Source organism: Syngnathoides biaculeatus, chromosome 10 (assembly GCF_019802595.1).
Source record: "Syngnathoides biaculeatus isolate LvHL_M chromosome 10, ASM1980259v1, whole genome shotgun sequence".
NCBI classification, from domain to species: Eukaryota; Metazoa; Chordata; class Actinopteri; order Syngnathiformes; family Syngnathidae; genus Syngnathoides; species Syngnathoides biaculeatus.
In genome coordinates, this window is record NC_084649.1 from 1 (window position 1) to 288358 (window position 288358).

A 288358-nucleotide genomic window follows, 5' to 3' on the forward strand; every position below is an offset into this window, starting at 1 on the left:
AGAGGTAGGAGAAATGAAGATGATGAGGTTCTCGATTGGTGTGAACGGGTTGGATAGGATTAGAAATTAGCTCATTAGAGGGACACCCAAAGTTAGATGTTTTGGAGACAAGGTTAGAGAGATCAGACTTTGATGGTTTGGACATGTTCAGAGGCAAGAGAGTGAGTATATTGTTAGACCAAAGAAAAGGTTGATGGATGTTGTGAGGGAGGACATGAGGAAAGTGGGTGTTCGAGAGGGGGATGCACAAGATAGGCTGAGATGGAAAAAGATGACACGCTGTGCCGACCCCTAATGGGACAAACCGAAAGAAAAAGAAGAAAAGAAGATGTCATTTTAAAGATAGCTAAGAGACAGGCGGCACAGAATGTTTTTATTCACTTATCTTAAAGATTGCGACATGCATCACGATGCCGAGTATTGCCACTAATAATTCATTAGGCCAAAAATGTGTCAATCCCAACTAAAAATATGCATTTTTAAAAATTTTCATCCATCCAGCCATCCATCCATTTCGTACCACTTTTCCGGGTCAGGTCGCAGGGAAAGTAGCTTTAGGAGTGATACCCAGACTTTCCTTTCCCCAGCCACTTCTTCCAGCTCTTGTGCAGGGGTCTTGAGGTGTTCTCATGCAAGCCGAGAGACATAGTCTCTCCAGCGTGTCCTGGGTTGTCCCCTGGTCTCTTTCTGGTAGGACATGCTCAGAACACCTCACCAGGGAGGCATCCGAATTAGATGCCCGAGCCACCTGATCTGGCTCCTCTCAATGCGGAGGTGCAGGGGCTTGACACTGAGCCCCTCCCGGATGATAGAGCCTCTCACCCTATCTCTAAGGGAGAGCCCGGACACCCTGTGGAGGCTACTCATTTCGGCCGCTTGTGTCCGGGATCTTGTTCTTTCAGTCACGACCCACACCTCGTGCCCTGAGGTGAGGGTAGGAATGTAGATTGACTGGTAAATTGGGAGCTTCGCCTTTCAACTTAGCTCCCTCTTTACCACAAAGGACTGATACAAAGTCCGCATCACTCCAGATGCTGCGGCGATCTGTTTGTTGATCTACTGCTCTATTCTTCCCTCACTCGTGAAGAAGACCACAAGATACATGAACTCCTCCATCAAACTCTGACAACGGTCATACGGGGACCGAACAGCTCATATCATTAATTGGAGACTCTAAATTGCTCGTAGGTGTGAATGTGAGTGTGATTGTTGTCTGCCTCTATATGACCTGCGATTGGCTGGAAACATGTTCGGGTGTACCCTGCCTCCTGCCCAATGACACCTGGGATAGGCTCCAGTAATCCCGCGAACCTTGTGAGGATAAGCGGCTCAGAAAATGGATGAATGGATGGATGGAAAAAGAATTGAATGATTCTGTGAACTAATCTTTTGAACACATTTTTTAAAGGAGCTGATTTGAGTGATTCAGTTCACTCAAAATAATTGCTGTGGCCATCACTAGCTTTTTTTTCATTAGTCCAGACCTAAGGGGAGCCATATCACAGAGAAAAGAACAACAATTTAAAAAAAAAGCATAGCAAAGCAAATGTATTTGTATCACACATATCATGCATAAGGTAACTGTGTATTTTATTTGATTAAATGCATTTTAAAAACGATAAAAAGTTATAAACATTTAAAACAAAGAAGTAAATGTATGATTCAAATAATGAGTACAAGAAATGTCATTTAAAAGTGGAAAGTGGAAACATGAGAAAAAAAGATCCTGGGTTTAAGAACATTCTAACTTTGGGCTGAGGTCACTTCTGTTGGCAACTTCTTCCATTTATCTGTCGCATATTCCATCCATCCATTCATCCATTTTCTTAGCTGCTCATCCTCACAAGGGTCGCGGGGAGTGCTGGAGCCTATCCCAGCTGTCAACGGGTAGGAGGCAGGGTACACCCTGAAGTGGTTGCCAGCCATTCGCAGGGCGCATGTAGACCGAAACACAATCACACCTACGGGCAATTTAGAGTGTCCATGTTTGCTTTGGACTCTGTGCTCTTTATTTGGCACGGTTTTACGCCGGATGGCCTTCCTGACGCAACCCCTCTGCATTTAGCCAGGCAGAGAAGCTTACAGCACCTGGTATTCCCAGGCAGTCTCCCATCCAAGTCCTAACCAGGGCCAAACCTGCTTAGCGACCGAGATTTGACGAGACCAGGCATTCTCAGGGTAGCATGGCCGTAAGCAGGTCATACGTCATTGCCATTCAATAAGATTGAACACCTTCTATGATTGCAAATTAAGTCATTTCCTCCAAGAAGGAAGTGAACCATTTAAGGATCGTTTCACTTCATCCTACCCACGTTTCAACAGCATATATCAAAAAACTGCTCTGAAATCTAACAAGACCCGAATTGATATCTTTTTCAGTTTTCAATTTTAAATCATTGAACACTGATAGTGTTTAGATTGTGTATTGTGTACTGTGATGAGTTCAGAAACTTGATTGAAATTTGTCCAAAAAGTCCATTGAAGTTCAAGAAATTATTCTCAATGATCCTGGGGATGCAAATGAGATCTGAGATGGTTCTACAATTTGCTACCATGTAAGCATCGAGTGTTCTGATTTTAGAGCTCGCTTAGTGGCAGCTACTTTTAGGTCTTTATAAACCTTGCCTGATTGAAGTGAGCAATTGATTATTTCTTGCAAATCAGATAGCACAAACTTCCAAATACCTTTGAAAAAGTGAGATGGTATTGAGTCAAGACAGCTCGTTGGTTTCAGCTGCTGTACCATTTTCTCAACAGTTTTATAGTCAACTCTATCAAATTCAGACATGGTTATATTTTTTCCTAGGTGGCTTCAGATATATATAGTAGCATTTCATCATTTTTCTGGTTTGTACTGTTTAAACTGTTGTTTTGTATTTTATCACTAAATAAGCAAATTAATTATATTTCTTTGGTATTAGGATTTGTGGAGCCATCTGATTAGGGGTTGAGCTTGTCAACCAACAAAAACAGTGACAGTGCTTGTAAGTTCTTACTGATGATTTCAGAAGTGTTCCTCTCTACCAGTTAGACGAGAGTCACTAGAACTCTTAGTTTCAAATATTAAAAACTTTGTCAGTCATCAATTTGGAGTTTAGTTAATGTCCACTCAGTTTCTGGTTTTCTAGACTTTAATTTAGAGGTTGTTATCATCATAATGCTCCTCTGCGGTGTTCTAGGTTGCATCAAGATTATCTTTTAATGGGAACAACAGCATTCATGACATATGAGATTTTTCAGGTGAATTTATCCAAACATTCATCAACTCAAAAGTGTCCCAGTACAGGTACAGTCTCCATAAACTTAGTGGCAGTACTCTCATTTGTATACCTTTTCTCAATTGACATTGATGTCTGAACTTTTGGTAGAATCTGTAATTCAAAGAATACACAAAAATGGTCAGAAGTTGCCCTGTTCTTCATATCAATTAATTGAGTTTCAACATCCTTTGAGATGACCAGGTCTAAGATGTGACCTTGAATGTGGACTTGACTCTTAATACTGTACAGTGAAGAAAATAAGTATTTGAACACCCTGCTATATTGCAAGTTCTACCACTTAGAACTCATGGAGGGGTCTAAAATTTTCATTGTAGGTGCATGTCCACTGTGAGAGACATAATCTAAAAAGAAAAATCCAGAAATCACAATGTATGATTTTTTAACTATCTATTTCAGTGATACAGCTGGAGGGCTCAGAGCTCAGTAGTTAGAGCATTGGTTTGGTAAACCAGGGGTCGTGAGTTTGTATCTCACTGGGGCCTCTACTACCCAAGAGGGGTTGTGTCAGGAAGGGCATTCGGCGTAAAAAAAAAAAAGAAAAAAGAAAAAAACTGCCAAACAAACGACCCCTAACGGAACAAGCCAAAAGAAACTTCTATTTCTGTGATACAGCTCCAAATAAGTATTTGAACACCTATCTATCAGCTGGAATTCTGACCCTCAAAGACTTGTTAGTCTGCCTTTAATAGTCTACCTCCACTCCATGTATTATCCTGGATCAGATGCACCTGTGTGAGGTCGTTAGCTGCATCAAGACACCTGTCCAACCCACATACTCAGTAAAACTCAGACTTGTAACATGGCCAAGACCAAAGACCTGTCCAAAGACACCAGAGACAAAATTGTACAACTCCACACGACTGGAAAGGGCTACGGAGAAATTGCCAAGCAGCTTGTTGAAAAAAGGTCCACTGTTGGAGCAATCGTTAGAAAATGGATGAAGCTAAACATGACGATCAATCTCAATCAGAGTGTAGCCCCATGCAAGATATCACCTTGTGGGGTCTCAATGATCCTTAGAAAGGTGAGGAATCAGCCAAGGATGACACGACAGGACTTAGTCAATGACCTGAAAAGAGCTGGAACCACCATTTCAAAGGTGACTGTTGTAATACACTAAGACGTCATGGTTTGAAATCATACATGGCACCGAAGGTTCCCCCGCTGAAAATAGCACATGTCAAGGCCGTCTTGAGTTTGCCAATGACCATTTGGATGATACAAAAGAGTCATGGGAGAAGGTTTTGTGGTCAGATGAGACCAAAATGGAACTTTTTGGTCATAATTCCACTAACCGTGTTTGGAGGAAGCCGAATGATGAGTTCCATCCCAAGAACACCATCCATACTATGAAGCACAGGAGTGGTATCATGCTTTGGGGGTGTTTTTCTTCATATGGGACAGGACGACTGCACTGTATTAAGGAGAGGATGACCGCGGCCATGTATTGTGAGATTTTGGGGAACAACCTCTTTCCCTCAGTCAGAGTATTGAAGATGGGTCGTGGCTGGGTCTTTCAACATGACAATTACCTGAAGCACACAGCCAGGAAAACCAAGAAGTGGCTTCATAAGAAGCATATCAAGATTCTGTCATAGCCTAGCCAGTCTTCAGACCTAAAGCCAATTGAAAACCTTTAGAGGGAGCTGAAACTCTATGTTTCTCAGTGACAGTCCAGAAACCTGTCTGATCTAGAGAAGATCTGTGTGGAGGAGTGGGCCAAAATCCCTCCTGCAGTGTGTGCAAACCTGGTGAACAACTACAGGAAATGTTTCACCTCTGTAATTGCAAACAAAGGCTACTGTACCAAATATTAACATTGGTTTTCTTTGGTGTTCAAATATGTACTTGCAGCTGTATTACACAAATAAATCTTTTGAAAAAACATGCATTGGGATTTCTGGATTTTTCTTTTTAGATTATCTCTCTCAAAGTGGACATGCACCTACGATGAAAATTTAAGACCCCTCCATGATTTCTAAGTGAGAGAACTTGCAATATAGCTGGGTGTTCAAAAATATTTATTTTCTTCACTGTATTTGCTGTTTGTGCTTACTGACAAAAGGAAGGTGTGTGCATTTATGTACTCTTCACTTAATTAGCAGCTGTGTCTATATAGGTTTGTAGGTTAACCAGCATACTCACACACACCGCCCCACACATACACACAATTTTCAAGGATGAGAGGAACGCTGGGTCAAGCACATGACCACCAACACAGGTTCTGGCAGGCAATGGCTCCTTGAAAAGTGGTAGAAGTTGTATGTTTGATGCAATTTTTATTATTATTTTCATTTATACAACAATTACCTATATTGTATGATTATTTTAAGATACATAAATGCCAAATACTTTTACTGATCTTTTTACAATCGTGGCCTCATTTCCACAACTTCAGTTGCTGAGCATCAGTAAATAGCCCAGCAAAAGAATGAATACCACAGATGAACTTTTTTGAAAAAATTAATTACAGGAAGTTCTTGGTTTAAGATGGTCTCGACCTCAGATGTTTCGACTTCATGACACCCTAGTATTGGCTGCAGTTATGGCCCCAGTGCCATAGTGTTTCTGCTTAGCTCATGCATATGGCTTATCTGTATTTGTGCGCTGGGAGTTTATTTTTTACATTATGGCCCAGAAGAAGAAAGCAGAACCAAAGTGTAACCTCATTAAAAAAAAAAAAGAAAGAAAACACGGAGAAAGGATGAACATCAATGGACATGACGGACATGTGATTGATGTGAGTGATGAAAGATTGCTTATGTTATGGAATGACAATCCGAAACAACATAGGCTTCATAACAGCCTCATGTTCGTTCGGGGATAAAGCACGGCGTATTTGCCTAACTTTGAAAGAGCACAAAGGAAAGGACGCCGAGGAGGAATTTACCGCTAGCAAAGGCTACCTGCACTTGCTTACTTAACAATAGCTAAGTGCAGCCTGACTTCATTCTTCACCAACTTCCCTTCGCTAACAGAAAGTGAAGCACCTTATATTTTTTACTTTCATGTATTTTAGTGGAACGGTGGAACAGCTGGTAAAGCATTGGCCTCAGAGTTCTGAGGTTCTGGGTTCAATCCCGGACCTGGCTGTGTGGAGTTTCCATGTTCTCCCTGTGCTTGCGTGGGTTTCCTCTGGGCACTCCGGTTTCCTCACATATTCCAAAAACATGCAACATTAATTGACCACTCTAAATTGTCACTATGTGTGATTGTGAGTGTGGCTGTTTGTCTCAATGTGCCCTGCAATTAGCTGGCAACCACTTCAGGGTGTACCCTCTCTCCTGCCTGTTGACAGCTGGGATAGGCTCCAGCACTCCCCGCAACCCTCGTGAGGATAAGCAGTGAAGAAAATGGATGGATGGAAGGATCTATTTTATTTTTTTATATGAAGTACCAACACCCATCCATTTCTGAGCCACTTATCCTCACGAGGGTAACAGGAATGCTGACAATAATAAGTAAGCAGACGGCCATCGTAAACTTTGACTTTAACAGTTGTCAGGTTCACCAATCAGACATTCATTAAACAGGACAAAAAAGGAAGCAAAGACACCAGTTCAAGTCTCACGAGGAGAGAGTAGAGGAACTGTCTCGTACAATTCACCACTGCACTCTCTGATTATCCTCTCCTCGGCACCTCTATTTATTTAGTTTTGAGACGCCCCTTATTTACATGGATGTTACAAAAAGGAGACGACAAGCAAAACAGTTTGAAACAAGGTGTAAATGTTTGTTTAAGTGCGTGTGCATGTGTGGAAGATTGCTGAATACATGTGTGGTCATCATTTCTTTAACAGGCAGCAGTTCTAACAGTTCTGATGATTAGATGTTTTTGTTCTTGCGATCTCCTGCTAGGAGGCTGCCAAGTTATCTAGGGCAGAGCAAAGCATTTCTTTATTGGAAGCAAATCTATGATAATTTTGATCGCAATTATTCCTACATTTCCCCCCGTTTATCCTACATTTGCTACCATGTTTTTTAGAGCAGAGCAAAGCATTCTTCATTGCAGGCAGACAGTAACTGAATTGGAGCAGAGCAAAGCATTTCTTCATTGCAGGCAGAAACAATAACTGAATTGGAGCAGAGCAAAGCATTTCTTCATTGCAGGCACAAACAGTAACTGAATTGGAGCAGAGCAAAGCCTTTCTTCATTGCAGGCACAAACAGTAACTGAATTGGAGCAGAGCAAAGCATTTCTTCATTGCAGGCAGAAACAGAAACTGAATTGGAGCAGAGCAAAGCATTTCTTCATTGCAGGCAGAAACAGTAACTTAATACTATTTAGAATTATTTCTACATTAACCTCCTGTTTATCCTACATGTTCTCAAATGCTTACATCATCTAATTGATCACCCTTTCGGCTTACACTCGGAGGAAAATATAGCAGTAATTACTTGTAATCTTCTGGATCAGAGAACAGGTCTGGAAGAGAAGTCATAACATCATCATCGTGGTCAACAATATCACTGTCATTACCCTGTTGTGCCAATAGTGGATATATTTCTGCCAATTTTGAATTTGTCGGGGCAATAGCAGTGGTTATAAGTTAGTTAAGTGATGCCTTTATGCAGAGAATACAACAACATCCACACAATGCAAGAATAGCTGCAAACAGCGATAGAAACTAGGACAGAGAACACCAAATTTTTTTAGATTTGCCAAACTTTTTTTTTTTTTTCTCCAACCACTCAGACCTGGCTGATGTGTTTACACCTGAGTGCTCCTTCATCTTGTGGTTCAGGGTGCGGAGGCCTTGAATGGCCCTAGTGCGTGACCCATCAGGTGCTGTGATATTTGGAATAAACAACACCGGTCACCGAACATTGAGCAGTCGCCACCCTTCTCGGCCGGGAGCATGTCGACCGCTATGCGGTTCTGGAACGTCATGAGTGAGGTTGCAGCTGGTTGTTCCCTTATGGCAATAAAGCCTGCTTCTGTATAATTACCTAGTTTCTGTACATTGTAATGTATGTAGTTGATTCTGTCAACGTTTTTATTCAGAGTTATCCATAACAACATGGATTCCCATCCTGCAGCAATCTCGTTAGCCAATTTATACTCATCTGGTATGCAGTTGGGATGCCATTTGCATCAATGTATGTCAGATCTCCATCTTTCCAAGAGGACCTTCGCCTTCGGGAGAACCCAAGGGGAGGTCCAAAGATGGATGCGGCCAATTGTATATCCTCTGCTTTGGATGGAAACACAGTCACAGATAAGAACAGTGATACCAGTGTACACATTCCTGCTGCATTTATCAGTGTGTAATACAACTTTTGACCAACACACCACCACAACAAATCGCTGCATGGGAGCAGTGGGGCAGTTTGCAGATGGATATCATGACACCATGTTTTGTTGAGACTTCCCACCTTAAAATCTATCCCTGTAAAGCTAACACAGGAGAAATTAGCCAATGCAACATTAGTAGAAAATATCAGTTTATCATTTACTGCCTTAGTTGTTGGATAAACACTTTTCCATTTCTGACAAGTGGTGTTAGGAGTTGTTTTAGTCATTACCTCCAGGGTACATTGTGTTGGGATTTCTGTTGGAATGACACGCATTAGAGGCCTAGGGCCCATGCATGTGATGTAACTATAGTTTACCTTGTTAGCTGCATTCTACATTAATAACAACCAGTTTTGTTTCCTATTTGTAAAAAAAAAAAAGATAATCATAAAAATGAAAAAATGTTCCTCAGGCTTTTTCGGTTAAAATACTCCCTCAATAGTATACATACTCTTTTGTATGGCATCCGGGTTTAAGGTAGCCTTAAATTGGCAAATGGTGAGAAGAAAGTGGGGGTTTCATTTAGCATAAGCCCAAAGATGGAATCCCCAGCAATTAGACTCTGCCAAGGAATTGAAAAAGTGCTGAACTGATTCACTGGGAGGCACACATGGAGTCCTCCTCTCATGCCTCATGCCTCCCGCATAGTTGTTTACCAAAGTTATTTGAAATGAGGTTGCGCCTCTTTATCTGGTGGTAGGCATAGTTGACTGAGTATAATTATTGGTTCTGTTGTTATGTATTTTTGTCAGCTTTACAGGTGTCCAAAAGTAGCATATGAACAAAAATATCATTACGGCTGTCAATGTTGCAGCCCAACATGCTATCATATTATTTAGCCATTTTGAAGTCATGTCGACCAAGTCACCCCTAAATGAGTCAAGTGTCTTTTAAATCTTCACCAGCCTTCAGGTATTTTCAGATACTATAAATCTGCACGCACCCTATGCTGGTCTTTGCTCACCTTTCCCCTTGGGTGACTCAGCTGAGATTACCTTTTACAGTGTGTAAGGTGTATCCACGTGTTTCTTTCTGCTATTTTGTCCATGTCATTCAGCTCTTGCTCAGTCTATGCCAGTGTTCGGATAAAACTGAACGTACAGTAGATGTTAAGTCATAAACAGACATAGGATGAATAAACAAATGGCAGTAAGAATGTTATTAAAGCACAGTAAATTGTTACTTTTTTTTTTTTTTGGTGTAATGCAGGGATGTCAAAATCATTTCTCTTGCAGGCCACGTTGTAGTTCGGGTTTGCCTCAGAGGGACATTTCGAGTGAAGGCAGCGTGAGATCGATTCCCGCTCAGTGATGATCTCGACATCTGCACTGCGACTGGCTGGCGACCAGTTCGGGGTGTAGTCTGCGCTGCCCGAAGTTAGCTGGGATTGGCTCCAGCTCTCTCTCCGAATAAATGCAGAAGGATTGCATCAGGAAAGGCATACGGTGTAAAAAAATCAAAAAGACAGTTACTGCCGCACCACCATGACAATGGCACAAAAATGGCTTTACACATCAATGCTGATAAAATTCCCAATTTGTTTCTCGTCCCATCAAATTGATGCATGTGAAATTTCCTAGTGACACGCCATTAGAAAACAGTTTTTTTGTTTTTCAAGAGAAGTTAATGGATACACAGAATCCCCCAACTTTTTATTTTTTTTTTTTTTTTGCATTCGTTATCAATTAATAGCATTGGTATTATCTCTGGATCTGTGCAAACAACACAATCTTTTGGAAACGTTTTTTTGTATGTAGTTATCCAATTTGTTTTGTTTTTATTTTATTTTATCTATTTTTTTTTTTTTTTTTTTTTTGGGGGGTGGGGTAGGACCTTGAGTGGTTCCCACAGGTACCACTCGAACAGAAAAATGAAAATAACGGGTAGCGTTTTCATCCAACACGCAACAGTAAAATTTAACTGTTTAGTTGCCATTATGACAGCAGTCTCACTCCCATGTGTAACCGGACCACAGTGACCTTGGCAGTGGGAATGAGAACAGCTATCTTACAAGTGGCCAATAAAAACAAATTTGTTTTGTTTGTGTTAACAATGGTTTCAAAAGCAAAAACTTTCCTACAATGAACAAATGAACTGAAGTACCCCTTTTTGCAATTTTTTTAAGGTGTTTGGGGTCGTAAATAAGGGTTGTAAATAACTCCTGAAAGGGACCCACTTGTGTGTTTTTTTCCCTTCATCATTCGTCTATCTCTCATTGTGTGGAAAATATTGGTAATTTGTATGGTCTCCCAAACAGTGTTTTGAATGGAATGAGACCCTTACGTGCTAGTAATGTATGTATAGTTAGACTAAATCTATCATTGTGTCCAAATTGCCCCCACGTGTGATTGTGAGTGTGGCTGTTTGTCTCCATGTGACCTGCAATTTGCTGGCAACCAGGTCAGGGTGTACCTTGCCTCCTGCCCGTTGACAGCTGGGATAGGCTCCAGCCCTCCCCGCGACCCTTGTGAGGATAAGTGGCTAAGAAAATGGATGGAGGGATGAATCGATGAGTAGCTTGAGGAAACTGACCACGTTTTGGATGCACATTCCCTTGTGGATTATGTCGCACACAGATCAAAGAAGCCCTACAAAAAAAAGTTTTTTTGCATACAAGTTAAATCCATGGCTCAAGATTGCCGCCCACTTAAAAAACGTTTTTTGGTAGAATTATTATTATTATTATTTTTGATCTGTGCTGACATAATTCCCATTTTGTAATCTAGTATCTTATTTTTTCCACATTTTTAGTTCTACTGGTAAGCTTTGTTGTTGCATTTTGTCTAACACATCTCAAAGTATGTCTTCATTTGTTACATGGTCAGCTAATCCCATAAATGTTTTGGGTGCTGCTTCTTTTGCTATTTTATCTTTAAATCCATTTCCTAATGAGTCCGTATTTTATGTGTGTACTGCACATTTACATATGGCTATTTCTTTTGGTAATTGAACTGTTATGAGCAAATTTTGTAGTAGCTCTGCATGTGTCACTGGGTTCCCTGTAGTTGTCGCTATTCCTCTATTTTTCCAGTATTGTGTGTGTAGATTGTGATACCACCGTGAATACAGCAGCATCTGGTCTCAGATTGTTTAAGACTGTCCAATAAGATATTGTCTGTACAGTTCAGTCGTCCCAATCCAAATCTGGTTCTTTTTCCGTCCAATCAGGAACATTTCGTACTATCAAAACAAATTGTCCCAAACTTTTCCACTCCTGTTGTAATGACGTGTGTGGTGGTGTCCATTCCTTGTGTAGTGCATATAGTTTGTCAGTCAGTCTTGTTCCTGTCACCACAACTGATATACCATCGGAATACAGATAATCATGATTTTTTTCTGGTGTGGGTTGTTTTAAGTTTACAGTATCTTATACTATATAGTCACGTGCAATGAGTCACTTCCTACGTCATTTTGTGGTTGTTCAATCATGTCTTGAGCTGTCTGCAGCAAGAAATCTCCTGTTCTTGTGGGAGGTTTGTTTGGAATATCTAAGGTGTAATAATAGAGTGCTGGATTCCTATTTTGTAAGATATTTAACTGTCCTCCCAATAATTCCTTTTTTTCTTTTTACTTCTATTTTTCCTGTCAGAGAGGGAATTAAGCGCAGTCCTAGTTTCAGCAAGCCATCTCTTCCCAAAAAAACGTATGGGACAAATTAAAAAGTGTGGTCTTCAGGAATGCCTCTGTTTGCTTTAAAACATGCAGTCATTCCAATTATATATCCTTCAAAAGGTTCATTGTTATTTTATTTTGCTCTCCAATGGCAGAACAATTTGGGTTTTTTTCTAAATCTAGCAGAGGTGCACGATATTAACCCTCAATTTCCCTGCTGCTGTGAGAAAGTACTTTGCTGTCATCCAAATTTATTGTACTTCCACACCATTTAAGTGGTAAGATTTTCTCAAGTCTTGCGTTCCCTGGACGAATTATGTTACATCAACTTTATGAGATGTGATACCTTTTATGGCTGTTTTCACATCATCTCGAGTCCAGCCTTTTTTGTTGTTGTTGTTGTTGTTTGTTTGTTTGTTTGTTTTTTGTTGTTTGCGTGTGTGTGTGTTTCTCTTATTTTATCCTGCAGGTTAACTGTATATATTTTTTGTGTGCATGTTGACCTGGCCAGCAAAGTCATATTGTGTTATCCACAAATTTAGATGTTTTGTTTTAGTAGGACATTTGCTTTCTACAAACGTCTAGTCCTTACACATCATTATTGTTATTATTTTTTTCAGATGTTGTGTTTCAACTATTTTGCTATTTATCAACTATTTTGCTATTTGTCGATATAAGACGATACTGTGGGAATGGATCTATTGTAGACCAAGGACTCCCTGTCCTGAAAAATAGCCAGATGTTAGAGGAGGTGACAGGCTTAATCAGCATTATGTCATCTCCTCTTGCAGTAGCTTGGGTTAAAATTGCTTTTTTTTTTTAAAACCAACAATAGTTGTGGATTACGAGTTTAATACATTCTCAATGGAAGAAGGCCTTGCCATTATTATTATTATTTTTTTGTATAGCAGCCACTGTGGCTCGTGCATTCCCTCTTTCTGGAAACTCAGTATTTTTATCGCTTTGTTGGATACACACACAACCAATTTCTGTATTCCGTAAAATAGTTCAAAGCACTTCCTTCCAGTTCAGGTGACTGAACAGTACTGCACTGGGGACAAAGTAACTGTGGAAGTACAATATTAGTGTACACCAGGGGTGCCCAATTCGCTGAGGCAGTTTTGGTCGATCACCTGACCGCATGCCCCCCCGCACCCCTCAAAAAAAAAAAAAAGATGTCAGCCTATCATCCATCTCCTCACTTGATTCAGGCGTGGCCTGCAACCATGCAAACTCCACACAGGCGGGGATGGGATTTGAACCTCGGTCTTCAGAATTGTGAGGCACATGTTCTAACCAGGCGGCACGGTGGATCAGTTGGTAAAGCGTTGGCCTCACAGTTCTGAGGTCTCAGGTTCAATCCCCGACCAACCTGTGTGGAGTTTGCATGTTCTCCCCGTGCCTGCGTGGATTTTCTCCGGGCACTCCGGTTTCCTCCCACATTCCAAAAATATGCAACATTAATTGGACACTCTAAATTACCCCTAGGTGTGATTGTGAGCGCGTCTGTTTGTCTCAATGTGCCCTGCGATTGGCTGGCAACCAGTTCAGGGTGTACCATGCGTCCTGCCTGTTGAAAGCTGGGAGATGCTCCAGCACTCTCAGCGACCCTTTTGAGGATAAGGAGTGAAGAAAATGGATGGATGGATGTTCTAACCAGCCGTACACCAGGCGGCTTACAATTAAATACAGTGGTACCTCTACTTACGAAAGTCTCTACTAAAGAAAGATTCAGGTTACGGAAAGCCACCACGGCAAATATTTGTCTCTTTTTACAAAACAAATTCAGGGTATGAAAGGAAAAAATGGCGGTGTATTCAACCAAACGGAAAGATCCTGTACTCTGTCTTGGTTTGAAGTGGCGCAATAGAGCTGCTCTCCCATTGGGCACCGCTGGAGCACATTCCTGACATCACATTGGCAAAGAGAGATGTCAATATTTAGCCATGACGCACATACCGTCTCTTGGTACAATAGAGCAGCTACCCCTGTTGGCTATCACATAGAATCTTCCAGGCATCACATCCCTCCATAGGCTCAGTGCAACATCAATCTTTTTTTTGTGGGGGGGACGTCAATCTTTACCTGTGATGCACTTCCTGTATGTTAGTCACCGAATCCATTTTGATAGGCTTAAAATTATTCGCAGATTTATTCATCTTTTTCACCATGGGCCCCAAGAAATTGATGGCCAGTTGTCATGCTCCTGGCATCCTGCCCACGTTGGGCATGGCCAGCCAATTAGTCGGCACAAACCTGCACCCTGTTTCGGCTGATTACACCCGGTACTTATAGGAGACGGGGGACAACTAGTCCTCCGCCAGATCGTTGATTCTCATGCCTCGTTCCCGCATTCCCGTATACCTGACCTACCGTGTACCACCCCTCGCCCCTTTCCCTGACCATCCTAGTAAGCCTGCCTCTTTTGATACTGCTGCTTTTCCTGAGTGACTCACTGATCATTGACCATGGACCGAATAAAGGCTTTCTGTACACTACCTGCTTGCCTCTGGAGTTGTGCATTTGGGTCCGCCCTCCAGCCTCGTTTGTGACACCAGTGCCATCATGCTGCTGCCATGTGGCCTTATGCTGTTGCTTCACTGAAGTTTTTGAAGATCAAAATGAAGGTTGGACCTGAAGTTGAGGAAATTGTTTTGCTGGGAAAGGCTAAGTAGAACATTGATGAGTTGGTTCACCAAGAGGATCTTTCGACGGAGAAGCAATGACATTGACTTGCTATTTACATGTTTAAATGTGATTTTCTTAATTAAATGACTTCTGGAATGGATTAATTTTGTCAGTAGAGGTACCACTGTAGATTAAATGAAATTCAATTTCTCAAAGTAGCTAGTGGGAGCGGCAGTCTTACTTGCCACCGATGTTATTCAAATAAGCGGGTGCTATTGTCAAATCATGATTGGGGGAAAAAAAAAAAAAAGCATAGTGGTTCTGATTTTTACACCACGTAATAAATATGGCAGCAGCGTGGTTCTCCATGGCTACATGCGCGGCGAGCTACATGCACCGCACGTGCTCCGGAAGCACAGAGTTATGTAGGGTGTTTGACAGCAGTTTCTGCAGATGGGGGCATGACTGTGCAATTTCCTTGTGCATGGTGCTGCTGGTTGGCAGCACCTCCACCTCTTTGCGCCCTGATTACTTTGTGTATTTAAGCCTTGTTTTTCATGCCACTGGGTTATTTTCACGTGACGTCACTTGCTGTGCTGCCTCAAACGGCGGCCATTTTCGATCCCTGAGCTCCGTTTCTCATACATACGCAAGGTGGACAACATTGTTTCTAACTGCATCTATTGAAGACGCGACCGACAGCACATCAAGCCCAGGCTGACTATTGGGCTAACCTGGCATAGGCACATCTTGGGACTCAGGACTGCGTCACAAAGGCGCAGTATTGGGCCTTTGATCTTGATGTATAAATGGCACTGTTGGAGGACGCTTTCTCCCTCCGCGTGTTCGTTTAATTTTGGGTAGTGAGAATGTTGTTATCCAAATAAAGGCTGAAGATGATGAACAGTTTCTTCGAAGAATTTACTTATAGAATATTCTGGGCACTTATGAGTTACAGACAATGGCTGTAGAGAGCAGATCAGAAGTGCCAAGATACAGAGAAAGTACACATCCTTAATCTTGTCAGAAGGGCGGACTATGAGTGGTATCAAACCTGTGGCGTGTGATCGGGGTTTTCCACTTAGACAAAGGGTTTCTGTCTCAACCGGTTCTAGCTGGCAATGGATTATTACAAAGTGTCCAGTATGCAGTTCATCAAGGTTAGCCTACATGCAGAGATTCCCTCAAAGACACATCTGGCTTCAGCTGAGGACATGAGGAAATTATGGAGTCATGACTAAATATGGGCATAAGACCTACTTCAGCACTTACCTGTATGCTAACCCTAACACGAAAGGCGGTGGAATATTACTTTTTAATATCGAGGCCAACTCCATTTATCACATTTTTTCAAAAAGTTAAACCTGTATAGTGGTTCACCATAAGCAACAAGAAATGTTTATTATTGGTTTAAAATTTGACAAAAATGGCAGAAAGACAAATAATAAACAAATCCAGTATTCTTAATTGTAATATTGGCCTTCTGAATACCAAATAATAAACACATCCACTATTCTTAATTGTAATATTGGCCTTCTGAATAGAGTATCAATTAAACTTGTTAGCTTAGCTCGGCGACATGACGATGGAGGTTGAAGCCGGGCAGCGTGATAGCAGCGCCAGGCACTCGTCCACAAAGCCAAGTCTCCGTAAAGCACAGAACCGCAGAACATCCAAAGTCTTTCATCAGAAGCGTTAAGATGATGTCCCCGCTTTCGAAGTCGGACTTGTATCCCGGATCGTGAGCATCTTCGTCATGAGGCTTTGAAGAGCAACTCTGGAAAAAGCTTCAGCGAATTGGCTAATGTTGACAAAAACAAGTCAGAAGAAAGCTCTCTGATGGTTAGCAAGTCTTCTCTTGTGTACTTGAGTCCCGAGACGCCCGTGAAACACAAAAACACAAACAGTAACGGAGAGCATTCCGAAGATGTTAAGTAGAGAGGTTAAATGGCAGCGCGCAGTGGCATATAGGCAATTCAGCAAAAAATGTGACGTCAGTGAAAACAACCCCTTGTTCCTAGATCGTTGTGTGTATATGCATGTGTTCACAAGCATCAGCTAGCGTAACTGCTTCGTCTCATGTCATAGTGTTACTGAGTCATATCTAGTCAAGGCATGTATCATGTTTTATCATGACCAATTTTTTACATTGTTTCATGTTTTTTAGACCAAGCCTTTTGCCTTGTTATTTTTGTACCGTCATTCTCTTGGACTGCCTTCCCCTGTATCACCTCTGCCTGGCAATAAACCTTCCTAAAATCCACGCCCACATCTGGGCTTCCTGCATCTGGGTCCTACTCTCCACTTTATTTGTAATATGTTAACCAATGGAACTTGACCCCCGGTCGATCGCGAGAGGCTGGATGCTTGAAAAGCTCTTGGGGGGAAAAAAAATCTGGCCACCCCTGATACATTTGAAAACATTTCTGGATATAACACAGGTAATGTTTCAGTATCTAACTATAATAAGTATGAGATTTTGATTTACTTTGACTTGATCTAAGTTCTAATGTTAGACTAGTCTATCCCTATCTAAATGTGAATGGTTATTTCCCCCCTGGTACCGCGTTATCTTGAAGTTGAAAACTTTTCCCCTCTACATACTTTAGGAAGATACAGACAATCTACTGCTATCTTTCATCAATGGATTGACAATAGATAGCGCCGTAAATTACGTGAGTTTATAACAATACATCATGATGAAATAAAATGATTTGGTTATATGAATATTTAGTTTTGAAATTGAATGTCAGTGGTTAGAGCACTGGTTTGGTAAACCAGGGGTTGTGGGTTCATATCCCACTGGGGCCTCCACTCCCTGAGAAGGGTTGCGTCAGGAAGGGCATCCGGCATAAAAATTGTGCCAAACATATGTGTGCGTTCATCCGAGATGACACGCTGTGGCGACCCCGAAAGGGACAAGCCGAAAGAAACTTTTATAGATTAATCATGAATGTATTTATTTTTGTTTTATATTATATTTCTTCGGCACGGTGGGGCAGTTGGTAAAGCGTTGGCCTCACAGTTCTGAGGTCTCAGGTTCAATCCCCGACCAACCTGTGTGGAGTTTGCATGTTTTCCCTGTGCATGCGTGGGTTTCCTCTGGGCACTCCGGTTTCCTCACACATTCCAAAAATATGCAACATTAATTGGACACTCTAAATTACCCCTAGGTGTGATTGTGAGCGCGTCTGTTTGTCTCAATGTGCCCTGCGACTGGCTGGCAACCAGTTCAGGGTGTACCTGGCCTCCTTCCCGTTGACAGCTGGGATAGTCTCCAGCACTCCTTGTGACCCTCGTGAGGATAAGTGGCAAAGAAAATGGATGGATGGCTGAATGGATGGATGAATGATATTTCTTTGCATATTGTGCATCTGTCTGTTTGCAGTCAACATGACACCAGTAGACCAGCTGGACCAGTAACGAACACGATCCAGCTGCAAGGAACTGCACCAATACACACCTACCTGAAGTGAGAAAACTCTCTTTACAGCATGTTAATTACATCCTTTCTTCAAGCTATTTGGATAAGAAATGAGCAATAGCAGTACCATAATTCAGCCCAAGAATCTGCACTGCTGGACATACAGCTGGTTTGTGTTAGATGCTGAAGCAATACATAATGGCAAGGTAAATATCACTTATTTCTGCTGCATTTACTCGGGGTTGCCAATAGGCCGAGAATAAGACCTAAATAAAGTCCTTGGCTTTAGACACTTCTTTGTTGTAGTCCAAGCATTCCTAGGAATGCAGAGGATGTGTCAGTGACAATTTGACAATGACTCACAAAAAAAAATAAAAAAAATAAAAAGATGTGCCTGTAAGGATTGACACAGTATCACAGGTTTCAGGTCATTTGCAGACAAATCAGAGCTGTGGGGTTCCCTTTAGGCAACGCAGTCACATTTCCAAAGGAAAGTGACGTCTCTCCTCAACTGTTAAAGTGTCATCATGAAAGCCGATGTTGTAAAATGTTTGACGAAAACATTTCCAAAAACTGGAAGCAATGTTCGTCATCATTACTTTTTGTCTCTGTAAGGGCCTGTAATTTGATGATGAAAGGGAAAGTGAACACTGCTGCTGAGAAGAACAGTCACACCAAAAGTACAAACATGGTATCAGACCAGTTTCAAGATCTCCAACCTTGTGCACGGGTAAGAACTACTCATTCATTCCTAATGCGTATACACAAACCATAAACACTGCTCAGAAATATTCAGATTTTTGTTTTTATATTAGACTGTTACCATGCTTGCAAAGCTAATGGTACCTAAGTTTAAGTATTTCTGTTAAATGTGATGTATATGATCATCTTAAGTGATTAAGTCTAATCTGTGAATTAATTTGTGTGGCAGTGCCACCCATATAATATATATAATAATATTTTTCACCGACTGAAACAATAAATGCTTATGATAGAATAGCCTCCCTTACTTATTCCATCCATCCATCCATTTTCTTCACCGCTTATCCTTACAAGGGTCGCGGGAGTGCTGGAGCCTATACCAGCTGTCAACGGGCAGGAGGCAAGGTACACCCTGAACTGTTTTTCACCCAATTGCAGGATACATGGAGACAACAGCCACACTCACAATCACTCTTATGGGCAATTTAGACTGTCCAATTCATGTTGCATGTTTTTGGAATGTGGGAGGAAACCGAAGTGTCACCTCCTTTCATAATTGTACAAACAAATTGTCCTGGTGCAAAGGGTGAGAATTGCTAGTATGGGAGTACTTGAGGACAAGTTGCACGAATCCTACTTGATGGACTGTGCTTTATAGCCAGAATATGCGGCAAAATAAAAATCAAAGTGTTAAATATCTTTGGATTTACAGTTCTAAAAACCTTGAAGACATTTTTACATCACAGTTGTGAATCGGTGGCATGGTTGACTTGTCGTTTGCTCATCAGCCTCACAATTCTGAGGCTTGAATCTCTGCTGCCTTTATATCTGGTTTTTATTTGTTCTTCTTGTGCTACTCTGTCTTCAGGCACTTCTTGCTCCCACATTACCTAAAAATATAAATTGCCCAGGTGTGAATATGTGTGAATGGTAGTTTGTCTATAGCATATGTTCCCTGTGATTGGCCTGAGAGCAGACCATGGTGTACTCTGCCTGTCACCTGAAGTTAGTTGGGATTGACTCAACACACACATGACTCAAATAAGGAAAAATGGTGTAGAAGTTGAATGGATGGAATAAGTTGTGAATTTCCATGAACACCCGCCTTCCTCCAGAGGATGCTGCAGCACCCTCATGTACATATAGCAGTTAGTTGTTCCTATTCTTCTCCTGACTCACAGATGTCTCGACCACCGAGAAAGGCAGCTGCATTTGGGAAGCGCTCCAACTCCATGCGCAGGAATCCGAAAGCAGAAGTCAGCAAAGCAGGATGGCTGTACAAGCAGGTATGTGTTCTGATCAATTGTCATCATTGAATTCACTTGATTAAGTTTTGCACAACCTGTGGGGCAGTGACATGCGTTAAGATTTATGGGTGGTGAGGCAATGATAATCACATTTGAGAGTACATGAGCCAAACAGAGTGGTATATTTGCCATTAATGTTTATTAGCAACTTGAAATAATAATAATTAAAAAAAGAAAACGGTTAACTGGTATTTTGTTACTTGGTGTTTGAAGTAGTGGTTCTTAAAGATCAAGTGTCGTCAAACTGATGATTTTTGGTATATTATTAATGAAAAACCGACAGCAAATATGGTCGCATGTGTTTATTCACCACAAAACATGATTTTGACGTATACAGCTTTTTGTAACTCCCGCCAAGAAAATCCTTTCAGGGATTTGTTTTCTAGAAGAAGCAGGAAGTGACGTAAAGGACAGCGGCGCCCACTTATGGACTCGTTTGTTTCCATTAGTTTTACCTCCGGGAAGGTAGCTCGTTGTTCCTTCGTGTTAGCCAAAATGCCAGCTCATTGCATTGCTGGAAATTGTTTGAACACTCAGGAGAATGAAATTACCGTTCATAAGTTTGAAAGAGACCCTTTTCGTTGTGAAAAATGGATTGCACGGGTGCAGAGGATGAGAGCTTTGTGTGTTCCAAATAACAGGTAAATGTGTATACACCCCCCCCCCCAAAAAAATAAATAAATAGGTTTGGGGCGGTCCACCTAATCGGTGGTCTCTAATAACGTAGCAAAAGATCCACATATGAAATATGTTGATGTGCGCATACAGCTACTAAAAAAAATAATAGTTTGGGGTGGACCACGTAATCGGTCTCTCTCATAACGTAACAAAAGATCCGCGTATGAAATGTGTCGATGTGCGCGTCGCCCAGCCAACAATGTCTTGATAGTGTTCATCGTGTACTGCGGCGACTTTGAAGATATCCTTGAAAGCAACATAGCTCGGTTCCACCTCCTCCTTATATGCCACGACGGGGCGCCGAAACTCAGTCACACCGGCTGAGGCGCCACGTTCGGCGGTCACAGCTTCTGCGAAGGCTGCGCGTCGTGCTCTGCGACGGGGGCGGCTCTGAAGAACCCAGCCGAGAATGTGTTACTCAGTTGCGTGCGTGCATAAAGCACCCCGGCTCGACTGCGAGCACCCCCCTAAGGCAGCACCGCTCGGCTGTCATAAACCACATCGGCCGGCTGCGATGAGCCGTGATGGCTCATCTCCACCACGGGAGTGGATCGGACGGGATGCGGTTTGGCCATGATCGGATATCATCTGAATATGGCTAGAAACAATAGCGTAATATTGCCCTGAGGGCTTGAAACAATAGTGTAATATTGCCCCGGTAACTTCACTCAGTTGTGTGGTGTTGTCCTTTTCGAAAAGAGCTTCGACGTCAGAAGGAGCGTCGTAAAAATGTGAATATCTCTGTTGTTCGGCTTCCATAGTAGCAGGCACTGCACGTTTTCAACGGCGAATGTGACGCTGACGTCAAGGACAGAGGACGCGACTAATATGGCGACCACTTTGTTGTCGAGGGACACTCAATTGCGCAACTTTGTGCATGGATGACGCGCTTGTCAGGTTTAAACAGCCTAGGACATTTAAAGTAAAATTATCAAGGAAGGAAGACAACTTCTGGCTTGCGAGAACGTGGGATGTGTCTCTTTCACAATCTCCAACCTGTTCTAATCATAAATAATAATTAAGTAATTTAGACAAGTTAATCTGGTGCTACTGGTTTATTGTTTGGTCATACATAGATGTTGTTTTAGGTTTTTTTTCCATATATCCTGTTCTATATTTTGACTCTTTTGCTGAGATTCTCGTAATGTATTCAATTCTAGATTTGTAGTTGTATCAACGTCATAATTTGAGTTTTTTTTCCCCCCATGCAGCTTCCTTGATTATTTTATCAGCAAAGTATTTCCCAATGAATTCAGATTTTTTGTTTGATGTCTGTGTGACACATTTGGATACAAAAACATTTTTTTGCAGTTGTTTCATTTAGTAATTGAACTAATAATTTTGCATACATTGCCTGTGGATGAAATAATGTGCGTTTCTTTTTTTTTAGTATTGCGCAAAAATATGAACCGTTGCAAATGCATATTGGTTGTCTGTATAAATTGTTAAATTTTTCTTTCATTAGTTTACATGCCTCAGTTAGTGTTAGTTGTATTGTTTTTGCAGAAAATGCTACAGCATATTCTGATTTGGTTTTCCCAAATACAAACACAACATTCCCTATTGGTAATGGCTGGTCTTTCATGTCACATCTGCTTTATTTATTTGAAAAAAATATATACTTTCCCAATTTTTCAAAATCATGTTTTTTTTCCATCTCCCGGAAATGGCAACATTTACTGGATGAAGAGTTCTACATCTTTCTGTTTTGATAGAAATGTTATGTTTCGCAGAAGGTGAAACAAAACAGTTAATGCACTTATTTCTATGAAGTCATAATGTGACCTTTGAAAGTCATAACTTATCACAATTTGGCAAAATCAAGACCGCGCTTGTCACCAATGCTTGCTTAATGTTGCAAAATGCTTTTTTCGCTTCCGCCCTCCATTTCAACAAAGATGTCATTTTAAAGTCTTCCTTATTGCATCATTTTATGTAATGGAGTTGTTAATTTGGCTAATTTGGTACCCGAATTCAGCATTAATTTGTCAGTCCCAAAAATGACAAATTGTTCAATTGTTTGTGGCTTTTGAGTTTTTAAAATGTTTAACCTGTTATTGGCAAATATGGAGTTTTTTTTTTTTGCTTTGTGCCCGTCCTCAGCCAGATCGTTTAAAAGAGCCACTGTCTTTCACGTTTCCTTATCACGGGACGCTATCGCTACATATTTAAATGAACTATGGAGTTGAAATTTTGACTCCAAATGTGAATGCAAACCAAATTTGGAATTCTTAGCCACTGGGGTTGAAAGAAATGCATTACTTATATCTATGACGATGAATATTATTGCATCTGGTCTGAGGGAATTAAAGTGTTAAAGTCAGGCACGCAAGGTAGTCTTATTTTCTATGTCCTGAGGTGCAGTCGGCACACTCCCCTTAAAAAGTTTTGTCCAAATCCAATCTGCCTCAGTTGGTCATTATTTTATGATGTCATGTCATATTGTGAAAAAGGCAGTTGGGGGTAGAGAGGCGCGTGCACTCACCTCTCTGTTCTTAATTTTCAACTTTCCTTTATTGTCCTGTCATTCCTTTTTCGTCGTCTCTTCGATGAAACATCATTTAATTTTCTTTCTCTCAACATTCTCATCTCTCTCTCATGCTATTTTCTTCCAATATTCTATATATCTCTTTGTTACTACTTATTATTACTCATTTTATTATATACTCTTGCAAGGTTGCTATTTTCTGGCTATTTAACTGACCAGTAAAATTGTGTTGATATCCATCTATATAAATATTAGTTTTGTGTTGGATTAATTTTTTTCCGGCATATTTCCAATCTTTACACTGCAGTGTGTCTCTAAGTTTTTCCTTACTATTATTTTTTTCCCATTTAAGTCACTTTAAAAAGAATTATTGCCTTTATTTTCCACAGTGGTGTGTTAAGTTTACAACTGAAGTTTACAACTGAGAGTATACCACTACTTTCACTCAATTTTCTCTTGCACATTGGAATAGGGGATTTTATGGAATTTATTGCGAAGCTATTTACACAAGGAATTTAAGTGCATGACAGGGCTCCGTGACCCTCAGGATGTTTTGGGAATTTTAGGAGCAAAAGCTATTTACACACGGAAATTAAGTGCGCGACAGGGCTCCGTCACCCTCAAACTGCTTGACATTGACTAGTATAGGACAAGGCTTGATCGTGTCTCCTTACATTCTTTAATGACTCCCCATCATTTACTCTTTGAACTGGTTTCACTCTTTTTAAACCAAAATTGGACTTACCCTGTTGTCTTCCGTCCGTCTCTGGATCCCGTCAACCGTTGGATACCAGCCGGTGGACTGCACACCAGTCCCGGAAAGGGTCTTTAGACTCAGAAAGAGTCTGTCGTGGCCACGGTCTTTCTGGTATTCAGCACACCCGCTGGAATCCTCAGGCATCTTGGGATCCGGCTCGAAGGACAAATTTAATGTCAGGTTTAAACGGCTTAGGACATTTAAAGTAAAATTATCAAGGAAGGAAGACAAGAGGAACTTCTGGCTCGTGAGAAGAACGTGGGATGTGTCTCTTTCACAATCTCCAACCCGTTCTAATCACATCTCCACGTCTCCACTTTTTTATTCCTTAGCGTGGTCCGCATCACACAAAGCAAATTGTGACAAACAAAGCAACTGTGACAAAAATAGTCCATGTGAGTCTTTGCGATGTCTTCACCATCCTCTGGACATCGTCAGTCTTTGTTGTCTTCTGCATCACTGTCTGGTGTTAAAGTACATTATAGCAAAGTTTCCATGGCACCTAATGTGCCTCTCAATTGCATTGCATCACATAAGCATTAAAAACCCAAGAAAGCTAATATGAGAACTTTATATCGAATTAATCCAACAGCGCTCTCCGCTCACTTTTTTTTTCTTTTGTATAGACATTGAAGTGAATACTGTTATATGTATTTTTCATTACAATATCTATTTTATAATGTTTATAGGGATGTCAGTCGCACTTTAAACTTGCAGCAGGTAATGAACTCCGCAAGTTTCAAATATGCCTTCATGGAACACTTTGTAATTGGAAAGATAAAATATGGTTTATTTTTAACCCGAAACAGGTGTATATTTTTTTTCATGGACAAAAAAAAAAAAAAACCTGAATATCAGATGCTCAAAAAAAAAAATCTGTGTTCAAACCACCAAAACATGAATTTCATACAGAAGACAAAAACACAATTCAAGTCAAAGAACATTTACTACAGTTTTCGTACGAAAATTTCCATATTTTTTAGCTTTGGTTTTTGAACGAAAATCTGCATTCGAACACCCCAACCAGCTGACCTGCGACGATTTGTTTTTATGTTTTTGAAAAAAAAAAAAAACAGAAAAGACGTAACGCTTGTGGCGCAACCAGTTGACTCACACACTCCTCTGCTCGCGGACGTTTCCCTTTACTTTTCTTCAAATTGAGCAACATTAATCCCCGATCAAGTCTCCAAAGAAGGCAAGTGGAAATGCTGGGACTGTAAAAAGGAAAGGGTGCGTGAAACTGTCGACTTCAAGAAGGATTTGATAGCGGAGCACAAATCTGGTGTGCGTGTTTCTGAGCTATCGAAGAAGTATGACATGGCGAAATCGAAGATCACCACCATTGTGAAACACAAGGACGCCCTCAAAGCAAGTGATGGTGCTCAAGGAATAACCGTGTTGACCAAGCAAAGGCTACAGATCTTGGAGTAAGTCAAAAAGTTGATTCTTATTTTCGTGAATGAACAGCAGTCAGCTGGGGAAAGTGTTGCTGAGAAAGGGAGGAGATGTCGTCTGAAGAGGCTGAAGGCAGGAAGGATGTCTCAAGTGCTGATATAAAAGCTATCTGCACCAAATGGAACGACATCCATAATTTTTGTAGAACTCCATCACCCTAACAAAGCAGAACGTTGCAGAGCAATGCAAAATTTCAATAATGTTGTTATGAGCCACTTCAGGAAGGTGCTTAAAAGATGGCAGAAACAGTCTGCATGAGATTCTTTCTTTGTTAAAAAGGGGCGAATCACCCCCACCGGAGACATTTGAAACAGTTGTTTTGCATTGCTTTTTTCTTTTATTCCATTAACCCTACCTCTCGTTGCAAGTTATTTTTTTATGTTATGTACTTTCTGTGCAAATAAAAAAAAAACATTTGTCTGTTTGTTTTCCCCCTCATTATTGCTTGTTTAAAGTTATTCTGCACTTTTGTTAATAGAAAAAGGTTTACAAGGCTGGGGGCAGAGTCGCTACAGATACGACAATGCACACCCGGCCTACAATACACTACTACGCTAAAGCATACATTTTAAGCAAAAAATAAATATATTTCTTAAGTGATTTAATTCTATAAAGTATTTAAACTGTATTTCTACGATGCAGTTTATTACCAGGAAAAGCTACAAAAAATCGCTTTTAGGCTAGGAATGCATTATCTCATTTTCCATTCATTGTAATGGAAAAATGTGCTTCGGTTTTCGAACGTTTTGGTTTTCAACCAGCCTTCTGGAACGGATTATGTTCGAGAACCAAGGCATCACTGTACAGTATAACTCAAAACTCATCCGCCTTTGGGCACAGAAATTTTTTTATAAAACACACTGTTAAATGGTGACCTCTGGTTACTTCTAACAGTGTAAATAGAGGGCAATCATAATATTTTGCAAAGTTAAAACATGAGTCCAAATAACCAAAATAATTTTACCAAATTTCAGACATAAAAATGTTTATATCAAATAGGCTACTGCACTTACAAGGTATACTTCAGAAATAAGTACACAGGAAATTATATATATATATATATATATGTGTGTGTCGAGTGTGACCATGCTCGCGCGCCTTCGTGCTTGCAAATCTCCACAGTCGAGCACGAAAAATCACACGCGTAAAATTTGTTACAAGTAGAAAAAATAGATATTCAAAGACGTCGCTTATTTTGTGTAGTCTTAGTTTACGTGTTTATTTAATAAACGGTGTACACTAAACAAGCCTGCTCCAAAAAAAAAAATGGATTCACCTGGAAACAGGAAATGCAAGTTAATCGTACTGAGCATGTACGGAAGTTAGGCCGAAAGCACATATTCAGACCTGCTTCACGTACTGCAAGCGCATTTACGTCGAAAGTCATCAACATAATGAGCCATGCCAAAGAATATTCGGTTACACCAGGGGTAGTCATTGTGTCGATTGCGAGGCAGTGTGACAGCGTGCCCCCACCCCAAAAAAAAGACGTTAGATTATCATCCACCTCGTTGCTTGATTCAAGTGTGGCCAATACATCAAGCGCATGCACACAAAGGCGCGTTCTAGCAAGCCGGCCTCCTATTTACGGCAGTCCCGCAGTGCCTGCCCCCCACAACAATACATCATGATTGCTGACAGGAATGTTTGTTACAATGTATCGCTCGCTTGTTGCCACTAACGCTGATTATGTTAAACTAAACTTTCAGTATTTTCAAAACATTGCGGGTACAGACTGTTCGTGTTTATTCCTTGACAGGCCAGTGCATTTAACTTTTCTTCAGATAAAGTTTGTCGGATCAATAATTTTTTATTGATGAATAATTTTATATACCGTTTTAGATCATTTTCCACTAATATCAGTTGAAATTGGAAATTATCATTTCTGAGTTTCAATGTATTTGTTTATTTTATTTTTAATTTAAAGTCATTTTATATTAATTCAGTAAGTTATTTTAACATCTTGAAATTCCATCCATAATCACACCCGCAACTTTATCTATATATGAGAGAGAGAGATCATGAAATATAAAAGTGAGCGATAAGATGCGTGATCTACAGGGCCATTGCTACAGATAGGCCAAATTGTATTCACAGTTGTCAATTATATAATATTTAAGAAATTTACATCCAACTTACCTTCAGTGAAGAAAATACGTATTTGAACACCCTGCTATATTGCAAATTCTCCCACTTAGAATCATGGAGAGGTCTGAAATATCCATTGTAGGTGCATTTCCACTGTGAGAGAGATAATCTAAAAAGAAAATTCCAGAAATCTCAATGTATGATTTTTAATGATTTATTTGTGTAATACAGCTGCAAATAAACACGGAGTTTCAGCACCCACCAAAGTTTTTCCATTGGGTTTAGGTCTGGAGGCTGGCTAGGTCATGCCAAAACCTTGATATGGTTCTTACTGAGCCACTCCTTGGTTTTCCTGGCTGTGTGCTTCAGGTCATTGTCATGTTGAAAGACCCAGCGAAGTCTAACAGTACATGGCCGCGGTCATCCTCTCCTTAGTACAGTGCAGTCGTCCTGTCCCATGTGCAGAAAAACACCCCCAAAGCATGATGCTACCACCCCCATGCTTCATAGTATGGATGGTGTTCTTGGGATTTATGGTTGAAATTAATGAAACACATTCAACACTGCACCTCTGTGACTACACCCACTTTGCAAACGTTTTAAACTAACTTATATTCACATTCTACAACAAAACAATGAAAATATATGGAGGAGTACAAAATGTGTCTTCCACTCACAAATCTCACAAACAAGAGGAAGTATTTCCTCCCGCAACACGAGAAGTGTTGCTCCAAAATAAAGCATGCAGCCTGCTTCCTGTGTTCATCAGATCTTCCAACAATAATTCAATGGCATTTTCCCCCCTACAATGAACATTTTTAAACATACAATTCCTTACAACTTTAATAAAACAGAGAAGAATGAAAAAAATAAATGACAGAGAAATTGCTGCCTTTCAAAATAAAGGTATGCTTCCACGTCCTGTTCCTATTATGGAACACGACATCACACCATTACACAAAGAGAGTTTGTGTTGTGGTGCTGTATGTAACAGAATGTGTGTCACCATCAAGTCAAAAAAGATGATGCAATCCATGAAATAAATGGTGAATGCTTTGTAAATATGTCCCACTTGAACCATGCAGTGTATGAAGGTTACTCAGGGTGCCTTTTCTTAGTTGTGTGTTGGTAAAAAAAATTATATATTATTTTGCAATCAAAAGCCCTTTCTCTGTCTGGTGGTTAATGTTTTATAGTGTCACAAAAAGCATCAATATTAGTGTCAACGTGTATGGCATTCTGTTTGACTTGTTTTTATTCACAAGAAGCTCATTTTCTCCATCAAACACCTGTTTTTGTGAACTAAAACTATGTTCCACTGCTGATTACTAAAGAACTGAAAAACTCAGATACAAACTTTTTTTTTACTGGTGAAAATAGTCTCCTCTCTTTTTGTTTATATTGTCACCAAACCTTATTCTGTAGGTCTTGAAATATCTGTCAAAATGCACCAACAGGGCTGGCGATATGGGGAAGTCTGCTTTGAAAAGAGCTTGCAATGAATGGGATAAGAGAGTCAGAAAATGTATATATAAAAAAAAAAAAAATCCCACACATGGCCAAACTGAAGTGGACTCACTGTTTCACATGACTGCAGTTGGAAATGCATACTGAAAAGTAGTGTACAAGTTGACAGTGATGGATCAAGCCATTACTTCCCTGTCCTACAGAGAATGTCATTAGGTTGAAAATTGTTCTTTGCCCTTATAATTACTGTGACAACCACAGTACGCGTTTCAAACAGAGTGTACACTATATCAGTACTGTAGTGACACAGTATAAAGAGCAATATAATCTCATATGATAATCTTTGGATGTAATGTGTGTCCCTTTCAGGCCAGTAGCGGAGTGAAGCAGTGGAACAAGAGATGGTTTGTTCTCTCTGACAGATGTCTCTTCTACTATAAAGGTGTGTAATTCACATTTTCAAGTTTGAAATTCATCTTCAATGACATTTGGCTATTAATGGTAAACTTGTTTTTGCCCAGCAAGAGCGCTCATAACTGAGCATCTTTGTCCACCTTTAACAACCAAAACATACAGCTGTGAATACGATAAGTCTAATTTTCATTGTAACAGCTGTATATATCATGGAACATGAAGCTACACAGCCCTACAATTCATTTCATTTGAAAAGCCACAGTGGTAGACGTTTAAATCTTGGCACTTTATAAATGATTAACTCAAGTGTGTCAATTGCTTTAACTGGGTTACTGTCTTATCTACTTTAGTACTGCTGTAAAGCAGGTACTATAAAATATAATGAAATCTGAAGGCTACAAGATGTTCGGGAAGTCACTGCACTCATTTTTTTAGCTGACGTTTTAATATACAACACGGGAGGTACAGTAATTTTTTGAAAATAATGTGCAAATTTTTCCAAAAATATTTTCAAAAAGTTAATAGAGTGCATTATATTTAGGTATGGATGAAAAAGAAAAAAATACAATCACATTGTATCATTGTATACAGGTACATAGAGTGGTAAAAAAAAAGTATACATTTACATTTCGACATGATATTCGATGTCTTATGTTACACATTTATATTTATGATGGTAATGTGCGCCCCCAACCTTAACTCAATGACCTCCTTGGGGAGCTTGCATTTCACGAATGTTTGCGTAGCACGTTTTTTTGCTTCCTGTCCCCAAATTGGTAGCAGCTTAAACAGGAGGCTCTGGCCAGCCCGATCGTAATTCAATAAATCCTACTGAATTTGGACCGAATGTTGTGAATACTCTACGTGGGACGCTCCTGGTGACAACTTCAGTGGATTAAAATCATTACCTATGCAATCTTAGTCCCCAAAATGGAAATTGTATTAACAGTCAATTATATAATATTTAAGAAATTTACATCCAACTTAACTTCAGTGAAGAAAATAATTATTTGAACACCCTGCTATATTGCAAGTTCTCCCACTTAAAAATCATAGAGAGGTCTGAAATATCGATTGTAGGTGCATGTCCACAGTGAGATAATCTAAAAAGAAAATTCCAGAAATCTCAATGTATGATTTTTAATGATTTATTTGTGTAATACAGCTGTAAATAAATATTTGAACACCTGAGAAAATCAATGTTAATATTTGGTACAGTAGCCTTTGTTTGCAATTACAGAGGTCAAACATTTCCTGTAGTTGTTCACCAGGTTTGCCCACACTGCAGGAAGGATTTTGGCGCACTCCTCCACACAGATCTTCTATAGATCAGACAGGTTTCTGGGCTGTTGCTGAGAAACATGGAGTTTCAGCTCCCACCAATGCTTTTCCATTGGGTTTAGGTCTGGAGGCTGGCTAGGTCATGCCAGAACCTTGATATGGTTCTTACGGAGCCACTCCTTGGTTTTCCTGGCTGTGTGCTTCAGGTCATTGTCGTGTTGAAAGACCCAGCGACGGCCCATCTTCAATGCTCTGACTGAGGGAAAGAGGTTGTTCCCCAAAATCTCACAATATAGTGCAGTCATCCTGTCCCATGTGCAGAAAAACATCCCCAAAGCATGACACTACCACCCCCATGCTTCATAGTAGGGAGGGTGTTCTTGGGATGGAACTCATCATTCGTCTTCCTCCAAACACGGTGAGTGGAATTATGACCAAAAAGTTCCATTTTGGTTTCATCTGACCACAAAACCTTCTCCCATGACTCCTCTGTATCATCCAAATGGTCATTGGCAAACTTAAGGGGGGCCTTGACATGTGCTGGTTTAAGCACGGGAACCTTCCGTGGCATACATGATTTCAAACCATGACAACTTAGTGTATTACCAACCTTGGAACCTTGGAAACGGTGGTCCTAACTCTTTTCAGGTCATTGATCAAGTCCTGTTGTGTAGTCCTTGGCTGATTCCTCTAAGGATCATTGAGACCCCACAAGGTGATATCTTGCATGGGGCTCCACTGCGATTCAGATTGACCGTCATGTTTAGCTTCTTCCATTTTCTAATGATTTCTCCAACAGTGGACCTTTTTATTACTAAGCTGCTCAGCAATCTCTCTGCAGCGCTTTCCAGCCATGTGGAGTTGTACAATTTTGTCTCTGGTGTCTTTGGACAGCTCTTTGGTCTTGGCCATGTTACAAGTTTGAGTCTTACCGATTGTATAGGGTGGACAGATGCCTTGATGCAGCTAACGACTTCACACAGGTGCATCTGATTCAGGATAATACATGGAGTGGAGGTGGACTTTTAAAGGCAGACTAACAGGTCTTGAGGGTCAAAATTCAAGCTCATAGACAGGTGTTCAAATACTTTTTTGCAGCTGTATCACACAAATAAATACATTTTCAGACAAAATGGGAAAAAATGCAGTTGAATGCAGTCGAACCCAGAGACCATCAGGTGATGGAAGAGTGAGGTGCGATCTCTATCTTTCCACCATATAAACTGAATAATAAACCCTAAACGACAGGATCTGGTAAGAATTTAGCAGTTGCCAAAGACCTGTCTTTTTAACAATTTTTCTGCATATGTAAAATAATCTGCATTATTACAATTTCTTATATCCAGTGGAACCTCAAAATTCAAAAATTATTTGTTGTGTGAAGTGTTCAAAATTCGAATGGTTCAATCTCCAAAACATTTTTTACCTTGGGAAATAATGTAAATTACTTTCATATGTTGCCAACCTCCAAATGCAGTAAATTCTCATTTTAATTCCTGTTTATGTAAAAACATATCCACCCTGATTTTAAACAATAAAAATTCCATATTCTTTGTAAACGGTGGCACGGTAGTGCAGCTGTAGAGCGTTGGCCTCACAGTTCTGCGGACAGGGGTTCAATTCCCGGCCCCGTCTGTGTGGAGTTTGTATGTTCTCCTCTTGTGTGGATTTTCTCTGAGTACTCGGGTTTCCTCCCATATCCCTAAAAACAGGCATTTATTGGAGACTCGAAATTGCCTATAGGTGTGATTGTGAGTGCGACTGTCGTCTGTCTCCATGTGCCCTGCGTTTGTCTGGCAGCCAGTTCAGGGTATACCCCTGGGATAGACTCCAGCACTCCTTTGACCCTAAGTGGCTCATATAATGGATAGATGGATATAGATGGGAAACATAATTGTAAAATTTAAATATGCATCCTTTATGTTTTTGGTTGTGGTGTGATGGATAGGGAGGGAGGTAAGGACGAAGCGTTATTCTTTAGAACAGGGGTCCTGAACCTATGGCTCGCGAGCCATATCTGGCTCTTTTGATGGTTGCATAGGGCTCACAGAGCCCTCATAACAACATACTGTTCATGTCATTTCTGTCGCGTAGGAAACGCAAATGTGGCAGTGACACTTTGTCCTATTTGGATAGCCATAGTTTGCTGTCCGGGTCTGTGCAGTGTATATTAGCAGTCGATATACGCAGGTGTAGATGGGTCAAACACAGATCTGTCGGAACAACTAATTGTGGAAACACTTTTGACAAAGATCGCTCAAAGAATAAAAGATGAGTACTGTAGTTTTCGGCAAGAATGGACACAGGAATTTGCCTTGGTTGGGAGAGAAGGTTCTGCTGTTTTTCTAAATTATAATGAAAAATTGCAACCATGAAATTCTCAAATACAGAGGGCCATTTTGACACGCGCCATCCTATGTTTGCATCAAAATATCGTGTGGGGATCAGCAGGAAGAAAGCATGTCAAGAGCTACTTTGCCGAGTCCAAATTAGTCAGCAGAAAATCTGTGTTTGGACACAACAAGGTGAATGGAATTCAAATACCTTTGCTGGCGCTTCAGCAATTGTGAGAAATGGAAAGCCATTCACAGATGGGGAGTATGGCAAAGCATCCAGACTTGATGTTGCCAATAACCATTTTGACAACTTCGCATTAAGACAAGATCATCAAACGAATAAAAGACATGCCTTTGTCTGCAAGAACTGTTCACCATCGCACCATCATGTTGGCAGATCAAATTGAATTACGTTCACAATGAATGGATGGAAGTCTCAATGCCTGCATGAAGCTTAATCTAACAACGTATGAAACAGACTCCAAAGCCATCAGTAAAACCAAGCTGCTGGTGGCTTAGCTGACTTTGGGTCCATGTCTGATGAAATACTGTAAAAATAAAAAATATAATAATCGTGAGAAGCACTTGCAAATGTGATTAAAGTCTTCAAGCTATGGCTACCTGACTCGAATTGGTAGCGGCTCATCTCGGCTCCCACCACGTGTGCGTTTGCCATCGCTTGACTTGACACAACTACCTGTTCAACATGCGTTCAGCTTTGCTCGAGTGTTGGACCACCGAGAATTTGGTCGAACGTGGAGATTAATTTTTTCATTCTGATTGTTTGGTTGAAGTCATATTTTTATGAGTCACGAATCATTTGAATTCTGAGGTTCAACTGTTTTTGTTTATCAGATAACCCTTTGAAATGTCCCGTAATTTCAAAATGTAGTTATTTATTCTATATATATCTATATAGTGATACGGATTAAAACAAACGTTGTGAGTAAATGTACTAAAATCACACCTGATAATTTAAGAGAAAATAATGGTATAAAAGAGGGTACGGTGAAAAGGAGCAATGGAGGGAGTAATGTGGCCAGTGCAAAGTAGCAATGTGATAGCTATGCCAACAAAGACCAAACCTCAAAGAATGGGGAAAAAAAATCATTTTGTGCTTTGTGCTGTGATTTATAAAGTTCTCTGTGCACCTCCTCTAAACCATATTCTCATGGTTAGTACCTCTTTGTGTGTTGCACATCTATTTACACAACAGTGATGTTTCATTCCATTTAAATTATGCCTACTGCCTACACTAGGCGCTGTTAACTAAGTCTTTGTGTTGAGTACCCCATTTGAGACTATTCTTTCTATTGTAGCTACACTCTCTACACCATAACTCTACAGTCATTAGTTTTCCATGCTGGTTTTCCTCACCAGGGTCTTGCAAATGCTGGAGCCTACCACAGCTGACTGAGCAAGGGTACACCCTGAATTGGTTGCCAGCTAATTGCAGGGCACATATAAACAAACAAAAAATCACACCAATATTCACACCATCTGGGGATTTAGTCTTCAATTAACCTACCATGCATGTTTTTGGAATGTGGGAGGAAACCACCGTATCGATAATAAAATTCACTTCAGCATGGGGAGAACAAACAAACTCCACACAACTGGCCGCATTCACATTTTATCTAAGATAGTTGTACAAAGAGAATGATTAATCACTGACAAGCACCTTGCAAGCACCATTCTAACGAGATCCCAAATAATGGGTGTTAAATTGCCTGTGTGGTGAACAGATTGAGTGTGCAGTTGTCGGGTATGTAGAGTCGGATTTACGAAGATTACGAACACTTACTAAGGTGATAAATAGCCTGCGCTAAATTATATGTTCGCTCACTCATGCTAATGGATGGTGCACGCTATTGACAACAAGTGTAAAAGAGGATTTTGGGCTTTAGGTATCTCTGATGATTTTTTTTACTGCGCAACACTTGGAAGTGATCAAAGGGCACAAAATGAAGATTGGAGTAATTAAGTTAAAAGTCATAGTTGAGGCAAGGAGTCAAACACACACATTACTAAAGTTACAGAAAATAATTTGTCACAACTTGACACAGCACATAATACTGCCCTTGGAAAGGCAAGTACCAATTATCTCAGTGCCCTGAAATGACCCCGACCCATGGAAATGCAGAATTGAAAAAGGTTTTGTGATATGCCATGATTTCTTCACATAATTGGCTCAAAGTAAGCTCAGAGAGCTCCACAGCAAAAATTAGCTGCACTGAAAGTTTGGTAGAAGCAATTGTGGGTGCACCTGGTTAGTACTTTAGCTCATTGCTCTGTTTGCTTGAGCAATCCATCTTGCAAAGTTTTGTGTGTGGAAAGTCTTTGTAAATCAGTCTTAATGTGTGTTTTTTTTTAATTGGGGGGTGGGGTGAGAGTTTTCAGGTTGTCTTTGACTTCGTCCCACCAGAAAACTCCCCCTTAATCTCAGCATGGCATTGTGTTGTCCATCTCTAAAGACAATCTTTGCTGTTGACTCACCTTTGTAATGTGGCCGCCAGTGTGTGTCTTTGTATGTGTGTGTGTTCCCACACTCAGGTTGCAGAGTTTGCCACTTAATGCATGTGGAGCACCCACCCTTTGGGTGTGTTTAGGAAAGATTTGTCCAGTAATCCAGCACACTGATTAATATATAAGATATATCCATCCATCCATCCATTTTATTTACCCGCTTATCCTCACAATGGTCGTGGGAGTGCTGGAGCCTATCTCAACTGTTAACGGGCAGGAGATGGGGCGAAGGACCAGATCACGTGCGTGGCAATATTAACATGAATCAATGCAACAAGAAGCAGGTGGGCGGATCTGCTTACCGGAGCAGGTGCGCACCAGTTTGAGGAAGGAAACGCCCATGATACTAACCAGTTGCTCCACTTCGCCCCTAGCGATAATGTTAGTGTGTCTGCTCACAGTTTAGAGTCTTAGCCTCAAACTTCTAAGGATAGGGGTTCAAATCCCAGCCCACCCTGTGTGGACTTTGTATATTCTTCCCGTGCCTGCATGTTTTTTTTTTTTTTTTTATCCAGGCACCCCCGTTTCCGCCCACATCCCAAAAAACCTGCATTGATTGGAGACTCTAAATAGCCCTTAGGTGTGATTGTGAGTGCGAGCAGTTGTTTTTTTCTATATGCATGCGATTGGCTGGCAACCCATTCTGGGTGAACCCCGTTTCCTGCCCGAAGATAGATGGGAGAGGCTCCCACAACTCTTGTTTAGATAAGCGGGTCAGAAAATGCATGGATCTTTATTATTGATGTATAAAGGGAAAAAAGGGCTTGAGGCAAAAGGCCACATTTCTCATCCAAGGGGATAAAGGGCTAATGCCGTAGCACCATTTAGGGTTTATCTGGGCACTTCCTGCACCTGTGTATCAAAGAAGACATTACCATGGCTTCATTTTATAATGCAGAGGGCAGTAATTGAGCTTGCTTTGGCAGACACAAGGAAGAAAAGGCTAGAGGTGTGTCTGCTGTCCCAATATCATGCATGTACTCACGTGTACATGACGCTGAATATGTGCGGAAGAGCACCAGGTACAGCTAGTTGGTACCCGAAATTCTTGCTGCACTAACTCACAAGGAATGATCATTATCTTGCGTAACCCTCCCAACAACACACACACACAGAGGAGGGATAAGTATATTGTATGATTGCACAAACCCTTCCCCCTCCTTTAGATCGCTCTCTCTCTCTCTCTCTCTCTCTCTCTCTCTCTCTCTCTCTCTCTCTCTCTCTCTCTCTCTCTCTCTCTCTCTCTCTGTCAATAACCACACAAACACACACTCGTCAGCAGCAGGACGTTAAGCCATGCAGAGATATATATTCACAGAATAAAAGGTAGGCGAAAACATAAAAAATATATGTCCACTTTTGAACCTCTTAAAAGAAACATTCTGACATTTATTATTCATTCAACATGAGTGGTTTTCTTCTGCAGTGGTCCTATTTATGACAACTCGATTCTGGTGTGTGGGAGCCATTATAAGCGCTTATCACAGAGCATATTTGATAGGATCGTAATGGGTACCTATTCTAGGAACCTGACGCCATGGGTAAAAGTCTATGTCCCGGGGGTCGAGCCAGTCCAATAACACAATCTTGCCCTGCCTTTTCAAAATCCTCAATGTTTCACTGCAGAATTCTAGTGTAGTTCTGATCCACTTCCTGTGACACTCATGGAGATGTTTTCTCACTATCGTTTTCCCCTTAACAGATGAGAAGGAGGACGCTGTGCTAGGGAGTTTGCCTCTGCTCAGTTTCCGGATTCGAGGAGTGCAGCCTTTGGATAACATCACCCGCAAATTTGCCTTTAAGGTCAGTAACATCCAAGTGCCAAGAGATTGACTAATTACAATTCCTTTTCAGGAATGTAACTTTTACAATATAAGGCCTTTTTTACAACACTTAACTGTGGACCAGTCCCAAAAATATACTTTGTATTCTTCTTATTAATATAACTACGCAGTATGTGCGAATATGCTCTGACAGTTTTTCCCACAGCATGTGATCCAAATCTTGGAAGGAAAAAAAAATCTGCATATATTGCACAAGAAGCATTTACTGAAGTCTAAACATTCTTGTTGGTTTCATCACTGCGGTTGAAAGAAACAAAATGATACGGTATGGCTGTGACTGACAAATAGATGCTGAGATGGCTGATTCATATGGTGTTTTTTATGGTTGGAAAATTCCCCTTTTGGAACCAGCTTTTGTGTTGAAACCTTGGTTTCAGAGTACAGGTGTTTTACAGTATCACATGACCTTGAATTATTATTAACACTTTCCAGCTGAGCCACCGTGCCACCCTTTTATTATTATTATTATTAGTATTAGTAGTAGAAGTATTAGTAGTATGGGGGTCTGGGGTTTCCAGCAGGGTCAAAATTATGTTTATTGTATTATGTTCTGCAACTTGATTTTTCTCGTACATATAGTCTTGATCCGCATTCCCCTATTCATTCATGCAGCTTTATGACAGTGTCCCAACTGGTTGGTTTTCCAACATTCTGTTGTTGTTGAACTTTCAAGCACAAAATTTGTATTTTACCAGTGTGGAGCAGCTGGAAAGTGTTGGCCCCACAGTTATGAGGACACGGTTTAATACCAGCCCTCCCTTTGTGGAGTTTGCATCTTCTCCCCATGCTTGTTTGGGTTTTCTCCAGGCACTCCGGTTTCCTCCCAAAAACATGCAACATTAATTGGACACTCTAAATTACTCCGATGTGTGATTGTGAGTGTGGCTGTTGTCTGTCTCTATGTGCCCTGCGATTGGCTGGCAACCAATTTGGGGTAGATCCTGCCTCCTGCCCATTGACAGCTAGGATAGGCTCCAGCACTCCTGCAAACTGTTGTGATGATAAGCGGCAAATAAAATGGATGGATGGATGCACAGTGTAGAATAACATCTGATAGAATAAGATCTGATCAGTAAAAATATGTTTTTCTCATCTTTTCTGTGTGAGAACTTTCATGTTGATGACTGATTTTTGTTATATGGATGCATGATCTCAAGAAACTCCAGCTGCTTCACGAATACGTTTATTAAAAGTATGAAAGCTTAAATAGTAATACTGTAGGACAATTTCAATCTCTCTGATGTTACACATCCCTTTAAAATAATATGCACTAATCCTAACCCCAGACCCATACTGTGTCGAGATTATGACAACATACCAAGCTGTGAAAAATCATAAACCATATCAAATCAAAAATCATAAAAAAAACATATCCAATAGGTTTGTGTGATGTGCTATTGCAGGGTTTCCACATACTTGCATGTTATTTGGTCATATTTAGGGGTGCAGATAAAAGATGCGCAGGTGCCCATGCACACTGAAAAGACTAAAAGTGCACCAGATTAATGTGTGGCAGTACGCATTGTGTACCAACTATTTTGCATTTGCATTTTTTGGAAGTGAAACCAAAGAGTGCACTCGAGTAGTGTTGTACTGTCAACAGCTCGTTCAAACGAACAAGTCTTTTGAGTAAAATTTATTGAAGTCATTCATTACTTTCTCAATTCAGTTGAGGCTATGACGTCCCTCAAAATGTGTTTTTACATGAAAAAAGTTTGGAGACAGCCTCCCTCGAGTACTGGGTCAAATCAGCTGATCGCAGGTTCCAAACTGTAAGCATTTGATATGATCCACGGGTTGTGGGTCTAGAAAAAAATTGAGAACCAGGCAACAACTTCTGGTGTTCCTTTAAGAATCATACCAAAATTGTTGGCCATAATATTGTCTTTTACTTTTAATGTATGAAATCCCCACATTTAGTGATCTAGGTAGTCAAGAAGATATAGATCTCCAAAACAGCATCAAAGCCACCCAATGTAATGCAAACATGAAAGTCAGAATCTCTGGGTAAAGGTTTACATAACTAGAAGTGTGAGTCTTGTTTCTCTGTCGGGATGTGGATGAAACACAATGTGACATGTCTTGCCAGCCATCTACATTTGTTGTATTGTCTTTACACTCACACTCTTTTCTTGATACAGGTACAATCACTCTTTGTCATTATGATTTTCCATAACTTTTCAAGACATTCTGTTCTTTTTGTTGTTTCTTTCTTTGCATATCCACCATGGGACAAAGTCCAGGTCCTGGAGTCATTGTGTACACACACACACACACACAGACACACATGCACACGTGCACACGCACGCATGCACCTACACACACGCTTATTTGTACACTTGCACCTGGGTCTGCTATGGCAAATACAATGAGCTTTGACTGGCTGCCATGGAGTTCATTTCATCGATATTTCAGATTGGACACTTAGTACTATTTACTGTCTCATCTCACTGTATAGTGCAGTTAATATTAACAGGGATGAATTCTGTTTGATGCACAGTTTTACAATTCTTTCAACTTTAATGGCATATGTCACACACAAAAAAAAATCAATGGATCAAAGACTTGTTGGAATGGGTTTTAGATCTCAGGAAAAAAAAAGTAAACATAGATATGATAGGGTATTTGAATTTGTGCACGTCTAAATTAAGGTAAGCAAAGCTGACTGTGACAGTGACATCTTACAGGTCATCTAACTTTAACCAAACAGATACAGTGGATCATCACGATTCTCAGGGATTCAGGACCAACATGAACCATGAATAACTCACGAAGAATACACACACATGACTTAAAAATGTATAGAGTTACATAAATTATTTTAACCCATAAATATATGTAAAACTATTTTTCCAGAAATTAATATAATTTCAAATTCATGTCACAACATCATCTTTAAAATAAATGTCTCATCGATTATGTACCACATATGAATTTCAGACAGTGAATTGTACCCAGTTGAATCTCAGGAGACTGAAAATATTGCATTTGAATTTTCAAGGTTGAATTTTTTTATATGGCAAATTTATTAATATTATAAAGTTAAACTGAAGTACAAGCTATTGAAATTGTGATCACTTTCACAATTTTACAACATCAAATTTTCAGTGGCATTTTTAATTCAAATCCTAGTGGCACATATTTCTATACATACTATATTTATTTATTTAGAGAATGTTTGCTGGAAATAACATTTGTTCGAGTTTACTATACGTCATCTAGCTCGTGTTACACGCTATTAAACTGTCTTTGTACTTCTATTTTGTTATTGTTTTGACTTCTATTGTATTGTGTGTGATTGAATTGTCTTAAACGCAATCCGAGTGCTTTGTTATATTTTGCTTGTTTGACCAAGGGAATTTATTCTAAATTATCATGTAACATATACCATAAACTGTGGGACAAATTTGTCCCCCCCAACGATTATTTTTTTAATACCTCTATACACACCTACCTGTCATTTGGAACACACAAAGCTCTTGTCATGATCCTGCCGGTCCAGCCCTGACTGTGCGGGTGCCCGCGTGGTCGCGCTGATTGGGAGGTGCACACCTGCGGCTCATGGTGGCTGATTGGCCCCGGTGTATATAGGACCATGGGGACGAGTGGTCCGGCGCCAGATCGTTGCAATTCATGCCCCATTCCAGCACTCCCGTATCTCTGATCGTTTTCCGGTGTGTACCGAGCTCCGCCTGTTCTCTGACCGACCCCGTAAGCCTGACTCATTTGATATTCCTGCCTGCTTTGATCACTCTCCCGTGTACCGACTCTTGCCTGCCCGCGGACCTCCTCTCCATGCGACGTCCTGACTACTGCTGCTGCACCTGACTGCCTGTCCGATCCCCAACCTTGGAATAATAAACGTTTTTCCCGAATTACATCTGCGTCTCCCGACTCCTGTATTTGGGTCCTACCTCTGTCTCGATGGGTCGTGACAGGACGATCTGGCCAAAACAGGACCAGCAGGAGAGACCCGGCGTCACCGGGACCGACGCAAGGTAGACCGCCTGCCGGAGGACCAAGCCTGTCCGATCAAGGTAGGCTCCATGACGTCCTCTGCTTCTGCGTCACAACGCTCCGCCGGCGAGCTATGAATACGTCCCGACCATGACCCGTCCAGCACCTCATATTCTTTAGGACTCTGATTTTTCAGTCTATGAGGAGGACCTTGATTTGTATGACCGGCTGTCTGACTACGACTCAGATTATTTCGATTATGAATTTCTTCGCCCGATCGTTAATCTCAGTCAGTTTGTTTCACCTCCCTGCGTCTCCAGCTCCCGAATGTCTTCGCCCAGGAGGTCCGAGTTCCCCAATCCGTTTTTGGGAATCCGCCTGGCCATCTACCCAGGACCTCCATGTGGTGGCCAGAGGAGACTCCCAGGCTGGGCGCTCCCTTGTGCCTCCCGCTGCGCGGCAACAAAGTAGCTGTCCTCGTCCACCCACTCCTCAACGGTTAAACCGGCAGACCCGCAGCTGGTGGCGAAGCTTCCAGCCTAGAGCGAGGAGGGGCCGCTAAATCACGAGGTGTTCTACCGTGAAATGCGGGCGGAGATAGAGTTGCATTGCACCGAACTGGTGGTCCTCACAGCCCAGGTCCAGCAAGGATTAGGGAACCAGCCGAGTTATGCTGACGTCGCAGTAGCAACAGACCCGCTCCCAAGCAAGGCTCATGTCACTGTCGCAACGGATGCGCTCCCGAGACAGACCCACGTTGCGGTTTCAATGGACTCATTGCTGATTTATGATCACACGGCAGTGGCAACTGATCCGCTCCCGAGGCACGCCGCCGTTGCGGTTTCAACTGACTCTTTGCCTCCTCTCATTCACGCTGCAGTGGAAACTGATCCGCTACCAAGCCAATCGCACGTTGCAGTGGGAACGGATCCACTACCTCGCCACGCCCACTTCGCAGTTTTGGCTGTTTCACTGCAGGCTCATGCAGTGGTGGCCACTGATCCACTGCCGAGCAGAGCTCACGTGGCAGTGGAGGCCGATCCACCGACACCTCATGTTGCTGTCCAGGAAGTGGCAACGTCTCTGCAGCTGCTTCTCGTCTGTTTCCAGGAGTACCGGTGGCGACCGGTCTGCGGCCGCTCCACGCTCCTGCTTCGTCGGCGACCAGTCCGCGGTCACCCCCCGCTCCTGCTTCGACGGCGACTGGCACGCCCTCACGTTCCCGTCCAGGAGGTGGTGATGGCTCGGCCGCCCCCTCACGTTCCCATCCAGGAGGTGGTGATGGCTCGGCCGCCGCCTCATGTTCCCGTCCAGGAGGTGGTGATGGCGCCGCCGCCGCCTCACGTTCCCCTCCAGCAGACGGTGGCGAGGGTTCCCCAGCTGCCTCACGTTTCTGTCCAGCAGACGGTGGCGAGGGTACCCCAGCCGCTTCACGTTTCTGTCCAGCAGATGGCGGCGAGGGTTCCCCAGCCGCCTGACGTTACTGTCCAGCAGTTAGCGGTGAGGGTTCCCCAACCGCCTCACGTTACTGTCCAGCAGGTGGCGGCGAGGGTTCCCCAGCCACCTCACGTTCCTGTCCAGAAGTACCGGCGGGTACTAGCCCGCAGCCGGTCAACGCTCCTGCTTCGTCGGGGACCAGCCCCCGGTCGCCCGGCGTTCCTGCTTCGTCGGCGACCGGTCCATGGTTGGCCCCTGTTCCTGGTTCCTCGGCGACTGGCACACGGTCGTTCCACGCCCCTGTCTCGACGGCAACAGAGGATGGCGACGGCTCATTGGCATCCTCACGTTCCTGTCCAGCAGACGGCGATGGAACCACAGTCGTCTTCGTTCCAGTCCTGGCGGCGACCGGTCCGCGGCCGTCCCACGCCCCTGTCTCGACGGCGACAGGAGGTGGGGAGTTCTGATGGGCCAACCCGGAACTGGAAAGGCTTCGGGATGGCTGGGATGGTGATGCTGGCGGTCATAGCTTTGGTCCTTTTCTCCGTCATCCTCTTCGCTCCTGATGGCTACCATCCGTTTCATGACCTGGCCTCATTGGTGACCAGTCCACAGCTGCCTCCTAGCCAAGCCTCGGCGGCGACCAATCCCAGGTCGTCTCACAACCACGGCGAGGTCCTCATCCGGAGCAGTTGCATGCCTTGGTCTGGTTCCTGCTTCGCTGTTGGGTTCCTCATCGGGGCCGTCCACCCAAATCGCCCCATGGGGATCCTGGTGCTTGGCGTCTGGGTCGTCCTCCTGACCTGTCCACCTGGACGCCTCGTGTTTGGTGGCCTGGATGGCCACCAGAATGGAGTTGGGGTGGGGTGGGGTTGGGTGCCCACCTCCGGACACCCTTCCACCCGCCCCTGGATGTGTTAATTCTTGTCTCTGTGTTTCTTTCATTTAGGCACATCTGGGAACCGTGCCTTAGAGGGGGGGGTACTGTCATGATCCTGCCGGTCCAGCCCTGGCTGTCCGGGTGCCTGCTTAGTCGCGCTGATTGGGAGGCGCACACCTGCGCCTCATGCTGGCTGATTGGACCCAGTGTATATGGGACGTTGAGGTCGACTGGTCCAGCGCCGATCGTTGCAATTCATGCCCTGTTCCAGCACTCCCGTATTTCTGATCGTTTTCCTGTGTGTACCGACCTCCGCCTGTTCTCCGACCGACCCCGTAAGCTTGACTCCTTTGATATTCCTGCCTGCTTTGATTGATCTCCCGTGTACTGACTCATGCCTGCCCACGGACCTGCTCTCCACGCCCGACGTCCTGACTACCGCTGCTGCACCTGACTGCCTGCCCGATCCCCAACTTTGGAATAATAAACGTTTTTTGCATTTGGCTTCTAACGCCATCTCGATGGGTCATGACAGCTCTTGTCCTTTGCATCTGTGCAATCCATTTTTCATTTCAATTTTTCTTTTCGGAAACGTGTGAAGTGTGAATCCATCCTCCCAAGTGTTCAAGCAAAATCCAGCAATACAACGAGTTGGCATTTTGGCTAACACACAGAAAAAAACGATTTCTTACTGGTACAATAGGTATAAACACTCAAACCCGCTACTGCAAAAAACATCACTTCCTGGTTCTTCTTTAACACAAAATCCCAGAGTGACTTTTCATGGCGGGAGATGAAAAAAATCAATATACAGCAACATTCTGACGTGCTGTGAACAAACGGATGACTCCATTCTGGCTGTTTTTTTTGTTAACAATATACTAAATTTCATGTTTTAGGTGGTTCAACAATGACAGACATGATTTGACATGTGCAGCACAGAAAAAGAGTGGCAAGCGCTGTTGCCAGCAAGAATATTTCACTGTTATTCCTATAGTACATAGAGTTCCATATACTCTCCTGCTTATGTTGGTATTATCCTCTTAGTCATGCTGACTTCTGCATTTGAATAACTGAAAAACTCTTCGTTGAATTTGTGAATTTGAAGAGATTGGTCACCTGTATTTATGTGACTCATGATGGTGAAGCAAACGTGAATGACTCAGTAATATTATACATTTACAATAAATTAGAGAAGGCATTGACAGAAAAATGTTCATCGGATTGGACACCAATAAAGAAACAAAATCTATCTGGTGGATTTTGAAAGGGGCAAATAACAAAGCCCATCATCTATCAAATGATGTAGGAAAGGATTCAGCTGTTGTTTTTAAATAAAAAGTAACAAATAAAGTAACAAAGTAGCAATCGACATTATCCATAAATTTAATCTGAAGTCTGGGTTCATATCACATACTTTATAGTAAATCATGTCCAACAGTATTTCCACAGGTGTGTGACTTCGGCACTCAGAGTTGTGTTATTTCTGCCGTTGTATTACAGCGTTTTCAAAACCTGTTGTACCTGGAACTTTACAACCTGACTGAGGTGTGTCCATAGCCAGAGGACATTTTGTAAGCAGAAAACATCAATGTGTCTGTCTGAAAGCCTTACAGTTCTTCAGGAGGATATTTTATGGAAAAAAAAAAAAAAAACCTTTGTAATTGTATACAAATAGTTGGGTCTGGCGTGCCTGCCACCTATTATATGTAAAATTACACAATCAAGTAAATCTTACATGAGCTTCCTATTTGTTAAAATGTCTGTAAGCAAGACATCTGGAAATGAACCGTTCTGAATGTTGCTAATTAATGACATTGCCTCCAATACAATGTACTGTATGTGTGAGTGTGAGTACGTATCTCTGTGTGTCTGACTCATATTCCTCCATCATACTATTAAACCCACGGGTGTGTTTGTGTGATTTGTGTGGGCAGTGCTGTCGTGCCTCACCCTCACAGCCTACAGTTCAGTAGAAGTGTCAGCCTGTAGAAAAAAAGTAGTCACACCTTTGTTTTTAGGATTTCCCCCCCCCATCAACTGTGATTGGTGACAAAAAAAAAATCAGCTGGGATATGCTTCAGCCCACCAGTGACCCAAATGAGAATGTATTTTTATCTTTTGTCAGAGCCCTTCTATAAAAGAAAATAAACCAAAAGCACTTGCTAAGGTTCATCTACATTGATCATTAAATCTCCCTGGATGCTGCTATGTTACAGAATATATAGCAATATGCTATTATGTGTTTTATTATACTTATTTGAAAAGAGATGTAAAATGGTGTGATCTCGAGATGCAGATTCATATTTTTCAGATGCATTTGTATTCATGGCGGCACGTAATGCTTTTACCCGGAGTGGGTGGTTAAACTCCAGTTCACAAACTTGTCTTTCTGAACGATGGTCTTGGATGATGCTCACAATGCCTTCTCAAAACACATCAAACATCTGTCCATCCAGCCATCCATTTTCTGGAATATTTATCCTCATAAGTGTCACAGGACTGGTGGAGCCTATTCCAGCTATCTTCGGGCAGGAGGGAGTGTGGACCCTGAACTCTTTGCAAGGTAATCACAGGGCACTTACAGCAGAATTAATACATCTTTCTGGAATGTGGGAGGAAACCAAAGTGCCCGGAAAACCCACGTAGGTTTGACACAGGCAGGGCCAGGAATTGAACCCCAGTCTTCAGAAGTGTCAGACAGGTGCTCTAACCACTTGCTTCACTGTTTCACTACAGCAAACATTTATTCATAATAACAACAAATGTTAAAGAGCTACTGTCACGAAATGGATGGTTTTTAGTATGTTATTAATGAAAAAAAAGTCAGCCAATATGGGCCCATGCGTTTTTCACCACAAAACATGATTTTGACGTGTACAACTTTTTGTAACTCCCGCCATGAAAATCCTCGGAGGGATTTGTTTTTGAGAAGAAGCAGGAAGTGATGTAAAGGACAGTGGCGCCCCCAAGTGGACTTATTTGTTTCCATTAGTTTTACCTCCGGGAAGGTAGCTCGTTGTTCCTTCGTGTTAGCCAAAATGCAGTCTCATTGCATTGCTGGACATTGCTTGAACACTCGGGAGAATGGAATTATCCTTCATAAGTTTGCAAGAGACCCTGTTCATTGTGAAAAATGGATTGCACGGGTGCAGAGGACGACAGCTTCATGGGTTCCAAATAACAGGTAGGTGTGTATACATCTACTAAAAAAAATAATAGTTTGGGGCGGACCACGTAATCGGTCTCTCATAACATAACAAAAGATCCGCATACGAAATATGTCAATGTGCACGTCGGACGGTGTCGGGCTGCTGCGCAGACGGTGGCGAATCTGAAGAAGCCAGCCAAGAATGCCTCACTCAGCTGCGTGCGCACAGTAATATGCCCCAGCTTGACAGTGTTCATTGAGTACTGTGGTGGCTATGAACATCCCCCTAAAAGCAACACGGCTCGGCTCCATTATATGCCACCACAGCGCCGAAAATCCACGTTCGGCGGTCACGGTTTGTGCGAAGGCTGCGCGTCGGGCTTTGCGAACGGTGGCGGCTCTGAAGAACCTAGCCAAGAATGCGTCACTCAGCCGCGTGCGCAAACTCACCCGCCCCGGCTCGACTGTGTTGTTCATCGCGTACTGCGGCATCTATGAACAACCCTCAAAAGCAGCACCGCTCGGCTCCGTCATAATCCACACCGCTGCGATGAGCCGCGATGATTACCATGCTTCTTTGTGGGTACAGTGTTCTTTTGATGATTAGCAGTGTTGTGTTTGGACCAAAGATTGCAATTATGGCCCAAAAGTTCAACATTGATTTCATAACAGCATATTTTATTTTGGCAACATTTTTAAACCAACATTAAACATTGGCCCATAAAGTAAGTTTGACACAAACAAAACACCAAAAGAATAGTTTCCCCATAGTGCAGCATCTTGCTTTCGAGGTGTTTTTATTCAGCTGGAACTGGGACCTTAGTCAAGTTGAATGGAACTATGAAGAGTTCCAAATACCAGTCACTTTTCACGCAATACAATTTCAGAAAGACCTATTAGAGCAGCTTCAACAGCAGCAACTTCATTTGGGGTGAATCAGACACACCTTATGGAGTCAAGAGATTCAGTTTTGAAGTAAGAATGTGAAGCATTGATGGTGTAGTGGTAGACTTTCCTGGCTTTGCTGCGGGCACTGTGGATTCAGTTCCCACTCAGTGAATGTCTGAATGTGAGTGAGAAAGGTTGTCCATGTCCCCGCTGACTTATTGGTGGCTATTTGAGGGTGAAGTCTGCCTTTTGGCCAAAGTCAGGGGGATAGGGTCTGGTGCTCCGCAATCCAAACCAGGATAGATGTTAGATGGTGTTAAAAATGGAGGGAGTTTGAATGTGACTGGTTCATTCGCAACACAGCCACATCCCCAGTTGTGATAAGAGTCTGTGAACACCTGTGTAACCACATTACCTCAGTTCATATTTTCTATCTGAACATTTTTTAAAAAGGAATAGAGTTCTACTGATTATAGGTAACTTTACTTGTGGAAAGTGTTATAAAATCGTGGTTCATTTTTTTATTTGATTACAGAAACGCATTCAAACAGGATTTTGTAGTCATTTTACAATCACGACACGCTTTCATGGTCTTCACTCGAAGAATGTCACTGACACTGAACAAAAGTATTTCATGTCAACATAAGAGTAGCAAAACTTGTGAATTGAAAATATCCAATCATCCATTATCTGAGCTACTTCTCCTCAGAAGTTCTGAGAACTGGGGTTCAAATCCCAGCCCCATCTGTGTGGAGTTTGCATGTTCTCCCCCTACCTGTGACCCCCCCCCCCCACACACACACACACATCCCAATAACAGGTAAGGAAAGCATATTTATTTGTAAAACACATTTCTTACACTCAATGTGCAAAGCATAATTAAATGCATTTTAAAACTATATATAAATATATATATATATATTGTCAGGTTCATCACGTAACCGCTGGACTCATTTGCAACAGGGTTTGAGATATCAGGGACAGAAGAGGTCTTCAATTGGCTAATGAGGAGGATGGGTTCAGCTGACCAGCTGCACCTCCGAACCATGTTCTGAGTCAGCCTCACCGTTGTGCCTCTTTTTATGGCTTTCTGAGGTCAAAATGTTACAAGGTTACAAATTCACAAAGTAAAAATGGTGAAGCAGATGGCAACACCAACAAAAACAGTAAAGTAAACATTTCTTCAAAACTTCAGCAGTGTCCTGATAAACCTGCTAGAGATTAGCAGGGCATCTGATTTCATCCATTCCGTCCATTTTTCCTCACGAGGGCCGTGGGGAGTGCTGGAGCCTATCCCAGCTGTCAACAGGCAGGAGGCAGGGTATACCCTGAACTGGTTGCCAGCCAATCGCAGGGCACATGGAAACAGACTAAAGTCGCACTCACACTCACTCTTCAATGAATGCATGTTTTGGGGATGTGGGAGGAAACCGGTGTGCCTGGAGAAAAAAACCCATGCATGCACAGGAGAAATACAAACTCCACATGTAGAAGCCGAGATTTGAAGCACGGTCCTCAGAACTGTGAAGCCAACACTCTATAGCTGCACCACCATACCTTCCATTGATTTAAATTAAGGTAGCTGTCAAATACTTCACTGGTCACTGTGGGCAGTTACATTTCCCCATTTTTTTTTATATATGGCCAGAGAGATTTTTTTTTGTTCTCCTTGATGAATACACTCATCACTTAGAAAACGTTCCTAACCCCTGCTTTAGAAGATGTGGCATATTTCTTTCGCCATACCTTTGGATGAACCTTCCTCCTTCAAGATGTTTTATCTCACTTGCAAGCTGTGGCCCCGTACTAAGGCTGAGCAACAGTTAAACTTGAACAATTCTGGTTTCGATTCTTTAGTCTCATGTTCATCATTTGATCTGAAACCCAAATGTATTGTGTGTACAACAAAGGAATTGACGTTGCTGTTCCAACAATTCAGGAGGGGACAAAAAGAAATATATATATATATATAGTGTGAAGAAAATAACAATATAAACACCCTGCGATATTGCAAGTTCTCCCACTTAGAAATCATGGAGGCATCTGAAATTTTCATTGGAGGTGCATGTCCACTGTGAGAGAAATAATCTAGTAAGAAAAATGCAGAAATCACAATGTATGATTTTTTACTGATTTATTTGTGTGATACAGCTGCAAATAAGTATTTGAACACCTGTCTATAAGATAGAATTCTGACCCTGAAAGACCTGTTAGTCCGCCTTTAAAAGTCCACCTCCACTCCATGTATTATCCTGAATTTGTGTGAGGTCATTAGCTGCATAAAAACACCTGTCCACCCCATTCAATCAGTAAGACTCAAACTTGTAACATGGCCAAGACCAAAGAGCTGTCTAAAGACATCAGATGACAAAATTGTACAACTCCACACGGAAATTGCCAACCAGCTTGGTGAAAAAAGGTCCACTGTTGGAGCAATCATTAGAAAATGGATGAAGCTAAACATGACGGTCAATCTCAATCAGAGTGTAGCCCCATGCAAGATATCACCTTGCGGGATCTCAATGATCCTTGGAAAGGTGAGGAATCAGCCCAGGACGACACGACAGGACTTGGTCAATCACCTGAAAAGAGCACGGACCACCATTTCCAAGGTGACTGTTGATAATACACTAAGATGTCATGGTTTGAAATCATGCATGGCACTGAAGGTTCCCCTGCTTAAACCAGCACATGCCTGTATTAAGTTTGCCAATGACCATTTGGATGATACAAAGGAGTCATGGGGGAAAGGTTTGTGGTCAGATGAGAACAAAATGAAACTTTTTGGTCATAATTCCATTAACAGTGTTTGGAGCACCATCCCTACTGTGAAGCATGGGGGTGGTAGCATCATGCTTTTCTGCTGACTAATTTGGACTCGGCAAAGTAGCTCTTGGCATGCTTTCTTCCTGCTGACCCCCACACGATATTTTGATGCAAACATAGAATGGCGCGTGTCAAAATGGCCCTCGGTATTTGAGAATTTCATGGTTGCAATTTTTCATTATAATTTAGACACACAGCAGAACCTTCTCTCCCAACCAAGGCAAATTCCTGTGTCCATTCTTGCCGAAAACTACAGTACTCATCTTTTGTTCTTTGAGCGATCTTTGTCAAAAGTGTTTCCACAATTAGTTGTTCCGACAGATCTGTGTTTGACCCATCTACACCTGCGTATATCGACTGCTAATATACAATGCACAGACCCGGACAGCAAACTATGGCTACCCAAATAGGACAAAGTGTCACTGCCACATTTGCGTTTCCTACGCGACAGAAATGACATGAACAGTATGTTGTTATGAGGGCTCTGTGAGCCCTATGCAACCATCAAAAGAGCCAGATATGGCTCGCGAGCCATAGGTTCAGGACCCCTGTTCTAAAGAGTAACGCTTCGTCCTTACCTCCCTCCCTATCCATCACACCACAACCAAAAACATAAAGGATGCATATTTAAATTTTACAATTATGTTTCCCATCTATATCCATTTATCCATTATATGAGCCACTTAGGATCAAAGGAGTGCTGGAGTCTATCCCAGGGGTATACCCTGAACTGGCTGCCAGACAAACGCAGGGCACATGGAGACAGACGACAGTCGCACTCAGAATCACACCTATAGGCAATTTCGAGTCTCCAATAAATGCCTGTTTTTAGGGATATGGGAGGAAACCCGAGTACTCAGAGAAAATCCACACAGGAGGAGAACATACAAACTCCACACAGACGGAATTGAACCCCTGTCCGCAGAACTGTGAGGCCAACGCTCTACAGCTGCACTACCGTGCCACCGTTTACAAAGAATATGGAATTTTTATTGTTTAAAATCAGGGTGGATATGTTTTTACATAAACAGGAATTAAAATGAGAATTTACTGCATTTGGAGGTTGGCAACATATGAAAGTAATTTACATTATTTCCCAAGGTAAAAAATGTTTTGGAGATTGAACCATTCGAATTTTGAACACTTCACACAACAAATAATTTTTGAATTTTGAGGTTCCACTGGATATAAGAAATTGTAATAATGCAGATTATTTTACATATGCAGAAAAATTGTTAAAAAGACAGGTCTTTGGCAACTGCTAAATTCTTACCAGATCCTGTCGTTTAGGGTTTATTATTCAGTTTATATGGTGGAAAGATAGAGATCGCACCTCACTCTTCCATCACCTGATGGTCTCTGGGTTCGACTGCATTCAACTGCATTTTTTCCCATTTTGTCTGAAAATGTATTTATTTGTGTGATACAGCTGCAAAAAAGTATTTCAACACCTGTCTATGAGCTTGAATTTTGACCCTCAAGACCTGTTAGTCTGCCTTTAAAAGTCCACCTCCAGTCCATGTATTATCCTGAATCAGATGCACCTGTGTGAAGTCGTTAGCTGCATCAAGGCATCTGTCCACCCTATACAATCAGTAAGACTCAAACTTGTAACATGGCCAAGACCAAAGAGCTGTCCAAAGACACCGGAGACTAAATTGTACAACTCCACATGGCTGGAAAGCGCTACAGAGAGATTGCCGAGCAGCTTAGTAATAAAAAGGTCCACTGTTGGAGAAATCATTAGAAAATGGAAGAAGCTAAACATGACGGTCAGTCTGAATCGCAGTGGAGCCCCATGCAAGATATCACCTTGTGGGGTCTCAATTATCCTTAGAGGAATCAGCCAAGGACTACACAACAGGACTTGATCAATGACCTGAAAAGAGTTAGGACCACCGTTTCCAAGGTTCCAAGGTTGGTAATACACTAAGTTGTCATGGTTTGAAATCATGTATGCCACGGAAGGTTCCCGTGCTTAAACCAGCACATGTCAAGGCCCCCCTTAAGTTTGCCAATGACCATTTGGATGATACAGAGGAGTCAAGGGAGAAGGTTTTGTGGTCAGATGAAACCAAAATGGAACTTTTTGGTCATAATTCCACGAACCATGTTTGGAGGAAGATGAATGATGAGTTCCATCTCAAGAACACCATCCCAACTGTGAAGCATGGGGTTGGTAGCATCATGCTTTGGGGGTGTTTTTCTGCACATGGGACAGGACGACTGCACTGTATTAAGGAGAGGATGACCGCAGCCATGTTTTGTGAGATTTTCAGGAACAACCTCAGTCAGAGCATTAAAGATGGGCAGTGGTTGGTCTTTCAACATGACAATGACCCGAAGCACACAGCCAGGAAAACCAAGGAGTGACTCCATAAGAAGTATATCAACGTTTTGGCGTGGCCTAGCCAGTCTCCCGACCTAAACCCATTAGAAAAGGACCTGAAACTCCGTGTTTCTCAGCAACAGCCCAGAAACCTGTCTGATCGAGATAAAATTTGTGTGGAGGAGTGGGCCAAAATCCCGCCTACAGTGTATGCAAACCTGGTGAACAACTACATGAAATGTTTGACTTCTATAATTGCAAACAAAGGCTACTGTACCAAATATTAACAGTGGTTTTCTCAGGTGTTCAAATACTTATTTGCAGCTGTATCACACAAATAAACCGTTAAAAAAATCATACATTGTGATTTCTGGATTTTTCTTCGGAGTGCTATTTCCCATTTTTAACAACAAAGGTGATGTTCAGAGCTGTGGGAATTATAGAAGAATAAGGTTGATGAGCCACACAATGAAATTATGGGAAAGAGTAGTGGAGGCTAGACTCAGGACAGAAGTATCTGCGAGCAACAGTATGGTTTCATGCCGAGAAAGAGTACCACAGATGCATTATTTGTCTTGAGGATGCTAGTGGAAAAGTACAGAGAAGGTCAGAAGGAGTTCAATTGTGTCTTTGCGGATCTAGAGAAAGGCTATGACAGAGTACCAAGACAGGAACTGTGGTACTGCATGCATAAGTCTGGTGTGGCAGAGAAATGTGTTAGAAGAGGACAGGACATGTATGATGGCAGAAGAACAATGATAAGGTGTGTCATAGGTGAAGAAGAAATTGAAGGTGGAGTTGGGACTGCATCCTGTTTGCAGTGGAAATGAATAGGCTGACAGATGAGGTTAGACTGGAATCCCCTTGGACCATGGTCTTTGCAGATCATATCATGATATGCAGTGAAATGAAGGAACAGGTGGAGGAACAATTAGAAAGATGGAGGCATGCACTGAAAAGGAGAGGAATGAAGATTAGCCCAAGTAAAACAGAGTATGTGCGTAAATGAGAGGAATCGGGGGGTGAGGCTACAGGGAGAAGCGAAAGCAAAGGTAGACGACTTCAAATACTTGGGGTCAACAATCCAGAGCAATGGTTAGTGTGGTAAGGAGGTGAATAAACATCTCCAAGCAGGTTGGAACAGGTGCCGGAAGGTGTCTGGTGGGTTATGTGACAGAAGAGTCTCTGCTCGGATGGGAAAAGTTTATAAAACAGTGAGGAAGCCAGCCATAATGTACAGATTAGAGACTCTGGAAGAGACAAAAGGAAGCCGAACAGGAGGTGGCAGAAGTGAAGATGTTGATGTTCTCTCTTGGAGTGAACAGGATGGATAAGACTACATATGAGCTCATTAGAGGGTTTTGGAGACGAGGTTGGAGAGAGCAGACTTCGATGGTTTGGACATTTCCAGAGGCGAGAGAGTGATTATATTAGTAGAAGGGTGCTGAGGATGGGGCGGCCAGTTAAAAGAGCGAGAGGAAGTCCAAAGAGAAGGTTGATGGATGGTTTGAGGGTGGACATGAGGGCAGTGGTGTTAGAGAGGAAGATGCAGGAGATGGGTTTACATGGAATAAAATGAGATTACATGGAACAAGATAAGATTACATGGAATAGAATGACAGAAAAAGAAGATATATATATATAATATATATATATATAATATATATATATATATAATATATATATATATATAATATCTCCATCCATTTTCTTCGCGGCTTATCCTCACAAGAGTCACGGGGCAGCTGTCAACGAGCAGGAGGTGGGGTACACCCTGAATTGGTTGCCATCCAATCGCAGTAGTTGTGTAAGAGCTACAGACTGCATTAACATGGAGTTATACAGTGTATATATATATATATATATATATATATATATATATAGCATTACGTACAGAGAAATTGATTTGCGCATTTTCTCATGCTACGTCTCTGGTTCGTTCATATCCTATATATCCTCTATGGTGGTAATAGTAAAAATTACTAGGATTTATCCTTTGTTGCTCATGTATTTTGCAATCTTTTTTTCATTATAAATTGAAAAAACTGTTTCAATTTTTCTACTGTTCACACACGTGCACACTACAATTTTTTTTTTTCATTCAAGACTCAACATGACCTTTGTAATCCCAGCCTGTAACCATGACCCCTCCTTGTCTTTTTTTCCTTCCACATTGTATTTACCCACATCCCTGAGCTCTCCTGGCCTTCACTCCTTGTTTCCTGTTTGGGTATGAAGTAAAGTAGGTACGCGTACACGAATGCTTATCACACTAAAGATTCTTAATGCAAATGTGCATGTCTATTTTCATTGTCATGCATGTTCCTATTCCTATTCATCCATGTTTAGTGTTGGCAATAATAACACTGCAGGAGTAACATGACCTGACTCAGGGTTTTTGCTAATCATACAACTAAAGTATGTCAAAGTTTCACTTTAACCAAACTTTGACATAAGAATAAAATAATATTCCAATTGTTTGTAATATATATATATATATATATATATATATATATATATAAATATTTGCACCATGATGTTCACAGATGATATTTTGATATGCAGTAAAAGCAGGGAGCAGGTGGAGGAACAAAAACGAGAGAGTGAGTATTTTGGTAGAAGGGTGCTGAGGATGGAGCTGGCAGGCAAATGAGTGACAGGAAGACCAAAGAAAAGGTTGATGGATGTTGTGAGGAAGACATGAGGACAGTCGGTGTCAGAGAGGAAGATGTACGAGATGGGCTTAGATGGGAAAAGATGACATGCTGTGGTGACCCCTAACGGGACAAGTTGAAAGGAAAAGAAGAAGAAATAAAATAGCAAAACTTTTTTCAAGCAGTTGGTCTAATGTTTAAAAATACTTGTTTTATCACATCGCTATATCGCAAATTTTGGCAGCTTTATGTACATGAAATATGACTTACACAAAGGCAGAGGAATTTTTGCAAATGAACAAGCATCTCCCTTGCATGAAGAGATGTATATATTATAAAATGACTGATGTAAAAGACATTGAGTGTTCAAGTGTTCTAAGTTTTTTTGTTTTTATTTGTTCTTGTTCTGTCTACATCTCCAGGTGTGGTTAGAAGAGGCTGAGGAACAGCAAGAGAATGGGGAGTTGAAAGCTCCTGTTGTGTTTTGCGTACAGGCGGAACATGCTGGAACCAGAACATATTATTTCAGTACAGACAGCTATGAAGAGCAAAAGGAGTGGATCACAGCCATGAGTGAGGCTGCAGAGGTCAACGTTAATCCATCAGAGAGGTGTTGTACCTGCACATAAACAGAACCCTTCATTCATTCATGCACCTTCTACCCCTTATCCAAAATCGTCTCTTGGGAGCAGTAACTTTGACAGGGACGCCCAGACTTCACTTTTCCCAGCGACTTCATCCAGCTTTACTGAAGAGATCCCGGGGTGTTCCCAGGCCAGTTGAAAGACATAGTCTCTCCAGGGTGTACTGGGTCGTCTCCTGGGTCTCCTTATGTTGGAACATGCCTGGAACACTTCACAAAGGAGGCATCTGGGAGGCATCTGAATCAGATGCCACAGTCTACTCATCTAGCTCCTCTCAATGTGGAGAAGCAGCGGCTTGAATATGAGCCCCTTCCATATTAACGAGCTTCTCACCCTATCTCTAAGGGACAGCCTGTAGACACCCATCATTTTTGCTGCTTTTATCTGGGATCTTGTTCTTTATGGCATAACCCACAGTTTGTGACAATAGGTTAGGGTACGAACGTAGATTGACTGGTAAATTGAGAGCTTTGCCTTTCAACTTAACTCCTTCCTTACCACAATGGGCCACAACAAAATGTTCATCTGCACCGATCCGCCTGTCGATTTCCAGCTGAATTTTTCCCTCATTTGTGAACAAGACCCCAAGATACTTGAACTCCTCCATTTGGGGCAGGATCTCATCCCCAACCTGGTGAGGGCATGGCACCCTTTTCTGATTGAGGACCATTGTCTCGGTTTTGGCGGTGCTGATTCTCATCCCATGTCCTTCACACTATGCTGCGAACTCCTCCAGTACGAGTTGGAGATTGTGGCTTGATGAGGCTAACTGGAGCACATCAGCTGCAAAAAGGCCACCAAACCATACCCCCTCAATGGCTCGGCTGCACGTAGAAATTCTATCCATTAATGTTATGAACAGAATCGATGACAAAGGGCAGCCTTGTTAGAGTCCAACTCTCACCAGAAATTAGTCCAATTTACTGCCGGCAATGCGGACCAGACTCTGACCCTGGTCATACAGAGACACAACAGCCCATATAATGGGGTTCGGTCCCCCATAGTCGCACAGTACTCCCCGAGGGACACGGTCGAATGAATTCTCCCAGTCCATAAAATACATGAAGACTGGTTGGACGAACTCCCATGCACCTGCAAGGACCCTGCTGAGGGTGGAGAGCTGGTCCACTGTTTCATGGCCAGAATGAAAACCATATTGCTTGTCTTGAATCCTAGATTTGACTTCCCAATAGACCCTCCTCTCGGGCACACCTGAATAGACATTATCAGGGGGGCTAAGTAGTGTGATCCCACTGTAGTTGGAACACACCCTCCTTTGCTCCTTCTTGGAACGTTGGACAACCACTCCATCGTCCAATCCAGAGGCACTGGCCCCGATGTCAGTGCAATAATCCAGAAGCGTGTCAACCAGTACAGACCCACAACATTCCAGTGTCTTTAGGAGCTCTGGGCAAATCTCAACCACCCATGGGTCCTCACCACCGGTGACCTCAACCCCAGAGATTCGAGACCCTTTTTCAGAGAACCCAGACTGTGCTTCCTCATGGGAAGGCATGTGGGTGGAATTGAGGTCTCCCACTGACTTGCAATGTGTCAAATCAAGGTCAGCAGCGTTACATCCTCATTATAGACAGTGCCGACAGTCCACTGCTTTCCCCTCCTTAGACACCGAATGGTTGACCAGAATTTCATCAAAACCAACTGGAAGCTTTCTCCATGGCCTCACCGAACATCTCCAATGCCCAGGTTTTTGCTTCAGCATTCAACAAAGCTCCATTCCACTTGGCTGGTACCCATCAACTTCCACAAGTGTCGCACAGGCCAAAAAAGCCCGATAGGACTCCTGCTTCAGCTTCACAGCATCCCTAACTCTTGGCGTCCACCAATGGGTTTGGAGAATGCTGCTACGATTGCTGTTACGGCCACAGCTCTGGTCAGACGCCTCGGCAATAGAGGTGCGGAACGTGACCCTGCCCCCCCCAGAACATTAGCAAAGTTCTTTCAGCGGTGGGAGTTGAAACTCCAACTGACAAAGGAAATCTGCCAGCCATTCCTCGGAGACTCTCGCAATATGTTTGGGCCTGCTACGTCGAACCGGCATCTGCCCCACCATCGGAGCCAACTTATCACCAGGTGGTGATCAGTTGAAAGCTTCGCCCCTCTCATCGTCCAAGTGTTCAAGACACGAGACCACAAGTCCAATGACACGACCACAAAGTCAATTATCGGACTGCGCTCTAGGATGTCTTGATGTCAAGTGGTCATCTAGAAACCCCGATGCTTGAACATGGTGTTTGTTATGGACAATCTGTGCAGGACACAGAAGTCCAAAAAGAGAACACGGCTAGGGGTCTGATAAGGGGGGGCGTTCTTCCCATTTACCCACTTCTGTGTCTCACTGTATTTGCCTAAGTGAGCACTGAAGACCCCCAGAAGAACAATGGAGTCCCCAGTGGGAGCAGGCTCCAGCACTCCCTCTAAGGACTCCAAAAAGGATGGGTACTCTGAACTGTTGTTTGGTGCATAGGAACAAACAACAGTCAAGACCCTTCCTCCCACCCGAAGGCGGAGCGAGGCTAAATTCTTGTCCACCGGGGTGAACTCCAATGTACAGGCGCTGAGCCTGGGAGCACTGCATTTCCCCACACCTGGTCGGTCCCTCTCACCGTGAGCAACTTCAGAGTAGAACACAGTCCAACCCCTCTCACGAGGACTGGTATCAGAGCCCAAGCTGTGTGGAGAGGCGAGCCAGCCTTTATCTAGTCGGAACTTCTTGACCTCACACACCAGCTCGTGCTCTTTCCCTGCCAGAGAGGTGACATTCCACGTCCTTAGAACCAGCTTCTGTAGGAGGGATTGGATTGCCAGGGTCCCTGCCTTCGGCCACCGCCCAGCTCACACTGCACCTGACCCCTATCAACCCTGCCAGAGGCGGTGAGCCCATGAGAAAGGGGACCAACGTTACCCTTTCAGACTGCTCCCGTGGGAATCCCGTGGGAGCCCCGTGGGTGTAGGCCTGTCCACCAGAAGCTCGTCTTCAAGCCCCATTTCCAGGCATGGTTCCAGAGAGGGGCCCTGGTCTCCTGTGTCATGGCAAGGCAAACCTCTATTCATTAGTTTTAGTCTTCATAGGGGTTTATGGAGCCGTGTCTGGTCCCTCAGCTGGGATCTTTTTGCCAAGGGTGACCCTACCAGGGGTGTGAAGCCCAAGACAACTTAGCTCCGAGGATCATTAGGACACACAAACCCCTCCACCACGATAAGGTGACAGCTCATGGAGTGGTACACAAAACCAACAAATTGAAAATTTAAGATGTTTCATACAAGCAGCTTGGTACTTGTGGTTTTCACATCTGTCCCCCATTCATGAAATCCAGTGTTTACATTTTGCAAAGGAAATGGTTACAAATATTGATACATGTTGACATGTAATGTTGTGCAATGCATTTATTTTAATGTCTTTTCTGTTCTTTTTAGATCAACTACAGCTGTCTCACCTGATCAGGCCATGGTTACTGGTGACACTGACCTGCAAATAGAAGTGAAACAACAGACAGCCCCCAACAAAAATGAAATTACAGTAGACGCCTTGGAAACACCCCCACTTTCAACTGCTTGCTCTGGTTATGACACAGTTCAAAAGAATGGGAGAGACAGAGATGGTGGAGGAAAAACTGAAGATGAAGGTGGAGGGCCTGGTTGTGGCAATGCTCAAACAAACCACAATCTAAATGGATGGTGCAATCCTTTCCCCCCTGGCTCAATGCCGCAAAACTACAACAGCAAATCCACTCAGTCCCAAAGTCACAGCACTTGTACACCAAATGACATAAGGGAACAGCACCAGAATGTGGTGCTGAGGAGGGGTTTTGTTCCTAGAACTGCCCCTGAGAGAGCAGCACAAAGGAAAAGTTCAATGGCACAGCTGCAGCATTGGGTGAACCAGCGGCGGGTCATGGTATCCCAGGAAGAGATCAACAGGTATATATGCCTTGCAATTAAAAGTATGGTGACAAGGCAATTTGTGGCTTTAAAACATCCCAATCACTTACTAAGATATTATATCCTGGCTATACGCTATGATGTAAACAGGTTTTCAAAATGCAAGTACTATTTGAATCTCGCCTTATTTTAGCTTTTGGAATTTAGAGTCATTTAAAAATGTAACAGCTTTGTTGCAAATTCCTCTTTGATAGAATAATTAAGGAAGCAGAATCAGTATCTGAATTAGAATCATCTTTATTCGCCAAGTATGTCATAAACATACAAAGAATTAGTTTCTGGTATTTGGAGCCGCTTTCATACAATATATATGATGACAATCAGGGCAGCTAGTAATCTGGAAGTGATGAATATCTTTTTTTTTTTTTTTTTTTTTTTTTTTTAAATTGTGGATGGAGAGTCCTGTAGCATTGAGAGAAGTTAAGAGTGCCTATAAGAGCAGTATTCCAGTCCAACAACCATTGTGCAAAAGGCGTAAACCAGGGGTTTTCAATGCGTTGATATCTCGTTAGTGAGTTCCCCCCTATTTTAAGCCCTCGCTTAAGAAATCCTATCAAACATGACGATGGATGCTGCAGTAAAGAAGACAAAAATGTATCACTTTCATACGGAATGTGAGGCGGACTTTTTTTCCATGTCATTTTTTAAGTGCGTTAGCCTCAGCTCCCACAGTAGTGAAATGTGTTGCGGCGTTTTTGAACTGCGTATGGAAAATACGACACCGACATTCCGCCGAAAAGCAAGCTGAGAATGAGAAAAGTGAATGAACTAAAATCCCAATTGGCCGCACAGCAGTCACTTTTCACACAGCGTAGTTCAACAGTGAAAGCCGCCACGGAAGCATCTTTCCGGGTTCGTCACATTATCGTTAATAACAAGAAGTCCTTTAAGATGGAGTGATGGTCAAAGTTGTTGTTCCGATCTTTTAAAAATAAGGTGGAAATAATATCTTCAATAAAATTTATGCAGCTGTAAAGGAGTACAGTTACATGGTGCTGTGAAGCCATGGCTGATGTGTGGAAGGACATTGGAGATTGTGAGTTTTATCACTGCAGTTGGACGAATCCACTGACGTGAGTGACATAGCCCAGGTGTGCATTTTCATTCGTATAGTGTTCAGTGATCATCACTCAACTGAACTGAACTCAGATAATTACAAAAAATGTTTATGGCTATGCAAGGCACACATGTATTTACACAAACAATCCTAAATATACTTTAAAATAAATATGCTTTACACTTTTTGTATTGGGTAGATCTTTGTGGCTTGGTCATTCTATTTCATTATTGGTCGTTCTAAAAAAGACGTCAGCAGCCCCCCCGGTCATATACCACCCCACCCACTCCCTCCCGTCGATCGCGAGAGGCAGGCTGCTTGAAAAGTAAATCTTATGGTAAAAATTAAAATATTGAATGTGCAAGTGTTGCAGTTATTCGTCAGTTGATTGTGGAACTTGAGCAGATGCTACTTGGGTGCGAGAGGCTCATATTTGTCAACAACAAATGTGCAGATGGTGTTTCGCGATGAGACTACTACAGTAAGCGGGAGTATGTGAACTAGTGATGTATGGTATGGTAATAATTGGCCCAGCAAAATCTGACAATAAACTCAAGACAAAAAATTAGCAGAATGTTGCAGTCAAATTTCAAGTTAGCCATTTAAGAAGTTAATTGCAATAGACAGGAAGCTCTTTGGAGTGCCTGCTAGTTTTGGTTTGCATTCTTTGGTAGCTCCTACCCAATGTTGCAAGAGTTGGTTGCCAGTATGTAGGGGTTCTGAGAGGATTTCGTCTGTTCTTGTCATAGTCCGAGTAGCGTGCAAGTCCTTGAGTGTCGGTAGTACGGGACTGATGATCCTTTCATCAGTTTTGATTGACTTTTTTTTTTAATGAGAGTTTGTCTTTTTTTGTAGCAGCGCTAAACAGACTGTGATGATGGAGGTATACAGCACTGATTCGATTACCGCTGTCTGTCTACTGTCTCAGTAGCTCTTGTGGCAGGCTGTGTTTGCTTAGAACCTGCAGGAAGTACAGTCTCTCCGGGGCTTTTTTGTGGATGGAGTTGTTTTTCACCCACTTCAGGTCCTGAGATACTGTTAATGGAAGAAACTTGAGCTGTCACCATATCATGGTGAAGGGATTCGTGTATCCCAATGATCATTGGAGCTAATTTGTATGGTTCTTCATGCCCCTGGGAGGGTCGACTTTGTGGTCCTGTCATTGAACTTGCAACTTCATGTCTGGAACACTTGGGTGAAGAGATGGAAAAGCTGTCAACTGATCAACACCTGGTGGTGAGTTGGCTCTGATGGTGGGGAAAGATGCCGGTCCGACGTGGCAGACCCAAACGTATTGTGAGGGTCTGCTGGGAACATCTGGCAGGATCCCTTGTCAGAAAGAGTTTCAAGTGCCACCTCTGAAAAAAACAAAAGAACTTTTCTCATTTTCCAGGGGACGCAGTGGACAATGAGTACAAGTGGGGTTTGGTGAGGCCATGGAGGAAAACCTCCACATAGCTTGGAGAAAATTCTGGTCCACCATCCGCCGTCTCAAGGGGTGGGCGGAGCAGTGCACCGTCAACACAGTGTAAAGTGGGGATGGAGCATTACTGACCTTACAACGTTGTGAGATTGTGGGGAGAATTTAGAAATGGGTTATAGTTAGCCTATATTTACATTTGTTCAATGATTTTAAATATTTAAGTGGAGAAACTACTGTATGTAAAATACATGTGTATATGAGAAAAAAAGTGTATTTTTAAACTGGAAACTTAGATAAGGTTTTGAACTTTACTTCTTAGGTAGGTTTTTACATGCTATTTCTCTGTCTCTTCCGATCACTAATAACAAATTTTAGAAGAATCGTCACACCTTCCTTAAATTAAGAAAGTTCATGAAGAGGAAGTTCAAGAAAGAACAACCTTTGTCAAAGAAAATAAGCTGTTTTGGTTGTCTCAAGACTGGTTAACATGCAAAGCAATTCAGCAGTGAAAGTGAGTGTGAGGTGTGCCAGAAGCGGTACCCTACCTGTCTGCATGAGAACAGAACCAAAGGTGACATGAAACCAACACAAGTACTGTAGAAGAGAAACAAAGTGAAGGCCAAGATGAACCTGAACTTGGGCTTCGTAAAGGGACAATCACAGTTATAATAGCACATAGACCAATTTTTAGTGAGGCTTGCACAATTACCTCTGCAACACTTCTGGTCTAGAGGTCATCTACAACATGTCCAGCAGAAAAAGTCCTCGTGTACTGTGTGCATTTTTGGATACTTAGAGCAACTCAATTTTCCTCAATGTTGTTGTTGACATGTTAGAAGCAAATATAAATTAGATTAAGCTCAAACTCCCTACAATGACGACAACTTTGACAATTAACTCCCAAAGAGTGAAGTCCACGCCTTCTACTCAGGAAAGAAGATTCCCTTACCACCATTGTACACAAGTTAATTCTTCCCTGAAAACAGAGCTCACATTCCCACAACTGAAAATGCGAAAGCCTGGTCCCACCTGGAGGACCTTCATGAAAGGACTGCACCTCTTTTGTACTGTGAAGTAGGCGTACTCGTTGGGTATAACTGCTCACAAGCACTTCTACCAAGGGAAGTCTATTTGGCAGAGTAACCCAGTCCTATGCACAACACACAGACCTAGAATGTATTGTTGTGGGATGTGCAAGTTCCAGTGTGAACTAGAGATGCCATTGGAACAAGTCAACATATGGAAGACATGAATGTCATACCATGGCAACACCGACTGCTGGAGACAAATTTACTTTTATGTTGTTTCATACTTGGCCATTAAATCTGTTTTGGATTCTGAAGTGAAACAAGTGACACCAGATGTGAAGTCTTCTACCAGCTTCCGTACAGAGGTGCACTATCCATCCATCCATTTTCTTAGCCGCTTATCCTCACGAGGGTCACGGGAGTGCTGGAGAGTATCCCAGCTGTCAACGGGCAGGAGGCGGGTTACACCCTGAACTGGTTGCCAGTCAATCGCAGCGCACATAGAGTCAAACAGCCACACTCACAATCAGACCTTGGGGCAATTTTGAGGGTCCAATTAATGTTACATGTTTTTGGGATGTGGGAGGAAACCGGAGTGCTCGGAGAAAACCCACACAGGCACGGGGAAAACATGCAAACTCAGACCTCAGAACTGTGAGGCCAACGTTTTCCAGCTGCTCCACCGCGCCGCCACGTGCACTATGTAAGCAAAATTAAAGTGAATGAAGTGACTCCAACAAAAATCATAAGGCTATTTGAGTCTGACTTCTCAGAACAATAGAAAGAAGATGGTCTGATCTCACAACATGACCAGAAGTTCTTGTCAAAGCTAAAGGACAACATTAGACAGACAGAATATGGTCTCTAAGAGATGCCACTACTGTTCAGAGTGGAACGACTGCTAATGAAAATTTCAACACCTTGCAAAGGGAACAAAAAACGTGAAAAAAGAAGTGGAATTATCTTACAGTTAGATCATTTGTGTGTGAAGCAACATTTTAACATTCTTAGTCTGTCATGAGCGAGGCCTGGCTACTGCCATGGGGGGTGCCACCTCTGACACCTGTCACAGTTTTTTTTCCGCATTTGGCACTCTAATTGACTAGGCATTGACAAGTTTTGGATTTGTCACTGGCATTTGTTAGTTCGTTGTGTTGCATTTACTCCAAGTTGGATTCTCCACTATTGAGAGTAAGTCTAGTGTAGAGCTATCCTTTTCACATCGAGTCTGTGCCCTTTTGTTAATCCACAGCTTGTCGAAGCTCTTAGTTTGTTCTATAGTCATTGGACCTCATTTCAAGTTTTTGGATCCTGCCTTTAGTCTAGCGTTTTTGTGCCTAAGCCTTGTCAGACTGTTGCACCTGGTTTAGACCTGTTTCTGGATTAAAGCCACTTTGAATATCATGTCGTTGCCTGGAACTCCTGCATTTGGGTCCACCCCCATGTCGATGGTTCATGACACAGTCAAGCACATGTATACACAAAACTTACTTTACGGTACACTGTATATTACATTATTTCTGTCACAAACCTCTGGTGCAGGGGTGGACCCAAATGTAGGACTTTGAGAAACAGGCATAATATTCAATGTGGTTTATTCCGGATAGTGAGTCATAGACGGTGTAGCAGTCCGTCTCATTATTATTGTTGACCAGTTGTTTAGTTTGCAATGTTAAATCTGTTTGAGTTTACATTTCAAGGCAATATTGCATTGTCTTCTGATGACTTTAGTTAATGTGTAATGAATAGAATTAAAAAAACACTTTTTTTAATAGTTGTTAAGTTCCTCTTAACTATCTCTCATGTAAGATTAAAATAATGAGTAACATTCTGTTTATTTGGTCTTCATATTTTTTCCAACAAAATAAAAGCTGCAACGTTGCTGCTGTAGTCACATTTCAGAAATCGTGCGTGTCTAGTCCCTGTTTACATATTGTCAATTAAACCAATTTCTGAACAGACTGATGCCATATACTCTAGCATTTAATTCCTGCCAAATAATCAGTTGCAACCATATCATTAATATTCTTAGAGCTGGTAGCAAAAACAATGCCAAATACCCACCCAGGGATACGAACAAAAACTTCACATATCATCAAACAAAGGCTCAAATCTAATCTCACATTGTTTTTTTCCCCGGTCCTTCCAGTCCATGCCATTATTACCCAGCAAGTCAAGGGTTGAACTACTATGGCTACACTAGTGGCCCCCAGTATTTCGAGGAGTACCCGCTGTACCCACCAGGAGTCCGGCCAGACAGCATTTGCTCTGTCTCTGCTGTTGGTGGCTATGACAACCGCTGGGCGATTGAGGAAAAGCGACGCTCATTGAGAGATATGCCTCACCAGTTGTATGGGCTGCCCTCCCCAAGGGACTCATGGGGACCACAGTACTACAGTGGAGTTGAGAAGTCTCTGAGACGTCTTTCCATCCAGCCACGCTCCAGGTCTGTGCCCAGGTCACCATCCTTGTCCTCTCGGGGGGCCTACTCACCTGTGTCACACACCTTTGGCTCAACGGCTCAATCACCATCTGCACATTTTGACCGTTTTTCGGGAAGGATGAGGGATGACGGGATTTATGCTGATCCGTCTGTCTATAACCTAAGGAGATCACTCAGCCCGCCAAAGGTAAGAAACAATGTAAATAAAAAGTTGGGATGATCAAATGCAATTATAGAAGGGGAGTGAACAATCAAGCTTTAACATTAAAACAAATTCGAAATATTTATAAATATTTAATTTTAAAATTTTAATTAAATTATTTTTAAATTTAATTAATTTATTTAAGTAACCATACAAAGATGGAAGAAAGAATGAATGACTAATGTGACCATTTTTCATTTTCTCCAGTCTCACATCCTTGCTGTCATTCCTGTCTGTCTTACTCTTCACTCATTGTCTTTCCTTCCCTCAGTATGACTACTCTGGTGATAGGCGGTCCATAAATCAAGGATTATACTACCACAACTACCCTGTTTCCCCTTCCATCCACAATAAAATGGTATGTGCTGCCAATGTGCTGTGATACATTTCAATCTAGATAACGAAACGCAACCAAATAGGTTGTGGTAGCCCGATTGTTTTGAATATAGTTTAGTTATAACAGTGCTAAGTCTTAACTGTGCTCTTACTACACATGTTGCTCTGTCTAGCAATGTACACAATGCATTATTAAGACATTCTCCAAGTAGTTTTACTAGCCATTGGTTCTGTTCACTCTGTTTTTAACCAAAAGATCAGGTGTGTGTGTATGCGTGTGTGTGTGTGTGTGTGTGTGTGTTGACCCACAACTCCGCTACATGATGAATTAACAGTGACAAATGAGATTGAGTGTTTAGTCTCTATTACACTGAAACATTGAGGGGCTGCTTGCCAGGGTCCCACAATGGCTGTATGAGCATTTGAACCGTCCCCATTTTGAAGATCAGATGCTAACTGGCACTATTTGTAGTAGCTGGTTAGTCAGTCAGGTTTCCAACCGTGTGGGTGGGGAAACCCATTGACGTTGGTTTATTAGTGGAGTATATAATTCATAATGTTGTCTGGGCATAAAATCCATGGTCATTTTTCATTTAGTACCATTGTCGCTTCATCACATCTTAGGTCTTTTTAATTTTGTAACCAATTGATGATGTTTCAAATTTGCAATATAAGGTGCCACCATGAATTACATGACTGAATCTGAACCAGGACAAGAGGCAGTGGGCACCAGTAAAAGAAAGCTTTTAATGCCCAACATATACCTGTCTCAGGGATATAGTGAGTGGGTGGGGGGGAAAGGGGGGATTTGGCTGTCGGGCAGCAGTGCCTGGCAGATTTAACCCCCCTCCCCCGACCCACTATTCCTCAACCCTGCCGGCCTACAGGCCTCTCCAGATTTTAATTCACCACACGATTTGGTGGTAATCCTGAAGCTGGCCCCCCATGGGCTGGATGACTGCTTGCCATTGGGGCTCCCTTTTCATGCCCTGCTGCGGCAAACTGGGGGGCCTGCAGGTTGGGTGGGCGTCTTGCTTTCGTGGGGTGATGGTGGTTGGTTTCCAGGTGTCATTGGGCCCCTTTGGCCTCCTCCAGGTGGCCAGTTGTCAGGCAGCCTTGGTAGGGAACGGTATCCTGTCTGCCTTGCTGCCCTCGGGTGATTCCTGGACCCAATCCCGCATCTTCATTGATTAGGTGGGGTCCTCACCCTCCCCAGTGAAAACACAGCTATTACAGGACACTTCTATCATTCATTGTGCAAGCGAAACAGTGTCAATTCATTTGCATGTGTCCTCAGGCACACACCCCTGCGAGACTTTCGCTGGGTGTTGAGCCAATCACTTATTGTGACAAATATTCATCCATTCATTTTCTGGGACGCTTTTCCTCACAAGCATCCCAGGAATGCTAGAGCCTATTCCAGTTCTCACCGGACAAGAGGCAGGGTTCACTGGTTGCCAGCCAACACCCTGAACTGGTTGCCAGCTAATCGCAGTGTTGTGACAAATAACTCGTGAATATCCAAATTACTTGCGTATCCTCTCAGTCACACTCTCATCATATAGAATTTTAGGATTTTCATAGTCACTCCCACCACACTTCACTTGTACAGCCAGGTTCACGACACTTGTCTTGCATGGTTTTTCCTTATCCTTTGTCCTGTCCTTCCCTCACAGAATGTAGCACTACTGCCCTATAAAGCACTCATATCTAATGTTTCATCATTCTAGATATGTAATGATTTACTTTTCTCATCTCATTTACAATTAGTGTTTTTTTCTTTTGTCTTTGTTTCTCACTGCCATTTACAAATTTTGTTCTTTTTGACTGACCGACTATGATTCTCAAAAACTACCAAGTGTAATGCTCAGAAACCACAGCGGGAGCTTAAAATCCCCATTGTGACAGAGTAAAAGTGTTCCAACATAAATAGGATAAAGATCCTCCATTCTGCTTGACCTAACAGCTGAACAGGACTAAAACCACACAAACAAATTGGCATGGAATCCTCGTATAACATTTGTTTGTTGCATAGCTCACCTTTCTGTCCACTGACACACACCTAATGGGAATGTCAGTCTAAGAGGAAGCAGATTATGGAACACCATAATGCATTTAGTGATTTAATTGGCAGTATTATTTTTTATGATTAGCACAACATTAGCCAGCTGCTCCATCCTCAGCACCCTTCAACCAATACACTCACTCTCTCACCTCTGGACATGTCCATACCATCAAAGTCGAACCATCAAAGTTGAACCTTGTCTCCAAAACATTCAACTTAGCCTGTCCCTCTATTTAGCTCCTTCTAATCCTATCCAACCTGGTCACTCCAAGAGAGAACCTCAACACCTTCATTTCTGCCACCTCCAGTTCTTCTTCCTGTTGTCTATTCAGTGGCATTGTCTCTAATCTGTACATCATGGCCGGCCTAAGCACTGTTTTATAGACTTTGCCCTTTATCCTAGCAGAGACTCTTCTGCCACATAACACACCAGACACCTTCTGCCAGCTGTTCCAACCTGCTTGGACCCGTTTCTTCACTTCCTTACCACACTCACCATTGCTCTGGATTGTTGACGCGAAATATTTGAAGTCGTCCACCCGTGCTATCTCTTCTCCCTGTAGCCTCATTCTTCCCCCTCCACCCCTCTCATTCACGCACATATATTCTGTTTTACTTCGGCTAATCTTCATTCTTTTCCTTTCCAGTGCGTGCCTCCATCTTTCTAATTGTTCCTCCGCCTGCTCCCTGCTTTCACTGCATTTCACAATATCATCTGCGAACATCGTGGTCCAAGGGGATTCCAGTCTAACCTCATCTGTCAGCCTATCCATTACCACTGCAAACAGGAAGGGGTTCAGAGCTGATCCCTGATGCAGTCCAACCTCCACCTTAAATTCTTCTGTCACAGCTAAGGCACACCTCACCATTGTTCTGCTGCCATCATACATGTCCTGTACTCTTCTAACATATTTCTCTGCCACACCAGACTTACGCATGCAGTACCACAGTTCCTCCATTGGTACTCGGTCATAGGCTTTCTCTAGATACACAAAGACACAATGTAGCTCCTTCTGACCTTCTCTGTACTTTTCCACTAGCACCCTCAAGGCAAATAATGCCTCTGTGGTAGTCTTTCTAGGCATGAAACCATACTGTTGCTCGCAGATACTTCTGTCCTGAGTCTAGCCTCCACTACTCTTTCCCATAATTTCATTGTGTGGCTCATCAACCTTATTCTTCTATAATTCCCACAGCTCTGAACATCACCTTTGTTGTTAAAAATGGGAACTAGTACACTTTTCCTCCATTCTTCAGGCATCTTTTCACCCATTAGTATTCTGTTGAATAAGTTGGTCAAAAACTCCACAGTCATCTCTCCAAATTGCTTCCATACCTCCACCGGTATGTCATCAGGACCAGCTGCCTTTCCATTTTTCATCCTTTGTAGTGCCTTTCTAACTTCCCCCTTACTAATCATTGCCACTTCTTGGTCCTTCACACTTGCCTCTTCTACTCTTCCTTCTCTCTCATTTTCTTCATTCATCAACTTCTCAAAGTATTCTCTCCATCTATTTAGTGGAAGGTGTCTGGTGTGTTATGTGATAGAAGAGTCCCTGCTAGGATGAAGGGCAAAGTTTATAAAACAGCGATGAGGCCAGCCATGATGTACGGATTAGAGAGAGTGGCACTGAAGAGACAACAGGAAGCAGAACTGGAGGTGGCAGAAATGAAGATGTTGAGGTTCTTTCTTCGAGTGAGCAGGATGAATAGGATTAGAAATTAGCTCATTAGAGGGACAGCCAAAGTTGGATGTGTTGAAGACATGGCTCAAGAGAGCAAACCTCCATGGTTTGGACATGTCCAGAGGTGAGAGAGTGATTATATTGGACAAAGGGTGCTGAGGATGCAGCTGCCAGACAAAAGAGTGAGAGGAAGATCAAGGAGAAGGTTGATGGATGTTGAGAGGGAAGACATGAGGGCAGTTGTGTGAGAGAGGATGATACAGGAGATAGGTGTACAGGGAAAAAGATGACATGCTGTGGCGACCCCTAATGGGACAAGCCGAAAGGAAAAGAAGATGATGATTCTTACTTATGTGTATTAGGATTGACTGAGACTCAAAATTTAAAGAAAAACAGACTTTTCTGGTATCACTTGAAAAAAAAACTGGAAAAGGCTGCCCAACACCATGCTGTGCCTTCTCTAATACTCCTACAACTGTACTCTCTGATACTTTCAGCATACAGATTGTGCCTTTACTGTTAGATTTCTCTCGCTCACTCTGTCTGTCATTCTAGTGATTTTTTTTTTCCACTCAAAATGAGATCAACCCACAGTTTTAGATCCATGCAAATTCTGTTCCTTCATATACTGTATTCTATTATTACAACTCATCCTAAGAATGAAAACAATTCTCCCTGAGGTTATGGGTGTGAGTCTTATAAATCTATGTTCTTCTTTGTACTTCAGACCGCTAATTCCACCTTGGAAAGGTCATTTCACATTTTAAAAAAAGTTGTAAAAAACTGTAAACCTTGCATGCATAAATACACACAAATACTTCACATACTTTTTTCTCAATACATACAGTACAGTATACAGTATGTAATACATGATGGCAACCTCTTGTAACCAGCTCCATGGTCAGCTTGACTAATTTTATTAGCCCCTCTTCTCACCATACATTGTCTGATCAATGTATTTTTGTGTTGTTTGGCTGTTGTGATAGTTGGTTTAAAAAAAAACCTGTTGATATCTGTAATAGTTCTAGAAATCGAGCATCCTGCAAAGCAAAAACAAAGTTATATGACTCAGTAAACTATATAGTCTTAATTTGATTTCCCCTGCAAAAAAATTGTGCCATGTTGACAACCAATCTACAATACACTCTGCACACCCGCTTTTTCAATTACATCAGTATTATTCAATTTATTGGTGGAATGTTAGCAATCACTAAATGTTTGCTAGCATGTTTGCTATTTGTTGTTTGTGTTTTGTATTACTTTTCAAAATTCAATGTTTTTTAAGGTAAAGTAATTGGTGTTTAAAATCAGTAACTTTTGAATATGACAAGGACATCAAATTAAGACTATATAGTTATTGGGTGATTTGTCACTAATAATAGATACAGAGGTGCCTTGAGATACAAATAAAAATTTTTTCATCGAACCTTGTGAGGCTAAGCGGTTCAAAAAATGGATGGATAGCCACCCTCATCATGAATCAGTCACAGCCACTCTCCCCCCTCAATGAAAGTCTTTTTTTTTTCAGAAAAATCCCTCTAAAATATAGCATTTTATATAAACAGAGAAATAATAATGAAATAGACTAAAGATATAAATATTTTGTTGATCATGATTCATGCATTTCTGTGCTGCATTGTGTTCTCCTTCTTGTGTGCCGCCCGTCTCGGCTACCGGGGGCACAATCATAGAATCCTGGAGACACAAGCGAAGAATCGCTTCGCATCGACTGTAAAGTCACTTAGTGTTTGTAACAGGTGTGCTCAATGCGTCGATCTCGGGAAGGCGTGCCAAAAAAAAAAAAAAAAAAAAGATGTCAGCCAATGTTCCCTTTAAATTGCGCACGTGCGCAATTGTGCACCACTGATGCAGTCTCTTCGCAGATATTCTGTGTTGCATGCAAAAAAAATCCAATGCAAATAGAAAGTATAACATACAGCTATTCAGTTTGTGGCCTTTTGCAATGTGATTCAATGAGTGAGGGATGACTGGTTGTTACATCCAATGGCACAATTCACATTCATACTGTAAAAAATGAAAAGAAGAAGCCACTGGTTTCTTTTTGGCAGCACACAGAACATTCTCTAACAATGATTGCTGCTCTGGCACACTCTCTTTTTCCAAGTTTAACTTCCAGCCCCTCCCCCACTCTTAAAAACGTACACTAATAATTACAAATGTTACAGTACTTACGCAGCCCATCAATGTGTTTTATAATGACAGCGTCCACCACCGCTGCTTTAGTTAGCTACACAAAATTGGCAATGTAGAGCAAAGATGAGCTAAACATGCTGCTTATGTTTACTTTCGATATTAATGGAGAAAGTTAAAAAAGAAATGCTGTTGTTTTAAGATGCAATGACTGTCGGAGTATGTGAATAATCGAAGAAAAAGTGGTTAAACTGGACAAGATGTTCTCTTTTCTGAGTGGGGAAAGACCTGGTCTGAAGCCGAAGTAGAAAGTGTAAGATGAGATGGTGTGTAATTTAATTAATTAATTAATTAATTAATTCCACCTTGCCTGATCCAGGATGAAAGCACAGACAATACAGTGGACAAAAACCTAATTCTGTATTTTATAAATGGTGTGGGAGCATCATCATCATCCCCCCGTCATTAATAGCACGTGAGAGGGTGGCTGCTTGAAAAGTAGATCTTGTGGTAAAAAAGTCTGGGCACCCCTGGTTTGTAAGATTTTGGAATATTATTCTTTTTGGAGAGAATAAAGGCCTGAGTATAGTTATAATATCTTTCTACATGTGCTGCTCCACCATTTGTGTTCAAATGTCTCTTGCCTAAAAGTTGTAAAATGTAGCAATTGATATTAATCATTTCAATGTCAATGGCGTTTTCTATTGTATATTAGTATTAAAGTAGCTTTTAGGCAATTACTCGCTGCTACATTTTTTTCTCAATTGCTAAAACACATTTCTTGAAACCTACATGCATTTTCTCAATACCTGAACACAAATCCTAAAATTTAAACTACATTCACAAGCCCCTTACTTTTCCTGCAAAACCAAACTATTGACCCGCTGCATTGCTGCTTTGTTCATTGTCAAATCGTGAAAAAGAACTTGGTCTATGAAAGTTTTGCATATTTCATCTGAAATCCAGTATGTCATTGTTCTTGGTCATATACCTCCTCTCCTCTTTCTACTCAACAACCTCTTAGCTTCGCTCTGTCTGGTTTTCTCTATCATTAATGAAACTCTAACCACGGTCTAATTATTAACCACAAATATGCCAAAAGATACACGTGCTTATTATTATGCAACACAAGTCAATCAGAGTGAAAAATGTGTTGAAGTAGGTGAAAATTTGGATGAAAATACGTTGTTGTGTCTAACTAGGTGAAAACTACTAAAGATTCTACCAGCACCACATTTTATGTGCCCTGCGAAAGCAATTAATGTTTGTCAACTTCTGTGATTTTTGCTAAAATCTATACCCAAATTCCAGATTGTCATAATGGACAATAATGTTGAGATATTATATTTTATTTTATTGTGAGCAAACCGTCTTTCTACATTCAATTAATACTTTAACAAAGCTATTATAGTTGTTTTCTAATTTCTGAACAAGATATCCCTGGATTTGTTGGGTAATGGTAATTTATGATTTGTTGATTTGGTTATACGGCCCTCTGAGGGAAATCATAACTTCAAATCTGCCCGGGGGAAAAATGAATTTGACAACCCTGGCAGGGGGTTTTGTGTTCTAACAATTGAGAAATAGTGTATTGTGAAGCCACCTGTGTGGAGTTTGCATGTTCTCCCCCTGCCTATGTGGAGTTTCTCCAGGCACGACAGTTTCCTCCCACATGCCAAAAACATGCATTTATTGGAGACTCTAAATTGCCCCTCGGTGTGATTGTGGGTGCGAATGGTTGTTTATCTCTATTTGCCCTGCAATTGGCTGGCAACTAGTTCAGGGTGTCTGCCTCCTGCCCAAAGTTAGCCAGTATAGACTCCAGCACTCCCCACTACCCTTGTGAAGATAGGCAATTCAGAAAATGGATTGATGTATTGTGAAGTGAGTTAAATGGATTCACTGCCATTATCCAGTTTGTGTATCTCATGTTTGCACTTGCAAGACAAAGCAACAAAAAAAAAAAAAAATAGCCAGATGGTGGCTCACAGCTTGTTAAATCTCATGAATCAGGTCGCTTGTATCTCAGGGCACCACTGTACCATGGTTTACAACCTAGAAAATAGTTATGACATTCCTGTGTTTCTATTCATGTTTTACGCAGCATCCCAGCTTTTTTGACCCAGGGTTTCTAATATAAAAGCCCTCATTTCATGTTGAGCATTACAATATTTGGTATGTCTTTGTTTTTACAGGTGCCTCCTTTCCATGATGTCTACAGAGAGTTACACCCAACACTCAAGTTAAACGAAATTGAAACAAGTGTAAGTGATACTGTTACACTGTAAATGAGTTGACATATTTTCAAAAAAGGGGTTTTGGGCAAAACAGAACTTCATGGACACGGGTTTTGAAGAAACCAAAACTACAATATTTTAGCTATTTTATGAATGGTCACTGATTTAGTGGAAAGGATTTTCGCCCACAATCTCTGTTTCTTTTCATCCAAAGGTGTTGATTGGATAAGTGTTAGTGCTCTTTGTGGTCAAGTTATCCCACACAAATCATCCAAGGACCATGCTTTTTCAATACACAATGTTCTGAAACATGAACTGGTTTTATTCTCAAATAAGTAAAACAGATTTGGAGCATATAATTGTTCAAAGTTGAAGAATACAAACACACTCAAGAGTGGCTGCTAAAGTTGTTCATCAACTAAAAGATGTCTCACCCCACAATACATAATGTCCATGTTAAGACTGTGCTGAACCCCCCCCCCCCAGTATTCTACATTATTAGTTTTTATCAGTGTTTTTTTTTTTAATTTGGTTTTGACATAATATCTTACAGAAACTCTTGGGCCGGCTGTGTGAGCAAAATCACATTGTTAAAGATCACGAAGCAGTTGTCCACAGACTGCGAATGGACAAGGTAAAATGTGACTGTTTCATTAATGAAATGCCTTCTCATAAACTATGATTGTACAGAAACCTTCTCACTGAATAAGCACTTTCCCATCTTTAGACATGGTCATTATGCTTTCTCTCCTGCTAATGGTTTCATTGAAATCCAGTTAAATACATGCGCTACTTATCAATAAAAATGAGTAAAACAAAGCATAAAAAATGTTTAACTTTCAAATTAAAATATGCACTTTTTGAACAACTTTATAATACACAGTAATGGAATTTTTTTTTTTGTTTTCCTGGCTGTTTTACGTTTAGCATTTCAAATTACAACCTTTTTAGCCATCCCTTAATATCATGTCTCTGTTTTGGTACTTTGCCACTAGTATTGTAAAGGACTCTTCACAACCTGGTCATCACCTGTTTAACCTGCTGCCCTCTGGCAGGCTGTGCAGGTCTCAGAAAACATGGACAACCAGATTCAAAGACAGTTTTTTTCCCCAGAGTCATCAACTACTTGAAGTCAAAACCACTAAACATAACAGTACTGTAATCTAATATTATACAACTGCACTTTTGTGCTTTTATTTATTTTAGCAATAACTGTGCTTTGACGTATTTTATCTGTTGTTTTTACCTAAAATGTTCTTCTATTTTTATTCTGTTTTATTCACAGATGCACCTTGTGGAAAAGCACTCTTCATTTCATTGTTTGCACAGCGTGTAATGATATTAAAAGATTTTGATTTGATTTGGTTGCTGTTTTACAGGACAGCCTTGAGGAGGCATTGGTGACTACCCATCAGGAGATGGAGAAGTATCAAAACCAGCCAGTGGCCATGGAAAAACTACATATCAAAAAGGAAACCCTCCAAAACCAGCTCATTAACATTAGAGGGGATCTTTCCCAGGCCTCAAATGTAAGACAAACCTGACACGCCAGATGTTTCGTTTTACACAAAAAATAGTTTGGAAAATTTTCTAGTTTAAGCAGTGGTTTTTATCATTCTCATCTCACTCACTGTGTACATACAGGTAGGTCCATGAATAAAATGTTACAATGAAGAAGAAATGCCTCAACTGCATAAACAATGTAATCAGAGTATAAATAAACTGTACTTACAGGCGTTAACTACCACTCAGATGGAATTTGAAGCATTAGAGGATGAGGCCCATGCCATTCATGGAGATCTCTGGGAACAACTTAATGCTGGCTTACAGGTAAATGCTAGCCCCTTCTGTTTGATTTTTCAAACGTTATTTACTATGAATTTTGACTTAAAAGGATTAAACCCTCTGTGTATGGGTTTTTATTTCCATTCATTCAGTATTGTTTAAGCAATATTGTTCACAATATTGTAATCCATACAAATTGACAGATTTTTTAAATTTTGCTGCATTTTAAATGTCTTGAATGTCTTTTGTTGTATTTATTTATATTTGGGGTTGGGGGCAGAGTGAATTGGTTCGAAGGCACATCCAGAAAGAATTTTGGAGAGTCCAGGATGTATTAGAGGGCCTACACAAGAATCACTCATCCAGGGGCACTGATACAGCAAAGCACAGAGGTACCATCAAAAATAAAATGATATGGCTTCATACAAATGCACATCTCTCAGTATCACCTTTCACACTCTCTTCTTCTGCAGTGGCCAGTGGTGCTTCAGGGTCCTTTAGCACCAATAGTCCAGCCAGTCCCCTCAGCTCAGTAAGCCTCACCAGCCCTCTCAGCCCCTACTCCCCAGTGCCCGGCTCACAGGTCTCCCCCTCTAAACAGCTGGGCCCGGAGGTAAGCACCGGACACACCCAGCAAGGGGGAAACCCCTTTTCAATACCTGTCTCACATTCTAGAATTAAATCCATCCCAAAACCTCGTCCCAAATCTTGTACAATGCCTCAGTTTAACACTGAAACCAGGCCGAAATCAAGACCAAAAAGTTATAGAGAACCTGACAAAAGCATGAATGCAGATAACATGGATAAACATAGTTGTGAAAACCATGAAAGCCCATTTCCACGTTTGCAGAGTTTAAATGAGTCCTTGGGTAGATTGGATACTGTGATTGAGGAAACAGAGCAAATTATTACATGCAGAAACAACTCTCACTTAAATAAGTTTGTAGACCCTTCTAAACTCAGAGGTACTGAATTTCTCCAAGTTCAATGCCAGGACTCTACATCCAATCAAAATGTAGACTTGATCCCAGGCCACACCATGCAAATCCAGGATTGTGGTTGGTTAACCTCAAATATTTGCAGCGAAGAGGTCAAGGTTGGCCAAAGAAAAGATGCATTCCCTGACTCTGGCCATGCATCTCACTACTTATTTAGATATCCAAATGGTCACAGAAACCTCCTATCTAACAGACGTTTTTCGATGCCTGAATCCCAGATATTGCTTTTCCAGGACATCTTTCAAACAAATTTTTTAACATCATGCCATGCTCGAGATCTTTATACACCTTCAGTTTCTTATTTTAGAAGTGATTGCGCTGAAACTCAACATGACCAACAACAATCCGATACATGTAATGCCATCATAGATGCTAAGATGGTCACTCTCCGCGATAAACAAAAGGAACATAACTCTGATCCAGTTATTTGTATGGTAAGACAATCTGATTCACCCAGTATGCATTCAGATAAAGTGTTTATGCAGACTCATCTTTAGAAAATTGCTAATTATTCTTCAATTGTGGTCATAGTTACTCCAATTCCATCGCATCTTTCCAAAAATATCACTAATATAAACTTGACGATTGTTTTTAATACTGTCCATATTTGATAGTCAATATATGGAATGGACACCATTAACATACTTGCAAATTCTTAAATATATGTATGAAAACTATACAAGAGGAGTTTACGTAGACCCCAATAGAAGATTGTTTTTAAATTGTTTGTACATAAATCTCATAATATTGTATTAATGAATTTTGCCTGCATTTACAGTTCCTAAATACAGTTAGAAAGTAATTGCAATTAAAAGCCAGGTTTTCTGTCGTGATTAGGGAATGTTCATAATGATCCTTTGGAATATACCCGTTTCCTTACTCCTTCCTGCTCTGCAATTAGCTGGCTTGTGATCAGTCCCTTTGATTCGCAGAATTCTCTTGCTTCAACCCTGTGTATTTTTTTGCCTCCTTTCTTCCCTGCAATCCCCTGGCTTTCTGACGATCTAGGAAAGTGCACCCCCAAGGCCCCCCCTCCCCAAGTCCTATTTCCCTTTGGAACCTTCTACCTCCTTTCCCCCCTTGACCTTTGACAGCACCATCTGGCTACACAGCTTGGGAATCGATGATGGTTTCTTTGATGTGGAAGATTCTCAAATCAGAAAGGTATTTTGTAGATTCTATCTCTGCTGTGCTCCATCCTTAAATGATGTTCGGTATCATCTCTTAAATCCATCAATCTGTTTCTGTCTGTCGGTTCAATCTACTACTTGATATTAGGTGTCTTTTTGCAGCTAATGACCTCACACAGGTGCATCTGATTCAGGATAATACATGGAGTGGGGGTGGATTTTTAAAGGTGGACTAACACCTGTTTGAGGGTCAGAATTCTATCTGATAGACAGGTGTTCAAATACTTATTTGCAGCTGTATCACACAAATAAATAATTAAAAATATATACTTTGTTATTTCTGGATTTTCCTTTTTAGATCTCTCACAGTGGACATGCACCTACAATGAAAATTTCAGACCCCTCCATGATTTCTAAGTGGGAGAACTTGCAATATAGCAGGGTGTTCAACAAATTATTTTCTTCACTGTATCTGTGCATGAGAGCACAAACCAAGAAGGTCTATCAAACATGAAGGAGAGAATTTGGTATGGATGAACGTGAATGCCCTGCCCTCAACCTGATAGTACGGCGTAGGGGCGATTTTGATTGGACAGTGAGCCTCACAAATATGCCCTTGGAAGAATGGGCAAAAATTCCCATAAACTAAGTCCTAAATCTTGTTGAAGGCCTTGCCACAAGAGTTTACACTGTTTCAGCAGCATAGGATAAACTGACATCGATATTAAATTGTATGGTTTTTGAATGGGATGTTAATTGAAATCATAGGCAGCTGATCAAATACTTTTGGCAATATAGTGTATCTAAGTAAATTTAGATATATCAATCTTCTCTCTTACAGATTAAGTTCGGAGAACAGAATAATATTGGTCCTCCACAAGAGCAAGGCCCAGATGGGCAACCTACCATGAATAAAGGTACAACAACAAAAGTGCAATGGTTTTCATGTGATAACCATACGTCCTAAATCCCTCATCTGATGATTATTATCTAGATCTTGGTACAGAATAACCCTTGGGACATGGGATTACACTGCTAATATGCCCTGTGACATGTATGGCAGATGAAAGAAAAATCCTAATCCGATGCATAATGATGATTTGTCAAGCATAAGATTGTCATTGTCAGGGTTAATTTTGAGAAGCACGTAATTGTTTGTGACCAAACCTCATACTGCTTTCAGTTGGTATTGTCCCTCCAAGAACCAAGTCACCTGCTGACGACTCACCTACCTGGTCTACTGGAGTTTCCCATTTTAATGGGAGAACGCCTAATGGGATTTCTAGGGTAGGTCAACCAAGACTATCAGTCATGAAAGCAATGTTTTCCTCAGAACCACAAATACAACCTGTTGTCTGGAAATCTATCCATGAATTCTATTGGAAACAATACAGTTGGGTAGGAATATGTTTTTGAGTCTCACTGGCCATTAGGTAAATACTAGGGGCCCAAATGATACAAAAAAAACGTGGTTCAGTTTGATATTTCATTCCATATTTAGTGTCATCTTTTTTTTCCAGAAAAAAATGACTGCGTCATCTTTTGCTGTGCACAGTGAGAAGTTAGAAGGATATGAACAAAAACAGTACCTTCTAAAAGTAGTAATGTATCTGTTCACTGCTACTGACTGGCGACCAGTCCAGGCTGTAATCCGCCTTTCACTTGAAGTCAGAGGGGATAGACTCTAGCTCCTCATGACCTTGAACAGGACTAGTGGTATAGTAATGGATGGATGGATCACTGTGTCTGATTAATCACTCATCTTCTGTGGCCCTATGCTCAGCAGTTTAATAACCAAATACTATATTCAACAATCACCTTCCAATCACTTTCTTTCCACTGTTCACATATCTGCAAGTTGTATGATCTACACAATGCTTCTAAATGGATGGAGATTGGAGAGTCACCTTAAATTCATTAGCCCACAGTCATTCGTAGCTAAGAAAATGCCATAACCCCCTGTGTAACTATAGTCTGGTTACTCAGTTGGGTAGTTACGTCTCTCTTTCCTAAAGTGGCAGAATCACTGCTCAGCATTCCTGGTTGACATTTCTTATCTTTGGTCCACTTCTAGTGGTTGAAATGTTCAGAGCTGAAGCAGAGTAGAAACAGAATAGTGAAAGTAAACTCAATGTATCTGACCTCCCCCCTCGTGGAACAGGGGTGCCCAGACTATTTTACCTTTTTAATTCTTTATGTGTAAATGTATGTTTGTGTGCCTTGCATAATCGCATGAGCCAATATTGCACAACACATTTCCCAGTAAGCGTCTGCTACATACAGTGAAGAAAATAAGTAGGGGGGTCTGAAATTTTCATCGTAAGTGCATTTCCACTGTGCAAGAGATAATCTAAAAAGAAAGATCCAGAAATCACAATGTATGATTTTTTTGACGATTTATTTGTGTGATACAGCTGCAAATGAGATGAATGCTGAAGCTCACGTTCTGACCAAAACAAAGCGGTCAGAGGATATAACTCCAATCCTAAAGTCATTGCACTGGCTTCGAGTCAGCTTTAGAATAGATTTTAAGGTTCTGCTACTGGTCTATAAATCATGAAATGATTTAGGTCCTGAATGCATGAAAGCAATGCTTACGGAATACAAACCCAGTAGACCTCTGAGATGGACTGACTCAGGTCAAATAGTGGAGCGCAGAGTCCAAAGCAAACATGGTGAAGCAGCATTTAGGTATTATGCTGAACACAAATGGAATAAGTTCCCAACAGAGGTGAGGTCAGTCCCACGTGCGACTGTTCTGATATCCAGGTTGAAATCGCTTCTTTTTACTCATGCTTTTTAGAATATATACACTTTTTGATCATATTACTTGCACTGTATGCGGTTTTAATTGTCTTTTTTAATATTTTGTTTGTCATTTTTATTGTTTTTATGCCATTTTAAAGGTTTTATCTCTTTGTTTTCAAATGCCTTTATTTATGTAAAGCATAATGAGTTTATCTCGTGTATGAAATGCGCTATACAGATAAATTTGCTTTGCTTTGCTTCTCTGACTTATTTTAAGATTGATGGCCAGTAATGAAATTTTCTCATTTTAATTTTTACTGTTGACCTTCAATTGGCTGTAATTGGAGTGTAGCCCCCCTTGTGTGTAAATAGTACAGAAAATTGATGGATTGATTTTACATTCAATGAACTGACATGGGCTTCATCACTACAACAATGTGTTGACTTTAACCCACCGTTTCATTTGAGAAGTGTTGGCATCATACTATACAGCAGGCTTTGGGGAAACTATGGCTGGTGTGACGGTCTGAGCGCTCAGACCGTCACACCAGACACGTTCAGCTGTCTCAGCTTAGAGTGTTTGGGCGAAGGAAGTGAATTTTCAAATTTCGTCATCATGCTTGTCATTCATACTACCCTGGATGGACTATCTATGTAATCACGGCTCCCAAAACACGTCCAGGGGGTATGTAGCATAACGAAGGAAAATTCCTTGCACTGTGTATAAACCAAAATTATATTACCTATAACCTTAACACATGAAACTATCAGACCTACTTTAAATTATTGAATTCACACGCCCAACTATTCAATGTCTCAGTATTTGGCCGCTGAATTTTGAGTGTCACAGATGGTCATTATCTGATTGTAAAAGAGATACAGAGAGACGAGAAGTCACAGAAAGGCAAAGAAGTGATAGACCTTCATTATAAATAAGCACCCCTGAATATTGTTCATTCAGCTGTTAAAGAACATTTCAACTGAAATTTCACCCAAAGCAAATTATCCCAATTCTTTTTTTTTTCCATTTTCATCAAGGTGGATAATTTCAGTTGTACGTGAATGTGTATAAAAGCAAAATACTGTAGATTTGTGAAAACTGCATCTCAACAGGTATGTGTTCGTTCCGTAAAGGAAAAATGTCATTTTTAGTTACCCTTAAAGCCCCATAGACATGAAATGCATGATTTTTAGTATGTTTTTAATTTAAAAAAAGGCAGCCGGAATGGACCCATTTGTTTTTTTCCACCACAAAACATGATTTTGAGGTATATGGCTTTTTGTAACTCCTGCCATGAAAATCCTCTGGAGTGATTTGTTTTGGAGAAGTCGCAGGAAGTGACGTTAACAGCAGGAGCAAACTCAGGCGGGCTCATGTGTTTATACTAGTTTTACCTGCTTGAAGGTAGTTCTTTGTTCATCCGTGTTAGCCAAAGTTCCGTCTCATTGTATTGCTTGATATTGTTCGAACACTCGGGAGGATGGATTTAGTCTTTATATGTTTGCACAGATGGAAAGAACGAGAGCTTCGTGGGTTCCAAATGACGGGTAGCTGTGTCTAGAGCTACTAAAAAAAAAAAAAAAAACTTTAGTTGGGGGACGTAATCCTCTCAGAACGTATGACAAAAGATCCACGTATGTAAGTCAGAGGTTACCTAGGTAGCCTCCCTCCGCCTGCACCTAGGGGGACAGGTCCTGACTGTTTGTGCTTATGCACCAAGCAGCAGTTTAGAGTACCCACTGTTTTTGGAGTCATTAGAGGGAGTCCTGGAGAGCGCCCCTTCTGGCGACTCCATCATTCTGCTGGGGGACAGTGAGACCTGGAAGGGCGTGATTGGGAAGAATGGCCCCACTGAACAGAACTCGAGTGGTGTTCTGTTATTGGACTTCTGTGCTCATCACGGACTGTCCATTACAAACACAATGTTCAGCTATAGGGTGTTCACATGTCTACTTGGCACCAGGACACCCAAGGTCGCAATCCAATGATCGACTTTGTGGTCGTGTCATAAGACTTGCGACCGCATGTCTTGGACACTCGGGTGAAGAGAGGAGCGGAGCTGTCAATTGATCACCACCTGGTGGTGAGTTGGTTCTGATGGTGGGGGAAGATGCCAGTCCAACGTCGGATGCCCAAACTTATTGTGAGGGTCTGCTGGGAACGGTTGGCAGATCCCCAGTCAGAAGGAATTTTAACTTCCACCTTCGAAAGAACTTTGCTCACGTCTCAGAGGAGGCAGGGGACATTGAATCCAAGTGGACGATGATCCGTGCCTCCATTGCTGAGGTGGGCGACCGGAGCTGTGGCCCTAAGGTGGTCAGTGCCTGTCGTGCCAAACACCCACGAACACGTTGGTGGACACCAACAGTAAGGGATCTTGTCAAGCTTTAGAAGGAGTCCTATCGGGTATTTCTGGCCTGTGGAACTCCCGACGCAGCAGATAGGTATTGGCTGGCCAAGCAGAATGCAGCTTTGGTGGTCACTGAGGCAAAATCCCAGGCATGGGAGGAGTTCAGTGAGGCCATGGAGAACAACTTCAGGACGGCATCGAGGAAATTCTGTTCCAAGGTCCGGCGTCTCAGGAGGGGGAAGCAGTGCATCGTCAACACTGTGTATAGTGGGGACGGGGTGCTGCTGACCTCAACTCAGGATGTTGTGAGTCGGTGGGGAGAATACTTCAAAGACCTCTTCAATTCCACCAACATGCCTTCCCACGAGGAAGCTGAGTCTGGGTGCTGTGAGGTGGACTTTTCTATCTCCGGGGTTGAAGTCACCGAGGTGGTTAAAAAGCTCCTTTGTGCTAGGGCCCCGGGAGTGGATGAGATTCGCCCGGAGTTCCTAAATGCTCGGGATGTTGTGGGGCTGTCCTGGTTGAAACGCCTCTGCAACATCGCATGAACATCGGGGACAGTGCCTCTGGATTGGTAGACTGGGTGGTGGTCCCCCTTTTATATAAGGGTGACTGGAGGGTGTGCTCCAACTATAGAGGGATCACACTCCTCAGCCTCCATGGTAAGGTCTACTCAGGGGTACTGGAGAGAAGGTTCCGTCGGGAAGTCGAGTCTCGGATTAAGGAGGAGCAATGTGGTTTTCGTCCTTGCTGTGGAACAGTGGACCAGCTTTACACCCTTGGCAGGGTCCTCAATGGTGCGTGGGAGTTCGCCCAACCAGTCTACATGTGTTTGTGGACTTCGAGAGGGCATTCGACCGTGTCCCTCGGGGAGTCCTGTGGGGGTTCTTCAGCAGTATGGGGTACCGAATCCCCTGATATGAGCTGTTTGGTCCCTGTAGGACCGCTGTCAGAGTTTCGTACGCATTGCCGGCTATAAGTCTGACTTGTTTCCGGTGAGAGTTGGACTCCGCCAAGGCTGATTACCTTTGTTCATAACTTTTATGGACAGAATGGATGGTTTGGTGGCCTCAGCATCACATCTGTGCTCTTTACAGATGATGTGGTTCTGTTGGCTTCATCAAGCCGTGATCTCCAGCTCTCACTCGAGCAATTCGCAGCCAAGTGTGAAGCGGCCGGGATGAGAATCAGCACATCCAAATCCAAGACTATGGTCCTCAGTCAGAAAAGGGTGGCGTGCCCTCTCCAGGTGGGGGATGAGATCCTTCCCCAAGTGGAGGAGTTCAAGTATCTCGGGGTCTTGTTGAGTGTGGGAAGAATGGAGCGGGAGATCGACAGACAGATCGGTGCAGCGTCTGCAGTGATGCGGACTTTAAGTCGGTCCGTTGTGGTGAAGAGGGAGCTAAGTCAAAAGGCGAAGCTCTCAATTTACCAGTCAATCTACGTTCCTACCCTCACCTATGGGCATGAGCTGTGGGTCATGACTGAAAGAACAAGATCCCGGATACAAGCGGCTGAAATGAGTTTCCTCCGCAGGCTCTCCCTCAGTGTCGAGCCGCTACTCCTCTGCATTGAGAGGAGCCAGATGAGGTGGCTGGGGAATCTGATTCGGATGCCTCCCGGACGCCTCCCTGGTGAGGTTTTCCGGGCATGTCCCACCAGAAAGAGACCCCGAGGACGACCCAGGACATGCTGAAAGACTATGTCCCTCAGCTAGCTTGGGAACACCTGGGTGGGGAGAGGGAAGTCTGGGTATCCCTATGGAAGCTACTCCCCCCGCGACCCGACCCGGAAAAGTGGCAGATAATGGATGGATGGATGGATGGATGATGCATCCTCAAATTAATATGGTCTCAGCACTTCCAAATAAAACAGTATTAAATAATTCTTATAGCATAGTACTCTGAATTATTTCTGAGTTCAACACTCGTAATTGCATTGATACAATAAAAATAATTGCGAGCTTTGGGATGTCAATATTCAAGTGGAGCTCTCATGTGTTTTCATTCTGCTTCAGGAGCGTCCAAAGAGTGCTGTGTTTCCTGTTGAGCTAAGGGCCAAGATGAGTGTGGAGGAACAAAATGAAAGGATCCGTCGCAACCAGAGCAGCTCTGTACGGGACAAAAGGAGGAGTCTTAATCTTTCAGGCGGGCAGTCCCCAGCATGCTACGGAGTGGTATATACAATAATTTTGCCTGTGGCATATGTACAAAAAACATTACCAACTGTGAAATGTGGAGGAAGCTCAGTCATCTTCTTGGACTGCTTTGCTTTATCTTATGGCTACAAGGCATTCAAGAGCAAAATGTGCTGCCCAGTCTGAAAGCTTGGTATTATCTCCAGATCAGAACTGGATAACAACCCAAAACACACAACTAAAAATACCCAATAAAGTTTAAGAACAAATATTAAGACTACTCTAAAGAGCCCTGATCAGAATTTTATTGAAATTCAGTGAAAGAACCTAAAACATAATCTGGATAAGACCATCTATTTTCTTCCACTTATCCAAGGTCAGTTCTTCAGGGCAGTCGCTTTAGCAGCGAAGCCCAAACTTCCCTCTCCAAAGCCACTTTATCCAGTGCTCCTGTGTATTTTCAGAACAGCCGAGAGACATATTCTCGACAGTGTGTCCTGGGCCACCTTCGGGGTCTGCTCCTGGTGGGACATGCCCAGAACACCTTCCAGGGAGGTGTCCAAGAGACATCCTAATTAGATGACCAAGCCCCGTCCAATGGCCCCTCTCAATGCAGAGGAGCAGCGGGTCAACTCCGAGGCCTTCCTGAATGACTTAGGTTCTCAACCTGTCTCTATGGGATAGCCTGGACACCATCACTGCAGATACCACACCGGTCTGCCTGTCAATTTCGTATTCCATTCTGCCCTCCCTCATGAACAAGACCCCAAGATACTTTAACTCCTCCACTTGGGGCAGGATATCATACCCACCGTGGCAATCCACCCTTTTCCGACTGAGGACTATTGAAATCAGATTTGGAGGTGGTGATTTTCCTCCCAACTGCTCCACACTTAGCTGCGAACCACTTCACTGAAAACTGGAGATCACACATAATCGGCAAAAAGAAGAGATGGAATACTGGGACCACAAAACCAGACCCCCAACCACATTTCTGAGTTTATTTCTTCTATTTTCGTTGAATGTATGTATGTGTTTTTCCAAACTTCTGGTGAAATTTTCAGGTCAACCTTTGGAAGTATATTTAGTGAGAGAAATGGTGACACATCGAATACTTATTTCATCAGCTATATTAATGACAATGTGTTCAGATTCGACGCCGGCAAACAGCTCATGAGATTGACATCAAGGACTTAGAGGCAGCAGTAAGAGGACAGGGACTGGAGTCACCTCATGAAGAAATTGCCCGCTTGAGACGTTTACAGGTTGAACCAGAACACTTTGACCTTGACATTAACAAAGAGGTAATGCCACATATTTACTTTTTTTTTTTTTACTAGTTCAATGCATTATTTTTATTATTAAAAAAAATGACATTACATATATGGTCTTTTTTATTGCCTATGAAAAATACTTCTCAATATTCTTACTAGTAGTTGTGCAAGTGTATTGCAATTGTTCACACTGAAGTGATATACATTCAACCTACACAGTATTAGTTACGTGATGAAAATGTTTACGTTCGCTTTGGTGTACAGCGCAAATATCTGCCTTGCATGAATTAAACTAATGTGTGATTATGGTATTGTACTTATTATGATATATTATATTGTAACTCTTAGCTAATGGCTCCTGAAAAGGTTGTTATCCCAGACCGCTACTTGAATATAGAAGATAACACCCCTCTAAGCCCCGAGGAGCAGAAGGAAAAGCAGAAGAAACTTGAGCGGATCAAGACCTTAATTGCCAAATCCAAGTATGTTTATAACATACATACTTTAAATATTAATTTGAAATTCCCACAACAAAAAAACACATCCACATACCTCTGCTTGCCATGAAAAAAAACCAGATAGTAGGGCTGCATAATATTGGGGGCAAATTATTATTATTTTTTTTAACCCTGCGTATATACTGTATATTGCAATGTGATAAAATATAGAATAACAGTCTTACTGGTATTAAGTTTCCCTCTGTTGTTGTATTACACAGTTGTATTGAGCATTTTCAATAAAGTTAAAATCTTTTTTTTTCACGTCCAGCTATACTGAATAATAATTAACACATTAACACTGAAATATTTTGTCAAGAATGGCAAAACTCCTTTTATTGGGACAATAATCCACAACCAAATATTTGGCTCTATGACATCAAAATGAAAAGTCTATCATATTTGATTGTTTGGGATTATTTTACATGTATTGTGACATATAAAGGAGAACCCTCTGACAAACTGTATCACCAGACCAGTATTGCAACAACGCATTGCCTCCATTGCTCACCATTGTGAACATTTATCGGTGCACGCTAAATAATGTTTACTGAAACTTAAGATCCTGACGAGACAGAACACTGGCATATTCATGTATACGTTAATGCTAGCACTGGCTAGCTACAGAATGTGATGTTGCCTGCTTGTGAATTGTAAAGTGCCAATATGCACCGAGGGACAACACCATGACTGCTCCATGAGTGTTGTTAAGGCTATACAAATACATATGACATGACACTAAGATTTTGACTGATGGAATGAAGCGTGCAGTACATATTGAGTACCCGTTTTTTTTTTTTTTTGTTTGTTTTTTTTGTCCCAACGTCGCAAGACCTTGCGATGGGACTAGTTTGGACGCGCATGCAAGATGATGATCAAACAATAAATCGTGCAGCCATGCTGGGTACCCATTCAAGATCACGGAATGAAAATAAGAGGTTTAAAATATAGATACAGAGAAGAAAATAAGTATTTGAACACCCTGCTATATTGCAAGTTCTCCTACTTAGAAAACATGGAGTGGTCTGAAATTTTTATCGTTGGTGCATGTCCACTGTGAGAGAGATCATCTAAAAAGAAAAATCCAGAATTCACAATGTATGATTTTTTCAATGATTTCTGGGTGTGATACAGCTGCAAATAAGTATTTGAACACCTGAAAAAAACAATCTTAATATTTGGTACAAAAGCCTTTGTTTGCAATTACAGAGGTCAAACATTTCCTGTAGTTGTTCGCCAGGTTTGCATACTCTGCAAGAGGGATTTTGGCCCACTCCTCCACATAGATCTTCTCTAGATCAGACAGGTTTCTGGGCTGTTGCTGAGAAACACAGCATTTCAGCTCCCTCCAAAGATTTTCTATTGTGCTTGGGTCTGGAGATTGGCTAGGCCACACCAAAAACTTGAGATGCTTCTTACAGAGGCACTCCTTGGTTTTCCTGGCTGTGTGCATTTGGTCATTGTCATGTTGAAAACGCAGCTACGACACATATTCAGTGCTCTGACTGAAGGAAAGAGGTTGTTCCCCAAAGTCTCACAATACATGGCCATGGTCATCCTCTACTGAATACAGTGCAGTTAGTCTGTCCCATGTGGAGAAAAACAGAAAAGCATGATGCTACCACCCCCATGCTTCACAGTAGGGATGGTGCTCCAAACACTGTTAATGGAATTATGACCAAAAAGTTCCATTTTGGTCTCATCTGACCATAAAACTTTCTCCCATGACTCCTCTGTATCATCCAAATGGTCATTGGCAAACTCAGGACGGCACTTCACGTGCTATTTTCAGCGGGGGAACCTTCCGTGCCATGTATGATTTCAAACCATGACGTCTTAGTGTATTACAACAGTCACCTTTGAATCGGTGTTCCCAGCTCTTTTCAGGTCATTGACCAAGTCCTGTCGTATAATCCTTGGGTGATTCCTCACCTTTCTAAGAATCATTGAGACCCCACGAGGTGACATCTTGCATGGTGCTCCACACCAATTGAGATTGACCGTCATGTTTAGCTTTTTCCATTTTCTAATGATCGCTCCAACAGTGGACCTTTTTCACCAAGCTGCTTGGCAATTTCTCCGCAGCCATTTCCAGCCGTGTGGAGTTGTACAATTTTGTCTCTGTTGACTTTGGACAGCTCTTGGCCTTGTTACAAGTTTGAGTTTTACTGATTGTATGGGGTGGACAGGTGTCTTTATGCAGCTAATGACCTTACACAGGTGCATGCGATTCAGGATAATGCATGGAGTGGAGGTGGACTTTTAAAGGTGGACTAACAGGTCTTTGAGGGTCAGAATTCTATCTGATAGAGAGGTGTTCAAATACTTATTTGCAGCTGTATCACACAAATAAATAGTTTAAAAAAAAATCATAAATTGTGATTTCTGGATTTTTCTTTCTAGATTATCCCTCTCACAGTGGACATGCACCTACGATGAAAATTTCAGACCCCTCCATGATTTCTAAGAGAACTTGCAATATAGCAGGGTGTTCAAATACTTATTTTCATCACTGTATAGTGCAGCAACATTGTGACACACACACATAGTACATAGTACATTTCAGTTCCTCTTAACTGTCTTTTTGTTCTCACTTTGCTCACATATGTCAGCCTGCAAAATGTTGTTCCTGTCTTGGATGGCCCTGCAGAGGGTGGAGCCTCAGTCAATTCCCAAAAGCAATTGCAGGAGCAGGAGAAGCGCATTGAGATCTCTTGTGCTCTGGCTGCTGAAGCCTCTCGTCGCAGCCGCCTTCTCTCAGGTGAGGACACACTTCCCACTAAACTAATTCTAATGACTGCTCTCCATCAAGATTATGCATATGCCAAAACTTAAGTAAGTAGCAAGCGATCATATGTTATACTATGTTTGATTTTGAAATATATGACATGCAAAACAAGCTTTTTAAAGTTTCATCTGTACATGAGTTATGGACCGCAGGCAAGTGGCATTGCATTAAAAGAATCATCAATAACCCATGTTGTATTGTTTTTAATGTTGCATAAATTCGATGAGTTGATAATATTTTTAGGAGCTACTTTTACACGTAGATTGACACCATGCTTTTGTACCTTTTAATTAGCTCAAAGACTTTTGCCAAAAAGGGCCTTCTAGTGGAGGCATGTAAAGTTGTTGAATATCTTGCCCTACCAATCAGGGTAGAAGTTCTTCATATCTTTATAACATGCTGAACGAGGGTAGCTTCTACTTTTCTGCTGCAAGCACACTTTTAAATCTCACTACATAAAAAAAAAAAAAAACTGGCACAACATGTGACATGACAGCCTCAGAAAATGGCTTGTGATCATGAATGATTTGTGGGAAACCAGTAATCACTGCACCTTGAATGTGTTCTTAAAGTGTCTGAGAATTGTTTAAATCAGATGTATAAACACCATATTAACTGACACAGCCCCAAGATTGTTGGTGTGTGCATATCACAAAAATGGAGTGGAATCCTTTTTCAGCTGTGCACCTCTTTGATTTGCTCATGTTTTTCGCTGCGTTGTCTTTCTTTTTATGGCTACCTTCATTTCACTCCAGCCCAGTGTGCCCCAGAGCCCCCCAAATCCCCAACCAACCTGCATCCTCCCCCTTCCTCTACTGACATCCCCACCTCCTCATTATGAATGCCTGCATCGGACCAGGTAAGTGACTGTTCACTACACCCAATCTTTGTTCGGCTATATTCCGCTGCACAGCTTGGCTCACTTTTAACTGACCAATGAAAGGGAACACAGAACAATCCATTAGATGATGCGCTTATTCACTTTCACGTTCTTTTGTGTTAAATGAAAATCTTGGAGTAAAGACAAGCACACAGCTGATTGTGGCTTTTAAACACTTTGGACTTGCATTATAAAACCCTGTGTTTCTTTCACAGATCCTCTTTATTGTTGCACTTTATTGACATTTGTCATTTGATCGTAATTAACAACGCACCTATCTGGACAGCTCAGTTCAATTAATATAGCTAAGTCTGTGTTGTCACATAATTGAAAAAAGCCTCATTTTAGAGATGAGAGTGTGCGACTCCGATTTATGTCAAAAGCTAAACTGATTTGGCCCATGTTTTACCACTACAGGGAATTTAAAGGGCTCCTGCCATGAAATGGATGATTTTTAGTATATTAATGAAAAAACGTCAGCCAATATGGGTCCATGCGTTTTTTCACCACTGAACATGATTTTGACGTATACAGCTTTTTGTAACTCCCGCCATGAAAATCGTCTCGAGGGATTTGTTTTCGAGAGGAAGCAGGAAGTGACGTAAAGGACAGCAGTGGACTCGTTTGTTTCCATTAGTTTTACTTCCAGGAAGGTAGCTCGTTGTTCCTTTGTGTTAGCCAAAATGCCGGCTAATTGCATTGCTAGACATTGCTTGAACACTCGGGAGAATGGATTTAGCCTTCATAAGTTTGCAAGAGACCTGGTTAGTTGTGAAAAATGGATTGCACGGGTGCAGAGGACAAGAGCTTTGTGGGTTCCAAATAACAGATAGGCAGTAATGTGCCTCGGCTCGACGGTGTTCAACAAGTACTGCGGCGGCTTTGTACATCCCCCTAAAAGCAGCACGGCTCGGCTCCATTATATGCCACCACGGCGCCGAAAATCAGCCACACTGGCTGAGGCGCTGCGTTCGGCAGTCACTGCTTCTGCATGGCTGCACGTTGGACTTTGCGGGGGGTTGGGTGGGGGGGTGGCGTTGGCGGGCTCTGACGAACCCAGCCGAGAATGCCTCATTCAGCCGCGTGTGCGCATAAAGTGCCCCGGCTCGACTGTGTTGCTCAGTACTGCGGTGTCTATGAACAACCCTCTAAAGCAGCACGGCTCAGCTCCGTTATAAGCCACACCTGCCGAATGCGATGAGCCGTGAAGAAGTGGATCGGACAGCGATGCAGAAAACCCCTTCCTGAGGACCCTTTAGCTGTTCAACACAAATGCAGCAATGGTGAATAACTCACTCTGTCTATATTAAACTGCCTGTGATATTTTTGTCGATCTTCATTAAAAATGCAGACACTCTTCATGGTTAAAAGAAAATAAACTCTTATGAAGATTATAACAATAATATATAAATACTCATCACAGTAACAGGGTTGCAAATTCATACTAATGTTGTCATGGCCCTGCCGTTCCTGCCCTGGCTAGGCGTGTCCCAGGAGACCGACGATAGTGGACGACTGATCCTCGCCAGATCATCACCTCGCATGCCTCGTTCCCGCACTCCCATATTCCTGACGCCAACCTTCCGTGTACCGACAAACGCCTGTCGCTCCTGTTCCTGCTGTTTGTGGTGACTGACTCCCCGGGTACCGACTCTGGAACGAATAAAGACTTTCTCCTTACCAGTTGCCTCTCACCCAAGTCGTGCATTTGGGTTCGCCCTCGAGTCCCGTTCATGACAAATGTTTGCATTCTCTCAGGAATAGAAGCTAGCTGTTTACCATTTTTTACTGCTGAGAAGAGAACAAACTTACTCATTTAAATATGTAAATAAAAAAAATATACATGATGAGAAGAAGAGAAGACATACCCTTTGTCAGTCTATTCTTTTGGAAAATTTGGTGATGTCAAGTCCAGCGTATCATGTGATTCACTGCTTTCTTCCTATAACATGGTAAAAAGGTTATGGTAATGGGGTTATGGCCATCTTGTGGGAGACACATTCCATTAAAGCCCAAGTGTCATCCGTATAAACATTCTAAAATAAGATATTGTAATGAAAAATACATATAATATTATTCACCTCAATGACTAAAATAAAAGAAATGAGCGGAGAGCACGTCATCCATGCGCAAAGTTGCGGAAGTGTTATACGACATCCAAGTGGTCGCCATATTGGCTGCATCTACTGCCCGTGACATCACCCTGGACATTCGCCATTGAAAACACACTGTGGCCCGTACTGTGGGACATGCCCCTTCAGACACGGAAGCTGTTTTTGAATAAGAGAACATCTCACAACTGAGTGAAGTGACCAAGGCAATCAATATTACCTTATCGTTTTGAGCCATATTTAGATGATATGCGGATCACAGCCAAACCACCTCCGCGCGGCGATGATAAAAACGCTGCCCGCGAGTGATGATAACGGCGCAGCCAAACTGCTTCCCTGTCCACGAGCGACGACGACACCGCGGCCAAACCGCCTCCCCAGCCGATCCGGCCTTGTCGACAATTGCCGATTGCGATTCACAAGGCCGGCTCGGCCTTGTCAGCAAGGCCGGTGGTGATCCACAAGGCCTGCGGAGGCCTGCGGAGGCCGTCGTCAGCTGCTGCTGCACAGAAGCCATCCGATGCGCACAGACACATTTAGCACCCCTGATTTACGGATTCCCCGCCCTCCCCCAACTACTGTTTTTTTTTAGTAGCTGTATACACACCAACCTATCATTTGGAACCCACCGAGGTCTCGTTCTTTGCACCTGTGCAATCCATTTTTCATGATGAACCGGATCTTTTGAAAAAGTATGAAGAGCGAATCCATCCTCCCGAGTGTTCGAGCAATATCCAGCAATACAACAAGCTGGCATTTTGGCACAAAGGAACAACGAGCTACCTTCCAGCAGATACAACTCAGAAATGATCATTTCCAATTTCAACTGATATTAGTAGAACATGATATAAAACGGTATTTAAAATTTTTCATCAAGAAAAAAATTATTGATCTGACAAACTTTATCTGAAGAAAACTTAAATTGGCCTGTCAAGGAATAAACATGACCGGTCTATACGCGCAATGTTTTGAAGATGCTGAAAATTTAGTTCAACATAATCGGCGTTACTGGCAACATGCTGGCGATACATTGTTTCAAACATTCCTGTCAGCAATCGTTATGTATTGTGTGTGTGTGTGTGGGGGGGGGGGGGGGTGTCACGCATCACGGGCCTGTCATAAATAGCATGCCGGCTTGCTTGAACGCGCCTTTATTGCCACACTACGAGGTGGATGATAGTTTAACTTCTTTTTTTTTTCGGGAGGGGAGGCACGCCGTCACACTGCCTCGCAATCGACACAATGAACACCCTTGGTGTAACTGAATTTCCTTTGACATGGCTCATGATGTTGATGACTTTTGAAGTAAATGCACTTGCAGTATGTGAAGCAGCTCTGAACATGCGCTTTCGGCCTAACTTCCGTCCATGCTCAGTACGGTTAACTTGCATTTCCTTACTCTGGGTGAATACTGATTGTTTTGGAGCAGGCTTGTTTCGTTAACAACATTTATGAAATAAACACGTAAACTAATGTCAAGACTACACAAAATAAGCGATGTCTTTCAATATCTATTTTTTCTACTCATAAATTTTACACGCGTGATTTTTCATTTTCGACTGTGGAGATTTGCAAGCACGGATGCGTGCGGGCACGGTCACGCACGTCAAATGTGAGTGACTGCAATATGCATAAAAGGTCCATCAGGATCAGCTTTAATGGTATGGAAGTAAATATGTGCAACTAGAATTTGAATTTAAAAATGCCATTGAAAATTTTATGTTGTATTTTTTTCTTAGTCCCATGACATCACATACTAAGAAAGCGTAACTGGGCTGGCTGGGTGTTGGGTTCTGACTTTGGTAATGTCTGTGACCTGAAGTAACCCTGCCATTTCTACACTGAATTTAGACGAATTTCAGACAGCGAATTTTAACCAGTTGAATTTCAGACAGCAAATTTTAGCCAGTTGAATCTCAGGAGACGGTTAAATTTGTGTTTGAATTTTGAAATGCTGATTTTTTTTTTTTTTAATATGCCAAATTTGTTAACATTGAAAGTTAAATTAAAATACAGCTACTGAAAATGGGGTCACTTTGAAATAATGTAAATTTTAAAATGCAGTCAAAATATGTATACAAAAATACAACATAAAATTTTCAGTGGCATTTTTAATTCAAATCCTAGTGGGACATATTTACTTCCATACAATGGCCAAGTATGTGACAACACACAAGGAATTTGTCCTTGGGAATCGGTGCCACACTGGTACGACTTTCATGTTGAGTACGGAGAAGAAGAACAAACAAACTAACAAGAATGAAGAACAATAGACATTCAATTTATAGGAAACTATTTCTTACAAGAGTCAAAGTTGTTTAAATATGCAGAGTCTTCGAGCATTTACAGCAGTTAGAATGCATCAACCACCCACATTATGTTAAGTTAAGTGTGCCCTTACCCGTTAAGGGTTAGGTTTGCCATTATAGACCAGTGCAATGACAGTTGTGGCAACGGAGCAATTGTCTACAGTATTACTAATACTAAGACTGATTGGACCAGCAGGATCTGAGGGTATGTCCCAACAACGCAACAAGGCTGAAAATAGTAGGTTTGCTGATCAAGAATGTAATTACTTAATTGCAAGAGGTGGGAAAAAACAGTTTGAATGCCTGTTGGTTTTTATTTGCATTGATCGGGAGCACCTACCCAATGGAAAGTGCTGAAAGAGCTGGTGGGCAGGATGTGGAGGGTCCGAAAGGATCCTACCCAGTAGGACCTAGTTTGTGTGGCGTGCAAGTCTTTAAGGGTGGGGAGGGTGGTGTCGAAAATCCGTTCAGTGGTTTTGATCTTCTGATCTTGTTCTTTTTTTGATGTCTGTTGTGTTGTCCTAACCCTAACCCTAACCCTAACCCTCTCTCAGAAGCTCTTGTGACATCTGATCCATCTCAGCCAATGGACGTAATTTAAAGTCACAAGAGATTGAAAAAAAAGATATATCTACAAACTTGAATAAGTTTCTTAATCTTCATCCTATTTTCAAAAAGTTATCAGAAAGCTTGCTCAGTACAGAAACCAACAATATCTCTTCTTTTTTTTAAATAGCATTTAAAATGTCTAAAGAGAAGGTGTTACTGATTTTCATATAATTTAATCAAGAAAAGTATCATCTTCTTCTGTCCATTTCGGCTATCCATACTTCTGTCCTGAGTTTAGCCTCCACTACTCTTTCCCATAACTTAATTGTGTGGCCGATCAATGTATTTGTGCTGTCCTCAAGACACCTTACTATACGAAGCTAGACAGCCAGCAAACTTTTGAAGAAATTGCGTACACAAGGCATTCTTTTCTTGCTTTTATGCAGGTCTCTTGTGGTAAATGAATTAATAAACGTAACTGAAAGATACAGAAAAATATACATTTCACTGTGCACTGTGTGCCATTGTGCAAAGTACAGGTTTCTAACTTATTTATGCTAAACACAACAATAGCTGTATCAACAATCACTCCTTTACATCGAGTTTTCAAAGAAAAAAATAATTGTGACCTCCACCTAATGTCTTTGAACATACACTACTAACAAAGACAAAGGTTTCCCAAGGTTCAAATGTTTAGAACACATTCAGCAAAGTTGTGAGTTGTTCTCTGACTTAATGTTCACCATGCTCATATTTTCACGGGAGATAGGTCAAAGATCCTCTATATAGGTATAGTGCACTCACTCCACATAAAAACTGAATGATCTTCACAGGTCAAGACATGTCACTCTTACGCTTTTTCTTTTAAAACATTTTAACACATCGCATCATGAAATGAATAAATAAATGAAAAAAATACTTTTTTTTTTACTAACCTTTTAACTAACATATTTATCTTATGAAATATACAAATATTTTAACTAAAGACATTACATTCCCCCCTTGATATTATCACATTGTATCACTTCAAATACCAACATATTCATGAAATATCGCAGGGAATATTCAATCAGTCTCTGAAAGTAAAACCAAAATCTCTGAATAAGTCTCAAGAACACCTTTGCAGTCCCTTCGTAACAATCCGTACTTCCACTTTCTTGTCACTGCTGGGTAGACTTTTCACGATCAGTCCCATCAGCCTGAGCATCCTTCAACAGGACATCATCTCCTTCTTTGACATTGGTCTGGTTTTCATTCCATTTTGTGCGTTGCTGCAGATTAGACAAATATTCACCTTTCCATCTCTTCTAAAATGTGTCTACTCACTGTTGTACATTTCCATTGTTTTCCATACAACTGTCCCGAGACGTTTCGAGATGGAGGAGAAGCTGTGCTTGACTTTTGTATTAGCAACATTGCCGGAGTATTGTTGGACAGTCTGGGTCAGTAGATATTGGGATGAGAGGCCTTGCATTTATAATTGCCATGACTTCAGACATAAACATGCATAAAATCTAATGAGTCAGACATGTTTGAACAGTTTTTAGCAACATTGCATCGAGAATATGTCTAGTTACCCCTATCAGACGTTCCCACAACCCTCCCATATGGGACGCATGTGGAGGGTTGAAAATCCATGAGCACTACTCTTGGAGATACTTTCCAAGTGCAAGTTTGAACTTCCCCATCACAAAACCTACCTGGTACTGACCTTGACTGTCTAAAGAACACAGGAATACTACTACCCCTATAGTTACAGTAGATGCGCTAGAGTAAATACACAATGCATTTCTTTCCATGGCACTTAGCAATCCTAGACTGTAGCACCTTTTGATTTGTAGATCCTCAAGCGCTTTTAATGAGTCTTTCCATGAGACCCACATCTCCTATTTTTCTGGAGGACGAGGCGCATCCCTGTCCCTCTCTCAGATGACAGTTCTCTTAGTAGTGCCTTGCCTTGCATGATAACGCGAGCAAAAAAACCCAAGGGGTCATTCCGACTGTTGACATTTGACAGTACTCCCCGGCATGTGAATGGTTTTGTCTCATTTGATACAAGGTAAGTAAAACGGTCAGTTTGTAGGTTCCAACAGAGTCCTAAACTCCCGTGTACTGGGAGAGGATGTGTTCCAAGGACTAAATCTTTCAAGTCTTTAGCACGGTCCTCCACAGAAAATGCTTCCATGACCAGGTGGCAGTTAGAAGCCACTTTGTGGAGATGGAGGTTGGATTCTGCTAACGTGTTTTTAGTTCTCGTTAACATGTCTACTGCTTGTTCTGGAGTGGGAACAGATGTGAGCATGTCGTCAACATAAAACTGTCTTTCAACAAACTGTCTGGCATCTGTACTGTGCTCTTGTTCACCCTCTTTTGCTGCTCGTCGCATACAGTAAGTTGCCACAGCTGGTGATGGGCTGTTCCCAAAAACATGCACTTTCATCCAGTATTCAACTACAGACTTTGTGATGTCATTGTCTTCAAACCAGAGGTTGCGGAGGTAGTCTCTATGGTCCTCACACACCTCAAAGCAATAAAACATTTGCTGCACATCCGCATTCATGGCAACTGGCTCTCTTCTAAATCGCAGAAGCACTCCGAACAGTGAGTTGTTAAGATCAGGTCCACTTAGTAGCCCTTAGTTGAGAGACGTAACATCACACTCTTCTGGCAGAGGGGGAGCAAGCTCAGCTTGATTGTTATCCAGCATTTTTTGCATGAACTGGATGTTTTGCTAGCTCATTTTTGGCTTCTTTTTCCAAAGTCTTTTTCGGTGAGTTCAGACGTTTTAAGGCCTGAACTCTTGGTTGTGAGCCTCCTTCTTGGACAGCAGAAGGGTAAAGGAGCAACCCAACTGTTTTCCTTGTTCTGACTAACTGCACCATCCATAAGTGTTAGAAAAGTTGTCTCATCTATAGACAACGGTACCTTGTCATCTGACTATGTTCTGTCAAACACTGACTGACCTAGCTTGTCAAAATGAACTGTGGAGTCTGCAATGTTTGCAACTACTAGTGTGTTTAGATGAGGCCTAACACTACAGTCTTCTTTCACTGGAATTGTGTTTGGAGATAGTTCAAAATAAGTTGTGCATCTGTTTTCCAACATAGCTCTCTTTTATACATTAACCTCTGTTGTTCTGTGAGCTTTACCTAAACATACTTCCCCCACTATAACCCAACCAAAATTCAGTCTTTGGGCATAAGGAGCATTTTGGGACAGGAACAGGACCTGTATGAAGCGCTGATTTGTGCTTGGGACTGTCACACTGAGCACACTTAGCTGCCACCTTAGAATTTTTTGCAATATGCTGCACTGAAACGCAATACCTGTAAACAGATGTGATGCTCTTTGAGAAAGGCTCGACACTCCTAAATTGGTTTGTTTCTAAATTACTTACATTTTTAAGATGGTGTGGCTTTTTATGAATGAGGCACTGTTGATCTGGTTCTTCTATTTTCTTTTCCTCTGAATCATCTTGTTTTTCCTCTGCAATCTCTGTTTTGTGTACTGACACAGTAGCTTTGCGATTGGTGAGTGTGGTAATGAAGTGAAGAAACGGGTCCAAGCAGGTTGGAACAGCTGGCGGAAGGTACCTGGTGTGTTATGTGACAGAGTCTCTGCTAGGATGAAGGGCAAAGTTTACAAAACAGTGGTGAGTACGGCCATGATGTACGGATTAGAGACGGTAGCACTGAAGAAACAACAGGAAGCAGAACTGGAGGTAGCGGAAATGAAGATGTTGAGGTTCTTGCTCTGAGTGAGCAGGTTGGATAGGATTAGAAATGAGCTCATTAGAGGGGCAGCCAAAAATGGATGTTTTGGAGACAAGATTCGCGAGAGCAGACTTCGATGGTTTGAACATGTTCAGAGGTGAGAGAGTGAGTATATTGGTGGAAGGGTGCTGAGGATGGAGCTGCCAGGCAAAACAGCGAGAGGAAGACCAAAGAGAAGGTTTATGGATGTGGTGAGGGAAGACATGAGGGCAGTTGGGGTTAGAGAGGAAGATGCAGGAGATAGGCTAAGATGGAAAAAGATGACACAGTTTGGAGACCCCTAACAGGACTAGCCGAAAGGAAAAGAAGAAGAAGAAGAAGTATTGCGATCCTACAGTTGTCCATATTTCCTGCAGGTTGAAGGGAAGTTTTCCAACAACTGGGCTCACCCCTCGAGCTGTGTCCAGGTACGCAAGCCCTGTGCACCATCTGACTTAGCACGCTGTAACTCTTAACAAGATGTCACCAAGTTCTCTTAACTTGTCACTACCTTTGTTTGTCAGTCTTGGAAATTCTTCCATCTTTTGTAAGAGTGCATCTTCAATGGCCTCTGAGGAGCCGTAACATTCCTCGAGACGTTTCCAAACCATTTTTGCTCGTGCAGCAGGTTTAAGGGTGTGCACAGCATGAATCATTTTAGCATCTAATTCCTCTCTGGCTGATATGTTTAAGTCCTTAGTTGCACTAGTGAATGAGGGTTTCCATGCACAAACGTTTTCTGGTTTGTTATAAAAATGCAGTAAACCAGTGCTAACTAGTTCTTTCTGAATTAGACACTTTGCAAAATCATGTGCTCCAATTGCTTCAGGTTGGTTGTTGTTTGTGGGTTGGAAAGTGCGAGCTAAAGGATTAAATGAAGAGTTGCAACTTGGTCAACAGGTTGGTTGATGACTTGCCTGTCTCATACATTGTCATTTTCAAGGGTTCCGAGTAGCTCACTTTGTTGTTCAACATATTCCCTGGTGCACTGTGCAGCGTTTAAGGGCTCAGCTTTAATTGGGGGTTCCATATCTAACTCCCCGCTCTGACATGCCACTTCTTCAGAGGCTGCAGCTTCAGCCTCGGCTGCTGCTACTTCTTTTAAACATCTCAGAATGTGGAGAGTGGCATCTATATCAGCCTTTTGCTTTGATGCACTTGCCTCTAAATCTGCTCTCTGCCTCATCACGGTTGCCTCTTTTTCAGCAAAGATGAGCCGGGCTTTAGCTGCTTGAGCTTTGGCATAGGCTTTCATAGCTGAAAAACCTGATGACGGTGATGATGAAAGCGACCTCCTGCTGGGGGCCCTGGACCTGGTGCTGTGTAGAGGTGAAGGTTACTGTCTCAGCGACATTTGGTGCCTCTCTGGCGACGGCTGGACTGCAGGGCCTGTCTGATCTGTGGCTCCACCGATGTCTGGATTAGATTCTGTGTCAACTTCATTCTGCTGCTCATAATCTTTCAGATAGTTCTTTCCTGAGCATAGACTCAAGTTGATTTATTGGAGCTCTGTGTTGCTTGAACCTGCTGAGTGGTCGTCTTTTTACTGTGCTGTCCTCATGACACGTTACTATGTGAAGCTAGACATCTAGCGAACTTATACAGAAATTCCGTACACAAGGCGTTCTTTTCTTGCTTTTGTGGTGTTTACATAATACACCCGCGGGACCTCGAGTTGGGGTGCGGGGTTCCGCACGGACTGTTTTTGTTGTTGCGCTTCCGGAGGAAAGGTTAATAGAGTTCCCGCCGTTATGCGAGTAGTTTGGTGATGTCGAACAATAAAGCAAGTTCTGTTCCTGTGTCCGACACTCCGCCTCCGACTCCTTTTCTCCGGCGCTACACTGGTGACCCCGACGTCAGTCCCGGCGTTTTCGAGACTGAAACGAACATGGCAACCGCCATCCTCAAATTGCCGGAGTTTTGGGAGACGTCCGCGGCAGCGGGGTTCGCACAGACTGAGGCTCAGTTCGCCCTCCGCGGGATCTCAGATGATTCCACGCGTTACTACCACGTTGTCTCAGCACTCGGGAGCTCAACGGCGGCCAGAGCAGTGAACTTCATCACCTCTCCCCCGGCCCGAGATAAGTATGCTGGGATCAAGGCTCACCTTCTCAAGGTTTTTGAACTTTCACGGCCGGAACGTGCCCGACGTCTGTTGGCTATTAATGGACTGGGGGACAGCAAACCTTCCGAACTCATAGAAATGATGCTAAACCTGCTGGGCACGGAAGAGCCCAATTTCATTTTCATGGAACTGTTTCTCAGGCAAATGCCACCGCATGTTCAGACGGCGCTCGCGAACAGTACTATCACTGAGCCCCGGGCCCTGGCCGAGGAGGCCGACCGTTTCTTCCTGGCAACCCAGCGCTTCTCCCCTGAGACGCTGGCCGCGACGCGCCATTACTCACCTTCGGGCGCGGGGGTGGCATCCAGCAGGGGCCCCTTCGGCACCGACGGCCGTGCTGGCACAGGCTTGTGCTACTTCCATGCCCGTTTCGGTGCGAAAGCGAAGAGGTGCCGCGCCCCTTGCAACTACGACGCGTTGGGAAACGCCAAAGCCCACGCTTCGCAGCGGCCGTGAGCGTGGGCGCGAAGAGCCGGCTGCTGTTCGTCAAGGACAACCTTTCCGGGCGCAAATTCCTTTGTGACACCGGCGCCCAGAGGAGCGTCCTGACGGCCACTGCGGAGGACGCCGCTGGCGGGACTCATGGGCCACCCCTACTGTCCGCTAATGGCTCCCCTATCCGCTCTTATGGCATGAGGACTGTGGACTTGTGTTTCGGGAGTCAGCGCTTCACATGGGACTTTGTCACTGCGGATGTCTCATTCCCTCTCCTCGGCGCTGATTTTTTTTGTGCCCACGGGCTGCTGGTGGATGTTAAGAGGGGCCGTCTGGTGGATGCACTGACTTTTTCCACGGTCGCCTGCGTCCGCAATGAGGCGACTTATGGTGGTCTCTCCAGTTCGCTATCGGACGGCACCAAGTACCAACTCCTCCTTGGTGAGTTCCCTGCCTTGACACGGCCCACTTTCTCCTCTGCCACGACTAAACATGGGGTCGAGCACCACATTGAGACCAAGGGCCCCCCGATCCATGCGAGGGCCCGACGGCTTGATCCCGAGAAGCTAGCAGTCGCTAAGTCCGAGTTTGCCAACATGGAGCGTCTGGGCATCGTCCGCCGCTCGGATAGCCCGTGGGCCTCGCCACTACACATCGTCCCTAAACCGAGTGGTGGGTGGCGACCGTGTGGTGACTACCGCCGCCTTAACGACGCCACTACGCCCGACCGCTACCCTGTCCCACACATTCAGGACTTCTCAGCCCACCTGGCAGGCAAAATCTTGTTCTCCAAGGTCGACCTGGTGCGCGGGTATCACCAGGTTCCCGTGCACCCCTCAGACGTTCCCAAGACAGCTGTAATCACTCCGTTTGGACTGTTCGAGTTTCTGAGGATGCCCTTTGGTCTTAAAAACGCGGCACAATCTTTCCAGCGTTTAATGGATTCTGTGCTCAGGGACTTGCCATTTGTGTTCCTCTATTTGGATGACATCCTCGTCGCCAGCTCCTCGGAGGATGAACATCTGATGCACCTCCGCGACCTCTTCGCAAGACTTGAGCAGCATGGCCTGATCATCAACCCGGCGAAGTGTGTTTTCGGGGTGCCCTCTATCCAGTTCCTCGGGCACCTCAGAGACAAGAACGGCGCCGCCCCCCTTCCGGCAAAGGTGGAGGCCGTCTCCGCTTTTCCCCAACCTCGCTCGGCTCGGGGCCTCCGGGAGATCCTGGGGATGGTGACTTTCTACCACCGGTTCATCCGCCGGGCGGCCCACATCATGCGCCCGCTCTATGAGGCTCTTAAAGACAAGCCCCCCAACCGGGACGTTGAATGGACGGCCGAGAGGATGGAAGCCTTCGAGGCTACGAAAGCCGCACTGAGTCGTGCCGCTATGCTGGCTCACCCGACCCACGGGGCCCCTGTCACTCTCACTACCGATGCATCGGACTACGCTGTTGGAGCCGTATTCGAACAGTGGGTCGGCGGCGTCTGGCAACCGCTTGCCTTTTTCAGCCGTCAGCTGGTCCCCAGGGAGCGCAAATACAGCACGTTCGATAGAGAGCTCCTCGGCCTCTGGCTGGCGATCCGCCACTTCCGCTCCCTATTGGAAGGCCGTGAGTTCACGGCATATGTGGACCATAAACCCCTCACTTTCGCCATGTCCAAGGTGGCCGAGCCGTGGTCCGCCCGCCAGCAACGCCAACTGTCGTTCATCTCTGAGTACACTACGGACATCCAACACATCGCCGGCAAATCCAATGTGGTCGCGGACTGCCTCTCCAGGGCGATCGTCGGCACTGTGCATCTGGGTCTTGACTACTCCTGCATGAGCCCAGACCAGGCCTCGGACCACGGGGTGCAGGCCCTCAAGACTTCTGACACGGGTTTGCGCCTGGAGGAAGTCGCGGTTGGTGACTCGGGCGTCAGGTTGCTGTGCGACCTCTCGGCTGACCAGCCTCGGCCGCTGGTCCCTGCAAACTGGCGAAGAGCCGTTTTCGAGGCGGTCCACAACCTCTCCCACCCCGGAAGGAAACCGTCCGTGAGGCTGGTGGCCCAGAAGTTCGTGTGGCGCGGTCTCAAGAAAGATGTGCAGGCCTGGGTCGACTCGTGCGTGGCCTGTCAGCGGGCTAATGTGCATCGCCACACAAAAGCCCCCTTGGAGCCCTTTGCTGTCCCCGAGAGGAGGTTTGACCACGTCAACGTTGACTTGGTAGGTCCACTTCCTCCCTCGCACGGATTCACCTACTTGCTCACCATGGTGGACAGGACGACCCGCTGGCCCGAAGCCGTTCCACTCTCCTCGACAACGTCGTCAGACGTGGCCCGGGCGTTCATCGGCACGTGGGTTGCACGCTTCGGGACACCGTGCGACCTTTCTTCAGATCGTGGCCCTCAGTTTACCTCTGAACTCTGGAACGCGGTCGCTGAGAGTTTGGGGGTCAAGCTGCACCGCACTACCGCCTATCACCCCAAGGCGAACGGTCTTTGTGAGCGGTTCCACCGCTCCATGAAAGCAGCCCTGCGTGCCGGCTTGACGGACGGCAAGTGGTTGGATAAGCTCCCGTGGGTCATGCTCGGCCTCAGGTGCGCCCCCAAGGAGGACCTGTTGTCCTCATCCGCCGAACTCGTCTACGGCCAGCCACTGCGGGTCCCCGGCGAATTCATCCCGGACGCCACAGCGCCCTGGTCCGCAGCCAGGCAACGGTCCTCCCTGCTGGAGGCCGCAAAAGGGTTCGCGCCGGTTCCCACGTCGCAACATGGCACCCCAGCTGCCCGGCTGCCCCGTCACCTGCGCTCTGCGGATTTTGTGTTTGTTCGTCATAACGCCCACCGTGGACCTCTCCGCCCCCCATACGACGGGCCGTTCAGGGTCCTGGAGCACGGGGATAAGAGCCTGCTCGTGGACATTGGCGGCAGACCCGAGACTGTTTCCGTGGACAGGGTCAAAACCGCGCACCTGGACATTGCCCAGCCTTTGGGGTTGGCCCTCCCCCCGCGTCGGGGTCGTCCCCCTTTGCCCTGTGCCCCTGCGCCCGCCGGGGTACCCTTGACCCCGCCTGAGCCCTTGTCCCGTGACTCAATGGACAGTGCGGCCCCGCCCCCATCAGCCCCTACAGTGCACACTCGCCGGGGTCGGGTCATCATCCCTCCACGGCACAAGGATTTTGACTATGGGTGAATTCTGGGGGGGCTTGTGTGGTGTTTACATAATTCACCCGCGGGACCTCGAGTTGGGGTGCGGGGTTCCGCACGGACTGTTTTTGTTGTTGCGCTTCCGGAGGAAAGGTTAACAGAGTTCCCGCCGTTATGCGAGTAGTTTGGTGATGTCGAACAATAAAGCAAGTTCTGTTCCTGTGTCCGACACTCCGCCTCCGACTCCTTTTCTCCGGCGCTACACTTTTATTCAGGTCTCTTGCGTAAATGAATAATAAATGTAACTGAAAGATACAGAAAAATATTTCACTGTGCACTGTGTGGCATTATGCAAAGTACAAGTTGCTATCTTATTTATGCTAAACACAACAATAGCTGTATCAACATCAACCTGGATCGACAAACACTCGTTTACATCGAGCTTTCAAATAACAAATATAATTGTGACCTCAACCTAATTTCCGTGAACATACAATACTTACAAAGACGATACTTTCCCAGGGTTCAAACGTTTAGAACACATTCAGTGTAGTTATGAGTTGTTGTTTGACTTATCGTTCACCATGCTCATATTTTCATGGGAGATACGTCAAAGATCCCTTTTAGTCATACGGAGCACTCTCTCCGCATAGAAACTGAATGATCCTCACAGGTCAAGATGTGTCACTCTGATGTTTTTTTCTTTTAAAACATTTTAACACATCGCATCATGAAATAAACATGTATTTAACTTTTTAACTAGCATATTTATCTCATGAAATATACAAATCTTTTAACTAAAGACATTATATTATCCCTCTCTTTATCATACAGCTCTGCAACATTACCTTTGTTCTTAAGAATGAGCAGCAGCACACTTTCACACCATTGTCTGACCAATCTGTTGAGATCCTTTTCTACTCCTTTAGTGTCCAAGCTAGTGTACATGTTGTCATAATCCACTTATTTAGCCTTTTCCACCTCTACATTTGCTTTACGTCGTATCGCAATGTATTCCTTTCTCCTTGACCCCCTCAGTGTCCCACTACTTCTTAGCTAACTTCCTTTCTTGTATGATTTAATGTACTGTGAGGTTCAATCACAATTTTACCAGCAAATGCACTAAGTACACCCCTGCTTCTCTCTCTGATCACCTTGGTTGCACTAATCCACTCTTCCGGGAGCTCCTCACCTCCACTGAGAACCTGTCTCACCTGTTTATGGAAAGCTGCACAACACTCTTCCTTTCTCAGTTTCCATCACCTTGTTCCCTGCTCTACCTTTGTGTATTTAATCTTCCTCTCCACCACCAGATTCATCCAACACACCACCTTCCTATGCTGTCTAGCTACACTCTCCCATACCACTACTTCATAGTCAGTAACCTCCTTGAGATTACGTCTGAACAAAATATAATCCACCTACGAGCTTCTACCACGACTTTTGTTGGTCACCCTATATTATCTCTTCTGGAAAAAGGTGTTCACAACAACCATTTCCATCCTTTTTGCAAATTCCACCACCATCTGTTTCTCAAAGTTCCTTTCCTGGATACTGAATTTATCACTATGGCTTCACTAACATGTCCATTACAATCTGCACCAATCACAACTCTCTCTCTATGTCTGGGATGCTCAGAACTAATTCATCTACTTCCTTCAAAAACTTCTCTTTCAACACCAGGTCACATTCTACCTGTGGGCCATCGCCACTAATCACATTATACATAACCCCCTCAATTTCAAATTTCAGGCTCATCACTCAATCTGATACTTTTTTCCCGTCCAAGACTTTCTTCGCCAGGTCTTCCTTTAAAATAAACCCTACTCAATTTCTCTTCCATCTACTCCGTGGTAAAATAATTTAAACTCTGCTCTTAAACTTCTAGCCTTACTACCTTTCCACCTGGTCTCTTGGATGCACAATATAGCAACCATTCTCTTAATCATCATGTCAACTAACTCCAGAGCTTTTCTTTTCATAGTCCCAATATGCAAAGTCCCTCCCCTCAGTTGTAGGTTCTGTGGATTCATCTTCTTCTGCCAATGAAACCACTTTCCTCCTCTCCTTCATCTTCGACCAACAGTAGATGAATTTTGCACCAATGCCCTGTAAGTTAATGGTGCTGGGGATGGACATTGTTAACCTAGGCCATGACTGATCTGGTATGGGATTCTTTAGATGAAGGCTAGTATTTCTTTGGTAAAGTTTAAGCTGGATGCCCTGTCTGATGCAACCCTGCCTTGTGCCTTGGATCGATCAGTTTACATCAGATTTGCACATGCAGAAAAATTTGTTTTTCAAAAATAACTCTTGTAAAAGTGTAACCAATACCCGTGTCGACCGAAAATGAATACAAATAATTAATTTTAATGGTTTTGATTGGGCGGCACGGTGGATCACCTGGTAAAGTGTTGGCCTCGCAGTTCTGAGGATCTGGCTTCAATCCCAGCCCCGCCTGTGTGGAGTTTGCATGTTCTCCCTGTGCCTGCATGGGTTTTCTCCGGGCACTCCGGTTTCCTCCCACATCCCAAAAACATGCAACATTAATTGGACACTAAATTGCTGCCAGGTGTGATTGTAAGTTTACTGTTTACTCTTTGTCTCAATGTGCCCTACTATTGGCTGGCAACCAGTTCAGGGTGTACCCTGCCTCCCGCCCGTTGACAGCTGGGATAGACTCCAGCACTCCCCACGACCCTCGTCAGGATAAGCTGCAAAGAAAATGGATGGATGGATGGATGGTTTTTAAATTCATACTGATGAATGACCCTATGAGAAAATCATACTTAAATTCATAAAATACTTCTTTTTCATTTATATTCTGGATGTCCAAATCTTTTCTTCAAAGGCCCCCCAAAATTAAAAAAGTTGAAGAAAGCAACTGACCACCAAATTCACACCTTTAATTTATTTGACACAATAAACAGGGGTACACATACTCTACATTGGGTTAGCGTCGTGTGTGCATGAGCAGTGAAAGTGCCCTGAATTTTATTGTATTGGTGTCTGTTTTTTTTACTAACAACCGTTTTTTTTTCTTTATTTTTTGGGGGGTGGGGGGGGGTCACAGCAGTAGACTCAGAATAGTACTGTGGTTCACGAACAACTCATTCAACTGAAAAAAATATTTTGAGTGAACATGCTAATTGAATCAATGAAATGATTTGTTCCATTCTCAGCTTAGTTGAGCTCAGCTGCAAGACTTGAAGGACACCAAAAAGTTCCCCATAAATGGTGCTACCCGTGGGTTTGCTCCGTAGGTTTGTCAACATTGTTATACAGCAGCTATGACGATCTGTCAAAAGAGGTCTTTATGTAAAACCGGACTGGATTCACATAATGCCACAACAGCTGATTGCGTAGTCTCATACTGCAAGTCAGCGGCAGTGCTAGCTTGAATGGTGTCCTGAGCGAGACCTTTGGATGGTGCAGCCACAACTCCACCCATCAGCTTCCTCGTGGCATTGTATACTGGCGCAACCACGGTCCTCCTCCTTTTTCCATAATTTAATTTCCTCGTAAAATTATAAAATAATTATCTACCTTTCAACACAGGTAAAGATAGAGTGCAATGCATGAAACAATGTAAAAAGTGTCAAAAAGGTCTTTTACTACAGTTATTATGCACAGGTTGTTAACCAGCCATGAACTGGTTCGTGCCAATACTACTAAAATGTAAAGCATCTGCAAAAAGACCTGAAAAGGTGGGGAAAAAAAACAATCGGAAGATCATGGCCAGCGGCAACACTGAATGATGTGTGATTGGTTGAAAACAAGGAAGCCAGACTTCTTAACTCTTCTTTTTCCACTCTGTGTCAAAAGTTAGTACTGCAGTAAAAATCAGGCAGATGGCATGAGCCGTGTAAAATGTAGATTTACTCTATGCTGTGGACTGCCAAAAAAAAAAAAAAAAGGTTATGCTATGAACACCCCTTATTTAAAACTTACTAAATATTTTGAACCTGTCACCTATAAGATTCAGAAGTGAGAATTGTTCTGAAACAGAATTGGAACTGGAGTCGTTCAAATTCAAATTATGTCAAACCCTAGTACCAATGGACACAGAGGTCATCTAAAAATGTATTTCTTTCCATTGTTTATTTTTTTTTACCTATTGCTTCCTACAGCTCAAGCCCTGTCTGCTGTCAAGTTTGATGGAGCATCTTTTTGAGGACTTACTGTGTGGAATTGACAATGAAGGATACCTCAAACAAAATGACATTCATTTTTTAAGTACCTGATCCAATTTGTCAACATCCCAACAATGGAACAAAGCACCTCACCTTTAAAGGAAGAGACACAAACTAAACATCAACTCTACAACATTAATTTCATCCTGTGATGTAACCTACAAACCAATGGCCAGTACATAATGTATGTTCCCTGGGACATTACCGGGGCTCTTAAGTGTAATATCCAGTATGTTGTGCTTCAAAATGTGTAGTATGTCAACATAATTTAGCTCAGGACAAAGTAGAAATTACTGATGATGAACAAATATGCGTTCATCTAAGATGAGATGCTGTGGCGACCCCTAACGGGACAAGCTGAAAGTAAAAGAAGAAGAAGAAGAAAGTAAGTTAGCAAACTAAGGTTGGATTCTTGAACAATTTACCTTAAAACATGATGATAATGACCTGTTCTGGGTTTTAAAGAGCTAACTGAAACTTCACATCCTCAATGAGAGCAAAAAGAGACCGATTGAGTTCCTGACTACTGATGGATCAAAAGCCTTTCAGTCAAAAAAAATACTCTGTTTAATTGGTGATACCAGATCATATCCCGCCGTAACATTTTGGACTTGATTAATAAAAATGTTAAATTTATATAAAGCCTTTCAAGAGACGCAAAGACATTTAACATGTTTTTTTTTTTTTTTTTTCCTGGCCAACATGTTGACCGGTAGTGTTAGCTAAAAGAATAGGGTTGCACATGCAGCAGGGGTATTCACAGTTAATTGCGCCATGCGCTTTGTCTCCTTGAAAAAAAAAAAAAAGTATTTCTCTTCCGACCAAAATTATTTGCCAAAACATGCAAGGAAATTAAACATTTTTGTTGTCCAGATACATTAGTTTTAGCAAAGCAGAGCAAATTTATTTGTGCAGCACATTTCATACACAAGGAAGCTCTATGTACTTGCATGAGTAAAATGACTTGAATACAAATAAATAAAACATTTAAAATGGGAAAAAAGTGATAAAATTACAATAAAATATATATAAAAATGAAAAAATAAAAGTTAAATTAAAAGCAGCCTTCAGTGCAAGAAATACCATTAATAGTGGAAACACTCTAAAAAGCATGAGAAATTGGAAGCGTTTTCAATCTGGATTTAAAAACATTCAAACTTGGGGCTGACATCACCTCTGTTGGCAACTTATTTAATTTTTTTGCAGCACCAAAGCTAAATGCTCTGCTTCACCATGTTTGCCTTAGACTGTACACTCCAGTATTTGACCTGAGCCTGTCGGTCTCAGAGCTCTACTGGGTTTGTACTCTATAAGCATTTCTTTCATGGATTCATGACCGAAACCATTTAGTGATTCATTGACCAGTAGCAGAACTTTAAAATCTCTTTTAAATCTGACTAGACCACAACTCCAAAAACTAAACCTTTGCCATTTGTTGCCATTTCCATAAGCAAAAAACACAAGACACAACGATGAGATCAAGGCAATACGTAAAATCCTTAAACAAAAACAAACAAAACTCAATTGCTCATTATGTGCATCTCATCCACATATTTATTAAAACATACTGTACTTATGTATAATACTGCTCAAGAAATTAACCCACTGGTTGTATACCCATATATTGTACACTTAGAAAGTTGGATATGTGTGTTGAAAAGTAGTGAGCTACACACACGTTCAGTGAAAATAGAAGTGTCCTGAGAGGTGGAACTCTCAAATTACAGTATCTACAAAATACTGTCTAATAAAAAAATGGTTGACTTTCCTTCAAACATGCAATGCCATCTGAAAAGTTTGAACATTTGATCTTTTGTTTTTATTTGCATGTTCACATTCGGCAGCACAGTGGCGTGACTGGTTGGAGCTTTATTGCTTTAAGAGGACCAACCAAAACAAATAAATTCCAGAAATTCTTGATTAGTATTTTTTTTTTAAAGATGTACACGGATTTCATATGCATTGTTGAATTAAGTGTGTTGTTTTTGTGTGTGTCTGTGTGTGTTAAGCTGCTACTTAATTGCAGATGTGTGGTTACTTCACAGCCATGTTAGTATGTGTTAATATTGATACGAAATATAGTTAATATACTACTAAGTATTACTGTACTCCAAACTACTTTTATAGGGCAGGAAAAAACAATGATAAAATTAATTTGAACTTTTAAACATGCGCCTTTTTTCCTTGTGACTCACCACCCATTGCATTTTCCTTTTCTTGCACCTCCATGTCCATGTGGGCTGTCTTTGTAAAACCATATTTCAAGTAAATGTTACAAAATGAGGGAAAATTAATTTTATGATACAAGCAGTTAATGCTCCTCACTAAGTAAAAACATAAAGACTTATTAGATTTTCAATTTTTTTTCATTTAATTTTCTTTTAGGGAAGGGGATATGCTCAGAAGTGGCAGTACTTATATTTTTGCATGAAAATATTTTAACAAGATGTAATTCTGACACTTTTCATCAACAAAACCTTTGTTTTAATTTTGTTGCTTTCTTGGATTGAACATGGATATTTTTCAGCAAATGGAATCTGACGTGTTAAGATGGTATCGCCCAGCGAGGGCTTTTAAATACTGGTAGCATTTGTCACACTCGTGGGTGAAAAGAGAGCGTATGTGTTTTGGACCAATTGTTAAATAATAATTGTCTGTTTTATATGGTATTTGCCGCTACGGTTGTCTTTCTATTTCCTGTAAAAAATGAATTACTACTTTGAGGGAAAACTGTACAAACTGCTGGAAACTATGCAAATGATCGAATCGAGACAATATGCTTGCTTTTAGAAAACCTTGCAATAAATTGAATGTATTCAAATAAAGTCTCTTTTCATATGCTTTGGAACTCAGTCTTTTGAAGAATAAAATATGATATGTCTTGTTTGAAATTAGTCATATATGCATGTATGCAGTCATACATAGTCACTGATGGTGTAGGAGTAAACACACCTGACTTTGTTGCGGGCAGCATGGGATCGAGTCCCGCTCAGTGATGGTCTTGATACCTGCCCTGTAACTGCCCTGTCGACCAGTTGAGGTTGAAGTCTGCCTTTCACCCGAAGATATCTGGGATAGGCTCCAGCTCTTCCGTGACCCTTGTGAGGATAAGCGATTTTGATAATGGGTGGATAATGGATGGATAAAATGACTGCACAGTACATATGTATGAACATAAGACTAACCCTTTGAGAAAGAGGTGATTTATTGCCAATAACTCTGACAGTGCTGAGGTGAAACCTGCTTAGTGTGGATTATCTCCAGGTAAACCATTTTCTCCCACTGTACATTCCATAAAACATGCATATTAAGTTCATTGAGTCCTCTAAATTGTCCATGGGTGGGAATGTGAATCGCTGTTTGTATACAAGTGCCTTGCGATATGCTCCTGACAAGTTCAGGGTGTGCCCCATCTTTTGCTTAAAGACAGCTAGGATAGCTCACCCACAAGGATCAGCACTTTCAAAAATGCTTCGTTGGATTTCTAGTGGGTTTCCTGCAGAGAATTCCAAAATCATATTCTGTATGTTATCTTATCTGAAAACAGGACGGTACATTGCCAAATCTGGTGTTAATATTTCTGAGCCCTTGCAATAATAATGTGGGTTATTTGCTATTTTAGTTTTGTGTCAGTTATCTCCAAAATATAGTGCACCGTTATTTTTTCAAAAAATATATATATTATTGCAGTTACAGCACAAGTGGTGGTGAGAAACAAGATATCAGACAACAAAGATTAAAAGAAGCACCAAGCACAGACAAAAATATCTAAAGATAGTGACAGGTTGACTGCGTGTTTCTAGTTAATCTTCATTTCACATACTGATAGAGTCAGCACTCAAAGGTCAGACGAAAACGAAAGCACTCTGTCAGCAAAGCAAGACCGACAAAATTCGAAGAGAAACCATAAAAAGGATTACCATGGTTGCCATTACTGAGTTTCAGAGTAAGTATTCCCACAGTTCTGTTTGTTCTTCGTCTTTCTTTTTCATTATAAAATCCAGCATGAGAACAAATTGACAATTCAATGTGTGTGTAGTGGGCAGACTAGTGGCATGATTCTAAACGCCAAAATACATTTGTCCTGGATCATACATAATCCTATATTAAATAGATAAATGGGTACGATAGCTAAATAATGGTGAAGGCGTAGCCCACAAAATTTCACTTTGAAAATTCCTTTTATTGATATGAGAATTTGAATTACTGGCAGTTGCCATTTAAAAGAGAGTTTATAAGAATTTTTTTTTCAAGTTGTTTTTCATACCCCTCATCGAGCCGTCACCTTATGGTGGTGGAGGCATTTGTGTTTCTCGATGATCCTAGGAGCTATGTTGTCTCGGGGCTTCGTGCCCCTGGGAGGGTCACCCATGGCAAAAAGGTCCTAGGTGAGAGGCCAGACAAAGCATTACTCTAAAACCCCTATGATGAGCGAAAATATTGGATCTTGGTTTCCCTTGCCCGGACGCGAGTCACCGAGGCCCCCCTCTGGAGCCAGAACACGAGGTGGAGCTCGAAGGCTAGTGCCTGGTGGATGGGTCTGAACCCATGGGGCTCGGCTGGGCCTCTACGTACCGCATGGGATCTGGTACCACTCCTCTTGAGAGGGGTTGGACTTTGTTCCACTGTGGAGTTGCCCACGGGGAGAGACGCTGAGCAGGTGTGGGTATACTTATTGCCCCCCTTATTGCTCGGGGCCTGTTCGTTGGGGTTTACCCCGGTGGATGAGAGGGTAGCCTCCCTCTGCCTTCAGGTATGGGGACGTGTCCTGACTGTTTTTTGTGCTTATGCACCAAACAGCAGTTCAGAGTACCCACCCTTTTTGGAGTCCTTAGAGGGAATGCTGGAGAGTGCCCCCTCTGGGGACTCCATTATTCTACTAGGGGACTGGGACTGATTGGGAGGAACACCCCCAGGCCCCGATCAGAACCCGAGTGGTGTTCTGTTACTGGACTTCTGTGCTCATCACAGATTGTCCATAACAAACACCACGTTCAGGCATCAGGGTGTCCACATGTCCACCTGGCACAAGGACACCTGAGGTCGTAGTCCGATGATCGACTTTGTGGTTGTGTCATCGGATTTGCGACCACATGTCTTGGACTCTTGTGTGAAGAGAGGGGTGGAGCTGTCAACTGATCACCACGTAGTAGTGAGTTGGCTCCGATGGTGGGGGAAGATGTCAGTCCGACGTGGCAGGCCCAAAGGGTCTGCTGGGAACGGCTGGCAGATTACCCTGTCAGAAGGAATTTAAACTCCCACCTCCGAAAGAACTTTGCTCACATCCCAGAGGAGGCGGGGGACATTGAGTCCGATTGGACGATGTTCCGCGTCTTGATTGCTGATGCGCCCAACCGGAGCGGTGGCCATAGATTGGTTGGTGCCTGTCGTAGTGGTAACCCACAGACATGTTGGTGGACACAAACAGTGAGGGATGCTGTCAAATTGAAGAAGGAGTCCTATCAGGCATTTTTAGCTTGTGGGACTCCTGATGCAGCTGAGAGGTACCAGCTGGCCAAGCGGAGTGCAGCTTTGGTGGTGACCGAGACAAAAACCCAGGTGTGGGAGGAGTTTGGTGAGGCCATGGATAACGACATCAGCATGGCTTCGAGGGAATTCTGGTCCACCGTTCGGCATCTCAGGACGGGGAAGCAGTGTACCATCAACACTGTAGAGTGGGGATGGGGCGCTGCTGATGTCAACTTGGGATGTTATGAGTTGGTGGGGAGAATACTTTGAAGAGCTCCTCAATTCCACCAACAAGTCTTCCAATGGGAGAACTTGCAATATAGCAGGGTGTTTAAAAACGTGTTTTCTTCACTGTATATTACTAATGCCAAATTTGATTGGACAAGCAGAATGTGAGTGAGTATCCTAACACGGCACAAGGCAGAAAAATTGTAGGTTTGCTGATCAAGAATTTAATGACTTAATTGCCAGCTGGTGGCCAGGATGTGGAGCATCCGAAAGGATCCTGCCATCTCTGGACCTAGTTCGCGTTGGGTGCAAGTCCTCGATAGTGGGTAGCCTGGTGCCGACAATCCGTTCAGTGGATTTGATTGTCCATTGCAGTCTGAGTTTGCCTTTTTTTGTCACAGCCCCAAATCAGACTGTGATGGAGGTACACAGTACTGATTGTATGAGTGCTGTGTAGAACTGTCACAGCTGACAGGCAGTGCTTCCTCAGAAGCCGCAAGACGTACATCGTTTGCTGGGCTTTTTTGAGGATGGAGTTGAGGTTCGTCCCCCATTTCAAGTCCTCTGAGACTGTAAATCCCAAGAACTTGAAGGTTGCAATGGTTGACATGAGACAGTTGGACAGTGTAAGGGGCAGGTTTAGCGAAGGTTGCCTCCTGAAGTCCACAATCATCTGCACAGTCTCACCACTTCCTGTCGATACACAGACTCGTCACTGTCTTTGAAGAGGCCGATGACCGTGGTGTCATCTGCGAACATCAGGAGTTTGACAGTTGGATGCCACAAGGTGCAGTCGTTGGTGTCGAGGAGCGAGAAGAGCAGAAGGGAGAGGACACAACCTTGGGGTGCCCCTGTGCTGATTGTGCGTTTGGATTAGGTGGTCTCCCCTAGCTTCACCTGCTGTGTTCTGGGCATCAGGAAGTTGCAAATCCACCAGGAGATGGCGAGATGATGAGCTGGAGAAGTTTGGAGAGAGGAGTTCAGGGATGATGGTGTTAAACGCAGAGCTGAAGTCCACAAACAGGATCCTCGCATAGGGACCCTCGCTGTCAAGATGTTGAAGGATGAAGTGCAGACCCATGTTAACGGCGTCATCTGTGGACCAGTTAGCTCAATAGGCAAACTGCATTGGGTCCAGTTGGGGACATGTGACCCTCTTGAGGTGGCCCAGCAAAAGGCGTTTAAAGGACTTAATGACCACAGATTTCAAGGCAACGGGCCTGTATTTATTAAGACCTGAGACTGCTGCTTTTTTAGGGGACAGGTTCTGAGCAGGCTGGTACTTTACACAGTTCTAGAGACCTGTTGAAAATTTTTGCAAAGACAGAAGCAAGTTGGTCTGAGCAGACTTTGAGGCAGGATGGGGACACAAGGTCTGGGTCTGGTGCTTTGTTGATCTTTTTTTGTTTGAAGATCTTTCTAACGTCCCCTTCATGGATGCTAAAAGGTGGAGATGAAGGTGGATTGGAAGGTGGTCCATCTTTGGTGCGTAGTGTGGAAATGTCTACTTAGAATCTGCAGTAAAAGCCATTGAAGTCATTGGCTACCCCGCTCCTGTTTTCTACCGGGGGTGAATGTAGCTTGTAGTTAGTGAGCAATTGTAGACTGTGCCAAACTGATTTGGAGTCATTTGCACTGAGATGTTTTTTCCAGTTTAACTACAGGGTCTCTTTTTTCAATGTTAATTTCTTTATTCAGATCATTTCTAGTGCGATTGTAGAAGGCCCTGTTCTCACTGCATTATGCAATCTCTTTTGCCTGGCCGAGTTGCTTAAGGCTGGCTGAAAACTCTGGCTTGTTGTTATTGAACATGCAAAAGGATTTTGTTGGAACACACATCTCCTCACAGAAACTGACATTTGCGGTAACAATCTTCATCTGTTCATCTAAGCTGCGCGCTGAATTTTCAAAGAAACTCCAGTCTGGACAGTCAAAGCAGCTCTGAAGTTTAATTTGGCCTAGTTGGTCCACTTTTTAACTGATTTTACTAAAGGCTTCGCACATTTAAATGGTTGCCTGGATGTAGGTATTAAGTACAGCAAGCAGTGATTAGAGGAGCCAATGGATGCGGAATGAATTTCACAATATGCACTTTTGATGGCTGTATAACAATGGTCTAGAGTGTTATTTGCCCTTGGTGGACATTTAATGTGCTGCTTACATTTAGGGAATTCGTGGTTAAGTTTAGCTGTGGTTAAATCTCCTAGGATAATGAGCAGTGAATCTGGGTGTTTTTTCTCAATCTCGTTTATCTGCTCGACGAACGTTAGCAGTGCTGCGTTCATGGTAGCTTGAGGCAGAATGTAAACACTGGCTAAGATGAAAGATGTGAAGTCACATGGAGAATAAAATGGCTTACAGTTAAAAAATAACGACTCTAAAAGCGAGCTGCAGTGTGTGCTGAGCTGTGTATCGTCCGTACACATTTCTCGTTGATATAAAAGCATATTCCACCACCTTTTGTTTTCCGTTGTAGCTCAGCGACACAGTCCACACGATGGAGGTTGAAGCCGGGGAGTGTGATGGCAGCGTCGGGCACTCGTCCACAAAGCTAAGTCTCTGTGAAGCACAGAGCCGTAGAATGTCCAAAGTCTTTGCAGGTCTGAATCAGAATCTGTAGTTCATCCACTTTATTGGCTAGGGAGCCTAGGTTCGTAAGATGGATCGTTGGAAGCGTTCGACAATGTCCCCCCATTTAACAGCCAGACTTGTGTACCGGCTCGCATCCTTCTTCATCGGGAGGATTTGAAGAGCACACTGACTAGCAACTCCGGAGTAAGATTCAGCGAATTGTCAAGTGTTGATGAAAAAAAGTCTGGAGAAGAATCTTTGATAGTTATCAACTCCTCTCTTGTGAACTTGAAAAACAGAAAAATACAAACAGTACCAGGGAGAACGTGCCAAAGTCTGTCACACTGATAGGTGCCATCTTGGTGTACGAGTCAGGACAGAAGTAAGTATCTGCAAGCAACAGTATGGTTTCAAGTCTAGAAAGAATACCTCAGATGCCTTTTTTGCCTAAAGGATGCTTGTGGGAGAGTACAGAGAAGGTCAGAAAGACCTACATTGTGTCCTTTTGGATCTAGAGAATGCCTATGACAGAGTACCAAGAGAGGAACTGTGGTACTGCATAGGGAAGTCTGGTGTGGCGGAGAAATATTTGAGAACAGTACAGGACAAGTATGAGGGCAGCATGACAGGGGTGAGGTGTTCCGTGGGTGTGACAGAAGAATTTTAGGTGGAGGTGGGACTGCATCAGGGATTAGCTCTGAGCCCCTTCCTGTTTGCTGTTGTAATAGATGGGCTGACAGATGAGGTTAGCTTGGAATCCTCCTGGACCATGGTGTTCGCAGATAATATTGTGATATGCAGTGAAAGGAGGGAGCAGGTGGATGAGTGAATTAGAAAGATGGAGGGATGCACTGGAAAGGAGAGGAATGAACATTAGCCAAAGTAAAACAGAATATATGTGCATGAATGAGAGGAGTGGAGGGGGATGAGTGAGGGTCCAGGGAGAAGAGATAGCGAGGGTGGATGACTTCAAATACTTGGGGTCACCAATCCAGAGCAATGGTGAGTGTGGAAAGGAAGTGAAGAAATTGGTCCAAGCAGGTTGAAACAGCTGGCGAAAGGTGTCTGGTATGTTATGTAACAGAAGAGTCTCTGCTAGGATGAAGGGGAAAGTTTATAAAACAGTGGTGAGGCCGGCCATGATGTACAGATTAGAGACAATAGGAAGCAGAACTGGAGGTGGCAGAAATGAAGATGTTGAGGTTCTCTCTAGGAGTGAGCAGGTTGGATAAGATTAGAAATGAGCTCATTAGAGGGACAGCCAAAGTTGGATGTTTTGGAGACAAGGGTCAAGAGACATGTCCAGAGGCGAGAGATTGAGTATATTGGTCTAAGGGTGGTGAGGATGGAGCTGCCAGGCAAATGAGCGAGAGGAAGACCAAAGAGAAAGTTGATGGATGTTGTGAGGGAAAACATGAGGGCAGTTGGTGTTAAAGAGGAAGATCCAGGAGATATGCTTAGATGGAAAAAGATGACACGCTGGGGTGACGCTAATGGGAAAAGCCGAAATGAATAGAAGAAGAATATTTAATTACTTCATTATCTTTAATCATTTCAATATTTGATATATTTAATTGGGTTTATATTTATGTATTTATTTTAAAATGTATTCAGATATTTATGGCTATTTTATGGTCCTCAACTTGTACATCAAGGAAAAATGTATTTCAATCTCATCCGTCAAACTCAGTGGCTAGGGCTTAGCAAGACTAAACTGATCTAGCTCCAGCCAGTTACTTTTTCCTGCTCTTGGATGAGTTTATCACACACTTTTTTAAAAAGCTATGGGTTTGCCATTCATGACTTGGATCCGGACGTGAACACATGAGTTCAAAGATATACTGGAAAAGCAGCATCTGGAGTTCAGGCATCTAAAAACATTTCTTGGATAGGGAGGTTCATTGACAGGGTCAGAAAATGGGTCTTTTTTTAGGGCAACTTTGACCTATTTGATTGAAAATACAGCATTTGAGGTTAACCAACCAAAATCTTGAGGTTGGATGGCATGGGCTGACATCAGGTCTGAATGTTGATTGGATGTAGCGTTATGGCCCTGTACTATGAGAAAGTCACTACCTCTGGGCTTGGAAGCGTTTACAAACGTTTCGTTGTAAGTTGTTTCAGGACTCATTTAAACTCTACAAAGCTGAGGCATAAGAAGGATATGTGCATTCATGTCTTTCACAGCTATTTTTATTCATACTTTTTGCATTCCTACTTAATATATGACACGTTCTCATTTAACTAAGTGAGATGAGGTCACTTGCTGGGTTATTTGTGCTAAAGGAGAAGCAGAAGAGGAGAGAGTGAAAGAAGACAACTGAGACACTGGCATTCATAATAACCCATATAATTTTATTTCTAATTATGAATTTGTGCCTTATCAGTGTCTTGGTTAGACCATCTAATACATCCTGGACTCTTCAAAACTCTCCCTGGATGTGCGTTTGGAGCAATTCACTCTGCGCCCAATCTCCCGCCATATACTGTACATATAATTCATGCAAGACAATTAAACAACTGTACTGTCTGTCAATTTGTATAAATTAAAAATTAGTGTATAATATTGCATAGAATTATTCATAATAATGAATAAAGTATTTCTTGATGGCACAGTGTAATAACTGGTTAGACCGTGTGCCTCACAGTTCTGAGGACCAGGGTTCAAATCCTGGCCCCGCCTGTGTGGAGTTTGCATGTACTCCCTGTGCCTGCATGGGCTTTCTCTGCGCACTCCGGTTTAATCCCACATCCAAAAAACATTAATTGGAGATTCTAAATAGACATACGTTGTGATTGTGAGTGTGAATGCTTGTTTATTTCTATGAGCCCTGTGATTGGAACCAGTTCAGGGTGTACTTCGTCTTCTCCCCGAAGATATTTGGTATAGGTTTCAGCACTCCCGTGACTCTTGTGAGGATAAGCGGCTCTGAAAATGGATGGATGGACTAATTCTTATGATCAGATTAGGTCCCTTGCAATCAGTGCCATTTGGTTTGCTGAAACAAATAGACATGGGGAAACATTTGCATTCCCCTGAGACAAAGTGTTGTTGCAGTTGTAGGAGTCACTTGGGTCAAGATTTAATGGGCTTTAATACTGGAAGAGAGGGTGGCATTGGAGTTTTTCAGCTTCAGTGATGGTCACTATAAAATCATCCATGAGAGCTACTTCAAGTCATTTTTTTCATGCTTGAAATGTGTGTTATGTTATCATGAATTGCCAATTTTATCACACTGTCAAGAATATGATCCATGAATAAACTTGCCAAATATTTAATGTTCATAATTTATATGTGTATTTGTCTTCCAGAGATAGGAATTGGTCTAGTGGGATTTGGTTTATTTTTTCTGCTCTTTGGTGTCTTGCTGTACTTTGATTCTGTCCTGCTGGCCTTTGGGAATGTAAGTAGTTTTTTTTTTCATACTTTCTGTAAGGTAAAGTTTATGTACAGATAACAACTGGAGTTTTTTTTCTTGAATATTATCCCTGCAGATTTTGTTTTTGACAGGTTTAACATTCATCATTGGGTTCACAAGGACATCTCACTTCTTTTTCCAAAAACATAAGTTCCGAGGCTCGTTTTTCTTTCTTGGAGGTGTGTCCCTGGTGCTGTGCCGTTGGCCAGTTATTGGTATGCTTGTGGAGGGTTATGGCTTCATCGTATTATTCAGGTAAATTTCAAACAATAACAAATTATGAGGAGATAAAAGTTAATGATCAAATGTTTTCACATCATGGAATAAAGTGCTTAAGGACCAACTGTATACTAATCACTAACTTTCTATTTATAGGTCTTTCTTTCCAATGGCCCTGGGATTTGGGCTGTCAGTGGTAAACATCCCTTTCCTTAATGCTGTAAGAACGTTTTCACAGTAGCTCACAATACACAATAGGCCTTTCTCACATTTCTAATACTTTGGCACTGAACCGGCTTGGCAATCACAGTGATTTCTTTTTTTTTCCCCAGTTTTTGCAGAGTGGCTCCAGTATGGTCTGAGAGCACATTTCAGCAGAGTGGACCGTTCAATAAGTCTGACAGTTGATCAAATACTGGAAAGACTATCACTTTCACCACTTATATAAAGCAAATATATCAGAGGAAAACATTGTAGAGCGGTGTACTTTCTATTTTTTTTCCTTATTTAAAACTCAAGTCACTACATTTCACCCCACACATTAGAAATTATTATTTCATCGTAAGAATTGAGCAACAGCAAAATATATTATGTTTACAATTCACTGTTAGAATAAGTTAATGTACATAGATTTGCATAGTACATTTGGACAGATTTGCCTTTTTTTACGTTTTACATTCATTTTATCTTAGGACATTAAATTTAACATCTTTTGGGGCCAAAATAATAAATTGGATCTTTGTGGGATGAATTATTTTTGTATTCAACAAATTTAAATAAATTCCAGATGCTGGACATCCAAGAAAAGCAAAGTCAAAACCATAGTTGATATCTTGCTTAGAGCATTTCTAGAATGAATCAACAGGCCAAAATATTTTATATGAATTACAAGGTTGGTTTCATTACCTCAGTTGACCGTCTTCTGTAGTTTGCTTTTCTTCTTGTGTCCACTTTCCTGCAAACATCTGAGTGAAGACACTCTATCCCAGGGGTGTCAAACTCAAACTCACAGAGGGCCAAAATTAAAAACTTGCATTAAGTCGTCGCAGACTGTAGGAATAATTGTGAATATAATTATCATACATCTGCTTCCAATAAAGAAATGCTTTGCTCTGCTCTAGATAATGTGGTAGCTGCCTAACAGTAGATAGCAAGAACAAAAACATCTAATCATCAGAACTGTTAGAACCAGGACCACCAGCTGCCTGTTAATGAAATGATGACCACACATGTACTCAGCAATCTTCCACACACATGCATACACACATGAACAAACAAGTACACTTTGTTTCCAACTGTTTTGAAGGCTGTCTCCGCCTTTACAGCAGCTTGCATGTTTTGGGGATGTGGGAGGAAAGTGGAGCACCCAGAGAAAACCCACACAGGCACAGGAAGAAGATGCAAACTCAATGCAGGCGGGGTCCCAATTTGAACCCCAGTTTTTGGAAAAGTGAGGCTGATGCGTGAACCAATCACGTCAATGTGCCAATAAGCAACTTTTTTTTTTGCACTTACTGTAGATATGTACTGTAAGTCCATAATCGACATCGCCAAAGCATTTATTTTGTCTTCATTTTTAAGTTTGACTGTATAAGATCTGAAAAGGAGTCCTCTTTACTTACTGTGGCACGCTAGAGAGGCAAGGACATTCAGCACTGTGTGTGGTAGAATTCCTTTCACTCTATTATATGAGCTGAAGTGACATCCCATTTTAATCAATAAGGCTTTTACAACTATAACAGCTTTAAGATTTCTTAAGAGGGGGACTGTGTGCAGGGAATTTCTGACAAATTCTTCCAGAAGTGCATTTGTAAGGTTCATACATTGATGTTTGATGAGAAGACCAGACTGTCAGACTGCACTAGAGACTGACATTTTTCAGGACTTTCACAAAAACAGCACATTTATTTATATAACGGATCTCAAACAAAAGGGAACTCCAAGGTAACTCGATGTGCTTTACATGATGAAAAGCATTTCAATACAAAGAAATAAAGCATTTAAGACAGGAGAAAGAAACAATAAAAATGACATATATATTTTTTTAAAAAGTACAATTAAAAATAGCATACAGTGCAAGAAATATTATTAAGCGTTTTCAACCTGGATTTAAAAACATTCACACTTGGAGGTGACATCACTTTTGTTCGCAACTTATTCCATTTGTGTGCCCCATAATAACTAAATGCTGCTCCACCATGTTTGCTTTGGACCCTGCACTCCACTATTTGACCTGACCCTGTCGATCTCAGAGCTCTATTGGGTTTGTATTCTGTTCGCATTTCTTTCATGTATTTAGGACCTAAATCCTTTAGATAAGTAGCAGAACTTTAAAATATATTCTAAAGATGACTGGAAGCCAGTGTAAATACATTGAGATTGGAGTTATATGCTTTAAACACTTCGTTCTCATCAGAACACAAACTGCAGCATTCTGAATGAGCTGCAGCTCTTTAATACTCTTTTTCGGGAGTCCAGTCAGAAAGCTATTACAGTAGTGAAGTCTACTTGAGATAAAAGCATGGACGAGCTTTTCCTGGTCTGCTTTACATATAATTGCCTTCACTCTGGATATGTTCTTCAGACAGTAAAAGGCAGTTTTTGTCGGAATCTAGGAGTCAGGTCGGAATCTATTAGAACCCCAAGACTTTCCACTTTGTATTTGGTTTTTAAAGGTAGTGAGTCCAGGTATTTACTAACTGCAATCCTTTTCTCTTTATTGCCATTTTTCGCTCATCCAGTTAGTTACCTACTTTAGACAGTAGCACAATACCTCAATTGAACTGTAGTCATCTGGGAACACTGCTAAGTATAACTGTGTCATCTGCATAGCAATAATAGTCAAAATTAAAGTTTTGAAAAATTAGACCCAAGGGTAGCATATACAAGGTGAACAGGAGGGGTCCAAGAACTGGCCCTTGTGAGACCCCATAGGTCATTGACATTTGTTGAGATTGAGCACTTCGTATGGTTACAAAGAAGGTCCTTTCCTCCTGGTAGGACCTGAACCATTTAAGGACCGTTCCATTTAGTCCGACCCACATTTCCAACCTGTTTGGCAGTATTTTGTGATCTCCTATTTCAAAAGCCGCGTTGAGATCCAAGAAGTCCAAAATTGACACCGTTCTTGAAACATTATTCAATCTGATATCATCATAAAACAGACTAAGTAGTTCTATTATCAGAAACAATGTATTTTTTCAGAGAAACAATCTTTCAGACAACAATCAAGCTTTTGGAGTGATATTTTTGCATCTGAATGTTTTGAAATAAAGAAAACGGTTTTGATTGTTTTCTTATTCATCAGTTTCATGATTTTAATGGTGATTTGTAAAGATAAATAGTGTGAAAGATCCACTTTCAATAGCTTATTGAATTCAGTAATGTCACAAGGTTTTTCCAGATGATAAAGTTTAGAGTGATATTTGTTCCTATCATTAATTCAGAAAATACAAAAGTAAAATGCATTCTGCAAAGGGCAATCAAGTGGTGTTGACAAGCATTTTATATGCACATACACGTAAGTAAGTACGTTTCTTTCAGCTTGTCCCATTAGGGGTCACCACAGTGTGAGATCTCAGATGAACACTCATATTTGTTTGGCACAGGTTTTACGCCAGATGCCCTTCCTGACACAACCCCTCTTGGAGAGTAGAGGCCACAGTGAGATCCAAAGTCACGACCCCTGGTTTACCAAACCCAATGTTCTGGGGGTCTCACTACAGGTATACAGGTGTGTATATATATATATATATATATATATATATATATATATCATAAAAAGTAAGTTTCTTTCGGCTTGTATATATATATATATAATAAATGATAAATATTTTCTAAATACCCAACATTGAACACAACACTTTGTAATGATCCGAAAAGGCAGGTTCTTGGGAGATTTTGTTTAGATTATTGACATCTCCTAATTAATGCTAAGAGTTGTCAAAGCCCTGCACAGAAAAACCTAGAGGGAACAACAGAAATTCACTAACACTAAGAGTTGAATACACAAACTATAAAACCCAGTTTTCTCCCACATCCCAAAAACGTGTTAACTGGACACCAATTTACCCTTAGTTGCGATTGTGAGAGTGAAAGGTTGTGTGTCTCTGTGTGTCCTGTGATTGGCTGCCAAGCAGTTCAGGGTGTACACCACCTCCTACCTGAAGATGGCTGCGATAGACTCCAGCACTCCCGCAACCCTTGTGAGAATAAGTGGCTCAGAAAATGGAAGGATTTAATTTCAAGAAACCCAAGATGAAGCTTAGAAATTCCAGTGTGACACAGTAAAACTTCTGGGAAAAAAAAAGTAATGCAACAGAGAGTACTAAATTAGACAGGGGATTTGAACAGTTCCATCTGTACTGTATGTTTTACTCACTAACAGCTGTTAGAAAACTGCAATTGTTTGTTTACATAACTTTAATTTTCAGCAATCTCGAGAGACACCATGCACACCCTTATAGTGACTCCAGACTATAGTCATCTTCCTCTGTCTCATTGATTAACAACTCTACCTGAGGAAATGAGGAAAAAAAAAAAAACTATGAAATTGTATTAACTGTATAAAATGTGCAAAATTCCAATATGAAAGTATATTTTCTACATATACCATCCTTCCATATGTTGATTTTCTGAGCCACTTATCCTCACAAGGGTCACAGGAGTGCTGGACCCTATCCCACTTATAATCGGGCAGGAGGCGAGGTACACCCTGAATTGGTTGTCAGCCAATCGCAGGGCACATTGAGACACAACAGTCTCACTCACAATCACACCTAATAGCAATTTGCTTGTCTTCAATGAATACATGTCTTTAGGCATGTGAGAGGAAACCGGAGTGCCTGGAGAAAACTCACACAGGCACAGGGAGAACATGCAAACTTCACACAGATGCAGCTTGGATTTGAGCTTCGGTCCTCAGAATTGTGTAACCAAAGACCTAACCAGTTGCATGAATTTTTTAAAATTGATTTATTTATTCTTCTTTGTAATATGCAATATTTTCCACTTGAGAGAGGACAGTACATTCAGAGAAATCTGCACTACTGTCTCCTCCCAAGGACAAATTCCAATTTTGTTCTTTTCATTTGCATACACAAAAACATTTGCTATGATTTTTATATGCCAAGCCTAGAGTTTTAATTGGAATCAAGCCAGGTGATTGGGTGAGCCATTGTAGCAGCTTTATTTATGTATTTATTTATTTTAAAACCAACTGAGAGTGTCCTTGGAAGTTTTTGATAACTATCCTGCTGAAATGTCCATGTAATTTTCATCATTCTAGTAGATGACAGCAGATAATTGTCAAGAATGTCTCTGCTCACTCCAATTTGCTGATAACCAGTTCAGGGTGTACCACACCTCTCGCCTGAAGATAGCTCAGATGGGTTCCAGTACACCTGCGACCCGAGTGAGGATAAGCTGAACAGGAGATTAATGAATGCATGAATGTCTCTACATTTGCCAATTCATCCTTCATTCAATAATGTTTATCTATACCATTTTCTGAAAAGCAGCCATATACCCTTATGTTCTAACCTCTGCACGTCACTGTTGGTATTGTCACGACGCATCAGAACGGAGGTCAGAGCCCAATGCAGGAGGACACGGAAGATGCAAGGTAGTTCGTGGAAAAAGGTTTATTATTAGAAGGTCGGGGATCGGGCAGGCAGTCAGGTGCAGGAGCGGTAGTTGGGACGTCGGGCGAAGAGAGCAGGTGAGCGGGCAGGCAGGAGTCGGTACACGGGAGATCGATCAAGGCAGGCAGAAGTGTCAAAGGAGTCAGGCTTACGGGGTTGGTCGGTACACGGATTGACGATCAGGGATACGAGAGTGCTGGAACGGGACATGAACCTCAACGATCTGGCTGAGCACCAGTCGTCATCGGGGTCCTATATATACACACGGGATAATCAGCCCACATGAGGTGCAGGTGCGTGCCTCCCATTTAGCGCGGGCACCCGCACAGGCTGGCTGGAGCGGCAGAATCATGACAGGTATGGTGGTTTTTGGTTCAGAAAACCAGAACAAAAAACCCCAATGATTTCTTTAACAATCATAAACATCACAAATAAATGACTTTTCCTGCCAAGTATTTCAATATATAATGATCTAAAAATCAGAGAAACAAACCACTGTTGAGACCTGATGTGATTTCATCTTCCTAGAATTGAAGACATGTTTAAGTCCTCGTTCAATTGTCTTGCCAGTATGATCTTTGGCGCATAGCTTGTGTGCAAGTCAACAAGGCAGTAAAGACATGTTCCACTCTGCTACTACTCCACTGATTGGTGGTTGTAAATGAGTAAATAAAAAAATACATACATAAATACAGTTTTACAGACACTTGCCATAATTTTCTCACTGATGTTATTGTAAAGGTTAGGAAATCCTTCCAGTGCTTAGTACTTCCTACTGGACAAGTTATATCTGGGATCCATAGTTTTCTTATCCAAATGTTCTCATCAACTTTTTAAATTTATCATCATTTTCCAACATATGAACAGGAGTCATGTTCTCGGCTACAGAATGTAGCCATATGGTGCTTGACCTCTCAAGAGTAGATGGACATAAATTGTTTTAACCCTCTGTTAACCAAGCAGGGTTCCAGGTTGTCTAAAATTGTACAACACTGGTCAATAATGGCAAATGCCAAGTCGGTAAACTGCAAAAGGAGCCCTAATGTACCATGTGCAAAAATGCAACATGGGTCAACAGAGGGTTAAAGTGTACGGAAGGTCTTCAATACACCTTTTTGGTAATATTATACAGTTTTTAATGCTGAATTAAAATCTGAAATCCATTACGAAAGAAACCTTTTTATTTTTCGACTATCAGCAAAAATGATCACACGTTGTTGGAGTCACCAAAAAATGACTGAAACGAAATGGAAAAACCTGAGAGGGATGTGACGTCAGATAATATCATGGCAGCCATTGGAACCAATTGTATGAACGACGATGAATTTTCCAATATTTTGAGTGATGATCATAATTCTAAAGGGTCCCACGAAGACAGTGAAGAATATAAGCTTTTTAAAGGCGTTAAAGGTGATCAATTTGAACGTGTTAGACAGCACACATGTCTGAAATAGCTGGCGATGAAGGTGGCGACTCAGCAGTCAGACCCAGCTAGGAGGACACAGCTGTAGAACTTTGTAAATGTGAACAGATTTTATTTATTTTTATTATAGCCACAGGTGTGCATTAGGGATCGCAAAAAAAACGCTTACTTTCATAATCTGTTTTAACCGAACACCTGTAGTAAAAAAAAACGATTAACCGGTTTTAAAATCGGTACCATTGTGGTGTTTACATAATTCACCCGCGGGACCTAGAGTTGGGCTGCGGGGTTCCGCACGGACTGTTTTGTTGTTGCTCTTCCGGAGTGACGATTTCACAGAGTTCCCGCCGTTATACGAGTAGTGTTTTAATGTCGGCCAATAAAACAAGTTTTGTTCCTGTGTCCGACACTCCGCCTCCGACTCCTTTTATCTGGCGCTACACCATCGATTGTTAATTGACTCCGCGGTAATGGGGTAGTTTGTATACAATATTGACAAGCTTGTTGAATGTGGCTTTCAACAACACACTCGTGTAAGTTAAAATTTTTGTTTTTTTTTTGTAAAAATGTTTTAATAATAACATTCTTGAAAAAAGTGGAAATTATATTGAAAAAATAGTGCAATGTGGAATACCGGCACCGGAAGAAATTATTGGAAATTATAACCGATTTCGAAAGTCCAATTACGGTTTCGGTTTTAAACAATCGAAAACCGGTTAGAACCGATTAATTGTAACCGTTTGCGATCCCGAGTGTGCATGTACCGAAATGCTGCATACCTATGCAAACACTGGGAGAGTTTTTGCGGCCACGAGAGTCAACATATTCACCAGAAAATGGCAGATTATCCACACCATCTGGTGCAGTTGTCATGATCCTGCCGCTCCAGCCTGGGCTGGGCGGGTGTCCGGGTTGCTCTGATTGGGAGGTGCACACGTGCACGTCATGCAGCCTTATTATGCTGTGTATTTATATGACCCCGATGACAACTGGCCGGGGCCACTTCGAATGATCTTTATGTCCCATTCGTGTGCTCCGGTATCCCTGATTGAACCTGGGTGTACCGACCTTCGTCCGTTCTCCGTCCAACCTTGTAAGCCTGACTCCTTCGTTACTTCTGCCTGCTTTGATTGTTATCCTGTGTACCGACTCCTGCCTGTCCGCTCATCTGCTTTCTACGCCCGACGTCCCAACTACCGCTGCTGCACCGGACTGCCTGCTCGATCCCCTACCTCTGCATATAATAAACTTGTCTCTTCTTGAACTACCTTGCGTCTTCCGAGTTCCTGCATTTGGGTCTTACTCTCGTACCGATGGGACGTGACAGCAGTGCATGATGGCCAGCCCAGGTTTTATTGCCACCCTTGGGTACTGGAGGTTACTTATTTACGATTCAGGCAACAGTATCGGCAGGGAGTGGATTTTCCACAACACGAGTAAGAGTTATTTTGAAAATTATTATTTCTCCTAATCAGCCCAGATTTTTGACATTTACATTCATCCTTGCATCCATTTTCTTCATCGCTTATCCTCGATAGGGTCGTGGGAGTGATGGAGCCTATCCTAGCTGTCATCAAGCAGAAGGAACTGGAGATCCTGGAGAAAATGCACGCAGCTACGGGGAGAACATCCAAACTCCACACAGGTGGGGCCAGGATTGAACCCCGGGTCCTCAAAATTGTGTGACCAATGCTTTACAGCTGCACCCCCATGCCGCCCTTTACGTTAAAATTTCTCAAAATAAAGAATTATTTATATTATTATCACATTCTGGAAAATTGTCTTATTTTTAGGTTAATCTGACATACTGCTTATAGACAGCTTGTGAGATGGTGTTGGGGAATTTTTGACAGAAACAGGGTTCGCACGCGGCTCTAAAAGTCTCTAAAAACCCCTAAATTTTCAAAGGTGCATTTAGGGGATCCTAAAAGTCCTTAAAATCCGCAAAAAACAGTCAGGCCCCTAAAAAGGCCTTTAAAAAAATCAAAGGGAGGACCTCTACCGCCAAAATTCTCCCAACAAAATAAATTAATATTTTATTAAAAAAAAATAGCAATCCGTCACCCGTCCAAATCAGCCGGAAATTGTCAACAGAAGTCACCGTGTTGACAACTAGTCGCCATCTTGTCGATATTCCATTGTTTGTTTCCGTGAGTAGGCATTTCACTTCATCTTCGTTACGACGTAGCGTAGTTCTTTCATCGATCCAACTTGTATCACGGGGAAGTGCATTTTTCAAGAAGCTTGGGTTGAAAGTAAGCAGTTTGGGAGCTGGGTTCGTCGAGATCCAAAAGATCGGCACATGTTTTACTGCCATCTGTGCAAGCAGCGTAACCAGCTTGAAAAGATGGGCGTCAAAGTGCTGGAGTCGCACCGGAAAAACAGGAGACACGCTGATTTGGCGAAGACTCTCTCATCTTCCGTTGGTATGAATCTGTTTCTAAAATATCAAGATAGTGAAGCATCAACATCTGCTAATAAAACAAGTTTACTCCATACTTTGTAGCGTTTCCCCGATGCCATGTTTGATGTTTGTTTGATTTAACTGAGTGTTCTTTAGAATCCAACTTTACTCAAACAGCGAAACTTGAAAAAAGTGGAAATGATGAAAAAATAGCGCAATGTGTAGTACCGGAACCGGAAGAAATGATTGGAAATTTTAACCGATTTCGAAAGTCCGATTACGGTTTCGGTTTAAAAAAAAAAACGGTTATAACCGGTTATTTGTAACCGTTTGCGATCTCTAATGCGCACCTACAGTTGTCCAGCCAGAAGTCAGGCTTTATGAACGTAGTTCAATACACGAAGACGGACTCGTTAAAGGCAGAGATCGTTTGGACTTTAAAAGTGATCTGCAGCCATTACAGTTACAAATCTTGTGAAAATAATTTGAAACTGTTTGCAGTCATGTTCCCAGACAGTGACATTGCTAAAAACTACCACTGTGGGGAAAGGAAGACTTCGTACCTGGCTACATTTGGCATCGCTGCCCACTTTTCATCTCTACTGCCTCAAAGCCCAAAAAGCCAGAATAGAGACTGACATATCAACGCTTATTGAGAAGGCTGACAGGCTGTGTGAGAAGGCAGAAGAAAAGAGGAATCTGAGGTTTATCACCGAGGCCAATGCACTCAGAGGCAGAGCAAAGGACAAGAGAGCCACTTTGGCACCTCTGCAGGAACAAATAGAGGAGGCACTGGGTAGCCTCAAGGAGCTAGAGTAGGGGTGCTGAAACAGACATCAGTAGAAGACATTTCTGTATATAGTTGCAGTTGTAGTTAGAATCTGTTTTTCTGTATACTGTTATGTGAAGACGTTGACAATGGTCATATCAATGAGAACTACCACAAGGGGCGACAGGTGATCCCTGTCACAGGTACTGAGATACTGGAACCAAGAACGGTTGATGGCACCATTGGGTGAGTCTTTTTTCCTTACTCCTGATTTCCCACGATGGCCCTAAATTTTTCGTGTCCGCCCTAAATTTTTTCCGTGTCAGCCCTAAATTTTTCGTGTCAGCCCCTAAGAATGCCCCTAAAAAGCCCTTAAATTTTTTTGGTCAGACTGAGTATGAACCCTGCAGAAATAACCGCGTGCCACTTCCATACTGCTTGTGTGTCAAAGATTCGTGACACCTTTCCTAATCCAGAGGGCCAAGAGTATACAGGATTCAAATGGTCTACATCCATATTTTTTTTTCTTTGTGTAAGATGATCTATATGTTTGTATATGAAGTAAACATACACCACAGATCTAGATTCATAGCATTTTTTAATCGAACTAGATTCATAGCATTTTTTATTCAACTGTATGTTTATATTTTGTATAAATATATTACATAACATGTGCACAGAATTATTATTTGGTCTTTGAATCTGAGTACTTTGAGAAGACCTGAGGTTGAAATAAATGTTGCAATATTCTCTCTGCTGTTAGAAAGATATGTTTTCCTTTCTCATGAATAGGCACTTTATCAGTCTTGGAACTTTTGGAATTGAACAAAGATGGAGATTCAGCATATGCTGGTTTGATGTCAACCTCTTGTGCAGAAGATGCTTCCTGCAACATCTGTAATTAATATAGAAAAATAAGGTTCAAAGTTCATAAAATGAGAAAAACATGTGTAGATAAAGTACAGGTCCATTTCAATCTATTTCATGGTGCACAAATTATTTTTGATAAATTGCAAACAGGTCTCCTATTCTGTGAGTAATGAGTATGTAATGCTTCTTGTTTTAAAACTACTTGTATGTAGTATTTTATTATAATTAAAACCCTGCACTAATAAATAAATAGAATGTTTGCATACATTCATCCATTTTCTTAGCTGTTTATCATCACAAGGTTCACGGGAGTGCTGGAGCCTATCCCAGCTGACGATGGGCAGGAGACAGAGGGTACACCTTGAACTGGTTACCTCACACTTCGGGGGAATTTAGAGTGTTCAATTAATGTTGCATGTTTTTGGGATGTGGGAGGAAACCAGAGTGCCCGGAGAAAACCCACGCAGGCACGGGGAGAACATGCAAACTCCACACAGGGAAGGGTGTGATTTAACCTGGGTTCTCACCACTGTGAGGTCAACACACGTGTTCACCATTTTTACAGATTGGTTTCAGCTTACAATCACTGAGGAATTCTCGAAATGAATGGGGTTTTCTTCAGCGTAAACCAGTGAGGCTCTGTGCTTATCCTAGTCCCACAACAGAATGTTTACTTGAAGTGACATCAGAGGGCAGCCACATGAAACGACACGGGAAACTAGGTCAAAGTTCACGGACTTGAATTCATTAACACTTGTATTTTTCTGTAAAAACATTGAAAAAGCTGTGCATTTTATGGTACAGTTGTACATATATTTTTGTGTAGATGAGATAATATGTGTCAGAAATAAGACATTCCATACACTTTAAGTTTGTTTTCTCTAAGTTAGTTATAGGAGGGTAGGGTGGTGGACTGGGGTTTGAATTCCGGCACCGCATGTGTGGAGTTTGCATGTTCTCTCCTTGCCCGTGTGATTGTGAATGAGACTGTTGTCTTTGTCCATGTTCCCTGTGATTCGCTGGCAATCAATTTAGGGTGTAGCCCACCTCCTACTCGTAGACAGCAGGGATTCACTCCAGCACTCCAGCAACTCTTGCGACGATAAGCGGCTCAGAAAATGAATGGATAATCAGAGGAGGAATACAAGGAGTCGCATCCTTCTTTAACGTGTGTCAAGCATTGCACTGGACAATATGCCTTTGTATTCAAAATCTTTCATACACTTTTTACAGACTATGTTTGTTTTCAAATGATAGCTATATAACGTACCCATTTTCTGGACTATTTATGACTTGCTAGTAACTAGCATCTTCTTGTTCTTGTATCTGCTCAACAAGAGCTGCTGCAGATGTCTCACAGGTAATCAAAATCTCTGAGAGTAGTAATTTGGTCATGATGATATGGGACTAGAGCCAAAAACAGGCAGAGGGGGAGAAAGTACATGGAAATGGTTTATTATGTAGTTACTCAAGGATCAGGTTATCCGATGAGTGTTGGTGGTCCTTGGGAACAGTGAAGGTGTAGGAAATATCCTGTGCTGTCCAATTACAATTTATTCAATGCCCTGAGAATACAATGAGCTGGATGAATAACAATATTTCCAAGCATGTTTTGGAACATTTTTGGCTTGACACTGTCAAAATGCTGTGGGAATATGAATTGGTGGCTCAGAAAGCTTTAAATTACAAAATATTTCGGGTTTAAACTAAGACGCAGATACAAAAGCTTCATACCCACAGGTTTATGTTCATGCTCCATCATGAAACGATACAGGATAAACAAAATTGGCCAAAAGGTATGAAAACAATTCTTGAACGAAAAAGTGAGTTCAATTTTATAATTTAATGTGCGACAACAATAACATCTAAAATCAATGTCTGCTTTTATATGACTATTATCATGAGTTTATTACCCATCATTAAATTTTTTCCACTTATCCAAGAGCAGTAGCTTTAGCAGGAAGCCCAGGCTTCCCTCTCATCTCCCACTTTGTTCAGCTCTTTCGGGGGGATCCCGAGCAATTCCCAGGCTAGCCGGGAGACAAAGTATTGCCAGCATGTCTTGGGTCATGTCTGGGGTCTCCTCTGGGTGGGACATCCCCAGAAACCCTCGCCAGGGCCTAAACATCAGGGCCTCGCCATCCTAATCTGATGCCTGATCCTCCTCAGATTGTTCCATTCAATATGGAGGAGCAGCAGTACCATGTCAGTCTGGTATCTTGAAACTGAAGTTGCCAGCTTTCTCCTCAACCATTAAGTCAACACTGCCTAAATAAGATGAAAGCAAACTATTTTTCATTTGGTTTTGTTAGGCAGTGTTGTTTGTGTTTTATTTTTATTTTTGTGTCTGACTTCTAACATTGTTGAACTACATGTTTTAAAAACAAAGGGTCTGGAGTGCAATGTATTTTTGGATGCAATGCATAACTTCAACGTTAGATAGTAGTAATTCCTCATTTTAAAGTAAAATTAAGGTAGATTTAAATCCCAGAAGAGATGACTCATGGAAAGTGAGATCACACTAAAATGTTGTAAAGTGTAGTGAGACGGACAATCAAATGGGACAGAAGGAATGAACTAATTATTTCCATCTGTGGGTTATTTGTCAACAGATGAATAGTAGTTTGAAAACCACAGTTGCTTGTTTACTTACAAACACAGCTGGTAGCAAGTATGAGTTTGCTAGCTAGCTTTGTTTCTGACTTCCATCAGCTTCCCCTGAAATAAAGAATTCAACAAATCTCAGTAGTCCAACTGGACATATTTAGGATCTAGATTCACAGGAAATAATACATAAAATAATTATACACATAAGTGGATAGCAGTTGAAATTTACAGTGGTACCTTAGTTTTCAAGTTGTCAGCTGAATTCATTTTATGCTACAGTAACATCATCTATCTATCATCTATCATCTCACATCTGCTCACATCAAAAGAGGTTGTAGAGTTTTTAGTCACAGCCTAGTCACACACAAATTTTACAGAGATTGAATCTTGCAGGGTCACTATTGACAAGAGTATAACTAGATTATTTGGGCATTTTTTCCCTCACACTGATATTTTTCCCCATTATGCTCTTGGTAGACAAAATGTAGAAGCAAATGTTTTTGGATATACAGTAGCTTCCCCGGTGTGTGCACCAGTATGGACAAAAACAAACAATGACAAGAAGAGAAGACGCTGCACAGTGTGTGAATGGCACTGCTTGTATATGAAGATAAACTTAAAACCTGTCTATTTTTCAAAAGAATTGCAATTTTCAGTATTTAGTCCACGTATTATCAGAAGAAGTTATGGATATTAATAACCATCATACGTTGACTACACTACCAGAGGTTGAACCAATTATATTGTTTAAATCCTGCCCAGCCTTTATGACAATGCCCATTTAGACCTGAAATGTCTGAAATATATTTTCTTTGAACGCCACGGTGGAACAGCTGAAAAACATTGGCCTCACAGTTCTGACGTCCTGGGTTCAATCCTGGAGCCCGCCTGTGTGGAGTTTGCATGTTCTCCCCATGCCTCCGTGGGCTTCCACACTTTCCTCCCATATCCCAAAAACATGTAACATTAATTGGACACTCAAAATTGCCCCTAGGTGTGATTGTGAGTGTGGCTGTTTGTCTCGATGTGCTCTGCGATTGGCTGCCAACCAGTTCAGGGTGTACCCCGCCTCCTGCCTGTTGACATATGAGCTAGGCTCCACCACTCCCCATGACCCTTGTGAGGATAACCAGCCAAGAAAATGGATAGAAGGATATTTTCTTTGAGGTAATAAAAAATGTAAATGTTTTTGCTTGCTACTAAATGCTTTACTTTTTCACTTCAGCGCTTCGCATTTTTATCACCCACCACCACCCGAAAAAAAAAAAAAACCTTGGAAAAATGCAGCCTTATTGGCATATTCTGGGAAGACATATTGATACAAGGCGTGCGGTTGGTCCCGGTGCGACATCGACCAATGAGAGGATGCGTGGCTTTATCTCATGAGCTGATTGGTTGCGCATCATTGAAAGCTCATTCAGCAACTTCCGTTCCACCCTATCCCTTGTCCTTCCTTTCCGCCATTTTCTATGATATTGACTGTCTGTGCGATAACCTGTCACCCTGAAAACCCTGATAACTGTGTTCACAATGCTGGCGTAGCAAAGTGTAGATGCGAAATCTTCCTGCGAAGCACCCAAGAGGAAGATGATGATGATAAGCAAAAAGTAAAACTTTTGGTTCTGATCAAAGATGGCATAGGTTATGCTTTTGTAGTGCGCCATTATGTCATCAATGAATCCACGGTCCGCTACATAAAAAAGGATGTGGTAAACATCGGTAAAACCGCGTCAAGAACTTTTAATAAGGAAGAAAAACATGGTGACTCAGCAAAATAACAGGACTGTACGAATGGAAGTTTTGTCATTTTTAACCAGACAAATGACAGAAATGAATTGAAAGAATTGCGTCGTATTCCATCCGAGAACTTTGGCTTTTTAGAATTTGCAGGGTCCAACGATGTCAATCCATCTTTTTTCCTGTTTGACAAAGCTCTTCACTGTATCATGACATAGTGGAAAGTGTACGTCAAACAGGATGGACAGTTCTACCCACAGCTCTACCATCTGCTCCTCTTTCTGGACGGTCCATGTTGTTCGTGACCTTTAACTTTCCAGCAGTGTTTCCAATTTGTCAATGCCGCAGTAATGATTGTTTGTTTGCAAAGTTTCCCCTTTTTCAGTTTTGTTAGACCTCATCTGTTGGTTGTCAGTTGTGTCACATCACCACAAACACTGAAAATCTGAACTGAAATATCAAACACGCATGAAGCTATCGTTAGGTCAAGACTCGGAAAAGACTCATCTAAAAGAGCTCTAGATCACTACCTTATGCTAAATGATCGCATTGACTATTACAGCTAACTTCAGGCAAAAGGCGGACTACACCCTAAACAGGTTTGCTCATCAGTCACAGGGCACATATAGACACTGTCACTCAGTGGGAGCTGAACCCAAGTTGCCTGCACCAAAGTCAGGCAAGTGTATCACTCCACCATCAGTGACTTGCTTATTAAAAAAAATGTGGTTTTATGAAGGTGGCTGATTTGACTCTACAATAAATTATTACAAACATAATAATAACACGTTTTGTATTAGTAAAAGTACAATAGTAAATTTCACTTTGAAAGTTGACTAAGTTAAAGTTCGGCCAGCCTCATGGAACAAATTGTGGATAAACTTGAAAGTACCACTGTATCATATTTACCAATCATGATGTGTTTTTTTTTTCTTACCTGTGGTGCTTGAAACACTAAAGTGTGTGGTATTTAAATAATCTCCAACAGAATATTCTGATTGACAATTCCAGTCTACAGGACGAATGCTTAATTTCATCAGTCTCATATACATTTGGATCACATGTTGGGCTTTTTTCAGCGCTTCCTTCGGAGAGCTTTCTACCATCTTAATTAACCTTGATGGACCGTCCTAAAAAGAAACACACAATCCCAACAACCAATGTTAAATCAGACATGAAAAACTGCTTAACATGACATTATACCATAATCAACAAGACAATTAAAGTACAACTAAAGTTATAATGTAAAAAAAAAATGTGTTTTTATGGGAATTTTTCGACCATTCTTCCAGAAGCACATTTGTGAGGTTACACACGGATATTGGACACTAAGACCTTGCTCTCAGTGTTCTATAGGTTTAAAGTCAGGACTGTCTGCAGGTAAATTAAATCCATCCACCCCAGAGTCTGTCATCCATTTCTTTATGGACTAACTTAGTCTGTACACTGGTGTTTTCATGTTGGAAGAAGAAGGGGCAAGCTTCAAACCGTTTGCCACAAATTTGGGAGCATGACATTGTCTAAAATATTTGGGTATGGTGAGGCATTCTGAAATCATTTTATTGGAACTAAGGGGAAAACCACAGTTCCTAAAAAAAAAACCCTACATCCCCTCTCACCAAACTTTACAGTTGGCACTTTTTGGTCATATACGGCATAACACGTCTCCATTGCTCGAGCGTACGGTGGCGTGCACACCACGGCATACAACGCTTTGCATTGCATTTGATGACATATGGCTTTCACACAGCTGCTTGGCTATGGAAATCTATTCTATGAAGCTCTCTGCCCAATTCTCGAGGTAATCTGAAGACCACATGATGTTTGGAAGGGTGTGGCGATTGACTGGGCAGTCAGTTGGTGACCTCTTCACACTATCCACCTCAGCATCCACTGACCACACCCGTCTGTTTACATGGCCTACCACTTTGCGGCTGAGTTGCTGTCATTCCTAAACAGTTCCACATTCTTATGATACAGCTAATCGTCAACTGTGGAATATTTAGGAGGTGAAGAAATTTCATGACTGGACTTATTGCACAGAATGCATCCCATCACAGTTCCACGTGGCAATTCGTGGAGCTCCTGATTCAAAGGAGTTGCAAATCGGAGAAACTAAAAAGTTTATATAAAATAGTTTTGAGTATGTAAAGTCAACAGCAGACTGCTATTTTTTTTTTAACACACCCCTTTCAACAAATTGCCCAATTGCAAAGCCTTAAGAGTGTATATAATCGTGAATTTTGGGTCTTGCTGGTTTTCTACTAGAATCTACTGCACCTACTGGTAACTTGTTTGACTTAGCAATAAAAAAGATCCCAAAAATATGGATTAATCTGGTCAGTCGCATTGGACTTCTATTATTTTGAACACTACTGTACTGTATAAAGTATGTGCTTTTTTTAGGGTTTGCCTTTTTTTCATTTAACACTTACTGTAATTAGTCAAATCTGCTTGTTTAAAATTCTTACCTCAATCTCTTCATTTATTTCAGATATACATCCTTGGGAGTAAAGATGGTAGATAGCCTGTTCCAGAATGTTGACATATCTTCTGTTGTCTGAATTCCTACCATAATGGAATTGTGTTTTCAGGAGCTCAAGTACTTGTGGTAGGGCTGCTTTGACATAACAGACTTTACTCTGTAACACAACAATGTATTCTTGTGAAAATAATATTAAAAGGCACCATCATTGGAAACTTTTGCAATGCAGCCCTATGGGGGCACAAACCAGTGCAATCTGTAGGCCGGTCCCAAGCCCGGATAAATGCAGAGAGTTGCGTCAGGAAGGGCATCCGGCGTAAAAACTGTGCCAAACAAATATGAGCGTTCATCTAAAGAATCCCATACCGGATCGGTCGTGGCCCGGGTTAACAACGCCCGCCCCCGGCACTGCTAACCTGCAGGGCGTCGGTGGAAATTCAGCTACTGTGGGTCGAAGACAAAGAAGAGGAGGAAACCGGATCCAGCGTCAGAAGAAAAAGAGGAATGCACAGAGCCTACAACTGAGTGTAGGGACTTTGAATGTTGGGACTATGACAGGAAAAGCACAGGAGTTGGTTGACATGATGATTAGGAGAAAGGTTGATATTCTGTGCATCCAAGAGAGCAGGTGGAAAGGTAGTAAGGCTAGAAGTTTGGGAGCAGGGTTTAAATTATTCTACTACGGAGTAGATGGGAAGAGAAATGGAGTAGGGGTTATTTTAAAGGAAGAGCTGGCTAAGAATGTCTTGGAGGTGAAAAGAGTATCAGATCGAGTGATGAGACTAAAATTTGAAATTGAGGGTGTTATGTATAATGTGGTTAGCGGCTATGCACCACAGGTAGGATGTGACCTAGAGTTGAAAGAGAAATTCTGGAAGGAACTAGATGAAGTAGTTCTGAGCATCCCAGACAGGGAGAGAGTTGTGATTGGTGCAGATTGTAATGGACATATTGGTAAAGGAAACAGGGGCGATGAAGAAGTGATGGGTAAGTACGGCATCCAGGAAAGGAACTATGAAGGGCAGATGGTGGTGGACTTTGCAAAAAGGATGGAGATGGCTGTAGTGAACACTTATTTCCAGAAGAGGGAGGAACATATAATGACCTACAAGAGCGGAGGTAGAACCACGCAGGTAGATTATATTTTGTGCAGACGATGTAATCTGAAGGAGGTTACTGACTGTAAAGTAGTGGTAGGGGAGAGTGTAGCTCGACAGCATAGGATGGTAGTATGTAGGATGATTCTGGTGGTGGGTAGGAAGATTAAGAAGACAAAGGTAGAGCAGAGAACCATGTGGTGGAAGCTGAGAAAGGAAGAATGTTGTGCGGCCTTCCGGAAAGAGGTGAGACAGGCTCTCGATGGACAACCGAAGCTCCCGGAAGACTGGACGACGACAGCCAAGGTGATCAGAGAGACAGGCAGGAGAGTACTTGGTGTGTCATCTGGTAGGAAAGGGGAGAAGGAGACTTGGTGGTGGAACCCCAAAATACAGGGAGTCATACAAGGAAAGAGATTAGCGAAGAAGAAGTGGGATACTGAGAGGACGGAGGAGAGGCGAAAGGAGTACATCGAGATGCGACGTAGGGCAAAGGTAGAGGTGGCAAAGGCTAAACAAGAGGCATATGAAGACATGTACACCAGGTTGGACACGAAAGAAGGAGAAAAGGATCTCTACAGGTTGGCCAGACAGAGGGATAGAGATGGGAAGGATGTGCAGAAGGTTAGGGTGATTAAGGATAGAGATGGAAATGTGTTGACTGGTGCCGGTAGTGTGCTAAATAGATGGAAAGAATACTTTGAGAAGTTGATGAATGAAGAAAATGAGAGAGAAGGAAGAGTTGAAGAGGCAAGAGTGAAGGACCAGGAAGTGGAAATGATTACTAAGGGGGAAGTCAGAAAGGCACTACAAAGGATGAAAAATGGAAAGGCAGTTGGTCCTGATGAGATACCGGTAGAGGTATGGAAGCAATTTGGAGAGACGGCTGTGGAGTTTTTGACCAACTTATTCAACAGAATACTAGCGGGCGAAAAGATGCCTGAAGAATGGAGGAAAAGTGTTTTAGTTCCCATTTTTAAGAACAAAGGGGATGTTCAGAGCTGTGGGAACTATAGAGGAATAAAGTTGATGAGCCACACAATGAAGTTATGGGAAAGAGTAGTGGAGGCTAGACTCAGGACAGAAGTAAGTATCTGCGAGCAACAGTATGGTTTCATGCCTAGAAAGAGTACCACAGATGCATTATTTGCCTTGAGGATGCTCGTGGAAAAGTACAGAGAAGGTCAGAAGGAGCTACATTGTGTCTTTGTGGATCTAGAGGAAGCCTATGACAGAGTACCAAGAGAGGAACTGTGGTACTGCATGCGTAAGTCTGGTGTGGCAGAGAAGTATGTTAAAATAGTACAGGACATGTATGATGGCAGCAGAACAATGGTGAGGTGTGCCTTAGGTGTGACAGAGGAATTTAAGGTGGAGGTGGGACTGCATCAGGGATCAGCTCTGAGCCCCTTCCTGTTTGCAGTGGTAATGGATAGGCTGACAGATGAGGTTAGACTGGAATCCCCTTGGACCATGATGTTCACAGATGATATTGTGATATGCAGTGAAAGCAGGGAGCACGCAGAGGAACAATTGGAAAGATGGAGACATGCACTGGAAAGGAGAGGAATGAAGATTAGCCGAAGTAAAACAGAATATTTGCGCGTGAATGAGAAAAGTGGAGGGGGAAGAGTGAGGCTACAGGGAGAAGAGATAGTGACAGTGGATGACTTCAAATATTTAGGGTCAACAATCCAGAGCAATGGTGAGTGTGGTAAGGAAGTGAAGAAACGGGTCCAAGCAGGTTGGAACAGCTGGCGAAAGGTGTCTGGTGTGTTATGTGACAGAAGAGTGTCTGCTCGGATGAAGGGCAAAGTTTACAAAACAGTGGTGAGGCCGGCCATGATGTACGGATTAGAGACGGTGGCACTGAAGAAACAGGAAGCTGAACTGGAGGTGGCAGAAATGAAGATGTTGAGGTTCTCGCTCGGAGTGACCAGGTTGGATAGGATTAGAAATGAGCTCATTCGAGGGACAGCCAAAGCTGGATGTTTTGGAGACAAGATTCGAGAGAGCAGACTTCGATGGTTTGGACATGTTCAGAGGCGAGAGAGTGAGTATATTGGTAGAAGGATGCTGAGGATGGAGCTCCCAGGCAAAAGAGCGAGAGGAAGACCAAAGAGAAGGTTTATGGATGTGGTGAGGGAAGACATGAGGGCAGTTGGGGTTAGAGAGGAAGATGCAGGAGATAGGCTAAGATGGCAAAAGATGACACGCTGTGGCGACCCCTAACGGGACAAGCCGAAAGGAAAAGAAGAAGATTGGAAACTTTTGCAATAAAACAGCCATTTCATGAAATAGAAATTATAAAACCAGAAAATATATAACCAGTCCATAAATTTAATCCACCACTATGGTAATTTGCTTTGCTCTGTAATGTAGTCTTTTGTCATGTATCATATCTATTTATCGTTCCCTGTATAGGGAACGTAGGGGAGGCAGATTTTCACGTGCATCATTAAGAGTAAAGAAATACTGTAAGTAATAATTACAAAGATTAAAAATCCATTTTAGTTCATTAGTTATTTGGTCTGTGTTCATTACATCATTCGTGTACACATTAATTTAAAATATTATTAATTTAGAATGGAAGTAGAAAATGAGAGTGACACCTGCATCATATCAGGCTCAGCATAATTTTAAATTACAGCATTATAAATCAAATTTTTGACTCAACAGGGGTACCACATAACTTTTTATTTGTATAACATTTAGGGAAAATGACCAGAAACCTTTTTATCTTTATTCAAATATCATAAACTAAAAAGGCTGCTCCACTTTATAAATTGAATTCAAGTTCTCAACAACCACAGGGTTTCGTTCCCTGAACTCAAACACCAGGCAACACATGTAGTGATTTTTTTATTGAAATTTTAATGGAATCTAACGGGGAAATCTACAGAGGGGAGCAATGCAAGACAACACACAAACAAACAAGGACACCGTAGGAAACTGACATATGATGTGAGGGTGTCAATGAGTATGGGATGGCCATGCACATAGCTGGGATTCTTGTCATTAATTTAAACCCAAATATGCACCAATCTGTACTTTGGGTGAACTGCAAATTTGGATTTACAAGTGTTGAACACAATCAAGGCAGGTGGGTTGAACGGGTGTTCACCAGAAGAATGCATGGTGTCCATTTTCATCCTTATCCAGGGTGCTCGAGCCCCATGAAGGGTACCTTTGAGTTCGTGCAGGATGCTTCGCAGTCAAGGCTTCTTTTTGGTGGGTCCATGCCACCTCGGGGTGAGGTGGAACCTTTTTTGCTGGGTCGGATGGCTAGAAAAGACAGCTCCACGAGAGAGCCTGGGGCAGAGTGACCAGAGCCAGGCATCCAGGAGAGGAATCACAGACAAGCCACTACGAAGTCATGCAAAGTAATTCTACCAGCAACATTGGGACAGTAGCACTCTTCGTGGGGCTGTTGGACAAGATGGCAAAGAAATGTATCAAGATCTCAAAGGTGTTTCAGTGGTGGTGATGTGGTTCCAGGGGACCTGGTGGTGTCATCAGTGGGAGTTTTGTCACTTGAAGGAGTGCAGCCTGACCAGTCACTGTCCTCAGAGTGGTCCAACACCAGCCACCAGTCTGAGGACATTTTCCGAGTTGGTGGTGGTAATGCCTGTTGCCCCTGCGCCTACAGCTGAAGATTTTTGTAACGAATTAGAATCTCAAAACGGCAGAGCAGCTCTTGATTGATGAACAGAGGAACAGTTTCAATTGGAGACACGTAAACCGGATGGACTTGTGTCATGGAACCAATTGTCCAATGAAGCATAGTTACAGACTTTACCTTGGTGTTAATTAGTTGTTAGAGTGCAGCGTTGCAGTTGAAGAGCATGGCCACTGGCCCATAGGAGTGTCAGGAGTTGATTGAACACAACATGGGACATAACAGTAGTGTCTGCGACAGGTTCAATCAGAGCTTCACGGATGGGCTCATGCACAAGAGTGACAGTTAAGATGAATTTTCAGGAAGTACCTTTAGAGGTTAGTTCATCCAAAAGTTGTCAGAATGGCAGAACGTTGTTTAGCACCGTGATGTCATGCGAGTCAGTGGCCTCACCTGGGTCTAGCCAGCCACCTAGGATGGCAGGTGAGGGGTCTTGTAAGTAGTGATCATAATGTGGTCTGCTAAGGTTATGGTGAGGTGAATGCATTGACCAGGGTTGCAGAAGCACTCGGAAGTTCATTAAGGGAACAATGGAGCTTACCTAGTTGACCTGTCATGTCCTCGGTGGCCCTGTTGGACCCAACCCATCTGAGTCATATTGATCAATCCTGCTTTTTGTATTTGGACAGGCTGCAGAGAACCTTGAGTAATTCTTTTGCCACAGCATCGAAGTCCCTTTGGGACCCGTTAGTTCGGGAGATTTTTTCACAGTTGTCCCTAGTCATTTTATGTTTGTGGTTGGATGAGTCAGATTTAAAGGGCTACTGTCATGAAATGGATGATTTTTAGTATTTTAGTATTTTTAGTTATTAATGAAAAAAGAGCAGCCAATATGGGCCCATGCATTTTTTCACCACAAAACATGATTTTGACGTAAACAGCTTTTTGTAACCCCACCCCCCCCCCCCGCCCATGAAAATCCTCTCGAGGGATTTGTTTTTTCGAGAAGAAGCAAGAAGTGACGTAAAGGACAGAAGCGGCCCCAAGTGGACTCGTTTGCTTCCGTTAGTTTTAGCTCTGGGAAGGTAACTCGTTGTGCCTTCATGTTAGCCAAAATGCTGGCTCGTTGCATTGGTGGACATTGCTTGAACACTCGGGAGGATGGATTTACCCTTCATAAGTTTCCAAGAGACACTGTTCGTCATGAAAAATGGCCTGCATGGGTGCAGAGGACGAGAGCTTTGTGGGTTTAAAATAACAGGTAGGTGTGTATAGAGCTACTAAAAAAAAATATTTTGGGGCGGACCACTTAATCGATCTCTCATAAAGTAACAAAAGATCCACGTAAGAAATATGTCGATGTGCGCGTCGGCCGGCTTTGGGCTGGCGGATGGTGGCGGCTGTGAAGAACCCAGCCAAGAATGCCTCATTCAGCCACGTGCGCGCAGTGCAGCGCCCTGGCTCGACGGTGTTCATCGCGTACTACGGCGGTGATGAACAACCCCCTAAAGCAGCACGGCTCAGCTCCATAATAAGCCACAATGGCGCCAAAAATGAGCCACACTGGCTGAGGCACCGCGTTCGGCGGTCACAGCTTCTGCGAAGGCTGCGCGCCGAGCTTTGCGGACATCGGTGGCTCTGAAGAACCCAGCCGAGAATGCCTCACTCAGCCGCGTGCGCGCAGTAAAGCGCCCCAGCTCGACTGTGTTGTTCATCGCGTACTGCGACGTCTATGAACGGCCCCCTAAAGCAGCACGGCTCGGCTCTGCCTCACTCAGCCGCGTGCGACGACACCGCAGTAGTAAGCCCCGGATCGACGGTGTTGTTCATTGCATACTGCGGCGGCTATGAACAACCCCCTAAATCAGCACGGCTCGGCTCCATCATAAGCCACCTCGGCGCCGAAAATGAGCCACACCGGCCAACTGCAAAGAGCCGCGATGGCTTATCCCCACCGTGGAAGTGGATCGTACAGGGAAGCGGTTTGGCAGTGATCGCATATCATGGCTTCACAGTTCTGACGTTCCGCCTGTGGGGAGTTTGCATGTTCTCCCTGTGCCTACGTGGGTTTCCTCCGGGCACTCCGGTTTCCTCCCACATCCCAAAAACATGCAACGTTAATTAGACACTCTAAATTGCCCCTAGGTGTGATTGTGAGTGTGGCTGTCTCTATGTGCCCTGTGATAGGCTGGCAACGAGTTCAGGGTGTACCCCGCCTCCTGCCTGTTGACAGCTGGGATAGGCTCCAGCACTCCCCGTGACCCTCGTGAGGATAAGTGGTAAAGAAAATGGATGGATGGATGGAATTTGCTTTTTGCACACTGTATTGTCTGTGCTTTCATCCTTGATCAGGCTGTGCTAAGGTGGAATTTTAACATTACATTACACCATCTCATTCTACACTTTCTACTGTGGCTTCAGACCATACCTTCCTCACGCGAAAAAAAAAAAAAATCTGGTCCAGTTTCACTGCAGTCATTGCATCTTAAAACAATATTTATTTTTTAACTTTCGCCATTATTATCGAGAATAACCATAACCAACATGACTAGTTCGTCTTTGCTCTACATTGCCTAGACTCTGTTGCTCACTAAAGCACCGGTGGTGGGCGGTGTATGAGGACGCTGTCATTATAAACCACATAGATGGGCTGCGTAAGTACTGTAATACTTGTAATTATGAGTGTACCACCTGAAGAGTTGAGGGGGCGGTGTAAGGTAAACTAGGCAGGAGAAAGTGTAGCCGAGCAGCAAGTAGTTGTCAGAGAAAGTTCCGTATGCTGCTGAAATGTTCATCAAACATCACTTAAAAGAACCCAGTGACTTCTTTTAATTTTTTATAGTACATATGTGAATTGTGCCGTTGGATGTAGCAACCAGTCATCCCTCACTCACTGAATCACATTGCAAAATGCCACAAACTGAATAGCTATATGTTATATATAAAGTGTCTTCTGAAAATATTCAGCCCCCTTGAGCTTTTCAACTTTTTGCCACATTTCAGGCTTCAAACATAAAGATATAATTTTTTAATTTTTTGTCAAGAACCAAAAACAAGTGGGACATATTTGTGAAGTGGAACAAAATTTGTTGGATATTTTATACTTTTTAACAAATAAAAAAACTGAAAAGTGGGGCGTGCATTATTAGTCGGCCCCTTTACTTTCAATGCAGCAAATTCAATCCAGAAGTTCTGTGAGGATCTCTGAATGGTCCAATCTGGTGATGATAAATAGAATCCACCTGTGTGTAATCTAGTCTTCGTTTAAATGCACCTACTCTGTGATAGTGTCGGGGTTCTGTTTAAAGTGCAGAGAGCATCATGAAGACCAAGGAACAAACCAGGCAGGTCAGGGATACTGTTGTGGAGACGTTTAAAGCAGGATTTGGATACAAAAAGATTTCCCAAGCTTTAAACATCTGAAGAAGCACTGTGCAAGCAATCATACTGAAATGGAAGGTGTATCAGATGACTGCAAATCTACCAAGACCCGGATGTCCCTCTAAACCTTCACCTCGAACAAGGGGAACACTGATCAGCGATGCAGCCAAGAGGCCCATGATCACTTTGGATGAACTGCAGAGATCAACACTTAAGGTAGGAGAGTCTGTCCATTGAATGTGAGGAAGCGGCTAACTGTCTGGGACTGTTCTATTGTTTAACTCCCTAAAGTCAATTCACAGACAGAGACTCTTATCCTTTTTTCGGACACAGACCAGAGGGGATGGGTACGGTGAAATGGACTTTCTTATCCAGCCACGGGAAAGCAGTTTCTGGACATGGTCTTTTACTTCTTGATACAGAGGTTTGGGGATGACATTGTAGCGCTTCTGCAATGGTGTCCCATCACTAAGCTTAATTTTCTGCTGCAGGTTTGGAATGCACCCAACATCAGCACGATCTTTGGCAAAGACGTCTGACTCTTCATATAACATGTCGATAATCTGTTCATCTTCTTCGAGGTGGGACAACTCAACATGTGGATGGCATTTTTCTCTTGTCAGAGCAGAGCAGATTTGAGCAGAAGGGGAGTTCATTCACTTTGACTTGTTGGGGGAATGAGTAATGGGTTTGACCGCACTAATTTCCTCAAGTGTGCCCAAAATGGTTCTCTGTGACAGATGGATGTCATGTCTAGTTATGTTCTTGTCAGAGATGTTCCTAGAAAAACAGCTAAGACAAGCCTCAGGACTGTCGAGAGTGAACCCAAACCAACCAAGATTGTCTTTCTCGCGAGGGACAGCAGGGAGACCCAGTACATGAGTGCGCTCCCTCAGACTGCCAAAGTGGTCGTCCCTGTCTGCTCTTTTTATTCCTTTCTCAGGTCAAAGGGTTACATGGTTACAAGATCACACAGTGAAAATGCTGACACAGATGGCTTCACCAACAGCACATAAACACGATGGTACATGTTTCTTCAAGGCTGCAAGAGTGTCCTGATAAACCCACAAGAGAAAAAGCAGGACATTGTTTAAAGACATGTTTATGGCATTTGGGGGTATCCTCTTGCGGTAGAGCGGCATTATCTCCTTCCAGTGTTGAGGAGTATCTGCTTAAGATCTGCAGGGAAACATGCTGAGGTCAGGATGGAGTCATTGTTTCGCAGTGTTCAAGAGTATCAGCTTGAGGTCAGCAGGGGGGCATCGCCTCCCAGGTGTCACTGGGTCACACTTCAAGACATGCACGCAGCTCACAAAGAGAACAATTCAGACTAAAACTTACAGAAACAAACGCATGGTGAAACAATCCTAACAGCAACTATAGTAGTAATGATATACTTTTATCATGATAACCAACATAGTAATGAATTCCTTAACAGTTCTGAATAGGGATTTTCGCAAGTTTTGATGAGCCAGTTGGGACATCTATTAAAGTGGGAAAGAGGTCTAAACCATCAGAGCAGTTGTTCTCTGGGCTTGACTCAAATAACATCATTCCAGCGTGGGCCCACGCTCTGACTCTGCACTTTACCACACAGATTTGGCCACCAGGAATTGTTAGCCCTTTCTTTCCAACTCGCACAGTCGGTGGGAGAGGGGTTTCTCCAGAAGTTAAAATCTAGAGGGCAGAAATCAAGGTTTCCACTACACTTTCACTGACACTCATGGCTTCTTTAAATATGGCAGTCATATCCACTTGTTCATTGTTTTCTTTGATCAACTCTGCAATGACATTGCTCCCTAAAAGTGGAAAGTTAACAGAATTCTTGTATGTCTGTATGTCCATGGTTCTCACTGCCTATCTGTAAATCAACATATGGCCATACATTGAAGGGAACTGCAGTGCCATTTGCTGCAGATATTTCAAAGGTTTGGTCCTGGAATAGGGATGAGAGTGGCTCTATCTTGACGTCGGGCAATGCTTTCTCCAGCCACGCCCTCACCAGCATGGTCACCTGGGCCCCTGAGTCAAGTAGCATTTGGATTGGGACCCCATTTATTGCGCATGCAGTTATATATCACTTGCCAATTAGTGGTGCTCTACATTTTCTGAATGTTGGTGGAGATAGTACAGTTGGATTTACAAGGTTCACTGCTTTGACCGAGTTAACCTGTACTGGAAGCCTGTTACTGGTGGAGGTCACAGGCAGCCTCACTCCTATAACCTCTTCTCGCTTCCCAATACTTTTTTTGCAGACAACCAACACCTCTATGTCCTGCTTGTCCACAAATGAAACAGTGAGGGCAATTCTTAATGCGCTTCACACCGTCCTGACATCTGCCTCCGTTTTCAGTTGATGTCTGTAGTCGACTTGTGGGTCGAGAGGAGGGGAGATTCAGGTTCGTCACAGGTTCTGAGGGTGTAACAACGCAGGCCAAGTGTTGGGCAATTGTGATCACTTGTGCTGTCAGTTCAAGAATAGCAGCATGGTTAGGTTACAATTCCAAGTCAACATTGGTCTGTTTAGTCTGGCCAGTCGGTTTGGTCTGGTCAATCTGTTCAGTTAGGTCATTCTGAGCTGCATTTACAGACACTGGTCATGTTTTACTCACTGTACTGAAGCGTTTCAACCTGTCATTCTCCTCACAAGTTGATTTGCTGATCTGTTCTAGGAGAAGATCATCGTTAGCCTGCAAGTCTGATAGGAAAGGTTTCACCTTACATCGCTATTTTTCTCATTTAACCCTTGGTAAAATGTGTGTAAGAATGTACCTTGGACAAGCTTTTTGTCATAAAAATTTGCGCCTGGGTGCGTGTGACTCAAAAATAATCATTTGTTTAGACCCATGATTCAGTAAAAGAATTGCTGCAGACCCTGTTTGTCTTGCTGTCTGGCAGTGATAAACTCCTGAAAGAGCTCAGAGCTGGATTTGTCTCTAATGTGGGAGCAGAGGAATCTTTTCAATTCAATCACGGTAAAATTATATTTACTAGTCAACATCTCCGTAAATGTACGAGGTTTAGTTATTTTAAGAACAGTGCGGATAACCTCTGACTCACTGATCCCTTGGTCCATCTGCTTACAAAGGCTACTATATGATACTTCAGAACCGATGTCAGAAATCTGACCACCATAAATTTTAAGCTCTCTGTGTGGAAACAAAGTACCTACATCAGTGAATTTTACAACCTGTTCAACAACACTGGAAGACAGGCTGGCCTGGCCAGAAAGGGCACTGTTGGTGATGATTCTGGCTGGTGCATTAGTGTATTATTTGTTGCTGGTTGAGGTTGGATGTCAGTTTCCCTGAGTAGGTACTGCAGGTGGCTGTCTGTAGTTTCTGGAATGGAGGTGCTCCGTTGACAGCTTCTGGTGTCCTCTGCCTGGGTGGGAGCAACATCGCTCACTCTCCCCTGGTCAGCACACCCCATGACAGCTTGTCCATCTGCGGCATTTTGAAGTTGATTGAGCATGTTGTCAAGGTGAAAGATTTGAGACATGCCTTCATCTTCTTTGCCTCTCAATTTCTCACTCTTTAAGAAGTCAACGATAAAATCAAACCGTTCTGGTTCATTCAGGGCTGCAAGCCTTTCAGCGTCTTTTCCTGATCTGTCGTTAATCGCACTGGCAACAGTCTGTACCTTGTTCAATGCAAGTAGTCTCTTATTGATCTTGAAGATTAGCATTTTCCGTGGAGTTGTGGTAGCTGTCTTGAGCCCCAGTTGTCTTTACTCACTGGGTGACGCACAGCACTGCAGCCTTCCCTGAAGCTTTGAGCACAGGTTCTCTCTGCACCAATTCCCAATCTCCTCACTAGATACCAGTGGTGGATCCCAGATGAGCCCCCAATTGTTGCCGACTTCAGACCTAGGGGAATCTCAGTCGGCACAAGCGATACACAGGCGGTAGGCACTGTGGATCTGTGAACTGTGAACAGTGAGGAACAGAAAAATTAGCCAGTGTGTCTTGCTCTGCCACTCCAGTTTTTATTAACTGCGCATCTGCAGAGGCTCAATCTTCCTCACACTTTAATTCACAGGGAGTAAAGCAGGAGTGCCATCTACTGACTACTTTGCCAAATAACTAAAATTACAATGAAAAGTGTCAGTTACTGTCAGAAAGTAGTTATCTTAAAAAAATGGGGAGGGGGGGTCTGTTTATTATAAACTTTTGGCTAGAGGGGGTTTCTGAACCCTCTACACATGCACAATTGTGCACTGCTGATGTGGTCACTGCGCACAGATATTCTGTATTGTGCATAAAAAAACAGCAACAACAAAAAAAAAAAAAACCAACCCAAATTAAAAGTATAACATACAACTATTCAGTATGTGGCATTTTGGAATGTGATTCAATGAGTGAGGGATGACCTCTTGCAACATCCAATCGCACAATTCACATACGTACTGTAAAAAGAAAAGGAGAAGCCACTCGGTTCTTTTAGCTGCTTTTTATTGAACACTTGGGCAGCACATGGAACTCTCTTGAACAACGACCTACTGCTTGGCCACCCACTCTCTAATTTACCTTACACTGGCTCCCTCCGCTCTTAAAGGGGGACACTCATAATTACAAATGTTACAGAACTTACGCAGACCATCAATGTGGTTTATAATGACAGCGTCCATATGTGCCACCCACCACCGGTGCTTTAGTTAGCAATACAGTCTGGGCAATGTACTCCATAGACGAGCCAGGCATGCTGCATATGTTTATTCTCGATAATAATGGCAAAAGTTAAAAAAAGAATTGCTGCTGTTTTCAGATGCATGCATGATGAAGTATGTGCATAATAGAAGAAAAAACGGTGAAACTGGACGAGTTTTTGTATGAGATGGTGTGTAATGTTAAAATTCCACCATGGCACAGCCTGATCAAAGACAAAAACACAGACAATACAGTACACAAAAAGCAAATTCTGTATTTTCAATTTAGGGAGCAACCTAACATGAACCTTTGAACTGTTTGGGACCATCATTCAGCTTTCAGCATGCATTGCTAAAGATATTGTGCAAGCAATAATTCAGTTTGACACCAAGAAAAACATACGGGGATATCATTCTTAATAAAAAAAAAAAAAAAAATCTAAAATTGGAAGCAGCCTTTCAAATTTATAGTTGGCTTGGTTTGGTTAGCAATGTATTTTTTTGTGTAGTTAAAAGATGTTTTGTTGACCAGGTTGCAAAACACAACTAAAGTTGTTCTTAAAATTGTTCTGATGGGAATGTAAATGTATTCTGTATCTTTTAATGAGCCATGTAACTTCAATGGATGACACTGATCTGACCACAGTGCATATGTCTAATATTGCTCACAGTGGTCAAAGGGAGTGCTCAGGGGCTGAGTGCTCAGATGTAAAAATTAGAGGGAACGTTGGTGGTGAGGCCAGCCATGATGTACAGATTAGCGAAGATGGCACTGAAGAGACAACAGAAAGGAGAGATGGACATTTTTAAGGTTCTCTCTACTAGCGACCAGTTTAGATATGATCAGAAATGAGCTCATCAGGACGATGGCCAAGTTCAGATGTTTTGAAGACCAAGTTAGAGAGAGCAGACTTAGATAGTTTGGACTTGTCCAGTGAAGAATATTGGAAGAAGGATGATCAGGATGGAGCTACTATGCAAGAGAATTCCAGGAAGATTAAAGACAAGGTTTATAGATGTAGAGAGGGAAAACATGACGACAGTTAGTGTTAAAGAGCAGGATGAAAAAAGAAGGAACTTTTTGTCAGACACCTTCAACTAATTTTATGGCTTTAGATAAAATTCAAATTTTTTGTCATCATTGTGTAAAAATTGTCATATTTATGACAAATTGTCAAAACATGATCAAACCTTAATTTGGTTTTCAAATGGATAGGAATTTTGAATAACTCAGAAAAGTTTAAAATAATTTGTACTTACCATATTAAAATGCTCAGTAAACTGATAAATTATAAAACACCCGTGGTCCAACTGATTGTCAATCTAAAAAAAGAAGAGGCTGTTAATGTTCTTTTGAATATGGAGTCTGATAATGATTTCATAGACATAATACTGTACATTTAGAAGTTGTATTTCCAGAGCATTTGAGGCAGATTTAAATAAATAGTTAATCATAAAGACTTGATGATTACATTTAACTTGATTTCCTTGAGCTGCACCCTTCCTTCAGTTCGTGTTGTTGTTTGCTGCGTTGCATTGCATGCAAAAACATTTTGTATAACAACCTGATAATCGCTTTATGTCTTGTGTAAATCTAGTTTTGGCTCATCACTGTCAGCAATGTTATAATACATCCCTGCTGTGTAAGCACCAATGAACAAAATGTTTTTTTTTTTTTTTTTGGGGGGGGTTAAATATAAAATAGAGTAAAGTGTTCAACATTTCAAAACAGCATGATGTCTAAGATTGGCCTTTTGAAACTTTTACCAGGTCATATTGCAGAATAATTCTTACCAGGCGATTGAGGCTCCGAAGGTGCTCCCGTGTTACAGAGTGTCGGCATGGGCCAGGTACACCACCCAATGCCAGATGGAAGCACAGTATGAGAAATAAGAACAGATACCAAGCCTTGAGGAGGAAAAGACAAACAATATCAGAAGCTGAGCAAAAGATCACAAAATATGAGTGGACATTCATCTTCACAGATTATATCATTACTCTAACCCAAGCTATGCTTCTGAAATCACAAATTTGCTCAAATTACCTGTAATTATTCAGTATCTAACTGCACTGAGAGAGAAAAGAATGTGAACCCTTTGGAAATTTCTGTCTAAATTGGTCAGAAAATGTGGTCTTAACATCTAAATCGCAAGAATAAATCCAACAATGATATGTGTTCATATTTTTAATAAAAGTACAATGCAAGACTGGCTAGCAAATCTGCCTCACAGTTCTGAGGACCTGAGTCCAAATCCCGGCCTCGCAGTTTGCATGATCACTCCGTGACTGTGTGGTTTCTCTCCAAGCATTCTAGTTCTCACCCACAGCCCCAAAACATTCGTGGTAGGTAAATTGAAGATTCTAAATTTCTTGTAGGCATGGACGTGAGTCCAAATGGTTGGTTGTTTATATATGCCCTGCCGTTAGCTGGCGACCATCAGGGTGGGACACACCTTTGGCCCAAAGACAGGTGGAATCGGCTCCGGCACGCATGCGACCCTAGTGAGGATTAGTGGTTTAAAAAATAGATAGATAATACCATTCACATGACCAGAGGAAAAAGTAAGTGTACCTTTAGGCTTTTAATTCTCCAAGAGCTAATTAAAATCCTTTGTGAGCATATCAGAGTCAAATTGTGTCTTAATAATCAATAAAAGATTGGAGGCATGCCTTAAACCTGATCTGGCCACCCGAGAACATATACCAGGTTAGAATTGTCTCTTGTCCAGAAGCATTGCCTGATGTGTTTTCTGCTCCGCTCAAAAGAGCTGTCAGAAGACCCACAGTTAAGAATTGTTGATTTGTGTTAAGTTTGAAAGGCTGAGAAAGTATCCCTATCTCTAATGGACATCATTTTAAGATCACTGCAAGAGCCGAGGACAGAATGCCTTAGACAGAGAAAAGCACAAGAAACTTCTGGGAAAAGCACGAACAACTTCTGCTCCTGCTCAAAGTGGATGCTTTTGTTTGGTTTATTCAATCAGTTATGGTGCTTATTTACTTTTTACTTTGTTAGTTTTGAATACTTAAATGTATGTCATTAATTTACTTAAAATGTGATTAGTATGGTTAAAGAAATAATTTGATCACCTATTTATTTAAACTAAAACTAATGCAACGTGCTCAATGTGCTTCTTTGTTCAAGGTTTTCAACCTAATCATCCTCTAATCACCCCCCACTAATAAACCTCTAATCATCCTCCAACCACCCTCTAACCAGCTTAACCATCAGTAAACTGTGGAAAGAGGAAGATTTGAGTTGTTCATGTGTTTGAAGACCAAGGAACCTTTTCAAGTTGGAGCAAAGAACTGAGGGAGTTAAAGACAACTTGACAGCCTGTTTTACTTCTTCCAAAGAAATTAGGAGCAGCGACTGCCGGATAGTTTTAAATATGTGTAACTGTATAATTTTTAGATACATGTGGCCGATGCCATATTACAATATTTTTTACCCACTCAATATTATGTGTATGACCTGCTAATTAGCACAAGCCTGCTTTATGCAACAAAACTATAAACAAGATGCATCCCTTTTTCACTGAAAAAACTAATTTCTACAGAAGATGGCGGTCCAAGAAATGAAAGTCACCACCTTGGAGTGTATTTCAAGTTAAATGGACAGTCAGGAAATTAAATAAATCTAGTGATGTCTCCAAATGGTGAGCAGGAGTATTCTAACGGACACTCAGTTAGCTACACAATGAGATCAGATGTGGACTGTGGCGACAGTAGTTGTTCTATCCAGTTCTCCCTGGAGTTTACTGAGAGCAAAGCCTAAAATATGTGACAACATATGGTCCCCAAAAAAGCAGCAGTCTCAGGTCTTAATGACTTTTGGCCTGTTGCCTGGACATCTGTGGTCATGAAGTCCTTTGAACGCCTTGTGCTGGACCACCTCAAGAGCGTCACAGGTCCCCAAATGGACCCATTGCAATTTGCCTATCAAGCTAACAGGTCTGCGGATGATGCCGTTAACATAGGTCTGCACTTCATCCTTGAACATCTTGACAACGAGGGTACCTATGCGAGGATCCTGTTCGTGGACTTCAGCTCTGCATTTAACACAATCATCCCTGAACGCCTTTCTTCGAAACTTATCCAGTTCAGAATCTTGCCTGCCATCTCCTGGTGGATCAACAACAAACTAACTACAAACCTGGACACAGCAGGTGAGGCTGGGGGACATCACCTCATCCACGCATACTATCAGCACCAAAGCACCCAAGGGTTGTGTCCTCTCCCATCTGTTCTTCTCGCTCTACACGAACGACTGCACCTTGTGGCATCTGACTGTCAAACTCCTGAGGTTCACAAATGACACCACAGTCATCAGCCTCATCAGAGACAGCGACAAGTCTGTGTATCGACAGGAAGTGGCGAAACTGGAGCTTTGGTGAGGTCAACACAACCTGGTGTTGAACACTAAAGACTAAAGATTATTGTGGACTTCAGGAGGCAACCTTCACTACAGCAGGCCCTGATGCTGTCCAACTGTCATGTTTCAACTGTCGAGACCTTCAAGTTCTTGGGAATTACAATCTCAGAGGACCAGAAGTGGAGGACAAACATCAACTCCATCCTCAATAAAGCCCAGGAAAGGATGTTCTTCTTGCGGCTTCCGAGGAAGCACGGCCCGTCACACCAGCTGCTGAGACATTTCTACACAGGGGTTGTCCAATCAGTACTGTGTACCTCCACCACAGTCTGGTTTGGGGCCGCCACAAAAAAGGGCAAACTCAGACTGCAATCAATCAGACAATCAGACAATCAATCAAAACCGCTGAATGGATTGTCGGCACCATGCTACCCACTATTGAAGACTTGCATGCAACGTGAACTAGGTACAGAGCAGGTTGGATTTTTTCGTATCCTCCACATCCTGGCCACCAACCCTTCCAGCTCTTTTCATTGGGCAGGCACAAGATCAATGAAAGTCAAATTTAGCAGGCATTCAAACAGTTTTTTCCCCGCTGGCAATTAAGTCATTAAATTCTTTTATTATATTATTTCTCTGCCTTAAGGCATGTGAGGACACTCTGCTATATTGCAAGTTCTCCCACTTAGAAATCATAGAGGGAGCTCAGGAGGTCGACCTGGACGCCATGCACCAAGGTCCCTACGGGGTGATTCGGGTGGACGTCCTCGAGGAGGAACCCAATGGCAAAGCAGGAACCAGACGGAAGCATGCGACTGTTCCGGACGAAGACCTCCCAGGACGTGGTTGCGAGGCGACTGGAGATCAGTCGCCGCCAAGGCTCTGTCGGGAGGCAGCCGTGAATCGGTCACCAGCGAGGGTAAGTCATGAGGCAAGGGAGCGGTCGCCGCTGAGGTTTTATCGTGAGGCAGCCAGGGGGCGGTCTCTGCTGAGGTTCATCGTGAGGCAGCTGGGGATCAGTTGGTGCCGAGGCTAGGTCAGGGAGCAAAGATTGCTGGCCGTCGTGGCATGGCCCTCTGACAGGCGCGGACCGGTCTCTATTAAAGCAGGAGAGGGAGGTGGCAGCCATCAAGGCCGGGGCGTGAGGAGGCCGTATACCTGTCGCTGTCGAGACAGAAACGGGAGACAGAAGAATACCCGTTGCCGTCGAGAAAGGGGGGTGGGATGGCGGCGGGCTGGTCGCCGCCGGTACTGGAACGAAGGGGACCGTGATTCCATTGACGCCTCCTGGACAGGAACGTGAGGATGCCGACGAGCTGTCACCACCTCCTGGACAGTAACGTGAGGCGGCTGCGGAGCCGTCTTCACATCCTGGACAGGAACGTGAGGCGGCTGCGGAGCAATTGCCACTTCCTGGGCAGGAAGTGGCTTCTGAAAACCCACCGGCCGCAGAATGCTGCATTGTTGCTCTTTCTGTGTTTGACTTGGCACATCTGAACTGGGAGCTTACCCATGAATGAGAATCGACTGCTTGAGGCGGAATCCGACTGGCTCAGAGTCAGGGATCCCGGAAGAGAACTGGCAGAAACTAGGGGGCATGAATAGATCATTCTTGGAACAGCATGGAGCGACGGGAATGATAAAGTCCTCCCCCTCTTAACTGGAGAAAAATAGTTTGCCTCATATTTATCTGAATTCACTCCATCCTCTGAACTTAAGCCCTCTGTAATTCGTTTCTGAGTTTTGTTTTTGGGGAAAACACACAAAGGGGCTCTGGGAGGCTTATCTTATCGCCAATTCCACTCTTTTACTTCGCCGCTTGCCCAGAAGTCTGTCGGCACCGTGATGTAGGTGTGACGCGGCAGCGAATCTATTGCCACCAGCGACGTGAGCTAGGTTCGGAAAGGGGCCGATGGATACCATGGCGTGAGAATAGGTCAGCAGCACGTCTGTTGAAACTGCGACGTGGGCGGTGGGTGGTGAGGCGGCGGATTTGTTTCCACTGCAACGTGAGCTTTGCTCGGTAGCGGATCAGTGGCGACCGCGGCGTGAGCTTGCAGTGAATCTGCTGAAACCGCGACATGGGCATTGCGTGGTGGCGGATCTGTTGCCACAGCAACGTGACCTTTGCGTGGTAGCAGGTCCGTTGCTACTGCGGCATGGGCGTGATTTGTCAGGAAGTCCGTCGAAACCCCGACGTGGGCGTGACTTGGAAGTGGGTCAGTTGCCACCGCAGCATGAGCATGAGTCAGCAGCGAGTCTGTTGGAATCGCAGCGTGGGCGTAGCTCGGCCGGTTATCTAATACCTGCAGAACCTGGGCTGTGAGGACTGCCAGTTCAGCACTCTGCCACTCCATATCCATCCGCATTTCACGATAGAATACCTCGTGATTCTTGAGCCGCTGCACCTCGGGATTTTCGGACCCCTCCTCCCTCTGGGCTGGAAGTTTCGCCATCAGGTCCGGGTCTGCTGGTTTGTTCGTTGCCAGTTTCTTGGTCGCCGCGCAGCGGGAGGCACAAGGGGTAACCCTGTTTGGGCGTCTCCTCTGGCCGCCATGCGGAGGACCTGGGTAGATGGCCAAGCAGGTTCCCAAAAAAGGATTGGACGACGGGGACTTGGACCTACCAGGCGAAGGCACTCAGGAGCTGGAAACACGGGGAGGTGAAACAAACTGACTGGGACTAAAGATAGGGAGAGGAAATTCACAGTCAATATTTGAATCGCAGTCAGGCAGCCGGTCATATAAATTTAAGTCTTCCTCAAAGTCAGAAAAATCTGAGTCCAAGAAAATATAAGGTGGTGAGCGGGTCGTAGTTGGGAGGTAATCATGACACACAGGCGGTGCGTGTGACAAGGAAGAGGAGGACGACATCATGGAGCCTACCCGGATAGGATATGCTTGGTCCTCTGGCACGCGGTTTGCCTGGCGTCGTCCCCGACGAAGTCGAGTCTTTCCTGCTGAGTCCTGTAATAGCCAGATCATTCTTTCACGACCCATCGATGCGGGAGAGGACCCAAATCCAAGACTCGGGAGATGCAGACGCAGTTTGGGAAAAGCGTTTATTCGTTCCAAGGTCGGGGATCAGACAGACAGTCAATTGGAGCAGCGGTAGTCAGGACATCAGGTGTAGAAGGCAGGTCAGTGGGCAAGCAGGGATCGGTACACCGGAGATCAGTCAGAGAGAGCAGGAGTGTCAAGGGCATTAAGAGAACGGAGTTGGCCAGAGGACAGGTGGAGGTCGGTACACAAGGCTTCAGGATCAGAAACGAGAAAGTGCATGACCGAGGCATGGATGGCAATGATCTGGCAAAGCCAGACCGTCCGCTGGGTCCTATATATACTGGGGTTAATTATCAACGATGAGGCGCAAGTGTGCGCCTCCTAATCAACGCAGGTGTGTAGGGGACCTACACAGCCAGGGTGGGGACTGGCAGGACCACGCCAAAATCACAATGTATGATTTTTGTTTTCATTACTAATTGTATGGGGTGGACATCACACAGGTGCATTTAATTCAGGATAATACTTGGAGTGGAGGTGGACTTTTAAAGTCGGACTAACAGGTCTTTGAGGGTCAGAATTCTAGCTGTTTGAGTACTTATTTGCAGCTGTATTACACAAATTGTTAAAAAAAAAAAATCATACATTGTGGTGTTTACATAATTCACCCGCGGGACCTCGAGTTGGAGTGCGGGGTTCCGCACGGACTGTTTTTGTTGTTGCGCTTCCGGAGTAAAAGGTTAACAGAGTTCCCGCCGTTATGCGATTAGTTTGGTGATGTCGAACAATAAAGCAAGTTCTTTTCCTGTGTTCGACACTCCGCCTCCGACTCCTTTTCTCCGGCGCTACACTGGTGACCCCGACGTCAGTCCCGGCGTTTTCGAGACTGAAACGAACATGGCAACCGCCATCCTCAAATTGCCGGAGTTTTGGGAGACGTCCGCGGCAGCGTGGTTCGCACAGACGGAGGCTCAGTTCGCCCTCCGCGGGATCTCAGATGATTCCACGCGTTACTACCACGTTGTCTCAGCACTCGGAAGCTCAACGGCGGCAAGAGCAGTGAACTTCATCACCTCTCCCCCGGCCCGAGATAAGTATGCTGGGATCAAGGCTCACCTTCTCAAGGTTTTTGAGCTTTCACGGCCGGAACGTGCCCGACGTCTGTTGGCTATTAATGGACTGGGGGACAGCAAACCTTTCGAACTCACCGACGGCCGTGCTGGCACAGGCTTGTGCTACTTCCATGCCCGTTTCGGTGCGAAAGCGAAGAGGTGCCGCGCCCCTTGCAACTACGACGCGTCGGGAAACGCCAAAGCCCACGCTTCGCAGCGGCCGTGAGCGTGGGCGCGAAGAGCCGGCTGCTGTTCGTCAAGGACAACCTTTCCGGGCGCAAATTCCTTTGCGACACCGGCGCCCAGAGGAGCGTCCTGACGGCCACTGCGGAGGACGCCGCTGGCGGGACTCATGGGCCACCCCTACTGTCCGCTAATGGCTCCCCTATCCGCTCTTATGGCATGAGGACTGTGGACTTGTGTTTCGGGAGTCAGCGATTCACATGGGACTTTGTCACTGCGGATGTCTCATTCCCTCTCCTCGGCGCTGATTTTTTTTTGTGCCCACGGGCTGCTGGTGGACATTAAGAGGGGCCGTCTGGTGGATGCACTGACTTTTTCCACGGTCGCCTGCGTCCGCAATGAGGCGACTTATGGTGGTCTCTCCAGTTCGCTATCGGACGGCACCAAGTACCAACTCCTCCTTGGTGAGTTCCCTGGCTTGACACGGCCCACTTTCTCCTCTGCCACGACTAAACATGGGGTCGAGCACCACATTGAGACCAAGGGCCCCCCGATCCACGCGAGGGCCCGACGGCTTGATCCCGAGAAGCTAGCAGTCGCTAAGTCCGAGTTTACCAACATGGAGCGTCTGGGCATCGTCCGCCGCTCGGATAGCCCGTGGGCCTCGCCACTACACATCGTCCCTAAACCAAGTGGTGGGTGGCGACCGTGTGGTGACTACCGCCGCCTTAACGACGCCACTACGCCCGACCGCTACCCTGTTGCACACATTCAGAACTTCTCAGCCCACCTGGCAGGCAAAATCTTGTTCTCCAAGGTCGACCTGGTGCGCGGGTATCACCAGGTTGCCGTGCACCCCTCAGACGTTCCCAAGACGGCTGTAATCACTCCGTTTGGACTGTTCGAGTTTCTGAGGATGCCCTTTGGTCTTAAAAACGCGGCGCAATCTTTCCAGCGTTTAATGGATTCTGTGCTCAGGGACTTTCCATTTGTGTTCGTCTATTTGGATGACATCCTCGTCGCCAGCTCCTCGGAGGATGAACATCTGATCCACCTCCGCGACCTCTTCGCAAGACTTGAGCAGCATGGCCTGATCATCAACCCGGCGAAGTGTGTTTTCGGGGTGCCCTCTATCCAGTTCCTCGGGCGCCGCCCCCCTTCCGGCAAAGGTGGAGGCCGTCTCCGCTTTTCCCCGACCTCGCTCGGCTCGGGGCCTCCGGGAGTTCCTGGGGATGGTGACTTTCTACCACCGGTTCATCCGCCGGGCGGCCCACATCATGCGCCCGCTCTATGAGGCTCTTAAAGACAAGGCCCCCAACCGGGACGTTGAATGGACGGCCGAGAGGATGGAAGCCTTCGAGGCTACGAAGGCTGCACTGAGTCGTGCCGCTATGCTGGCCCACCCGACTCACGGGGCCCCTGTCGCTCTCACTACCGATGCATCGGACTACGCTGTTGGAGCCGTATTCAAACAGTGGGTCGGCGGCGCCTGGCAACCGCTTGCCTTTTTCAGCCGTCAGCTGGTCCCCAGGGAGCGCAAATACAGCACGTTCGATAGAGAGCTCCTCGGCCTCTGGCTGGCGATCCGCCACTTCCGCTCCCTATTGGAAGGCCGTGAGTTCACGGCATATGTGGACCATAAACCCCTCACTTTCGCCATGTCCAAGGTGGCCGAGCCGTGGTCCGCCCACCAGCAACGCCAACTGTCGTTCATCTCTGAGTACACTACGGACATCCAACACATCGCCGGCAAATCCAATGTGGTCGCGGACTGCCTCTCCAGGGCGATCGTCGGCACTGTGCATCTGGGTCTCGACTACTCCCGCATGAGCGCAGACCAGGCCTCGGACCACGGGGTGCAGGCCCTCAAGAATTCTGACACGGGTTTGCGCCTGGAGGAAGTCGCGGTTGGTGACTTGGGCGTCAGGTTGCTGTGCGACCTCTCAGCTGACCAGCCTCGGCCGCTGGTCCCTGCAAACTGGCGAAGAGCTGTTTTCAAGGCGGTCCACAACCTCTCCCACCCCGGAAGGAAACCGTCCGTGAGGCTGGTGGCCCAGAAGTTCGTGTGGCGCGGTCTCAAGAAAGATGTGCAGGCCTGGGTCGACTCATGCGTGGCCTGTCAGCGGGCTAAGGTGCATCGCCACACAAAAGCCCCCTTGGAGCCCTTCGCTGTCCCCGAGAGGAGGTTTGACCACGTCAACGTCGACTTGGTAGGTCCACTTCCTCCCTCGCACGGATTCACCTACTTGCTCACCATGGTGGACAGGACGACCCGCTGGCCCGAAGCCGTTCCCCTCTCGTCGACAACGTCGTCAGACGTGGCCCGGGCGTTCATCAGCACGTGGGTTGCACGCTTCGGGACACCGTGCGACCTTTCCTCAGATCGTGGCCCTCAGTTTACCTCTGAACTCTGGAACGCAGTCGCCGAGAGTTTGGGGGTGAAGCTGCACCGCACTACCGCCTATCACCCCCAGGCGAACGGTCTTTGCGAGCGGTTCCACCGCTCCATGAAAGCAGCCCTGCGTGCCGGCTTGACGGACGGCAACTGGTTGGATAAGCTTCCGTGGGTCATGCTCGGCCTCAGGTGCGCCCCCAAGGAGGACCTGTTGTCCTCATCCGCCGAACTCGTCTACGGCCAGCCACTGCGGGTCCCCGGCGAATTCATCCCGGACGCCACAGAGCCCTGGTCCGCAGCCAGGCAACGGTCCTCCCTGCTGGAGGCCGCAAAAGGGTTCGCGCCGGTTCCCACGTCGCAACATGGCACCCCAGCTGCCCGGCTGCCCCGTCACCTGCGCTCTGCGGATTTTGTGTTTGTTCGTCATGACGCCCACCGTGGACCTCTCCGCCCCCCATACGACGGGCCGTTCAGGGTCCTGGAGCACGGGGACAAGAGCCTGCTCATGGACATTGGCAGCAGACCCGAGACTGTTTCCGTGGACAGGGTCAAACCCGCGCACCTGGACATTGCCCAGCCTTTGGGGTTGGCCCTCCCCCCGCGCCGGGGTCGTCCCCCTTTGCCCTGTGCCCCTGCCGGGGTACCCTTGACCCCGCCTGAGCCCTTGTCCCGTGACTCAATGGACAGTGCGGCCCCGCCCCCCTCGGCCCCTACAGTGCACACCCGCCGGGGTCGGGTCATCATCCCACCACGGCACAAGGATTTTGACTATGGGTGAATTCTGGGGGGGCTTGTGTGGTGTTTACATAATTCACCCGCGGGACCTCGAGTTGGGGTGCGGGTTCCGCACGGACTGTTTTTGTTGTTGCGCTTCCGGAGTAAAAGGTTAACAGAGTTCCCGCCGTTATGCGATTAGTTTGGTGATGTCGAACAATAAAGCAAGTTCTTTTCCTGTGTCCGACACTCCGCCTCCGACTCCTTTTCTCCGGCGCTACAACATCGTGATTTCTGTATTTTTCTTTTTGGATTATCTCTCTCACAGTGGACATGCACCTATGATGAAAATGTAAGGCCCCTCCATGATTTCTAAGTGAGAGAACTTGAAATGTAGCAGGGTGTTCAAATACTTATTTTTTTTCACTGTAAGCAATCTAGCATCATTTTCCCAACAAACAAACATCAGGATGTGAGATGAGAATGAAGCGAGAGAGAAAGAAGGGTAAGAGCAGGTTGTTAAATGCTCAATAAGTTAAAAATGAAGAAAAGATAGTTTGTTGCAAAATTGTGTGTGGCACAGAGCAGACAATATTTGACTTTGCAGTTTTTCCTGTTTGTGGTAAATTATTTCTGTCGTCGCTCCCCTCTTTGCTCTCAGACTGAGTCTGTTCAATGCTGCAATACTACTCATTGTCTTAGCTGAATTGGAGCAAATGAAGAAAAGAAATAGTAAATCAGATCAACCATCCGTCCGTCCGTCCATCTGTCGATCCATTCCAGTTATCCTCAGTAGAGTTGTGGGTGTGCTGGAGCATATCCCAACTGACTTGGGTGAGAGGGAGGGTACACCCTCAACTGGTCACTGACCAATTGCAGAGCACATACAGTGTTGACAAAGTGTTATTTACACCTACTGTGCACATACAAGTTGTCAATCTGTAAGGCAGATATGGTAATCAATAACTCAGTTAATAATTGTTTTCACAGTGGTTAATTTAAAAAGAATAAACTTCCGCAAACATCCAACCCAGAAGCTACATCAAGAATCTCTCTCTCTCTTTCTCTCTCTTTTTTAAAATCATGCACTCAAATGCTCATTGTAGGATTTCTTGGTAAAATGTCTTTTTAAAACCTAGGCAAGTAATGTTAAGAACAATTGATAAACTGTTTGAATCTATTTTCTCTCTGTCCCCACAGCTGAGGGCAATACGCCCAATCAACAATAGCGGTACAGTTCAGTCAAAATAAAAGGACATAATGTACCAGAGTTGAGGCCTCAAAAAGCATTTGTTAATATAATAGAGGATTTTGTTTCAACAGTTGTTAAAACACCACAATTTGATGAGGAATTTGCACGATTATATGAGGACAGAAATTTCGGAATGCAACCAAACCTCCAGTGTGACGTCAATGACCTACCAACACGACAAGGCCACTGTGTAAATGAAAGAAAGAAACAGTGGTCTCCCATGACCTATACCCAGGAGATATTTCATGACTGTCTATGAATTCTATGAGTTCAGTCAATACAAGTCTTGTTGAATTGTCAAAAACAAAAAACGAAAAAAAAAAGGTTCTCTCTCTACCTTCATTTGTTTTCAAATATTTGTTCATTGAAATCACTGACATAATCCCTGTTTGTCAGAAAGTAAGTTTTGTGGGTAACTATAATAATTCTAGAACAATTAAAAGTTGACTACTTATATTAAGTCTTTTGATTATTCACTCATTCATCTTCCATACCGGTTATCCTCACTATGTCATGGGTCATCGGCGTGCCTGGTCGCCAGCCAACACATAAAGTGTAAACACATAACCATTCATTCTCAGTTTCACACCTTTGTACAATTTAGAGCCTTCAGTTAATGTAACATGTTTGGGCGATTGAGTCTTTAAATAATGGCCATAAAAGTTTTTTGAGGGATGGAGGAGGAAAACAGCGTTCCTGGAGAAAATCCAAGCACGTGTAACCGATGGTCTTTTACGTTGTGTCCCTTTGAGAAAGGTGTGACATTGGGACCTTGATGGAGACGGTCGAAATGTTTATTTGCCCGTTTGTATCGCAATGGACTTTTAAGAGAGAGAACGAACTAAGTCAAATGAATACACAGACTCACTTATGAAGACTACAATGATACTCGTGATCTTTACAAGTAAAAGGTACTCACCCTGCTTTACATGCACAGTATGATTCCACTGTTTTATCCTGTTGGATTTCAATATAAAGTTTGTGAGGTGTCAAACTTTTTTGCATCGATTTCCAACATTTCACTGTAACTCTGATATTGCGTCCTGCTCTGTGCAAAATCTTAATTCTGTGTACATATTCTTACGTGAAACAGTTGAGACCTCTCTGTAGAACTCTCTTTGACAAGTCTGATGCATTTGGCAAAAACACATATCCCAATATTATATGGAATACGCGATAGAGAATCAACTGCAAACATGTTCTGTTCAATCACCATTTTAGAAGCTTATGGGACATGGCTAAGGGGGCGGAGCTTAAGATCGCCATCGGAAAGGTCCATCTAACTTGCAGGGATTGGAAACTTGTCGAAGCCCAGATAAGATAAAACATTTAAAATAAATGGATTACAAAATACAATTTTCCTGGCCACCTTAATTTGCAAAAAATAATCCAGTTGAGAAAAGACAAACTGTAGAAATAAAGGTAACCTTAATAAAATCGCCTAAGATGGGTGTGACAATATCCAAATGGTAGTTAGAAAAAGAGAAAGAAAAAAGAGGGGGCGATTTAAGAGTAGTATTGTAAGTGGTCCACGGTGTTCCTGAACTTGGCAAATGGATTAAAGGGTTTCTGTAACACATGATGTGTTAAAGGGATATAATTGGATGGGATGACATAAGCTCAACGCAGGAGGAAGAACTGTAGTAGAGGATAGAAAAACTTCTTGAGGCTCTGAAAGATCAGACCAAGAAACTGACTATGTAATTTTTAGGTTTAAGTTTGGTGTGGCGGAGAAATATGTTAGAATAGTACAGGGCATGAATGAGGACAGCAGAACAGCGGTGAGATGTGCCGTAGGTGTGTCAGAAGAATTTAAGGTGGAGGGAGGACTGCATTAGGGATCTGCCCCTTCCTCTTTGCGGTAGTAATGGATAGGATGACAGATGAGGTTAGACTGGATTCCCCTTGGACCGTAATGTTCGCTGATGATATTGTGATCTGCAGTGAAAGGAGGGAGCAGGTGGGGGGACAATTAGAAAGATGGAGGCACACACTGAAAAGGAGAGGTATGAAGATTAGCCGAAGTAAAACATAATATATGTGCATGAAGGAGAGGGGCGGTGGGGAAGCTCCAGGGAGAAAAGATAGCAAGAGTGGACGATTTAAAATACTTGGGGTCCACAATACAGAGCAATGGTGAGTGTGGAAAGGAAGTGAAGAAACAAGTCCAACTGGGGTGGAAGAGTTGGCAGAAGGTGTCTGGTGTTCTATGTGACAGAAGAGTCTCTGCTAGGATTAAGGGCAAAGTCTATTAAACTGTGGTGAGGCTGGCCATGATGTACGAAATAGAGATGGTGGCATTGAAGAAACAACAGGAAGGTGAACTGGAGGTAACATAAATGAAGATGTTGAGGTTCTTGCTTGGAGTGAACAGGTTGGATAGGATGAGAAATGAGCTCATTAGAGGGACAGTCAAAGTTGGATGCTTTGGAAACAAGGTTAGAGAAAGCAGACTTAGATGGTTTGGACATCTTCAGAGGCGAGAGTGAGTATATTGGTAGAAGGAGCCTGAGGATGGAGCTACCGGGCAAAAGAGCGACAGGGAGACCAAAGAAAATGTTGATGGATGTGGTGAGAGAGGAGATGAAGACTATGGGTGTTTATGAGGAAGATGCACGAGATAGGCTTGTATGGAAAAAGATGGCACGCTGAGGTGACCACTAATCAGGACAAGCCAAAAGGAAAAGAAGAAGATTGTGTGATTGGTGGCAGGAAACGTAAGGATACGGTAAGCTCACCGGACCATATCCTAGTTTTCTTCAAGCCGGCATTAAATTGATCACCAAATATATACCATTTGTCCTATGATGTGACTGTTGTTGTTGTTTTTTTTTTTTTTTTTTGGGGTGGGGATTTCTTTTTAGACTGTTTCTTACAGAACATGGAAAAAGATGACACACTTTGGTGACTCCTAGCGGGACAAGCTGAAAGAATAAGAAGAAGATTCCAAACTTGGATACCGTATGGTGTGTGTTTGGGCATGGGCGAGCAAAGAGTGCTGTCTGGCTGCATCCCACCAGTCCGAAGTGACCTCTATTCCCAAATGTAATAAACAAAGGACACATTATGTTATTTGGTCTTGTGTTATATTTTATTTGCAATAAAACACAACATAAAACTAACATATTTTTCCACCACAACTGACTTACGCATACAGTACCAAAGTTAATCTCTTGGTACTCTGTCACAGGCTTTCTCTAGATCCACAAAGACACAATGTAGCTCCTTCTGACCTTCTCTGTACTCTTCCACGAGCATCCTCAGGGCAAATAATGCATCTGTGATACTTTTCCTTGGCATGAAACCATACTGTTGGTCACAGATACATTTGTCCTGAGTCTAGCCTCCACCACTATTTCCCATAACTGTGTGGGTCATCAACTTTATTCCTATATAGTACGCACAGCTCGGCAAATCACCTTTGTTCTTAAAAATGGAAAGTAGCACCCTTTTCCTCCATTCTTCAGGCATCTTCTTTCCTGCTAATATTCTCTTGAATAAGTTTGTCAAAAACTCTACAGCACCATTCCAAATTGCTTCCATACCTCCACAGGTATTTCATCAGGACCAGCTGCCTTTCCATTTTTCATCCTTTGTAGTGCCTTTCTAACTTCCCCCTTTCTAATAATTGCCACTTCCTGGTCCTTCACACTTGCTTCTTCTACTCTTCCTTCTCCCTCATTTTATTTATTCAACTTCAGAAAGTATTCTTTCCATCTATTTAGCAGATTTCTGGCACCATTCAACACATTTCCATCTCTATCCTTAATAACACTTAATTGCTGCACATGCTTCCCATCGCTATCCCTCTGTCTGCCCAACCTGTTTAGATCCTTCTCTCCCTCTTTTGTGTCCAACCTGTTCTACGTGTCGTCAAATGGCTCTTCTTTAGCCTTCGCCACCCCTACCTTTGTCCTATGTTACATTTCATTGTATTCCTTTCACTTCTTCTCAGTCCTGTCATTGTCCCACTTCTTCGCTAACCTTGATATTTGTAAGACTTCCTTTACTTCAAACAGAAAGTAAGATTCAATCAAGCGCCTTTTTCCTCTTTCTGGCAAAGAAAAGCATTCAGTATACCCAAAGTCTCATTTGAATCCCATCTATCTGTCTGAATTAAAGTTTACAATGCTGAGTGCATCTATGTGATGAACAGCATAGGGTTTTTCTGTCTGTTCTCAAGTACATGGTGGGAACCGAGTACACATCGACTGAAACGACCTGCACAACCCCATTTTTATTCTGCTGTGTCACCAACCACCCCCCCCCCTTCCCCCATGCCTTCATAATGATGCATTGTTCAGAAGCAGAACTGCAGCCAAGGGTACAGTGTCTGAATTTGGGGACAAGTCTGGGAATCCTCAAGGGAAGAAGCAGGAAATATAGCTATAAATTTGAAGAACTAAAGGTCACAACCTTCAAAGTCATAAAGCGCAGAGAAGAAAACAGTAAGTTCTTTACTTTACCAATTGTTCAATTGTACCCCATTGAAAACTTCAGGAAATAAATGATAATTTATACATTGTATGTCAGTGTTTATTTATTTTTACCTGGTGAATAATATATAATCTGCGTTTGAATGCTTAACATTTTGCCGTGAACAAACTTTACAGGAATAAATCTTTCCTTACTTTCAGTGTATTTCTGTATTAAAAGTATTTTGTCAAAACATTATACATTGTTGGAGATTGCTGCCTGCCATCTAGTGTGGTGGAACTGACACGAAAATTTAAAGAATATTTAGCAATGTTCGTCTTCTGGTTGTAACTGTCTTCAATGGCGCTATATGTTGTGAAAAATATTAGGTCATATAGTTTGTCTACTTAGTTTATGTACTTGCAGAATCTTATGTAAACCAAAGCAGGAGCAACAATGTTTGATTTTATAAAATATATTTCTCTCTTTTGAGGAACACACCCAGAAATGTATTAATTGAACAAAAAAATTGTTTGATGGGCAATAGAACCTCACTTTGTCAAAATGACAGATCACAATGTTAGCATCAGATCTCACTAAAATTCAGTGCAAGTCTGCAACAAGCATACTACAGCCAGTGATGGTTGTGGGCAGGGAGCTGTGCCCCACCCCTTTGTCAAGTTCTTACGCAGTGCTTTTGTAAGAATTGAGATGCATTGCATCGATGTCAGTGTACCTCACTAGGGTTGCAGGTGTGCTGGAGCATATCCCATCTGAATTTGGTTGTCACCCAATCACATTGCACATACAAACAAACCACGACAGGCAATTTAGTGTGTTTTCCAATTAACCTACCATGCATGATTTTGAGATGTGGGAGGAAACTGGAGTACCTTGGAGAAAACCCTGCAGGCATGGGAAGAAACATGGCAAATCCTAGGCATATATATAATTTTCATAGTTATTAATTAGAAGAAGAAAATGTTCTTCAAAACCATTCATGATTGTGGCTAAACAAAAATGAATAACTATGTATTTGGACACTGTTTGAACAAAGACTTTTATATTAATTATTTTTCTTTGTCCTCAACAGAAACTGATTTGGACTAAAATGCTTAATGGTGAAATGTAGAGATTCAGCCCTAATTTCAAAGGTTTTGTGAAACCATAGCATTGAAGATAACTGCAGAGTGCCTCCATATTTGACGGTTCAAAAGTAAATGGTCAAAATAACCAATACACTTGTGAATGGCTTTTTAGTTATACTTGTATGAAATTATTTAGGAGGGAATGACTGCAAAAATTCTGTACACATTGGTTATGTCCAAATTATTACATTTTCATTCAATGCTGTTCCTAAGTATAACAACAACTCATTGTGATATTTATCCTTTGTAATGCATGCAGAAGATCTCCAAATTTGAGATGATTGTGTCTTTGGCATCTATGATGGTGGCTTTTGCCCTGATCTTCCTGGGTCCCAGGCCTGGCTTGATGGCCCCACTTGATGGAACAGAGGATGATCGTTTTGACCTGGAGAACTCTGACTTGATTAGTGTAACAGACTGGGACAACCTGGACACTCATATTTATGGTGACAATGATGATTATGACGACCAAGAGGTAAGTAGATTTTATCAAGACAAAGTTATTTTTAACCAGGGTGGCAAAGTATGACCCAAGGGCCGCGTATGACCCGGTCTTGTGTTTCACCAGCCCAGCCGAGCATTTATTTTACCATAAATCCTAAAATGATTGTTTGAATTATTAAGAACTAGCGCCCCCCGCTTACCCTCACCCTCTTAAATGTGTTCATTAAAGGTCCCATACCAAGCCAACTTTTTCTAGTAAGAACCTCATATCAGTTAGTGTCAGTGTCATGTGTTGTCACTGATGCGGCGCGCACCTGTGTCTCGTCTTAGTGATTACAGTTCATGTATATATTGCCACAGGTGCGGTCTTGTCCTTGCCAGATGTACTATGTCACGTTCCCGCAACCCTGTGTCTATGTCCTTGCTACTCTGTGTACTGAATCCTGCCTCGTTAACGACCCTGCCTTCTCGCCTGCTGATTTTGGTACTGCTGCTTCTTTGGACTGCCCGCCTGTGCTTTGACCTTGGGCTGAATAAAGACACTTCCTAAACTGTACCTGGTCTTGTAAGTTGTACATTTTGGGTTCAGCCTCGTGTTCTGGTCATGACAGAACGATCTGGCCAAAACATGGACCCAGCCAACTCTAATCTGGTGCGCAACCCTCCAGTTTCAATGTCGGCGTCTCGCCAATCACGAAGGAATTCTCCAGACGATTGCTCCCCACCTGCAGGTGAGAATGGCCCGGTTTGATTCCTTGCCTGCATCCTTTCCCAGCGTAGCCCACTGGCAGGTGCCGCGGGAGCCATCTGTGTCCCCGAGCCAGCCCCTATGCTGGTCCCGGCGCACATTTGGGGTTCTGCTCTCCGCTCTCCTGTCCGGAGCGATTTTCAGGTGACTCTGGTAATGTCAAGCCTTTTGTCACACCGTGTGAGCTCCACTTCGAGCTGCAGCCAGCCGCATTTCCCTCGAACAGAGCCAAGATCGCATTCAGCATTTCCCACCTGATGGGACATGCGGACGCATGGGTGACTACTGAGTGGAGCCGCGACACAGACACGTGTCGGACATGGGCAGCCTTCGTGAAGTCCAGGGCGCAAGTGTTCCAGTTCACATACCCTGAATGCGAAGTGGCAAACTCCTTCATGATGCTGCAGCAAGGCAACCGCCGGGTCTGTGAGTACTCCATTGACTTCCTCGTTCTCGCAGCCGAAGGTCAGTGGAACAACAGGATGCTCCTAGATGCATTCTATCAAGGGCTGACCCATGGTAAAGGGTCAACTGATCCCGCTGGACTTGCTGACAGACCTGGATGCACTCATCGCTCTCACTTTGAAAATAGACAAGAGACTCATGGAACAGGGGCAGGACAGAGCCTGGTGTAGGGAGACACCTACACGTATCAGGGACGCCGACACTCCTCAAGGTATGTCTGATGAAGCGGAGAAACCCAGGCAGGTGAGCTGCCCCCTCCTGTCACCCGAGGAATGCCTATGCTGGCAGAGGGAGGGCCTCTCCTTCTATTGCGGGTAGTCGGGGCACACAATGACCCAGTGTTCAATCAAACCGGCTGGTACCTCGCCCTGAACTCTGGCTAGCGTGCATCTCAACCTCATTCAGGACAGTCCGGACCAAGCACTTCCTCTTGTCACCCTGTGTTCAGGAGGACAGTCACTCAGGACAACGGTGTGCGTAGACTCGGGTTCAGATGCCAATCTTTTAAATTCTCAGCTGGTCAAAAGCATGGGTCTAAGGACGTTCACAGTACAGTTCCCCCGTAAGGCTTACGTGGCAAATGGCATTTTCCCTGGCAAAATAACCCACCGCACTCAGACACTCACCCTGACATTTCAGGATTCACATGCGGAACGTCAGCTTCCATGTTTTTGACACCGTGGGTCATAACATACTCTTGGGGAGTCCCTGGCTGAGAATACAAGTCCCAAGGACGAAAGATTACACCCCTGCACGTTCCCATGACATCGGAGACCGCGAATTGCTAGCAGTCAAGACAGCCATGTCGGAATGGAGACATTGGTTAGAGGGGTCGCAGGTCCTGTTCTCGGGATTAACAGACCAGAAAAATTTAGAATATATGTTAGCCAGGCAAGCCAGGTGGGCACTCTTCTTTATGCGGTTTCGCTTTGTGATGACTTATCGGCCGGGGACAAAGAACGGGAAACCCGATGCACTATCGCGTGTGCATGATGGGGATAGAACAAAGTCCAACCACTCTCCTATTCTCCCCGATGCTTGTTTCGTCTCATTCTTCACCTGGGAAATTGAAACCCAAGTCAAAGACGTGCTGAAGGACTCTCTCAGTCCCCAAAGGTGCCCCGTTGACAGGCTATATGTTGTTCCCCTGCGAAGGGGAAGAGTAATTGACTGGACTACCTTAAGTCCCTTCCGCAAAGCAGACGGTCAAGCTCATAATGAGCAACATATTCAGGTTTCATGGCTTGCCCACCGACGTGGAGTCCGACAGGGACCCCCACTTCATCTCCCGTTTCTGAAAAAAAAATTGTTTAGTCATAGGGGCCACCATGAGTCTTTCCTCCAGCCATCATCCAGAATCCAATGGCCAGACCAAACATGTAAACCAGGACTTAAAAATAGGCATCCGATGCCTAGCTTCTCACGACCCTAGCTCATGGAGTCAACAGTTAAGTTGGGTCGATGCAGAACCATCCAACTTTTCACGACAGCCTGCTCATGTCTGCTCAAGTGTCCTCGTCGGTCCTGCCTGCCAGGCCCTCTCTTCCCCCAACATGGTAGAAGGGGGTCCTGTCTACGCTGTAAGCCAGCTCCTGTCGTCATTCCATCGGGGGAGGGGAGTGCAGTATGTGGTGGACTGGGAAGACTACGGTTCCGAGGAGCGGTCGTGGATCCCTTCCTGGTTCATGGTCGACGCCTCCCTCATTAGGGACTGCCATGCATCGCATCCTGAGGCTCCTGGGCCGTCCAGGCTGGCCATTGGGGGGGGCACTGTCATGGGTGTGTCTGTCCCCGATGCGGCGCGCACCTGCTCCAATGAGCGTCTTGTCTTAGTGATTAGTCCATGTATACTGTATTTTGCCATCCGTGCGGTCTAGTCCTTGCCAGATCATTGTGCTACTATGTCACATTCCCACAACACTGTATCTTTGTCCTTGCCTTACCGAGCCCTGCCTTGTTAACGACCCTACCTTCTCACCTGCTGATTTTGGTACTGCTGCTTCTTTGTACTGGCCGACTGTATTTCTACCTTGGTCTGAATAAAGACACTTCCCAAACTGTACCTGGTCTTGTGAGTTGTGCATTTTGGGGTCAGCCTTGTGTTCTAGCCATGACAAGTCAGAACCTCAATAATACTTGCTCTCTGTTGGATGTTACTGACAAGCTCTCCCCCCCCAAAATCAGATGAACTTGTAACAGCTGAAAATGCAATGAGTTTGCCCATTAATTTAGGAAAAAGAAATACAATCCATCAGGTTAAATATCAGCACAAATCAACAAAATGATGCAATGATTCCATATCTGAAGCCACTCAGGGAAAATTTTAATCACCATACCAGAATTTAATACAGTTGCCCGACATCTGTTCCACCCCGCTTCCTTCACCATTGCTCTGTATTGTTGACCCCAAGTATTTTAAATCTTCTCCCTGGAGCTTCAATCTCCTCCCTCCGTCCTTCTCATTCATGCAGATATATTCTGTTTTACTTGGGCTAATCTTCATTCCTCTCCTTTCCAGTGTGTGCCTCCATCACTCTAATTGTTCCTCTGCCTGCTCCCTGCTTTCACTGCAAATGACAATATCATCTGCAAACATATTGGTCCAAGGGGATTTCAGTCTAACCTCATACATGTCCTGTACTATTTTAACATATTTCTCCACCACACCAGACTTCCGCACACAGTACCACAGTTCCTCTCTTGGTACTTTCTCTAGAACCACAAAGACACAGCTCCTTCTGCCCTTCTCTGTACTTTTCCACGAGTATCCTTAAGGCAAATAATGCATCTAAAGTATTCTTTCTAGGCATGAAACCATACTGTTGCTTGCAGATACTTACTTCTGTCCTGAGTCTACCCTCCACTACTCTTTCCCTGTTTAATGAAGTCGTAACATGTATTGCAATCCAGTGTAAGTGAGGGACAGTGAGAGACAGGGTATGGGAGTAATCAGAAGTAATCAATCGCATTAATATAATTCTTGGGGCCATAATTTTACATCTCATCATAATATTCCATGGGAATCAATTAAGTATCATCAAAGGTTTGAGTGACACAGATAACAATTACACACTGTATGAAGACAAGGAAAAAGTCTATCATGATATATAACCTCAAAAATACTCTGACACTTTTAATGTGTATTTACCTTTAGGTGCAAAACTCTGAGACTCAATGGCAGTGGTGTTTGAATATAATCCAGTTTATTATTAGATAGGTAGAGGTATTCCAGCTGACTCATATCCTCTATAAATGAGAAATACACTTTTATAACAACAATAAAATGGTACAATAAAAATGCCCCGAACGAAATATCTCATTATCCTAACAACCTGAGAAATTGGGTTGTGAAGAAAGTAATTATATTCAGTGGGGTGGCCCAACTTTCAGTGGATGGCCAGGAAAACCAATCATCAACATAGAATGGGGAGTGCTGATCAAACCCATTGAAAGCCATTTGTTAACAGTGTGGGGCTATGTTGATCCCCTGGCCTCTTTGGTCTTCTTCTGGCTATTTTGCCTAGCAGCTATCCTCAGCATTGCCACTTCCTGGTCCTTCACACTTGCCTCTTCAACTTTTCCTTCTTTCTCATTTTCTTCATTCATCAACTTCTCAAAGTATTCTTTCCATCTATTTAGCACACTACTGGCACCAGTCAACACATTTCCATCTCTATCCTAAATCACCCTTACCTGCTGCACATCTTTCTCATCTCTATTCCTTTGTCTGGCCAACCTCGAGAGATCCTTTTCTCCTTCTTTCGTGTCCAACCTGGTCTATGTTTTAATATGCCTCTTGTTTAGCCTTTTCTACCGCTACCTTTGCCCTATGTCGCATCTCGATGTACTCGTTTCGCCTCTCCTCAGTCCTTTCAGTGTCCCACTTCTTCTTCGCTAATCTCTTTCCTTGTATGACTCCCTGTATTTTGGGGTTCCACCACCAAGTCTCCTTCTCCCCTTTTCTACCAGAAGACACACCAAGTACTCTCCTGCCCGTCTCTCTGATTACCTTGGCTGTCGTAGTCCAGTCTTCCGGGAGCTTCTGCTGTCCATCGAGAGCCTGTCTCACCGCTTTCCGAAAGGCCGCACAACATTCTTCCTTTCTCAGCTTCCACCACATGGTTCTCTGCTCTACCTTTGTCTTCTTAATCTTCCTACCCACCACCAGAGTCATCCTACACACCACCATTCTATGCTGTCGAGCTACACTCTCCCCTACCACTACTTTACAGTCAGTAATCTCCTTCAGATTACATCTTCTGCACAAAATATAATCTACCTGCGTGCTTCTACCTCCGCTCTTGTAGGTCACTATATCTTCCTCCCTCTCCTGGAGTGTTCACTACAGCCATCTCCATCCTTTTTGCAAAGTCCACCACCATCTGTCCCTCAAAGTTCCTTACCTGGATGCCGTACTTACCCTTCTTCATCCCCTCTGTTTCCTTTATCAATATGTCAATTACAATCTGCACCAATCACAACTCTCTCGCTGTCTGGGATGGTCAGAACTACTTCATCTAGTTCTTTCCAGAATTTCTCTTTCAACTCAAGGTCCCATCCTACCTGTGGGGCATAGCCACTAACTACAGTATACATCCTCAATTTCAAATTTTAGTCTAATTATTCGATCTGATACTCTTTTCACCTCCAAGACATTCTTAGCCAGCCCTTCCTTTAAAATAACCCCTACTCCATTTCTCTTCCCATCTACTCCGTGGTAGAATAATTTAAACCCTGCTCCTAAACTTCTATCCTTACTACCTTTCCACCTGCTCTCTTGGATGCAACGTATATCAACCTTTCTCCTAATCGTCATGTCAACCAACTCCTGAGCTTTTTATCATAGTCCCAACATTTAAAGTCCCTACACTCAGTTGTAGGGTCTGTGCATTCCACTTTTTGTTCTGACGACGGATCTGGTTTCTTCCTCTTATTTGTCTTCGACCCACAGTAGCTGAATTTACACCGACGGCTTGCAAGTTAGCAGTGCCGGGGGCGGGCGTTGTTAACCCGGGCCACGACTGATCCGGTATGGGATTCTTTAGATCAGGGGTCGGGAAACTTTTTGAGTGAGATAGCCATAAATGCCAAATATTTTAAAACGTAATTTCAAAAGAGCCATGCAATATTTAAAAAACTAAATACAGGTGTATTTGCGCATTTATGTCGAACCAACACTTTTAGAGTACAATACAGTCTCTGAATTCTTTTAAATAACGTTATAATGTCGCTAACCAATGATGACAAAAGCACTTCTTACCATTAATGCGACTTTAGGTGCTTCCTGGTTTTTCTAATGGCTTGACATTATGTTTCATACACTGTCAGATTAATCTTCACGCAGGCGTTGAGATTTCCGTCCGTTAATCGTGAACCTAATTCACTTTGATTTTCTGTCTTGCTGGTAGGATGGTGAACAGTTCTTGCCAACAAAGGTGTGTCTTTTATTCATTTGATTATCTTGTCTTGATGCGAACTTGGCAAAATGTTGATTGGCAATGTCGAATACGAACGCTTTGGCATACTCCCCATCTGTGGATTCAAACACACAGCAGAACCCTCCATCTCCACAATGGCTGTCCATTCTTGTTGAAAACTTCGGTGGTACTCGTATTCTTTTCTTTGAGCGACCTTTGTCAAAAGCGTTTCCATAAATAGTTGTTCCGATAAGATCACCATTAGACTCATCTGCACCACTGGACTTCGACTACCACGCAAAAACTATGGCAACCCACTATGGCAAACTGTCCCTACGTCATTTCCATTGCCTCCCACACCTAATTACGGCAACGCCACGAGGACAAACCTTCTCTGCACGACAAAAATCACATGGGCAGCATGTCGTTATGAGGGCTCGGCGAGCCATATGCAACCACCAAAAGAGCCAGGTATGGCTTGCGAGCCATAGGTTCCCAACCCCTGCTTTAGATGAACGCTCATATTTGTTTGGCACAGTTTTTACGCCGGATGCCCTTCCTGACGCAACCCTCTGCATTTATCCGGCCTTGGGACCGGCCTAAAGATTGTACTGGTTTTTGCCCCCAAAGAGCTGCATTAATACATTAAGACATCATGGTTTGAAAACATACATGCCACTAAAGATTCCCCTGCTAAAACCAGCATGTCAAGGCCTGTCTTAAGTTTGCCAATGACCATTTGGATGATACAAAGGAGTCATGGGAGAAGATTTTGTGGTCTGATGAGACCAAAATGGAACTTTTTGGTCATAATTCCACTAACTGTGTTTGGAGGAAGACGAATGATGAGTTCCATCCCAAGAACACCATCCCTACTGTGAAGCATGGAGGTGGGGCTAAGTCTTTCAACGTGACAATGACCCAAAGCACACAGCCGGGAAACCCAAGGAGTGGCTCCGTAAGAGGCATGTCAAGGTTCAGGCATTGGCCGAGCCAGTCTCCAGACCTAAACCCAATAGAGAAGATCTGTGTGGAGGAGTGGGCAAAAATCCCTCCTGCAGTGTGTGCAAACCTGGTGAATAACTACAGGAAACGTTTGACAACTTTAATTGCAAACAAAGGTTACTTTACCAAATAACATTGGTTTTCACAGGTGTTCAAATACTTATTTGCAGCTGTATCGCACAAATAAATCATTAAAAAAATCTTACATTGTGATTTCTGGATTTTTCTTTTTAGATTATCTCTCTCACAGTGGACATGCACCTATGATGAAAATTTCAGACCCTTCTATGATTTCTAAGTGGGAGAACTTGCAATCTTGCAGGTTTTCAAATGCTTATTTTCTGCACTGTATATTCTAAATATACAAATATTCATAATATATTTTCATCAGGCAGCATGGTGGAACAGCATGAAAGCATTGGCCTAACAGTTCTGAGGTCCCGGGTTCCATTCCGGACCGGCCTGTGTGGAGTTGGCATCTTCTCCCCATTTCTGTGTGAGTTTTCTCTGGGCACTCTGGTTTCCTCCCATATCCCGAAAACATGCAACATTAGTTGGACACTCTACATAGCCCCCAGGTGTGATTGTGAGTGCAGCTGTTTGTCTCTATGTGCCCTGTGATAGGCTGGAAACCATCAGGCTGTACCCCGTCTCCTGTCCGTTGACAGCTGGGATAGGCTCCAGCACTCCCGTGACCCTCATGACGATAAGCGGCTAAGAAAATGGATGGATGGATGGATATTTTCATCAATGATTATATACATTTAGGCTGTACAGTGGAGCAGCTGTAGAGCATTGGCCTCTCAGTTCTGAGGACCAGGGTTAACATCCTGGCTCCGCCTGTTTGGAGGTAGCATGTTCTCCCGATGCCTGTGTGGGTTTTCTCTGGGCACTGCAGGTTCTTCCCACATCCCAAAACAACATGCATTAATTGGCGACTCTAAATTGCTCTTAGGTGTGATTGTGAGTGTGACTGTTATCTGTCTCAATGTGCTCTACAAATGGCTGGCAACCAGTCCAGGGTGTACCTCGCTTCCTGCCTGATGACAGCTGGGAGGGGCTCGAGCCTTCCCGTGACCATCGTGAGGATAAGCAGCTTAGGAAATGGTTTGATGGATGGATGGATGGATGGATGGATATATCCATCTATCGATTTTCTTTTCCAACCAACCTTATCAATCCCGGCCCACCACACAGGGAGGTCCATGATTTAACTTGGGTCCTCAGAACTGTGAGGTCAATGCTTTCTAGCTGTGCCACCGTGACGCCCAGTGGATGGATATGTATACATTTAATATTTTGGTAGCAAGTGTGTGGTTAGCTCATCTGCCTCACAGTTCTGAGGTTCAGGCTTCGAATCTCGCCTTTTGTTTTGTCAACCTCTCCATGCTCGTGTTTCTTCCAGTTCTCTGACTCCCTCCTCCATCCAGAAAACATGCACGTTAACATAATTTAAGAATCTCAATTGTCAATAAGTGCGAACGTGAGTGTGATTCATCTGGTATGGACTGGTCTAGCATGTATGGTTATGGTTATGCCTAAAATCATGCAGGCAAGGCAGGGTGTATGCACAAAATCACGCAGAATTGGCTGCAATTTTTATTAATTTAATTAATTACATATTAAACTTTAAATATTACTACCACCCCTCATGGAGCTGTCCCCAAACCATGGTGAAGTGTTTCTTTTTCCCAATGATCCTAGCAGTGTTGCTGTTGTGGGCTTTATGCTTCTAGTAGTGTCACCATGTCACGAGCAGGGGACAAGGGGTAGGACCCAAATGCAGGAATCTGAAGCAGGGTTGTGGATTTGTAAGGATTGTTTAATTCAAGCAGAGGCCAGTACATGGGTAGCAGTTCAGACAGGCAAAAGCACAAAAAAACTGTGGCAAAGGGCAAGGTCCAAAAAACATGAAACTGGGGTTAGATCACGGCCAGGCAAAACACGTAACATGGAAAACAAGGCTATAATTATGAGGCACAAAATCGCTGGGACATGGCAACTAGACAAATCAGTCACACACACAAACAATGAACTGGCAAACTAAGACATGCCACATGAGGCTTTAATACGTCACTTAATTATCATCAATGAGGCACAGGTGAAGAGTTGCTGCGAGGAGCATCTGTGCGCAAGGCAGGGACATGACCACGCACCTGACACACCCAAGCCAAACAGGTCCTACGTAAATGAAAGACCAGACAAAGCAGAGAATGCTGGTAAGTGTGTTAGACTCTCAGGGCATTACGTCAAAAGGTCAAATTTGGAGTTTGAATTTAAAATCAAGTTTTTTTGACACCATTCCTGAAACCTTTTTCACACCTAATATGTAGGCCAATATATACTGTACATTTATTCTATCTATCCATCCATCCATACATACATACATACATACATACATACATTCATCCATTTTCTTTACCACTTATCCTCACTAGGATCGCAGGCATGATGGAGCCTAGCCCAGCTATCTTCAGGGAAGAGGTGGGGTACACGCTTAACTGGTCACCAGTGAGTCCCAGAAGACACAGAAACGAACAACCATTTGCACTCAAATACAGACCTACAGGCAATTTCAAAGTCTTCAGTCATCTTACCATGCATGTTTTGGGATGTGGCAGGAAATCAGAGTACTCCACAGCAGTGGGGCTGGGATTTAAACCCCAGTCCTCAGAACAGGAGGCAGATGTGCTAACTAGTCTCTCACTGTGGCGCCCATTGTTTATTATCTGATACAAAAATAAATATCTACCTATAAAAATCTATACCTGGTACTGTTTTTACTGGTGTCGTTTTTTTAAAATGCAAAACTAAGTAGTAACTTGAAAGAGAGCAAGTAAAACCACAGTTTAAAATATTTCACAATACTAACAAATCACCCAATACATTTACATATGATTGACAGATTGAAGTAGAGACTGTTGCAGCAAACATCCACCCAATAGCCAGTCACGCAAAAGTTGATCACCTTGAGGTAAAAGTGACTCGGCCTTCTTTGCCTCCATTACCTGTGACACTGGACTTCAGAGGTTCTGGTCTATTTGAACCTGAGACCAGACTGGGTTTGTAAATACAGCACTCACTCTGCTAATTTAAAGACAAACAATGAATTGCGCTTTTCCATATTAGACTTGCTACCAGTGTTCCACTTCATCTGTTCTAAAGCAGTCTTAATGTGTGCAGGAATGCCCACCTGCCTTTTGTGTATATGTATCAGAGGGAGTGTATACTGTGATGACACAGGCCTCAAACAGATACCACCCCTGCCAAAGGACACAAGGCATTTTTATGGGCGTTTCAACAGCATCCGACACGTCAGGAACAATGACTTCATAAACCTAAGTGGGAAACCAGTTTGGCAACAACCAATTCTATTGTAATGCTAATACAATTACACATGAAAAAAAACTTTTTTTTTTTTTTAATTGTTGGATTTATTTATAGGTAGGCTTCAGTCTATTGACCTCACCGGAAACCAGATTACTGAAATGGATGAAGATGTGTTTCGCCCGCTACAGCAGCTTCATGACTTGTTGTTAGCTGACAACAAACTACAGGCCTTGCCAGAACTTCCACTTACCTTGAAGCACATTGATCTACAAAACAACAAACTGATCAGCAGAGGAATCCATTCAGAGTCTTTCAAGGTACATACTTTGTTGTTCAACATAAATCATATCTACAGATGACACACTCATGTGAAATGCAACATTCATTCATTCATTCATTACAAGAGGAAATGTTTACTGTACACCATGACACAATTCTACTACATTTTCAATGCAAAAAAATAAATGAATAAATAAATATAAAAACTAGCAGATGTATCCATCCATCCATTTTCTTCACCGCTTATCCTCACGAGGGTCACGGGGAGTGCTGGAGCCTATCCCACCGGCCGAGGGGCAGGAGCGGGGCACACACTGAACTGGTTGCCAGCCAATCGCAGGGCATATAGAGACAAACAGCCACACTCACAATCACACCTAGGGGCTCGTTAGAATGTCAAATTAATGTTGCATGTTTTTGGGATGTGGGAGGAAACCGGAGTGCCCTGAGGAAACCCACAAAGCCAGGGGGAGATCATGCAAACTCCACAGAGGCGAGTCCAGGAATGAAACCAGGACCTCAGAACTGTGAGGCCAATGCTTTATCAGGAGCTCCAACGTGCCGCCCCAAGCAGAAGTATTGTAGTTGGAATTCCCTGACATTTAGAATTGCATGTTGTACATTATAGTGCTCTGAAACAAGCTTTAAAAAATTTCATTCAACTGGACCTTTAATTTTTAATTGAGGACCTATGCTATTTACGAGAACTCCATTTGCAAGTATTCCCTGTCGTCTTAATGATTCCTGAATAGTTTTAGGAAGAGGGGAAAATGTAGTTGTACAGTACGCAGTCTTTTTTTTTTTTCAAAATGATGTCAGCACAAGACTTTCTAGCAAATATTGATGCAGGGTCCGATGTTTAGCGTTTTAAAATGGTGGGAGAAAGTAATGCGTTTAGGATCAATTGGCCCTGTCAGAACCTGTACAGACCCCTGTATATTCATGATATAACATTTTAAGTGTGAGCAATTATTTCATATTTCGCATCTTTATATCATTGTAATTGAGACCGTCATAGGTGTGACTGTGAATAGTTGTTTGTTTCTATGTACCTTGCAATTGGGTGGCGGAGAGCTCAGGGTGTACTCTGCCTCTCGCCCAGTCAGCTGGGATAGGCTCCAGCATCTCCGTGACCCTAGTGAGGGTACGTAGTTTGGGAAATTAATGGATGAATGAGTGAATGAATGATGATTATATGCATGTGGTGAAAGGACTCCTTTGAAAATTAGATTATGCATCCCGAGGGGCTATCACTGAGATTAATAAATACATAAATATAAAGGCGCCTAAGAGAAAAGGAACGAGATGCCACTGGTAAACAAATCAAACCCAGAGCAAGTTAAAACCCTCATCGACAATGTTCTGGTAGCCATCAATAAGAATGCATCTCTGCTGTCAGTTTAACAAATTCACAGTGACATGGCAAAGGACCTGAGTATACCAGAAAGCTGACAAAAGTTATGCCTTTGATTTTAATTCAATCAGTCAACTTAATAGATTGGTTAATCAATCCATTAGTAATGTTAAAGTGCCACCTTGGCACATCTTCAGAATGGCTGAAAGCTCAGAGTAGAGGGCAAAAAAAGCAAGTTCTGTATTCTAAATACAGGGAGCAAAATAACGTTTCCCATCAAACTGGATCATGGTGGCGCAGCTGTAAAGCTGTAAATCATTAGCCATGCTAATGTCCGATATTCTCTGTTCAACAATGTATAGGGACAGTTGAAGGTCTGATACCATTTGTTTAAGATTTTTATTTTCAGGACACATTTCAGTGACATCACTGAGGCATTTAAAAAAAAATAGTTTTAAATCTATGTTTTTTTATCTTTCCAATGTTCCAAGCCACTTGATCTGATGCAAGGATTAATCTCTGGATGCTTCATTATTTTTTTATTAAAACTGCATCTGCTTTTCTGTGTGATTTTTAAAAGTGACTAACTTGTGACTGGAAACTTTAGTCCATTTTGGAAATTCCATGTGGATGTTAGTGTGGAGTGAGCTGAAGTGAAGATTTGAAACTGTGAAATGTGCTAGACGTCTGACACAAAAGGCTGAGGGTGGCTTGCAGTTGCCCCCCCCCCAAAAAAAAAAGTGCTCTGCCGCTCTAGTAAAAATCATTTCCATGTTTTCATTTAACTGTGCATTTTACCAGTCAATCAATGTTCCTATGCCCACCTATGATCATGAGCTGTGGGTTGTGACTGAAAGGACAAAATGCCGGATACAAGCAGCCGAAATGAATTTCCTCCACAGGGTGTTCAGGTTCTCCATTAGAGATAGGGTGAGAAGCTTTTCTCATCTGAGAGGGGCTCAGTGTCTGCACCTCTGCATTGAGAGGAGCCAGATGAGGTGGCTGGGGCATCTCATTCGGACGGCTCCTGAACGCCTCCCTTGTGAGGTATTCTGGGCACATCCCACTGGAAAAAAAACCCCGGGGATGACCCAGGACACGCAGGAGAGCCTACCTGTATGTCTCTCAGCTGGCCTGGGAACGCCTCGGGATTCCTCGGGAAGAGATGAAGGAAGTAGCTGGGGAAAGGGAAGGCTGGGCATCCCTGCGAAAGCTACTGTCACCATGACCCGACACAGAAAAGTGGTAGAAGATGGATGGATCTGCATTTTTCTCTGACATTTTGAGACTGAAGTTGACTAATTATTTTCTCCAAAGATCACCTACCGCCTGGGAAACTTGGTTAGGAGATGCAGGGGAGCCGTATTCTCCGTGCCAAGGTCGTCCTACTTGGGGTTAAATCTTCCTTCTCTTGTTGCACACCTGAGCTAGGTGGTGGGAACAGTAAACAGTAACAACTGTAATAAACTCAAGCAAAGCACACACGCAAATACCGTAATAAACACAAGCAAATCGCTTGCACATGCACAAAAACAGAACTTTTATATGCTTTTGTGACTTTACGAGAGCCACATTAAAAGAGGTAAAGAGCTGCATGCTGCTCCAGAGCCACGGGTTGGCCACCCCTATGTCTACTCCAAAGAATATCACTACAGAGAACAAGAAAAACAGTCCACAAATGGTTTACACGATGCACAATGAACACTGCATGACAAAGGAGGGTGGAAAAGTACAAATTAAATTGGAATATTAACTGAGATCTCGTAACAGGCAGTCAATTCAAATGGCCCATGTTTGATCCTTCTTGATCATGAAAAAAGTCAACTAGTGCTGACATTCCCAGATAATAAATAAAATCTCAAATACAATTCTCTAATTGCTCATTCAGAGCACCTCTTTGATCAATTGAAAAATATTATGTTCTTGTTCAGTCTCCCGATGCGACCATACACAATTGTCACTGTCTGGTTCACTGGGAACATTTTAGAATGCACTGGGTGCAACTACTGCTTAATTTCCAAATAGTTGCCCCAACAAGTTTGTTTAGTCTTAGTGAATAATAGATGGAGAAGAAGATCGACAAATCAATTTTGGGAGGAACACAGCTAAAACGATGGATAAAGCTAAGCTTAAAAAAAGTTCTTAGAGACTAAATTACCAGTAGCTGATTGAATTGAAAGAAAAAAATTTTGATCAGTATTTCGAAGAGGTTTTGGGGTTTATGGAAATTGCAGGGCCAGGGGCAACAGCCTGTTTTTGCCCAACAGTAGTATGGTTTCCATTGTGCTTATATGTGGGAGGTTATAAAATCAGCAAAACTCTCTATATATTATATTTATATAAAACTGGACTGAAACTATATATATATATATATATATATGTATATATATATATATATATATATATATATATATAAAACGGATCAGTCGTGGCCCGGGTTAACAACCCCACCACCCTCCTAGCACCGTCAACGTTCAGGGCGTCGGTGGAAATTTAGCTGCTGTCGGTTGAAGACAAAGATTCATCGGCAGGAGAAGAAGAAGAAGAAGAGGAATGCACAGAGCCTGCACCTGAGTGTAAGGACTTTGAATGTTGGGACTATGACAGGAAAAGCTCAGGAGGTGGTTGGCATGATGATTAGGAGAAAGGTTGATGTATTGTGCATCCAAGAGAGCAGGTGGAAAGGGAGTAAGGTTAGAACGTTAGGAGCAGGGTTTAAATTATTTTACCATGGAGTAGAGAAATGGAGTAGGCGTTATTTTAAAAGAGCTGGCGAAGAACATCTCGGAGGTAAAAAGAGTATCAGATAGAGTGATGAGGCTGAATTTTGAAATTGAGGGTGTTATGTATGTTCTGATTAGTGGCTATGCCCCACAGGTAGAATGTGACCTCGAGTTGAAAGACAAATTCTGGAAGGAACTAGATGAAGTAGTGCTGAGCATCCCAGACAGAGAGAGAGTTGTGATTGGTGCAGATTGTAATGGACCTGTTGGTGAAGGAAACAGGGGCTATGGAAGAAGTGATAGGTATCTAGGAAAGGAAACTTTGAGGGACAGATGGTAGAATTTGCAAAAAGGATGGAAATGGCAGTAGTGAACACTTATTTCCAAAAAAGGCAGGGACATAGAGTGACTACAAGAGCAGAGGAAGAAGCACGCAGGTGGATTATTTGTGCAGACGATGTAATCTGATGGAGGTCACTGACTGGAAAGTATTAGTAGGGGAGAGTGTAGCTTGACAGCATAGGATGGTGGTGTGTAGGATGATTCTGGTGGTGGGGAGGAAGATTAAGAAGACAAAGGTAGAGCAGAGAACCATGTGCTGGAAGCTGAGAAAGGAAGAATGGTTTGTGGTCTTTCAAAACGAGGAGAGACAGCCTCTCAATGGACAGGAAGAGCTCCCAGAAGACTGGACTACTACAGCAAAGTGATCAGAGAGACAGGCAGGAGAGTACTTGGGGTGTCTTCTGGTAGGAAAGGGGAGAAGGAGACTTACTGAGAGGACTGAGGAGAGGCGAAAGGATTACATTGAGATGCAACGTAGGGCAAACGAAGAGGTGGCGAAGGCTAAACAAGAGGCATATGATGACATGTACACCAGGTTGGACTGAAAAAAAGGAGAAAAGTTTCTACAGGTTGGCCAGAGATAGAGAAGGGAGGGTTGTGCAGCGAAACCATCAGAAATTAGGGAAAATAGACATTTTTGAGTGAGCCTGTTAGGGTTGATCAAGTCCTATATAGCTCGAAACCTAATTTAATAATAAGGGTTTTCGGGATTACGGATAAATTGTCAAGCCAACTTGCCCTTCATAGGTAACCATGTAATATCGCTGTTATTATCCTGCCATTACCTTATTATACTAGTTTTAGTTGCGCCCAATCTCAAAAGGAGTCGTCAAATTAAGCATTCCAAGTTGGCAAATACTTTCTCCCCGCCAGCTTGCCACACGACTATTACAACTATAGAAAGACCTTGTCTCTTTGTCAGCGAAAACTGAACAAAAAGCCCCGAACTTCCGTATCCAAGGTTTTTATAGCTTTTTGGTGGAAGAATCTGGAAAATGTTGTTTGAATCCATGCCTAGTGGGAAGGGCCTCCCTTGGTTCATCCTATCGGGCCCCATGCGCCATTCATCGCTTGACTTGTCACGCCCTTCTGAGCTTCACTCAATTTTGTCATTCTCCCTTTTATTAATAAATGCATCTTTAAAAAATGTAACGACAACTCGCGTTTGGTTTCACAATAGTTTTGAACAATAGCATAAATGTATCAACATTCTTGTGAATACAATCCTCTCATGCATTCTCAGGCTTGTTTTAGTTGGTTGCTCATCATGTGTTGCCTTGTTTGAGAGAGACAGCCATACACAGGATATATTCTTTTCACAAAGCTGTTTCAAAGCATCTTATTTTCTGCTAAAAGTTTAATGGAAAAATAGTTGAAATCTATTTCTGCTTGCAGACATCCTGCGTGGTGATTCGAGTGTGACGGGCTTTCTGTTCAGTAACTTGATCCTGCAACCGTCTTGAAAAACGTTTGGTGTGACCCGACAGCTGCATCCTGCTGCCGTCTTTATATCAGAAATAAGATGTGAATACAAAGATATAACAATAATTTGGTTCTTAAGGTTGCTAACCCCGATATATGTATGTAATACAAAGATATGAAAAATAATCAGGTTTTTAAATTGTTACTGACTTTGGTATACATATGCAATGCAATGAGAAGCTTAGTGGGTAGGCTACGTTTATCAGAGAGATCTTTGCCGTACTGGTGACCCAATCAAGTATAATTTTGTTTGGCGACATCTGGTGTTCAATTTGAGATTTTGTGCTAGGGCTCAGCTCAACACATGGACTAAGCCATACACCCCAAATGTTATCAATTCGCTCCATTGCTATTTGTGGTATAGCAACCTATCTGACAATTGGTAGAAGGGTGCTGAGGATGGAGCTGCCAGGAAAAAGAGCGAGAGGAAGACCAAAGTGAAGGTTGATGGATATTATGAGGGAAAACATGAGGGCAGATGGTGTTCAAGAGGAAGATGCAGGATATAGGCTAAGATGAGAAAAGATGACACGCTGTGGCAACCCCTCACACGACACGCCGAAAGGAAAAGAAGAAGTGCTGTTGTGCTATTTCTGCTTTTTTAAAGAGTACATTGTACATTCTGCAAGTGAGCACCTGCTCCTCTGTGTCTCGCTCATACATTTAAATGAGAAATTTACAATCCAGCATTTATCACTGAAATCATAATTGAGTACAAAAGAAAATTCATATAAACCACTAAACCAGAGAGGCAAATAATTTTATGCAATCATTTTTTATTTTTTACTCTTAATAATAAAGGTGAGGCTCTGCCTCCCTCGCCTCCTAAGACTGCACATAGTGTATTTGAACCACAGCAATTAAGTGCAAACATGTAGTTTAAGGTATTGTGTTTTTCTCATGGGGAGAGCCACGGGGTGGCCAGGGGATCAACGTAGCCGCCCACTGTTAACAAGTGGCTTTCAATGGGTTTGATTAGCACTCCCCATTCTATGTTGACGATTGGTTTTCCTGGCCATCCACTGAAAGTTGGGCCACCCCACTGGATGAAATTACTGTCTCCACAACCCAATTTCTCAGGTTGTTAGGATATTGAGATATTTCGTTTGGGGCATTTTTATTGTACCATTGTATTGTTATAAAAGTGTATTTCTCATTTATATAGGATATGAGTCAGCTGGAATACCTCTACCTATCTAATAATAAACTGGATTATATTCCAACACCACTGCCATTGAGTCTCAGAGTTTTGCACCTAAAGGTAAGTACACATGTAAAAGTGTCAGAGTATTTTTGAGGTTATATATCATAGACTTTTTCCTTGTCTTCATACAGTGTGTAATTATCTGTATCACTCAAACCTTTGATGATACTTAATTGATTTCCATGGAATATTATGATGAGATGTAAAATTATTGCCCCAAGAATTATATTAATGTGATTGATTTCTTCTGATTACTCCCATACCCTGTCTCTCACTGTCCCTCACTCATACTGGATTGCAATACATGTTACCACTTCATTAAACAGGGAAAGAGTAGTGGAGGGTAGACTCAGGACAGAAGTAAGTATCTGCAAGCAACAGTATGGTTTCATGCCTAGAAAGAATATTTTAGATGCATTATTTGCCTTGAGGACACTCGTGGAAAAGTGCAGAGAACGTCAGAAGGAGTTGTGTCTTTGTGGCTCTAGAGAAAGCCTATGACATAGTACCAAGAGAGGAACTGTGGTACTGTGTACAGAGAAGGTCAGAAGGAGCTGTGTCTTTGTGGCTCTAGAGAAAGCCTATGACAAAGTACCAAGAGAGGAACTGTGGTACTGTGTGCGGAAGTCTGGTGTGGTGGAGAAATATGTTAAAATAGTACAGGACATGTATGAGGGCAGCAGAACAGTGGTGATATGTGCCGTAGGTATGACAGAAGAATTTAAGGTGGAGGTGGGACTACATCAGGGATCCTCTCTGAGTCCCTTCCTGTTTGGTGCGGTAATGGATGAGTTGACAGATGAGATTAGACTGGAAAACCCTTGAACCAATATGTTTGCAGATGATATTGTCATTTGCAGTGAAAGCAGGGAGCAGGCAGAGGAACAATTAGAAAGATGGAGGCACACACTGGAAAGGAGAGGAATGAAGATTAGCCCAAGTAAAACAGAATATATCTGCATGAATGAGAAGGACAGAGGGGGGAGATTGAAGCTCCAGGGAGAAGATTTAAAATACTTGGGGTCAACAATACAGAGCAATGGTGAGTGTGTTCAGGAAGTGAAGAAACGGGTCCAAGCGGGGTGGAACAGATGTCGGATGGTGTCTGGTGTTCTATGTGAAAGAAGAGTCTCTGCTAGGATGAAGGCCAATGTTTATAAAACAGTGGTGAGGCCGGCCATGATGTATGGATTAGAGACGGTGGCACTGAAGAAACAACAGGAAGCAGAACTGGAGACAAAAATGAAGATGTTGAGGTTCGCTCATTAGAGAGACAGCCAAAGTTGAATGTTTTGGAGACAAGGTTAGAGAGAGCAGACTTCGATGGTTTGGACATGTCCAGAGGTGAGAGAGTGAGTGTATTGGTAAAGGGTCCTGAGGACTGAGCAGCCAGGCAAAAGAGCGAGAGGAAGACCAATTTGAAGGTTGATGGATGTTGTGAGGGAGGTCATGAGGACAGTGGGTGTTAGAGAGGAAGATGCACAAGATAGGCTTAGATGGAAAAAGATGACACGCTGTGGCGACCCCTAACGGGACAAACAGAAAGGAAAAGAAGATGAAGAAGTGGTGAGACTTGGTTAAAAAAAAAACAATTATTTGGAGGCTTTGTAATTAATATCAAATATTGTATTTTTAATCATGTGACAATATTTATTTTATTTTACAACTTTTATACTACTGAATCAAATTGACACAGACACTCTCATTTAATGCATAAAAATGTATTTAAATTAAAATGTAATTCAATACAAAACCATACAAATACAAATAAAATAAAGCAAAAGTCGATCAAAATTAAATAGGCCATTTCAGCATACACCATTTTTTCTCCAGGTTAAACTGCCATTTTAGGATAACTTTTTAGAAGTGTATTTGAATACTAACTTTAAATGGATTAAAAATAGCCACAATTACGTAGAAATGCTTATATTTTGGGTAGAAAAACTACAAATTAAAATGGTTATTCAAAAGGCCTAAAACTCTTATGTACCCTTAGCAAACTTAGTTTCCACCTAAGTGCATAATATTCTAAACAGTTTTGTGCGAAAAATAGAAAACCCGTTGGTCTCACATTACCTCCACGACTACCTTCTCTCCCTCTCATACAGCCAGTTGTGAAGACAAATTTGCCTCTTCCCTCGAATTGAGCATTGCGAATCAAAAACCCATAAGAACTGGAAATAACATTCTACTAGTCCTGGAATAGTTCAGATTCATGTACACCGAAGAAAATAAGTATTTGAATACCCTGCTATATTGCAAGTTCTCCCACTTAGAAATTATGGAGGTGTCTGAAATTTTCATTATAGGTGCATGTCCACTGTGAGAGAGATAATCTAAAAAGAAAAATTCATAAATTACAAAGTATGTTTTTTTAAGGATTTATTTATGTAATACAGCTGCAAATAAGTATTTGAACACCTGTCTATCAGCTAGAATTCTGACCCTCAAAGACCCGTGAGTCCGCCTTTAAAAATCCAACTCCACTCTATTTTCCTGAATCAGATGCACCTGTGTCAGGTCATTAGCTGCATAAATACACCTGTCACCCCATACAATCAGTAAGACTCGCACTTCTAACATGGCCAAGACCAAAGAGCTGTCCAAAAACATTAGAGACCAAATTGTACAACTCCACACGGCTGGAAAGGGCTACGAAGAAATTGCCAAGCACCTTGGTGAAAAAAAGGTCTACTGTTGGAGCAATCATTAGAAAATGAAAGAAGCTAAACAACCCCCATGCAAGATATCACCTTGTGGGGTCTCAGTGATCCTTAGAAAGATGAGGAATCAGCCCAGGACTACAAAACAGGACTTGGTCAATGACCCGAAAAGAGCTGGGACCACCGTTTCCAAGGTGACTGTTGGTAAAAAGATATCATGGTTTGAAATCATGGTTTGAAATCATCCAAGCACCGAAGGGTCCCCTGCTTAAACCAGCTCGTCATTTGGATGATACAGAGGAGTCATGGGAGCAAGTTTTGTGGTCGGATGAGACAAAAATGGAACTTTTAGGTTAGCTGCGTCTCTTACAGTTGTATATGAAGGAGGGTGTTCCGCTGGCGGTCTATGGATACCGGGGCAATCGTACATTACATGCTCCGCAGTCTCGTCCCCCAGGCCGCATTTTCTGCAGATGGTGTCCACCGCTCTGCCGATCTTGGCCAACCAGTACTTCAGGGTGGTATGGTGACCAATGTCACTTGGTCTTTGCATCCGTAGGTCATTTCCACTTGTCGACCAATCCGGCTGCCTCGGTCACCGTAGATTGGCTGGGTTCGTTCATGGAATGCCGGGGCACCCCTTGACGCCCTATGGATTATTGCTTTTGCTGTGCCGTAATAGTGGTCGACTTCAGTTTGGTCCGCGATCAATCCAGCTTTCACCTGGGCAACAGTACTGCTTCTGCTGCTGCTGGTCGACAACCACTGAGGCATTGTCGATCGGCCGCTGTTGCTGGTGGTTGAGCACTGCTGAAGCATGGTCGATAGGCAGCTGCTTCTGGTGCTGCTGGTCGACAACCACTGAGGCACTGTTGCATAGGCCGCAGTTGCTGCTGCTGCTGCTGGTCAAACACTGCCGAGGTTTGCTCGATTGGGGGCAGCTGGCATGGTCAATACACTCCAGCTGATACACCTGTTGGTGGGAGCACTGCTGAGGCATGGTTGATAGGTGGTAACTGCTGCTGGTTGAATACTGCCGTGGCATTGTTGATCGGTGGTGGTTGATGCTATTGGTCGAGCACCGCCAAGGCATTGGCAAAAGTTGGTGGCTGCTGCTGCTAGCGGTTGAGAACCGCTGAGGCATGAGTGAGAGGCAGGAGCTGCTGCTGCTGGTTGAGCACCAGCGAGACATGGGCGAGAGCGGGCTTGGGTTTGAGCACCACCAAGGCATGGGCGAGAAGCGGCTCAGGGTCAGGCAATGCTGAGGCATAAGCAAGTGGAAGCTCGGGGTCAGGCTCCGCCGAGCCATGAGCAAGAGGCAGCTGGAGGTCCGACTCCACCAAGGCATGAGTAAGAGGCGGCTGGGGGTCAGGCTCTGCCGCAGCATGAGGAAGAGGCAGCTTGGGGTCAAGCTCCACCGAGACATGAGGAAGAAGCGGGTGGGGGTCAGCAAGTCCCTCCTCAGCCTGCTGGCATTGAGTCTTGGTAGGAGTGGATACATCTCAGGCACCACTGTATTTTTTAATAAGCCAGCTGGTTCTGGCTTGGACAGATCACAAGCCTATCAAGGGAAGACACTGTTACAACTCCACTTTTAAATGCACGAAAAATAATAGCTCCTTTGTTACTTCCTATTAGGGCAACAACATCCAGTCCCTGCATGAAGACACCTTCTGTAACAGCCACGATCGTCACTTCAGTCGGTGGAACCTGGAGGACATCCGCCTGGATGCCAATCCTTTGGACGTCAATCTCTTTCCTCAGGCCTATTTCTGCCTGCCACGCCTGCCTGTAGGAAGTCATTAATATTTACGGTTAAAAAGGGATTAAAAAAAACACCACTTTCATTCGTATATAAAAGTTGATAGAATGTTTGATTCTTAAATAGTGTATCATCATCCAGTTGACTGCAGAGGTTGTGATTTGAGATTGACTGATGTGCTTCATGGGATTTTTCGGGGACTCCAGTTCTGTCCCTCATTCCAAAACATTAATGACAGGTTAATCAGAGACTCTAAATTATCCATAGGTATGAATGTGAGTTTGCCAGGCAACCAGTTCAGTGTGTACTCCGCCTCTCATCCAAAGTCATCTGGGATAGGCTCCAGCACAACAGTAACCCGAATGAGGATATAGGGTACAGAGAATGGATGGATGGATGGATGGATAGTGACTGTCCTCTTTTGTAGCTGACAATCTGCCGTGTTAGTGAGGTCGCCATAGATTAGTGAGGAGGCCTTGAAAAGAACACCACTCTTGAGTCATTGATGAATAGCCACAAAGATCTCTTTAAACGATTAACTATTGTTATGCAAATAATAATTATCAGAATCTTAGTACACGGTTGAATACAGAACAGATTGAATACAATATAAAGACAAGATATTTATTGTTCAAACTGATCAACTTTGTTTTGCAAATGTTCACTCATTTTGAACTTAATGCTTACAACTAGATCCCAAAAAGCTGGGACAGAATCTTGTTTACCACTGTGTTATATCACATCTCTTTTCAACAATAATCAATAAGCATTTGGGAATGGAAGACACGATATATTGAACCTTTGAAGATGGATTTTTTTTTCTCCATTCTTACTTTATGCACAGCTTCAGTTGTTTAACAGTCCAGGGTCTCCATAGTCGTATTTTCATGTTTCATATCGTGCCACACATTTTCAGTGTGAGATAGCTCTATATGGCGACCAGGCCCGCCTTGTAATTACATTATTTTATGACAAAGCCATGCCGTGGTAACATGTAGAATGTGGCTTGGCATTGTCGTTCTGGAACCCCTGAAAAAGATGTTGCTTGGATGGCAGCATATTGTTAGTCTTCTTGTCCTTTTGGTTTGTCACGTTAGGGGTCGCCACAGCGCATATTTTTTTCCATGTAAGCCTATCTCCTGCATCTTCCTCTCTAACACCAACTTCCCTCATGTCTTCCCTCACAACATCCATCAACCTTCAAATTGGTCTTCCTCTCGCTCTTTTGCCTGGCTGCTCAGTCCTCAGCACGCTTCTACCAATATAGTTACGCTCTCGCATCTGGACATGTCCAAACCATTGAAGTTTGCTCTCTTGAGCCTAATTTCCAAAACATCCGGCTTTGGCTGTCCCTCTAATGAGCTCATTTCTAATCCTATCCAACCTGCTCACTCCGAGAGAGAACATCAACATCTCCATTTCTGCCACCTCCAGTTTTGTTTCCTGTTGTCTCTTCAGTGCCACTGTCTCTAATCCGTACATCATTGATGGCCTCATCAGTTTTTTATAAACTTCGCTCTTCCACCAAACACCTTCTGCTAGCTGTTCCAACATGCTAGGACGCATTTTGTTCACTTCCTAACCACACTCACCACTGCTCTGGATTGTTGACACCAAATATTTGAAGTTGTCCACCCTCGCTATGTCTTCTCCCTGGAGCCTCACTCTTATTCCTCCACCTCTCTCATTCATGCACACACAGTGAAGAAAATTAGTATTTGAACACCCTGCTATATTGCAAGTTCTCACACTTAAAAATGATGGAAGGGTCGGAAATTTTCATTGTAGGTGCATGTCCACTGTGAGAGACAATCTAAAAATAAAAACCCAGAAATGTATGATTTTTTTAAGGATTTTTTTTTTTTGTGTGTGTGATACAGCTGCAAATAAGTATTTCAACACCTGAGAAAACCAATGTTAATATTTGGTACAGTAGACTTTGTTTGCAATTACAGAGGTCAAACGTTTCCTATAGTTGTTCACAAGGGTTACATACACTGCAGGAAGGATTTTGGCCCACTCCTCCTCACAGATCTTCTCTCGATCAGACAGGTTTCTGGCTGTCGCTGAGAAACACGGAGTTTCAGCTCCCTCCAAAGATTTTCTATTAGGTTTAGGTCTGTAGACCTGCTAGGCCATGCCAGAACCTTGATATGCGTCTTATGGACCCACTCCTTGGTTTTCCTGGCTGTTTGCTTTGGGTCATTGTCATGTTGAAAGACCCAGGCACGACCCATCTTCAATGCTCTGATTGAGGGAAAGACGTTCCCCAAAATCTCCCAATTCATGGCCGCGGTCATCCTCTCCTAATACAGTGCAGTCATCTTGTCCCATGTGCAGAAAAACACCCCCAAAGCATGATGTTACCAGTCCAATGCTTCACAGTAGGGATGGTGTTCTTGGGATGGAACTCATCAGTCGTTTTCCTCCAAACACGGTTAGTGGAATTATGACCAAAGAAGTTCAATTTCGGTCTCATCTGACCACAAAATTTTCTCCCATGACTCTTCCGTATCCTTCAAATGATCATTGGCAAACTTAAGACGGGCCTTGACATGTGCTGGTTTAAGCTGGGGAACCTTCCGTGCCATGCATGATTTCAAACCATGACGTCTTAGTGTATTACCAACAGTGACCTTGGAAATGGTGGTCCCAGCTTTTTTTCAGGTCATTGACCAAATTCTGTCGTGTAGTCCTGGGCTGATTCCTCACCTCTCCAAGGATCATTGAGACCCCACAAGGTGATATCTTGCATGGCTCCACTACGATTGAGATTTACCATGATATTTCGCTTCTTCTACTTTCCCATGATTGCTTCAACGTGGACCTTTTTTCACCAAGCTGCTTGGCTATTTCTCAATATTCCTTTCCACCCGTGTGGAGTTGTACAATTTTGTCTCTGGTGTCTTTGGACAGTTCTTTGTTCTTGGCCATGTTACAAGTGCGAGTCTAATTGATTGTATTGGGTGGACAGGTGTCTTTATGCAGTTAACGACCTCACACAAGTGAATCTGATTCAGAATAATAGAGTGGAGTTGGATTTTTAAAGGCGGACTCACAGGTCTTTGAGGGTCAGAATTCTAGCTGATAGACAGGTGTTCAAATACTTATTTTCAGCTGTATTACATAAATAAATCCTTAAAAAAAACATACTTTGTAATTCATGAATTTTTCTTTTTAGATTATCACAGGTCACGATAATAAATCGTTAAAAAAATCAGACATTGTGAGTTCTGGATTTTTCTTTGTAGATTATCTCTCACAGTGGACATGCACCTACAGTGAAAATTTCAGACCCCTCCATGATTTCTAAGTGGGAGAACTTGCAATATAGCAGGGTGTTCAAATACTTATTTTCTTCACTGTATCATCTGTTTTACTTCAGCTAATCTTCATCCACTTGCTCCTCCACCTGCTCCCTTATTTCATTGCGGATCACAATGTCATCTGCAAACATTATGGTCCAAGATGATTCCATTCTAATCTCACCTGTTAATTTATCCATTATTGCATCAAAAAGGAAGGGACTCAGAGACTCTTTTGTCACACAGAACACCAAGCACCTTCTGCTTGCTGTTTCACCCTGCTTGGACCCATTTCTTCACTTCCTTCCCGCACTCACCGTTGGTCTGTATTGTTGACCCCAAGTATTTGAAATTGTCCACTCTCGCTATCTCTTCTCGCTAGAGCTTCACTCTTTGCCCTCCACCCCTCTCATTCATGCACATATACTATGTTTTACTCCGGCTAATCTTCATACCTATCCTTTCCAGTGCGTGCCTCCGTCTTTCTAATTGTTCCCCCACCTGCTCCCTCCTTTCACTGCAGATCACAATATCATCTGCGAACATTATGGTCCAAGGGGATTCCAGTCTAACCTCATGTGTCAGCCTATCCCTGATGCACTCCCACCTCCACCTTAAATTCTTATGTCACACCTACCTCACCAGTGTTCTTCTGCCCTCATTCATGTCCTGTATTATTCTGATATATTTCTCTACCACACCAGATTTATGCATACAGTACCACTGTTCCTCTCTAGGTACTTTGTCATAGACTTTCTCTAGAAAGACACAATGTCGCTCATTCTGACCTTCTCTGTACTTTTTCACTAGCATCCTCAAGGCAAATAATGCATCTGTGGTACTCTTTCTAGGCATCTGTGGTTTTATTTCTTACTCTGTCCTGTCTAGCCTTCACGACTCTTTCCAACAATTCATTGTGTGGCTCATCAACTTTATTCCTCTATAGTTCCCACAGCTCTGCAAATCACCTTTGTTCTTAACAATGGCAACTAGCACACTTTTCCTCCATTCTTCAGGCATCTTCTCGCCTGCTAGTTTTCTGTTCAGTAAGGTGGTCCATTTCTCTCACTTTCTTCATTCATCGATTTCTCAAAGTATTATTTCCATCTATTTTGTACACTACTGGCACCAGTCAACACATTTCCATCGCTATCCTTAATCACCCTTACCTGCTGCACAACCTACCCATCATCATCCCTCTGTCTGGCCAACCTGTAGAGATCCTTTTTCTCCTTCTTTCGAGTCCAATCGTGTGTACATGTCATCATATGCCTCTTGTTTAGCCTTCACCACCTCTACCTTTGTCCTACGTCGCATCTCAATGTATTCATTTTGCCTCTGCTCAGTCCCCTGAGTAAGTCTCCTTCTTTCTTTTCCTCCCAGAAGACACTGCCAGTACCCTTCTACCTCTCTCTCTGATCACCTTGGCTGTAGTAGTCCAGTCTTCTGGGAGCTCTTCCTCTCCATTGAGAGGCTGTCTCACCTCTTTTCGAAAGGCTACACAACATTCTTGCTTTCTCGGCTTCCAGCACATGGTTCTCTGCTCTACCTTTGTCCTCTAAATCTTCCTCCTCACCACCAGAGTCATCCTACACATCCTCCTTGCTGCACATCATCCCAATTTCTATCCCTCAGTCTGGCGAACCATTAGAAATCCTTTTTCCTTCTTTTGTGTCCAACCTGGTGTACATATGCCTCTTGTTTAGCCTTCGCCACCTCAACCTTTGCCCTACATCGCATCACAATGTGTATATTTCTCCTCTCCTCAGTCCTCTCAGTGTCCCACTTCTTCACTAAACTCTTTTCTTCTATGACTTCCAGTATTTTGAGATTCCACCACCAAGGCTTCCTTCTCTTCTTTCCTACCAGAAGACACCCCAAGTACTCTTCTACCTGTCACTCATCACCTTGGCTGTAATAGTCCAGTCTTCTAGGAGCTTCTCCTGTCCACCGAAAGCATGTTTAATCTCTTTTCGAAAGACCGCACGTCTTCCTTTTTCACCTTCCACCACATGGTTCTCTGCTCTACCTTTATCTTCTTCATCTTCCTTTCCATCACTAGAGTCATCCTACACACCACCATCCCATGCTGTCGAGCTACAATCTCCCCTACAACTACCTTACATCATACTTCAGATGACATCATCTGCACAAAATATTATCCACCTGTGTAGTTTTACCTCTGCTCTTGTATGTCACCTTATGTTCCTTCCTCTTCTGAAAAAAAAGTGTTCATTACTGTCATTTCAATCCTTTTTCCAAAGTTCCCCACCATTTGTCCCTCAAACTTCCTTTCCTGGATGCCGTACTTAACATCACTTCTTCATGGCCCCCGTTTCCTTCACCAAGATGTCCTGTACAATCTACACAAATCACAGCTCTCTCTATGTCTGGGATGCTCAGCACTATTTAATTTAGTTCCTTCCAGAATGTAGCTTTCAACTTTAGGTCACATCTTACCTGTGGGCCATAGCCACTGATCACATTATAAGTAACACCCTCAATTTCAAGTGTCAGCCTCATCACTCCATCTGATACTCTTTTCACCTCAAAGACGTTCTTAGCCAGCTCTTCCTTTAAAATACCCCCTACTCCATTTCTCTTCTCATCTACTCCATGGTACAATAATTTAAACCCTGCTCCTAAAATTCTCGCCTTACTACCTTTCCACCTGCTCTCTTTGATGGACAATATATCAACCTTTCTCCTAATCATGAAGTCAACTAACTCCTGAGCTTTTCCTGTCATAGTCCCAACATTCAATGTCGCTACACTCAGTTCAGTAGGCTCTGTGCATTCCTTCTCTTCTTCTGCCATTGAATCTGGTTTCCTCCTCTTCTTTTTCTTCAACTCACAGTAGGTGAATTTCAACCAACGCCCTGCAGGTTAATGGTTCCGGGCACCGACGTTGTTAACCCGTCCTACGACTGTCACGACCCATCGGTGAGGGAAAGGACCCAAATGCAGGACTCCGGAGATGCAGAGGCAATTTGGGAAAAGTGTTTATTTGTTCCAAGGTTGGGGATCAGGCAGACAGTCAATTGGAGCAGCGGTAACCAGGACATCAGGTGTAGAAGGCAGGTCAGTGGGCAAGCAGGGATCGGTACACTGGCGATCAGTCGGGGAGAGCAGCAGTCTCAAGGGCGTCAAGCTTACGGGGTTGGTCAAAGGACAAGCGGAGGTCGGTACACAGGGGTTCAGGATCAAGAACAAATAGGTGCGGGAACAAGGCATGGACGGCAACGATCTGGCAAAGCCAGACCGTCCTATATACACACTGGGGCTAATTATCAACGATGAGGCGCAGGTGTGCACCTCCTAATCAACGCAGGTGTGGAGGGGACCTGCACAGCCAAGACTGGGACTGGCAGGACCATAACAACAACAGATCCAGTATGAGATTCTTTAGATGAATGCTCTTATCGTTTGGAAAAGTTTCACGCCGGATACCCATCCTGACGCAACCCTTTGCATTTATTCGGTTTTGGGACCGGCCTACTGATTGCACTGGCTTGTGCCCCCATGGCGCTGCATATTCTTAGTCTAATAGTATAATTATCTCGGTCATTTTTAATTTGGTGTCATGATGTCAGTAAAAAAAAAAACAGTTAATAAATTATGTTTTTTTTTTTATATGACACTTCAGATTCTCTGTCACCGAGGACATAAACTGAAAATCGTGAATAACGGCAACTGTATTCTTCCTGCTTGTTGAGTTTGTTGTTTTTTTCCTGGTTTCTCAAAAATGTTTGAAAAATAATTTGGGAAATGAATCTATTTGGCTCATGGTATGTTCCTCCATAACTCGTATGTACCTTTCAGTATTCATGGTGCCTTCCCTCACAAGGATGTAATTCATGCGATGGACACTAACACACCACAATTCCCTCATAGATGGTGGCTTTTGAACTTCAAAGGTCAAAAACAAAAGTTTTTCATCGAGAATTTGCTCAGGCAATTGTTCACAAAGTGTTGAACCCCATCCATATTTGTTTTGAACATTAAATATCTTGTCATTCTCATGTAGTCAATAAATAAATATAGATTTAAAAGATTTTGTAAATAATGGTATTTTGATTTTTTTGTTTTACACAATGTCCCAACTTCATTGGAATTGGGGTTTGTAATTTGTAATCTTTTAATCTGTTCCATATATGTTACCAGTTTAAAGTGAGACCTTATCTTTTGTAAGGGTATTAAATTGTGTATAGGTTGAAAATCATTTGCAAATCATTGGATTCTGTGTCAGTATGTTTTATACAATGTCCCAGTTCTATGGGAATTGGTATTTTTAGTTAAGGTTATCTTTTAATCTGTTCCAAATATGTTACCAGTTTAAAGTGCCAGCATCTTATCTATCACGCCATTCGAATATTTGATTGTCTAAAATGACTAAAGTCATCTTAAAATTTTAACATTCAATTTGTCAGCTTCTGCATATCTTTTGTGATTTGTACGTTAATATGATTGCATGTACAGTAATTATACGAACTACATCTCTAATGTGTCATATGAATGTGGTTGTATATGGTATCCATTTGAGCTTCACGTGTCCAGATCCTGAGCTGCAGCAGTTTGAGTGTCACGTTACTAAGCTGCAGCTGTCTGAGGACTAACACCTCTGGTGTAACTGCCTAAAAGCCGTCCCTCAAAACTGTACTAAGAATCCCACTTGGTCTTGGGCACTTGATGGCTGAACTAAACATCTATCCTAGCGTGTTGTCTATTTTGTCTAACTAGAGTAGTGTTAACTGATAATTTTCTGAAACGTTCCTGAGCCCTCATGACAATGTCCTTTACACAAATGTGTCCGTGTTTGTTGGGCTACGTAAGACATCCAAGTTCACCGGTTTTCATTGTTTTTTTTACCTTGCCGTTGACATGCAGAGATTTCTCAAGATTTTTTTTAATCTTTTGATGATAATGTAGACTGTAAATAATGAAATAAGTAAATTCCTTGTAATTGTATATTGTGAAAGGTTCTTAAACTTTTGAACTATTGTCACAAACTGTTGTTCAAAAACTGGTGAAACTCACCATTGTTTCTTGTGAACAAATGAGCCTTCCCGAGATGTTCCATTTATACCTAATCACAACACTCACCTGTTAACCAGTTCACCTGTAGAATATTCCAAAGAAGTGTTTTTTTAGCATTCCTCAACTTTAATAGCCCTTTGCTGCCCTGTCCCAGATAATTTGGGGAATATTTTCCAGGCATTAAATTGAAAATGAGGTAATAGTTACAAAAAAATGAAAAATAACCCAAAATGTTCATCAGTTTTAACAAATCTGTAGTCATTCTCATGTATTCAGTTAATTATAGTTTTAAAAGGTTTTGCAAATCATTGTATTCTGGTTGTTATTAATGTTTTTTTTTTTTTACATTTTACACAATGTTCAACTTCATTGCAATTGGGGTTTCCAGGATGCTAAGAAAGACACTAGGGATATGTGGCACTTTATATTTTTCATTGTAGAACTGTTGTAGAACATTGTAAAAATGTTTAAACCTAGTAGGTCCATCTCTCTCAAAGATAGGGACTTCCAGACAATAACCTCCCACCAGACTATATCTGTACATATCATGTCACATGTTACCATTGCCAAGTTCATTGTCTATATTTATTCTCTTGTCCAACAGTTGCTCAGTCAAGTAGTCCTCTGTAAGTAGAGTGGAGCGCTTTTCCCAGGACTCATGAAGATGAGTGGAAACGCTGCATGAACTTGTACAATAACAATTTTAGTTTTAAGTAAATAGTAAATTGTTGCAATGGCAGACTGTAGCAATCCCCCGTTATCATCCTTCATCATGGATGAAGAAACTCTGAAGAGAAAACAGAAGGAGAAGTTAAAGAAACTGATGGCCACAGGAGGCAATCCCAGACCTGCACGCTCTCTCCTCTTCTTGACACTTAGGAATCCCTTCCGACGGGCTTGCATCAGTATTGTGGAATGGAAGTATCCTCGTAGAAAGGCAAATGGATCAAAATAAATACCATGACGGGTAATTGGATAAGTACAGTTTTTGAATGAAATGTCATCTTTAGTTGGTACTTTATTTTTGAGTAAACTAAAGAGTGTGAGCAGAAATGTATTTAAATTCCATCCATTTTAAAATTTAAAAAATGTCCTTGAGGCACCAAAAACAGTTCACAATACAATGACGATCAAAAAGGGACATGATTCTTAGTCATGATTAAAAAGTATAACAGTTGGAATTTTCCTAAAAATAACTTTCAGACCTTTTGAAATCATTATCCTACTGGCCATTTTTGCCAACTGTGTGGCCCTGGCTGTGTACTTACCCATGCCTGAGGAAGACAGCAACATTGCCAATAGCAATCTGGTGAGTCATCATAAGTGTAAGGGTTGGATTTAATGTGTTGTGGTATATCGATGTGCATTTACTGTTTTATTTTTCAAACGGTCTAAATCTTGTTTTGTCAGTCAGTGATGAAACATTTCAATTTTAGATAGTTCAGATCACACATGGTCTGTCTTTTTGCCAGTTTTATTTTTTTTTCATTTGGAATAGACGTCTTTTCTTACTTAACCTTGAACTTAATTTTCACCATACCCGATAATCATTCATTGGGCTGTTAGACTAGCATTTGTCAGTATGTGCAAGTGGCTAGGTAACAATTCCTGATCAAAGAGTTAAAAGAGGTTGTTTGCTCAATTTTCAATAAAACAGATGTATACTGGATGATAAGGGTCCTTCTCCTCTTGTTAATACAAAAAGGCAAAGGAGTTGTATTTCATTAGAAAACTATTGATGACTGAAACAGTTTCTGTGACTAGAACTGCATTCAGATGGGAGTTAAAATCCATCCATTCAGTTTATCGCTTATCCTTGTAAAGGTTACGGGTGAGCTGGTGCTTACCCCAGCCACCTTCAGACGAGAGGTGGGATACAGCCTTGACTGGGCGCAAGCCAATTGCAGGGCACATCCATCCATCCATTCCCTCAACCACTTATCCTCACAAAGGTCACAGGGGTGCTTGACCCGTATCCCATACCCCATATCCCATCGGGCAGAAGGTACAACCTGAACTGGTTACCAGCCTATTGCAGCGCACATAGACACAAACAACAGTCACACCCACAATCACACATACTCTATGGGCAATTTAGTCTCCAATTATTGTATGTTTTTTGGATGTGGGGGCAATCCGGAGCCCCTGGAGAAAATCCACGCAGACACGGTGAGAACATGCACACTCTACACAGGCAGGGCCAGGATTTGAACCACGGTCGTCAGAACTGTGAGGCCAACACGTTAACCAGTTGTGCCCACAGGGCACAAGTACACAAAAATAAACAAATGAACATTCACTCACATTCACACCTAAGGAAAATTTAGAGGAGTGGTTCTCATCGGGTGGATTGGGATCCAAAAGTGGGTTTTGGACAGGTAGGAAAAATGTAAACGGGGTCTTTGGTTTATGATGGTACCGACATACAATTTTGTTTTACATTTGATTGTTTTAGATAAATGGGATTTCATACAAATTGGGAATTTAATGACATTTGAACTTTAGCATTGCATTAGTGTAATTTTGTCACAGTTGGGGCGAGTGAAGGGTGAGGGAGACAGGGAGGACTCAGATGCAGGGAAGCAGGAAAGCAAAGGCAGGTGCAGAGAAATCTCAAAAATCTTAAGTAAGAACCAAAAATTCTCAGAATAACAATGTATGATTTAAAACTATCCTAAAAACTTGACATGACTTTCAAAAACACGATGACCAACGAAGCAACAAGCAACACGTGACAAAGACAATGGACCAACAAGGAAAGAAAACAGGGGGATAAATACACAGAACTTGAAGAAACAACGAGAAAGACCTTGACAAGATGAGAGTGACTGGAAGGAGCTGATTGGTCAACACAAGGTAGGAGTGCAAACACAAAGAAGTGGACACGACCGAAATACCAGCGCACAAGACATGGAACACATGAAAAACAAAACCAACCCAACCAAAAATGAGAACATGGCAAGGTGAGGAATAGACAATGTTCATACTTATGTAACAAAAATTTGTAGGAGTGGTACTCTGTCACTAGCTGAACACCCAGCGGATTGTGAAATATAATACTTGCCTTTTTTTGTGAAAATAATAAGGCCATGCATCAGAAAGATAATGGCACATTGAATGTATTTGTACATCTTACATACTTGGGGCGGCACGGTGACTCAGCTGGTAAAGCGTTGCCCTCACAGTTCTGAAGACTCGGGTACAATCCCGGCCCCGCTTCTGTGGAGTTCGCATGTTCTCCCCGTGCCTGCGTGGGTTTTCTCCGGGCTCTCCTGTTTCCTCCCACATCCCAAAATCATGCAACATTATTTGGACATTCTAAATTGCCCCTCAGTGTGATTGTGAGTGCGGCTTTTTGTCTCTATATCCCCTGCGATTGGCTGGCAACAAGTTCAGCGTGCACCCTGCCTCCTGCGCATTGACAGCTGGGATAGGCTCCAGCACTCACCGTGACCCTCGTGAGGATAAGTGTCAAAAGAAAATGGATGGATATACTAGGTAAGGGACTTTCATAAAAAGAAGAGATAAGTTCCAACTAGATTCAAGTGAAGCTACCCATTTTCTGTGTAATTGTGATCATTTAATTTGTCTTGCACTTTGAACATTGTAGCATGCAAGCAACAAAAAAAGTAATGTGGAAAACTACAGCACACATGTTTTTAAAGGCCTTTCGAGGATCCATTATCTGATCATGGTTGAGGGATTTGTGCGTCCCAATGATGCTAGGAGCTATGTTGTCTGTTGGCAGGATCACCCGTGCCATACTGGTCCAAGGTGAGGGACCAGACAAAGCATTCTCAAAGACACCTTATGATGGGTACAAATATTGGACCAGGTTTTTTCTTGCTCAGACTCAGGTCATCCCCCCGACAGAATCAGCCCTGGAAGTGCAGCTTGATTGTGAGTGCGTGGTGGTCGGCCCTGCACCCATTGGGCTTGGTCATGCACAGCCCAAAAAGACAACATGGGTCGACCTTCCATGGGGTCACCAACTGTGGGAAGGGCCAAGGGCATCCAGCTGCAGTTTGACCTGGGAGGCATCCCAAGACCCTGGTAGTCCAATCCCCAGTTACAGAAATTGGCTCTAGGGATGTAGAACATCACCTCTCAGGCAGGGAAAGAACCTGAGCTGGTGTGCGAGGTCAAGAAACTCTGCATGGATACAGACTAGCTGACCTCAACACACAGCTTGGGGTATTTTACAACAGTTTTCACACGGGTTTGGGCTCTCTTCCACTCTGGGGTTACCCACGGCGTGAGGTGCCAAGCAGATGTGAGTATATTAATTGACCCGGACTCAGTGCTTCTGAATTGGGGTTTACCACAGTGGATGAGAAGGTCAGTGTTCCTTTGCCTCCGGGTGGTCGGATAGGATGGGTCCTCACTGTTATCTGCGTCCATGTACCAAACAGCAGCTTGGAGTACACAACCTTCTTGGAGTCCTTGGAGGGGCTGATGGAGTGTCTCCTGCTGGGGACTACCTCATTTTGGTGGGGAAACTCAACACTCACTTGGGCAATGACAGAGAGATCTGAAGGGGAGTGATTGGGATGAATTAACACCCCCGAGTGTTCTCTGGTTGGACCATGGATTGTCCAAAACGAACATCATGTTAAGACATAAGGGTGTTCATATCTGCGATTGGGACCTGGACATTCTCAACTGTAGTTCGTTGATCGACTTTGTTGACATGTCTTCAGACTTGTGGCTGCATGCTTTGGAACCTTAGGTGAAGATGGTTCAGAGCTGTCAACCGATTAGGACCTGGTGATTTTCTGGGTCTGATGGTGGGGTAAGAGTCCTGGCTGACCTGGAAGACCCAAGCGTTATCTTGGGGTTTGCCGAGAATGTCTGGCAGAGACCCCTGTCAGAAGGAGTTTCAACTCCCACCTCAGCCAGAACTTAGCCCACGTCCTGAGGGAGGCAGGGGACATTGAGTCTGAGTGGACAATGTTCCTTGACCTCATTGATGAAGCAGCCAAACAAAGCTGTGCCATTAGGCAATCGATATGTGTTGTAGTGGCAATCCTCAATCCCATTGTTGGACTCCACCATCTACAGATGGTGTCAAGCTGAAGGAGTTCTATCAGGCCTTTTGGCTTGTGGAACTCTGGAGGGAACTGATGTGTACCAGTAAGCCAAGTGGAATATGGGTTGTGTCTTAACTGAGGAAAAAAGTTGGGCGTGGAAGGTGTTTGGTGAGGCCATAGAGAAAGACCTCCAAATAGCTTTGAGGAAATTCTGATCAACCATCCAGGAGTTCAGGTGGGTGGAGCAGTGCACCACAAAAACTGGATATGGTGAGGAGGGGATGGTACTGACCTGAAATTGAGGGGGTCTGTTTTGTTGGCCTCAGCATAATGTCTCTGCTTTTTGCCGATGTTGTGGGTCTGATGGTTTCAAGAAGCTGTGACCTTGCTGGAGTGTTGCCCAGCCGAATGTGAAGTGGGTGGTATAAAAATCAGCTCCTCCAAGTCTGAGTCCATAGTCCTAAGTCAGAAAAGAGTGCGGTGCCCTCTTTAATTTGGGAGATAGACAGATGGATCTGTGCAGCATCTGCAGTGATCTGGACTCCTTATCGGTCTGACATTGTGAAGGAAAAGGTGAGCCAAAAGTCAAAGCTATCTATGTACTGGTTGATCTACATTCTTATCAGCTTGTCAGGAGCTATGGGACGTGACAGAAAGAACACGATCACAGATACAAGTGGCCGAAAGGAATTTACCCCGCAAGGTGTCCAGGCTTTCGCTCAGAGGTGAGTGAGAGGCTCGGTCATCCAGGACGGGGGCTCAGAGTAGAGCCGTTACTCCTCCGCATCGAGAAGAGCATGATAAGGTGGCTCAGAGATCTATTGAGGATGCCCCTTGGACACCTGCCCTCTCAGAACAGCAAATAGAACACTAAGAAAATTTATGACAAGGTGGATAGCATTTCACAACACTGAACAGTGAACAGAGCAGTAATTAATGACATACTGTATTTTCAGGATTGCATGGTGGAGTAGTCGTAACATGTTGGCCTCACAGTTCTGAGGACACGGGTTCAATCCCAGCCCTCCCTGTGTGGAGTTTGTATGTTCTCCCTGTGCTTGTGTGGGTTTTCTCTGGGCATTCTGGTTTCCTTCCACATCCCAAAAATATGTATTAATTGGACACTTTAAATAGCTCTCAGGTGTGATTGTCAGTGCGGCTGTTTATCTCTATATACCCTGCGATTGGCTGGCAACCAGTTGAGGGTGTACCCCACCTTCTGCCCATTGACAGTTGGGATAGGCTCTGGTACTCCCACGACCCTTGTGAGGATAAGCGGCCAAGAAAACGGATGGATGGATGCATTCATCATCAAATATATTAAACGTTGAAATATTAACAAACCATGTTTGGTTTGATAAAAAGGATGTCAATGACAAAAGTACAATCAGAACTACACGTTTTTTTTTATAACAGTGTATGAGTACATTTATTTTGATTGTTTAGCATGGGAGGACAAATATACAAGGACACGCATGGGTTCATGTAACTATTTTATCCCCGTGACGGGCAGTAGTAAAAGTCACTCAATGTTATGTATCTAAAATAGACTGGGATCATGCTCGCAGTGTTAAAGCAGAGAGTGGATGTCTTCAATGAAACGGGAGAGGCCATAAAAACATTACAACACAGTGTGGGTTCGTAAGTGAGTAGAATATAGAGAATTCAAAACAAGTGAGAAAAGCAACATAAAACAAATGCAGCAGATATTGTATATCAATTGGTTGAAATGTTTACGAAACCAGAAAGCTCACATGATGCCTTTCCATAGGCTGGTGTGAAAAACTCCACATCCATCCATTCATCCATTTTCTTTGCTGCTTATCCTCACGAGGGTTGCGGGGAGTGCTGAAGCCTATCCCAGCTGTCAAGGGGCAGGAGGCGGGGCACACCCTGAACTGGTTGCCAGCCAATCACAGGGCATATAGAGACAAAAAGCCGCACTCACAATCACATCTTGGGGCAATTCAGAGTGTTCAATTAATGTTGCATGTTTTTGGGATGTGGGAGGAAACCGGAGACCCTGGAGGAAACCCACGCAGGCATGCGGAGAACATGCAAACTCCACACAGGTAGTTCTGGGATTGAACCCGGGACTTGAGAACTGTGAGGCCAACACTTTACCAGCTGATTCACCGTGCTGCCCAGTGCAATTCTCAATGCAATTTTATGGTCGTTCAGAATGGGTAGGTAAATACGAGATTAATCTGAAAGCAAATGGTACTGTGTAGTATATTATAATAGCCACAATGTTATCAAGAACACAGGATCTATAGTTTATCATATCATATAATATGGTTGTGCCTCATCATTTAATTTCAATGAATATTTCCACTAAATTCTTTTCAGTGAATACAACATGGTTGAACTTAAACTTCTGATTAATTCGACCCAATGATAGCATATACAGACTGAACAGGAGGGGTCCAAGAACTGACCCTTTGGAGACCCATAGGTCATTGCCATTTGTTTAGATTGAGCACTTCCAATGGTTACAAAGTAGCTCCTTTCCTCCAGGTATGACCTGAAGCATTTAAGGACCGTTCCATCGTAGTCCTCTCCACGTTTCCAATCTGTTCAGCAGTATATTATGAATTACCATATCAAAAGCCGCACTGAGATCTAATAAGACCAAAATTGACACCTTTCCTGAGTCAGTATTCAACCTTATATCAATCAATCAATCCATCCATCCATTTTCTTATCCTGAGGAGGGTCACTGGAGTGCTGGAGCCTATCCCAGCTCTCAACGGGCAGGAGGGAGTGTACACCCTGAACTGGTTGCCAGCCAAGAGCAGGGCACATCGAGACAAACAGCCACACTCACAATCACACCTGAGGGCAATTTAGAGTGTCCAATTAATGTCGCGTGTCTTTGGCATATGGGACGAAATCGGAGTGCCTGGAAAAAACCCACACACGCATGGGGAGAACATGGAAAATCCACATAGGTGGGCCCAGGATTGACCCCGGGACCTCAGAACTGTGAGGCCAACGCTTTCCAGCTGTTCCACCGTGCCAACCTTATATCATTTAATATTTTGATAAGAGCAGATTTGTACTGTGATGAGTTTGTAAACCTGACTGAAATGTGTCAAAAATCTATTTAAATTCAAGAAATTTCCGAGTTTCTCATCAATATTAGCTCTGAAAGGGAGATTCGAGATGGGTCTACAGCTTGCTCATATGGAAGTATCCAACGCTCTGTTTTTTAGAAGAGGCTTAATAGCAGCTACTTTAAGAATTTTAAGAAACATGCCAGACTGAAGTGAGCAATTGATTATTTGCTACAAATCAGCTAGCACTCTTTTCACAATAGTTTTGAAAAAGTCAGATGGTATTGAGTCAAGACAGCTCGTTGATGGTTTCAACTGATGAACTGTTTTCTCCAGTTTTTCGGCCAACTGTATCTCATTTTGACATGGTAATACAGTTTTCCATGGGTGACTTCAGATGCGGTATCATTTAAAATACACCTAAAGGTGGATGATATATTTTTCTGGGTTCAGTTCAGCGTGTACTCTGCCACTCACCCACTGCCATCTGGGATTGGCTCTCGCTCTCATCACACCTGCCTCCCTAGTGCAGGTAATGGGTGTAGAAAGTAGTTGAATGGGTATAGAAATAAACCCTTTGATATCTATCTGGAACTGTAAATATCCAGCCATCCATTCATCTATTTTCTGAGACGCTTATCCTCACAAGGGTCACAGGAGATTCCAGGGCCAATCCCAGCTTCAAGTGGGGAAGGCCAGTGACAAAGTCCACTGCAATGTGAGACCATGGGCGATCTGGAATTGGCAAAGGGTGCAGGATACTGGCTGGAGCCAGGTGCGAGAGCTTCCGTCGGGCGCAGATTGTCCAGGCTTGAATGACCTCTTGTGTGTCTTTAATGAGATTGGGCCACCAGAGGTGTTGCTGGAGGAATTAGGTTGTACAGATGATGCCAGGATAACAGGTTAGTCTCGCGCTGTGGGCCAATTGCAGGACTTTGCAACATGCCAAATCTGGGACGAACAGGTGGTCAAGGGAACCCACTCTTGGGGTCAGGTTGGGTCTTTTGGGATTCCTTGAAAACCTGCTCAAGCTTGTGGAACTAGAGCAGGGGTCGGGAACCTTTTCGGCTGAGAGAGGCATAAACAACAAATATTTCAAAATGCACTTCCAAAAGAGCCATACAATATTTTTTAAAACTAAATACAAGTGTATTCATGCATTTTATGTAAGACCAACACTTTAAGAGTACAATAAATCTCTAAATTCTTTGAAATTCGACTTCTTTGCTGATGCCTTTTACGTCTGTTTCATACATCATTAAATTAAACTTCATGCAGCCTTTGAGAATTCCATCCGTTGTTCGTGAATGTAGGTTGGTCTTAATGTATTTTCTAAATGTGAGAAAGACTTTTCAAGTGCATAGGTAAAACCAAACATTGTCAGTACAGCAATACTCACGCGGTAGTGTGTGTCACATGATGGGAAGTGTATTCCAAGTTTTCATAATCAGCTAGTCTGCAGGTTTAATTTTTTTCATTTCTCCCCACTTATGTGCGCTCACCAACAATGCTTGCCAACAGAGGCGTGTCTTATTTGTTTGATTAGCTTGTCTTTACGTAAAAAAGTGTCAATAAGTTCATTGGCAACAACAAGCAAGACTGTTTTGCCACACTCCCCATCTGTGAATGGTTTTCTGTTTTCGCTCAATTGCGAAAGCACCAGCAAAGCTACACTATATGAATTGCAGTCACCTTGTTGTGTCCAAACAAAGAGTTGCTGCTAACTAGTTTGGACTCTGGAGAGTAGCTCTTCACAGGCTTTCTTCCTACTGTTCCCCGCAGGCTATTTTGATCCAATGACATGTGTATAGCGTGTGTCGAAGTGCCACTTTACATTTCAGCATTTCATCATTGCAATTTTGTCATTACAAATTAGACACAAAGGAACCTTCTTCTACACAAAGATGAAGAAGTAAGATGAAAGCCATTTCTCAAAGATAGCCATAAAAAGTCTTGTTTAAAGTTTGCCACAAGCCACCTGGGAGACACACCAAACATATGGAAGAAGGTGCTCTGGTCAGATGAAACCAAAATCAAACCTTTTGGTCCCAATGGAAAACGATATGTTTGGCGTAAAAGCAAGACAGCTCATCACCATGAACACACCATCCCCACTGTCAAACATGTTGGTGGCAGCCTCATGGTTCTGGCCTGCTTTTCCTCAGCAGGGACAGGGAACATGAATGAATGGAGCCAAATACAGGACCATTCTGGAAGAAAACTTGTTGGAGTCTGCAGAAGACCTCAGACTGGGACGGAGATTTATCTTCCAATAGGAAAATGATCCAAAACACAAAGCCAAATCTACAATGGAATGGTTCATTGAATGGAATGGCGGTGGGGGCCGGGGGGGGGGGGGGGGGCTGGGGGGCTGGCTCGAACGGAGTGGGCTATGTACATGTAAAAAGGGTTTGTACTTACAAAAAAATCCTATGACAAAATGACTTCCGGAACAGATTCATTGAAAAAGTAGAGGTACCACTGTATACAAAAGTCAACTGACTATTCAGTGACAGACCTAATGCCTTGAGAGAGCGAAAGGAGATGCCGGGTACTTTGCCCTGGATGGGGTGATCAAAAACTTTGTGGAGTTCAATGGAAAAGGGGTTGAATGAATGGAGAACTGGGGAGGAATTATTTTATAATGCAGTGGACCATTTAGCAGCTTTACTGCGCAGGAGTTTAGTGACCTACGCTACTTTTGAACATTCAGTGGGATCAATGTATGGTTCGATGTTGAATGTGAGTGAACAGTAGAAACTTTACATAAACACTGCATAAGGAATACGTAGCAGAGGTGGGTCGATTATAAAATGGTAAGAAAGATGGAATACCTGTTGCCTGAGAGATTGGAATGATTCCATGATTTCCTGGAGGGTGAGTGTTGCTGTTTATGCCTTTGGGGTACTTGGTCCATGATGACCAAAGTATTCTGTCATGAGTTAAGAGGAGCAGGACCAGCAAGCAGGCAGAGGCAGATGTAGTATGATGAACAATGTATTGATGATGGTTAAGGATGTGATCCAGGAAGTGTTGCAGGCAGAGGAGTGAATTAACAGGCACCTGGCTTGTTGGCTGGAATGACATGGGACTGGGACACCGGGGAGGACTAAGAATGAGTAGACACAAGAGTTACCAAAGGAATAAGGAAGAGTGGAGCATACTTGAGTCTGGTGTGCAGTAGTAGCTCTAGGATATGCTGCAATACTTTGGTGTCGAACTTGGGAAAGAGGCAGGGCTAAATAGCGGTAGTGATGGCTGATTGAGGTGCTGAAAGAGAGCGAGGATGGGGAGAGAGAGAACAAGCATATGGCAGGGTGTGACATATACATATATAGCGGATGCTATATAATACGTATACTAATACTGAATGATGGTTGTGGTAGTTTTGAGTTTAGTTTCAGTTTTAACTGTCATGTTTTTTTTCTCCATTTTTCTCTTGCAGGAAAGCCTGGAATACATTTTCCTCATCATATTCTCTGTAGAATGTTTCCTGAAAATAGTTGCCTATGGATTTCTTTTTCATGCTGATGCTTACTTAAGAAACTGCTGGAATATTTTAGACTTTGTTTGTGTATCAGTTGGGTAAGTTGGTATTTTTCACTATATTTTACTGTCATTTGTTTAGAAATTGTGATTGTGTATAACTTAAATATGAGTATGAATTTGGAATTTTGTTTAGCAATACTTCTTTATTTATCAAAACTGTCTCTTGGGGTTCCAGTTATAATACTACTTCATTGAACAATTTTGCTCTTTCAGACTGTTCACTGTGGCTGTGGATGCTATTAATCACATCAGTGGAGTGGAACCAGTAGTTGGCGAAAAAGGTGGTGGTTTCGATATGAAAGCTCTGAGGGCATTCAGAGTCCTTCGACCTTTGAGACTGGTGTCTGGAGTCCCAAGTAAGAATACACATTTTTCTAAACAAACTTTTGTCCCATCCATCCATCTTCTACAATTTCTCCGGGTCAGGTTGTGGGACAATAGCTTTAACAGGGATACCCAGACTTCCCCTTCCCCAGTAACTTCATCGAGGTCTTCCAGAGGGATCCCAAGGTATTATGAGGCCAGCCGAGAGACATAGTCTCTCCAGATGTGTCCTGGGTTGTCCCAGGGGTCTCTTTCCAGTTGTACGTGCCTGGAAAACTTCACCAGGGTGGCGTCTGGGGAGGCATCTGAATCAGATGGCCCACCCACCTCATTTGGCTCCTCTCAATGTGGATTAGCAGAAGCTCAACACTGAGCCCCTCCCAGATGACTGAGCTTCTCATCCTATGTGTAAGGGAGAGCCCGAACACCCTGCAAAAGAAACTAATTTCAGCTTCTTGTATCCGGGATCTTGTTCTTTCGGTCACAACCTACAGCTCGTGACCATTGGTGAGGGTAGGAACATAGATTGACTGCTAAATTAAGAGCTTTCGACTCAACTCCCTCTTTACCACTTTTGTCCCAATGATCCAATAATATCAGGCAGCATTTTTCCACTTTGTTCAGAGCAGAGATTTTCAACAATCACAGAGCTGAAACTCACTGAATTCCTTGTCAGTACGTGATGGTACCAATTAAGTAATTTTAAAATTATTCTGTGTAACAGTACAAAAGGCCGCAATACTGCAAACAGTTTGTTGTCGATACACACATTTCTGGAGAACCATGGAAAACTAAAAAACCTTTGCAGATTGGCTGATTTTGTATGGATATCAAAAACTAATTTGATTCTAAAATGCATTTTGTTTTTCCTTAGGCCTGCAAGTGGTCATGAACTCCATTCTGAAATCCATGCTGCCCTTGTTTCACATAACCCTACTGGTCTTTTTCATGGTTACCATCTACTCTATCATGGGTCTTGAGCTTTTCAAATGTAAAATGCATAAAACTTGCTACTACACAGGCACAGGTATTTTGTGTTTATTTTATTTATTTATTTATTTTGTCATTCCAAACATGTAGTGCTGTCAGTGCTACTTTGGTGGGATTGGGATTTACATGTATATGTATAACATGCACTAATTTAACTGTATGGGTACAGCTCAAACAATTTCTTTTAAAAGCATAATATATAGATAGATATATGTTCACTATTGTACCTTGACTAAGCTTTTAATATAAAGTAATGCACGGCCCTATGTTAAATGTTGTCATTTTGTTCATTTTCAGACATCATTGCTACAGTGGAGAATGAAAAGCCTGCCCCATGTGCCCAAGCAGGGAATGGGCGTCGTTGCTCCATCAATGGGACCGAGTGTCGAGCTGGCTGGCAGGGCCCAAACCATGGGATCACTCACTTTGACAATTTGGGATTTTCAATGCTGACTGTGTACCAGTGTATCACTACACAAGGGTGGACGGATGTCCTCTACTGGGTAAAATAGGATCTGATGTTCTAGTATGTTGTGTGTATGGTGTTGTAATGTTTTCTCAAATATGAAACAGAGCAGGGATATCTAACTTAAATACCAACAAACAGGTGAATGACGCAATTGGAATGGAATGGCCTTGGATCTTTTTCACCACACTCATCCTGGTCGGTTCCTACTTCGTGCTCAACCTTGTTCTTGGTGTACTTAGCGGGTAGGAACACTTTCAGCCCTTTAACCTTTTCGATTAGTTCATTTTAGGTTTTTATTTTCTCATTTACATAACTGTTTTCATTTATATCTATTTCACTTTTTGTGGTCATCTTTATAACTAGTGAGTTCACCAAAGAGCGAGAGAAGGCCAAGTCCAGAGGTGAGTTTCAGAAGTTGAGGGAGACCCAGCAGCTGGATGAAGACCTCAAGGGTTATATGGAGTGGATCATCCAGGGTGAAGTCATGGATATGGACCAGGAGAGACAAAGTGAGGCAAACAGAAAAATGTTGAGGAATTGAATACTGGAGACAAATAACGAACAGATGCAGAACCTATTGACTCACCAAACTGCCGATATTTGCCAAGTTACTCTACTTATAAGAAAATGCGCTGAGATAAGATACAATGTAATCTACTTTGAAAGTGAAACTTTACTTGACTGAAGCTACCCACCAGAGAAATTAAGTAAACTAAGCTGCAATTAAATGACAAAAGTATCTAGGGTACATGAAATGTACTTTGTTTAGGTGTCATTTTTATAATTTTGTAATTGTACTGTTAGGGTATGAATAAGCATCTTAATTCTAAAATCTTTGGGTAGTCATGTCTGTGTAGATTCTCAATTATACAGGTCTTGCCTCAATTCAACTTTTTAGGATTTCAGGCTTCCTTCTATCCCGGTCCTGCTCCAAGTCATTGTCTTAGACTAAATGAAGAGTTTGTTTTCAAAACGAGACATAGGCATTTTTTTCAGATTTACGAAACTCGCGCCAAAATTATCCAGCTCCGAATGGATAGTTTTGGCGCGAGTTTCGTAAATCTGGAAAAAAATGCCTATGTCTCGTTTTGAAAACAAACTCTTCAAATGTTTACTTACCAAAAAATGTGTTATAGTTGCAGATGGGTGGCGCGGTGAGTGACTGGTTAGGACTTCACAGTTCTGAGAACCAAGGTTCAAATCCTGGCCTCCCTATTGTGGAGTTTGTATGTTCTTCCTATGTCATTGTGGGATTTTCCCGGGCACTCCAGTTTTATCTCACATCCCCAAAACATGCAAGGCAGGTTAATTGAAAACTCTAAATTGCCTATAGGTGTGAATGTGAGTGTGAAGGGTAATTTCTTTATATGTCTCCTTTGATTGGCTGGCAACCAGTTCAGGCTGTACCACACCTCCTGCACGAAGATAGCTGGGATATGCTCCATCACTCCTGCGACCCTTGTGAGAATAAGCAGCTAAGAAAATGGATGGATGCATAGTTTCAGATATGGTCATCATACTGCTTTATTAAATGTAGTTTTTCTTGTTATCAATTATTTAAATCAGTTATTTAAATTGACTACAAGAATTTGTTTTTTTTTAGAGAAAATAACCTCAAATATAATCCAAACGTGTACTTTTCACCTGTCTGCCCTTTTTTTTTTTACATCTTCTTGTCTAAATTTGCTTTAGACATATACATACACACACACACACCTACATATGCACACACACACACACATGCATGCATTCACACACAAAAGAATGCACACACAGGTCTGTAACATAAAGCTGTGGAAACTTCTTGATCATGATAAATCTAAGATGTCTTTATTGAGTTTCATGTCTTGTTTCTGTGTGTGTTTTTTTTCAGGTTTGCTCCCCACTGAAAATGGAGGATCAGAGGCAGGAAGTGTCGAAAAAATGGACACAATGCAATTAATAATGTATTATTAGTAGGTTTTGGCTTCTTGATTCCCATAGTTATTTATTTATTTATTTTATTGTTGACAGGCGTTCACATTACCATTGACTAACAATCACACTAAATGCAGTTTCTTTCTCTTTCTGACATACACAGTAAACAGGCTCGCAAGTGGAACCGCTGGTTACGCCGTAAATGCCGGGTGTATGTTAAGTCCAAACTTTTCTACTGGTGGGTGATTATGCTGGTCTTCTTCAATACGCTTGCTATTGCGACAGAACATCACAAGCAGTCTGAAAGGCTCTCAAACTGGCAAGGTCAGAAAACTCCACACCTGACATTTCTGCATGCAGACGGCAGTCCAATGAAACATACAATCTGGTTACAATTTGGTCACACCAAAAACAGTGATAACTTGCAGATGAACTGAAGATTGTTGAGGCAAAATACACAAAAAGACATATACTTCCTAACAGCCTTTCTCAGTTTGTCACTTTAACTTTAACCTTTTGTATGCTATACTTTTATGAATCTATTTGAATAATTGTTGTCATTCTTCTTTTGTATTTCCCCTCCGCGCCCCTGGGGGCTGAAACAACATCCACAATTAGACAACACCAATAATCTCCTGTTGTCCATGTTTTCCCTGGAGATGCTCATGAAGATGTATTCTCTCGGCTTCTCTTCATATTTCATGTCACTCTTCAATCGTTTTGACTGCTTTGTGGTGTCAACTGGCATCATGGAGCTCATCCTCGTACACATGAATATCATGTCAGTCATGGGCATCTCAGTGCTGCGGTGCATACGCCTGTTACGTTTGCTCAAAGTCACCAGGTACATTTATGTGCAGTACTTTGTGAACTAATTTTCATTAAGTAAGACATTCAAGTAGAATACTACTCACTTCAACTTTAGTTGATTGCAATTCTGTCATTTGCCTATACTGATGTAGACAAGATAAAGGACAAGATGAATGAATGCAATATTTTTCCCATTTCACTATGTGACAAGTTATGAAAATACATTTACGTGTGACCAATCTCAACAAGTCGTCTCTTGTATGTTGCCTCAAACTTCAAATTTTTCACCATAGAAATAGAGAAAATAGGGATTCTGATGGATGTTGGGTGTCTGTGTTGAATTTTCTAACTTGGGCTTGTTCAGCCTGAGTTTAAGTGGGTACTCTGGTCTTCATTTAGTACAAAAATGCGATAGATTAAATGCAGAAGTGCAGTGCAGAAAATTCAAAAAAATAATTGGGAAGAATGTTTGACTTTTGTCTGACTTTTGTGTTTGACTTATCTAAACAAAATGTAATGAATGTTATAAAATATTGCTTCAACCTGAATAATCATGATGTTCATCTGTTTTTGTATGCTATACTGCAGATACTGGACTTCTCTGAGTAATCTGGTGGCTTCTCTCTTGAACTCAGTCCGCTCTATTGCATGTTTGCTGTTACTGCTCTTCCTCTTCATTGTCATCTTCTCCCTGCTGGGTATGCAGGTGTTTGGAGGAAAGTTCAACTTTTCAAACCAACCTAAACCGCGGAGCACTTTTGACAGCTTCCCTCAAGCCCTGATAACTGTTTTCCAGGTACAAGGAGAATAAGTTATGCTTTTACAATGAGGTCTTTTTTTGTGATTGTACAAGTTTTCTACAAGTGGTTCTGGAACATTTTTTGACAACATAGGTAAGCAAAGGCACTGAAATGTAAAGGTGATATGTCCTACTAGTCTGACATATGGAACGTGTTTTGCACTGGCAGTGTAAAATAACTGAAAACCACCAGCCAGCCAGTGTTGAATGATATGCTTTCATTTCAGATCACAATATGAAACTTAAAGCAAAGAGCCTCTTGTTACTTTTTTATAATCAACCAAATGATGAAAATGAAATATTTTTGATAAACTGGGCGTGATTGATGTAAACATCTGACTCATCTCACTTCAGTCATTTAAGATTCAGCTATGTCAATGGGAAAGTGCAACACTGTATTATCAACATTCCGTCCTTTATAGAAAAACATCCATTTATTGTGATGCTATCATTACTGTTTCTTTAAATTAATTTCCACTTCCACACATTGCTTCAGATTCTTACAGGTGAGGATTGGAATGCTGTCATGTATGATGGCATAATGGCTCATGGGGGACCCAGCATGCCTGGAATCCTTGTTAGCATCTACTTCATCATCCTGTTTGTCTGCGGAAATTGTATCCTTTAAATTTGCCTGCAAGTGTCTTTCCAAATAATCACAATCCTATGTTACATTCTTTGACTAAAAAGTAATCCAGTCATTCTTCTAAATGTCTTCCTGGCCATTGCAGTCGATAATTTGGCTGAGGCTGAATCTTTAACTTTGGCACAGAAGGAGAAAGCAGAGGATAAGAAGCGAAAGAAAGCACTCAGGTTAATCTACCATTATGCATTCACAATATTTACAAAAGGGAAATGTTCTATGCAGCGATGTGTAGCAGCACATCAGCGTTGTTATGTCCAAAAGCACAAACAGGACCAATGGAAAAAGATAGCTAAGCGCTTGGCCAATCCCCTGCTATTGTAGAGTAACAGAGTGACATGAAAGTGCTTCCTCCATCCATTCATCCATCCATCCATCCATTTTCTACACCACTTCTACTTGTAAGGCCTGCTAGTAACTGAAACGTATCCCATCAACTTGTCCCAAGTGTGGTACAACCTGAGGGGGACACAAAGTCATTTGCACAGCATGTATACACAAACAACCATATGCCATCATGTTCACACCTTTTACAATTTAGAGTCTTCAATTATGTGATGATGTGAGAAATCCATACAAGCACAGGAAGAGCATGCAAAGTTCAAAATTCTAGACAGAGAAGATGTGACTGCATATGAGATTCAAATGTAACTCTGATGACTCTGAGATAGTTTCTCACACCGGCCCATTGAAACGCATCATGTGAGCTTTCTGGTTCCGTAAACATTTCAACCAGGTGAATTTAGTCATTTGTAACTCCTTTATTCATTCCCCCTACATTGAATCAATCCATCCATCCACTTCACAACAGTTTAACAGGTAGGACGAGTGAAAAAAAGAGGTTGGAAGATTTTCATTGCCACTCTGTATGTTTTTTTCCTGTCAAACTAAAGATAAAACAAAGATGTTGTGTTGATTCTTTTTAACAACTAAAATTTTAAAACTAGCTCACTGATAATGCTAACATATAATGTCAAAGTCCATTGATAGACTAACACAAAATAGTATCAACACTCCAGTGTTATATCTCTTCAAGCAATGTACAGTATATTGGAAGGCACACTTTTAAGTTGTTGCATGGACAATGGAGAACAAGAGTATATTTAGCCAAGTATGAATTTGTATTAAGGAGCTGTTGCTCTCATCAATCTCACAGAGCTGACAGCCATATATAAATGATGTGAAAAGACAGCTATCCCTGAATGAACATCCCCTCGTACACACCACTGACAACATCACACATTTTTCCTCATCCATCCATCCATCCATCCAACCAAATTCTTAACTGCTTATCCTTACAAGGGTCGCGGGAGTGCCAGAGCCAATCCCAGATGTCATCAGGCAGGAGGCAGGGTACATTCTGAACTGCTTGCCAGCCAATTGTAGGGCACAAAACAGACAAGAGTCGCACTCACAATCACACCTCAGTGAAATTGGGAGGAAACCGGAGTGCTTGGAGAAAACCCACGCAAGCAAGGGGAGAACATGCAAATTTCCTCATTTTGTTCTTTTTATCCCGACACCTCACCAACACTGTACAGTTACTTGTGAATACACTCATTGTGGTTACAATGTATGATAACAATTGTAATAAAATATCCTTTTTTTCAGTGACATATATGTCCAACCATATGAATTAATATGATTCATAGGTCCAACTTGCCTCACAAGACTTCTGAGGAAAAAGCTAATCTTGCAAAGAAATTAGCTGAGCAGAGAGCCAAGGGCGTTGAGGGCATCCCCACCACTGCAAGGGTAAGAGAATTGTAATTAAACTTGAAAATAAAGTAAATGTATTTAAACAATATGTGCATTGAATGAAACTCTGAACTTTCAGCTTAAAATTGATGAGTTTGAGTCAAATGTGAATGAAATTAAAGACCCCTTCCCTCCAGCTGACTTTCCTGGTAAACACAATTCTTCAATATTGTATCTTTCATCGTATCAAAAAATTCAGAAGATGACATGCTAATCCTGGTCCTGTGTTGATTAGGTGATGATGAAGAGGAGGACCCTGAGATCCCAGAAAGCCCAAGACCTCGTCCCATGGCTGATCTTCAATTGAAGGAAGAAGCGGTACCAATGCCAGATTCCAGTTCATTTTTCATCTTTGGACCGCAAAACAAGTATGATTGCAATTATTTTTTTTCAGAAACTAAAAAAAACCCCTACCGTGTTATTTGGATTTATAAGTGCTCTGACATTTTCGAGTTTTTCGCCTTACAAGCCTTCAATTTTTGTTTTGCCTGAATTGTAAGCGACAACAAACTTGAGTGAAATGGGAAAAAATGATTTGCCACACTTAATTACATGCATTTCATACACAATGTGCTTTACATGATTTAAAGCATAAAGCAAAACAAATTGCTTAAAAACATGAAAAATGGAGAGCAAAGAAAAGTACTATTAAAAACAGCATATATTCATCCATCCATTCATTTTCTTAGCCGCTCAACCTCACAAGGGTCACAGGTCGTGCTGGAGCCTTTCCCAGCTGTCAACGGGCAGGAGGCGGGTTACACCCTGAACTGCTTGCCAGCCAATCACAGGGCACATCGAGACAAACAGCCGTGCTCACAATCACACCTCGGGGCAATTTAGAGTGTCCAATTAATGTTACATGTTTTTGGGATGTGGGAGGAAACCGGAGTGCCCGGACAAAACCCACGCATGCATGGGGAGAACATGCAAACTCCACACAAGTGGGTCTGGGATTGAACCCGGGACCTCAGAACTGTGAGGCGAACGCTTTCCAACTGCTCCTGCGTGGGTTTTCTCCAGGCACTCCGGTTTCCTCCCACATCCCAAAAACATGCAACATTAATTGGACACTCTAAATTGCTGTTAGGTGTGATTGTGAGTGTGGCTGTTTGTCTCTTTGTGCCCTGCGATTGGCTGGCAACCAGTTCAGGGTGTACCCTGCCTCCTGCCCGTTGACAGCTGGGATAGGCTCCAGCACTCCCCGCGACCCTCGTGAGGATAAGTGGTAAAGAAAATGGATGGATGGATGGATGGATATTAAACATGATAGATTTTATCCAAAACACACATTTCTGTCCACACAAGGTCACCACACAAAACATTTAAGGCATAGTTATATCTCATCTTACACACTATATTAATTCCTTTTCCTTACCGTTTATCCTCACTTGGGTTCCAGGTGTACTACAGCCTATTCCAGCTGTCTACGGACATGAGGCGGGGTACACCCTTAACTGGTCGCCAGCCAATCGCAGTACAGCTACAAAAAACAACCATTTGATTTCACATGCAGACCTACATCCAATTAAGTGTCAATAATTAACCCACCAGGCATGGGGAGAACATGCAAATTCCACACAGACGAGGCTGAATTTGAATCCAGATCCTGAGAACCGCAAGGCAGGTGTGCTAACCAGTCATCCACGGTGTTGCCAGTATACTTGTGTATAGAATGAAAAGTTCCCTTTTAGCAGTAACAGTGAGAACAACAGTCAGTTAAACAGCAATTGACCCCTCCGTACAGGGCACTTAACCACGCCTCCTGAAGTGACGTCACGCCACGTGTGCCTACGTCAGACAAACAATTAGCAAAAAGGGCGGCGCAGCAAGAAAAGAATAGAGCAAAACTGTCCTATTTACCGGCTGATTTCTCACTCACATTCTTAGCTAACAGTGAAATATCATTGAAAAGCAGACAGCAGGGCTTCAAGTATTTCAGCGAGGGGTATTTCAATGGTATTTACACGCATATCAACGGAGAAACCATTGATATTAGCTCGAGATCTTTCCAGAGTCAGAGGAAGACAGAGAAGCCACATAATATAATATATTATAACCCAAAGACCAATTCATCATTGAGAGTTTCCTATTTTTGTGTTACATATCACACTTGTGTGCAGAATCTGTATATGTATCTGTATAGCCATTTGTGAACCGCCGTATGAAGGAAAAGAAGAAGGCGAGGCTTGATTTACGAGTTGTTTCTCTCATTTTCTTTGTGTAACGTCACGCGCTCCCCTCAATAATTATTCTTGAATTAGTGCCGAACCTACGTAAGTCCCGACCGAGTAAGACAATCACTACTTTAGTGTCCTCAAACATCCTTCCTTCAGTCTTGGTGTCTCGTGCACGTCAAAGGCTTATAAGACTGCTAGTCCGGTTTATCTTAGCTAATTATCAATTATTAGCTAAATATCGCTCAACACAGATCAAGTGTGTCAATCATTCACACTTAGCTATGTTATGCAAGCGAAGAACTGCTAATTCATTTATTCATTGTTATTTTATTTTATTTTTGTTATTTATTATTCATTATTCATGTCATTCATTGTTAAAGAACCCAAATACGCGATAAAACGCCAACAGAAGCTATACTGGACCATGCAGCGTTGTCTGAGGAAACTGCGGGTCCAAAAAAGGGGGCGTGGTTTACGCAGATCTCTGGCCTCTGATTGGTCAGCGACGAGGATGACACAATTTCTACGGAGGGGTCAATGTTATACACTTAATCAGTCGAGCATTTGGAAGGGGACACCATTTCAGCAGATTATATCAATGTGTGTTTCCTCCCACTTCCCAAAAACATGCATTAATTGGAGACTAAATTTCCCCCAAGTGTGATTGTGAGTGCGACTGCTGTCTGTCTCAGTGTGGCCTGCGATCGACTGGCAATCTGTTCAGGGTGTACCATGCTTCCTGCCCAATGATAGTTGGGATAGGCTCCAGGACTCCGGCGAACCTCGTGAGGATAAGCGACAAAAGAAAATGGATGGATGTCACCAAGAACAACTATGAAATGCAGCCTGAGGATTGATTGCAATGGTTTTTGAAAAAAAAAAAAGCTTGCTGGTGTCATCTTAAAATACTTACATTTGATATTATTGTTGTGAATAAACAGTTTTAGTGGAATCCAATTCTATTATGTTCAGTCTGGGATTCATCAAAAAATTATTTTCTTCAAAATCACTTTATAGGTTCCGTAAACTGTGCCATCGGATCATAAATGCAACCGCATTCACCAACATCATCCTCCTTTTCATTCTACTGTCATCAGTTTCTTTAGCAGCAGAGGATCCGATTGACCCAATGTCCTTCAGGAACCAGGTGACAAAGTATATGCATGCATCATCAATAAAATTAAAGAGTTTAAAAAAATCATTCACACTTACTGTATAGTATGTAATACCATATTTGTTGCAAATCATGTGGAACTTAGGTGTTGGCGTATGCTGATATAGTCTTCACTTCAGTTTTTACAGCAGAAATTGTCCTCAAGGTAAGAACATAAAAAATCAGTATTCTTCATACTGATGAAAAAAAAAAGAAAGAAAAGAATTAGTTTGGGAACTGTTTTAATGTTCCGAAACCATCATTTGTAGTGGCCATTGCTTTTCAGATGACAACGTATGGTGCCTTTCTTCACAAAGGTTCATTTTGCCGGAACTCTTTCAACATTTTGGATCTGCTGGTTGTCAGTGTATCATTGCTCTCAATGGGAATGGAGTAAGTGCATTCCAATAACTCTGCCAATTTTATGTTCTGTTACTGTAGACTTTTTATGCAGAGATGATGGAAAAGGCAGGGCCTCGTGACAATGGAATTAAAAAAATTAACTAAATTGTGACCTTCAGTCACAAAAATTCCACAAGAACTTATCGATTCATACTTTTCACATTTTAATTCTGAATTATTTTATTTGTTTCTGAAGTACTCCACCTCCTTAGACCGTCACCTTAATTTGATGGAGGGTTTTGAGTCCAAATAATCCTAGGAGCTAAATCTTCTGGGGCTATACACCCCTGGTAGAGTCACCCACAACAAAAAGGTCCTCGGGACGAGACAAAGCATGAGTCCGTAAACCAAAGACAAATATTCAATCGAGGTTTCCCTTGTCCCCCCCTCTGGAGCCAAGCCTGGAGGTCGGGCTCAAAGACGAGAACCTGGTGGTCCGACCTGGACTCATGGGATTCAGCGGGCACAGCCCAAAAGGGTAACGTGGGTCCCCCTTCCCATGGACTCAACAACTGTGGGAGGAGCCATAGGGGTCAGTTGGTCAGGGGTGAGCTGGGTGGTGGCCAGAGGCACGGACCTTGGCAATCCAATCCCCAGCTTCAAAAGCTGGCTCTCAGGACCAAGAATGTCACCTCTCTGGCAAGGAAGGCACCTGAGCTGGTGTATGACGTCGAGAAATTCCAACTCGATATAATCGGGCTTGACTCCACACACGGCTTGGAGTCTGGTATCAATCCTCTTGAGAGGGCTTGGACTTTCTTCCACTCTGGAGTTGCACACTGAGAGAGACGCTGAGCAGGTGTTTGTATAATTATCTCCCATCAGCTCGCTGAATTAATGAATAAATGCCGTTTAATGTCCTCATACGACTACAATGAAATTGGAGAGCCTTGCCTTCGGGAGTGGATACATAAAAGTGATATAAAATGAAGAATAAAAATATAAAAGTAAAAAAAAGCAAATAAATAAAAATACAGTTGTAAAATGGAATACATTAAAAAGCATTGTTCAAGATACTGAAATCAGCATACTCAAGTACCCTCCCACTGAAGAATCAATGATGAGTGGGAAGAATGCCCCACACCCTTCCCCCGAGATTAGAAGGCCATCCAAATGTGCACTTGACACCAGGACACCCTAGGTCACAGTTTGATGATCAACTCTGTTGGACTTGCAACCAGATGTCTTGGACACTTGGGTAAAGTAAGGGGTGGAGCTGTCAACTGATGACCACCCGGCAGTGAGTTGGCTCCTATGGTGGGGGAAGATGCCGGTCCAGATACAATTGAGTTTCCTCTGCAGGGTGTCCATATTCTCCCTTAAAGATGGAGTAAGAAGCTTGATCATCCCGGAGAGGCTCAGAGTCGAGCAGCTAATCTTTCTTATTGAGAGGAGCCAGATGAGGTGGCTGGGGAATCTGATTCAGATGTTTCCCAGGCGCCTCTCTGATGAGCTGTTCTGGGCACGTTCCATTGGAAGAGACCCAAGAGACAACCCAGGTCACGCTGAAGAGACTATGTCTCTTGACTGGTCTGGAAATGCCTCAGGATCCACCCGGAAGAGCTGGATGAAGTGCCTGGGGAAAGGGAAGTCTGGGTATCCCTGCTAAAACTACCGCCCACCCGACTTAACCCAGATAAGCGGTAGAAGATGGATGGATGGATGGATGGAAGGATGGATAAAAGTTAGTACATTCCCCATTATAACAACACAATGTTATTTTATTATATTCCATTGCTGTGAAATAAACATTCATTGTTGCATAATATTATTTCCCAAAAGGAAAAAAAAGATTAAGAAGCTTTTGCCTGGATTTTTAACACAATACATCATTACAGATTTTGTTTGATGTTACAACCTAGATCCAGCGCCATCTCGGTGGTTAAGATTCTCAGGGTGTTGAGGGTACTTCGACCATTGAGGGCCATCAACCGAGCAAAGGGTCTTAAGGTATGCAATGGTATTTAGCATAGTAGATATTTGAGGTATTGATGTGTGTGTCATTTCATTTCCAGCATGTGGTCCAGTGTGTGTTTGTTGCTGTCAAGACTATTGGAAACATTGTCCTGGTTACCATGCTACTTGACTTCATGTTTGCATGCATTGGAGTGCAGCTTTTCAAGGTAAGCAATTACAATGAAACGTACTGTGCTTTTTAACATGTATCAAATTATGTCAATGTCAAAACCGTAGATGGTATATGTCAATGGAAAATTCCTTGTACCGTACTTTATTAGGGAAAGTTCTATTCCTGCACAGACCCAGACAAAATGACAGAGAAAGAATGCAAGTAAGCACTTTGATCTTCGAAATAAGCAATGATGCGAATCTAAATTATAGTGAAATGAGAATTGCATGTGCTGTTGATGGATATAGGATATTACCACTGAAATTTAAACTGAAGGGTAACTCACTGACACTTTGATGCTAAGATGAAGTTTGAATTGTTGTCATAGTCAAAATAGTTAGTTCACAGTCAAATATCAGTGTTTGGAATATGATTTTATATGATCTTTCCTTTTACTTTGTTCTTCAGAGGTTGGTATATAAAGTATCAAGAAGGAGCACTTCATGAGATGGAGGTCCATAAGAGGGAATGGACCAACTCGGAACTAAACTTTGACAACATCTTCAGTGGAATGCTGGCGCTCTTCACAATTTCTACATTTGAAGGATGGCCAAAGTGAGTCATGATAACAATCTGACAAGTCTAAAGGCTTTTAAAAACTTGAAAAAATTTACAATACTTTCAAAAAGTGATGGAAAATCTAAACAATACTATTACTGAGCTTAAATTCCATAGAAACTAATCAATTGAGTACTGCAACACAGATTAAAGAAATTCATTAATTACATTTGATTCTTTTTGAATGCCTAGATTCTAGGCATAAAAAAAATCAAGTGAACGTCTTGGAGGTGAAAAGAGTATCAAATTGAGTGATGAGGCTGAAATTTGAAATTGTGGGTATTGTGTGTAAAGTGATTAGCAGCAATGCCCCAGAAGTAGGATGTGACCTTGAGTTGAAAGAGGAATTCTGGAAGGAACTAGACGAAGTAGTCCTGAGCATCCCAGAGAGAGAGAGGGAGACAGAATTGTGACTGGTGAAGATTTCAATGTTGACATGTTGGCGAAGGAAACTGGGGCTATGAAGAAGTGATGGGTTAGTACGGCATTCAGCAAAGGAACTTTGAGGGTCAGAGGAAGGTGGAGTTTGCAAAAAGGATGGAATTGGCAGTGGTGAACACATATTTCCAGAAGAGACAGGAACATAGAGTGATCTACAAGAGCGGAGGTAGGACCACGCAGGTGTATTATATTTTGTGCAGACGATGTAATCTGAAGGAGGCTATTGTTTGTAAAGTTGTGGTGGGAGAGACTGTAGTTGGACGGCATAGGATGGTGGTGTGTAGGAAGTACTCTGGTAGCAGGTAGGAAGATGAAAAAGACAAAGATAGAGCTGAGAATCAGGTGGTGGAAGTTGAGGAAGGAAGAATGTCGTGTGGCCTTTCGGAAAGAGGTGAGACAGGCTCTAGATGGACAAGAAGAGCTCCTGGAAGACTGGAATACTACTGCCAAGGTAGTCAGAGAGGCAGGTGGAACCCCAAAATAAAGGAAGCCATCCAAGGAAAGAGATTGGTGAAGAAGTGAGACATGGAGAGGACTGAGGAGAAGTGGAAGGAATACATTGAGGTGCGACATAAGGCAAAGATAGAGGTGGCAAAGGCTAAACAAGAGGCGTATGACGACATGTACACCAGGTTGGATATGAAAAAGCGAGAAAATGATCTCTACAGGATGGCCAGACAGAGGGATAGAGATGGGAAGGACGTGCAGCAAGTAAAGATGATGAAGGATAGCAATAGAAATATGTGGACTGGTGCCAGTAGTGTGCTCAGTAGATGGAAAGAGTACTTTGAGAAGTTAATAAATGAAGAGAATTGGAAAGAAGGTAGAGTTGAAGAGGCAAGTGTGAATGACCAGGAAGTGGCAAAGAGAAAGTTAGAAAGGCACTGAACAGAATTAAAAATGGAAAGACAGTTGGTCGTGATAAAATACCAGTGGAGGTATGGGAGCAATTTGGAGAGGTGACTGTGGAGTTTTTGACCAACTTATTCAATAAAATACTAGCAGGAGAGAAGATGCCAGAAGAATGGCGGAAAAGTGTGCTGGTCCCCATTTTTAAGAACACAGATGATGTTCAGAGCTGTGGAAATATAGAGGAATAAAGATGATGAGCCACTCAATGAAGTTATGGGAAAGAGTAGTGGAGGCAAGACTCAGGACAGAAGTTAGTATCTGGGAGCAACAGTATGGTTTCATGCCTAGAAAGAGTACCACAGATGCATTATTTGCCTTGAGGACGCTTATGGAAAAGTACGGAGAAGGTCAAAAGGAGCTACATTGTGTCTTTGTAGACCTACAGAAAGCTTATGACAGAGTACCAAGAGAGGAACTGTGGTACTGCATGCGCAAGTCTGGCGTGACGGACAAATATGTTAGAATAGTACAGGACATGTATTGTGACGTTGGTGTGTTAGAAGAATTTAAGGTGGAGGTGGGACTGCACCAGTGAACCACACTGAGCCCCTTCGTGTTTGCGGTAGTAATGGATAGACTGACAGATGAGGTTAGACTGGAATCCCTTTGGACTTTGATGTTCACAGATGATATTGTGATCTGCAGTAAAAGCAGGGAGCAGGCGGAGGAGCAATTAGAAAGATGGACGCATGCACTGAATAGGAGAGGAATGAAGATTAGCCGAAGTAAAACAGAATATATGTGCATGAATGTGAGGGGTGGAGGAGGAGAAGTGAAACTCCAGGGAGAAGAGGGTGGATGACTTCAAATACTTGGAGTCAACAATACAGAGCAATGGAGAGTGTGGTAAAGAAGTAAACTGAAACTCAAGAGGTAAAAATAATAACCACTACTAAAATAAAAACTGAAAGTGAAGATGTTAAAATGATATTGATTATTGATGTGCTTTTGCAAATATGAGCAAGCATCTTAATTGTGTCCACCCTCTTGCTTTTATATGTACCCAAAAATATTAAATATACACCCCACATCATTATTTTTACCTCTTCACTTTCACTAGTTTGAGATCTTGTTTTATTGATAGCGACCTGACGCCACACACTTCGCTCAGATGGCAACTGTGCATTTGTGGTGTATGTATGCGTGTCCATGTACATAAAAGTGAAAGAGTGGGTGATTGAGAGTTACTGAAGTGACATCAGCAGTCCAGCGGATGAAACCAGCTCAAAGTCCCGACTACAATGGAGTTGAACGTTCTCATTTTTCATTGTAAATATGATTTAAGATACGTTTTGTAAGTCCTTCGGTGCGATGCTCCTTTCCCTCCATGACCAATTGATGGCAAGACATGAACATATAATGTATGACGCACAATGCATTCCGCGTTTAACACACCAGTAACCCTATTATTTGAGGAAATAAAAATAACAACAACAAATACACTTTGACAAAGGCAAATATAAATAGCAACACTGAAATCCTGCATTGCTGTTTACTGATTTTAGGCCATCACTGTGCATTGTCAACTCAACAATCAACTCCCAATCCCTTTCATTCCCTACATTCCAAATTATACAGCCTTTGCAAGCGGTCAAATACAGTCATGTAAAATGTAGAATAGAGTCGGATAGAATGTGCCTTTGTGCAACAACAATAATGTGATATTTTGAGAAACATTAATGACAGAAAAACAACTCTTGATCGTTTATTTTCCTGGGGGAAGTTGCTGTTCCACACTCACCGTTGAATTTTATTTGTTTTGGTCCACTCCTCGATGAAGAAGGGTTTAAGGTTGCAGCTGAGTGTACGTGGGACACTCAAAATCCAGTGAATGTACAGTATCCCGGTTTCTACTGCGTTACCTGGCGGAAACCACTCGGCATTACAGACAAGGTCAAATGAATGTAGTCATGTTGTTGGTATGATTTGGGCAATTCTCTATTAATCTTTGGCGGCCTGATTGAGATGGTCAATGGGCTGGACGGCCTGGACAGATCATTCATCCTCTAGGCAGGTTATATAAAGTGTATTAACCAGTCAATTATGTACTTTCTGCCATCTAATTGAAGCACATTTGTTTTGATTTTCCAACTTTTTACTGCTAGAAAAACAAAGGTTAATAACTGAAAATGAAATGGATTGGAAATAATAAAATTTCAAAATAATAATGATTTTTTTTTTTATTAAAACAAGCAATTTTCTGTTCATTTGTTTTGTATTTTTTTACTTATTCTTCTAATTAAACAATTGTTTGATTGATTATAAGTAAATAAAAAAAATGCTGCTTACTGATACACAGAAGTACTGTTGGGAACTGTGATGGAAGTATTTCGATTGGAAGCAAATTGATTGTCCAAAAACATTTTTAGAGTGCACTCCACTACAAACATTAATCTCAGATGGGATTTTGCCTGAATGAAAATGATCAAAACTTTCTTACATCCGTTTTCTGTAGTGCCTCTCCTCAATAGGGCCGCAGGCATCCTGAGTCTATCGCAGCTATCTTCCAGTGAGAGGTGAGGTACAGCCTGAACTGGTTACCAGCCAATTGCAGGCCTCCATACATCCATCAATCCATTTTCTTTACCACTTACACTGTTCAGGCATGCAAGGAGCTCTAACCTACCCCATCTGACTTTGGTCAAAAGTCAAACTACACCCTGGACTCGTCGGCAGTCAGTTGCAGGAGACATTGTCTAGAGACAGACATCCATTCACATTAACACCGTCACCGAGGGGTAACTAAACCCATTCCGTCCAGACTGAAGTCAGGCAAATATACTGGTCCACCATTATGACCATAACATAAATCTCCATTTAATTTTGTTAAAATAAAAATTTCTCTTACTTGGTGAAATTTTGATTCAGAGCAAACAGAGAGAACTGGTGGATGAGTTGGTGACAAATTAATAGACATCAAATTGTGACATGAGGATCTAGTAAGGCAGCAGAGTGGTGCAGCTGGAAAGCGTTGGCCTCACAGTTCTGAGGAGCAGGGTTCAATCCTGACCCCACCTGTGTGGAGTTTGCATGTTCTCTCCGTGTCTGCATGGGTTTTCTCCAGGCACTCCGGTGTCCTCGCACATCTAAAAAACATACAACATTGTTTGGACACTCTAAATTGCCCCTAGGTGTGATTGTGAGTGCTGCTGTTTGTCTCGATGTGCCCTGCTATTGGCTGGTGACCAGATCAGCGTGTACCCCACCTCCTGCCCTTTGACAGCTGGGATAGGCTCCAGCACTCCCAACGACCCTTGTGAGGATAAGCAGTGAAGAAAATGGATGGATGGGTGGATGGATGGAGGTTAATTGAGTTTTCTAAAATGCCCTTAGGTGTGGTTGTGAGTGTGACCGTTGTTTGTCTCAATGTCTCCTGCGAATGGCTGGCAGCTAGTTCAGGATGTCCCTCACCTCCTGCCCGATGTCAGCTAGGATAGGCTCCTGCACTCGTGCGACCCTTGTGAGGATAACCATCTCGGAAAATGGATGGATAAGTTTAAATGAATGTGGCTATGAGTTTCTTACCACTGAAATAGTCCAACAGTTTTTTTACTCTTTGTGTTTGTGTACGTGTTTGCACTGTGTTATTTGTTTTGTTTTGTGTTCAGGATCCTTCGCAAAGCCATTGATTCAAATGTAGAAGATAAAGGGCCAGTGTACAATAACCGAGTTGCCATCTCAATTTTCTTTATCATCTACCTAATCCTTATTGCCTTCTTCATGATGAACATATTTGTGGGTTTCGTCATCGTCACCTTCCAGGAACAAGGAGAGCAAGAATATAAAAACTGTGAGTTGGACAAAAACCAGGTATGTTTAGCAAACTGAAATCTCACTGAAGTAAAATTGTTCAGTCCTCTTAAAAAATGCTGCCAATTATTGTGCAGACATCGTGAAAAGACATGTAATTTAAAACATGTCATATGATGTTGTTTTAAAATGTATTATTTCTGTTACAAGCTTTTTTTTTTAAGTAAGCACCACTGTCAAAGTCTTGAAAAGCTTGGTCTATTTTGAACATCATATGTAATAAAACTTACTATACACAGTATTCAAGTAGTATTAAGTTCTATTCTCACATCAGCCAAGGCCAGAAGGTAATGCCACTGAGTTTACTTGTTCATTATGACTATGTGGATTACTCCAACCATGCATTTGCCCTCCTCTCTTTCAAATTCTCCAGCGCCAGTGTGTGCAGTATGCTCTTAAGGCCCGACCACTACGATGTTATATTCCCAAGAACCCTTACCAATATCAAGTGTGGTACATTGTCACATCCTGTTACTTTGAATACCTCATGTTCCTTCTTATAATGCTCAACACCATGTGTCTGGGAATGCAGGTATGTAAACGAGCACATCATGGGTTTCTAAACATGTCCTATTGCTCACTGTTCATTACTCTTATTATTTAGACCTTTTGCCCAATTCCATTCCAGGTATCTTTCACTAACTACAACTCAAACTCAATGAAATTCATCCATATATATTTTTTATATACTTGGTCTTTTTTCTCATTAGTTGCGACAGGTAACTTGGAGCATATCACATTGACTCTAAGCGAGAGCTGGGGTACATACTGGAATGCTGCATACAGTTAAAGAATTCAGTTAACCTAATAACGTTTTTAGAATGTTTCAGTTTGGCAGAGTCCTTCATACATAACCATGTGAATTCCACAAGGGAACCCCAAACCAGTGTGGAGATGTTGGTGCATGGGCCACTTAATTTCTCAGATCTCATTGTAGTTGCCTCACACTGCCTCATACTGATGACTCAAATAGTTGGATCAATTAATTTTTGAAGACGAGTTAAAATGTGCTTTATTTTATTTTTCAAACATATTTAACCATTATTTATCTAGGTAAGGCAATTGTGAAGACATTCTCATTTGCAATGCTGACCTGGCTGCAATATTCATTATCTACTAAAGTGTTCAAAATAATAGCAGTCCAACATGACTAACCAGACTCATGCCTGTTTACAGTATATTTTTTATTGCTACATGTCAAACAATATAAGAGAAGGTGAAATAGATTCACAGAAAATCAACAAGACCCAGCATTCATTAAATCACACTCTTAAGGCTGTGCAATTGGGCAATATGTTGAAAGTGGTGTGTTAAAAAAAACTAGCACTGTGGCATTCATTCAGTGAGGTCATCAACTTTGTGAAAAATAGGTGTGAATCAGGTGGCCCCTATTTGAGGATGAAGCCAGTACCTGTTGAACATCCAGATCTCTTTGAGAGCCTGAAGAAACAGGGTCGTTCAATACATGGTTCAGAAGAACAGCGTACTTTGATTAAAAGTTGGATTGAAGTGGGGAAACCTTAGAAAAATGTGTAAAAAATGTTTGGCTGTTCAGATAAAATGATCTCAAATGTCTTAAAATGGAGAGCAAAACTGTTCAAGTGTTTTGACATATGCAGATGAATTCACAAATATTGTTACCGCATATCTCAGTTATTGTGGGGGGGTGTGTACAAACAAAAACTTTTTGCATGTTCAATAACAACAACCCGTGGTTTACAGCCAGACTTAGGAAACTCCGCCAGGCTAAAGAGATCACATATCATCGTGGGCACAGGGTCCTCTACAATTGCACTAGAAACCAGCTGACGAAAGAAATTAACATTGCAAAGATGGACTTTCCAGCTGAAACATAATAAAAAATGTGTCACGTCCCATCGGATCGGGGGTAGGACCCAAATGCAGGAACTCGGAAGACGCAAGGTAGTTCAAGAAGATACACGTTTATTATATGCCGAGGTCGGGGATCGAGCAGGCAGTCCGGTGCAGCAGCGGTAGTTGGGACGTCGGGCGAAGAGAGCAGATGAGCGGACAGGCAGGAGTCGGTACACGGGAGAACAATCAACGCAGGCAGAAGTATCAAAGGAGTTAGGCTTACAAGGTTGGTCGGAGAACAGACGAAGGTCGGTACACACAGGTTCAATCAGGGATACCAGAGCACACGAATGGGACATGAAGATCATACGAAGTGGCACCGGCCAGTTGTCATCGCGGTCATATAAATCCACAGCATAATCAGGCTGCATGAGGTGCAGGTGTGCACCTTCCAATCAGCGCACCTGCGCGGACACCCGCACAGCTCGTGCTGAAGCGGCAGGATCATGACAAAATGAGTTTGACAAGGATTACAATCGCTTACTAATTACATGCGACGTTCTCCCCTGGTAGAAAACAAGAACGGGCTAGCCAACGACCTGAATAGTTTTTACTGTGGATTTGAAATAAACACTTCCACTGCACTCACCCACCAAGCCTTACCACCTTCCACTCCACCATTTAACATCCATGAAAGGGACGGTAGACAGATCTTCAAACAACAAAAGATCAACAAAGCGTTGGAACTTCTGTCCCCATCCTGCCTCAAAGTCTGTGCAGACCTACTTGCTCCTGTCTTCACAACATCTTCAACAGATGTGTAGAACTGTGTGACTATCCAACCTGCTTCAAACGCTCCACCATCATAGCAGTCCGCCAAAAAAACAGTAGTCTCAGTCCTGTTGCCTTGACATCTTTGGACATTAAGTCCTTTGAACGCCTTGTGCTGGACCACCTCAAGAGCATCACAGATCACGAGCTGGACCCACAGCAGTTTGCCTCTCGAGCTAACTGGTCTACAGATGATGTTGTCAACATGGGTCTGCACTTCATCCTTGAACATCCCGATAGGGAGGGTACCTATGCGAGGATCCTGTTCATGGACTTCAGTTCAGCTCTATGCGTTTAACATCATCCCTGTACTCCTTTCCTCCAAACTTCTCCAGTTCAGTTTGTCGCCTGCCATCTCCCAGTGGATCTACAAATTCCTGACTGGCAGGACACAGCAGATGAGGCTGGCAGATACCACCTCATCCAAGCAAACTATCAGTACTGGGGAACCCCAAGAATATGTCCTCTCCCCTCAGCTCCTCTCACTCTACACTGACTGCACCTCAAGGGACATGACTGTCAAACTCCTGAAGGATGCAGATGACAACACAGTCATTAGCCTCATCAAAGATGGCAACAAGTCTGCGTATTGACTGAAAATGGTGAGACTGGAGCTTGATTCGGATTCTAATTCTGATTGAAGAAGTCAAGTTGCCTTATGCTGAAGAGGACATGCGCTTGAAATGGGTATTTCAACAACACATTGACCGCAAACACATGAGTAAAGATGCACAGTCTCAAACCAGCAATGTTAACGTCATGAAGTGGCCAGCCCAGTCCCCAGACCTTAATCCAATCAAGACCTTGTGGGGTGACATCATAAATGTTGTTTCTGAAGCAAAACCAAGAAATGAATAATAAATAAATAAATACATTGTGGAATGTCGTTAGGTAGTATTGGAGTGGAATAACAGCTACGAGTTGCCACAATTTGGTTGAGTCCATGCTACACAGATGTGAATGTTAGAAAAAAAAAGAAATTTGGTCATCCAAGTAAATAGTACTTTCGTGAGTAAAAGAATTGGTAAATACTTCCATCCATCCATCCATCCATCCATCCAACCATCCATCCATTTTCTTCACTGCTTATCCTCAAAAGGGTCGCAGGGATTGCCCCAAAAATCCCACGATTGTGAGTGTGAAGGGTTGTCTGTCTCCATGTGCCCTGCGATTAGCTGGAAACCGGTTCAGGGTGTACCCCACCTCCTGCCCGATGACAGCGGGCTCCAGCAATCCCGTGACCCTCGTGAGGATAAGTGGCTCAGAAAATGGAAGGATGGATATTTTGATCACTACTGTATACTACTACTGGCATGTCATCATTAACCATTTCAGAATGGGAAAACAGTCTTCATTTCACATTTGCTTTCCAGATATTGTAGTATCAATTGAAAACTACTGGACTGTGTGTGGGAGAGGTGGTGGGGGCATAATGAATCTCGTGAATCATGGAATTTCACAAAGTGTATTGTCACGACCCATCGATACGGAGGGAGGACCCAAATGCAGGACTCGGGAGACGCAGAGGTAATTCGGGAAAAACGTTTATTGTTCCACGGTCGGGGATCGGGCAGACAGTCAAGTGGAGCACCGGTAGTCAGGACGTCGGGCGTAGAGAGCAGGTCCGCGGACAGGCAGGAGTCGGTACACGGGAGATCGATCAAAGAAGGCAGGAGTGTCAAAGGAGTCAGGCTTATGGGGTCGGTCGGAGAACAGGCAGAGGTCTGTACACATGGGTTCACGATCACAAATACGAGAATGCATGAACGGGGCATGAGCCGCAACGATCTGGCATAGGACCAGTCGTAAACAGGGTCCTATACACACCGGGGCCAATCAGCCAGCATGAGGCGCAGGTGTGTGCGTCCCAATCAGCATGGCCGCGCCGGAACCCGCACAGCCAGGGCTGGACCGGCAGGACCATGACATGTAAAATATTATTATTACCCTCGCAAATTACCTCCACATGACAGCTCTGTATTTTTACTCTGACCCACAGCACTGCAACCAGTCTGACCATGTCACACACCTGTCTGACATGCTGAATGTAATTTTCACTGTGCTCTTCACTGTGGAGATGATCCTGAAACTAATGTCCTTCAAAGCTAAGGTTGGTATGAATTTGTGACATTGCATCTCATGTATTGAGGTTTCGATTTCTTTTTCTTTGACCATAAGCCATAATTTCATCAAACTTTAGGAAAAAATATACTGTTCATTGAAATACCTTACACACTTCATATTCAGCATTTTTATTACATTATATGAATGATCAGACAAAAGATACTACCATTTCACAGCTTTGGTGATGCATTTGAATTTATAGTGAAATCTTTTAAGCAATACAAATACAATACAAATGAATGGCAGTTACCATAACACACAGAATATACCTTCCTCTGATCTCCCACAGGGTTACTTTGGAGACCCCTGGAATGTTTTTGACTTTGTCATTGTCATTGGAAGTGTTGTGGATGTGATTTTAAGTGAAATTGATGTGAGTATTACACCAAATCTTTTTTTTTTCTAAATGTCATCATTTGTTTCTCATGTCACTACACAATTATTTTAAATAAGACTCAGAAAGTCCATTATCACAATAAATGGGCTTTGCTTTGCGCTTTTCTACTTTCAAGGTACTCAAAGCACTTTAACACCCACTTTGCCCAGTCATATAATGGCAGAAATATCCATCAATCCATCCATTTTCTGAGTCACTTATCCCATCTGTCATCGAGCAGGAGACAGGGTGCACCCTGAACTGGTTTCCAGAGAATTGCAGGGCATATGTAGACGGACTACAGTCGCACTTAAAATCACACCTAGGGGCAATTTACAGTCTCCAATTAATGCATGTTTTTGGAATGTGGGAGGAAACCAGAGTGCCCGGAGAAAACCCACACAGGCACGGGGCTAACATACTAACTTCACACACGCGGTGCCGGGATTTGATACCCGGTCCTCAGATCTGTGAGGCCAATCCTTGACAGCTGCGCTGCCATGCCGCTGTAAATATACTGAACACAAATATAGATGCAACATGTTTTTGCTCCCATTTTTCGTGATCTAGACTCCAAACACATATACAAAAGGCCATTTCCCTCCCATATTGTTCACAAATCTCGCTAACTCCATGTTAGTGATCATTTCTCCTTTGATGAGATCATCTAACCCACCTCAAAAGCGTGGAATGTCAAGATGCTTATTCGAAAGCATGAATATTCCACAGGTGAGCCATAGGCTGTACACAATAAAAAGGCACTGAAATGATTAGTTTTATCACACAGCACAATCCCACAGATGTGGCAAGTTCTGAGGGAGCATGCAATTGACATTCTGAGCACAGGAATGTCCACCAGAGCTGTTGCCCAGAGTTGAATGTTAATTTCTCTTCCATAACCCATCTCCAAAAGTGTTTCAGACAATTTGGCAGTACAGTAGATCCAACCAGCCTCACAATTGCAGACCATGTGTAACTACACCAGCCCAAGACCTCCACATCCAGCATGTTCACATCCAAGATTGTCTGAGACCAGCCATCTGGACAGCTCCTGCAACAATTGGTCTGCATAACCAAAGAATTTCTGGACAAACTGTCATTAACCATCTGACGGAAGCTCATCTGTATAGTTGTTGTCCTCATTGATGTCTCGAGCTGATGGCTATTCATTGTTGTAACTGTCTTGCGTGGGTGAATGCTCACTTTTGATGGTGTCTGGCACATGAGAGAGGTGTTCTCCACAAGAATGAATCCTGGTTTTCACTGTTCAGAGAAGATGGCAGACAGCACGTGTGGCATTGTATGGGTGAGCTAAAGTCACCATTGTGAATTGAGTGGCCCCTGGTGCCAGTAGGGTTGTAGTATGAGTCACTGGGCAACAATAACAGGTGCATTTTATTGATCATCACCACATATTTCAGCATCATAATGCACAGCCCCATGTTGCAAGGTCTGTACACAGTTCCCGGAAGATCAAGACATCCCAGTTCTTGCATGGCCAGCATACTCCCCGGACATGTCACCCCTTGAGCCTGTTTGCGATCCTTTGGATTGTCGTATATGACAGCGTGTTCCAGTTCCTGCCAATATCCATCAAATTCACACAGCCATTGAAGAGGAGTGGACCAAACTTCCGCAGGCCACAATTAAGAACCTGATCAACTCTATGCGAAGATGTGTTGCACTAAATGAGGCAAATCATGCTCACACCGGACACTGACTGGTTTTCTGCCCCCCTCCCAGACACCCACAATAAAGCAAAACTTTTCGAGTGGCCTTTTATTGTGGCCAACCTGAGGCAAACATTTACAATAATCATGCTGTCACATTAGCATCTTGACATGAAAAACCTGTAAGGATTATCATGACAAAGAAGAAATGCTCACTCACAGATTTGAGAACAATGTTTGAGGGAAATGGCCTTTTGTGTATGTAGAAAAAGTTTTAGATGGATGTCCATCTCACGTAAAATGGCAGGAAAAAAAAAAGTGTTGTGTTTATATTTTTGTTCAGTGTAGTAAAAATAGCAAAGTAAAAAATAAGCAGCAGCTTTCACACAATAATGATGCAGGACCAGAAGCCACTGGGGGCTCGATATTTAGTTTATCTAGTTGCCAGCCAATCACAGGGCACATAGACAACAGTCACACTCACAATCACACACGAAGCCAATTTATAGTCGCCAATGAACGCATGTTTTTGGGATGTGGGAGGAAACCATAGTGCCCAGAGATAACTCGAGCAGGCACTGGGAGAACATGCAAACTCCACACAGGCAGGGCCAGGATTTTACCCCTGGTTCTCAGAACTGTGAGGCCATGGCTCTAACCAGTTGCTTCACCATGCCACCATCTAATATTCAATATTATACGAATAAATATCGAGATTTCATTTATCTATCTGAAAAATGTTTGTCTCTGCCCTATTTCGTTATTCATCACATTTTTTTGTGTGTGTTCTGGTATGAGTTGGAGTTGTATAACTGTTCATAGGGTAATTGTTTCAACACTCTCACCACTTTCCAATCAGTTGAAATTTCTTGATTTTGTTTTTCACACAGGCAGCACTAGTGTCCTCTGGAGGGCTTTACTGTCTCCATGGCTGTGAGGTAGCTAAATAAATAAATGCATTGTGTTTACATGAAACCTATGAAATGCAAATATGGCATATGATTATGTTGCAACGTTCTTAAAACCCAAAAGGCCCAAAATATGTGGCTTCTTATCATAATGAATCACAGATTTCAAAGTGATGACACAAAATACAAAATTATCTTGTATGATCCTGAAGTGTAAATTGTGCCGCTGCTGACATAACAATAAGCAATAACAACACAAGGAAAACTAGATGTGTTTTTTGCAGGCAGTGGATCCTATGCAAGCAATTGCGGTAAGTTCAAATCTAATTTAGTGGGCAATGAGTGTTGTCGATTGATGACTGATGACTTTACTCCTTCCCTCTATGTAGTCTTCAGAGAATATGAGTGTTTCAATCACATTCTTCAGACTGTTTCGAGTTATGCGTTTGGTGAAACTTTTGAATCGCTCTGAAGGAATAAGGAATCTGCTTTGGACCTTCATAAAATCCCTTCAGGTCAGTTTCATCTCACTGCTGTGTGCGTGTGCGTGTGCGTGCATGTGTGTGTGTGTGTGTGTGGGTGTGCGTGTGTGTTTGGTTGGTTAGTTGTTTTCCTAGGTTTTTGAACTATTCACAGAAAGTAAAATCCCTTCGGGTCAGGATCATCCCACTGCTGTGTGTGTGTGCACGCGCGTGTGTGTGTGTAATTGTTGTTTTATGAGGGTTTTGAACTATTCACAGCAAAGCTTCTGTGCAACATCTTGAGAAGCACTCTTATGGTCTTATGAAGTTAGACTAATCAAAAACCTTCATGGTTAGAATAAACTGTGGCAGTGTAGGACTCCTCTACCCACAAACAAGACCATGCAAAAAAAAAAAAAAAAAAGTCTGTTATATAACATTTACAAGCAAGGTCTAATGAACTTGTAAAGATTGAAGATTATATAGAACTGCAAACATACAGAGGGCTCTATTTATTTATAAATTGTTTTTGAGTCCAGGTCAAAAGGCCAACTGCACCTTGACTAAACCCCAGATTTGACATTGGACTAATTCCAATGTCAGCCCACATATAAACAAACAGCCATCCACAATGTCATTCACCCCTACGGACAGTTCTCAGTTAACCTATTAAAGGTTTTGGGAATGCGGGAGGAAACCATAGTGTCGGATGAAAACCATCGATGAAAGGATGAATAGCCCCCATTAAGTTTAATCCATAGTATTGTTTATGTTTCATTTTTCCTTTTGTTGCAGGCTCTTCCCTATGTGGCTCTGCTCATTCTAATGCTATTCTTTATATACGCTGTTGTTGGAATGCAGGTAAGAAAACGCATACCTTGCACATGTGTGCAATATACAGTATACACCTACCCAGTATATAGATTGGAATGTGGCCCATTAAACATAAGTCTTTTGTAAAGGGAAGATTATTCTCACTTTGATGGCATTTTCTCTCCAGATATTTGGCAAAATTGCTTTGGTTGATGGTACAAACATCAACAGGAACAACAACTTCCAGACTTTTCCGCAGGCTGTGCTGTTGTTATTCAGGTGAGTCGGAAAATCAAATGTAGAAAAGGAATGTCGAACAAGAGCTTCAGATATGTTGTTATTATTACTGGGCAGTCGCCCCTGTTGACTCCATTTGAGTCAAATATTCAGAATAGGAATTAGCTATAATCTTGAGCTGCAAAATGAAATGCTAAGTAATTATTTTACCATGTCATCACAACTATTTTTGTGCGGATATTTTAATACACTAAAACTTGTTTAAAATGAAAATAATCACAGTAAGTGTCACGTTTTTTGGCTAATTCTTTTGGCCCAAATAATAATGAGAATATATGCAGCTTTTTAAAAACAGTACATTGACCCCTAGTCTGAGTGAACAATTGCAGCACTTGTTGTTGCCAATGCTCACTGATAACTTTTAATTTTTAAGATGTATTTCAGCTTTGAACATAGGTGCAGTGTGAAATTCTGAATGGAATGAATATATATACAGGCAAGTACTTAAGTGCGTGAAGTCTTTGGTAAAATATGTTGAACGTGGGCCAACGAGGGAAAAATAGAATTTCAAAGTTGCTTTACCGGCACAGACTGGAGTGTCTTTGAAAATTCAGCGAGCAGCCTTGATGAATGCATGGATATTGTTACCACATATGTCAGTTTCTTTGAGGTGTGTGTACCAACAACATCTTTACGCACATTCAATAACAAAAAGCCATGGTTCACAGCCAGAGTTAGACAGCTCTGCCAGACTAAAGAGGTCACATATTGCAGTGGGGATAGGGCCCTCTACAATTGCACTAGAAACGAGCTGACTAATGAAATTCACATTGCAAAGAGGGACTATGCAGCTAAACTGGAAAAACATCTTAGCGCTAATGACTCCAAATCAGTCTGGCACGGATTACAATCGCTCACTAATTACAAGCGACCCCCCCCCCTCCTCAGTAGAAAACAAAAGCGAGCAAGCCGACAACCTAAATAGCTTTTGCTGCAGATTAGAAATAGACACTCCCACACGATGCACCCACCAAGCCGCACCACAAGCCGCACCACCTTCCACTCTACCGTTTAATATCCATGAAAGGGACGTTAGGCAGAGCTGCAAACAACATAAGTACAACAAAGCAAGCTCATGTTCCCATCTCATGTCAGTCTGCACAGACCAACTTGCTCCTGTCTTCGCAAAGATCTTCAACAGGTCTCTAGCACTGTGTGAAGTACCAACCTGCTTCAAACGCTCCGCCATCATAGTGGTCCCCAAAAAAGCAGTAGTCTCAGGTATGAATGACTACAGGCCTGTTGCCTTGACATCTGTGGTCGTGAAGTCCTTTGAACGCCTTGTGCTGGATCACCTCAAGAGGATCACAGGTCTCCAGATGGACCCACTCCAGTTTACCTATCGAGCTAACATCCCTCCAGATGATGCCGTCAACATGAATCTGCACTTCATCCAGGGAACCTATGAGAGGAGCCTGTTCGTGGGCTTCAGTTCTGCGTTTAACACCTTCATTCCTGAATTCCTCTCCTCCAAACTTTTCCAGCTCAGAGTCTCAAGAGCTGCTGAGACAGTTCTACACAGCGGTCATCCTATCAGTACTGCGTACCTCCATCACAGTCTGGTTTGGGGCTGCCACAAAAAAGGACAAACTCTGACTGCAATACACATCAAAATCACTGAACGGATTATTGGCACCGCCCTACCCACCCTTGAAGACTTGCATTCCAATCAAACTAGATCCAAAGTGGGCACGATCCTTTCGGACCCTCCACATGCTGGCCACCAGCACTTTGAGCTCCTTCTGTTGGGTAAGCGCGATCGAGCAATGCAAGTCAAAACAAGCAGCCATTCAAACGGGAACCATGATCAGGTAAGGGCCCTCTGTACAAGCTTAACATAATGTGGGACATTGACACACTCTTAACTGCTCGAGATGAAGAAGACTCTGCATCTTGCACATCTGTGACTCTTATAAGGAATAGTTCCTATTAACTGAATATCTCTTGTTCTTTGGTCTTGTTAGTTTGTTTGTTCGTTGTTCTGAATGTCGTACCAGGGCGGCACTGACTACGGGAGAAAAAATCCTTGTGTTGCCATTATAGGTGATTGTGATAGATTACTTGTCTCTTGAACAATCTACAACACTTGGACACTTTAGCATGTGTCCTCCTCCTCAGTAGACTCCTTTCCATTGGCATCATCCAATCTTATATAAGTGGTCGAACACTCAATTTTTTTACTCTTGATCCATTCACCCACGGCTATTGCCACTCAGCACAGCTGTCCACCTGCTCTACAGCTCTAAAAGTATATCCACCCGCCTATCACAGACTACCTCAGTGAGCTCTTATCCTGTTTGAGTGCAATCTTTCTCAAACTTAGCAGGCACATAAACTAATTCTTCTAGTTGGATCGAAGGTATACTTTCAAAACAAACACTTTATCCTTTGCGACAGTGACAGCTGTGGAACACACACTTGGTTGAGAGGGTCATCCATTGACCGAAGTGTTCGTTTTTCGAATCCCAGCTCAGATTGTCTGCAATGGAAGTGTCCTTGGGCAAAAAAATGGAACCTTGAATTTCTTCCAAGGGTGTGGCAGCAGCTTTGAAGATTGGATGATTGTCACCAAGTCAAAACAGTGTATGTGAGAATGGGTGTTTGTGAGCCTCTCTTAAAAGCACTTTGGGCTCTGTGATGGTGGAGATAAAGCACCATGTAAGTGCAATCCATTTACCATTAAAATGGACATCCATCCATCTTCTACCACTTTTCTGGGTAAGCTCACAGGGGCCATAGCTTTAGCAAAGATGCCCAGACTGCCCATTACCCAGCTGTTCCGGGGGACCCAAGGCATTCCTAGGCCAGCCGAGAGATGTACAGTGCTACCTCTACTGATGAACGTCTCTAGTCACAATAAATTCAAGCTATGAAACGTCTCCTTGGAAAAATATTGTCTCTAGTTATGAAGGAAAATCAGGATACAAAAGAAAAAAATAGGCACTGCATTTGCAGCTCCCAAATTCCACTAAATATTAACATCCAGTATCTTGGTTTGTGTGGTGTGATAGAGCTGCTGTCCCATGAGCTATCGCCATACCATCTTCTTGGCAACCCATTAGCTAGGAGAGATGTGAATCTTTAACCATGATGCTTTGCATTTCCCTTGGACACTCGACTGCCACTAAATCACGCTAGCACACATTGGAAAGATAAAACTTTTTCTCGAGTTTTTGTTTTTTTGCAAGTTTATTAATCTTTATTCACCATGGGCCCCAAGAAACTTTAGTGGAATTAAATGGTGTGTGTGTATGTACGTGTATTCTCTTAGCTGTCAAATGTTTGGCTCCTCCTCCATCCCCAATGATGCCTTTTGCTTGTCACTCACCCTTCTCTTTGCATAGTCACCCAACTTCAAAGGTAAATGAACATAATTATTATTATTCTTTATATTCTGTACTTTGAATGCTTATTTTTGGCAGTGAGTGAGTGGTGGGACAGGGTCGGGGGGCTGGGAACGGAATAAGCAAATTACATGTAAAATGCTCTTCTACTTACGAAAAATTCATCTTATGAAATAACTTCCGGAATGGATTAATTTAGTAAGTACAGGTACCAGTGTAGTCTCTCCAGGATATGCTGGGTCATCCCTGAGGTCTCTTTCCAGTGGGACATGACTGCCTTATAATAGCTTTATCAGGGAGGTGTCAGGGAGGCATCTGAATCAAATGCCCCAGCCACCTCATCTGGCTTTTCTCAATGTGGAGGAGCAGCAGTTCAACAATGAGCCCCTCTCAAATGATTAAACTTCTCACCCGATCTCTAAGGGAGAGCCTGGACACCCTGCGGAGGAAATTAATTTCCACCGTATGTATCCGGGATCTTGTTCTTTCGGTCATCACCCACAGCTCGTGACCATAGGTGACAAGAGGGACGTAGATCGACTGGTAATTTGAGAGGTTCACCTTTTGTCTTAAATCCGTCTTTACCACAATGGGTTCATATAAAGTCCGTGTCACTGCAGACACTGCACCAATCCATCTTTCGATCTCCCTCTCCATTCTTCCCTCACTCATGAACAAGACCCCAAGATACTTGACCTCCTCCACTTGGGGCAGAGTCTCATTCCCTACAATAGACAATTGCACCAATTTACCCTTTCCTAGGTTAATAACCTGGTTGTCATTGTCAATGTTGATATTTTTAGCTCACATAAATGATATCACATGGGCCACATACTTCCAGAACTGCAATAGTAATAGCCTTTGTCCCTCCTTCACAGAATGTTCCACTTTCATCCTTGTTCACATCCATGTCACTTTCCGAATTGGCCATTGAAATACAGTGACGAAAACAAGTATTTGAACACTCTGCTATATTGCAAGTTCTCCCACTTAGAAATCATGGAGGGTCTGAAATTTTCATCATGGGTGCATGTCCACTGTGAGAGAGATAATCTAAAAAGAAAAATCCAGAAATCACAATGTATGATATTTTGATCATTTACTTGTGTGTTACAGTTGTAAATAAGTATTTGAACTCCATTTGAACTGAAATCTGACCCTCAAAGACCTGTTAGTCTGCCTTTAAAAGTCCACCTCCACTCCATGTATTATCCTGAATCAAATGCACCTGTGTGAGGTCGATAGCTGCATAAAGACACCTGTCAACCCCATATAACCAGTAATACTCAAACTTGTAACACGGCCAAGACCATAAAGCTGTCCAAAGACACTAGAGACAAAATTATATTTAGGAGAGGATGACCGTGGCCATGTATTGTGAGATTTTGGGGGACAAGCTCTTTCCCTTAGTCAGTGCATTGAAGATGGGTCGTGGCTGAATCTTTCAACATGACAATGACCCAAAGCACACATCCAGGAAAACCAAGGAGTGGCTCCGTAAGAGGGATATCAAGGTCTGGCGTGGCCTAGCCAGTCTCCAGACCTAAACCAAATAAAAAATCTTTGGAGGGAGCTGAAACTCCGTGTTTCTCAGCGAAATAAAGCAGTGTGTTTTAAATACTTATTTTCTTCAATGCACAGTGTTCCTTCACTACAACACAGTTCACTTCACGCTCGCTATTATACAAATGTATTTTTGCGTGTGTAATTTTTTTTTTACAGTGTTTCAGGCTTTCTTAACAGCATATGAATGTGCACTGTGTTCTGTATCCTGAATTGCTAAGGGACTGTAGACCGTCGTCACCCAAAGTCAGAATCAGAATCAGAATCTGCTTTATTGGCCAAGTTTGTAAAAACACAAAGAATTTTTCTCCCGCAATCGGTGCTGCCCTGGCACGAGATTCAGAACAAACAACAACATAGTAACAAGACAAAAAAAGAAGAGACATTTCTGTTGATAGGAACTATTCCTTATAAGATTCCCAGATGTGCAAGATGGAAAGTCTTCTTCATTTAGAACAGGTAGGAGATAAGAGTGTGTCAATGTTCCACATTGTGTTAAGCTTGTACAGAGTGCCTTTACCCGTTTGCGATTCCCATTACAGACCAGTGCAATGACAATTGAGAAAAGACAGCAGTATAAAGTGACGAATCCTGCGATTGTCAACAAAATATATGACTAATACTAATACTGATTGGACAAGCAGGCTGTGAGTATGTGTCCCAACAAAGGCACAAGGCAGAAAATGGTTCGCTGATCAAGAATTTAATGACTTAATAGCTAGAGGGAAAAAACTGTTCGAATGCCTGCTCGTTTTGACTTGCATTGATCTGTAGTGCTTACTCGACGGAAGGAGCTGGAAGAGCTGGTGGCCAGGATGTGGAGGGTCCACTCTGGACCGAGTTCGCGTTGTCTGCAAGTCTTTAATACTTGGTAGAGTGGTACACACAATCCATTCAGCGGTTTTGAGTGTCCGTTTTAGTTGGAGTTTGTCTTTTTTTGTGGCAGTTGTGTAGAACAGTCTCAGCAGCTCTTGTGACAGACCATGATTCCTCAGAAGCCACAAGAAGTACATCTTTTGCTGAGCTTTTTTGAGGATGGAGTTGATGCTCGTCTCCCACTTCAGGTCCTTAATTCCCAAGAACTTGCAGGTCTTGACGATTGGCACAAGAGAGTTGGACAGGGTAATTATTGGGACCACCGCCGTGGGGGCCCGCTGGCCGGCTTTGTAGAAAGTGTTGTGCAACGGTTGCTGTCCTAGGACTTAGGGTGGGTGATTGGAGTTGTGTGCCACTCCCACGAACCCTGCTGCCGGACGGCGTGCCCCTCCCACAAAGCCTGCTGCTGGACAAGAGCAACTGAGCTCAGTGCAGTTCACTGAAGTCCATAGGCCATGGTTGTCAAGTGATCAAATATTAGTGCATCCTCCTCCTCTTTCTCAACACTTGTGTCCATTCTGTCTTCTTCAGTCTCTTCCTCTCATGCCTGTACTAAGTACCAGTGGCATTTGGCAGGCCCCGCAGTGTTTCAGTGCACCCGAGGATACGTGAGGCAAGATTAACAAAAACCGGCTGCAAGAGCGGAAAACCCTTTTCCAATCCAAAAATATTGCACTGCAGAAACTATCCCGCTTTTGAAACAGGGTCCAACCCATACGTCTTTTTAGCATAAAAAAAAAAAAAAAATACAAGGCTTACATTCAGGACCCATCCAAATGTAATTCTCGAAAGTTGCCACGCACTGTTGCCACACAACATGCTCAGCGCGACTAGATAGTAAGTGGTCACTGGTCATCATCGCCGCTTGGTTGCTCAGGTTGCTGTTTGACTTCCAGAGTATATGGGGTTACTCAGTCACTGGTGTTGTCCCGACGTATTCCACCTGGCAACCTCAGATAAAGTGTCACTGGTGATACGCAGTCAATATTTTTTTTTAACTCTTTTTCTTTTTTCACTTTTCCCTTATCTAAATTCGTTTTACTCTTCTCTCGCTTACTAGCTTCTGTCAACCATATTTCCAGACATTTGCATTTTTTACATTGTCTTCCAAATCCTTAATTTTAATTGTTTTGTTTTTCTTGAAGCTACTTTTCTCATCCTTCAACCTTTTTTTTAAATGTTGTAACTGTCAGATTCTTAAACTCTGTGTCACTGGAAGACCATAGTCAGTTACCCATTTTTCTAACCACACTATAGATTTCTCCCTATATCCCCCCACATACGGCTCATGATTGGTGATGTGTAAAATGGTAAATCCCTCTTTTTGATCTTATCCGTGGGTTTGCTCTTCCCACTCCCCATTTTTTGGACGTTCTTCTTTACCACGATAGGCGAACGTCTTTGAAATTGTCGGGGACTCCAAACCCCAATTGTTGGGTCTTGGGGACACGAACCCCTCATCGTCAGAGCTTGAGAAACCAACCCCCTCACTGAAATTACTGTAAACTCGGGAACTCTATACCTCTCGTTCAGGTCTTGTGGCACCGAAACCCTCACTTAATTTAAATATGGGGCCTTGAACCCCACATAGTCAGATGTTGCACCCTCAAACCCCTCACTGAACTGTACATTCTGGGAAGGGCTTGAAGCCGACTAATAAAATATGGGGACAGCAACTACCAACACCCATTAATACAAAGACAAGATTGTTCCTACCAAAAATTAAGAAATAAATGATAAAATTCTTTACTGTAGTTCTTTGTTGTGGTTCATTTGGAATCACGAGGTGATGGCCAATACAGGAAGGCAGCTGGGCAGTCGCCAGTCCTCATTCTTGGGTAAGGGCAGGACTAGTGCGCTTGTCCCAGATGATCAGTCACTGGTCCGGAAAGTCGTTGGATCAGTAATCCATCCTGGAATCCCACTTCTGACACCAATAGTTTTGGCAAAATCTTTTTCTGACACCATAAGCAAGGAGACAATCTTGTGTTTGTGGATTTTTATTCCAAAAAGAAAGGAAAGTCTTTGCAGAGAGAGGAAAAGGTACAAGTCTTACGTATTGTCACTCACTACTAAAGACCAGACAAAAAGTCCTTTCATCAAATGAAAGTGAAAGAGACAGAGCAAGACAAAACAAGGCAATTATCTATGTCCAACTGGATACACATGGACCTGGTAGAAACATCATATGAGGAACAGGCTGACAGGGAGAAGGAGAACTCACAACAGGACAAAACCCATTAAAGTTGAAGGTAGAACTAATAGAAAAAATATTTGGAATTTATGTAAAACACAAACCTCCAGCCCAGTCTGTCTGGTGACCATCCAGGCCACCCAAAGCGAGGAGCTTGGCTGAGTAGTTCAGGTCAGCTAGCATACCAAACACCAGGGTCCCTACAGGGCAACAGCTGCGGACAAAGCCCCGCCAAGGCGTGGTCGAGAGCCGGCAGCTGCTGACACTGGTCGTGCACCGTCGAGGCATGGTTGGGAGACGGTGGCTGCGGACACCGGTCGAGCACCGCCAAGGCGTGGGCGAGAGGAATCTGGGGCACCGCCGAGGGTAGGACGAGAGGCTGCTGGGGGTCGGGCGCCACCGCGACATGAGCGAGAGGCAGCTGGGGTTCCGGCGCCACCAAGAAATCAGCGGGAAGGGACTGGGGGTCCGGCACCACCGAGACATGAGTGAGAGGCAGCTGGTGGCCAGGCGCCACCGAGACACGAGGAAGAGGTGGCTAGGTTCATCAGGTGCTTCCTCAGCCTGCTGCCATCCAGGCTTGGTAAGTATGGATACGAGGTGGCAGATTGCACACGGACTCATGAAGGTGAACTGGGAAGCATGGGTGAAGTAGAGAGAGTCAACTGACTAGCATATTTTGCATGGTGTGACTTGGGAGGTGTGTGGTGGGAGGCATAAAGCTCTACATGGATGCTGTGGGTCAGGCATAGATGAGACCTGCGTACGTATTTGACAGCACGGGCAAGGCGGCACAGAGCACGTGCTGAACGTTGCGTGCCGGGCGCCAATGAGACATGAGCACGTAGTGAATGACATGCTGGGCATTGTCAGAACAAGACTACGTAGTAAACGTTGCGTGTCGGTCGTTGACAAAACGGGACAGAAAGGCCAACGCCATGAGCCGGGCATCATCAAAACAAAAAAGGAGGCGGCTGGTCGATTAATTTTTTCTCCTGAATCCGGTCCACAACAACAACAAACTCATCGTTGAATTCCTTCGCTCACATTGATCCTGGAAACAGAGGTGGAAGGCAGCAAATTCTTGAACCTGCGTTTGCAGGGCAGTGAATTCTTTATCCCATTGGTTCTCAAGTTTTGCATTTATTGTGTCTGAGTCTGCTGGGGCCTTGCATGGCCAGTTCATTCTGTCACGAGCATGTGACAAGAGGTTGGAACCAAATAGAGTCAGAGGCAGTGACATGATGTTGAGGGTGGTTTTATTAAAGGCATAGGTCATACACAGTTAAGCAGTCCAAAAACGCAAAGGCACAAAAACACGTGGCAACAGAAAAGATCCAAAAACGTGAAAACGAGGTTGGATTGCTACTAAGCAAAAAAGAAGACTTGACTTAGCTGTGGTGTCACAGGAACGCTGGCCGTGACAACGAGGCAAATACACAACAAGAGGCTCGTATACTCACGCAGACTAATGCAGTCTCATGCACAATGAACTGGCATCTGACAAATACAAACACAAGGCTTATACGCCTGGCCTAGTTAGTGTCAATTAGGCGCAGGTGAGGAGCTGCTGCCGGAGGGAGCTGCGCACAGGGCATTGGCCTGACAATGCCCCGACACGGGGAGAACACGCAAACTCCACACAGGCGGGGCCGGGATTGAACTCAGAACTGTGAGGCCAACGCTTTATAGCTGTTTCATCGTGGCACTGAAACAAACATCCTGTAAACCAAAAATATCTGTAATGAATAAAGGAACATAAATTAAAAATGGAAAAAAAAAATCTACTTCTACTACACGGATTTCACTCAACGGGTATGTCTGTGTACCTTTTCATCAACTTGGCTAATTCCAGAGGTTAAAGATGCGGTGCTTCCTCTTCTACGTCGTTTACATCAGACTCATCGTCAGTTGCAGTCACAACTAGCCTATTCCAGCCTTTCTGAATCTCAAGAGGATGGTTTTGGTTGTCACGGAAGCCCATGCTTTGATGAGCCATCCAATGACTTCCTGGAAAATGCATGGTGGATTCACCCGGAAGCTGTTCACTCCATCTGTCAACTACAGCAGGGGTCGGGAACCTATGGCTCACAAGCCATACCTGGCTCTTTTGGTGGTTGTACAGTGAAGAAAATAAGTATTTGAACACCCTGCTATATTGCAAGTTCTCCTACATAGAAATCATGAAGGGGTTAGAAATTTCCATCATAGATTCATGTCCACTGTGAGAGAGATAATCTAAAAAGAGAAATCCAGAAATCACAATATAGGATTTTTTTTAATGATTTATGTGTGTGATACATGTACATATGTATTTGAACACCTGAGAAAAACAACGTTAATATTTGGTACCGTGGACTTTGTTTGCAATTACGGAGGTCAAATAAGCCGAAATAAAACAGAATATATGTGCGTGAATGAGAGAGGTGGAAGGGGGAGGGTGAGGCTCCAGGAAGATGAGATAGCGAGGGTGGACAACTTTAAATACTTGGGGTCAACAATCCAGAGCAATGGTGATTGTGGTAGGGAAGTGAAGAAACGGGTTCAAGCAGGTTGGAACAGCTGGCGGAAGGTGTCTGGTGTGTTATGTGACAGAAGAGTCTTGGCTATGATGAAGGGTAAAGATTATAAAACAGTGAAGAGGCACCCGTGATGTACGGATTAGAGACAGTGTCACTAAAGAGACAACAGGAATCAGAACTGGGGTGGCAGAGATTAAGATGTGGAAGTTCCCGCTAGGAGTGAGTAGGTTGGATAGGATTAGAAATGAGCTAAATAGAGGGACAGACAAAGTTGGATGTTTTGGAGACAATGTTTGAGAGAGCAGATTTTGGTGGTTTGGACATGTCAAGAGGCGAGAGAGAGAGTATATTGCTTGAAGAGTGGTGAGGATGGAGCTGCCAGGCAAATGACTGGGAGGAAGACCAAAGAGAAGGTGGATGGATGTTGTGAGTGAAGACATGAGGGGAGTTGGTGTTAGAGAGGAAGATGCACGAGATTGGTTTAGATGGGAAAAGATGACACACTGTGGTGACCCCTAATGGGACAAGCTCATAGAAAAAGAAGAAGAAGCTAAATTCAACACATATCCATTCAGAATTTGATACACTTCCTTGTCTTGATTGTTTAAATTTTTTTCAGTGATTTTTGTTTTGTCTTGACTTTACTCTTTGATTGGATTAATCTAGTGTGCTGAAAAGCATCTTTAATTTGAATGCATTTAACAAAATAGCATCCGGTGGGAAGGACTAATGCGATTGGCTGACAACTAGTTCAGGGAGTGCCCTGCCTCCTGCCTGATGACAGCTGGGATAGGCTCCTGCACTCTCGCACCCCTCGTGAGGTTAAGCGGCTAAGAAAATGGATAATGAATATAGAAGGAGGTCTTGTAAAATGTTATTGCTGCACTTCTCGGTCTCAGGATATGACTTTGAGATATTCTCTTTTTTATGCTCCGCAGATGTGCAACAGGGGAAGCGTGGCATGAAGTGATGCTCGGAAGCATGTATGGAAAGAAATGTGATGCCAAATCAGATTACCTACCAGGAGAAGAGTTCACCTGCGGATCCAACATTGCCATCATTTACTTCATGAGTTTCTACATGTTATGTGCTTTTCTGGTGAGAATGAAAAAAAAATCACATTATTTATCAATAAAAAAAAAGTACATGTTAAGTTTGCTTAAAAGGCGGGACTTGTGACGTCCTATATTTTGGCCATTTAGACATCTATAGAGTGAGTGACTCCCTAACATGGATTTAGGGTAAAAAAAAATTCCATTTCATTTAAGAAAAACACCATGGTTTTGTCACAAAAGGCCCCTCTGACAACTGCATCTGCTTGACCAAGTTTGTTTTTTTTATCTGCTTTGTCCATACTTTCTTCTAATTGGTTTCCTCCATGTAGAAGACCCACATGAAAGAGTAGGTTTCTGTTGTGTTCACAAAACTGGGTCGGGAGTGAAATGGGAAGGCAGAGAACTTTGCTAGTGATATGCTTGAGAAATTCAAACGGCCTAATTTCAGGTGTTTCAGCAGGAGACTGTTTGACATTCAGGAATGTATGGGTTGTTTTAATTCATATTTTACATTTACTGAGGCGCCCCAGACAAAATATTTCACGCCAAACATGAGAGAAATACCTTTAAAGTTCTCTCACAGATATGCCTAATTGTTTTTGTTTCCTTTTTTTCTGAATAGAAAAACAATATATAACTTTATTTTAAAATCACTTACTCACTCACCAATTCTAATGTTAGTATTGCTCACATCATCAACAGATTATAAACCTGTTTGTGGCTGTCATTATGGATAACTTTGACTATCTGACCCGTGATTGGTCCATTCTGGGCCCTCAGCACTTGGATGAGTTCAAGAAAATATGGGCAGAATATGATCCAGAGGCCACGTAAGTATTTGCAGTTCCCCATTAATTAGTTTATTTATTCATCCATCAATCCATCCAAACATCAAATTTCCCAAACCACTAACCTCACTAGGGTCGCCGGCACGCTGGAGCCTATCCCATCTGACTCTGGGCAAGAGTCGTTTGGAACGATAACTGATATTTGAAAACTAGATTTTGTATTTCTTTGGATTGTCTCTGAGTGTTATTAAAATTGTTTTTGTTTTATAATTTGAAAAGGGTAGCTCTAAAAATGGGTTAGAGCATTGGCCTGACAGTTCTGAGGACTAGGGTTGAAATGCCGGCCCCACCTGTGTGGACTTTGCATGTTCTCCCTGTGGCTGTGTGGGTTTTCTCCGGGTATTCTGCTTTCCTCACACATTCACAAAAAATGCATTAATTGGAGATTTTAAATTGCCCTGAGGTTCCTGGACTTAAAAAAGGGTGGTTGCACTAGACCAGCGGCCGGCAACTTTTAACACCCAAAGAGCCATTTGACCTGGTTTCCACGGAAAAGACAACAGTGAGTGCAACTGGTGTCTGTCTCTATGTGCCCTGCTATTGGCTGGAAACCAGTTCAGGGTGTACCCCGGCTCCTTACCGATTATGCTTGGATAGGCTCCAGCACTCCCATGACCCTTGTGAGGATAAGTGGTTTGGAAATTGAATTAATAATTTGAAACCTTTGTGTGTGATAAATATGGCAATGTAACTACCACACTCCTTTTGCTTTTCTTCATTTACACTCTCCCCTTGCAGATATTAGATGGAACATAATTTCATTCATACCCTTGTGTTCCTTTGCAGCAGGAATTGGCTTTAAGGTTGATAAAAGTAGTAACTACACACCCACAGAAACAAACAGGGAAAGAGCTACGATTTTAGACTTTTTTATGGTATTTCATTTGATGGATTGATTCAAGCGGTAGAGTTGAATTTGTACATCCACCTCATCGTTGAGTTATGAGTTTGAATCCAAACTCAGGCCTTCAAGAGTGGAGTTGGCATGTTCTCCCCATGTCTGTATGGGTTTTCACTAGGTACTCCGGCTTCCTCCCAAATTCCAAAAATATGTATGTTAGGTTCATTAAAAACCCTGTATTGTCCTATGGTGTGAATGTGTGAAAACTTACCCATATGTGCCATGTGATAAACTGGTAGCCAATTGAAAGTTAAGGGGATATGCGGTATAAAAGATGGATTAAATGATAAATCGACTCATATTTAAACTTGCCCTTCTTTTTTTTCTTTCTTATTTTTATCCTAGGGGGCGTATTAAGCATCTTGATGTTGTGACACTTCTACGGCGAATACCCCCTCCTTTGGGTTTTGGCAAGTTTTGTCCTCATCGTATTGCCTGCAAGGTACAGACATTGAACAAACACGCACAGCCCCTACTATAGTTTTATGTAAATACCTCCTCGTTCTGTTTTTTAATACATATACAGTACTTCTCAGAATTATAAGCCTTTACTTGCATCATCGTGCTTCATGTGTTCTGGTAGTGCTGTGAACGTGCAAATACAAATGCACACGCACACACAGACAGTTTAATGATGGGTGTCTTACTCTTACCCTCATGTGTCAGATCTAGTGCCCTGAGATTGACTGGTGACCAGTCCAGGGTCGAGTGTCCATTATGGTTGTCATATTCAAATCTTACGATAATTGATTATCCTATTGATTATTCAAGGTTCGAGATGATTTTTTTGTCAATTCTTATATATGCATACCAGATACAGTGGCTTGAAATTAATGATCACTTCAACCAAATGCACATTTTTCGTTTCTTGTCACTTTCCCATCAGGACTGTTGGGTTTGTGTTGGACCATCATTACGCTGCTTTTACACTGCAATAGTGGGAAATTAATCTATCATAAGCATAATAACAAATGCAGATTTATTTTTTTAGAATGCTTATTGCTATTACGTTTTGCTCATCAGAATTGTCAGCACCTATCACCGCTCAAGAAGTTTGGAACAACGTTAACTGATCAGTGATCCGATCACAAGATGAAGCAATATGTCTATTTAAATTACTTGTTCATTTATTCTATATACTTTTATGCTGTATTCTGAGTATCTTCGAAAGTATTCTATATTGAGGTCTTCTTCTTTTCCCTTGGGCTTGTCCCTGTAGGGGTCGCCACACTGTGTCATTTTTTTCCATCTAAGCCTATCTCGTGCATCTTATTCTCTAACACCCACTGCCCTCATGTCTTCCCCCACAACATCCATCAATCTTCTTTTTGGTCTTCCTCTCACTCTTTTGCCTTCCAATTCCATCCTCAGCACCCTTCTACCAATATACTCACTCTCTCGCCTCTGGACATGTCCAAACCACCGAAGTCTTCTATCTCGAACTTTGTCTACAAAACATCAACTTTAGCTGTCCCATAATGATATAATTTCTAATTCCATCCAACCTGCTCACTCCTAGGGAGAACTTCAACATCTTCATCTCTGCCACCTCCAGTTCTGCTTCCTGTTGTCTCTTCACCACCACCAAGTTATTTTAAGGTCTTGAGATTCCATCCTTAATCACACCCGCAACTTTATCTGCGAGTGTGACTGACCACACCCATACGTTTTTCAAATATAAGTGACTGGAACTAGTACACTTTTCCCCCCATTCTTCAGGCATCTTTTTGCCCGCTAGTATTCTGTTGAATAAGTTGGTCGAAAATTCCACAGTCACCTCTCCAAATTGCTTCCATACCTCCCCAGGTATCTCATTAGGACGAACTGCCTTTATAATTTTCATCCTCTTTAGTGCTTTTTTTACTTCCCCCTTACTAATCATTGCCACTTCCTGGTCCTTCACACTTGGCTCTTCGACTATTCCTTCTCTCTCATTTTCTTCATTCATCAACTTCTCAAACTATTCTTTCCATCTATTTAGCACACTACTGGCAAAAGTCAACACATTTCCACCTCTATCCTTAATCACCCGTACCTGCTGAACATCTTTCCTATTTCTATTCCTCTGTCTGGCCAACCTGTGGAGATCCTTTTCTCCTTCTTTCCTTTCCAACTTGGTGTACGTGTCGTCATATGCCTTTTGTTTAGCCTTTGCCACCTCTACATTTGCTCTACGTTGCATCTCAATGTATTCCTTTCGCCTCTGCTCAGTCCTCTCAGTAAGTCTCCTTTTCCCCTTTTGTACCAGAAGACAGACACACCAAGTACTCTCCTGCCTGTCTCTCTGATCACCTTGGCTGTCGTAGTCTAGTCTTCTGGGACCTCCTCCTGTCCATCGAGAGCCTGTCTCATCTCTTTCTGAAAGGCTACACAACAATCTTCCTTTCTCAGATAGCATTACATGGTTCTCTGCTCTTCGTTCCCACCTGCAGAGTTATCCTACACACCACCATATGCTGTTGAGCTAGACTCTCTCCGACCACAACCTTAAAGTCAGAAACCTCCTTCAGATTACATCATCTGCACAAAATATAATCCACCTGTGTGCTTCTACCGCTGCTCTTGTAAATCACTCTATGTTCCTGCCTCTTCTGGAAAAGTGTTCCCTACTGCCATTTCCATCCTTTTTTGCAAAGTCCACCACCATCTGTCCCTCAAAGTTCCTTTGCTGGATGCTGTACTTACCCATCATTTCTTCATCGCCCCTGTTTAATTCACCAAGATGTCCATTACAATCTGCACCAATCACAACTCTTTCTCTTCTGGGATGCTCAAAACTACATCATCTAGTTCCTTCCAGAATTTCTCTTTCAACTCTAGGTCACATCCTACCTGCGGGGTATTGCCGCTAATCTCATTATACTTCAAACCCTCAATTTCAAATTTCAGCCTCATCACTCAGTCTGATACTCTTTTCACCTCCAAGACATTGTTAGGCAGGTCTTCCTTAAAAATAACCCCTAATTTATTTCTCTTCCAATTTACTCCATCATAAAATAATTTAAACCCTGCCTCTAAGCTTCTAGACTTACTATCTTTCCACCTACTCTCTTGGATGCACAATATATCAACGCTTCTCCTAATCATCATGTCAACAGACTCCTGAGTTTTTCCTGTCATAATCCCAATATTCAAAATCCATAATCCAGTTTCCTCCTCTTCTTTGTCTTCGACCCTTAATAGCTAAATTTCAACCGGCACCCTGCAGGTTAACGATGCCGGGGGCAGGCGTAGTTAACCTGGGCCACAACTGATCCGGTATGGTATTCTTTAGATGAACGCACATATTTGTTTGGCACAGTTTTGCACTGGCTACCCTTCCTAATGCAACCCCCTTTTATCTTAACATTTATCTGGGCTTGGGACCAGCCTACAGATTGCACTGGCTTGTGCCTCCATAGGTCTGCATTAAAAGTATTCTTTAAATAAAATTCTAGAAATATATCTATATATCTATAAATATATCGATAAATAAATTAGCCAACATTTTCTTCAACTAAATCACAACAAAACTGAGACCATTTTTTTTTTGCAATAAAGAAAAGAGAATTGCTGTTATTAAACACCTGGACTCTCTATCTTTAAAAACCAAAGCCCAAGTCCGAAAACGTGTTGTTCTGATTTATTCTGACCTGACTTTGAACAATCATATCAAATCAATCACAAAATCTGCCTTCTACAATCTGAACAACAGTCTTGTATGTGTCAAGCAGACCAGGAAAACCTCGTCCATGGTTTTATCTCAAGTGGACTTGACTACTGTAATGGTCTTCCGACTGCACTCCCAAAAAAAAAAAAAAAAAGAGTATTAAACAGCTGCAGCTCATTTAGAACGCTGCAGCTCGCGTTCTGACCATAACAAAGCGGTCAGAGCATATTACCAATCCTAAAGTCCTTGCACTGGCTTCCAGTCAGTATTAGAATACATTTTAAAATTCTGCTACTTGTCAATAAATCACTAAATGATTTAGGTCCTGAATACATGAAAGAAATGCTTATGGAATACAAACCCAGTAGAGCTCTGAGATCGACTGACTCAGGTCAAATAGTGGGGCACAGAGTCCAAAGCAAACATGGTAAAGCAGCATTTAGCTACTATGCTGTACACAAATAAATTTACTTTGCTTTGGTTTGCTTGTATACAGGTAATTTATTTTATTCAATCACTCTGTGTGCAACACTCTGCATTTTACCCCTTCGAATATTTATGTCTGTCATGACAGAGAGGCTTTAATGATAACATCCCAACAAGGTGCCTGACATCAAATAAACCAAGTTCAGCAATATCTGAGCAATGCGACCACAAGATGCAGCAATAATAGCGAATTCACTCATTCAACTTTTTTTTTTCAGGACAGAATATATTTTTTGTAGAAGGGTCTATCTTCATCACATATGAAGGACATCCATGCAAATCAGTTACCTTTTGGTGAAATTCGCCATTCTAAACTCAAAATAGGCCATTTATGTGAATTGTATACATCCAGTGAGATTTCTTATGAGGTTGTGGGGAGTCGCCATCTCGCTGTCATCATAGGCTGTTCCGTATTCCTTGAACACTGACGACTAGATCTATTCTACACATCCACAACCTACACACACACACAATACTGTCATGGCCCTGCCAGTCCCTGTCCTGGCTGTACCGGTCCCCGAGGCGGCACGCACCTGCCGCAATCGGCGGAGGCGCACACTTCTCTAGTAATTATGTCCCAGTTATATAGAACTATGTGTATGGTCTGGCCTTTGCCAGATTGTTGCTTCATGCCTCATTCCCGCACTCTCGTAATCCTGTTCCTGATCTCCAGTGTACCGACTCCTTCCTGCCCAGTGACCTGCCTCCTATGCCTGACATTCTTGTTACTGCCTGCTTGATCCTTGACACTGGACCGAATAAACACTTTTCCCAAACTGCTTCTGCGTCTCCAGAGTCATGCATTTGGGTCGAACCCCATGTTCTGGTCGTGACAAAACGATATGGCCAAAACATGGACCCAGCCGACTCAGCTGCGTTCCGCCAGTCCCTGCAGCTCCAGGGCAGACGTATCACAGAACAGGAAGCCACTCTCCAGGCAACTAATCACCAGTTACGGGAGATGTTTGCTTGGCTGGACGCGTGATTTGTGTCCATGTCCAGCGCACCCGACACCAGTCCGCCGACAGCTGCCGCCACCCCAAGCCCAAGCCTCTTCGTGCCCGGTCTCGCTCCAGCAGGGGAAATGCTGCGTTGCGGATTACATCATTTAGTTCGGCATACGAGCAGCGGAGAGCCGGTGGTACAACGGAGCGCTCCTCGACGCATTCTTTCAGGGTCTCTTGTCCAGAATCCAAAATCACCTCGTCGCAGTGGAACTGCCAACAGACCTAAACTCGCTCATTGCGCTTGCCCTGAGTGTCAACCAGAGGCTCGCAATACAGAATACTACAGAATTACATCATGGACAGCCCAACATGGTCCCTGCTTCAGGTGACTTTAAGCGCAGGAGAACGTTCATACACGGCTACGGCATTCATTGATTATGGGTCTGACGCCAATCTCCTGAACCTGCGAGTAATTTACTTATTGGGTTTGACAATTTTAGAACGCAGCATCTCCGATGCGCTTATGCAGCCAATAGCAAATTTCTGTGACAAATTACTTACCGCACTCAGACTTTAAACATGACGTTCCCAGATGGACACACTGAACGCTTGAGTTTTCACGTGTTCAATTCACGAAGCAGTGACATCATCGTGGGGAGTTCCTGTCTCAGGCAACATAACCCGCTCATTGACTGGCCATCCAGACAAATGAAGTCGTGGGGTTTGAAATGCGGAGGCGCGTGATTTGTGTGCTTTCCCAAACTGCCTCTGCATCTCCCGAGTTGTGCATTTGGGTCCAACCCTTTGTTCTGGTCGTGACACAATACTATCTACAATAACTCCTTCCAATGTACAATACGCACCACCAATGTGCTGCTATCCATATGCTCAAAATATTAGGAATTATCTGTATTTCTATTTTGCTAGGTTTGTACTTTTATTGTTTTTTAAAAACATGTGTTTGCAACAATCATTAATGCTAATCTTTGTGGATGTGCTGATGTAGCAGTAATATATATTTCGGGACAGGCCACAGGACATGCTTGTCCTGGTCACTGTAATTGTCAGAACAGTATCCCTCAAACAACTAAAATAAATACTCAATGATGGTATAACATTTTCTTAATACTGTAAATAAATAATTTAACACAGTTAACTTTATTTAGAAACTTTTTTTTGCATTAAATGTGTGCATAAAATATTTGTGCATAGTGCAGTTCATCCAATACATTACACACCCTTGGCCAAGCGCTCAAAAGAGGCTTCTGCCACCTCTTCAATATGAAAAAGATCCATAGTTGCTATGTTTGGTGCATCGTTGTGGAACTCATCATTGATGACTTGGTCCAGTTCTAATGCCTCCTGCATTGCATCATGAAGTGATCCCATTTTAATCCACAGCATATCATCCTCTGTGTCATCCATGGCATTCGTCTCATTATTATCAGTGCTTTGAGGCGAAACTCCACAGTTCTAATAGCGTAGTCTCTTGCCCACCGTTCAGCGACAATCTGTTGCAGTTTTTCTATGGCATCAGTTTGCAATTAAAACAAAAAGAGCTCAAACTAAAGTGAAGAAAATAATTATTTGAACACCCTGCTATATTGCAAGTTCTCCCACTTAGAAATCATGGAAGGGTCTGAAATTTTCAGCGTAGGTGCATGTCCACTGTGAGCGAGATAATCTAAAAAGAAAATCCAGAAATCACAATGTTTCATTTTTTAACAATTTATTTGTGTGATACAGCTGCAAATAAGTATTTGAACACTTTATCAGCGAGAGTTCTATCCCTCAAAGACCTTTTAGTCCGCCTTTAAAAGTCCACCACCACGCCATGTATTATCCTGAATCAGATCCACCTGTGTGAGGTCATTAGCTGCATAAAGACACCTGTCCACCCCATACAATCAGTAAGACTCAAACATTGCCAAGACCAAAGAGCTATCTGCAGACACCAGAGATAAAATTGTACAACTCCACACGGCTGGAAAGGGCTACGGAGAAATTGCCAAGCAGCTTGGTGAAAAAAGGTCCACCGTTGGAGCAATTATTAGAAAATGGAAGCGAAACATGACGGTCAATCTCAATCGGAGTGGAGCCCCATGCAAGATATCACCTTGTGGGGTCTCAATGATCCTTAGAAAGGTGAGGAATCAGCCCAGGACTACACGACAGGACTTGGTCAATGACCTGAAAAGAGCTGGGACCACTGTTTCCAAGGTGACTGTTGGTAATACACTAAGACGTCATGGTTTGAAATCATACATGGCAGGAAGGTTCCCAGCACATGTCAAGGCCTGTCTTAAATTTTCCAATCACCATTTGGATTATACAGAGGAGTCATAATTCCACTAACCGTGTTTGGAGGAAGCCGAATGATGAGTTCCATCTCAAGAACACCATCCCTACTGTGAATCATGGGGGTGGGGGGGGGGCGGTTTAGCATCATGCATTGGGGGTGTTTTTCTGCACATGGGACAGGATGACTGCACTGTGTTAAGGATGGCCGCGGCCATGTATTGTGAGATTTTTGGGAACAACCTCTTTCCCTCAGTCAGAGCATTGAAGATGGGTCGTTGTTGGGTCTTTTGACCAAGGGGTGGCTCCATAAGAAGCATCTCAAGGTTCTGGCGTGGCCTCACCAGTCTCCAGACCGAAACCCAATAGAAAATCTTTGGAGGGAGCTGGAATTCCGTGTTTCTCAGCGACAGCCCAGAAACCTGTCTGATCTAGAGAAGATCTGCGTGAAGGAGTGGGCCAAAATCCCTCCTGCAGTGTGTGCAAACCTGGTGAACAACTGCAGGAAACGTTTCACCTCTGTAATTGAAAATAAAGGCTACTGTACCAAATATTAACATTGGTTTTTTCAGGTGTTTAAATACTTATTTGTAGCTGTATCACTGAAAAAAATTATGAAAAAATCATACAGTGTGATTTCTGGATTTTTCTTTTTAGATAATCTCACTCACAGTGGACATGCACCTGCGATGAAAATTTCAGACCCCTCCATGATTGCTAAACCGGAGAACTTGCAATATAGCAGGGTGTTCAAATACTTATTTTCTTCACTGTATGTATAAATGAGCGTAATGGGCACATTAAAAAAAAGCGAGCATTTTAATTGTGTCTGCCTGCCTGTTTTTTTTTTTTAATGTGCTCATTTCACTTGTTTCTACATAGTTTTGATAGTAACCTGACTTCATTCTGTTCCTCCATCTCTGGTAACTGTGCAACTCTCCCACATCTCAAAACTCTTCCATATGCTTTTTGATTTATTATTTTCTCCATCGTCTTCCTCCACAATCTCACATTCAATTCTTCCAGTTTGAACTGCTGCGCTGCTTCGCGGTTGCCCACTTCTTTGGCAGGTGTGATGACACTTTCCTTTTAAAAGCAGCTCCATAACAAGCCATTATAGTCGACATTTTTTCTCTTAAATTCAAACAAACTCACGGGCAACTGTTCCCGATGTTTGGTGCAGTAGCAACAAATATGTTACTCTAACAATCGTAAAATGGTGAACTCCGCAAGCAGGATAGGAACGTCAGGCTGGTGGCATACATTATAGATATAAAAGTGTAAGGTAAGAATATCATTGTTAGAGTTATCGTTAATATATTTGTTGTGGACTTGCAACAAAGCCAAAGTATCATCCTTGCTTCGAAGAGTGTTGTTTACAGGATGAGCTCCTACACACAGATTCAACAGTATCTTCCTAGAAGTGGTCAAGGACAACTCCATCATAACCGAAGAATGTGCCACATCATCACCAAAAACTGTACCTTTGTTCATTTCATCTGCTCACCCCTCCTTTTGACCTTGTGTGTTTTCTAATTAAAAAAAAAAAAAAAAAAGAGGCTGGTTCAGAAAGTGTTTGGAGACTGTAACTGGCCTGTCTCTCACGTCCTCCTGAACAGAAGAAAGATGACTTCTTGTCCGTTATTTGTGCAATTATTCCAGCAAGTTAGGTGATAAACCTAACAATTATATTGAGATGTAAATGTATACCTTTTTTTTTACCACCCTATGTACATGTATCCAATGTTATTTTATTTTTATTTTTAATCTGTACCTAAATATAATGCTCCCTATTCACTTTTTGAAAATATTTTTGGAAAAACTTTCACATTATACACGAGAAATTATGGTACTTCTCTGCCACACCAGACTTATCCATGCAGTACCACAGTTCGTCTCTTACTACTCTGTTGTAGGCTTTTTTTTTTAGATCCGAAAAGACACAATGTAGCTCCTTCTTATCTTATCTCTACTTTTCCATTAACATCCTCCAGGCAAAAAATGCATCTATGGTACGATTACTGTGGTAATATGACTAGACTAGCCTCCACTACTCTTTCTCATAACTTCATTGTGTGGTTTATCAACTTTATTCCTCGATAGTTCCCACATCTCTGCACCTTACCTTTGTTCTGTAAAATGAGAACTAGCATTTTCATCCCCTCTTCAGGCATCTTTTGACCTACTACTATTCTGTTGAACAACTTGGTCAAAAACTCCACAGTTACCTCTCCAAAATGCTTGCATATCTCCATGGGTATGTCATCAAATCAAATCAAAAGTCTTTAGGAAAAACATTTTTTATTTTTCATCCTCTTTAGCGCCTTTCTAACTTCCCTCTTACTAATCAATGCCACTTCCTTGTCAACCACACATGCCCCTTCTGCTCTTCCTTCTCTCATTTTCTACATTCATCAACTTCTCAAAGTTTTCTTTCGATCTATTCAGGACACTACTCGGACCAGTCAACACATTTCCATCTCTATCCTTAATCCCCCTTACCTGCTCCACATCCTTCCCACATCTATCCCTCTGTTTGGCCAACCTGTAGAGATCGTTTTTGCCTTGTTTTTTTCCAACCTGGTGTCCATGTCATCATATGCCTCTTGTTTGGCCTTCGCCACCTCTGCCTTTCCCCTGTCGCATCACAATGTATTCCTTTTTCCTCTCCTTAGTCCTCTCAGTGTCCAACTTCTTCTTTGCTAAGCTCTTTCCTTTTATGACTTCCTGTACTTTTCCTGCAAAATTCCCTTCCTGTATGCTGTACTTTAACAATAATGTCTTTATCACCATGGTTTCCTTCACCAACATTTGCATTACAATCTGGACCAATCACCACTCTCTCTGTCTGTGATGCTTAAAACTACCTCATCTCGTTCCTTCCAGAATTTTTATTTCGCCTCTAGGTGACATCCATACTTAGCCAACTGATCACATTATGCATAACACCCACAATTTCAAGTTTCAACCTTATCATATGATCTGATACTCTTTTCACTTTCAAAACATTCGAAGATAACTCTTCCTTTAAAATAAGCCCTACTCCATTTCTCTTCCCATCTACTCCATGGTAAAATAATTTAAACCCTGCTCCTAAACTTTAGCCATACTACCTTACCGCTTGCTCTCTTGTATGCAGAATATATCAACCTTTCTTCTAATCATCATGTGAACCAACTTCTGAGCTTTTCCTGTCACAGTTTCAACATTCAAAGTCCCATACTGGGCTTTCCACTTGTCTTTCTGCCAAAGAATTCACTATCCTTTTCTTGCTCATCTTTGACCCTCAGTAGCTTAATATCCACCGAGTCCCTGCAGGTTAAGGGTGCCGGGGACAAATGTTGCCAACCCGGGCCATGACTAATCCAGTAAGGGATTCTTTAGATAAATCCTCATATATATATTTTTTAGCCGGTCTTGAAACCAGTTTACAGATTGCTCTGGCTTGTACCCCCATAAGGCTATATTTGCCCCCATTGGTCTGCATTTGCTCCCATGGGCCTGCATTGTGTCACATCAAAGAATGAAATAATTTAAAATTCAGATATTAATATTTTCCTGAAGATGCAATTGGGATTAAACTTTGAAATTTGTAATAGAGAAAAATAAACCGAAACAGACTATTTTAGTGATTTATTTTCCAGAATGAGAGTGCTTAAAGAGGAGGGTGATATTCATGTGGCACAGCTTGAATCAGGCATCAGTTGCAGGTCGAGATGGACCTCTCTGAAGTTGGAGGCCAGGACCAATAAAAGCAAAAGAATTTGGCAAATTCAATTTGAATCTTAAATTTATACATCAACATGTAATTGAGCGGTGTAAATAAATGTTTTTCTCTGTTTGAAGAAAACCAGAAAACTATTTTAAAAGTGGTTATCTATTTGCTTTGTTTCCTTTTGCTGCAGAGGCTAGTCTCCATGAACATGCCGCTCAACAGTGACGGAACTGTTACCTTCAATGCGACTCTGTTTGCCCTGGTTAGAACTGCACTGAAAATAAAAACAGAAGGTTGGCAATGTTTTCTTTTTTTTCCCAATTTGGGCAACGTTTATGGGAATACAGTAATATTTTTAAAACACTATCTTTTGCTTGTTTAAATTAATATTATGGTCACAACATTACCTCAAGTTGCAATGCTGTTAAAAAGTGCAAAGTGCCTGATTGAAATGATTAAATCTAGCAGTAGCCAGGCATGGTGGTGCGGCTCATTAGGGCGTTAGCCTCACAGTTCTGAAGACCAACCTGTGCGGAGTTTGGATGTTCTCCCTGTCCCTGTGTGGGTTTTCTCTAGACACTCCGGTTTCCTCCCTCTTTTCAAAAACTTGCATTAATTGGAGACTCTAATTTGCCTTAGGTGTGATTGTGAGTGTGAATGGTTGGTTGTCTCGATGTGCCCTGTGATTGGCTGTTCAGGACCCCACCTCCTGCCCGAAGATGGGATAGGCTCCAGCACACCCAGGACCCTCGTGAGGATAAGCGGCTCAGAAAAAAGATGAGTGGATGGATAGCAGTAGCCATTCTTCACTAATTATTGAATGGATCATATTCTAAAATGCTGTACTGAACCAAGACAAATAAATACCGTTCATCAAGTACAGGGAGTTCTCAGTTTTAGACGGTATCGACATAAGATGTTTCGACTTTACGACACCCGAGTCTTGTCCGCCATTATGGCCCTGTTTCTGTTTAGCTCATGCATTTGGCTTATCTGTATTTGTGTACTGGTGGTTTATACGCCCGTTTCGTCCACCGTTTTTCACATTATGTCCCAAAGAAGAAAGCATTTTTTTTTTTTTTTTACCGTGGAACCGAGGCTTAACATCATTAAAGAAAAACAAAAGACAAAGCGGGACGACCCCGGCGTGGGGAGAGGGCCAATCCCAAAGGCTGGGCAATGTCCAGGTGAGCGGGCTTGACCCTGTCCACGGAAACAGTCTCGGGTCTACCGCCAATGTCCACGAGCAGGCTCTTATCCCCGCGCTTCAGGACCCTGAAGGGGCCATCCTATGGGGGGGGGGCGCAGCTGAGGCCCAGCATGACCCTCAGGAGCTTATCCAACCAGTTGCCATCTGTCAAGCCGGCGCGCAGGGCTGCTTTCATGGAGCGGTGGAACCGTTGAGACTGTTCGCCTGGGGGTGATAGGCAGTAGTGCGGTGCAGCTATAACCCCCAACTCTCAGCGACTGCGTTCCAGAGTTCGGAGGTAAACTGAGGGCCACGGTCGGAGGAGAGCTCGGACAGGGTCCCGAAGCGCGCAACCCATGTGCCGATAAACACCCGGGCTACATCCAACGATGTCGTCGAGGAGAGGGAAACGGGTTTGGGCCAGTGGGTTGTCCTGTCCACCAGGGTGAGCAAGTAGGGGAAACCGTGCGAGGGAGGAAGCGGGCCCACCAGGTCGACGTTGACGTGGTCGAACCTCCTCTCAGGGACAGCGACAGGATCTAAGGGGGCTTTTGTGTGGCGATGCACCTTAGCACGCTGACGGGCCATGTACGAGTCGACCCAGGCCTGCCCATCCTTCTTAAGCCCACACGAACTTCTGGGCAACCAGCCTCATGGTCCGAGGCCTGGTCTATGCTCATGCGGGAGTAGTCAACACCAGATGCACCGCCCTGGAGAGGCAGTCCACGGCCACATTGGATTTGCCGGCTATGTGTTGGATGTCCGTAGTGTACTCTGAGATGAACGACATTTGAGGTTGCTGGCAGGCGGACCATGGCTCGGCCACCTTCGACAGGGCGAAAGTGAGGGGTTTATGGTCCACATATGCCGTGAACCTACGGCCTTCCAATAGGGAACGGAAGTGGCGGATCTCCAGCCAGAGGCCGAGGAGCTCCCTATTGAATGTGCTGTATTTGCGTTCCCTGAGGAGCAGCTGACGGCTGAAAAAGGCAAGCGGTTGCCAGGCGCCGCCGACCCACTGTTCGAATACAGCCCCAACGGCGTAGTCTGATGCGTCAGTAGTGAGAGCGACGGGGGGCCCATGGGACGGGTGGGCCAGCATAGCGGCCCAACTCAGTGCGGCCTTCATGGCCTTAAAGGCTTCCACTCTCTCAGCCGTCCATTCAATGTCCTAGTTGGGGGCCTTGGCCTTCAGAGCCTCATACAGCAGGCGCATGGTGTGGGATGCCCAGGGGATGAACCGGTGGTGGAAAGTCAACATCTCCAGAAAATCCCGGAGCCCCCGAGCCGAGCGAGGTCGGGAAAAAGCGGAGACGGCCTCCACCTTTGCCAGAAGGGGGGCGGCGCCGTTCTTGTCGATGAGGTGCCCGAGGAACTGCATCAAGGGAACCCGTCTTGGGAACGTCTGAGGGGTGCATGGGGACCTGGTAATAACCGTCCACAAGGTCGACCTTGGAGAACAGGATTTTGCCCGCCATGTGAGCAGAGAAGTCCTGAATGTGTTGAACAGGGTAGCGGTCGGGTGTAGTGGTGTCGTTAAGGTAGTAGTAGTCACCACACGGTCGCCACCCGCCACTCGGTTTAGGATCGATGTGTAGTGGCGAGGCCAACAGGCTATCCAAGCGGTGGGGTCAAGCCATCGGGCTCTAGCGTTATTCGGGGGTCCTTGGTCTCGAAGTGGTGCTCGACCCAATGTTTAGTTGTGGCAGAGGAGAAAGTGGGCCATGTCAAGACAGGGAACTCACCAATTAGGAGCTGATACTTGGTGCCATGAGAGTGAACTGGAGAGACCGCCATAACTCGCCTTATTGTGGACACAGGCACCCGAGGAGAAAGTCCACCAGACGGCCCTTCTTAATGTCCACCAGCAGCCCGAGGGCACGAAAAAAATCAGTGCCGAGGAGAGGGAACAAGACATCGGAAGTGACAAAGTCCCATGTGAAGTGCTGACCCCCGAAACACAAGTCTACATGCCATAAGAGCGGATAGGGGAGCCATTCGCGGACAGTAGGGTTGGCCCCTGAGTCCCGCCAGCGGTGTCATCCGCAGTGGCAGTCAGGACGCTTCTCTGGGCGCCGGTGTCGCAAAGGAATTTGCGCCCGGAAAGGGTGTCCTTGACGAAGACGCCCACGCTCATGGCCGCTGCGGAGCGCGGGCTTTGCCGTTTCCCGACGCGTCGTAGTTGCAACGTGCGCGGCACATCTTCGCTTTCATACCAAAATGGGCATGGAAGTAGCACAAACCTGTGCAAGCGATGGGGCCCCTGTTGGAAGGCACCCCCGCGCCCGGGGGCAAGTAACTGCATGCCGGGGCCAGCACCTCAGGGGATAAGCGCTGAGTAGCCAGGAAGAAAACGGCCTCCTCAGCCAGGGCACGGGGCTCAGTGATAGTAGTGTTAGCGAGCGCTGTCCGAACATGCGGCGGCATCTGTCTAAGAAACAGTTCCATGAAAAGGAAATTGGGCTCTTCCGCGCCCAGCAGATTTAGCATCATTTCCATGAGTTCGCAAGGTTTGCTGTCCCCCAGTCCATTAATAGCCAAAAGACGTCGGGCTCGCTCTGGCCGTGAAAGCTCGAAAACTCTGAGGAGATGAGTCTTGAGCCCAGCATATTTATCTTGGGCAGGGGGAGATGTGATGAAACTCACTGCCCTGGCCTCCGTTGAGCTCCCGAGGGCTGACACAACGTGGTAATAGCGCGCGGTATCATCCGAGATCCTGCAAAGGGCGAATTGAGCCTCCATCTGCGGGAACCACGCTGCCGTGGACGTCTCCCAAAACTTCAGCAATTTGAGGATGGCGGTTGCCATGTTCAGTTCAGCCTCGGAAACGCCAGGACTGACATCGGGGTCACCAGTGTAGCGCAGAAGAAAAGGAGTCTGAGGCGCAATGTCGAACACAGAAACAGACCTCGATTTAATGGTAGACATCAACAGACTAACACTGGAAGTGTAACAAACAATAATGTCCTTGCGGAACCTCGTAACCTAACTCGAGGTCCTGTAGGTGAATTATGTAAACCACCACAATGGCGTATTTTCCTAACTTTGAAAGAGCCAAAGGAGGGGAGGCTGAGGAGGAATTTACCGCTAGCACTTGCGTCCTTAGCAAAAGATGAGAGCAGTTTGACTTCATTTTGCACCATCCTAGCCTCACTTCCCAAATAGTAAGTGAAGCATCGTACATTTTTTACTTTAATGTATTTTAGTGTTTTTATATGAAGTACCAACACCCATCCATTTCTGAGCCGCCTATCCTCACTAGGTATACGGGAATGCTGAAGCCAATCCCAGCGGTCATCATAAAGTTTGACTTTAACGGTGAAATCCGACTTAAGTCGAAATTTGAGTTAAATCGCTACTGTGGGAACGGATCTGAGTCGTAGACCTTTTCTCATCTTACTGATATGACTATCTTTGTTCTTGTCCAGGTAATTTTGAACAAGCCAATGAGGAGCTGAGAGCAATTATTAAGAAGATCTGGAAGCGTACTAGTATGAAACTGCTGGACCAAGTCATTCCACCAATAGGAGGTTAGCATGGATAACAAAGGCCAAAAAGGTTTTGAGTCCCCGCCAAACAAAAAAAAAAAACAGATGTATTTGATATATCACTGTAAATACATTCCATATTGCGTTGTACAGTGAAACTTCAATTTTGAAGTGTTCAGAAAAATATGTCTTCAGTGCCTTACAAATTAATAAGAGAAAAAAATATTGTCAAAATACTATAATGTCAGTTTTTTGGCTTATGTTATCTAATATTTCGGTCCTTTGCCGCTCGTAGATAAATGTGGGTAACCTTGTGGTTGACTGAGCAGAAATGTCAGCTCTGTGCAGCAATTTAGCACCATTTCTTTAAATGCAAATTTTATTGTTGATGATGTTATAACAAAAACAAAATTTTCAAAATAGAATTGCCTCAAAGCAAATTTTCTTCGACACTTTGACGAAAAATATCGTAATCACATATCGAGTTAAACTTCACTTTCAAGGATTTTCAATCCCCCTAAAAGTGTTGTGATTATTGGAATTTTGATCATCTTCAAATAGATCACCGCACCAAGAAATAATTATGTTTTTCTGACTTATTTTTATTTTTTCCATCAGATGATGAAGTGACTGTGGGGAAATTCTATGCAACATTCTTAATCCAAGATTATTTCAGGAAAATGAAAAAAAGAGAGGAGGAATACTATGATTCCCGGCCAGCAAAGAAAACTGCAACGAATGAGATACAGGCAAGTAGTTAATCGAATTGTATGAATTAGTTTTCAGTTACTGTGTTTAATTTAAACTCTAAGAAATAAACAGTATAGTATTTTTACTTTCTCCTTTCATATCACTCTTTTTTGATCACTGAAAAATGGGACCACCTTGCCACTCCACTAAAACCTCATATTTTTTGTTCTGTTCACTACTAACGCAAAAACATGCATTAATTGTCCACTCTAAATTGCCCCTAGGTGTGATTGTGAGTGCGGCTGTTTGTCTCTATGTGCCCTGCGATTGACTAGCAACAAGTTGAAGGTGTACCTTACCCCCTCCCCATTGACAGATGGGATAGGCTCCAGCTCTCCCCACGACCCTTGTCAGGATAAGCGGCTAAGAAAATGGATGTATGGATGGATACATATAATTGCTTTCTTTATATCCATTATAGTCTAGTCCAAGATGTCTAAATGCCAATAGAAGAAATGTACATTGATGTTGTAACTGTGGATACATCTAATCTATCAGGCAGGACTTAGGAACATTGAAGAAGATTCTGGTCCAGAGCTCCATCGAGCTATCTCTGGTGATCTACAAAATGAAAATGAGATGGACAGAGCTATGGATGGAGCTGTAGAAGAAATATTCAGGGTAAGTGAGCAAGATGTTGTTAAAGGGAAATTCCAGTGGTTTGGAGTAACGATGTATCCAATAGGTAATGTAATATGTACCCTTTCTTGATAATGTGATGTTAAATCCTTTCTCATTTAATAGTGTTTTGAGAAGATTTATATTGACAATTACGAATTTTCAGGTGCGCCGCAATTTTTGCCAGTCACATAACCTACGTGTGCGAATGCGACGTGTTATGTGCCATTCCAAACGCTCGATTACATGGGACAGCATTTTGCCAAGTGGTGGTTTCTTGGATTTATCCTCATCTGATGAAGAAATAGCAGTATCGATTGATCGGGAAGACGGAATCATACTTCCATACAGATTTGAACCTGTTGCTGTACATAATGTTGAATATTCAGATGATTCTTCGCGCGGAATGAGGTGGAGTCTAACCAGCTCGCGCCACCGAGCGGTGGGGCCCCGGAGCACTTTTTTATTTCATATATATAAATCCCGCGGCTTTGTTCAATTTAAATTTTGGCCCACTGTGAATTTGAGTTTGACACCCCTACCCTCAGCACAACGTCTTTCCACCCGCATTCCCCCACAAATATATGGAACGCACTTGAATACTCTGCTATGGATTTTGCACCTTGAGTGAGTGTGAGGAGGCGACGGCTGGCTTCTTTACCCTGAATGGGATGGTTCAAAGACTGGAGACTCTGAATTAGTACTTACAGGGGGTTAAAATGATTGTAACTTTTCAGAAAGGAGGGAGACCTATTTCAAAATGGCATATCGCGTTTCGGTGATTTCTTGCATCATCTTGTCCTGACATCCAATGCGGGCAACTTGGAGGGTGCCTCCGTTCTTGAGCACATCTGAGGTTCCTGGGTTCATAATGACCAAAGCATTCTGTCAGAAATGGAGAGAAGCTGGAGGCGGAGGTAAAGGAGGTGGTCCTATGTGCACTGGCAGGCAGTGGCCAGGACAGGCAGCTTGCTTGTGGCAGGAATGACGTAGGTCAAGAACACAGACGAAAGGAGGAGGAAAACACAGGAGTCATTAAAGGGGACAAGGAATAATTTGGCTTAAGTGAGGCAGGTGCGCCGCGTTACCCCTTGAAGAAACTGCAATACTTTGTTCAAGATTTCTAGGAACAGGCAGGCTTATATTAAGGTGGTTAGAAGGCCTGATTGAAGAAGGTCCTGGAAAGAGAGAGGGAAGGGGAAAGAAGACGAGAGGGTTTCACGAGCCACCCGGCTCCAACAGTGATACCACTGGGTAGTTCATGATGTAATATCCAAGAAGTTGTCTATATTTTAGTTTTCAGTGCAGTATGTAATCAGTGAAAGCCCTCTGATTAAATAATGAATATTAGTTAATTACTATTTTAATTGCTTATCTGATTGTGCTTTGGTTTGTTAATTTTGAATGAGCTTTTTGTGGCTTTGTGTGACTTAAACAAAACTGACATTTGCTGGGTAACTTTTCCAAAACAGAGGCAAGGCGGTCTTTTTGGCAACCACTCAGATCCCTTTGTCATGGAGAGTGACGTGAACAGTGGCAACCATGCTACAAGTCTGCGCCCACTACAAATGACAGAGGGAGCCACAAACAATACTAAAGGTGTGTATTTATGCCCGCTCTGTTTGAGTTAACATTTTGGAGCGCAGCACAACTCTCATATTTTCTACATGGTAGTAGAGATGGTAACTTTGATTTATAGTAAAGACACAGTGGCGTGCACCTTCATCCTTTCGAGCATGAATGCCCCCCCGCACACACGCAAACAAAATCACAATTTTTTAATAAGAAACACGTTTGAAATCCAGCAATAAAGAGCCTCATACAGTCACCTTTGTTAGTAATTAGTTGTAAAAATAAATGTGTGAATGAAGGGCCACATTTAGAGTCAGTCCCAAGGCAGTGCGGACGTTTCGTTGATGTTTATTCGTTTTGGTCTGCATCCGAAATTGAGTTAAAATATTTCCCGGCATTTAAAATTGTTTTTTTTTTTTTTTGGGTGATAAAATTAATCTCAACTTTCTTTGGTATGTAGTCAGGATTTTCTTGAAAAATAGCCAGGATAAGAAATTCCTACAGTGATTGATGAAAAGGTAATGGATACTGCAGGAGGTGGGTGAGAAATTGACAGCGCAGTGCTCGGAGTGGACATTAGCGGACTCCCCTCTCTTGTGCACTCTGTAATCGTAAGGCAGATGCTCTAACCAGTCCCCATTGTGCTCGCAATGCATATAGCTATTCTTTTTTTTATATAAATAACTTAATACATCTGGGTCACAGTGGAGCAGCGCTAAAGCATTGGCCTCCCAGTTCTGAGGACCCAGGTTCAATCCCCCGCCTGTGTGGAGTGTGCATGTTCTCCCTGTGCTTGTGTGGGTTTTCTCTGGGCTCTCTGGTTTCTTCCCACATCCCAAAAACATGCAACTTTAATTGGACACTCAAAATTGCCCCTAGGTGTGATTGTGAGTATGGCTTGTCTGTCTTCATGTGCCCTGCAATTGGTCTGGCAACCAATTCAGAGAGTACCCTGCCTCCTGCCCGTTGACAGCTGGGATAGGCTCCAGCACTCCCGCAACCCTTGTGAGGATGAGAGGCTAAGAAAATGGATGGATGTATGGATGAATGGATGGACTTAATACATTTTTAACTGTTACATTTGGTTTTATTGATCAAAAGCTGACACACACTCATATGAGTAAGGGGCACCAAATGTAAAAGGGCAAGTGCCCAGGCTACGAACACCCCCCTGCACTTCATGCCAGTGTGCCACACCCACTATTTTGTAGTTGTGTGAGTTATTCAGAAAATATGTGGTGTCTGAGATAAATCCTGGAAGTCAAGGCAAAAATGTTTAAGGGTTTGATCAATGTACAGTATTTTACAGACGACAAAGTCCCTGTTTTTTTCAGGTGCTGTGAACCCTGCGGCATATTTAACGATGCTGCCAAAATGTTTTTTCTCGTTGTTGTTGCTCGTGGCTATGAGTTCAAAAGTGCAACATAAATTTTGAACAAAATGGTTAAAACATTGCAATTCCCTACTATGCATTTGGGTTTGGGGATGTGCACATGCCTTCAATGTGTAAAAAAAAGAAAACTTTACTTTCACCACACGTAGAAGAAGAATCTATCTTAAGTGTGTGTAGAACAAGAATCTACCTCAATTACCCATTATAAGAAGACAAAGCTACCTCTAGCATGTGTAGATGACGGCGGTAGTTTTGGTGCCCTATAAGCAGGACGCAGCACAGCTGACACGAAGGCAAAAAATGATTTTTAACTTAAAATCTTTCACAATAATTGGTCACATACAAAGGTCTTCCTTTTCTGATGTCTGCCAGTGGTTGTTAAATGTGTGGAGCAGCATGAAATTATCTGCCATCAGCAAAAGATTAAAGGATGTACTGCTATATAAAGAGAAAAGCAAAACTTCAGCGGGAACTCAAAATGAAAATGATGTTGAGAGTGCCAGAGAGACTGAAATTCTGTGTGACAGACACATTCAGAGGCTCTTCAATTCCAATTCTGAAGACGACTTAATTGGTTTCATGGAACAGGAGGATGGATTAAAAACAATTTTTCTGTTGTGTTTGAGCCGTTTTACTGCTGTGTTACAATCACTGTTTGGAAATAAGGCATGTAAATAAAGATTTACAAAGTCTGTGTGAATAGCTAATGTCACACCATACTAGTATGTACAATATATATCCACAGCATATGGTCACCATAGTAACCCTATGAAAAAAAAACACTGCACAGAGTGAACTTGACTATTATATTATTATCCTGTTATGAGCCGGTGCACACTGTCATCCTGATGATATGGAATTAAAGGCCAGCATGTCCAGAGATTAAGATTCTCTGGTGAGTTCTCAAAACACTTATAGTGTAACATTGCTTGAATTCAGGCTGGTTGTCAGGGGTGTGGGCAGGCCACTGCCCGGTGCACAGCTGCCTCCTGCAGCAGCTCCACACCTGCCCCTCATTGTTGTGCCCAGTTCATTTTTGGGGACTGTATTAGTCTGTGAGTATACAAGCTTCTTGTGTATATGCCTCATTGTCATGGCCAGTGCCCCTGTTCCACCACAACAATTCTAATTAAGTCTTATTTTTTGCCTAGTAGTTATCAGACCTCGTTGTCATGTTTTTTTAACCTAGCCTTTTGCCACATGTTTTGTGCCTTTGCCTTTTTTGGACTGCTCACCTGTGTATGACCTCTGCCTGAAATAAAAGCACCCTTGACATCATGTCACTGCCTTGGAGTCCTGGATTTTCTCAGCCCATGCTCATGACAGAACGAACTGGCCATACATGGACCCAGCAGACTTTTGCCCAGTGAATGATTCCTTATTGCTCTCTGTCTCCAAAATTGGAGAGCATGAGGCTGCTTTTGCTACATGGTTTGCAGTTCATGTGGAACTCTAGAGTGAAGATTGATCGACCGAACGCCGCCTTCTGTTTTTCTTCCAGTGGCGTCTGACCCGTGGCGTCCACCTGTCGCTGCTATTTCATCGCTACCTGGCCCGCGGCGACAAATTTTGCACATGCTCTCTGGCGACGGAGTTCAACCAGCGGCCATCTCCTACTCATCCTTCAGCAACACTCTCCAGCAGCGGGACGCGACTTATGGCCTCTCGCTTCTGTTTCGGTGGATTCCAACCTGCAGCCGCTACCTCTCTTTTGCTCCAGCTGCGGTGCCCAGCCTGCAGCTTTCATTACATGCTCTTGTTCCAGCAGTGCCCGGCATGTGCCGTCCATGATGTGCTCATGTCTCATAAGCACCCGACCTGCAACGTCCACCATATGGTCGTTTCAGCGGCGCCCAGCCCGTGCCGTCCAACGCGTGGTCAGATCTCATCAGTGCCGACTTGCTAGTAGAGTTCAACTTTATGCCTCCCACTTCAATCCGCCCAAGCCACGCCAAGGAAAATCTGCCCATGTGTCAACTCGTTTCATACGACCCATGTTTTCCAATCCACCTTCCCAAGTCTCTGTCACTCTACCCCTCTCGTATCCACTCCTACCAACTCTCAATGGCAGCAGGCTGAGCAGGCACCTGCTTGACCCCCAGCCGCCTCTTGACCAGCAACAGCCCTTTCGACCATGCCTTCGCAATGCTAGACCAGCAGGAGAGTCAGCTGCCACTTTTTGACCACACCGAGGCAGTGCTCAACCACAACCTTCCGCTCCTGTCTCGGCAGTGCTTCGTTTGCAGCTTTCACCTGCTCCTGTTTGGTTCCTGCTTTGCCACTCACCCTAACCCTGCTGCTTGGCATCCTAGCCAACCTCCTGAACTACTCAGCCAAGCTCCTCGCTTTGGGTAGCTTGGACGGCCAACAGACAGGCTTTTAGTATTTCAAATTTCAAATGATATTGCACTGTATGCTACTCTAATTGTACTTTTATTTTTTTCATCTGTTTTAAATGTTGGATTATTTTGTTTGTAAATGCTTTTAATCATGTAAATGTCATTGAGTTACCTTGTGTATGAAATATGCAATACAATATGTAATACAAACACATTTGCTTCACTTTTGCTTTCCTTTTTTGTCTGAGGAACTCACTTCTATACGAAAAATGGCATTGGGTAAGATATATATATATATATATATATATAATATATATATATATATATATATATAATATATATATATATATTTACAGTCTCTTTCGTATTTGTGAGTCTTAGTTCTTTCTTTCTTTGTTTCTTTCTTTTCATGGTCTGGAGTCAGCTGTTTAAGGTGGGGGGGGGGGTTACTGTCATGGTCCTACCGGTCCAGCCCTAGCTGTGCAGGTCCCCTGCACACCTGTGCCTCATCAGCTATAATGAACCCTAGTATATATATAAGACCCAGCGGACGGTCTGGCTTTCCCAGATCATTGCCAGCCATGCCTCGTTCCCACACTCCCGCATTCCTGATCCTGAACCCCTGTGTACCGACCTCCGCCTGTCCTCCGACCAACCCCGTAAGCTTGATGCTCCTGATAATACTGCTCGCTCTGACTGACTCTCCGGCATTCAACCTTGGAACGAATAAAGATCTTCCTTAAGTGCCTTCCTCTCTAGTGCATTTGGGTCTGCACTAGCGTTCTGGTTATGACAGAATGATCTGGCCACGACATGGACCCAGCCGACTCAGAAGCCATCCGCCGCTAATTGCGGATCCAAGGCAGATGCCTGGCCGAGCAGGAAATTGCTCTTCAGGTGGCTAACCAGAGACTTCACGAGATCTGTGCCCGATTAGAGCCATGGCTAGCATCCCAGGCTAGCGCCACTAACGCCACGCCGATGGCGGCCTCAACGGTTCCTACCTCAGTCCAGGTCGCTCCGACTACCCCACCAGTCGTGGAGTTTCAGCGTTTCGGGGCCACACCTCTCTCCCGGCCCAAACGCTTTTCCGGCAACTTGGGGAACGTCAAACCCTTTCTCGCCCAGTGCGATCTTCACTTCGAGCTACAGGCCTCCAACTTCCCGACGGACCAAGCACGTATTGCCTTCGTCATATCCCACTTGATGGGAAGAGCAGAGGCATGGGCCATGGTAGAGTGGAGTCGCGACTCCAGAACATGCCACTCCTGGACGTCCTTTGTATGCGGGATGATGCAGGTCTTCCAGTATGCCTCCCCGGAACGCGAAGGAGCAGCGACGTTGATCATGTTACGACAGGGACAGCGTCGCGTGGCCGATTACGCTATCGGGTTTCACATCAGAGCAGCCGAAAGTCGATAGTATGAGGATGCGCTTCTCGACGCCTTCTTCCAAGGGCTCTCACCGCAAATCCCCAGCCACCTCATTGTCGTGGACCTGCCTACATCCCTGGATTCACTCATCTCCCTAGCTCTCAAGATCGACCACAGGCTAGCAATCCAGGGACAAGTGGATGTGCTACTTGAAGGAAAGCAGGGTGCGTCCACCCCACCGGTTTCCCTGCTGCCGACGCCCATACCCCCAACAGAGCCAATGCAGGTTGAGGGACTCGATGGTCCGGCAGAGGAATGACTGCGACATCAGCGAGATGCCCGATGCTTCTACTGTGGACGCCTGGGTCATTTAGTAGCCTACTGTCCGATCAGGCCCAAGCGCTCCGCCCTCAAGATCACGACTCCGGTGAGTGTGAATTACACCACGGTGGGATCGAGTCGAGCACTGCTTCAAGTCACCTTCAGTGCGGGGGGCTGTACTTATTCCACCACTGCCTTGATTGACTTGGGATTGGACGCGAACCTGATTAATCCATGGGTAGTCGACGCCTTGGGGGGGGCTGTGTCTTTTCAGACGTATTTGCGGCCAATGGTAAATTCCTTTGCCTAGTAACTCTCTCAGGATGACATTTCCGGATGCTCACATCGCAAAAATAAAATTCCATGTATTCAACTTGTGGAGCAGCGATGTCATTTTAGGCAGTCCCTGGCTTAAAAGACCCACACATTGACTGGACCACCGGTCAAATCAGGGCATGGGGCGAAGAATGTAGTAAGGTGTGTTTTGGGGCTCTCGAAGAGAGGAGTTTACAGATCGCGACTTATAGGAATTGAAGTCCGTACCGGCATTATAAGCAGTGCCGTCTTGTTATCAGGACCTCAAGGAAGTTTTCTCAGAGGCAAAGGCCAAATCCCTTCCGCCGCACCGCCCGTACGATTGTGGTATCGAGTTGTTGCTTGGCACCTCACCCCCTCGACAGAGGCTCTTTTCATTAACAGGACCGGAACACCAAGCCATGAAGGAGTACGTGGAGGAATCGCTTGCAGCAGGACTCATCCGACCATCATCATCACCGGTTGGAGCACGATTCTTCGTTAAGAAGAAGGACACCTCGTTACGGCCCTATATTGATTACAGGGGACTGAATGACATCACCATCAAGAACAGGTAGCCTCTTCCCCTAATTGCTACCGCATTCCAACTGCTTCAGGGGCCCGGATCTTCACCAAATTAGATTTCCGAAATGTGTACCATCTGGTACATTTCAGAGAAGGGGACGAATGGAAGATGGCCTTTTTTTTTTGTCCAGGCTCAAAGAATGGCAAACCAGACGCACTATCTCGGACCCATGAAGGGGAGTGAACGAGCCCGTGAGTGTTACGATACTCCAGAGAGGCCTGCTACGTGTCCGGGTTCACCTGGCAGTTCGACACACGGGTAAAGGAGGCTTTAAAGAACTCTCCGGGCCCAACCAAATGTCCTCCCGGCCGTCTATTCGTGGTTCCTTCGCTACGAGGAGACGTCATTGATTGGGCCCATACAAACAAGACCGCCTGTCACTCTGGCATGGTGAAGACCCGCTCAGTAGTGGAACAACGGTTTTGGTGGCCAAACCTGGGAAAGGACGTGAGGGAGTTTGTCAATGCGTGTCCGATCTGTATGGGCAATAAGACATCTCAGCTGCGACCTATGGGTGAGCTACGGCCACTACCAATTCCCTCTCGTCCCTGGTTACACATTTCCCTAGACTTCGTTACAGGTCGACCCTGCTCCCAGGGAAACACAGTGTTACTCTCAGTCATTGATCGTTTTTCTAAGATGGTCCATTTTGTCCCAGCTCCTAAGATTCCGTCTGCCAAGCAGACGACGCAGCTACTACTAGAGAAAGTCGTCTGCTATCATGGCCTGCCAGTGGATGTAGTATCGGACTGAGGACCACAGTTTGTATCTCAGTTCTGGAAGGAGTTCTGCACCGTCATCGGTGAAAAAGTAATCCTCATTTCAGATCCCCACCCGGAGTCCAATGGCCAAACAGAAAGAATAAATCAGGACCTGGAGACCGGTTTACGCTGTCTGGCATCGCATGATCACAGCACTTGGAGCCAGCACCTCGGTTGGGTGGAGTATGCCCACAATTCTCTGCCTTCCACCTCACAAGTATGGCTCCGTTCCACATCTGTATACTGTCATGTTCCTACCAGTCCAGCCCTAGCTGTGCAAGTCCCCTGCACGCCTGCGCCTCATCAGCTATAATGAACCCTAGTATATATATAAGACCCAGCGGACGGTCTGGCTTTGCCAGATCATTGCCAGGCATGCCTCTTTCCCACACCTCCGCATTCCTGATCCTAAACACCTGAGTAACGACCTCCGCCTGTCCTCTGACCAACCCCGTAAGCTTGACGCTCCTGATACTACTACTTGTTCTGACTGACTCTACGGCATTCGACCTTGAAATGAATAAAGATCTTCCTTTAACTGCCTTCCTGTCTACCGAGTCGTGCATTTGGGTCAGCCCTAACGTTCTGGTTATGACATTTCTTTCTTTCTTTCTTTCTTTCTTTCTTTCTTTCTTTCTTTCTTTCTTTCTTTCTTTCTTTCTTTCTTGGCTACAATTTGTTTCATGTCACTTTTCTCTTCATCATGACTCGGAAGTTTGCATTTCCCGACCCGCAAGAACAGTCGTAAATATTTAATACGTTGTCACTAAAATCAGGATTAATCCACTCTTAACACACATAAGACCTACGGACAGTCTTATGCGACAATTTTACTTCGACTTGAAATTGTCTGGGTGTTTTATGTGTTTAGTCGAGAAAGGGGACGAATTGGCATGAAAACAGGCCAAATGTCTTTGGTTGTATACCAGACCGAACTTCCATGGAGTCGGCCCACTTTATAAATGTTTCATTTTGTTTTCAGCCTCAAATATTTTTCAACCTCTGATCTGTATATCTTTTTTCAGATACAACTGGGGGAAATGACTCACATTCAGCAAATTAAGGTGGATTTCTTGTGGGAAGAAAACAGAAGCAACTTGTTGCAGTGACACCCTTTGTGTGGATATTCTAGTGTACTGCTTTATTTCTGGCCCATGTGTACAGAGAAGAAGAAACGTGAAAAGTGAAAAATGTAATTTGAATCCTGGAGTGATGACCATTGCGACTTCACTTTAAAGAGCTCTTTTAATTGAAGAATTTATTAAGTCCTCCAAGGTGTTTTTGATTACGTTACTTAGCTGGTTTGTAGATACCCACAATGAATGGATCAATAAAGATCAAATTGAAAATCAAAGATAAAACATGTCTTGCCATGGTAGACTTGAGCTAATTATAGATACATATATGTACGGAAGTAAATATGTGCCACCAGGATTTGAATTAAAAATCCCACTGAAATTATGTTGTAAAATTCACATTGTTACTTCAAAGTGATCACATTTTCAAGATCTGTATTTCAGTGTATCTTCTCAATGTTAACAAATTCGTCTTGTAAAAAAATTCAACCTTTAAAATCTCAAACGCAATATTTTCAGTCTCCTGAGTTTCAATTGGCTACAATTCACTGTCTGAAATTCAACTGGCGACAATGCGCTGTCTGAAATTCAGTGGCTAAATTCTGTGGTAAGAAGGCAGGGTTACTTCAGGTCAGAACCCAACACCCAGCCAATCCAGTCACATTTTCTTAGTATGTGACTTCATGAGACTAAGAAAGTGTAACTGGATTGGTTGGGTGTTGGGTTCTGACTTGAAGTAACACTGCCTTCTAAACACTGAATTTAGACGGTGAATTTCAGACAGCAAATTTTAGTCAGTTGAATTTCAGACAGCGAATTGCAGCCAATTGAATTTCAGACCGAGAATTGTAGCCAGTTGAATTTCAGGAGACTGTAACTATTGCATTTGAATTTTAACAGTTGATGTTTTTTAGATGACGAATTTGTTAACATTGAAAGGTTAAACTGAAACACAAGCTATTGAAAATGTGATCACTTTGATATAACAATATGAATTTTACAACATAAAATTTTCAGTGGCATTTTTAATTCAAATCCTGGTGGCAAATATTTACTTTACTTATGCAGTAGTGTTCAAAATGATAGCACTCTAATGTGACCAAACAGATTAATCTATGTTTTCAGTATATTTTTTGTTACATGTCAAACAAGTTACCAGTATGTGCAGTAGATTCTCAGAAAAAAACAACAAGACCCACCATTCATGAAATACACACTGTTAAGGCAGTGCAATTGGGCAATTTGTTGAAACGGATGTGTTGAAAAAAATCTAAATCAAAATCAATTTTGTGCAAAACAGATGTTAATCAAGTGGCCCCTATTTAAGGATGGCACCAGTACCAATTGAACTTGCATTTCTTCTTGAAACCCTGAAGAAAATGGGTCGTTCACACATTGTTCGGAAGAACAGCGTACATAGATTAAAAGAGTGATTGGAGGAGGCAAACCTTATTATGAAGTGAAAAAAATATATAGGCTGTTCAGCTAAAATGATTTCTAATGTCTTAAAATGGAGAGCAAAACTAGAGTCACGTGGCGTCAGACAACCATCGTAGAGTAACCAGAATGGCAAAGACTCATCCACTGAGCACCTCCAGGATGACGAAAGACACTGTGGAGCTACCTGTAAGTACTGTGTGAAGCTAATCTATCTACAAGAATCCTCCTCTAAAAGTCCCTGTCTTTGAAAAGAAAAGGCTACAATTTGCCAAAAAAACACATCAACTGGCCTAAAGAGAAATGGAGGAACATTTTGTGGACCGATGAGAGTAATTTTTTTCTTTTGAGTCCAGGGGCTGAAAGCCAGTTTGTCAGATGACCCCAAAACTCTGAATTCAAGTCACAGTACAAAGTAAAGACAGTGAAGCATGGTGGTGCAAGCATAATAATATGGGCATCTTACTGTTACTACTTGAATTGATGTGTTGTGCCACTGTCTAAAGCATATAAAACTCCGGATGAGCCAAGATTTCCTTCAACTAAACCACAACAAAGCTGAGGTAATTGTTTTTGGCAATAAAGAAAAAAGTATTGCTGCTCATAAATACCTGGATTCATTATCTTTAAAAAGTAAAACAGAGTCTGAAAGATTCCGACCTGACCTTCAACAGTCATATGAAATCAATTACTGAACTGCCTTTTTACTATCTGAAAAACATACCTAGAGTGAAAATTTTCATGTGTCAAGCAGAACAGGAGACGCTCATCCATGCTTTTATCTCAAGTAAACTTGACGATTGCAATGGTTTTCTGACTGGGCTCCCCCAAAAGAGCGTTAAACAGCTGCTGCTCGTTCAGAATGCTGCAGCTCGGGTTGTGAACAGAACAAAGCGGTCAGCGCATATAACTCCGATTCTAAAGTCTTTACACTGGCTTCCATTAAATTTTAGAATAGATTTTGAAGTTCTGCCACTAGTCTATAAATTACTAAATGGTTTAGGTCCTGAATACATGAAAGAAATGATAATGGGAAAACAAACCCAGTAGGGGTCTGAGATCGACTGACTCAAGTCTAATAATGGAGTGAAGAGTCCAAACGAAACACAGTGAAGCAGCATTTAGCCATTATAGTGCAAAAAAAAAAAAAAAAATGGAATAGGTTTCCAACGGAGGTGATGTGAGCCCCGTGTGTTTACAAATCCAGATTAAAAACTTTTTTTTTTTCCTCATGCGTTGTAGAGTACTTCCACTTTTCTGGTATTTCTTGCACCTCTTCTGCTTTTCTTTTCAGCTTGTCCCCTTGGGGTTGCCACAGCATGTCATCTTATTCTATCGAAGCCTTTCTCGTGCATCTTCCTCTCTAACACCCACTGTCCTCATGTCTTCCCTCACAACATCCATCAACATTCTAATTGGTCTTCCTCTCGCTCTTTTGGCTGGCAGCTCCATCCTCAGCACTTTTCTACCAATATACTCACTCTCTCGCCTCTGGACATGTCCAAACCATCGAAGTCTGGTCTCTTGAACCTTGTCTCCAAAACATCCAAATTTGGCTGTCCTTCTAAAGAGCTCATTTCTAATTCTATCCAACCTGCTCAATCTGGACGAGAACATCAATATCATCATTTCTGCCACCTCCAGTTCTGCTTCCTGTTGTCTTTTCAGAGCCATCGTCTCTAATCCATACATTATGGCCGGCCTCACCACTATTTTAGAAACCTGTGCTTCATCCTAGCAGAAACTCGACTGCCACATAACACACCGGACACCTTTCGCCAGCTGTTCCAACCTCCTTGGACCCTTTTCTTCACTTCCTTAACACATACACCATTGCTCTGGATTGTTAACCCCAAGTATTTGAAATCGTCCACCCTCGCTATTGCTTCTCCCTGTAGCCTCAAAATTCCCCCGTCACCCCTCTCATTCACGCACATATATTCTGTTTTACTTCGGCCAATCTTCATTCCTCTCCTTTCCAGTGCATGCCTCCATCTTTGTAATTGTTCCTCCACCTGCTCCCTGCCTTCAAGGCAGACCACAATATCCTCTGTGAATATCATGGTCCAAAGGGATTCCTGTCTAACCTCATCTGTCAGCCTATCCATTACTACAGCAAACAGGAAGGGGCTCAGAGCTGATCCCTGATGCAGTCCCACCTCCACCTTAAATTCTCCCGCCGTCACATCTGCAGCACACCTCACCACTATTCTCCTACCCTCATGCCCACATGCCCTGTACTATTCTTACATAATTCTCCGCCAACTTACGCATGCAGTACCACAGTTCCTGTCTTGGTACTCTGTCATAAGCTTTCTCTAGATCCACAAAAACACAATGTAGCTACCTCTGACCTTCTCTGTAGTTTTTAATTAGCATCCTCAAGGCAAATATTGCATCTGTGGTACTCTTTCTAGGCATGAAACCATAATGTTGCTCGCAGATACTTACTTCTGTCCTGAGTCTAGCCTCCACTACTCTTTCCCATAACTTCATTGTTTGGCTCATCAACTTTATTCCTCTATAGTTCCCACAGCTCTGAACATCCCCTTTGTTTTTAAAAATGGGAACTAGAACACTTTTCCTCCATTCTTCAGGCATCTTCTCGCCTTGCGAGTATTCTGTTGAATAAGTTGGTCGAAAACTCCAAAGCCTCTCCAAATTCCTTCCATACCTCCACCGGTATGTCATCAGGACCAACCGCCTTTCCATTTTTTATCCTTTGTAGTCCCTTTCGAACTTCGCCCTTGCTATTCATTGCCACTTCCTGGTCCTTCACACTTGCCTCTTCTACTCTTCCTTCTCTCTCATTTTCTTCATTCATCAACTTCTCAAAGTATTCTTTCCAACTATTCAGCACACTACTGGCACCAGTCAACACATTTCCATCTCTATCCTTAATCACCCTGACCTGCTCCACATCCTTCCCATCTCTATCCCTGTGTCAGGCCAACCTGTAGAGATTCTTTTCTCCTTTTTTCGTGTCCAAGCTAGTGTACATGTCGTCATATGCCTCTTCTCTAGCCTTCGCCACCTCTATCTTTTCCCTACGTCACATTTCAATGTATTCCTTTCACCTCAAATTAGTCCTCTCAGTGCTGCACTTCTTCTTCCCTAAACAATTTTCTTATATGACTTCCTGTATTTTGAGGTTTCTCCACCAAGTCTCCATTTCCCCTTTCCTACCAGAAGACACCCAAGTACTGTCCTGCCTGTCTCTCTGATTACCTTGGCTATAGTAGTCCAGTCTTCCGGGTGCTCCTCCTGTCCATCGAGAGCCTGTCTCACCCCTTTCTGGAAGGCCGCCCAACATTCTTTCTTTCTCAGTTTTCACCACCTGGTTCTCTGCTCCACCTTTGTCTTAATCTTCCTACCCACCACCAGGGTCATCCAACACACCGCCATCCTATGCTGTAACTTACTTCAGATTAAATCGTCTGCACAAAATACAATCCATCTGCCTCTACCTCCACTCTTGTAGGTCACTCTATGTTCCTGCCTCTTCTGAAAAAAGTGTTCTCTTCTGCCATTTCCATCATTTTTGTAAAGTCCACCATCATCTGTCCCTCAAATTTCCTTTCATGTATGCCGTATTTAGCCATCACGTCTTCATCGCCCGTTTCCGTCACCAACATGTCCATTACAATCTGCACCAATCACAAC

At 42.9% G+C, this 288358-nt stretch overlaps 4 protein-coding genes and 1 pseudogene across 15 annotated transcripts; 4 read left to right on the forward strand and 1 right to left on the reverse strand.

The window, feature by feature from the left end:
* Positions 1–2076: 2076 nt before the first annotated feature.
* LOC133508207 (5S ribosomal RNA) lies at positions 2077–2195 on the reverse strand (annotated as a pseudogene).
* A 16562-nt stretch (positions 2196–18757) lies between these two features.
* plekha6 (pleckstrin homology domain containing, family A member 6) lies at positions 18758–112966 on the forward strand. 12 transcript variants are annotated; one of them, XM_061833243.1, is made up of 23 exons: positions 18758–18971; positions 20125–20229; positions 29553–29625; positions 37443–37543; positions 56129–56316; positions 59789–60292; positions 65971–66451; positions 66738–66824; positions 74899–74967; positions 75494–75574; positions 76320–76469; positions 76675–76770; positions 77006–77117; positions 77199–77338; positions 78732–78887; positions 79695–79770; positions 80037–80140; positions 85970–86128; positions 87241–87393; positions 87712–87845; positions 90473–90621; positions 91409–91507; positions 110070–112966. In XM_061833243.1, the coding sequence occupies exons 1-22, from the start codon at positions 18789–18791 to the stop codon at positions 91465–91467; spliced, it is 3360 nt and encodes a 1119-aa protein (XP_061689227.1). In that variant the 5' UTR covers positions 18758–18788; the 3' UTR covers positions 91468–91507; positions 110070–112966. The 12 variants fall into 12 exon arrangements, with proteins under 12 accessions (XP_061689227.1, XP_061689226.1, XP_061689225.1 ...); XM_061833242.1 differs by lacking the exon at positions 110070–112966 and adding an exon at positions 93012–93354; XM_061833241.1 differs by lacking the exon at positions 110070–112966 and adding an exon at positions 93012–93354 and having other exon boundaries at positions 18759–18971; positions 87730–87845; positions 91404–91507.
* Positions 112967–114000: 1034 nt separating this feature from the next.
* Positions 114001–122825, forward strand: golt1a (golgi transport 1A). Its single transcript, XM_061833021.1, has 5 exons — positions 114001–114078; positions 121713–121804; positions 121896–122074; positions 122195–122258; positions 122371–122825. Exons 1-5 carry the CDS (start codon positions 114054–114056, stop codon positions 122398–122400), a joined length of 390 nt encoding a protein of 129 aa, XP_061689005.1. The 5' UTR covers positions 114001–114053; the 3' UTR covers positions 122401–122825.
* Positions 122826–171569: 48744 nt separating this feature from the next.
* Positions 171570–194578, forward strand: optc (opticin). Its single transcript, XM_061832189.1, has 6 exons — positions 171570–171791; positions 182301–182457; positions 182579–182737; positions 182840–183042; positions 190071–190166; positions 194411–194578. Exons 1-6 carry the CDS (start codon positions 171570–171572, stop codon positions 194576–194578), a joined length of 1005 nt encoding a protein of 334 aa, XP_061688173.1.
* Positions 194579–203609: 9031 nt separating this feature from the next.
* Positions 203610–278819, forward strand: LOC133507006 (dihydropyridine-sensitive L-type skeletal muscle calcium channel subunit alpha-1-like). The gene is made up of 42 exons (XM_061831516.1): positions 203610–203797; positions 204080–204185; positions 214408–214547; positions 214725–214867; positions 215710–215862; positions 216123–216328; positions 216433–216536; positions 216658–216803; positions 218168–218249; positions 218375–218535; positions 218830–219055; positions 219610–219817; positions 220317–220437; positions 220519–220633; positions 222116–222218; positions 222301–222370; positions 222457–222589; positions 225419–225548; positions 225661–225720; positions 225841–225947; positions 227819–227906; positions 227972–228079; positions 228194–228246; positions 228493–228639; positions 233604–233805; positions 234179–234337; positions 238451–238561; positions 238865–238948; positions 241512–241559; positions 241814–241840; positions 241919–242044; positions 242786–242851; positions 242991–243082; positions 254538–254697; positions 255357–255484; positions 256749–256845; positions 267689–267791; positions 272116–272217; positions 272794–272924; positions 273424–273546; positions 275016–275142; positions 278010–278819. Exons 1-42 carry the CDS (start codon positions 203610–203612, stop codon positions 278297–278299), a joined length of 5274 nt encoding a protein of 1757 aa, XP_061687500.1. The 3' UTR covers positions 278300–278819.
* The last annotated feature ends 9539 nt before the right edge of the window (positions 278820–288358 follow it).

Excerpts from the sequence above, each read along its gene's own strand:
- plekha6 (XM_061833240.1), top strand. The coding sequence starts at position 18,789 with ATGTTTGACGAAAACATTTCCAAAAACTGGAAGCAATGTTCGTCATCA. Across the intron at positions 60,293-65,970 it reads TCCCAGGAAGAGATCAACAG|TCCATGCCATTATTACCCAG; the intron begins GTATATATGCCT and ends CGGTCCTTCCAG. Across the intron at positions 66,825-74,898 it reads CTTCCATCCACAATAAAATG|GTGCCTCCTTTCCATGATGT; the intron begins GTATGTGCTGCC and ends TTGTTTTTACAG.
- golt1a (XM_061833021.1), top strand. The coding sequence starts at position 114,054 with ATGGTTGCCATTACTGAGTTTCAGA. Across the intron at positions 114,079-121,712 it reads TGCCATTACTGAGTTTCAGA|AGATAGGAATTGGTCTAGTG; the intron begins GTAAGTATTCCC and ends TTTGTCTTCCAG. Across the intron at positions 122,259-122,370 it reads ACATCCCTTTCCTTAATGCT|TTTTTGCAGAGTGGCTCCAG; the intron begins GTAAGAACGTTT and ends TTTTTTCCCCAG.
- optc (XM_061832189.1), top strand. The coding sequence starts at position 171,570 with ATGCAGAAGATCTCCAAATTTGAGATGATTGTGTCTTTGGCATCTATG. Across the intron at positions 171,792-182,300 it reads ATGATTATGACGACCAAGAG|ATTGAAGTAGAGACTGTTGC; the intron begins GTAAGTAGATTT and ends TATGATTGACAG. Across the intron at positions 190,167-194,410 it reads TCAGAGTTTTGCACCTAAAG|GGCAACAACATCCAGTCCCT; the intron begins GTAAGTACACAT and ends ACTTCCTATTAG.
- LOC133507006 (XM_061831516.1), top strand. The coding sequence starts at position 203,610 with ATGGCAGACTGTAGCAATCCCCCGTTATCATCCTTCATCATGGATGAA. Across the intron at positions 216,804-218,167 it reads TATGGACCAGGAGAGACAAA|GTTTGCTCCCCACTGAAAAT; the intron begins GTGAGGCAAACA and ends GTTTTTTTTCAG. Across the intron at positions 225,549-225,660 it reads CAATGTCCTTCAGGAACCAG|GTGTTGGCGTATGCTGATAT; the intron begins GTGACAAAGTAT and ends TGTGGAACTTAG.